The sequence below is a fragment of the Anastrepha ludens genome, chromosome 5, assembly GCF_028408465.1.
Source record: "Anastrepha ludens isolate Willacy chromosome 5, idAnaLude1.1, whole genome shotgun sequence".
Lineage (NCBI taxonomy): Eukaryota > Metazoa > Arthropoda > Insecta > Diptera > Tephritidae > Anastrepha > Anastrepha ludens.
In genome coordinates this window covers 1379162-1667519 of record NC_071501.1, presented here as the reverse complement: position 1 = coordinate 1667519, position 288358 = coordinate 1379162, and the positions used below count along the sequence as shown (strand labels likewise).

Sequence of the window (288358 nt, the reverse complement as noted above, 5' to 3'; positions counted from 1 at the left end):
CATCATCTCCTGTATCCGGAGCTAATTATTAAAAAATAGCGACCGCATAAAACTTAAGTGGGTTCCAGGCCATGCAGGCATAAGAGGGAACAATCCAGCGGACGGGCTAAACTCGCTGGGAAAGAACCACTAATAACTTTCGACTATATTTCGAAAAAAGACGTATACAAATTAATACATCAGAGGCACTATAATGCACAAATGGTCAATAGGGGATCCTTTTCCCATCATTATATCGTAAATATTCCAAACAGAATAAAACCAAACTACCCATTAAATTGCCGTTGCAACGATATCAAATCATTTGTCCGCCTTCGTCTAGGACACACAATCGCTACACATTCATACGTTTTCAATGGTTCCAGCCCTCCATGCTGCCAACACTGTCACTCACCACTTTTAATGGTCTGCCACCTACTCGACGACTGCCCACAATTTGAACAAATCAGGAAAAGTATCTTCCGAAACCAAAGACCTTCTACACTGTTAAGAACTACGTCCTCAGAAAATATATCAAAAATATCAGAATTTCTAGTTAAATCAGGATTGAAAAAATTGATTTGATGTTTGCTCCTCTAACATAGTTACTATACTTTTACCATAGTCTTAATTAATTCAGTTTTCTAGTCTCCTTTTACATGTAAGACCTTTAAGCTAACTTTCTGTTACTTTTACATCAGCGAACCGAAGGTCCTGGCAGCCAGTGCTCCTTTTTTACGTGTAAGAATAATTGAATTATTATTTCACGTCTGTAAATAAATAAATAAATAAAGGAGTCCTTCGCTTTCATTACCTTCACACGAACTGTTATTTCCGTAGTGCTTATTTACCACAATTTTTTAACTTCTTTATAAAGTAAAATTAGGCAGTCCGCATTCAACCAAGATTGCCCAAACCAAGCCCATTTCGCATATGACTTTTAATTAATATTAATGTATTTAACATTTCACACGTTGCGGTGTAGGTGATGCTTGCAAAAAAACTCAACACCAAAAGTCGAGCCCATACTAGTTCGAGAGTCGCTACAATTGTACCAGCTGCAAAATTACTTATTAGCGGTGACTATGTAAATTAATATTTTATTATTTTGCTTTTATATATAAAAATACTCAAAGGCGAATGCTGCACAAAATGGGGATCACACGCATACAAATTTTGATGCAATCAATCATCTGGGTAGTGAGTCATAAAAATCCAACTTAAACTTAAATCGAGTGATTTTCGACACAAATTGTACTAGAATACTTCGTGTCTGTTATGCAGATGCTTACCTTTCACTAATAACGATGATTCACAAGCTGGGAACATTAACGTCTAGTAGAAAATTTCCATATCAAAAATACCATTGGCTAGTAGTAAAAATGTATAGAAGCCGAACTACTTGCTCTGCAAGCCAAAGTAGAGCACTTCAGAGCTAGTAAATTTAATTGCTGCATATGAGTCTAAAAGTAATGACAACCTCTTGCCAAATTTTATAAAAAAATTTTTGATATGGCTTATTGCTCTGACTGTCAGTGCGTGCTCATTCTGTATATATGTACATATGAAAATACAATTGAGTGCGTGGTTGCTTTGTTGTCATTATTATTTTTATTTGCTTTTTATCGCTGAGATTCGCCCACTACTTTTTACGTATACACTCGTATATGCATTTGTAATGCACACGCGCACCCAAAAAGTGCGGCACTTCAAGTATACGCACTTTCAACTGCGTTTCTCTCTTCTTCTGAACAACTTGCTGCTTTGTACCACAATTGCACCCACACACTTAGTTATGCTTGTATGCCTACTTTTCAAGTATCACAATAACTGCCGGGTCACACACGTGTGCTAACTAATGTGACTGAGTACATTATGTATGTATGCAGCAGCGCCGTCATTTGTTTTCTCCTCCTTCACGCAACCATGGCAATTATCCGAAATTCACTGCCTACCATTGGGCGCGCTCTGTGCCTGCCGCATAGGTTCATGTTTTCCCCTGTGAATGAGTACAAATTTCCTCACTTGTTTGCCGCTGCTAATGTGGCTGTTTGTTTAATTTAGTTAAATAAGCTAATTTACACGTTTCGAAATTTTTCTATCAGAGATAGCTAATCGCGTGGTATGAATAAATATGTTCCCAGCAGTAAATTGAGTAGTTCTCCAATTAACACGAAAATAAGCTAATTCCATGAATGTCCTCAGTTAGCACTGGAAGAAGCCATATTTTTTTGATTTCAAGTGGTGAATTGTATCCACTATTCTTTTATCTTCAACCAATTCAACCAAATAATGACACCAATAAGAACTTCTGCTTCAGATTTGTTAGGCTTTATGAACATGTTTGTATTTTTCCTGACTATCGTAGGAAACTACAAGTTATACTACAGGGTGGTTAAGTTTCAAGGGCCGGTGTTGATTTTAAATGAAATACAATTTCTTTAAGAAATTATTAATATTTCTCTTTATTATGATAATATTGGTATAACTCAATTACGCTCGGAATAAAATATTGGCCTAATGGCCGCCGTGGCCTTGGCGGTACACCTCCATCCGATGGTCCACATTGTCGATGACGCAGAGGCATAATTGAGGTTCTATGCCGTTAACGTGCATAATTATTTCATCCTATAGCTCTTGAATTTTTGCTGACTTATCGACGTACACCTTTTCTTTCAAATAACCCCAAAGGAAGAAGTCCAACGGTGTCATTGACGTTTAGGTGTAGTTCACATTCAACATCGGACCTTAAAATTTAACCAATTTTTATTATTGTGGGCATTGTTATCAGTTCTTCGAAAAATTGATTTACTTTTAGACTTGAGAATAATAAAAAATAAGCTGAAAAAGTTTGAAAACTTTTTAATATTGTAATTTTTATGTTTGAATTCAATATTGAAAATTTTGCTGTACGCATTTCAATATAACTGAAAAAAAAAATGTTAACGATTTATTTATTATTAAATTGAAATGTAGATGCGTGCTAGATGAAAGGCACAAAGGACAATTTTTTAATATTTTTTATACTATGCAGATAATATACTTCATTAAAAAAAAAAAAACTCTAGACCAAAATTTTCAACATTGAATAAATCTCGGAATTATTGCACGATTAGAAATCGCGTTGGGTGCACCATCAGTGTATTTGGTGATATATGACGGCCTATCCGTTTTCTGTAATCAAACTTATATCTAATCGACCAAGTTCACTGTAGCTCCACTAAATCGCTATTTTTAGTTCACTCGGAAATGTTCGAATTAGCTTGGTTTTCTCATGCTGGTTTTCAGTAGCAGATCATGTCTACACTTTTTTCAAGTGCAATGCTCACAGCACCCAATATTTTAATGAGGCTTTTCTATAGCTCAGTGCAATATTTAATATCAGCGAAAGGTCAGCTAAGGAGGCTAAAATATGTTTGAATAGGTGGTTTTCGCTATATTTCTCCATCTTATTTTTAAACATTTGGAAGTCAGCTACGAAGTAGTTGTATTAGAACTGGTTATTCTGTAAGTCGGTTTCAGCTTTAGTATGGGATTAAAATGTCAGCTGTATTTGACTGCAGAAAATTTTTCCAAAAATATTTTTGCTAGTTATTCTTCTTCTCTTAAGAAATAATTTTTCTAGTGAGACATTGGAAGATTATACGGAACTGAGTTGGATATGAGTGAAATTTACTAAATTTTAAAAACAACATCGCGCTTTCTCACTACTTCTGTGTAAGTAACTGATAATTTATATTGGCTTGCACCAAAAATATTTTCAAAATAATCAAAATAAGACTTCTGTGTTTGTACAGGAGGTACCTCTCGTTAAAGCGCTCTGGAATACACACTTAACCTTTTATTCTTATACGTTCAAATTTATTATGTCTATGTTTGAGTGAAATTCACAGGTCATAGTACCCTCTAAGAATGCCACTTAGTGGCTCTGGTATTTCTTCTTACTGGTTTTGTGCCGCAAAATATAGTAGCACTTCCTGCTCTGCATACTATTAAACTGCGACAAACCTCTTTTTTATGCTCCGATCTAGATAATGCGGCAATAATTTGGTATCTTTGCCATCAATTCCAAATTGACTGGACAAAGCGGGCTCAGAAAGTTTTTCTTAAATTTTCTTCATATTTATTACGTTTTTTATATACACTTGGATCAAAAAGTTCCCGGAAAACCCGCCAGGTGACGCTCTAAGTCAGCTGATTTGATTTATGTTTTTTTGTTAGATTGCCATATCCTATCCGAATTTTATCGCCATTGTCTGACATTTATGAAAGTTACGCCGTCTTGAGAAAATCTACCTCTGCACGTGTTTTCGATTTTTACAGTTTCAAAAATGGATTTAAATTTGCAATAACGAATTTGCATTAAATTTTGCGCTAAAAATGAATTCAATGGTGCAAAAACCTTAGAAACCTTAGACTGTGTCGGTAATGATACTTTAAAGAAAACAGTCAAAGAGCTTCAAAAGAGATGTGGATGGAGGATGAGGAAGGTAGTGAAGCAATTCGCCAAAGGCGAAATGATTTATGGGAAAAAATACTTGGATTTTGCACCAAGATAACGCACCGTCGCACAGTGGCACCTTTATCCGTGAATTTTTGCCCAAGGGTGCAACGAATGCCATTTAACAGCCAACGAACTTTCCTGATATGGCTCCCTGCGATTGTTTTCTGTTTGGTCGAGTCAAAAAACTACTACGAGTAACGCGTTTGAACAACCGAAAGGAAGAAATGGAAAAGTCGACAACGACTTGGATAGATATACTGAAAATAGAGTTCCAGAAATGTTTCGCATTGTAGTTGATGGGGAGTACTTAGAAACCGATAATATCACTTTTGAGACATAAACTTGTATTTGAATTTTCTGAATATATTCCGGGAGCTTTTTGGTCAAGATGTATACGTATCTGCATATATATGAACGTTTATTGTTGCTCAATTTGAAATCGCTACACTAAAGGGCTGCAATATTATTTTTAACTTTTATTTATGTTTCTTTTCAATGCCTAAAAAAATTAACAGCAAAACAAAAAATATTTTTTAATGAAAACTAACCACATGCAAATCATAATGAAACATATAAAGAAATGTCGCATAAAAAAACTGTAATTTGATTTCGACACGTTTCCTGCTTTCTGCAAGTTTTTGTAAAATTATTTCCCCCGTGGAAGTTAAGCCCCTATAAAACATTGTGTAGCATCATTTTTCTTAAATATGTTTGATTAATCATCTTCCAAAATATAATAATATAATTACCATATAATAGCGGTTCCATAATAAGATGTATTTGTAAGTATATTCGGCAGTGAATCCTTTCGGACCAATTCAATGGATTCTTTGACACTTTAGTACCAGTGAATATTTTCTTTGAAATTTTCAGGAGGCTATAAAAAATAAATAGTGATCACTCTGAGGTCATCGCATTAATCAAAAATATCCTGCTTATTTATTATGTATCGAATAGTTTGCAAAACTCACCATTTTTCCGCTATTGCGAAGGCAGATTTATACTTTTCTTAAAATATTTCTATCCTGGATTGTATAGGCGGGTACATAGAGATGAATTTCTCTCATAAGCATGATTGCATTTGTATAGAAATTTAGTGATAATAAGTTGCTAACATTTCATTCACTTCGCTCGCTTAAGCGAATGGCTCCTACAGAAATAATAAATATTCAGCAGTGTGACAAAAAGCTGGCATAATGGCTTAATTAAATAATATCCGTACTAATTGGCATAAATACTAATATAAAGCATTCCGTAAATTACATATATTAAAGTTTATTACATTTGTGACTTATGAATTGGCTAAGTAGCCCTACGAACAGCCGAACAGCTGATGTTGGCTGCTCCTTTATGACATTACTGCTGCATACATAAGCACAAATATGTGTGTGAGAGTGTATGCCAGCTGGGAAATGCTCTTAACAACTTCTGGTGGCATGCAAGTGTCCATAATCACAGTCGCCCGATGGGTGTTCAGGCATTAACTCCACAGCTGGCTTTCATAGTAATTGGCTGAGTAGTTAACAACTTGCCGGGCTAGCTTTGAGTTCTTCACTCGCATATAAACAGACGCACAGCCGAGCTACGCTCGCATATCAATGTGTGTGTATGTGTAGTTTTGCTGGGTAAAAAGCATCCACTTTTAAAGTTAATTACTTGTCTGTACTGTTGTTTGCTCACTTTCACACAAACGCCCCCTCTCCATTGACTTCCTCACGCACAAATTGTGTCACATACTTTTAAGGGCATTAAATTTTGTTAACAATTAACCGTTGAGTTAAAGCACGCATTCATGCATACACACGTATGTGAGTGTATGTGTTGTTAAGAATGTGTGTAGGACTAGCTGTGTAAGCACATTATAAACTTTATTATAAAATTATTAACTTTACAGCAAATTCAAGGCAGGGGAAGGGCGCGTAAAATGTTTATTTTTCATATGTAAATGTGCGTGAATGTACATCTTCGTACTGGCGTATGGTTGTATGTGCTTCAGCATTCATATTCACATGATTTTACTGCAATCTATCTGTCTGCCTGCGTGCCTTTGAATATTTGTCAGGCAGCATTTATGAGGAAGTGTATATCATGTCGGTTTTGTTGTCTGTAAATATTATTTACAACGAAAACGAAAACAAAAGCAACAAACACTCAAGGCAGTAATGCGAGTAATAATGAAAACACTTACTTACATACGTACGTTTTATGACAACATTGAAATAAGCAACAATTATGCTGCCGCAAACAGACTGCTTGACTGCCTGCCAACCCACTCAGCCAAATCACTCAGCCAGCTTTGTCTGTCATTTGTTGTTGCCACAGCTAATATTGTCGTTGCTGTTAACGCGGCTTTTACAGCTCTTATTTGTGTTGACTAGCATCCAGCTATGCTTGAGCTTCGTTTATTCCTCTTTTTCTTTCAGTCTGTTTCCACACTTTTGTTGTTTTATTGCATAAAATATTTGTTGTTCTTGGTACTTAGCCACATCCTTTTTTCTGCTTTGAATGTTGTTTTTTTCACTAATATTGTTAGCTTTGAAGTGACAAAACGCAAATAAAACTTCTGCACGCTTTTCACTCATCGCTTTCCCCTGCTTTACTGGCAATACACAGGCCCATATGGGTGAATGTTTGTATGTATTTTAAAGGAAATACTTCTTTTACTTCATATTTGTAGCTACACCAGGAGGCTCGCATGCAAAAAATAGCAACCCGGTTATCTTTGTTGGAAATTTAATAGGTTAGAGCAACTAAAAAGCTTTCCAAGGGATTTCTAGATAGGGATTTCTTGTATATGTACATCGAAAAGCCAAGCTCCTGCTTGATGTGTAGCTAAAACTTACGGTAGCAAAACATTTGGACGAATAGAAGTGGAGCTATTGCATCTAATACAACTGCGTGTGACCATTTAAATTGAATGCAATTGCGAATGTGTTGGGAATGCGTGGGAGTTTATGGATCGAAACTTCGCTGTTTGCCATTTCAAGAATAATTTTACGCATTTTGTTGTTGTTAAGTTAGATCTTAGTTAGACTATTTCCAGTTTTATCAAGCATTGTAAATGGATTCACTTTTTATGTGTACGAAAAAAAAATATTTTGTGCACTTGAAACTATCCAAGAGAATCGGTCCAATATCCTAAAGGGCATCCCGCTCAACTATTTAAACCACTCACTCGCATGCTATTAGACTGCTCAAATCGCTAGAATGAGCTGAGTCGGTGGATTTGCATAAAAGTGGATGCATTTGAATCTATTGTTCTTAATAAAATTTCGACAAGTTGTTGAAGGTATTTCTGTGAATGTTCATGTATTTGGGTAGATCACTAGGCGCTAAAGTCGAGAAATTTTTAAAAATCGTATGCATGGTAGGATTTACATAGGTGAAAACGGGAAGTTGAAATCGACATTATTAGGTTTGTTCACACAAAGATTAGCGCTAACACGGACATCGCAGAGTGGGGCGGTGCCTCTCTCTGGTGGCAGGTGAGAAGATGGACTCTAAAAGGCGGTGTTCACTCGCCACTACTCTGGCTTGTTGAGCTTAACGACTTGCTAATGGAGTTGGAGAAGAGAGGCTGCAGGATGGTTTCCTATGCGGATGACGTGGCACTTATTGTCAGAGCAACGCTTTAAGCTCCACAGGTTGTTGTCTATTGGTAAATCCTTTGAACAAGGAGCTCGTCTTATTTACGAGGAAATATAAAATAACTAAAGCTGAACTCTCCTCAAAAACGGACGCTTCGTTACTTTTATCTAACAGGGTTAAGTACCCAGAACTCAGCCTTGACAGAGAGCTAACGTGGAAGCTCAACATTGAAGAGAGAATCAGGAAGACAACAGTCGCCTTGTATTAACGCAGGGGCGCTATCGGCAAAATATGGAGTTCCTCGCCTGAAGTTACATCATTGCAATATAACACAATTATGAAGCCAATTTTGTTGAATGGAGTCATTTTCTGGTGGAACTCGCGGGAAAGGACGACATCAGTTAAGAGGCTAGCAAAGCTCCAAAGGTCTTCCCTCATTGAAATAACTGGGGCGCTTCGGACCACTCCTACTCTAACGGTTAATGCTATGATGGATGTGGTATCGCAGGGAAAACTGCCGCTGCACGCGTCGCAATCAGATTGATTGTATTTTCGTTCCGCACGCTAGATTTAAGCTACGAATACTCAAGTATTCTTAGAAACTTAGAGTACATCCCCAGGGTGCTTGATCAATGTACACTCTTGCTGAGTATGAGTGGTACTTTTTCCATTCATACGAGTATTCACTCAAGATATGAGTGAGCTGTATGGAAAATTTCGAAACAGGGCATGGTAGACATGTTTACGGATGGCCCTCCCGGGGTTAGTGGGGGAGAATTCTGCGAGAAGCTGCCAAACAAGTTCAAATTTCGGCTGCCGGACCACTGTAGTGTTCCAAGAGGCGGTAACCGCAATCTAAGAATCAGTGGACAGGTGGTGCTGGAATTATAGTAAGGGAGTTCAACATGCATTTGGCAGTTAGAGATCTGGGCACTTTGTTTGAGCGTTCGAAATTACTAAAGGAATACCTTTATTTCTAGACCGCATCCGAATACATCCGAATAAAATAATATTAAGCTCATTCTGGGTTGCCGGAGGCACAGCGTAGGCATAGCAGGAAACTGCTGGGCTGATGAGCTGGCTAGACAAGGAACTCTGAGAGGAATAGGGTTGCTTTAAGAACCTGTGGTATATTCTTAAAAAGCTGGGCCTCGCGTCAACTCAGCAAACGCTGGGCTAGTGTGCAAACATTCAAAGTCAAGAGATCCCTCTGGCCACAGGTAGATAGGGGGCGCTCGAGGTAACTCCTAAGGCTAATAAAGCCGGAGCTTTCGAATTTGGTGGTCGTCCAGACCGGGCATTATCCGTTAAGTATTTATGCTCTTTCTGTCTTGAGGGTGAGATAGAATCAACTTAACACCTTCCCTTCAACTGCTAAGCTTTCGTCGGGCTAAGATCGAGATATCCCTCACTTTTTTGGTACACCTGCGTATATAGCAGGTTGAAACATCACACACCTAGTGAATTTAATCAGCAGCTCGAAACGGTTAATACAAATGTAATTAGCCACTGTTGGTCGTTATCTTCCAATTCAAGACCACTTCTTCCTTTTTTCCCCTGTTTTGCCTCTGTATAGCATCACAATGGACCAATTTTGATAGGTTTTTGAAATAAAAAGTAAATATTGCCTGTATTCGGCTTCCTGGCAACGTTCTGCTTCCCTTAAAGACCATCACAATTATTATAAGACAGCTTTCTTTTCTAAAACCAAACAGGAAGAAGAAACGCGGTACGACTAAATAAACAAATGAGTTACGGAAATTTCAACTTAGCGTTTCATTGCTTACAGACGCGTACAAGAGAATGAGAAAAATAAGTTGTTGGGTATTTTTTAAAGCAAAATAGTAAGAAAGTAGCAATTTACCAAGGCTGTCTTACACACCATTGCCCCAGCCGCAACCTTGGCCACTAAATGCAACAAAGTAACTATAACAACAAAGTTAAAAGAAAAAATCGGAAACGAGAGCTGGCTCATTGTGCATTGCTCCCGGCCAGGGTAATAAACACTAGCGCCGCTGCTTCGCCGTAAGCAAGCGTTCGGGTGCAAGTACTCGTACTACGAGTTGCAGCATTGGGCGGCATATAAACAATGGACACTTTGTTGATGCAGCGAAGTGCAGTAGTTTCGTGCGTTGTTGCATAGGAAGGCAAAACATGAATGGAAGTTAAGAATCAGTACTGTGAAGTATGCAAGCAAATGCAAAAGAAAGCAACTTGAAAATTGTTAAAGAATGAAACAGAGCAAAAATAGCAAATGGGTAAAAAAACAAAAACAATAATTAAAATTTTATTACAGTAATCCTTTTAAAACGCTTTTCTAGGCTGTATTTTATTTGCTTTATTTGCTTTACTTCCTTTTCTTATTTTCCTCGCATTTTCGCCATACATATTTATACGCACCACTAGCAATTACGCCTGCAAGTATGCTTACGCTTTTATTGCATTGGCCGCAAGGCAGTCCTTCGTTTGTGCCATGCTCGTGCCCATGCAGTGGAAGAAGAGCGGCTTCGCTTTCACTTCATTATAATTCATATGTTTATTTTTTTCGTGTTTTTGTGCTGTTTTATTTTCCTTCCCATTATTTCTCTTTTGCACTTCCTTATGCAATTACTGCTTCATGCTGTTTATTGTTTGCAATTTTATAGCAATTGTCAGTGTGATTTTTTGCCAACAACTTTACAAGGCTGGCGGAGTTTTCAGTTTTATTTATTTTTCATTAAATTGAACTGGGTTTTATACAACTATGAAAAAATTAATAAAATAAATTGTGTTCAGGGCCGCATTCTTCAGCAATTTAAGCTTCTTTCTGCATATGGATAATAGAATTATTGTTGGTTAAGTTTTGAAAGTAGGTCAAGTTGTTTGCATATTGATTCTTAAAGGGGTTGCTTTACGCACGCAAAGGCATCAAATCTGAAAAGATTTTTAATTTGTGATAATCGTGCAGTGGTCCATGTTCCAACTACAAGAAGGCTGCACTTAAAAACTGAATAAATAAATTTAGACCAACTTTAGCTAAACCTAAATCGAGCAGATGATGATGGGAAGAGGGAATTAGCAGAGGTATGAGAAAGAAATATGAGTGATTTAATCAATTCGCCCATTGACAGCAAAATTTTGATCAACTAATAAAAGTAAGAATAATTTAAGGTTCTGTGAAACGTTGGATGTTGGTAACTCAATCACACGAAAACGACGGAATGGATTTACATGCACTTTCGTAGCCATCTGTTAAAAAATAAATGAAAATTATTGAGAAAAAGTTTAAAAGCTTCAAAATATTTTGATTAGGGTTGCCACCTGTTTGAAAAATTAAATTAATTAAATATGAAAGTATAACAGTATAGGTGCCAAAGGAAAGAGGTTTGAAAATATATAAATATGCTATTAAATAGGGTTGCCACCTGTTCAAAATTTAAGTTCCGTAAGTTAAATAATTACAATATCTCATATGGGTATAAATAAACAAAAATTATTGAGAAAAAGTTTAAGGGGGCTTAAGCTTCAAACTATTTTGATTAGGGTTGCCACCTGTTCCAAACTTAAATTCAATAAGTTCATTAATTACAATATTTCATATGGGTATCAAATGAAAATAATTTAAGAAATCTTAATTTTGGAAACAAGTTGATTAAGGTTGCCATCTGTTTAAAAATTAAAATAATAATAAAATAAATTAAATATAACAAGATAACAAAATGAGTGCCACAGGAAAGAGGCTTGGATAATCTGAATATAGAATGCGTTCGTAAATACGGTTGCCATCTGCTTAAAACTTAAAATAAATAATTACTAATAAATAATTATAATAATTTAGTATAGATGCCAAATGAAAGTAGCTTAAGAAAGGTTCATTTTAAAAATATCCTTGATGAGGGCTGTCACCATTTGGAAAGACTTAATTCAATTTATTAAATAAATTTAATAAAAGGTCTTTCAACAGTGATGCTTATTCCAAGAGTGAATAATTCCTAGACGGTAACTTTTTTCTTTATTTTTTTTTTTTCAAGTAAACAAGTACAATTTTACAATACAGAGGAACACGTTAATATTATTGAAACTTATCATAAAAATGGTCACTCTTTAAGAACAACATAGCGAAAAATTGGTGATTTTTTTGCATCGGCCTGAGGCTTCTCCGCGAGTATTAATACTTAATATTATAACTTAACGATGTGGGTGGTAAATCTGTGAATGTAATTGGTTTATTAGAGAGGGAGATTCATCCAGAATCCAACTAACGCTTCCGCACCATTTCGTTGTGAATGTAATACTTTCCAATTTGTTAAGAAAGGGCATCTAAGCTTTTCAAATGTAACCTACTCGGCATTCGTTATATAGGTATATAAAATACTTAGTTACGACAGAATAAAAGACAGTCCTAACAAAACAAAAAAAGAATCCAAAGTGACGAAATCAAGGATCGTAAAAGGAGAAATGAAAAATTATCTATAGACTAACCTAATGAAAATTGAAGCTTCAAGGTCGTGAATGAGGGAATTTCCTCTCAAGATTCAACAAATTTGTAGAAAAAGCACGCAACTCATTATGTTATAGAGCTTTCAGTAAGAGAACAGATCGAAAACGCAAATGGTGTATTAAAAGTTGTAATATCTTTTACCATAGTAAGTACATTCTGTTTCTTTTGTTCCTTGAGATATGACAAAAACCTTAGTGCATGAAAATTGAGCTAATATGGCTTGAACTAAAGTTCCGACTGTTTTCTACTTTGCCTCTACCGCTGGCCCTCCTTTTATGCAACTTGCAACGTTTACAGACAAAATCGAAAGTAAAATGCTTACGTAAGGTAAATCATAAATATACATACACACACACGCATACCTATATATGTATATATATACAGGCGAGCACACCCAGTGGGAATTAGAGCACGTCATAACAGCAGCAAATAGGTTATAAGCAGGTCAATCAAAGTATGAGTGTATTTTGAGTGTGAACAGCCAGAAAGAAGGGAGAAAATAAACGTGATTTTAGATCCACTCTAAACTTGCACCTTAGTATATCAAACTAAATGGGCTACAACACAGCGTACTTGAAAGTTTTCTAAAAATTCTGAATAAAAAGCTTGAAATTTTTATGAAAATTTATTGAGTTTTTTTAAATTTGCACAAAGTTTAAAACTTCTTTTCTTATTCTTTTATTATAGGTTTTCACCTGTTTTTGTTCACACAATTTCATAGTTATAAATTATACAAGTATTACAAAGTATTATTAAAATTCAAAATGACGAAATGTTACTGTCCTTCCGCTGATGTCGAAATCCAGCTTTCGCGCCATCTCTTTGGTGGTCTTCCAGGCCCGCGCTTCCCATGTGGAATATAGTCCCTCGCTATTCGGATAATTCTGTCATCCCTAGCTCTAGAAACGTGATCATTCCAAGCTCGTCTTGTTGTTCTTATAAACTTCACTACGTCATTAACGCCAGTTTCATCACGAATGACCTCGTTTCTAATGCAGTCAAGACGTGTTTTTCCTACGATGGATCGTAGAACTTGCATTTCAGCTGTACGCAGTAGCTGTTTTGTTTTTGCGTTTTCAGCTCGTGCTTCGGCTCCATAGGTCAGGATTGGTCTTATTACAGTCTTGTATATACGCGTCTTGCTTTCAGTGGTCATATATTTGTTCCATCATACAACATCCCCAATGCAACCTGCAATACGTGCGCCCTGCATACATCTCTCACTGACTTCCTTAATAATGTCGCGGTTACTGGATATTTCTATCCCCAGGTATTTAAATTTCATAACTTGCTCTATCATCGTCCTTTCTATTTCAAGTTTGCATCTGATCGCGTTCTTGGCAACTAATAAACTTTTTGTTTTTTCTCTGGAGACCTCCATATTAAACTGTTTGGCTGTAACTACAAACTTATGTAGTAATCTTTGCAAATTGTCTTCAGAGTTCGCATTAATGGCATCATCTCAATAACATAAAATAGGTATGCTGATGTTATTAAGACAATACCCATCTAATGACTTGACTTACTTTATTATTTGGTCCATTATTGTATTGAAGAGTATTGGGCTCAGTGAGTCTCCTTGTCGTATTCCTCTTGCGCATGGAACTTCGTTGATATATTTTCCATCTATTCTTATTTTGGTTTAGCAATCACAGTTCAGGTTTTTAATAACGGCCAAGTTGTTCAAAACATCTTGCAGTTTGACTCGGTCGAATGCTTTTGTTAAGTCAAGAAAGCACATATATGCTGGTGCTTTAAATTCAATTGACTTTTGAATATGGGTATCGTAATGCTGGTTTTCCATCCTTGCGGGATTTCACCGGTTTTAATTACTATATTGAGTAAATTTGTTAATATATTTGCTGGTGTAATTTTTTACCGCCATATTTAAGCATTTCGTTTGTTATAAGATCTTCACCCGGTGCCTTTCTATTTTTTATCTTAATGATAGCATCATTAACTTCATCTATACTAACCTCTGGACGGGACGCATTTATAGTTTGAGGTATTGAAGTCATAAAAGAGAATTCGAAGAACACACTCGAGCTTGACTTGTTTACAGTAGCACAGAAAACAAACTATCACGCTGAAATTTGCCATGTAAGCTTATAACAGTCCTACCAAAAAACAAAAAATTTATTTTTGCCATATGTCATCCGCGGACCGTTTTATTGATAACGTCTCGTTCATATTTGAATAGAAGGTACTTATATGCACGCCAGGTGCTTCGTGATATAGTTGATGAAAGTAGTTGGTCCTCTCGGTATTGCTAATAGGATTAGTTTTTACTGTTTCTTGTATTTCCATTTTTCTATTACGAAGCAGTCTCCATATCATGGACTTATGGTTTTTATAATAAAATTAGGTATAGAGTTATAAAACAATCACTAAAATTTAATTAAAAATAAATGAATTATCAAAACTTGTCAATGCGTTCTTGCCATACAGTTAAGACATTTGAAATGATATCTTAAGACTTTATAGGATTTTAAAAACATTTTGGAGAACATATAAAAATTTAAGAAAATCAAAGCGACATTTTGAACATCTTTGCATCTGATGGGCTCTGTTGCTGTCATAAGAATTCCCATTACTTGACATTCCCACCTTATGAAAGTAAGAAATAACTAATTAGAAGTTAAATAGCAAGTACAAATATATTTTTTGATAAATTTTTCTTTATTATTTAAAACTATGTCCGAGAAACATTAAATAAAAAAATATAATAAAAACATAGTCTCAAGCATATTGCAGGTTTTACTCAAATGAGTAAGCTGATTGCCCAAGTATGCAAATTTTCGAAACATACTCTTTCGACACAAAGTGTTTTGAACACTTCTTACATTGCCAGAGCACTTTTGAATGACAAAGGACATAGATAATAATGCGCGATATGACGACGGAGTTTAAGTTTCTCATAACATAACACCACTTTTTACGATGAATAGCGATTCTTGGATCCTCGTCACTATTGCAGATAATGGCATCAGCAGCTTCTTGAAGCCCTTTCTACCTATTTTTAATCAAAAATGATTCTTTGCTCATTATTACAAATCTGCAGACAAAAACAGTTATTTCATTTACGTAAGTTATCTTATACTCAACTGGGTACAGCAATATTTATATCGTTACAGTTTTGTTGTTGTTTTAACTATTTGATTATATTACAGCTCATACCTTACATTGATAGTTTTGTTTATTGATGAAATGTTAAAATAAAAGACTATACAGTAATTATTATAATATAATATTTCAAAAACTATGTGCATACCTGCTCAATACTCACGTTGTACAACTTCAACTGATATTTCAATGTAAAGAAAAAACACAATATCCACGAAGCATTTATCTGCAGCTATGAACAGTATTATAATACTATAAAAGAGGAGTAACACTACCGCCAATTATTCGAAATCTTAAATCCACACTTAAAGATATGGCTGTACTCAATTAGCTCGTTGACTTCTAATGGGCTAAGGATTAACAGCTGGCATCAGACATACCTTAGTTTATTTGCGTAAATAAATTACACTCAGTATAGAGCAGTCGGAGTACTCGACTTTCTCTCCAAATGCATTTGATATTGCTCAGGGAGATGTGGAGTGCGAGTATGCTTAATGTGCATCAAATCGAACGGACGGAATGAATGAAAACGCAGTTGCTCAAAACATAGATCGAATATTGGTATGCAGACACATTAGTAGACTAGTATGTAGACTGAAAAGTAATAGTCAAATTGTCTTAACACTCATTTTTTATCAAATGCAGTAATTCAAAATTTTAAGAAACAAAAATAAAATAAATACAAAATTTGAGTATCGTATATGATAATTGTTTGTGGTCAAATGTTTTTACTTGACGCAGTCACCATTCGCCTTTACTCGCATTTATTCTTTAAGACATACTGCTTCTCAAGCTTAAAAAGGTATTTGGTTCAATTCAACTTTAACTTTATTTCATAGAAGGATAGTTTAAGTAAATTTTTTACGATTTTTATAAAACAGCAAGAATAGCGAAACTGAGGTACTTATCACTATATATACATTTAAAACATTTATCATATATTTTAAGGACATTTAAGGCAACATTTTTCCTGGAGTTTATTGTATTATTTGTCTTCGCGAAAAGTAAATACGCAATTTTTTAATAGGTTAGCTGTGCTTATGCTGGCTGATCTGTAAAAAGATCTCACTTGGAGCTCTAAGGTCCATTGTGTTAGCAATGCTATATGCTTGGAGTCGAATTATTATTTTGTCTAATTCATGGCACACGCTTTCGCGAGTTTTAGCGAGTCGTTGAGCCTTTTGTGAGGTTTTTAATAGCTGTAAATGTATTAAGTCTTCTTCTTTATACCGATTATATGTATTTATGTATTATATATCAGATATAAACTATTTCCTTCCATATCCATATGAATATCATGGAATGAGTGCTCGTAGAAGTACTTAAAACCATTTTTTTAAATTTCGTCCTTTCAAAATTTAAACTCCTTTAAAAAGTTATATTCATGGCAAAGTGAAAAACTGAAATGTTGGCATTACTGTTAAAAATCTTTACACTCACGCGCATATGAAATTTTTCCAGGATAACCATTACTGTTGCATGGTGTAATTTAAGGCATGGTCGGGTGTGATCAGTTTGCGTTTTACTAATGAATGATAAAAAGCAGGAACTGAAGGAAAGCATGTTTACCCAATTTCCGAGTGGGTACATAACTACACACATACATACATATGTGCATACGAGTATAAGTATTGCAGACACGTGATCTTCTTTGAAGTCAAATGCAGATGCAGCGTCAAGCAAATGGAGCAAACAAATGAGCACCCACACCAGCCAGTGCAGCATCTACAAGTATATTTATATGTATGTATGTATATGCCTATGTATGTGAATGCTCGTATGCGCATTTTCTTGTAATATGCATTTATGGGTAAAACTAGGTATACACTTAAGTGCATTTATGCACTTAGAAGGCAACATTACAAAGTTTCAGTAAATGCTGCGCTAGCAGGGGCACTTGCACACCGCTCGCTCGTAAGCTGTATGTGCATTTTCTTTTCCTTCGGCTGATGCATTGCAGTTAACAAACAAAGCTTGAAATCGAAATCAAAGGAATAGGCAAAGACTTTGCAAAGGGTGTTGACAGGCAAATGAGAACAGTAGGTACATGAAACTATGACAGCAGTGATTGCTTATCAAAACTTTGGGTTTTTTTCTATAAATCGGGGGAAAAAAGTTATCGAATAAAGGCATACAAGATATCTTGACTAGCAAGCTTAAGCATGGGTAAAGGGAACCGGTTTCGACAACTCAAAAATATTAGTATAACTTCGGACCCCAGTTGATTCGGGGAATAATACAAAAATAATCAATATAATCAATTGGACCCAAATTAAATAAGAATAAAATAAGGAACAGATTTATTGAAAATTAATTAACTCAAAGTAAAATTAAAAATATTAAAACTAGCGAACACATTTTTTCTATTAGTAGTCAAATTAATAAAATAAAGCAAAGCAGGCCCGTCAGCCTTCCTGTACTTGGACAGCAGCAGTACGTAACACCAAGTTCAAGGAAAACTCCACCTTAGCACCTGTCAAGCATGCATGCGCACGACTATCCACCTATTCAAAAGCATGCCATCTACTATATACTTGAAAAATACGAGTTGGTGAAACAGATGATAGTTGTTTTTGATCCATCAACCACATTCCGCGTAGCGAGTAAAATGAAGAAATTCCCTTAAATCCAAGATTGCATATACTTTGGCAGCACTGCATTATTTTCGCTTTGACAAACTTTTATGTAATTCCGCAGCTTATTAAAGTGTCCCGCCAGAAGCATACAAATAAGTTAAAAAATATAACTTCCTATATTCGGGAGGCACTGCCTTAGGCATGCCCCTTGTGAGCTAAAACAAAGTCGCTTGAACATCGCTTAACTGTGCGCTGTTGCAGGATCAATTCGGTAGCAGAATTAAATGATGACAACTTAAGCAAAAAACTGCTTAGGCATGCCCCTTGTGAGCTAAAACAAAGACGCTTGAACATCGCTTAACTGTGCGCTGTTGCAGGATCAATTCGGTAGCAGAATTAAATGATGACAACTTAAGCAAAAAACTGCTATATCTACTATGATTAGAATACATGAGGGACAACAACTATCTCTTTGAAAGTAACCTACATTTGTGCATAGCCCAGTGAAGTTGATATAACAGAAGTCTTTCAAGTGCTATTAACGCTCTAGCTTAGAAATATTTTGACTTCAACTTAGGATTGGTGCTGATCTTCAACCAGATCATAAATCAAATCTCACCTCATCATTTTTTCTTAAATTAGAAGCCTATAAAACTTACTTATTTGTACCTCAGGATCCCTCTTAACTCGGGCTTTTTCTGTAGACTGTGGCGCTCTTCATGATTTAACCCTTCGAAACTTATTCTCGTTGTAAAGGCGTATTTTTCTAAAGAATATTTTGCTTTAGATATACAACAGTTATACAAGTATATGCTACATACGTACAGTACTCTCATTCGTGACGTAAATACATAAATAAGTTTGTATGCATTACGAAAGCCTTGCTGCACGGCTGGTTGCTTCGTACTCGTATTCTATCAAGATTTCAAAGGAAATGTTGGAGTGAATGTCTATACAAAAGCATGTATGTATGCAGATATTTATATACATGTATATATATGTATGTATGCGTGAAAGTAAGTGCATGTTAGAAGCTAGTTGCATTTCTTGCATTCCAAGGTTGCGTGCAACTGCAGCGTTTCGACGCGCGTTCCGCAAAAATCCCTGCATGTAAATTTGTACGCGCATATGAATTTGTATTGTTGCCACTTATTATTGCCACCTACGTTCGTGCTTTGTTGGTTTAATAAAATTTGCGTAGCTTTTTGTATGTGTGCACATGCCAATGCTATACTGGCTACACACGTACAAACGTACCATTTGTTTTTTTTTTTCATACATTGTAAAAGCATAGCTGATAAAGCCGCCGCCATGCAATGCCAAATGGAACGTGCGAATACAGGGAACTGGTATTTCGCAGCATTCATAGGAGGTCCAGTGTCGACTTCATTGGCATTGCACTTGCCAGTTCCCCTCGCACGATTTGCCACTGCATTTGTGTGATTACGCTATTTATGGCATAATAATGAGTGTGCGTGCTAGCGAAAGTTGTAAAAATTATTACAAGCCGTGCAGTCAGTACCAGGCGGACGCGTACGACGAGAGGGCCTTAAAGGTTCAACCGCCAATGTCGAAGCAATATTTGTGTAGCAGAGACGGGTAGAATAAAAAGAAAATTTAAATGACAAATTGTAAGAAAAGTGAAGTAAAATTTAGTTATTCCACTAGTTAGGGTAAATTTTTTGAAATAACGGGTGGGCCATATATGTAGCGATTGCTTTTTGAACCACCTATTTTTTTGAGAATGGTTTTGATTTACTTAAAGGTTTGACATTTACGACGCTATACGCTTGAACAAAATTGGGAAATATTGAAAACCTATTTCCAAAATGGTGAGTCTTCTTCTTCTTCCGCGGTTACAGTAAATGGCGAGCGTTACCGTAATATGCTCAACGAGTTTCTGTTTCCAAAAATTGAAGAAGATGACATGGACGACATTTGGTTTCAACAGGACGGTGCAACTTGTCACACTGCCAAAGTTACACTCGAACTTTTGGCTACCGTTTTTGAAAACCGAATAATCAGCCGAAATTCCGATATCAATTGGCCGCCTCGGAGCTGTGATTTAAGCCCGTTGGACTATTTTTTGAGGGCAGCCGTTAAGGACAATCGCTATGCAAACCATCCAGAGACGATTGATGCTTGAAAACACGAAATCGAAGTTGCCATTCATGAAATTGGAGCCCAAACAATCGAAAATGTGCTAAAAAATTGGGTCGATCGAATGGCCTACTGTAAAGCCAGTCGTGACAATGTTCAATCTTCAAAATAAGAAAAAAAAGTTTGAAAAATTATTGATTCGTTTTTTTTTATAGCCGATTCAAAAAGGAAATCTTACATGGCCTACCCTATAGGTCCAATGGTTCTATTACTGCTGTGCTGAGTTTATTCGAACTGATTTTCGCTGATTTTGTCAGAAGAAAGTTAAGGCCTTCTCTACCTTTAAACGATGAAGTGGAGAAAGATGCACACTGTGACTCGGTGAGATTGCCCCATTTGTCCTCGCTAGCCGAGCCATTTACAATAGTTGTTCAATGGAGAATCTAGTTGGTAGTTCGTTACAATCCCGAAATAAGAAAAGGTAGGGAAAAGTTTTTGCAAACATTAGATCTGTTCATGAAGCAAATAATTTGTAGCATTTATTACAAATTTTATCTAAAATATATTTACTTAGATTCTCAATTTTAATCACCATTTTTTTTTAATTTTCCAACTTCTTTGGCAAGCAGTTTTCAGTATACAATTTGACTGTTACTGTTCGTAAAGCATCTAGCGGAACAACAGCTACAAATTTTATCCTGGTGAAGTAAACCATATAATCACTTTCATTTAGAGTATCTTTTGGGACTCCCCCTTAAATTGTATTAAGTTTATTCTAAATGCAACTACTCAAGAAAGGCAAGTAATTTTATGAAGGAATTTTATTTGACTTTATTGTGTACTTGTAAAATAATATTTCTCCCTTTTCTTTCCCTAAGTCTGATAAAGTTAGAGTTTTTCGTTCTTCTGAGTGGTCCATCTAGCATTTGGAATTTAATGAAATCGGCTATACAGTCTGTGTCAGAAGAAAGGAAACGGTTTTCTTCTTGTAACTTCGAGATATATTTCGGTCTGCTTTTTGCTGTTATGCAGCAGTCCCACTCAAGGGCGACGACGTCAGTGCTAACTCAGGTTAGTGTCGTACGAAACTTTCCCGTAAACGCAAACAAAAATGAGTGAGAAGTACGCGAAGCGTTTTGAGCCGGTATTTTTATGCACGCATTCGAAGTTATCTTACGCCGCGGCTACGAAAGTAATTAAAAAATCGAAAAAGTTTGTTGTGGTGTGGAGTCAGCGGTATAAGGTGTACTAAAATGTTGATGACTTTGAAGCGAGTGACGACAAAAAAAATAAATAAAAATAAATAAAAATCCTCCAACTTTTTAAGCGGGACCCTTCTTTGCGACTACGCCAAGCACGATCTGTTCTTGCTAAAAATAGGGTAGATGTGAGTATGAACACCATCGAACGTCGACGGAAGGAGGCGAACATATCCTACCGTCCCTCATCATCAAAACCACTGCTCTCAGAAAAACACATTGAGAAACAACAACACAAGAAAATGGCGTCACAGTATTGGACTGGCTTTTCCAGTCCCTAGACGCCAACCCCATTGAAAATGTGTGGGGAACTGTGCAAACGCATACTGCCGGAAGGCCAGTCCACGATTTAAAGCAACTCGTGCTTCAAGTTCGCAAAATTTAGTCCTGTTTGTCGACGAGCTACGCACAAAAGCTGGTCCAAAGCCTGAAGAGGATGCCAGGCTATACTCGACAACGATGAAGACTACACGACTTGTTGATTAGTTGCGATTCGTAGTTTTGTACATACTTTCATGTAAAAAAAATTAAATACATATCTTTTATACTTTATGAATAATCGCGGTTTCTTTTTTCTGACACAGACTGAAAATAGAAAAGAAATGAATAAATTTAAGTGATTTTTCGATTTGATTGAAATAATTTTCATGGCTGGCAGTAGTTCATTCTTTCAGTATAGTTTCGAGAGCTTCGGCAGTTATCTCACCAGTTGCAACTTGCATTTCATATTTCACATCTTGGATCGTATCTGGATGGTTGGCGCAACATTAATCTTTAACAACATTGGAAAAGTCTAGCAGCTTCTGGCTGGTGAATGTAGCTCCGTCTTGTTGAAACCATAAGTTATTACGTCAAATTATTCAATTTCGATAAAACTAAATCAGTTAGCAGCGCGCGATAAAGCTCGCCATTAACTGAGGCGGTGGCGTCATGCTCATTTGCGGAAATGTTGCCGAGCGACTAAAATCCGCATCTATTCATAGCAAACTGTTTCTGAATCCAAACGACACAATCCTGTTTGGATCCAAATGACACAATCCTCTGGCCGTGATCTTTAAAAAAAAAAAAATTCGGTAAAAATGCTAAGCATCAACTAAACCAATCTGGAAATGTATTCCGATAATTCCCAACTTTGTTTCATCGATTCATCAGGAATGTTATTTTAGTTGGCAAAGAGTAATAAAAAATCAATAGTTCAAACTCCATACGGCAGGAAGATCAAACTGTGCCTATGCATTTTTTTCGAAAAATATTTCTTTATTCATCAACATTTATTTGGCCCTCTTCGAAGTAGTCTTCTATCCAGATATAAAAGTCTACAATTGAGCCAACTATTTTTCTTTTATCTCCTCAGTTACGGGGCTTCCACGGGGATTTTAAATTTAGGAAGAGGACAAGACGCAATGGATCAAAATCAGTGAATAGTGATGTAGGCATACGCATGATTTCGGTGTTGTTTTGGTCAAAGAAGAAAATACCTTTCGCGAAAAATCACCGAGCACACCAAAATAGGCTTGGACTTTGTATCTGTCAAAATAAGTAAATATGCCATATGATTGGAACTGTAAACAAGACATGTGTACCAACTAAATATGTGTGATGAAACTAAATATGTGAGTTCATTTTGGAGAAAAATATTTGTGCTGTCTTAACCAAGTTATGACATATAACTTTTCCTTAACGAATATCATACATAAAATACGAATAAAAGACATTTCATAAAAACTTTTTAAATTTTTTCCGTAGCCAAATGTAAGTATATTAAAGTTCTGAATTTGTTTGGAGCCAAATATTTGTTAAAAATATGTAAGTCTTTCATTAACCCAGAAAAGGCAGTCACGCGTCAAATTTCATATCTGCTCGTATGTGTGTGTGTGTGTGTAAGTAAATGGTATGAATAAATGTCATGACGTCCCACATACTGCTGCAATTCCTATTAATTTGCCGTAAGTCTTGCGCCACTACACCAGAAAAACATGTACTTATTTATGCACCAAATATACATTCAGAGATATGTTGTATTCATTTATTCTTATACAGGTACACTCATGCACAAATATGTAAATTCAAGAGCTGCAAAATAATATAACAAAATGATTGACAGCAACACCAACTTGCCCGCAAATTTCTGAGAGTGTGCATCTCTGTTGCATAAGTATGTATCGGGTGTTTTTTTGCTGTATTACAACTATGGAAATCGATAACTATGGTTTGACAGCTGAGAATGGCAAACTGTGTCGAAATTTCGCTCAGTAAGGTTTGGCAAGTTCTTGGCCTTTGTCCTTCGACTAGGTGGACAGTTTTACTTAGGGATCTTGGGTTACTTGGGTATAAAGCCCGACTCATGGAAGAATTGAAGCCAAAGGACCGTCGTTTGCGTTGCATTTTTGCTGATTGGGCTCATTTTGATTTAGTATTCAGTTTCATTGAATGAAATAGTCAGAAATTGGACTGATCGAATGGACCACGCAACTCGTAACCGGGGCGGACATATGCCGGTTAGCAAATCTAAAAATAAATGCCATGATTTTCTACCAGATTATAATAAAAAAAAATCACTCCAACATTCTAATTCGTATTATCATTTTAAGTTCTCAAGCTCTTAAAAAAACACCCTGTACGTATGTATATACGTTACACAGATTCAAATGGATTTATTTTTGCACGTATATGTAGATATGTGTGCATTTCTATGACAGATAACTCAGTCTGGCCTTTATATGATGCCATTTATTCGCAACACAGACTCCGAATGAAACAAACCAACATGTCAAGACTGAATACCTATACCTAGGTACATGCATACATACCTACACAAATTGAAGTATCTATAGATGTATGTTAGGTGCGTTCAGAAAGTAAAACTATGTTGAATTCTATTTCCAGTAATCGTTGAAACTATTGGAGGTGCATTTTTGGATTTAAAATTAAAGTATAATTTATATTCACAAAATTATGAAGATTTATAAAAGAACTATGATATGTATCTGACATTATATAAATAGTGAGTTTACGTGAACTATTCCAAAATACGTATCCCAGCAGTTTCTTTGAGAAGTCTACCACAACTAACTTAAAAATTAAACTACGTTGGTCAGTTTGTCTTTGACAAACATAACAAAGGTTGAAGCCGTAGTAAGCTTCGAAAAAAAAATGCAACATCATTCAACCACCACCTAAATCAAGCCAAATGTTACTCTGAAAAATTGTTATCCTCCATTGACAACACTAAAATATCGGAACGCATAGTCCAAAGCCTTATCACTTTCAGCATGAAAAGCGCACGGGGCAGCTACCGTCAGGTACTGCGAGGCATTTCCAAAACTGATGTTTGGACTTGAGAAGCAAACGTCGATTTCGTTTATAATAGAACAATGCATTAGTACACAATTGTCAACTGATACGGCAACCTTGAATGCCGGCACGCCCGCTGAATCATATTTTGAAATGTGCAGAGAGTCACTACCTGGACTTGTAAACACACAGTTCAGTTCTTGTCTCGATTGCTTAGATTACACAGAAAACATTGAAAGCTACTGTAAAATAGTTTCAAACATTTGGCTTAGAAAAAAATAAATAGCTGCTTCGTATCCGGTTATTGTTTAAAGAGATTGAGATCTTAAAATGGTAATACAAAACATAAATATTGTTGCAACGATTCTTTTTACATTATAATCTGGCAGATAACTTCATGACATTCATTTTTGGAATAAGATATCCGTCATGTGTATGTCCGCTCCGGCTACGAGTTACGAGGTTCATTCGATCAGTCCAATTTCTGACTATTTCATTCAATTAAACTGAATACTAAATCTAAATGAGCCCAATCAGCAAAAATGTAACGCAAAGAATGGTAATTTGGATTCAAGCTGTATTTTATAGGCAGATTAAACTGTTCCATGTAGTCGAAAGACAAAGGAATTTGAGAACGACGACTATCGCCATTTCGGCGTCTTCTGAAACACTTCGTTCTTTGAACTTCGCGAAGAATTTTTCTCTTTTCAAAGTAAATCTCCGTAATTTGGAAGCGTTGTTCTGGCGGTAAACCATTAATGATGCCTTGCCAAACTTTACTGAACAAATATGTAAACACGTTTGGCATTTTCAGCTGTCAAATTATAGTTGTCGAAATTGATAGTTCTCACGCTGGTAAAAAACCCGACATTTTAGTTTTTAAAACTCCGCAGCATAGTTTTCCTTTGATGATCTGTGATTGCATAATTTCATACCAGCAGGTGCATTAGTTGCATTAGTAGACGCAGCAGCAGCTCACTCTGACGCCGACGTTGGCGTCTACTTCACTCGCATTACATTATTGGAGTCATCCGCATTAGAGATCAACACAGTGAGTACAGTGGGGTTCTCATTGGGATATACGTTTATATTCGGAGATAGAGGCAAATTAATCAAGAGAGGCTGTTCAGTTATTGCAGTTTTGCCTTTGTTGGTGTCTTTGTTGTTAGAGATTCGATATCTTTATTGGCTGCACTGGGATTGGTTTTGTTTGCATAGTTAGCAACAACATTGCGTAGGCTTATAAGTTCCGCGGTTAACAAAGAGATGAGCATTATTATCATTATTCATTGCGTATAGAGAGCGAATTTCAGCAAACAAGCTATCACACTTTTGGGGCAATTGAGAATTAACAGTACTCAGAGCATTCAACACAGTATGTATTAGCGCATGTTCGGAGCGCAGAGCATTCAAAGTTTTAGCAATATGGAGTAGCATTACGTGCTGGCTATTGGATCACTTGAATTGTGCCTATGCGGAGAACAACTACAATTTTTTGTTAGGTTTTTCGTTACGTAATGGCTTAAATTCTACCCAGAAGTACCGCCCGCGATAAATTGTAGCACAGCCACATTACGGCCAATTTCGACTATTTTATTTTATTTAAAATATTTATAATTCACAGAGAGGTCGTTGGTTCGAATCTCGGTGAAAGCAAAATTAATAAAAATATTTTGCTAATAGCGGTCGCCCCTCGGCAGGCAATGGCAAACCTCCGAGTGTATTTCTGCCATGAAAAAGCTCCTCATAAAAATATCTGCCGTTCGGAGTCGGCTTGAAACTGTGGAACAACATCAAGGAGGAGGAGCTCGGCCAAACACCTAACAGAAGTGTACGCGCCAATTCTTTATTTTTTTTTTAATATATTTATTTATATTTTTTGAATGCTTTTTATAAATTCAATTTTAGAACTTTATACAAAAATTAAAAAAATGCCACAAACTTTTCATCCCAATTTCATGGTTTTAAATTAAATTACTTAGAGTTTTGACATGCAATTTTATATTTATCTTATTAAGGTTTATTGTAATAAAGAAGTTGCTGAAATATTCCGCTGCTGTTTGAGAGGTGTAAAATTCTGTTTCACTGAGGTGTAAAATTCTACTCACAGGGGCATTACGATATATATTTTTCATAGTCACTCTTTATGATTCAGAAGGAGATACCAATCCAAAGAAGAGAGCTCAAATCCACTTTATATTCCCTCACATTATCAAATTAGGTACACAACAATTTTGATTGAATTTCTCTCACTGCTTTTGAAGAGCGCACAGATTAAAACAAAATAGTTACTTAAGCTTACTTTCACTTAAGGTGAAAGCAAAATTAATAAAAATATTTTGCTAATAGCGGTCGCCCCTCGGCAGGCAATGGCAAACCTCCGAGTGTATTTCTGCCATGAAAAAGCTCCTCATAAAAATATCTGCCGTTCGGAGTCGGCTTGAAACTGTGGAACAACATCAAGGAGGAGGAGCTCGGCCAAACACCTAACAGAAGTGTACGCGCCAATTCTTTATTTTTTTTTTTAATATATTTATTTATATTTTTTGAATGCTTTTTATAAATTCAATTTTAGAACTTTATACAAAAATTAAAAAAATGCCACAAACTTTTCATCCCAATTTCATGGTTTTAAATTAAATTACTTAGAGTTTTGACATGCAATTTTATATTTATCTTATTAAGGTTTATTGTAATAAAGAAGTTGCTGAAATATTCCGCTGCTGTTTGAGAGGTGTAAAATTCTGTTTCACTGAGGTGTAAAATTCTACTCACAGGGGCATTACGATATATATTTTTCATAGTCACTCTTTATGATTCAGAAGGAGATACCAATCCAAAGAAGAGAGCTCAAATCCACTTTATATTCCCTCACATTATCAAATTAGGTACACAACAATTTTGATTGAATTTCTCTCACTGCTTTTGAAGAGCGCACAGATTAAAACAAAATAGTTACTTAAAAATCCATTGACCTTATTTTATGAGTATTTTCTTTTCATATTTTTGGATAAAATTTTATATACAAGGATTCTTCTTCTATTACGTTATTCTATTTTGGTAAGAGTTTGCTAAACTTTCGTAAATATTAAAAATTAAAATATTTATAAATAAAAGAAATAAAGCTAAGTTTCCCATGTTCTGAATTTACAAAAACAAATTTTGAAGTATTTCTTAACTACCTTCACAATTGCATACAATATAAGCACACAATGCAGGAAACCTTGCGAACTACACCTATGACTGTTCACATTCATATTCACCCCAAGCACTTCTCCGTTTTTGGTGCATTTCCTTCTTTGTGCCCCGTAGCTTACCACATATGTTTCTTTCTTCTTTTGCAGGTACCAACTCTGTTTAAGAATGCATTATTTTCCACTTCGATAAAAGTTTCGAAAAAGGTTGTTGTTGCTCTGTGCAGGATTTTATTTTATTTGGTTAGTGGTTTAGTTGAAAAAACTCACATAGTTCGGAAACTACTCATCCACTTGCCGAGTTGCCATAGAGAAGGCTAAGACAAATCCGCAAACGGGCATGTAAATGTGTATGTATGTATGGATGGGTGCATGTGAACGTGCATGTTGCAAGTAGGTACATACACCCTACATATGTAAGCTTTATAACGGCCTCATTTGTTTATGTATAAGAAACCACGAAATTAAAAAGAAAAACAATGAAACTAATAAAAATATGCTACCAACATAGAAGGCATCCTGAAGTGGCAATTCGTAGACGAACAGAAATACAGAAAAGTAATACTAAATTACTAAGTGAGAGGAAAGTAAAATGCTCCAAAATAGTAGCCATGAAACGAGTAAAACCGGAGGTAGAAGAGCGAGGCGCAGACGATAAGATGGGAATCTCTTTGACCATAATTTCGGTAGACATTTCAAGCAGCACACAGAAGCATAAACCAATCTACATACATAGGAGTGGGTATGCAGTTGTGAAAAATAGTGTCTGGGAACCCAGAAAAGAAAGAAGACAGCAAACGAAATATCGACAATGTATCAGTTGCTAGCATCTGAAGCACCACTACATACAAAGTCTACAAGTTTTAAGTAAACAGCTACAGTAGGGCGCAAGGCGGTTGGTTGTGAAAAATAGCAAAAATAGAAGCAAGTTTTTAAATAAAGGATAAAGGAAAACAATTTTCTGGAAAAAAGAGACAGCCACAAAAAACTGGCACAATCCTTATGGCAAGTAGCGCTGTTTTGGCAACCTTTCCTTTTCTCAACCTTTTTTAAAGTTAATGTAGGTATGTATGCGAGTGTGTATTGCCTTCCACCAGCCAACCGTGTCGCTTGGCTTATATTGCGCGCTCGTCCATGCAAGTGCAAACTTTGTCACATTAAATTGTGTCAAAAGTAAGCGAGAAACAACAACAATATATACATAACAGATAGAAGAAGAACAAATGCGAAAGTCAGTTGCATACAGGAAAATAAAAGGCGAAGGGGATCGAGGAGCATGGAGCGTCTGCAAGTTGATTGTATGCCAGATGAAAATTGTAGTGATACAAATATAAGAAGAATAAGCATTGCTTACCTGGGCTATGGTAAGTTGTTCTGCTATTTATCCTATCAGAAATGATGCGGAAGAATTGGCACTACATGCATTGTGTCAAATATGTATGGAGTAGGGAACACAGTCACTAAGTCGGGCACGAGTGTGAATGAAAAGAAATACAAATTTAATGGTATACAAGGGCATGCTATATCAAGTGAATTAAATTTTCGAATTGAAGGCGAAAAAACAGAGACATATCTGTTTTGTTCTACCAAAATTGTTAGAGCTGTACACTTATTACCGCGCTGATGTTCTGTGGGGGCACAGTTCTCTATATATAAACTTTCAGATCACTGAATTTCTATGCTTCAATTTCCCCCAAGATAATCCAAGCACCTATTACAAATAAAATGTATTGCTAAATATTACTATATGCTATTTAAGCGACAGGTGAATTTTTCACGGGGATGCCCAAGTATCAACCTTTTTCTTTCAGTTACTCCGAACTAGTTTTAAATTTAAATTTGTTTCATGTTGCAATCCTTAGTAAAATACTTATATGATTCCCATAATAATTTTTTTAATGATCTCGATTGATTTTGCACTCCTTTAAAGAACTTTAGCACAGATACATATTGATCATTTTTTTCTTGACGGTGTTTGGTAGTTTATTCGATATAAAAAAGGCGAGAATTCAATACTCTCCACTCTACCTATTCTACCACAATACAATGGGCTACAAAACTGCACACTCGGTAAATTCTGATTATAAAAAAGCGAAGTTTGGTGATCATATTTTGAATTTCTGTAAATTTGCACAAAGTTTTCAGCTTTGAATTATACGATTTTTGTAGAGATTAAAGTTAAATACGAAACATTTGCGACTTGATTAGCAAAGAGCTCCGTATTTGGCAAAAAAGTTGTATTGTGAAGTAGTGAAGTATTTTGCTTTCAAGGTATTAAAAACACATATACACCAATGCCATGTAATATTTTTTCCAAGATCAGTTATATATAAATGTAATTGGGGCGTACACCCTTTTTGATTGTTTAGCCGAGCTCCTCCTCCTATTTGTAGTACGCGTCTTGATGATGTTCCACAAATGGAGGGACCTACTATTTCAAGCCGACTCCGAATGGCAGATATATATATATATATTATATACTTTTTTCATTTCAAAAATACACTCGGAGGCTTGCCATTGCCTGCCGAGGAGCAAAAGCTATTAGAAGAAACTGTTTCTTAATTTTGGTGTTTCATCGAGATTCGAACCTAGGTTCTCTCTGAATTCCGAATGGTAGTCACGCATCAACACATTCGGCTCTAACGGCCGATCCAGATCAATTAGTTTACCGAAATATGAAAGGCAAAAACCGTTTATAACGCGAAGAGTACCAGGTACGCGAAGAGTACCAGGTGGATCCGTAATTATTAGCTACTGTATGAGTTTTCGAACTGAATACACTTATGTATAAATAACATGTTTTATGTATCTCACCTCTGCTAACAACATTCTGTTTACAACATAACAGATCGCTCTCAACATCACCCTTTTGTTACGGCTCGGGTTCGATGACTCCGATAGATGCTGACAGCTATAGTTTTTGTAATCTGGTTTGAGCTTCTAAAATTAAGTGAAACTATTGCAATCGAACTAAATCGTGCTTTGCTTCAAAAATGGTCAGAATTTCAAAATAGGCAATGCCAAATTATTTCCATTGGTTATCTTCACACAAAATATGCCCAGCAAATGCTGCTTAATCACCAGATTCGGCCACATCGAATTACTGCGTAGTATACAATTACATCAATTTGAGCAGAGCAGGGCTGAGCTAACATCGGACATGTACACAGGGTGTTCGGTGTTAGAATTAGGTTTTAAATTTAAAGTTTCTCCCGAACCGCTGAGCGTATGAGCGGAGGGGACCGCGTTAGCTTCGTTTTTCGTGCAGGTTATTTAGTCACGATGTCGCAGTGAACGGTTTTGGGGGTTTATTATTCAACTTGCTTACTAACAAGTGGATAACAGAGTCTGATTTTGTAGTCTCTTTTGCAGAGGAAGCGACCAGTATGTGGGACATGGATATGAAGACAGATAAGCTCAGTAGGCCAATGCAATATTACATAATGGGGAACTCCTCTCATAAATTCATAGCAGGAGAATATTCCAACGCTCTTTCAAGGCCTTTTGCGTACATAATAAAAAGTATTAAATTATTTTCTGTTTGCAAATGTACTGCAAAAACTTTTTCACGCACATATGTATGCATGTACGTACGTATATAATATTTAAAATATCCATCGAATTATTTTCAAGAATGTGAGGCACTTTTTATTTCAGTTAAGCAAAACCTACGAGCAAACTATACATTTCATTCATCGCATCAATTTCATGTGTAATAAATTTTTGTATTAAAACTGATACTTATAAAAATGTGAATACATATCTGCATTCAGGCCAACACAAGTGTGTAATGTGAACTGGCACAATCACAGCCATGGATCCTTTAATCCGATTTGGTAAGCTTTAAATGTTTTACATTTTCAATGTGTGACTGCACAAAAGTACCCAGTTGTAAAAACTGAATTAATTTCATCTCTTCTACTGTCATAAAAGAGACTGCACTTTTTTCATACTAATGGTTTACTATAGCTAGGATTTTCTACAATTTGAAGTCGGAATCGAATTTGTTTACTGTATTTAATTTCCCAGTGATGTATATGAAATATGAAATAATTTTTTTTGAAGATATCGGGCACAAAGCGCTTCTCTTTAGAACAAGTCAGATTTCCTGAAGGGTGTGAAGGTGAGTTCATATTTTTCATAAATTCTTGTTTTAGTTTTGTGTGCATTATCTTAAGCCCATATCGTACACAAGTGAATATGACTGAAAGTACAAAACTAAAATTGCAATCAGCTTTTCTTGGACTGAATGTAATGCATTTAAGTCAAAAGGTCGGATTTAAAAGTTAAAATTTTTTAATACAATAAAATACAACAAAATCGTATGTAGCATAGTTGAATGAGATTGTCAAGGACTTCTTTGTGCCATTTAATAGTAGTATGCACATATATATATGTAAGGAAACCTGAAAAAATAATAAATAAAATACTTTTAGATTCTTAAGTTTTTATTTTTAATTTTCACCGGATATGCGCTGCCGTGATATGCCGTAATAGTTTTTGTGCCAAAAATTACTTTTTGCATTTAAAGTTTGTTGTGATTGAATATAACTCGAAAATTTATGGGAATACCACTATGAAACTTACAGATTTTACTTCATAGTCAAGACTATTAACAAAAAAGTTGTTTTTTTACTTCAGGCTTCGGCTTTTCTTAAAAAATTACTTAAAAAATGTTCTCAAAAAAACTAAAAAAAAAATATACTTATATTATTTATTTTCAAAATATCCTAAAAAATTAATGCGAATTAAAAAGTAACGGAAGGGCAATTCTCTATATAAAAATCTATACCAAAATTTAAAAACAATATTTTCAGTTTACTTCATGCCTTCAAATAAACCAATTTTCAAAAAAATTTACGGCAACATCCAAAATACTTGGATCATTAATTTGTTTTTGCGTAGTCAATATGTACATATGTATGTATGCTTTGAATGTAAGGTGAATTGGACTACTTTTAGAAATGCTTTGGGGCCAGCAGCAACTAAAGAGATATGTATTTTCAAAATCCAAAGGAAAGTGATTAAAAATAAACTAAAGAATTATATGCAATATTGGACAGAGTCCGCATAATCACGATAAACACTACACTAGTACAACTAATAATGGCGGCCGCCGTAGTCGAATGGGTTGGTGCGTGACTACCATTCGGAATTCGCAGAGAGAACCTAGGTTCGAGTGGCGAAGAATCACAGCCATCATTCTTCTAAAGGCCGCTGGACGCTCCAACTTATCCCTAACCTTAACACGTGGTTACGGCGAAGACACGGAGAAGTGGATTACTTCCTCGCCCAGATGCTGAGCGGACATGGGTGCTTTCAGTATTATCTGCATAGGTTTGGTCTTTCTGCTTCACCACTCTGCCCTACCTGCCCAGAGAATGTTGAAGACGCACGACTCTTCTACTGTCCAAGATTCGCAAGAGAACGTGAGGAGTTTGCCACTATCCTTGGAAGACAGCCAAGTGAGATTAATTTAACTGGCAGTATGTGCATTTCAAAACACTCATGGGATGGTGCATGCAAGTTTTCCAAACAAGTATTGCGTACGCTACACAAGCAAGGCGAAGAAAGGCGAACAATAGAGCTGTTTCAGTACCGGCAGCTAGAGCAAAATAATACTAACGCCCTGTGCCGCGTCTGATTACACTGGACCTCCCGACAAATGCTAAAGCTAACATAAAACAGTGTTCCAGAGGAGGTCGACTCAGACATACCGAGAACAATTACCGACGCTTGAGTTAATGACTCACGACCATATCGTACGCAGCCAAGACGGTAATGCACACGACATTACTGCACACTTTCGAAGTTCCATTTACTTCTTAATGGAGTAATGGAGACTATCAGCGCCGTATAACCTCCATATGTCATAGGTGGAGAGCCTGGACGCAGGTTTCTTTTGTGCTTGTTATCCACAATCACGGCTCCACCCTCGATGTAGTGCAAATGCGTTCCCGGGGGGGAAGTCAGCCGAAGAGGGGAGCTCTGTTTTAGTGGGAGCGTGCCCCACATATCATTGGCGCGACGGCATCAATTGAATGTTTCTTGAATTTTTATCCTCCCCTCCCAAAAAACACCAAAAAAAACAAAAAAAAAAGAACTTAAGTTCGAATCTCGGTGAAAATTTAACAAAAAACATTTTTATAATAGTGGTCGCTCCTCGGCAATGGCAAACCTCCGAATATATTTCTGCCATGAAAAAGCTCCTCATAAAAATATCTGCCGTTCGGAGTCGGCTTGAAACTGTAGGACGCTCCATTTATGGAACAACAACAAGTCGCATACCACAAATAGGAGGAGGAGCTCGGCCGAACGCGCAAGAAAGGTGTACGCGCCAATTATATAAATATATAAACTTACAAGGCTGTTGTTGCTTGGATCTTTTCTTTGAACGTTAATGATTTATCTTCAACTTCTTCATCCATTTCATTTCATTGCTAAATGTTTTACAGTCTCACATTGACTTACGATACCTGAAACTTTTTCCAATTCCTTTTGGCCGGAAAATCGTAAATTTAACAAAAACATCAAAGGACCCTCTGAATTCAACGCCAACTAATTGTCATTACCTCGTCGTCCCAATTACGTACCCCACTGTCTTCTTCCTATTTGGATATCACTAAATAGGTTATGTAGAACTATCCGCAAAACCAACGAGCCAACAAGTTCAGTTTATTTTCGGTTATATACACAACACATATTCTCAAAATGCCGCTTGCAGGTGTAAAAAGCTAAACACTCCCCTTCCTTGCCCACCCTTCGATACTCATTTGTTATTTCAGCTTTTTAACGTATAAAGTTTTAGTTGTCTTTTTTGTGTGTTGCTCTCTGATCTTTAGTGCTTAGTTTACCAAAATCGAATACTAAATTTTATATACAATTAAAAGTTTTGAATTAAAAACTTTTAAAACTAAATTAGTCACCTTTCGATCCTCATTCACCCGCCCCAACTTTTTGGTTGTATTTCGCCTCACTGTTGTTGAGTGTCATTCATTTCGGTTTTTTTCTTTGCGTTTGCAGAGGAATATGCAACATTGTTGTGATACTTTTTTAGACATGAACCAAAATTGCAAATATTTCGCCGCCCCAAACTTCATTTCTTTTCAAGTTTGTTGGTCCAGCAGAAATTCCAAAATTTTGTTAGCTGCTATCCTCTCGCAATTTTAAAAGCAAAAGCATTGCCGGCGGACAATTGTCGGTTGTTAACTTTTTGACCTCAAATTGATTTTTGTAAATTTTCTACAAGTTTTTTGCATTTTCATTTTCCTTTTCACTACACTTCGCAACGTTCTTTAGCTGCCAATTTTGCTGCTCTGCCTGTTTCCGCCTCATTCGTATGCTGCTCACGAGTCAGGCACTTCCACTTTCAATCATTCGAAATTTTCCTATGTACTCGCTCACTTGTATGCAAAGTTCAGACAGTTCATTGTTAGCTATTGAATTAAGAACACATTTTCGGCAGAGGTTTATAACTTTCAAAATCTTCTGGGCATACTTTGTACATCAAAATTTACTCTTTAATGGTTTATTAACAAGAATTCAATGATGGAGTATTTTTTAACAATTATTTTTTGTTAATCCATTTGTGACGATTATTTAAGATAAGGTGATACCTAATTTACAATGCATCATATGCAACAAAACTTTTGGACCAGATGGAATTTATATATTCTATTTTCGATAGAAAGAGGCGAGCAAAACGCGGTTCGCCTTAATGCAACCGCGCTGCCGGTTAAGTATTCAATAACTTTCCAAACAAGTCTACGTCAAAAACAGCATGCAGTGCGATCTGATCTAAGTAGATAAGTTGCGTTATATATATGTATACATATAAAGCATCGATTAAAGATTTCAATAATAAAATAATGGGCTCGTTCCTTTTCATGATTCTCAGGAAAAAGAGCAATGATGTCGCTTTTCTATGAGCAGATGCAGTCTTCAGGCAACTCCAAGTACGCAGATTGTATTTTCAATCATGGATATGGTTTTTAAATGATAATTCTTAGCCACGTGAATCGTGGATGCCTGGTGTGGAGATATCTCACAGGGTAGACCGAAATATGTAAATGCATATCACTTTACCTATCAAATTAACTGCCCGTATTCTTAAAAGGCGGTCGTCGTAGCCGAATGTGTTAGTGCGTGACTACCATTCGGAATTCAGAGCGAACGTAGGTTCGAATCTCGGTGAAACACCCACATGAAGAAAAAGTTTGTTCATTTAGTGATCGCCCCTCGGCAGGTAATGGCATATCACCGAGTGTTTTTCTGCCATGAAAAAGCTCTTCATAAAAATTCTCTGGCATTCGAAGCCTGCTTAAAACGGGAGGTCCCTTCATTTGTGGAACAACATCAAGACGCACGCCACAAAATAGGATGAGGAGCTAATTAGTTATTTATTTATTTTGTTTTATTCTTCAATTAAGTGGATGGCGTAAATATTAAATTAACCAGATTAAACAGCGGCGGGACAGTTTGCTGCCGAATTAAATTTTCTTTTTTTACTTTTGCTCATTAAAGAACTTTATGAATTGTATAAAAAGGTCAAAAACATTAGGGAACCACGTGAATGGTTTGAAAGCAGTGATAAATATGTACTATGCCGATACACGTAGGTACATACACACATAAACACATACATATATGAAAACATACATATTGCTCAGCACCTTGGGACAAGCGTTGAACTTTGAATTCCCCTAAGCGTTTAACTTTCAACTAAACTTGATAAGTTTTGTGGTCCATCAGATTTTTTAACTTTGCAGCTCTGTCGTAAACTTTGTAACACAATTGCAAATATTTCCTCTTGTGATGATTAGGTGAGCTGAGTTGGAGATTGGCAATCTCTACTTACGTTAATATATATACGTATATATATATATGTATATGTATGTAAATGTGCACTCAGCTTAAGCGTATTTTCGCTAATAAATAACACAGGCAAAGTTTTGTGTTTGAGTGTCCAAATTTAGTATTTAGTACTTTAATCTAAATGAATTTGACTTTAAAATGTAAAAAAGACGCTAAGCAGAAATAAAAGTAAAAATAAAAAGAAAAGGAAAGACAAGAGATAGTGAGTCAGAGAAACAGAGAGACAAAAAATTAAAAACAAAACAAGTTTAGACAGGTTTTTTCTCAACAGACGCGCCTAAATGCTGACTTAAACTAAAACAAGTAAAAATTTAGATACTTTCATGTTTCACTATTTTTATTCAAAATACGGCTCTTCCCAAGTATTTGTTAAAACTAGCATCATTTAAATGTCCACCGTGAGGCCGTCTACAGGTAAAATCCGTTAAACAGCCGCCGTCGATTCATGAATGCCTAATTTTTGAGCACGTCGAGATGGCGACGTTGAACGTTATTTACCAATACTTTGCGCTACAGCAGCAAAATTCTCAACAGGACGTCCAATTTTTAGTTTGCCAATCCTCTTTCTACCCTCGACCGAACCAGTTTCTTGAAATTTTTTTGAAAGCCTTTGAAATTGTCGACTCATTCGGTTGAAAAAATCACGAATTTTTCGATATGCCGTTGTTAAAGGTCGATCAAATTCATAATAAGTTCCAATAATTTTAACTCGTTGTTATATGATGTAAAATTCCTCATATGTCTACTTGAAAAAAATGTCAAAGATGACATAGAAGAAGGTACCGTCTGGGAATTATTCACTACGGACATCTAGGTGTCACTTTTGAAAAACCTTTTATTGTTTCAAATGCCAAAGTTTAGAAGTCCTTTCCTGAAACGCAGTGTGCGTAGAAATGCCATTGATTTGTATTTGAATAAAATAAACATTTCGATAAAATTGGCAAATTATGTTTTCTTTAACATTTAATTGTTCGTTCTTTGGTCCGGATACCACTTTAAATTATTTTGGATCCTTTCTCCAAATTATGTAAAAACTTATTTAAACTAAAAACATACAATTTCGCCACCTTTTAAATCAAATAAACCCAATTTCATTATGACATTCATGCACTCTCGGCTCAATTTACCTCTTAGACTCAGTGGCAGTCTTTCCCGTCGGTCAATTTTTGTGGTTATACCCATTCAACCTTATTGCCTTTTCGCATATTGTCGCGCAAGAAGCGGCTCGTAGCCATTCATTCCGTCTTTTTCATTCATTTACTATTTTTATGCCACATTTGGGTACAAAGAAAACTGCTTATTTTTTAAAATAATATACATATAAATATGAAATGAACTACGCGCTGTAGAGAAATCACGTGCCAATCTACACAAAAAAAAAAAAAAAAATTATAAAAGATGGGGTAAACATATGTCCTTTGATAGGAGGCGCTAAAGTCGTACTGCCGCTTGAAATCGCGACATTGAGCCTCACGAGCATTTACAGTTCAAACAGAAAATACAAACTACTAAAATATGCAGAGTAGAGTTTTGTGCGCTCACAATACGAAAGTGTGTTGAGTTTCAATGCTTCCAAAATAACGAGTCCAAACGAAAGCAAAGGCTTTGCTCTCAACTGTGGACATTTGCTCAGAACGTGGAGAGAGTAAAATTATTGAGCCGCATAAAATTGTAAACAGAGCGAATGATAAAATTTTTTTGATTTGATTTTCCGTATAAATATAGCAACAGGTTGTCGTAGTGTCTGCTGTCACTCACATAACGTGTTTGCAGAAATTCCTGGCCCACCTCGAGCTGTTTTGCAGCTTAGCGCTTAGTCGGGTAGTAAACCTTAATTTTCCTCTTAACTCTTATTCACCATATATTTATTCGTTTTTGAATTCCTCTAACTGTTATATAGTACATCAAGTAGTGGTAACTCACTGCTTTTTCTCGTACAAAGTTACGCTGAAACATTTAAATTGATTAAAAATAAAAAAAAAATTAACAGTTCATCTACCTGATTTATGATTCATTCCATGATTCAAGTGCATTCTTTGTAGTTAAATAATACTTTTCCAAAGCAAGGAGAGTATATAGTATGAAGTATGATTAATATAGGCATGAAAACCTGAGTACCTTTATTTATTATGCATATCTACGTTATTATATACTTGCAACATTTAAAGCCTGGGCAGCTAGATTTCCTTAAAAATATGTTATTTGCGAATTTTAATAAGTAAATTAGTGAATTACAAGCGCACATCACTCATTGGAAATAAAATATTGACGCTTATTAGATGCCTGTATGACCTAAATGTCCAGGTAAAATGTATACACCGAGTATTTAAGATTTGAATTTCCATTTGTGGAACAACATCAAGACGCACACCAAAAATAGGAGGAGGAGCTCGGCCAAACACCCAAAAAGGGTGTACGCGCCAATTCTACCTATATATATATAAATATTTAAGATTTGAGTTTTATTAAGTTTTCCAAATTATCCATCCTCAAACTAGTACTGAAAAACTGCCGCTAAAGTAAATCCAACGCACGTTATGTCCTGTCGAAGCTCACCACTGCCTTCTGTGTGAGTATCCGGTCCTTGTCCATGATATTGAGCATACTTCCAAATTTCACCGGCAGATGGCGCCACACAATTTCTGTTCACTTTCATTTCATGTTCATTAATATTCAATACTCACATTACTCTAGTTTATTAGTAAAATTGTTCAAATCCACATATGTTGTTGTTGTTGAAGTGGTTGAGTATTGCGACTGAAATAATCCTAATTAGTGACCAGCATCGTTTTACTACCACCTTCCTCGTTTAATGATGTTTTTTTATTTTTTTTATTATTTTTTTTTTTGGTCTAAGTCAAATCCATTTAGTTAGGTCCAAGTATAGCAGCAAATTCTTTATCTCGATGTCTGAGATCTCATTAATTTGCTGCAAGAAAGGCTTACCGAAGGAGTTGAGTCGTGCCCTAGGTAGCCCTGGGCACTAGTAGTGGAAAATACTTTCCTTCGCTCCTTCGGCTTGACAGCTTCTGCAGATAGGATGGAAGGGTAGGTTGAGTCTAGCTGCATGATCCCCTACTTTCCAATGGCCTGTAAGACCCGATTTACACGAGGAGACATCTGGAAGGGAGATACTGGAAATTCTCTTTTGATGTTTCATTCGCGTACACACGGGCAAAAATGTTTCCGCGACATTTTGACATTTAATACTCTAGCATCGTCTGGTTCGGATGTATTCTAGCACGCGCTTACATGTAAAGCAGAGAGCGTTCGACAACAGTTTCTTAAATATATGAATGAAAAATGCAAACTGGTTAAATAATAAATAATTTGTTGTTTTTTTTATTGAAATATATTTATAAATTCTTATACTTGAATAAAAAAAATTAAATTAAAAATACTTCATATGTGAATAATAAACTTATCTAGAAATGCAGGGAAAAATTAGAAATCAACATAAACATGTCCCATAACTATTTTAAATTATACCTAATTTACTAGCAAAAATAATCGTGCATTTCCCAAGCAGCGTTCGGATGTTTGTCATCGTTGTTATCTTCCGTTTGTATGAAAACCAACACATAACTTAGAACTTTCTTCCACAAGAGAAGAAAACGAATGAAGCAACTGTCAAAAATTGCTTTAAGATAAGAAATACGAATAAGAAGAGCAAAGCGTGTCGCCGAGTACGGGAGACAAAATCCCTTCTCTCTTCCCCGACCGTCCTTCGCCCCCGAACAAAATGTTTCCCTTCCAGATGTCTCCTCGTGTAAATCGGGTATAAGGGTTGCAGTGATGCGTGAGATGTTTCGCCGACAGCATCCTAACAGATCACTCGTCCTTTGGATTTTGTATGACGGCCATGTGCTTTTTGTTGTAATACATGTAGTTAGTCGCTTCCATCTTCTTTCGGCTAAAGCATGATAGTGTGAAGCAATGGATACTTTTAATGTGTTGAGTGGCGCCTCTGCTATTTTTAGTGTCGTACCTTTTCTTGCTAGCTCATCCGCTATCTCATTACCCCGTATGTTCCTGTGACCGGGAACCCAGGCTCCGAATGGAAGCCAGCTCCCACACCACAGTTCATCTTAGAACCGTCGGTGTAGATTTCGATATCGTATCTTCCAATCACCTTCCCTTTGCTCCATTCGGCTCTCGGTGGAAAACGTACCGGAAAGTCTTTCTTGAAGTTAAGGTCGAGGACAGTGTAGTCTGATCTGTTTTGAGTAGCGAGGGTCCTTGTAGGAGGATCTTGCTGTGACCGTACGACCTTGTTGTCCTGCTTCCTATGTCTCTGAGTCTCACCGCGCTGCAAGTAGCTATTGTTTTAATGTGTAAATCTGATCGTAGCAGATGAGTTACTACATAGAGCGCTTCAGTAGGACTGGTGCGCTCCTGTAGTTAAGATACACGCTGTTCTTTGTATCTTGTTCAGCTTAGTTTTGTTGTATTTCTTTTCTGTTGCAGGCCACCAGACTAGTGCCGCATATGTTAGTATTGCCCTTACAATGGCTGTGTAGGACCAATTGGTTAATTTTGGTTGGAGACCCCATTTTTTACCTAACATTCTCTTACACGTGTAAAGTGTCCTAATCCACATATGTATATTAGAACATTAGTTGAATGCAGAATTTCTTCAAAATCTTAACCTATAAATCGAATTTCTAGCTTTTTATTGAATTGTGATTGTATGGAATTGGTTGAAGGTACTAGGGGTGATCGACATTTGGGCGGCACTTCTAGTTCTAGTTCTTGGTATCAGCTCATTTTCTAAATCTTACCAGTATCCTTAATAGGCCTGATTAAGTCCTTAATATTCACACTTGAACTTTTGAGTGGACTAAGTAATAGTACTGTTATCGGTGGATAATAGTAACTCATGCATGCAATTTGTTATATATGCAGCAGCGAAGCTTTCAATCTGTTTTTGTATAAGTGTTCTGAAAAGCGTAAGTAAGGGAATTAAATTTGAGTTTGGGATATTTTACAAAAAGTAAAGGTAATCTGTTTTAACTTATTCTGTTCGTTGTTTGAGAATTTTTTTTCCCCACTTTCTGTGTTATAATAAAAAAACGCAATAAGTCATGTTTTTAATTATAACTTATGTTTTTCGGGTTCATAACTTTATTATTATTAAAGTACTTATGTATATCAGTTTTAAATACAATAATTTCATTTACATATAAATTTTTAAATTTTTTGCTTATTTATGTACATATTTCATACGGATTGTGCTTATTTTTAGTATATGTAGGTGTTTACGAGTAATATAATAGGACTATGAATAAGTTCGTGCGGTTTTTTTTCGAAATTTGAAACTTTATTGACGTAAAATGGTTACAAATTTAATATTCAAAATATTGTCCATCGCTTACTACTACTTTTTCCCATCTTTCTGGCAATTCACGGATTCCCTTTGTGAAAAATTCGGTCGGTTTTGCCGCAATCCACGAATCGATCCATTTTTTGACTTCATCGTAATTACGGAAGTGCTGGTCAGCCAGGCCATGTTGCATCGATCGGAAGAGATAGTAATCGGATGGCGCAAGGTCTGGACTATACGGCGGGTGGGGTAGGACATCCCATTTGAGCGTTTCTAAGTATGTTTTGACCACTTGTGCAACATGTGGCCGAGCATTGTCATGTTGCAAAATAACTTTGTCGTGTCTATCGGCGTATTGCGGCCGTTTTTCTCGCAGTGCTCGGCTCAAACGCATCAATTGTCGTCGGTAGACATCCCCCGTAATCGTTTCATTCGGTTTCAGTAGCTCATAATACACAACACCCAGCTGGTCCCACCAGATACACAGCATAACCTTCAGGCCATGAATATTCTGCGCCGACGTCGATGTTGAAGCATGGCGAGGGTATCCATACGTTGCCCGACGTTTTGGATTGTCGTAATGGACCCACTTTTCATCGCCAGTCACAATTCGATGCAAAAAACCCTTTCTTTTGTGCCGTTGAAGCAGTTGTTCGCATGCCATAAAACGGCGTTCAACGTCTCTTGGCTTCAATTCATACGGCACCCAATGGCCTACCTTTCGGATCATTCCCATGGCTTTTAAACGTTTGGAAATGGTTGATTGATCAACTCCCAAAGTTTTTGCAACCTCTTCTTGCGTTTGAGCCGGATCTTGATCGAGCAATTCCTCCAATTCGGTATCCATGAACTTTGGCGGCGCACCCTCGCGTTCTTCGTCTTCCAAGCCAAAATCACCACTTTTAAAGCGTGCAAACCACTTCTGGCACGTTCGCTCAGATAGAGCATGCTCACCATAAACTTCCACCAAGATACGATGACTTTCGGCTGCTTTTTTCTTCATATTAAAATAATGAAGAAGAATTCCCCGCAAAAACACATTATTTGGCACGAAATTCGACATTTTCAAGTGTGGTAAAAATATTGTTGTTTACGCTTCAAATAAAAAACTTATACTGACGTTTGTGCCTTACGACAGTAGCTCTCCAATGAATGTTTGGAAATGTGGATCGATGGAATAATAATCAAGTTACGCCATCTGTTGTAAAACCGCACGAACTTATTCATAGTCCTATTACTATTGGGCAACCGCACACTAAATACTAACCTCAATGCTAAATACAACCCTGCTGTTTTGTCCATCAGACTCCGACACGATCAAAAAAGTAAGCGTCAAACGAAAATATCAAAAATTTTTGATTTTCATCAAGCATCGTACGTGTAGCCGACAACTAATACGTGTGTCACGACGCCACCCAACTGCACTAACACATACAAAGCACAGTCAAGCATGCTGGATGGTCGCCAGGGGCTATTAGTCAGATATTACAGCTGAATGGGAAAATCTCTTTATGAATATGTGCGGTATCAGCTGTATATATTCTCTGAGCGCATTTAAAAGAGTCTTTGCTCATCCAGCTCAAAAAGCGTCCATATTTTACAAAAAAAAAAAAAAAATTCACTACTTTCGCGTACTTAACTCATTGTCGTGCATAAAGAATACAATTTGTGTCTGTGTGAACAAAAATCGAAGCAAACGAAAAATTTAATGAATATTGAAATACTGATATTACACCGGATTATCAGAATGGTTTAAGAAACATTTAGGTGTAATTTTTACGTCACCCAGGCAGGTAGAAAGAAGATAAAAAGCGATAACTTCCGCGTTGAAACTCAACTTCATGAGGTTACTTTTTCTTCACTTCCGCGATAACAAATCCTGGATGGGTACCTGCATTAGAATATCAAGTAAAGTGATTGCCTTGAAGATGTTATCGAAAGTCTTAATTTTTATCATAAATGCAAATAAGATGCTTATTGGGTTCAATAGAATTATTAACATTTTTGACATATTTGTATTATTATAAAGCGTTTTCCAATAACAGGTGTTATTTCAATGTATACAAGGCTATCGAGAGATGATTAACGACTTTTTATGGCCGGAATTTGATGGTATTGATCTGGACAACGTTTATTTTCAAGAAGACGGCGCTACGTGCCACAAAAGCAACGAAACCATTGAAATAAGCATCCGATCATTTATATTAATTTATTTTTCTACGAATATCAAAATAACACCTCTTATTGGTAAATTCTATACATAAGTACCCCTATCATGCACTGGAATACTGTCATGTAAGGGAAGTATCAGCTGGGGCTATTGGCATAGATTACTTTAAAAAGTACTTTTTCCCCATCTAAACAAGCTTCCTTTTTATTGGCTTATTTCTGCATATCTCTCTGATATTTTCAATAAAAGGGGCGATCGCTTAGAAATTTATTACGTTTTTTGTTGTTATAGTGAATTTATCAGTGAAATGTGAACGCGCTCGAAGTTAAAAAAAACGCCTAAAGGTCGTTGAATCTCTGAAGAGAGCAATGCCTTGCGCTAGATCAGAGAAAAGATTAAATCTTCACAGCTGTAAATTTATACTCATTATTTGTTAGTAGCCTTGTACTCTTTAACATAAATGTATACTCTTTTGCTCACCTTTCATAAATTAAGCTCCCTGCACCATACAAGTCGCGGTGGAAATGCATAATGTAAAATACTCATTCGCCAGTGAAAAACTCTTCCATCAAAAAATATTGCGTTGACTCTTTAGAAAATTATGATTGAAATAACTACCGCTTCAAAACGTTTTTAAGTGTGCTTTTGTACTGAACATCTTTATCCATCAATTATTCTAAAAGACACACCTTTAGCGATATCAGGAAAACATTTTTTGGGGAAAAACATTTTTGTTGGCATATTTTTTAATACATTTTTAATTTATGTTTACGAAAAATTGTATCGGGTGTTTTTTTAGCTGCATGAGAAATGACTATATTGATAACTATGGCTTGACAGCTGAGAATGGCAAACCGTGTTAAAATTTCTGTTCAATAAGACTTCCTAAGTCATCAAGGTTTCGAAGTTGTGGAAATTGACTTCGGAAAAAAAAATCTGTTCGGGAAGCTCATGGTGGTTTAGTGGTGGCATCATCTCTTCTTATTTATTTCGAAATGACGAGGAAACTGTCATTACGGTGAATGGCGAACACTATTGAGCCATACTGACTAAATTGAACTAAACTGAATAATTGGCGCTTACACTTATGTATGTTAGGTATTTGGTCGAGCTCCTCCTACTATTTGTGGGAGAGGATCGAGTGGAAAACAAACCCAAAATGGATGAATGATGATTCACAAAAATGGTACACTGATGGATGAAAAACACCTTATGGTGTAGGAGCAGGAATAGTGGGGCCCAGAATACACAAATCATTCACTCTCACCAGGGACACCACCATATTCCAAGCGGAATACTTACATAAATTAGGCATAACTAACACCAGCACCTGCAGATTTTGCTGCGAAGATGAGGAGTCTATAGAACATCTCATCATCGAAGAATGTCCGGGGTTGACGCATAGAAGGAAAAAGTTTTTAAACAAGTTCATGCTTATAGATGAAGACCTTCAATCACTCCCTCAGAAGGAGCTGGTATAATTCATAAGCATATTTAACAGTCAATAGATAGCATAGGGTGCACAATAGATCAATATGGTCCATACCTTAACCCTTTACTACCATTAACCATTAACCATTTGTAATTACGGTTTATTTTATCACAAAAGTCTTATAAATCAAAGTTACAAATTTTGTAATAAACTTGGCATAGTTTAGCGAATATGAAAAATTGCCATCTAAATTTTCAACTTTTTAGTCAGAGTTCTTAAAATCTTTCTATGCATGCAGTTTTGCAGCTCATTAAGTTTCGCTGAAGTGCAAGCTAGAAGTCGTTCAAAATTGCGCTGACTTCGACAATTTTTTTACATACACTGCTGAGAATTTCCTACCACATAAATCGCATGATCAGAAGCATGAAATGGTACAAAGATAAAGTGACTTAATTACGTGAGCAAAAGGGTTTACAATTTAAATTTTATAAAGTACTTGCATAAAATTCTTTCAGAAAAGTAGTTAGCTCATGCCCATTAAATGGAAGTAAATATAAATGTGTTAACGGCAAATATTTTTCGAATTCCACCTATTTATAAATTGCATTTTCTTTTAGCTTTTATGCTCGACTACAAAAATAGCACAAATATCTGATCTTTAACATTTTTCCAACTCTCCTCGCTACTAATAGATGTCATATGAGCACATTTCCACCTTATCCAGGAATGCATTGTAATACATTTTTGCGTATGTATGCATACATTTATGCTCGTATCTGTTTGTATGTGGTACCCGTAAGTAATTCTCATAGTTAATTGCATATCTTCTTATTCTTATAATTTTTTCCAGCCCAGTTATAAATGCTCCTACCTGCTAAACTTGTTGTGCTTTTGACGTTGCAATTCCACTACAAGAACTCAAACTGTTTGGCATGGAGCTGCAACTGAAGTAGCTGTGCAGCAGCTTTGTCGTTCACTTAATAAACTTGGCTTCCAGTCAGGCTAGTTGGCTTGTCTCTCTAACTGCTTGGCGTCTGTACAGAGGAAGACGGACTGCAGGCAGAAGATGTAAATCACATTTTGTCATCTATTACCAGTGAGTACAAGCGTACATATGTACGTATTTATTTACGAAATTTATGTTGACCGCTTTCCTTTACTGCTTTTGTTGTTTGTGTGTTTGTGTTATTGCGCTTAGTGACGACAAACTGCAAATGAGTTTTAAAAGTTTGGCATGAAAATTTTATGCAGTTGCGTACGAAATGTGGCGCATTAGCAGTTGTAGTAAATTATGCTCTCAATATAGGGGGTATTATGCATGCATGTGTGTATGTACGAGTATTTGTGCTGTAGATGACAAATGAGGTTAAGCATGTCGGTGCATGGCCAGGCTATTCACTCACGAGCTCATGTCTCTAAAAGGCTATATGTGCGTACATACTCATATGTCTGTATACAAAGCGGAGATTCATATGTACATACATATGCAAATATGTAATGTGCCATGCGGCAAAGCATATCGACATATGCATGAGTGTGTGGTGGGAGTTCATACATACATAGTTGTAATTACGTGCATATGTGTGTGTTCACTATGCTGACAAGTGGCGAGTGGTTATTTAACTAGTAATCTGAGTCTATTGCGTCAAGCGGAACTTTTTTACTGCTCACTGCAGCGTGAAAAATTAAGTAGTTTTCATAATTAAATTTAATACAAAGTATAACAAAATCCTGGCGGAATGAGGAAATTTGTTAAGCAACTTTATGTACCCATTGGTATGGTTGCTCAATGCAGAATGTTATGTAAACAGGACTAAAGTTATGAGTGTTAAAAGCCTGCGTTTCAAAAACATTGCCAAAGTGGATACAGCGTTAATTGAATGTTTTCTATTTAGGTCAAATTTTGTGTCCTAATATTTATATGACATTATTTCACATGTTTGCTATATACTTTATGCACAGGGGTAGCGAGAAAGTTGCCCGGGATACTTAAGGGCGTTATATTATCTAGGGTATTTCTAATTGATAAAAATTTATACAATTTTTCAATTTTATATTTTTCACTAGTTTTTGAAATTTCAATACTTCACGTAATTAAAATGTACAGGGTATGTAAACGCTGAACAACTTTGTCATTTACCAACCGATCGACTTCAACATAAATGTTTTCGATACGTCAATTCAGTACAATTTCAACCATGGATCGCTTTACACCGAAACAACGCACTCAAATAGTGACGCTGTACATCGAAAATAGTCGTTCTATTGTTCTAACTCAACGCGCATATCGCAAAAGGTATCGCGGCAAACAGGCACCGGCTGACAATACTATTCGTCGTTTGGTGTCGAATTTTTTTGAGCACGGGAGAGTAGGAGATCGCTAACATGCCGTTCATCAACGACAAAGATGTTCCAATGAGCTTGTTTACGCAGTGAGGGAGAGCGTTGCCCAGGTGCCAACAGTGTCATATCGTCGTCGCGCTCAGCATTTTGGCGTCAGTGAAACCACAATGCGGCGCATTTTAAAGGATGATTAAAAGTTGTGACTGTATAAAGTGCAATTGACACAAAGAATATTGCCGGCAGACCATTCCCGCCGCTTGGTATACGGCCAAAGAGTCGCTCGAATGGTTGACACTGAACCCAATTTTTGGAAGCAAATTTTAATGACTGACGAGGCACATTTTAACCTCTATGGCAGCGTGAATAAACAAAATTGCCGCATTTGGTGAACTAAGAATCCACACGCCATTGCATGACCGGAAAGTAGCTGCGCCAAAACCATCATTGGGCCATATTTTTACCGAGAAAACGAAACGGTCGATGGAAACCGATATCGATGGATGTCGGCTCGTTATGTCTGCCCGCAAATGCGTAAGAAAGGTTTAGACGGTACTGGCTTCAACAAGACGGTGCGCCATGCCACACTGCGAATGCAACAATTGAATTTGTACAACGAAAATTCCCGGGACGTCTAGTGTCAAAAAAAAGGCGACATCGACTGGCCCCCCAGATGACTTAACCCCCCGGACTTCTTTTTGTGGGCTTATGTGAAAAGTAAGGTTTACGCAACAAGCCGCAGACTATTAACCAACTTAAGCTAAACATTCGTACCGAAATCGATGCTATAAAACCCGAAATGCTTGACAAGGTGATGGCAAACGCAGAAAAAAATCAATGGCTCTTATTATGAGCAACATTCGATCTTCGACTGAAGTCGAAAGTGCTGATCGAACGAATTTTCATTTGGTATTATGGTGCTCATTCACTGAAGAATAGGACTATTATAATAGATAAGCTGATACAACATACGGCCGCCGGAGCCGTATGGGTTGGTGTGTGATTACCATTCGGAATTCACAGAGAGGTCGTTGGTTCGAATCTCGGTGAAAGCAAAATTAATAAAAAAACATTTTTCTAATAGCGGTCGCCCCTCGGCAGGCAATGGCAAACCTCCGAGTGTATTTCTGCCATGAAAAAGCTCCTCATAAAAATATCTGCCGTTCGGAGTCGGCTTGAAACTGTAGGTCCCTCCATTTGTGGAACAACATCAAGACGCACACCACAAATATGAGGAGGAGCTCGGCCAAACACCTAACAGAAGTGTACGCGCCAATTATTTATTTTTTTGTTTTTTTTTTAAGCTGATACAACAAATCAAAATAGAAGAAAAAGCGATTGTATTGAAATTCTTTGTTAACAACATTTTTAAAAGTAAAAAAAAGTATTTTTTGTGAAAATGAGTACAACGGTGAGTAATAGATGTCCTGGAAAATTATATTTGCCAAATATGGATACAATTCAGTAGTACAGAGGCTGATCTGCAACAAACAAAAGCACATTTTTATAGCAAATACCGGATTCCAGGAATAATTGGCTGTGTTGATGGCACGCATATTAAAAATGTCGCTCCCAGGAAAGAAGTTCAGCATTTGTATTACAACAGGAAGGGATTCTACAACATTAATGCAGTGATTGTAAGTAGACATTTGCATTTGCTTATGTAAATACGAGTCATAAATTCTAAATGCAAATGATGTAAATTTTAGGTTTGTGATCATACAATGAAAATAACTTATATAAATGCGAAAAATCCAGAAGCTACTCATGATTCTATGGTTTCAATATTTCGCCATTGAAAGCGCATTTAGAGGAGCAACATCTCAATGGCCGTCGCAATACTTGGCTCCTCAGTATGTAATAAACAGCAATTGAAATTCCGTTTTTAATAATTTTTGTCTGTCTCGGGTGATGCTGGATACGCTCTAAAACCATATTTAATGACGCCTTTCAGAAACTCTGAGGAAGGGTATCCACAAAGGACAAACAACAAACAACATGCTAAAGCGAGAAGTATCATTGAGAGAACAATTGGAGTCTTGAAAACCCGATTTAGATGTGTGTTGCAGGCAAGAGCTCTCCACTATTCTCCAAAAAAAGCAACACAAATTATTAATGTTTGTGCAGCTTTGCACTACATTTGTCTGCTTTCCAATGTTCAACTTCCAGATCAAGAGTTAACCGATGAGAGTGGAGAGAGAGTGGAGTCAAATAACGGAGTAGCAGAAAACATAAGAAATTAAATTCTTTAGAATATTATAGAAAAAACTAAAAAGTATTAAATAAGAACCTTTAAGCCATAGTTTCTTTTTTATTTTTGTTCTAACTTTTTTTTATTCAAATATTCGTCATTCGTCAGCCCATACCTGCCAAGGGAAAATAAAAATGTATTTCTACAAACATCACAAAAAACTATTATTAACCTTAATCCATTTTGCGCCGTTCTAACTGGTGGTTCCAATCAATTCAGCTCCGTTGTAACTTCCTCCCATTTTTTTGCTGCTTGAACTTTTGTGCAAGTCCCTTTTGCGAATTGTTGATTCTCTTCCATTAATGCAACCACCCTATATTTTTGGTACTCACGACTTTCGACGTGCATAAACTTAACAAAATTAGTATATGTTTATTTTTTGGTTACTATAAAACAATAAATAATCGCAAACAACTTACATTTTAACAAATTTTCCCACAATACGCTACACAATCGAAAGCAAAATTGCATTCGACTCTAAATTCGGTATACAACGAAAATTTCGACAGATTGTACCGCTCATAATACTAAATTACCATTCGATCTTCGACAACCAGCGAATATTTTAAACTATCCTAAAAGGTATAAAAGTTCTAAAAATAATGTAATTAAATGGGCTCGGCAAGTAGTCCAACATAACGAAACATGAATTCCAAACACTACCTCGTATAAGTTACGCGATCGAAGCAGGTCGAGTGAGCATTTTTTGTAGTCGGGAAATTTCTCAGAGCGCTCACTGTTTTTAACCATTATTTCTTTTCTTCTATCACACAGTAGAAAGAATTACAAGCTACACTTTCACTGTGAAAACCCCAGCAAGCTAATCAAAAATCACTTAATAATAATGACCTTAAGTGTCTAGGACGATTTTCCCGGTGGCCCCGTATATATGTAGGAATCGCGGTATTTTATTATGTACGTCTGGTCGACGTGACTACGAAAATCCAATTAATTCTATTACATCGCAGAACATACTTATATATCATAGGTTTGAGGAGATCGTCAGGATCTCCGCAATATGTAAAGCACATTGTTAAAATAGTAGGAGTAAGAGAGATAGCAGAGTATAGCATAGTAATGTTAGAATAATAATGTAAAGTAGAATGAAGGATAACTTAAACCTTAGTTGAATACATACAAAATGAACTTAATATTAACCTTTATGTGAACAGTTTGGTAAATAAAATTATTATATAAATTATTATTATTATCATTATATAGATCGATATATTATATTATATAAATTGTTTAATGTGGGAGCCGCCACATATACACATATGGTCATTAAAATAGGTACGCTGCCTTTATTCATCGATTTCTTCGTGCCGTGCGGAAAAATTTAAAGCTATTTGAAACTTCGCTTCTTTTACAAATGACATCGTTATGAATTTAAATTATTTTATTTTATTAATTATATTAAGTTGCGTTGTTGGTGGCACAGATTCGGTTATTTTCATAAAACGTAATTTTGTCTGGCCACTAAAACAGGTACTTTATGAATAACTCTTGCATTTTAACTAATTAAAAAATATTGAGTGTAAAGTAAGTATCAAATTAGATGCTAATTTAATATCTAACCATTAATATGGATTTCTTTCAAAGATGGGTCGTGCAGAGCATTGCACAGTTGAAGAGCAGTGACTTGTTGTCAGTCTTCGCATTCGTCACTGAGCCACTTGAATGGTCCAAAAATTTTGTTTAAATGCCTTTAAACCCAGAAAAAATCTCCTGAACGATATGTTGGCAGAAAGAAAACGACTCGAACTGCTGAAAATTTAATTGTGGCTCTTGACAAGAGGGATCCTTTAAAGTCATCAAAGGCCATTGCAGCCGAAATCAGCAAAGTAGTATCAGCGAGAACTGTAAGGCGTCAATTATACAACATGAACCTACGAGATAGAATAGCTCGCAAAGCATCTCTGTTAGAACAAGCAAATTAAAAAATATAAATAATAATAATTATTACACAGACTACATAAGAAACTGCTTATTAAAATTCAAAAATAAAATCGAACTTATATGGATACCAGGGTACGCGAAAATTAAGGTCAGCGAACTAGCAGATTTAGCAAACAAACGAAGCACAACCATGCAAAACTTGTTTGGCTATCACACAAGGCCCAAATTTTAATTCCGTATTTTCCAGGCTTCTTTTGTATGTTACATTCCCCGCGATTCCAAACATCCCTGATTGGTGTCAGTTTATCTCGCGCTCGCCTCTCATTCCGGTCAGATTCCTTGTCGAACCTCAGGCCTCTGGAGATATTCTGAAATCTGCGTAAAGTCATTGTTGATCTGAAAATCGGACGGCCCTTAGAATCATCCCACAAACTTTCGAGTGCTTCTCCATGTGATCGAAATACACCTGCTAGGAGCAAAAGTCCAAAATATGCCTCCAAACTAATACTATCTATTTCGACTCAATTATTTTCAAACACTGATTGACCTGAAACAAGTCCCCAGGTACTACTTTACATGCAGGTACATACTTCTACTTATAGAATTATGTCTTTCAATTGCAAGTGACTTACCTTCTATATTAGTCATCTCAATGATTATTTTCACCACATCGGGCGGCATAAATAACATAAATGAAGATTTTATACCATCGGTCCGAGCAATGGCATACCGTGTAGTACCGGGTGCGGTGGTAATAACATTTTCTGCAGCCCGCCTGCCAGCTCCGCTTGCAACTGATTGGTTATACCACATATATTTTCCATCTTTAGACGGAAAAGCTCCTGAAACATTATGCTGAAGGACAGAATTGTCCTCTTCGTCTGTTTCATCTGATAAATTGGGATCGTAAAGGGATTCCACTTCTGATATCTGGTCATCTTCATCATCACTTTCGGTATCGTTTGGTGCTTCATCATCCAAATCGGAGTTATCTAGAAGGGCTTCAATTTCTTCTCTATTCATACTGAAACATAAATAAAACACAACCGAACTAAAAACACTTCTTACTAATTCACAAAATAATATTGATTTCACTTTTTTACACTTACTTTATTTCTTGAGAAAAACAATCTGACGATTCAAGAATTTTTTACGACTGACCAAAAGATTGTAAACATCGCATCATCACGCACGAACAAGTTAGCGGTAAATTGCTCCAAGATAAACATGAACTTTCCCACTTCTATTCACATACATACATATGTACATACATACATACATGTCAGTCAGCCGCGAAGTTCATTGATATTGTCCGTAATGTGCACGGGCATATGTACTTACAAACCTATGAGTACACATACTGCTTTTACTATTGTGCAATTTTGACCCACTTATACAGGATAAGTGTTAAGGCCACAGTAGCCATAGCTATAAGCTAATTGTATTTTATAGTTAACTGTAACTACAATTGTCAATAAAAAAAGGAAGTCGAAAAGTTTTCCTCATGAACACAAGACATCCTAAAGGACAAGAGTTCACCGCGGTTCACAAAAACAGCTCAGCATGGTGCTGGAGCATACTGATTTGGAGATGCTTTACTCTTGGTATGGAGTAGGACCTATTCACCTCATAACCAATAAAATGAACAAATCTATTTACAAGGGCATACTTCAAGAAGTGATGCTACCCCTTGCTGAAGAGAATATGCCACTTTGGTGGCTGACCCAAAACACTTCTCTATGCTAGTAAAGGCAATGGTTTTCACAAAATAATGCTAAAGTTATGTATTGGCCAACCCAGTCACCCAGTCAAAATAGTAAATTACTAACTATAAAACAAAAAAGAAGCGTATTAAAATCTTCTTTAATAAATCTATAAAGTTCAGTGGCCCACCAAAACTATCAGCACGAGTGCCAAATCGGCTGCATCGATAGCGCGTTGCCAAAAAGTCAATGCTTGAAGTGCCCTATTTTTTTTTCAATCTTCCAAGTATCTCTCTTTTCCCCCACCAAACAAATTGAGTACTTATTTATTATCAACTGATGAGTTTTATTAACATTTTTTATTTCAATGCACGAGGACTGAAAATAAATATTTTTTGATTTCGTATTTTTATATACAACTTACGTTATTATACAAAATGTTTCCATAGCTCGGTTCTAAAATGTAAACAAATTTTAATATGATTTTATTCTTAATTTTATTTATTTTTTATTATTAACAGAGAATTAGCAGGTGCCCAAGGTACGAATTTCGTTGACTTGGGCTAACCCTTAACAACAAAAATTAAAAAAAAATTCTATTTACTTATTTTTGTCAAGACACATCGCAAGTCCCTTTAAATCTTCAACCAAAATAATATTCATTCGCCTACTTTTGCTCACCACCAGTTTGTGGGCGCTGCCCACTTGAGCGCTAATTTGCTGATGTGGTCTAAAGTGGATAACAAGCCATTAGCAGAAATGGCTATGTAAATTGTAGGTAATTTGCAAACAGTTATTTGCTTCCATTTCTTAAATGCAGCGAGAAAATATAGGAATTTATTAGCGAGTTGGGTCAGTTGGCTGTAAAATGTGCGAAGGATTTTAAAGATTTTTTGTGCTTTCTCAAGTCTGACTTTGAATGGTTGATGTAATTGGTTGCCTCAAAAAATGTAATCATACTGAGAAAAGCATTCAATTCCTTTACACAGCTGCGCATTTCTATTTTATAGTATGTATGCATGTACCTTGGGGAATGGGTGTGAGCTGCGTTTTCCATACACAACATCTGTAGGTTTGCCCGTGACAAAACTGATTTGACTTCACAAGTCGCTTTCATCCATTCATTTGCACCGCTTTCCCCACAAGTCCCTGCTTCCAGTAATATTGGCACAACTACTTTAAATCGTTTTATCCTTTCAAAAGCAAGTATCCACTTTTGTAATTCTCAAAATCTGCCCGCAAATGCCACCTTCCAACTTTATAATTTAAGCTTCGATGCCGATGCCGTGCAGGCCGCAACTGCATTTCTGTTGTAAGTATTGGCTGTCTATTTTATTCTGTTCATTGCGTCCTTTAGCAGTTTTATTTTCATTTTTTATTTGCTTGTAAACTTTTTTCTTCATTTCGCCTATGCTTATTGACATTTTTGCACGTTTGATATGACGACGCGTGCCCGAAGTAATTGACAGACAGATGCCTGGATTCGTTAACACACACTGCACTCATATACTTGATCCTGTATTTGTTTTCTTACACTGGCGGCTTTATTGAAGCGACCTTTGGCGGCTGATCACTTCGGCGCACTGCAAAAATGTACAGGATCCGAAAGATTTTAGTTTTTAAAATACATTTTAATCGAAAACTCTAAAAATAGGGCTGAAATTTTAGGGTATGATGAGATATTAAAATAGGGCTGCCATAGTAAAGGCGGTCGCCATTACCGAATCAGTTGGTGTGCCTTTGTAGTGCCCGGGTTCGAATCTGCGGATGTGAAGCACCAAATGATAAAAAATTAACAACATGCAGATTAATCCCTCATTTTTGTTCTTCTTTTTCTTCATTTGCCAATTCGATTTCGAATGTGCGTCATAATATAACATAATATATCTGATATTTACCAATTTTTATATATTAATTACTAACGGTTTACTAACGATAGTTTAGCGTGACAACGTCATAAGAAAATATTGATGGAATGGTTGCAATTTTCAACAATTTTCAAAACAAAATTTTAATTTTATTTGTTTGATAGATATTTTGTATGGATATAGAGGAGGAGGTAAATGGAATTGCAATGGAATAGGTCAAGTTACGTTTACACAAACGTAAACAATTACGAAACATTTATCAAATTCATGAAAATATCTTCAATTTCGATTGTGCATCAGACGTTAATAAGTCAACAACACTAAGAGGCACCATCATCGATTTGCCTTTTTCAAGATACTTTACACTCGAAACACTCCCTTTCATTCCCTACTTTTTCTATCATCGTCCTATTCTCAACAGAGAAATGGTTCATTACCATGCACACAGGAAGAAGGCATATACAAATACAAATACGTGAATACGCAAATATACGTGCGCATATACATACATATATACACTCACTTAAGTAGGAGAGAGCAAGATGTCGAACGTTGCCGTTCGTTTGCTTTGTTCGTTCCGCGCTTTCGCTTGCAGTTCATTCAAGGTAACGGCAATGAGCAAGGTAACGACAAATGAGCAAGGTAACACTAATGAGCAAGGTAACGACACATTTTTTCGTGCGTGCAGCCTGTTAAATCGAATTATAAGACGTTATCACGTCAAAATTAGAAACTAATACGTTTTTTCGACTCTTTGACTATTTCTGCGTATTGCAATCTATCCCTTGCCATGTCAATGTCACGCAGTCAAGAAAATACTCATCTTCTTTCGAGTTCTCCTAGGATATTAGTTAGAGCAATTCGAATTTGGGACTTCTGCTGATATGGCCCAAGTAAGATATCTTTCTTCTCTTTATGGCTGCGAACATCCCTCGATCACAATTCATTCTCGATAGAACCTGATTATTCATAGCACGACCTGTGCCCGGTATTTTTGTAACTCGTGGATATATTCGCAATTCAATTGCTTCAAGCTTGTTGACATCTGCCATCTTAAGAGTCCAAGCTTCTTTGGCATAGAGAAATATCGGCCAAATATAGCGTCTTACAAGGAGTACTTCGGTGACTGCTTAGCATTCAGTACCTTCTTATATTCAAGAAAAGCATAACCTGCTATTTCTATTCAGCTTTTTATTTCTGTGGTACAACTCCAAGTTTGATTTAAATTTCATCCCAGATACTTAAAATTTTCATTATTTTCCAGAAATACGCATGCAAAGCAAAGCCCTTCCTAGATCCATTTTTATTAATAGCGAAGTGCGCGATTTATCGGTTTCATTTATCAAATCACGACACCTCTTAGCTTCATAAAAAAATATTTTAGACAAACCTATAATGTACCCCCCGCCCAATTCAACTCGCATGCCAGTGTGTGTTTACTTATGTTTTGATTTACATATTTAGATGCCTGTTCAGCAGTTGGACGTACAAAGCGACGTCGACGTCCATTCATACTGAATTGCTTTGTGTCCTTGCTCAGTATCCTTGTTGAGTTTACTATACAGATGAGTAAGTTTGTATGCAGGTTTTAGGAACTTCGAACACTACGTGTTTGCCTTGCAATGTATATTAAAAATATTTGAACGTTTTTCCTAAATAGAAATGTGGGAAATTCAAATTCCTACTGACACACCTATGCACATAGAGATTTACTATTATGTGAATTTGTTGATATTCTACTATACTTCTTCTCCTTCCGGAAGTGTTTTCTATAATTTTTATATTTTTCTTTTGTGTTTTGAAATTATATTAGTAGTAATTAATATCCATAGCATTGCAAACTCTTTAAAACAATTAAGTATTATTCAATTCAACAAAATTCGAATTCAAGTTACATAATTTGACATCTAAGTCTTGAGGTTTTCTTCTCTTAAATCTTTTGGTAACATTTCGTTCATTCCTTAGTACGGAAGCATCTGCATTATTGTGAGTTTCTGTCATTATTACAGCATGTTTCTTGTGCAAAGAGGTTGACTGATTCAGACAGAGCTTTTATACCTAAATTCCTATACAAATCTTCACGTACCAGGGAGCTTTAACGACTGTAACAATTTCGACAATCGATTTCTGCAATTTCATGATGGACTTGCTTTCGGTTTATCTAACAGCTAAGATGCAAGTACCGTCAGCAAATGTAGCTACTTTATACTGTCTTTTGGTACGCCGGCCGATATTTGTATATATTAAATACTAGCAAACCCGGCCCCCTTCGCTGGGCACACTAAAATAGAATAGATATGGTTTAGAACAGAAAATATATGATTTTCATATTATTTATTTCTTTATTCTTTATTCTTTATTCAAGCGCTTTGGCATAAACAATATTTTTTGTTTTTCTATTTGTTTTTGAGTAAATATAAAATATAAATTGAAAATCAGGAAAAAAGAAGATTGTTTTTAAATTTCAAATCAACGCATATGAATAAACAATCGTCTTTTTTCCTGATCATCCATGAATTTTTCGTTTCAATTTATATGTTTTATTAAGCATTGGAGCTTTTTTAACCATTATCCATTTATATTTTTCAAAAAAAAAAAACGAAACAAATTTTTTTTTCCACGAACACATAATTTCATTCGGATTTCACATTAAATTCTCAAATTTCGTAAGAAATTATTCACTGTTCCAAAATCCACTCCAAAAAAATTCACAAACAATTTTTACATGTTGCACTTACGTTTTTTCCTTATGGCATCCAAATCAGAAAGAAATATTGACACATTGTAACTCACACTGTCAATTTGACAGTTCAGTTCCGCCCCAAGCGTTAAAAAAGTAAGCGACATTATGGCTGGTTCAAAAGAACGCTGTACCCGTTGCCAGTGCTCCGAATTACAACCAAACTTTACGAAACCCATTTTCAATACTTACTTAACAATGTGTGTAAGTTTGGTTTAATTCGGTGCAAAGACACGGCGGGTCCACGTTTTGGCATATATTTCCAGACCCTAGTCATCAATAGGTATAAAAATTACCCCGTATTAAAGCACTTATCAACAGCTTTCATTTGATATCCATATTGTACAAACACATTCTATGGTCCACGTTTTGGTCTCTATCTCGAGACCCTAGTCACGGAGCGGATGGAAATACTCTGAACTAAAGCATTCACCAACAGCTTCCATTTGATACCCATATTGTACATACACATCCGAAGGTTACCTGGGTCCACGTTTTGACCTATATCTCGAGACTCTATCTACCAATAGGTATCCAAACTATACGGAAACCATCTTCAATACCTCCTTAACAATGTGTGTAAGTTTGGTTTAATTCGGTGCAAAGACACGGCGGGTCCACGTTTTGGCATATATTTCGAGACCCTAGTCATCAATAGGTATGAAAATTACCCCGTATTAAAGCACTTATCAACAGCTTTCATTTGATACCCATATTGTACATACACAACCAAAGGTTACCCGGGTCCACGTTTTGACCTATATCTCGAGCCCTATTTCCAAAATAAAATATAATCCATGTTACTCGTGGATGATGTAGCTTTCGAATGGTGAAAGAATTTTTAAAATCGGTCCAGTAGTTTTTGAGCCTATTCATTACAACCAAAAAAACAAACAAACAAAGATTTCCTCTTTATAATATTAGTATAGATTTTAGGAGTTTTTTCATTGGTTTTTGATTGAGTTTTTGAAAAGGATGAAGAGGACTTATTTTTAATTTTCATCTGGAGAGACCCATACGATACGCGGCTATAGCTGCCGAATTGGTAGCACTTTGTTGTTCATAAACATAATTTTGGAAACGAGCATTTGCCTTTAGTTGTAGCCAAATTTTGAAGTCGCTAGCGCGAGAGTGAAGGACATTGCTACGTTGGTTTCCTGAAACGACTGAGAGCACGGGCTTTCCGTATATGGCTCGAACTCGCAAAAAGCGTCTAGACCACGCGCTGGCCCTTTTTTGTTCATTTTGCAAAAGCTTTTGGGGACTAAAGGCATTTCAACTTCTCTGCACCCATTCCAATATTCTCACTATCGCCCAAGTAAACTGTTTTTTATTCCAGACCTCAAGAAAACTCGGACCTTAAGAAGCTGTAACTGTGGACTGTACGTACTAGGGGCGAAAGTAATGTAGAAATCATTACAGGGAAGCTATTGTGAAGATTCAGAATAAAAGTTTGTTAACAAGTAAATTTTTTATGTTGTATACTTCTTTTTACAATTTCCCGAAATTTAATTGTCACACCTTATATCTATCCAAATATTCAGGATAAGCAAAAAACAAAACAACAAAATACAAAAAAAACAAGAAAAAAACCAAAATCAATCAACTACGTTCAGTATAATAATGCATAAAGCTTGAGGCGACGAAGCAGCAGAACTTCTTGTTAGTTCATTCAACTTTCCACCTTTCCAATTCACCGCCAAAATTATTGGTATTTTAATAGTAACTTCACATAAATGCTATCTGGAGCGTCGCATTGAACCTGAGCCCATTTTAGGGCCAAGCATAAAAGGAGTAGTCGGATACAAAAATCCATCAAAGCTCATGGGAACTATTAGTTTAGTACTAACACCTGAAAAACAATCAAGTGCTGCCTAAAAAAGCTTGACAGGGTGGTAGGAAAATTCTTTCTCAGACAAAGGGGGAGTGAGCTACGATCCCTGATGGGACTAATTACGTGGCACAATTCATAGCGACGGCATATGGTCACCATAGATATCTTCGATGGTCTGCTGCGCATAATATGGATTGGAGGGCAAGAATAGTACACAACAATTTCTTTGCTGCCATGCGGCCTTCCCGAGACTTAGATAGAACATTGTTGGATCGGATGTACTGCGAATAAAGTAGCAGCATTTTCTTTCCATCGACAAACTGCTAAACAAAAGTACAGATAGTCTTAGGTCTTAAGCGCAATGGAAAGCATTTGCGGCTATCCACAATTCCCTTCCATTCCAAGACATTTCTGGGTCTCGCATATAACTAAATCATTATATTCTGAAAGAGTGATAATGGATATTGTGAATCTGCCGGTTGTAAGTTATTTTATATACTATCTTATGATCTAGTTTTTCATAAAATCAAGTGAAATTGTTAATGATTCTAAACGAACAGCGTGGCGGACATACTTTAACGCGGCAACCCGAGTGCTGCTCGCAGGTTTCGATATGTTTGTATTGCACACGACACATGAACGAATCGTGCTTGCCATTGCCTACTTGTCATTTGTAGCGGCTGGTGGTTTATTTTTTTCTATATTTTATAAAAATTTCAAAATTTTTTTGTAAAGTTGGCTTATGTTTGGAGCCACGTCTTTATATTATATACCAACTTACTGACCGCCGTAGCCGAACGGGTTTGGTGCGTGATTACCATTCGGAATTCACAGAGAGGTCGTTGGTTCGAATCTCGGTGAAAGCAAAATTAATAAATAATTTTCTAATAGCGGTCGCCCCTCGACAGGCAATGGCAAACCTCCGAGTGCATTTCTGCCATGAAAAAGCTCCTCATAAAAAATCTGCCGTTCGGAGTCGGCTTGAAACTGTAGGTCCCTCCATTTGTGGAACAACATCAAGACGCACACCACAAATAGGAGGAGGAGCTCGGCCAAACACCTAACAGAAGTGTACGCGCCAATTATATAATAATTTTTAATTTTTTTTTATTTTTAAACAATAGAAAATCTTTAAATACAAATTAAAAAAACCCTGTTCCTGGTTAAATTTTTATGAAAAAAAAAACCCGAGCATCCAGTCGCTAATTATTTTCGATGTATCCACCGTTTGCGGTATTTCAGCCAATTTCCGATGAACGGCTTGGTTGAGGTGTTCGACACTTTTTTGTTTTTAGAGAAAACTTTGTTCCTTAAATTAACCGCGGCACAAAAGTCAAATGGGTATACAGATGGACAATTCGACAGCCATTGTGCCTAGAATACGAAGTTTGGGGACTTGTTTTTGGGCCATTGCTGATTAAGGCGAGCTTTATGCGATGGTTCGAAGTACGGTTGGAATATCCACGGCGTACTATCAAAGTGCTTGTCTACCAGAGCATCAGAACTGGCTCTAAAACAATTTCTCAATATTCCTTTATTAATATATTTTTTATTCTTTTTGAGTTTACATTGCGACTACATACAAAGAAAAATATTATTAACTAACGAACCATTTGTTATGAATTTACACTTAAGGTGTGACTCTATTTAGTCCATTAAGTCTTAGAGGTTTTTGCGTTTCAATCTTCTTCTCAAATTGATGTCATGGTCGTCGGAACAAAGATCGTCCACCGGCCGTTACCGCGAACAAACAATCACGAAAGGCAAAGCCGACTATCCGAATGTTAAAATTGCAGTAGACCTCTCCGGCAAGTTCGATCATTTGGTTTATTGTTCAATTATGAAGAATTAAAACGATTAAAGATGAAGAAGAACAAAAATCAGCAGTTCATAACAAACCATTGAACCATAAAACCATTGAAGTATTAAGAAAAGCGCAACGAAATTTAAGAAGCGTTCTTTTAATGGAGCTTTTATGCTATGGACGGTATACACAAGAATCGCTGAGTTAATGTGGACCTATTTAGTTTTTTTCGGCGGCTTATTATTTTCAACCATACAAAAATATCTAGAAATAAATTAAAAAAATCAACGCTACGAAAAAACGCATAATAAAAAAAACCTAACTCCAAATATTTTAAAGGTATTTCATAGACACACTTTTTTTGTTTATATATTGCTATACTTATATGGGAATGTGTATGTAAACGTTTACATGAAAACATTTTGTTACAAAATTGCGAATGTTAATTTGTGTCTATCATATTCAACACATTTCAGGGAGGCACCACTGTAGAAAAGACAAATCAAATGATGAAGAAGGTTGTTTTAATAACGTTTGCCCCTCGCCAGGATGGGGCGATATTCCCAATATATGAGTATATCTGTCATAAAAAGCCATCTAATCGAGGCCTTCTGCCGTTCGTGGGCAGCATAAAAAAGGGTTCTTGATGAAGCAGGCCACAATTTGGCGGAGAAACTCGGTCAAATATCTAACAAAGGACGTATGAATGTAAGTTGATATTAATCACGAATATACTTCTAATTATCTACTCAAAAGGTTGAAAAAATCAAAGGCTTAAATGAAGGGTTTTCCAATAACAGAAGATTTTTATGGCCGGAATTGGATGGTATTGATCTGGGCAACGTTTATTTTCACCAAGACGGCGCTACGTGCCATACAAGCAACGAAACCAATATTTGAATATCAAAATAACACCTATTATTGGAAAACCCTTTTATAAGTTTTTTTTATAATATATATTTATTTAATATATTTTAAATGAATTGAATTTTTTTAAATTTAATAACCCATTTTATAACCGCCTATAAACGCACTTATGAGTGGTTAATCACGTCATCAAAACACTGTGTTATTTCAACAATACCCTCGAGTACCGTTGCATTTGTGAGCAAAACAACTTCTAGTAGTGTTTGTTATTGCATTCATAAACTCTAAGAACATCACCATTTGTCAATTAAAAACGCATGGTCTGGCACACACATACATATGTACGCATGTAGACAAGTGGACTGCATGAATGTGCGAATGCCCTTCAAATGCCGATAAGGTAACTCAGTCACTCCTAGCACACGATCTGTTCCACACGACGTACGCTAATTTACGCGCCAAAACTCAAACAACAGCTATTTATAAAAAAAATCAAAGGAAATATAAAAGTCGTCGCACGCATAAATTTTGTTCTCTCGTGTTAAAAATAATTATTTTACTTAAAGAAGTGTTAAAAAATGTTTTAAAAAATCGTTAATTCATAAAAATTGTGTTAATTTTTTTCGATTCTTCAACTGTTTAAAGCCCCTGTTTTCTGTGTTTTCACCAATTTCTGACTATGCTACGCGTTATGTAATTTTTCAACCACATTTTTTTTGGAAGAGGTGATTTTTTCAACAAAAACCTACTTGCTTCCCTCTGTTGACGATTCTCACTTTTTATTAACCAATTGACAAGAATTAATTGCAAAATTAATTTAACGTAAATTGCAAGTACAACAACGTTAATATGTATATAAATAACCTCCACGTGTCGACTAATTTTTTTCTGTGCAACTTTTTACATTTGTGATTGAGTAAAAAATAAAATAATATTATTACTGTATGTGAAATTGTGATTTAATTAACGAAATCAAGCGTCTTGCATTCTTTCAAAAAAATAAAAATAAAATAATGTAATGAAGTGCAAAATCGGGTGAGTATGCAATGAGAAAGGTGAATCGTGGGCATTGAATTGAAATGCAATGTGAAAATAAATGAAAGAACGCAACTAGTCACAAAAAAATTTAAATAAAGTTATAATAATTTTTAAATCCCGCTTCATGCTTAGAGTCTTTGAAGAAAGTCATTTTTCAATTAGTATTTGATAACATTTCATATATAGTCAGCAGGCAGTATGTGAAGTTATTTTAGGAGAAAGGCTCTCCTGTTAAATCGCTGTCGCTGCTGCTAAGCTCAACTTTTCAACATTGCTGTTCAGCAACATTGCTGTGCCAACAAATGCTCTCAGCAACTTTTACTACTACTTGGGGAATATCCGTTCTAGCAACTAATTCCCACATAGCTGAACAAACTCACCACTCTTATTTTGCTTTTAATTGATTTTTGCAAGCAATAACTTTCACCACTCGATCGCCGAAGAGTTCACTGACCCACCGACCAACGTACTGTTCCTACCCACTATGGCAACAACACTTCAACGGCTCACTTATCACGTATTTATGATTCGGCTCCTTTGAGTTACTTTTGCTATGTACGATTCGAACTTGAAACTATTTTGATTGCTCCTCCGCTCTTCAGTTGCTTTTGCATATTCCTCACGCTTGCCTGTACTAGCAAGATTTTTTCAACTATTTTCTACTGACAGTGTCTAATTAACTTGTTTATTTCTATTATGAAATATAGAAAATTGTAAGCTTTCGAGTTTTTCTACAAAAAGAAAAAGCTTTAACTGCAAAGTTTCCTGGAAATTTTGGCCAACGACTTTTGTCTAAATGCAGGTGAAAGAACTTACGCTAATCGCTTTTAAATACAATTTGCACTTTTGGCTGACGACGGCAACTGACGGATTGCCGTGTTTGCCGCAAATATATTTTCTGGATCTACGTGAAATTTCGATATTTCTAAGAAAAAGGTAAACTATCTCAAATTAATTAGAAATACTTTCCCAATCCAATAATTTAGTGAAAGTGTGGTATTGCCAATTGTAAAGGGCGCGAAAGTTATACAGAAATTAGCGGTTATCGACTGGAAATTTCGCCTGTACATATATATAATCGCTTTAATTCCAATTAAATTATGGCCGTGCTTCCGACTGGCTGTCAGATTAAGTAGGCAATTAAGTGTGGAGGGAATTACATTCTCGCGATAGCTAACATTTATATTCTAGCTGCTTTTCAATTGACAACCCTTCAGCAGGCGCCAAAATTTATGAGTTTTTCATAATTCATAGCAAGACATACTAATTAAATTTCAGGTTCTTTCTCTCGCTGTACGTACATGTAAATATATTAAGAAAAAACACATGGCCTACGTACTCTGACCACCATTTTGAAGGCGCAGTTAAGGAATTTCCACAAAGAGTTCAAATGAGAAATATGGTATGTATTTTATAGAGAGTGTTTCCATTTTCATAAAATTCCTTCAAAAAGTATGAAATGCAGATTCAGTTTGAAGATTAAATGCGATTTATTAGCAGTTTAAATACAAATTTTTATATATTTAGATTTCTAATTTAACAGAGTTGATTAACCTCTAATTGATCACCGATTGTAGGAGGCATTTGACATTCAAATTTAGAAGAAAATATATTAAAAAGAATGAATAATAAAAGAAATAAAAAACAGAATTATTTAAAATTAGTTTATATTGATTACTTAAATATTGTGAAGAAAACGGCGGCGCACAAAGTATCATCCGACTTGATTCTACTCTAATTTCAAAAATAATTGAAAAAAGTGCTGCTTTTTAAGGTGATATGTCTATTAAGGTTAGGTTAGGTAGTGATGGTTACCCAGAGAGTGGGCTCACTTGGACGAAAGAGTTTGGTTCAACCTTTGTGATACCATTACAAGAGGGGGAAAAGAGATGAAGGAAAAGGACGATAGGACGAAAGGGAAAGGGGTGGGGAGTGTTGAGTGTTTGTGGACTATGAACGGTGTCTGGTCTGCGGTTGTGTTAACCTCTTTATACTGCTGAAGAAGTTCATCATAGTTTTGTCATCAAGACCTGCTTTGTGTACCCCGCGGGCAGTGCCGCGTGAGGATGCCTACGAAATTTGAGAGATGAGATTTCGTCATCCTCAGAATATCCCTCGAACGCCTCCTATCCAAACGTGGCCAGAAGGACTTCGCGACCCTACACGTTCGTGTACTTACCCAGCGCTCGCTAAGTTGGTGCAAAGCCCATCCTTCCAGGAGTAGAGCGCAGGTTGTCAAGGGAATCCCGATCCTCTCCTTTCGCGGGCACACCGCCTCACAGGTCCCTTGTGTGGCCAACTCGTCGGTTTCGCAGTTTCCAGCAATGTCACTGTGATCAGGTACCCAAATTATCTTTATATCGAAGAATTCTGATGCAATCGAGAGAGAGACCAGGTATTCCCTGACCAGTTTCGAGTGCACCATAATAGAGCCGAGGGCCCTGATTGCCGCTTGGCTATCGGAGTAAATATTTACCTTCTTAACAGTTATTACGCTAGTAAGTAGCCAGTCAGCTGCTTCTTTAATTGCGGCCACCTCTGCGTGGAACGCACTGCAGTGATCCGGTAGCCTGAATTTGAGTTTGATGGGGAGCTCTTTGCAGAAAACTCCTCCTCCAACCCTGCCTTCCAACTTCGAGCCATCCGTGAACAGGTTAACCAGGCCCTGCCCCCAAGTGCTACCCCCGATCCACTCCTCCCTTGATGGAATATGGGTGGAGAAAGTTCCGCTTGGACTAAGCGAAGGCACGCACTGATCCGTCGACGAGGGGATGAACTCAAAGTTTCTGAGGATGCTTGAGTGCCCATATGTGAGATTGAGCTTATAGCCCAAGCCCCTCAGTCTGATTGCGGTACGTGCAGCGGTAATTTTGCCTGCGATGTCTATAGGTACCACATTTAACATTACATTAAGCGCTAGAGTGGGAGTAGTTCGAAGCGCCCCACTGATTCTAATGAGTGCAGACCTTTGAACTATCTCTAGCTTTTTAACTGATATCGTCCTCTCTAGTGAATTCCACCAGACAACGACTCCATATAACAAGATTGGCTTTACAATAGTATTATTGATATAACCAGAAAACAACTTTAGGCGAGAGTCCCCATCTTTTGCCAATTGCGCCCTTGCATCCATACAAGGCGATTGTTGCCTTCCTTACTCTTTCCTCAATGTTGGGCTTCCACGTTAGCTTACTGTCAAGGATTAGACCTAGGTACTTCATCTTGTCAGAAAGCATCAGCGGAGCGCCCCCAACGAAGGGAGTTGAGCTCTGGGTGTTTTATATTTCCTCGTGAAAAGAACGAGCTCCGTCTTAAGAGGATTCACCGATAAGCAGCAGTCCGCCGCAATCACCCTACAGCCTCTCCCCACCAGCTCCTCCAGCAAGTCATTGATAACAATGATCTAGGGAAATGGATATGTCTATTTAAAGCAACTATTTCATTTCTTGATATTTACAATAACATCTGGCAAGTGACCGCTTCTAACGTTTGTACCACGTTCGTTAAGATTTCCTGCATGAGATTTGTAGACTTCTTAGCGAACGTTGGTTTTGAGCAACTAAGGCTTGTTTTCATATACCAGCCCCTTAAAATATCCCCACAGGAAGTAGTTTGGACCATCAGATTGGCCGGGAAAAGAGTTTCTCAATATCTGGATGGTGACGCACCCTGTATGGGTGGTAATACTATGTATCCTCCAACATAGGCATACCCTTACAAACATTTAAGCTACTTATCCTTGAAGAAATCGTAAGGAAAGCAAACGATAGATGGCGTAATGAAGCCACCTGCAAAATCGCCCATCAACTGTGGCCGACGCTCAATGCTAAACGCACGGAATCTTTGCTAAGCCAAAATATGCAGCCTGAGTGTCTCCCATAGGACAACCGCTTCAACCCAACCCTTCAACTCAAAATTATCTAATTTTAGTATAAAGAACTCGTTCAACATGGCCTGTCACCGTGATATAGAGATACCGCGACTAGCCCTTGCCTATTTTTCTTGCCGTCTGCAAAACGTTTGGCCCAATCACATGTTCTGATTAAACAAAGCACCACGCGCTCACTTTTTGTGGGGGAAGTGGAGAGAACATTGCGGGGAGAATATGAGAATTTTGGACACGTGATATTTATATCCTTTTTTTATTGCCAACTGCTGTCTACCGCGTGGCTGCGCAAAAGAAGACAACACTAAATTTTAGAAATATCTCTTGAGTGAAAAATCTTGTAGAAAATAGGCATGATTTCGTTTTACCATGTCCAAGTGGGTTATTAATCAAGTGCTTTCTGATAGACAATATTTTTTTGCTTTGCGAAAGTAAATAAATTTTTTGCATACTCGACTCATGAGCACGCAAGATAGAACTAGCGGCGTTAAAATACGGGGTGTAGGGATTTAATCCGCACGCATAACCTTTTTAGTGGTCATTGAGAATGAGGAATTGCAGTAGTTTGTAGTCAAATGCCCCATCGATCCGAGTAACGAACATGCACAAATAAAGACATTTTCTGCTATCAACTTTGAGTGAAAATTTGGCAAACCAGGAAGGTTCAACGAATTCAAAAACTCGATAGTATAATTCACAACTTCGTCTGCATTCACGTCGTTAGCAATCGATTGGTAGGTAAGCAGCTGCTGAAATTCGTTCGTGAATATCAGAGCCGGTCGTGTATGACTATCATTCGAAAGTGCAATGGTTCGAAACCACGGGCATGAAACACCAAGTGATAGAACATTTATTTCTAGAACATAGAACATTTATTTTTGAAAGTGGTCGTCATTATCTAAAAGCTATCATATAGCCCTACTCGGTATATTTATTTTATCATATCAGTTTTTAATGATTTAAATGTTGCAAAGTATCATAGAAATTTTATTTAGTAGCAGTTTTTAACTCTCAGTGTTTGGTCGCACCTTTATTCATGATTTTTATTTACTTACTTTTAACTGAAAACAGAAAAATCGGACATTCAAAATAAAAATGGACGTGTAGGGTCAGCGTTGACAGAATTAGAAATTAAAAGCTAACTAATGATAAAAGTTTGTTTCAATACTATTACAAGGAAGATAAGTGAGGATTTTATTTATTTTTTTATTATTTTCTCTAAAGCGATGTCGGGACGTCATCAGCCTTGATAACGACATTTTTTGTAGTCCTGAGATGGTCGCTGCAATTCTTTCATAGACTTTACGTTTGAGGCATCTCACAGAAAGAGGTCCATGGAGTAACATTGCGCGACCGGGGTGACAAGGATGTGTTATCCATACGACTTATCAGTTTGTTAGGGAAGAAATCACGCAGTATCTCCATGGTCTCCCTGGGCATGTGCGGCTTGGCACTATCTTGCTGAAACCATGTGTGTGTACTGAAGGAAGGGTCTTCTCTTATTGGCAGAAAATAACTGTTCAGTATGCGCCGGTAAGCGACAGAGTCCACTGAAATTTCTTGCCCTCAAAATTGGTATAATTATTCCACTGCTTGATAATGCACACCAAACCGTCACTTTGGGAGTATGAAGGGGCTGTTGACATTTCAAAAGTGGATTATGCGCTTCAGGCGATCAATAACCGAAATTTTGCTTACTTACACTTCTATTTAAATGAAAATGGGCTTCATCACCGCAAAAAATAGTGCTTACCGGACGAAATCGCTCCGTCACTGTCTCCCAGTAATGTTTACATAAATTGTAATGGTTAGGCTAGCGGTACGTAAAGCGCTTGTACGATTTGAATGTTGGAAGGTCCCAGTCTAAGATTCTTCCAGCCGCTCTCTTGGGCATTATTATGCAAACGTTTAGCGACGAATTCAATATTTTCATTTATCCATTTGCTCTCGATGTTAGGCTTTATACTCTTTACTTGAGATATTACGTAAACACCGACAATAGTGAAGAAAATCTACGACGCTCAGATGCGCACGAATCATTGACCTTCAAATATGCTTCGATAGCAAACGAACTTTTTCACCTGCCCACTGTGATATCATCGCTAAATAACCGCCTCGAATAACAAAGCTAACGGGGTTCTCCCCTCGCTCTTGTATTAAGCGGTTAGGGAGAAGTCCTAAATTGATTACCTAAGTATGCCATGGAATGCTCGGTAGAATCAAAAATATATTTGAACCTATTTGCCATTTAGTAGTGCTGAATGGGTTGGTGCGTGACTGCCATTCGGAATTCACAGAGAGAACGTAGGTTCGAATCTCGGTGAAACAACAAATTGAGGAAAACATTTTTCTAATAGCGGTCGCCCCTCGGCAGGCAATGGCAAACCTCCAAGTGTATTTCCGCCATGAAAAAGCTCCTCATAAAAATATCTGTCGTTCGGAGTCGGCTTGAAACTGTAGGTCCCTCAATTTGTGGAACAACATCAACACGCTCACCACAAATAGGAGGAGGAGCTCGGCCAAACACCCAAAAGGGGTGTACGCGCCAATTATATACATATATATATTATATATTAAGGCTGGTAGTGCAGAATCGGATATGACGACTTCAACTCAAACACAATTCTTTATTTCTATTCCTATATTTATTGCCCGGAGCAGCCCTAAAATATAACTTTCTAAGCCAAATAAAAGAAAGGCTCATCCACATTTGTTCAACTAAGTATATTTTTTGCCAACTATTATATGCGACTAAGCGTAATAAGCCAAAATGTACCTTATTTTCCAGCTAACCTGCAGCACTTCCTTTAACCATCAACTGAATAACTGAAACTCCCACAATACGACCAATTTGCAAACATCTGAGAGCGGACCATTCGAAATTTGCTAAGGACAAAAAAGTGTACACTGATTTTGCAAAGACACCACCCCACTCTACCCTTGGGAACGACACCAACAACAATAAACCATTCTTCGCAATAACGTGCAGTTATGATGTTATCCTGCGCACAAATCAACAAACTACTTTACTCAACTGCTGGCGAGTTAACCACCGTAGCACCGGCTACGTGCAGTGCACCCCACTCGCTAGGCGCAGCATCTAGCGGAGCAGGAAGTGAAACACGAAGCGAGATCTCGTCTGCGGACAGCGACTGGAGTGACATACGGGCAATCGCACTGAAATTGGGTGTAGCCAATCCGGATGACTTACATACGGAGCGTTTCAAGGTGGATCGTCAGAAGTTGGAGCAGATGCTAAAAGGTGTGTAAGAGAGAACGAAAAAGCTAAGCTCTGAATATAAACATGTTTTACTTGCAGAGAGTAGTTTGGTGGATGGCATGAATGGCGCTGAGTATTTTTTTGAAAGTGTAAGTCGCAGGCTTCGAAATAATTGAACTGTTAAACTTTTTTCCAAAATATGCATATACATATTGAGTATTTTTTGCATATTTCAGGTCATGAAATTTACCGAGACTCATATCAGCTGGCCCTGTCGCCTTAAGATTGGCGCGAAGAGCAAAAAAGGTAAACAAATATCTTATTGGAAATTGTTGGGGCAGGTCTTTAGTATTTAAAAACTAATGATTTCAGATCCGCATGTTCGCATTGTTGGACGCATAGAGGAAGTGCAAAATGCCAAGGAGCGGGTTCTAGCAAATTTGGATTCACGAGTATTTCTGCTATACCATAATTCTATGCTTTTCACTCATATATTTTTCTGTTGCCGAACTTACGTTTTTTCGCAGGGCACTCGCGTCATTATGAAAATGGATGTATCCTACACTGATCATTCATATATTATTGGACGCGGTGGCAATAATATAAAGCGCATAATGGAGGACACTGCAACACACATCCATTTTCCTGATTCCAACCGTTCAAATCCAACGGAGAAATCCAATCAGGTCTCCTTATGCGGATCTCTGGAGGGTGTTGAGAGTGCTCGTGCTTTGGTTCGCCTTTCGACGCCATTATTAATCTCTTTCGAATTGCCAATCTTGGCACCGGGGCGCCCACAGCCAGACCATGAAACTCCATATGTTAAGTTGGTCGAAACAAAGTATAATGTGCAGGTGAGAAGTCGAATTGTATGCAATAAGACAGAAATAATTGAGTTAACAAATTTGTATAAAGGCAAAGTATACATTTGCATTAAGGCAAAGTTTTTTATTCTAAAACCTTGGGATCCACTATATTTTTTGTTTTCTCTTTACATACATGTTTTGATTTCCCACTCGAGAGTAGGCAATATAGCGACAGACCATGAAGGTAAAGTTTTTTATTATGCGAAGTTCTTATAAGAAACCGAAATCTTCTCCGAGAAATATCTGTCGGATGTCTGAGTATCGATCGCAGCGGTAGTGGCTCAACATCGGACCGTAAATTTTTATTTTTATATCTGCAAACGTATTGCTTCCTCGCTACCCGATTCTCCAATTAAATCGGACCATAAATATGGATTTTAGAAATATTTATCTATCCCTGCGTCTTTTTTTATTTCCTTGACAATAAATGGAATACAAAAAAATAAAAAATAAAAGTATTAGTAACGCTCCGCTTTAATGTCGTTCCTAGTCGGAAATAGGGCGGAGACTAGCATGATTTTGTGTAACTCCTCGAATATAAGGCCAGCTACGAATTTGTTGACATTCAGCATGTACCGTTCTTATCCATGTACTTCTGGGTCATTCTCCCCTTCGAGAATCTTGGAGGTTCCATTCGAGTGGCATCTAGTCGTTATTTTCCTTTCGCAAAGTGTACCCAATCCAGCACCATAATCGGCATTTAATCTCAGTATTAACATTACACTATTAGTTCTACTAAAGTGCGGCCTCCATCCGATGGTCCAAATTTTCGATGACGCTGAGGCATAATTGAGGTTCTATGCCATTAACGTGCCGAATTATCTCATCCATTAGCTCTTGAATTGTTGCTGGCTTATCGACGTACATCTTTTCTTTCAAATAACCCCAAAGAAAGAAGTCCAACGGTGTCAAATCACACCTCAATCTTGGTGGCCAATTGACATCGCCGCGACATGAGATTATTCGGCCATAAAATTTTTAGTGCAAAAGAGCCATTGTTTCGTTAGCTGTGTGACAAGTGGCACCGTCCTGTTGAAACCACATATCGTCCACATCCATATCTTCCGATTCGGGCCATAAAAAGTTCGTTATCATCTCACGATAGCGAACACTATTCACAGTAACTGCCTGACCGGCCTCATTTTGGAAAAAAATACGGCCCAATGATGCCGCCGGTCCATAAATCGCACCAAACAGTCACTCTTTGTGGGTGCCAAAAAACCGGTGGTCACTCTTGGATTATCATTCGCCCAAATGCGGCAATCCTGCTAATTGACGAATCCACTGAGGTGAAAATGTGCCTCATCACTGAAGATGATTTTCTTTTGATTTGAACGCCCGTTTTCATAATAAGCCTGAATAACTTTAACGCGTTGCTGGATTGTGCGTCTTTCCATGGTTCAAATTCAATTAGTCTGAAATTGAAAAGTGTTAAATGAAATGCAGGAATAGACTTGACGTGTAGGTGTGGTTTACATTCAATATCGGCCCCTAAAATTTAAGCATCCTTTAGATTGTCAATCGTTATATTCCGGACCAGAAAATTCGCCAAATTCGTCGAAGATATTTGTTTACAAAGGTTTGCATATTATGCCAGATTCTATTAGTGACTTTCTAAGCTCCCCAACCATACAAGGGACCATTTTTACACTCGTATTAAAAATTCTTAGTTTGGTACGTCTACTAATATTTCGTGAAGCCCAAATTTTGCTCAATTTATAAAAACTTGCTCTGGCTTTGTTTATACGGTTGGAATTAGTACCGCTATTTGTTTTCTCTAATATAGACCCCTTACTGCAATACATATAAGAGTTTGGAGGACGCATTCTTGCCTCATAACATTTGCTGTAGCAAATATTTCGCTATATTTGCCTTTGAAACAGTTCTGCATTCTGCATTATTGCAAAGCTCGCTTATCACGTCAATGGGTTTTCCAGGCACACTAAAATCACTAAGTCAAGTCCTGTAAATCCAGGCTGAACTATGTCGGTAGACGCAATAGCCTGATGCTAACATGGATTCCGGGACACGTGGGTATAGCGGGTAACGAGACCTCTGACTCCTTAGCTAAGATGGGCTCTAAGGCCAACTTCTTTGGCCCAGAGCCCGTTTTAGCACTCCCTTCTGCCATCGCAGCCACGGTTAGCAAATGGGTAACTACCACCCACAAGCGAGAGAGGGGCAGGCTGAGAGAGGTTGCAGATGGACTAAACTGATGTTACCTGTCATGTCCGATCGACTGTCGCAAACCCTTCTGTCATTAAGCAGAGGGGAGTGCAGACGGCTGGTTGGACTGATGACGGGCCACTTTCTGTGGGCAAAGCACATGGAAAGGTTGGGCATCTCAGACAGTGTACTCTGCCCAGCTTGTGAAGAGGAGGATGAGACGGCGGATCACTTCCTGTGTGTCTGCCCCGCCTTCGCTCGAATCAGGTTTGAGGTCTTTGGCAGTGATGTGTTAAGAAGCACACATCTTGGCTCCTTGGCAAAACAAGATCTACTCAGATTTCTTCGGAGTTCGGGTAGATTTAAAGAAAATTAAAAGGGAGTCCAAGTGTAGTACAATGGACTTAATTAATGCCTGAGTGCTGCACTTACTAGTTGTCCCGACAAAAAAAAAATCACCAAGGGCATGAATATAAATATCTCAAATCTAGCGGCTCTCGACTCTCTTTAATAGCCTTATAAACCATCCCTGGCATTTTCATTTGACCTTCAGGGTACGGGCAGGCAAACAAACAAACAATATTCGTTTTTATAAAATGAGTATACTTACATAATATACATACATATGAACACCTGGACTCGCAATATTTGCATATTGCAAAAATTTTACAGTTTAATAACTTCTTATTTGAGTTTAATAAAAATATAGTTTACACCCCAAGAAAAACCATATAATAGTCTTTACGAACTTAAAAAAAATCAACAACATTTCAAACCTTTTAATTGAAATTTTTCGGAAGATTTTGGCTTAATAAAGAACTAATTGTAAGTGACTCAAAAATCCCGTGGATTTTCATAATTCCCCGTGGAGTTCATAATTTTTATGAGTTCTTTAAAAATTTGTATAAAATTTTGAAAACTTGAGTTTTATAATTTTTGTTGTATATATTATAAGAAACTATAAAAAAAGTTAAATAAAAAATAAATGAATAGTCAAAAGTTTGCAATGCTTCGCGCTGCTATCGTTGTGAACCCATATATAAACTCTTGGTCAGTTAAGTCCCCTATACTCACTTAAAAGTGGCCTTTACTTGATGAAATTTAAAATATTTCAGGTAATTTTTTCATCTCGTCCCAAATTACACTCCTCTTTGGTGCTTGTTAAGGGTTCTGAGAAGGAAGCTACCAAAGTTCAGGATGCAACACAGTTGCTAATTAACTTTTCATGCGAAAATATTGCTGTAAGTTCGAAAAATTAACTATGAAGGTTGCTTAAATATAGTTCTTTATTTCTTTCAGAATCAGATTCTGGTGCAAATGCAATTGGAGATCTCGCCACAGCATCATGAAATTGTGAAGGGCAAAAATAATTCGAATTTACTTGGTATTATGGAACGTACAAGGACTAAGGTACAGTACCGTAGTTCGTCTACAGCTGCTTTATAGAGTACATTTTCTTTTAAATAATTTTCAGATAATTTTTCCTGATCTCTCGGACTTGAATGTTAAACCACTGAAAAAATCTCAAGTGACTATCACTGGGACCATCGACGGTGTCTATAAAGCACGACAACAATTGCTTGTATGTTCGAATTCAAAGTTCAAACGTAAATTAGAAAATAAAATTTATAAATCTTTGTTTCATAAAGGGTAATTTACCGATAGCATTGATTTTCGATTTTCCGGACAATCAAAACAATGCCTCTGAAATAATAGGCCTCAGCACAAAATATGGTGTTTACATTTCTCTGCGCCAGAAGCAAAGACAAAGCACTTTGGCCATTGTTGTAAAGGGTGTCGAGAAATTCATAGGTAACAAAAAACATTTTTTTGTTAAATATTCTTCTACTTTGTTGTTTCTACTTTTTTCGTTTAACACTTTAGACAAAATTTACGAGGCGCGTCAAGAGATTTTGCGTCTCAGCACGCCGCTTATAAAGGCGACCATACCGGAGAGCTATTTCGCGCCGAGAGACAAGGAAATGAACATTGGATTTCGTACGATGCTGACGTCATTGCTGGCAGGCTATCCCGATAGTCCGAAGACGCCTGGCCTGCTAACGGCACATTTGCAGATGTCTCCTTACGGCAGCAATGGGCAAACCCTTAATAATAACCATTTATTAATCACCAATAACAATAACAACAACAGCAATATCAGCAATAACAACGACAACAATAATAATCACAGTAAATCTTATCCGCCAGGTTTTGGCGCTTGCACTTCAAGCAATATCTGTCCACCCACCCAAAAGTACGTGGCAATGCACAACAACAGCTTCAGTTGCCAGCAACCGAATCACAACAACAATTATTTGCAAATAACCTCGACGAATGTTGCACTTCAGCGCACTCCGCAGACCGCTGTTCACCAACAACAACAGGTCTCACCGCGCAACAGTTGCCACAATACGAGCGGCTATCAAAGTTTCAGCAGCAGCAGCACTTCGTTGGAACAAGTCTATCCGCCATATGGCGGTGGGGGAGGCGGCGGCAGCGGCACCGGCGTTGTTGGCAACCGTGTGATGGCTCCAAATGCGGGTGTTGGTGAGATGAATTCGCGTGGTCAGTATTCCCCTGACACAACTTTTAGCAGCGAGCTCGGCTGTGGCCGTGTGGGCCGTCGTTCCAGTGATGGTGTACTACTGGGTTTGGGCGCTTCCGGACCGCTTGGAGGACCAATGATGCCGAGCAGTGCTGAAAGTTATCGCAGCTTGCAATATGATTTGAAGGTAAGCGTTTGAATATATTTGGCCAAAGATGATTACTTTTAAAATTTTGTATTTGCAGCAAAATCGCATTTTTGACTTTGATATGAAGCGGGCCATGGGCTTTAAAGCCATGGACCGTCCACCGGTGAGCGGTGAATTGCGCACTCCTACGCCAAATTGGGCTGGCATGGCTTTGAGTCGCACATCACCGGGCATATTGGAAAGTGTTGATGATAATATGTGGCCACGCAACTTAAACGGCTTGAACTTCAACGGGAACGTCGGCGCAAACGGTCCACCGATTTCACCTTACGCGCTCGGTGTAACAGTAGGTTTGCTGGATGCAACACCGACAAATCGGCGACTCAATTTGCCCCAACACAAAGACATACACACGCTATTAACAAGCCTCGGCTTGGAGCACTACATAAGTGAGTTTCGATTCAAATTCTGACAATATCAGATATCTGGGCTTTTTAAAAAACTTTACTTATCCGAAATTTCTTAACTTAAAAATTTCGTTACTCTTTTAAATTTTTTTAAGCTGAGCCAAATATTTTTAAATAATTGTGTGTATTACCTAAAACTTTAAGGCGGTCACCCTTAAATGGCATAAATGAACCATATCTCTCTATATTCTATATAAATTGCACCGACAGTTGACCCGTTTGCAGCAGCCGATCTGGTCGAAGCCGATACGTCAGAAGCTCCCGGAGCTTGAACGGGCGGCTATTGCCTTCACCGTATAGTTTTGACCCGATATCAAGCGATTATCACCATTTTGCTTAGTACTGCAAGTTCTTTATAATTAGAGAGATTTGTGAGCTGGGCAAGTGCAGTCAAAATTAAAAATTTGTTGAATGTTGTTGAAGGAAACAAATTCTATTTGGTCTAAATCGTTAAAAAAAAGCCTTTTTCTTCTCCTAATATGTATATAAGTTATAGTATATACCGAGGATTGAAATTGCTCCGCTACTTCCTAGTGTTCATTTTTACTCTCGCTACTACTCTGAACTTGAGCAGATGAGTAGTGCAGCAGGTAGCGCAAACCACGCAAACAACTATTTTACTCCGCTCCAAGCTGCGTTTCATTACTGCTAGTAACTCAGGGTGCTAGTCAATTTCAATACTCTGTGTAGTTGGAGTAGGGCCTGAGCGCTATTATCCATGCGAACTCCAGCTACCGCTACTACTCTCAGTTCTGTTGTGCTACTATTACTCCCATAGCTGCCACTTGAGCACTGTTCGTTTTTGTTTTGTTAGATGCATTTTTATGCGCTTTTGTAGTGTTAAATTGAAAATATAACCGACAAATTAGGTATGTCCACATGTTAGGTATATAATTGGCGCTTACATCTTTTATTGGGTGTACGTCTTCATAATTTTGGCATATATGTACAGTTTTATGCCACCTCCAAATAGCAGACGGCTTTTTATGAGGAGCCTTTTTCATGGCCGAAATCCACTCGGAGCTTTGCCAGTGCCTGCCGAAGGGCGACCGCTATTAGGAACAACTTTTTCTATTATTTGGTGTTTCATGCGCGTAGATTCGAACCCGTGTTCTTCCGAATATTAGTCACGCACCAACTCATTCGGCTACGGCGGCAGCCTCCACCTAAACTATTTTGAAATAGTCTTGAATCAGTTGATGCAGCGTAAAATATTCTCCGAAAATTTTGCTTAGATTTTCTTAAGTCGACGTTTTTCTTGCTAATTATAGAGTTGCGCTATTTATTTGGTGAACCAGAGAATTTAGGCAATAGTTCAATTAAAAACAAATTTTTTCATCAAGGCGGCTAAATTTGAATCAATTGTTGAACCCAAAAACATAAAACCAAATCACAAGTTTCCGGGAGTTCTTGGGATGCTGAATCAGAATCTGATCTTAAAATAGCCAACCATGTTATTCAAAATATTTCGGCTTTGGAAGTGAAGAAGACGACTTTTCACTACATTTAAGGTTAACAAAATGACCTATTTTTTTTAAATATCGTAAAAGTTACAAAATTTCTATTACACCCGCGCCCTCTTGTGCGCAAGAGTATTATAATTTTCTTCACATAACCGTGGTATGTGACGTCATAAAGGGTCTCTAAGTCTAAATACTAATAGACACAGAATGCTGAGCGAAGTTGAGTCAGTCTGTTTCTGCATCTGTGCGTTCGATAGCTTTGCCCAAAATTAATTTTTAATGAGGCTTTGTACACATTTATTATTATTTAAAGTAAGTGAAATAGGTCGGTAACTACGTTCATCTTCCATATTATTGACACAGAATAAATAGCACGCCTTTTCTTCATTGTAAATATCCGTTCGTTCAATTGATGTTGACGAAACTCTACATGAGTTTTTGTGATTCCAAATTAATTTTTTCTAATGATTAATGGTAGTAAAGGGTTTAGGTATGGCTCTTTAGCACTGCGACCATATTGATCTATTGTGCACCCTATGCTGTCTATTGACTGTTAAATATGCTTATGAATTGTACCAGCTCCTTCTGAGGGAGTGATTGAAGGTCTTCATCTGTAAGCATGAACTTGTTTAAAAACTTTTTCCTTCTATGCGTCAACCCCGGCCATTCGATGATGAGATGTTCTAAAGATTCCTCATCTTCGCAGCAAAATCTGCAGGTGCTGGTATTAGTTATGCCTAATTTATGTAGGTGTTTGTTACAGGTGAAGTGACCCGTGAGGGCGCCTGTGAGAGTGCGAATGCTCTTTTTGTTTAACGTGAGGGCCATGTTAGCTCTTTTAGCAATGAAACTTATGAACTTTTTGGAGTGTCTAAGACCCTCTACGTTGTTCCAATGCTGATTTATTAGAGTTTTGGCCCAGTATTTCACTTTTTGTTTTAGGTTGTTTTTGTTAAATCCAAACATGGGACCAGGTCCAATGAAGTTTACATCTGCCCCTTTTTTGGCTTGAAAGTCCGCCTTTTCATTGCCGTCATATCCCTCATGTCCTGGTACCCAAATTAATGAGACATTGTTTTTGGATGCCAGGTTATTGAGTGCCGTGTGGCATTTTAACAGAGTTTTTGAGTTGTAGGTATAGCTATCCAAAGCTTTAGAACTGATTGGCTGTCCGAGAGTATTCTAATATTTACTCTCTTGTGGTTTCTACGTTGCATGATGTTTGCTGCTTCCATTATTGCGTATAATTCCGCTTGGAAGATGGTGGTGTCCCTGGTGAGAGTGAATGAGTTTTTTCTAAAATATTTGCGCGTATATAAAGATTGGTCAGGACGGAATTTAGTCTTCCCTGCTTGGTTTTAAGTATTTTTTTTGTTAATATTTCACATTCGCCTCACTCACTTGTCAATATAATATAGACATATTTATTTGAAGGAAATGAACAAAATATAATATACTGAATTTAATATTTTTATTTGACTCCCTCTCTTTTAGAAACATTCGTGACCAACGAAATCGATCTCGAAATGTTCACCACTTTGAATGAAGACAATTTACTAGAACTTGGCATAACCGCTTTTGGCGCTCGCAGAAAGCTTTTGTTGGCAATTAACGCTCTGCAAGCCAGCGAAGCCACCAACGCCGGTATGCCAATTGTTACTGCACCACAAGCGAACAGTTCATCGCCACGCTTTTCGGGCTCAGCGGCACCCGGTGCCGAGCGACGCCCTTCGAACCAGTGGTAAAAGCACAGAGTTAATGTTGGAAAATACTCTCCAAAAACAACAACAAATGGAAATATAATGAATTCAATGTAAAACAAAAATTCAGGGAAGCTCCAAGCTCCGCCTATGGCATTCCATTTAATATTTATTGTCATCAATCTTTTACTCCCTTTAATAGCTTAACTTCTCTAGACATAAGTTTGCATGCTGATTGTAATATTTTGTAAGTTTGTTTACTTTAATTATCATCCACTGGAAATGCATTATAGCCAAATGGACATTTTTACACCTTAACGTCAAGCCACAGGAACAGAGATCACAAACAAAAAAAGAAAATTAATATTGACTTTCGCATTGAAAGGAATATTGAATTGTGTAAGGAACGGTGAGAACGGAAAGAAAATCTACGAAATGGCGTGCGAGTATAATTGATTCTGTGACTTGCCAACCAAAAACTTAACTGCAAGACATTTAAGCATCCTTTCAACTAAAGAACGTAAGCTTGAAAGGATTCTCCTTGACTTATACTCGTATTTGTAGGCAGAAAAATAAGGCAAATATAGAATCAAGTACCCCAATAGCTCGTCAGTGACCGTTTCGTTGAGCATTACACAGCTGTGCTGTTGTCTATTTTAAACCAATTACATATTTATTATTATTCTTTGTATTTATTAATTGAATATTAAATGAATAGTGAGAAGAACAAATACTACAAAACCAAAAACAAAAACACAAAAAAAACGAAAAAATAAGAAACCAAATAATTGCAAAAAAAAATATTTATATAATTTATTGTTATGAAATTTGCATGCTTTGATTGTGTATTGTCATAGGGTATAAGCGCAATTTGAAAGAAAAAATGTTAAAAAAAATATTATTTATGCTGTAACTAAAAATGAATTGAAATTAGCCTAAGTGAAAATTTTTGTGAAACATCGAAAAATTACAAGAACTCTTACTTAAACTTTCAAAATATATACGAAACAAATTTTTATGAAAATAAATGTGAAAAAACTTAAAGATTACATTCTGGCTTTTGTTAATTCAAAATAATAAAAATTTAAGAGTGATTTTTTGATATCAAATTGTAAAGAACACTGATATCTATCTTAATTTAAAACTTTTTGCAGGAATTTTCAATTGGTTGCCAGTTTCGAAACTGAAAAAAGTTAAATCTCATTTATGTGAGAAAACTGCGGATTTGGCAAAAAGAGGTCACACGTAAGATAAGGTATTCTTCTATGCGAATAGACAAGTCTGCTTTGTTGTGGAAGCCTTAAATTGTCATTCTAGAGGCACCTTCCGGTATGCGACTTATCTTAATGGTAATATGAGATCGACGAGCGATATGTACATACTTTAGAGCTAAAATCAATCTTATAATCTTTAAAATTTTACTATCAAATACACTTAAAAAAACATTTAAAATCTCAACCCCTTTAAATTATTTTATTGTAGCCCATCTCTGCTTAGATATAAGCTACACCTCTATTTATTATAAATTACAAACTAGAAAATGTGTTTTATTTTCCGTTAATATCATTGTTGGGCGTAAAAATTTAACTGCAAAATTCTGGCTGTGAGCCACTGTACATACCAAGGGAGACAATGGCGAACACGCAGTTATCAAGAGAAATGAAAATGGACAAGCAGCTGCTAGAGCAATCGGTTATGGCTCAGCCACACACACGCCTGTAATTACTATACGACCTGCCGCCAGTCTAAAATGCTCCTTGACGCTCCACAAAGCTGCAAAACTAAATTACTGATTTGCGATCTATTCTTGGCCTAATAACTGGACTCTTTCCATTGCATAATTGCCAAAAGAGCGTTGGGGTGAGAGACTTGGACTTAAGCGAATTGTGCTTTGACTAGGAGATGACGAGAGTGCGCTCTATAACATATGTTAGCTCTCAGCAATCGAATTCTGCCCGCTCATTTCACACGTATTCACACAAAATTCTCCAATCAGTCGTTGTTCCGACGGCAACGAAGCATTAGAGGTGAGGACTGTGTTAATTTTTTTCGTAGGCCACTAATACAACCTCAATATTTTCATAAAAAAACCTATGTGATATTTTTCATATCTATTATTTTTGCAAATGGCGTCGTAAGTCAATCATAGTTGACACCTGTGAACTTGACAGCTGCAGTACTCAGTAGACAATCAATGGAGCGCGCAAAGGTCAAACTAAAGATATCCATCACTAAATATAAATTTTTTTTCGTAAAAAAGTTATACTAAAACAAAATGGGATGATTAATTTTTTATAAAGCAGGCCTGTATGCCAAGGTGGTTTGATGAAAATAATCGCTAGTTCGGTAGGGAAACAAATGGAGAGGATGAATAATCAGTGTAACTTCTCAACGGCAAGAGGCAGCTGACGAAGTTCCTTGGCCTGAGCATATCAGCTGACAGGCCTAACTTTAAAGCTAAAAGTATTCAATAAGAAAAAGTAGTAAATGTAAATAATTATTGCATATATTTTTTATTCACATATTTTATTTCAATTTTGCATTGTTTACTCTTAAATAAACACAAACTTACGCATATTATCGTTTATTGGTACTATAATATAATAATTATGCTATACAATATGCTTTACATGGTAGCAATGATCCCTTAAACTACATACATACATACAAACTAATGGGCAAATTAGGCAACACCTCTCACTTTACAATGACTAGCGATCGTGTCACTACAAATTTGCTTATGCTTACCAATTTTTATTTTGTTTCTCGTTTTTTTTTTGTTATTTACGTTTTTATTTCTATTTACACCGATCTCTCCACCGTGTATTTATGCGCTTGCCAACACATGCAAGCTAACACACACACATACACAAGTAGATTTATATTCTGTTTTGAGGATATGAATATTTTATGCATTTTAGACTTAGCATTTAATTTATTTCTCTGAATTATTTGTAGTCTATCGATAATAATCTTTACGTGTTTCACATTTTGCTTATTTTATTGTTCGTAATTCTTCTATTCTCTTTTATATAAATCAAATTTGAATTTTATTTATACTTATTTACTTTCTATTATTATTTCAGTAGTATTCTAATATTTTCAATACAAGCATCCGCAATATACAAATTTAATTTTAACTCAACTTAGCTTACAGAATAGTTGTAAAAATTTATCTTTACTTAATTTATTACGCAGTTTTTTACATTAATATTAAACAAAGTATTACACGAATTGTTATAACCGTCTTATAAAACCTCAGCCAACTAAATTCATTTTTACTCATACATAAGCAGTAACTGAGTGGCAGAGCTTTACTTGGTGTTTCTTTTTTTTTTTTTTTTTTTCTATAAATAAAATACAATATAAGAACAAGGATGCGGGATGAAATGAACAGAACAATAATAAGAACATATTTCTGTATAAGGGTGCCACCTATCTTTAAAATAACAAAACATTTTTTTTGCTTACAAAGTTTAAATTTAATATTACGAGACTTGCATATAGGACGACCAAACAGAAATATCAATAAAAAGATTAACTCAGATGTCTCATGAACGATGGATCTTCTTGGTAAGATCAGCATTTGCAAAGACAGTTCACCGAGCTCGAACTTTAGTCTAAGTAAGGGCTAATGATTTTAGCTTTTATACACGGCACAGGGTGTTTAATTTCTGACAAAAATAAGAGAATGTGAAGTTTTATATGGATCTTGTCATCCGCCAACTTCTGCGCGTTGGCAATATCCGATGCGGAGTCCTTGGGGTGTTTGAGAGAAGGATTTCGCGGAAGATTTTTGGGCCTTTCCACGTTGCCGACGGCGGGTATCGCAGGCGATGTAACAATGGTCTTTAGTGCAGCGAATAAAGGTCCAGCGGATTGATTGGTTGTCGTTCGAATGGATACAAACGCTCCGCTCCGGTTTAGTCAGTTATCGCGCCAATCAAGAAGAAGAAGAAGTTTTATATGAAATTAGCTTTTTCTTATTCAATAAAATCTCTCTCGAATGACTCGCCAATAACTTTTTACTATTTCCGTAATACGTGTTCGGAAGCTCTGCAATATATGGTACTATTCTACAAACATTGGAAATAACTGTTCCATATAAGCTATAAGAAAAGTGATAGGGGTATTAACTGGTCATTGTTTAATAAGCAGCCACGCTAGAAGGTTACGACTCCCATACTTCGATTTCTGTAGAAGCTGTCTTAATGCAGAAGAAGAGGAAACATTCAGACACCTTTTATGTGAGTGGGAAAGCTTAGCTATGAGAAGGCTGCGCACTGTTGATACAGCATTTTTAACCGATGTAGCGGACATAGCCCATCTAAAACTAACGAAGCTCAGCTCGTTTATTAGAGTTACCGGATGGTTTGAAAAGGAACACGTAGGGTTAGGATAAGCTCCAGTGGTATCACAATGGACCTGCGAAAGGTCTAAGTGTGTCTTTACGAAAACCACCCAACCTACCTACCTACCTACTGTTCCATATATGTATATGTATACAGTCTGCCTAATGGAAGCGTGATGGGCAAAATTCAAATCTAGAGTTTCGTTGCAGAAACAATTTTAAATTCTGTTAAAATACATTCACATATGCATTAATCACCTATAAATCCCCTAAATTAATCTACCCGTTCACATATGACAGAATACTTGCAAAAGTGACAATCAGTTGTCAATACTGCTTTGAAAGGTTTTTCTTCATTGGCTACTAGTAATAAACAGTTAGAAGAAAAACCCGTAAACGACGTCTACTGAGGTTTCAAAAAATTATGTCAGCAATACGCATTCGAAATTCGATATTACATTTCGTCCCCTTTCTGTGTTAACCTCGTAACTTCTTTTTTTTCGAAATTGAGATATTTAGTGAAAAACACTCCTTAGCACTCATGTTACGTAAAAGGAAACATACAATATTCATAATGATTATACAATTTTTTTCAGAGCGTTTCGATTTTGCTCATATCTACATGTTCGAATTCGAAAACCCCGTATCTACATACTATAAGTATTGTATCAAATAAGTTAAACTTTTCATAGAAGTTAAATAACTCTAAATATTTTTATCGATTTACTGAAAATTATGATTTTGTACATACGAGGCTAACACAAAAAGGGGACGATTTTATAATAATTAATAAGAGAACATACGCGTACAATTCGGAATTTACAGAGAGAACGAGAGAACGTGGCGGTCATTTTTCTAATAGCGGTCGCCCCTCGGCAGGCAATGGCAAACCTCCGAGTGAATTTCTGCCATGAAAAATCTGCTCATAAAAATATCTGACGTTCGGAGTCGGCTTGAAACTGTAGGCCCCTCTATTTGTGGAACAACATCAAGACGCACACCACAAATAGGGGGAGGAAAAACACCCAAAAAACGTGTACGCGCCACCCTTATATATATATATATATATATATATATATATAAGAGGACAAAGCGTTTATGGCCATGAGCTTTTTTCTTTTATAAGAATGCATAGTTAATAGCACCTAACAAAAATTGTATTAGAATTATGTCTACAAACCTCTTTTCTTTGTCGCCAATCATTTTATTTAGTTTTTACTTTGACTTTTCTTTTCACATTCGTAATAATAATTATCGATAACACAGAAAACACAGGGTTGTATGTCAAAAAGCATCGTTATTACCTAGAATTATTTTATAATATCAGATTGCGGGAGAGAAATTTTGTGTGGGCAATCTCGCTTTTTAATTACGGATTGGGAGTTAAGCAAGAAAAAGTAGACAATCAAGGGTGTTTTTTTAGAGGTTAGGTTTTCAAGTTGGCACTACTTTTTTCGTAGATGGTCTTTTTGACAGCTGTCACTTGATTTATGCTCAGTTTGGTTTGCCATTTCATAATGAATAGACTTACACCTGATCAAGCGCGTCGCACGTTCGGTGAATGGGCCCAAAACGAGATGGCCACCGATCCCGATTTTCACAAGAAAATTTTGTTCAGCGATGAAGCTCACTTTTGGTTGAATGGGTATGTCAATAAGCAAAATTGTCGCATTTGGAGTGAACATAATCCACAAGCCATTGCTGAGACGCCGTTACATCCTCAAAAAGTCACTGTTTGGTGTGCTCTATGGGCAGAGGGAATCATTGGTCCATATTTCTTTAAAAATGAAGCCGGCCATAATGTTACAGTCAATGGAGAGCGCTATAGAGCCATGATTAATGACTTGTTCGTGCCTGAATTGGACGATGTTGATGTGGACGGCCTTTGGTTCCAACAAGACGGCGCTACATGCCATACAGCCAACGCAACAATCGATTTATTGAAGGAAACTTTTGGTGAGCGCATTATCTCGTGCCGTGGACCTATGGCGTGGCCTCCAAGATCGTGCAATATAACTCCGCTGGGCTATTTCTTGTGGGGCTATGTAAAGTCGCTTGTCTACGCAGATAAGCCCGAGACGATTGACGTCTTGGAAGAGAATATTCGGCGCGTTTTTGCTGACATACGGCCCCAATTGCTGCAAAAAGTGGTCGAAAATTGGGCCTCTCGGCTGGAATTTATTCGAGCCAGCCGCGGCGGCCACTTGCCCTAACCTCTAAAAAAAACACCCTTTATATGTAAACGTAGTATTAAATAATCGTATACTTTTCGCAATACACGTTGCGCAGTTTGCTCTTTTTGTGAGAAATTTAGAGAGCGTACGTTCTTTTTACAAAATGAGATGCGCGTATGTAAAACGATTCTAGGTAGTGTTTCTATCTACACACCCTAATGGTCCAAAAATGTCACATGTATCGGCCGCAAAATATTTGACGAACTCGAGGACGTGCATAAATAAATGGGTGTGATGGTATACTGAAGTATAAACAAATATAAATACAAAAAAATACGTCTCCAAAGCCACCTCAGACGAGCATTGATTTGTTTATAGCAAAGCTAAACTTATCATTGCGTGAAGCTGAATTAATTTTAAGGAAAAGTGGTGTTAATGTAACCAAAGACACTATTCGAGGACGTTTATGTGCAGAAGACCTAGGAACTCCTTGAAAAAATACTTGCATGGGCTAAGCCAAATTCAGAACGGAATTACGGAGTTGGGCAAATGTAATGTTGACGGATGAAGCTTTCTTTTTTTGCGAATAGTTGCATGCGTTGGTTCGGGTGCACTATTGATAATCGACAACTCTAGCAAACTGTTAAGCGACTATTTAGTTAAGGTTCATATTTGGGGCTGCTTCTCCAAAAAAGGATTTGGCCGTTTAGTTGTGTTTACCGCCGATTTGAATGCTGCTTTGATGAATGAAATTTACCAAAAAGCATTATTGCTGTCAGCTGCGACGATGTTTGGAAGAACTAGTCTGCCTTGTACTTCGCACGAGAAAAACGATCCCAAGCATCGAAGCCGAAGGTGTGCAAAGTAGAAAAGGAAAATGGTGTTGAAATATTAGATTGACTGTCAAAGACCCCTGATGCCAACTCTAATGAAAATGCTTGGTCAATAATTAAGCAAAAACTCACAGAGATTGCCGTCTGAGCAAATGAAATGAGCGGGCAGAATTCTGCTGCTGAGTACCGGGTGACGTGGCAGCCGAAGTTTACTCAGTTACAGAAGGCCAAACCTGGCAATTTATTATCCTTGTACTGGAATGCAGTATCCCAAAGCCTCCGCAGCACATTAAGCCGCCATAAAAGGGTGTCACTATCTATTAATATCTATATTTTAATAATACCCGACGGCACTTTTGTCGGAGTGTGAGTGTCACCTTTTAAGTTCTCATTTACGGTAAATATTTGTGGGAGAATTTTTGTAATACAAAATAAAATACTTGCGTGCATTTAAAATAATTTACAACTCAAGTAATATTTTCCATTTGATTTCTCAACTTATTCTCTAATAATTTTTTTAGTTATTTTCCTGTTTTAGCAAAATATTCACTTTTTACATTTTACATTTATATTATTTTTGTTTTTTTCAATATTTATATTATATTTAAATTATGTACTCTTAGTGTTTTGATTTTGATTTTATTTTATTTGTAACAGCTTAAATGTACCTTTAATTTTGCTCAATGCTTGTTGGTGTAACCATATTTATGTAATTATTTTTATGCATTTGTAGGTTTTTTTTTTAATTTACATATTTGTTTGTGTACTCCAATTGAGGAACTATCTACCGTTGGATCTTTAAATTTCAAAAGAAATGTAGAAAATTGCGGTAATTTTGAAGCCAAGCCAAATGTTGGTTCAAATAAAATATTGAACTAAAAAAAATTCTAAAAAATTAAGGTGTTAATTTTGTTTAGCCGAAAATGTTTTTTCTAATAACTTTTTATAAGCTGAAGTTCCTTGAATGCTTCCTGCATCTAACTATTCACTATACATATAAATACCTACACATGGGGCTTACATCTACGCTATTCTACATTCACTCATCCAAAGACATCCACCATTTGCTCGGCAGTATGGAAACACAGTGGTACCTACAACTCTTTGAGTATTTTGGTCATTTTTTCACAACTGTAGTGATTTCACTTTTCGATTTGCTTTTCATATTTACAATTTAAGCTTCGTACAAATATTTTATGTATGTATGTATGTATGTATGTATGTGAGTAGATTACTAGCTTAGCTCTTTTTCGTATTTGTTTAATTTTATATTAATGCATTTATGCAAATATTGTTGCTTTCTCAGTAAAAAAAAAAAAAAAACAGACAACAAGTCACTTTGCCGAAGCAAAAAATTTTATTGAACAAATTTGTAAAACTACACAAGCAAAAGCATCCGCGCATAACTAAACACGCAACGTTGTTGAATGAAATTAAACGGAGAGAATATTTTGTATGGATGTTAATGTGAAATTAAATAAAAAAATAAAAAGGAGTAAATATTAAACATACATAAAAAAATATTCTTTTGTTTCTTTTAATTAAAGTATCTCGTACTCCCTGCAACTGCAGTTCTCATCAAACACAGGGTGTGCGCAAACTAGCCGTGTGTTGGTGCTTGGTTTGTGTCCGAGCTAAAACTGATTTACTCATACAAACCACTTCCGTACTAATATCGCAGCAGGTTATAAAAATTTGTAGCATACTTCCAGGCGGCGCTAGGCAAAAGGACATCCTGCTCATGCTGGTCATCAACTATTGCGCCTTGCTGCATCGGAACAATTTTAAGTTTTAAAACATTTCTGCTGAATTTCGAATTCGAATAGTTGTGCAATATGAGCAGGTTTTGGTAATGAAAAATAAATAATTGCTTTCGCTTATTTTGATTAATAATGTTATTTCTGGTACTTTTCATACAGGGGGTCACAGCTTACTGCATACAGTTTCGGTTTATTAATTTAAATTATTGCAGAATGAAAAATTGTCGGAATTAAAAAAAAAAATTTATGTAAATATTTAGTTAAATGATTTGCTAACATAATGACTAGAGAAGAAAAATACAAGCACAATGCGGTATCTCACAGCTTATCTCATGCAAGCACTTTTTTATGTTGTGGCGGCGGCTAGTCGCTTGATGAACTGTATTTTTAATTTCTAGTTTATGTCACTAGCACACAGCTATTGTTCAATGCAATTAGTATGTTTGTGATCGCCAAGTGGACAATATAAAAATATATAAAAAAATGGGCCGACGTACTTCGATTGAACAGCGAGAACTGGCATTTTCAATCGGAAAGTCGTAGCAAAAAATTGCGGAAATAGTTTGTTTGAGTAGAGCTACAGTATAAAGTATCATTGAACGCTTCGTTCATGAAAATCGCGTGCAAAATAAAGGCCGATATACCCCAAATACAATTTTTGATGAACGTGATGAGCGTTTAATTGTTCAAAAAATAAAAGAGAACCCAATGCTATCGGCTCCAAAACTGCTGAACGAAATTCAGCAGGAAGTGGGCAACTCATGTTGCGTCGAAACAGTGCGACTGGTACTACGTGAAAAGGACTTTAATGGTCGAGTAGCACGAAAAAAGCCATTCATAAATAAAAAAAATCAATTGAGCCGAGTTGCCTTCACCAGAGAGCTCGAAATAAAAGATTTTGATTTTTTGAAAAACGGTAATATTTTCTGACGAGTCCAAATTCAACCTATTCGACTCAGATAGAATGTCTTACGTCTGGCGGAAACCTAATACGGAGCTCCACAAAAGCAACATAAAACCGACTGTGAAACATGGTAGTGGCAGTGTAATGGTATGGGCATGTATGTATGTCAGCAGCCGAAGTAAGCAATGCACTTCAATATTCTAAAAGATAATCTACTCCAAGGTGCTGCGAAACTTGGAATACCTCAAGATTGTCGTTATTACCAGGACAATGACCCTAAACATAAGGCGGCAATCGTGGAGACATGGCTCATATGGAACTGTCCACATTTAATGCAACCACCGGCTCAATCACCTACATGAACGTCATCGAGAATTTATGCTCATTACCGGAAAAAAATCCGCACACATCACATAAGCAATATTGAGATCAGATAAAAACCGTAATTTTGGAGGAGTGGAACAAAATCGGATCGGAAGTAACGAAAAATCTAGTTGAGTCAATGCCAGAAAAGTTAAAAGCTGTTAATAGGTAAAGCCAAAGGATACCACATAAAGTACTGAATCATTCTTAAATCATTGGTTTAAATTAAATTTAAGATAGAATGAATACTGCATGAAATAAGCTGTGACATACAATTTTGAACTATTCTGTGTTTTTGTTTTTCATATTTTTTATTTAAAGCTAAAAAAATATATGAAGTACCTTTTTTATATTGCAATTGCGTATAAATTATTTGATATTTAAGTATAGAAAGTTTTAGCTTTCAAAATACAAATTCGAAGTTTTAATAGTTCGCCTGCATGAAATAAGTTGTGAGCCACTGTATATAACTATAATACTCGTAGTATGACATAATTATGACTCCTTCCTGGCAATAAGTCGTCTTATATTTATGTTACAACAAGAAATGTGCTGAATCCCCCACTAGCGTGGTGAGTAGACGAGAGTTCCTTACTAGCGGATCTACAATTTGGAACTCGAAAAAAAGTTATTTAACATTTGCGTTTTCTCATTTCATTGATATTCTTTGATTTCAGTGACGCTCTCTGGCACATCTTTGAAGTGAAATTATTGTGATTTTTCGAACATATTTCACGGCCAAGATTTTTATACGGCGTTTGACACCTATTTTCTCGTGGAAAAGGAACAGATGCTTAGCTACGGGCAAAAATATCTACACGGCCATGTTAGAAACAAAAGAAAACAAATTTTTCTGAGTTTAATGAAAAATGAATACACATATCGGGTGTTTTTTTATGTTTTCGGGAACTTGACATGATAAACAAAAAAGGAATATTTTAGGAATAATCTGGTAGACAGTTGTTGTAATTTATTTTTTAAAATGATACCTGGCATAGGTCTGCCGCGGCTAAAAGTTAAATGGTCGATCGTCCAATATTTGACTCCTTTTTCCAACAAACTGTCCGGATGGCGTCAATGGTGCCCTGAATATTGGTTTCCAATGCTTCGAGCGTTGCTGGTTTGTCAGCATAAAAAGTAATCCAAAGGCCTTAAATCGCACGAACGAGGAGCCAATGAGCAGGACCACTTCTGGTCAGAAAGTTATCCGTAAATTGGTTTGCAATAAATCGATTGCCACTGTGTGGCAAACAAACCTTATTAAGTCAGCATGGTTAGATAGGGCTCGCCATTCATCGTAACAGCAGCTCCTTCCTCACTTTGTCTATACTAATATTATAAAGAGGAAAACTTTGTTTGTTTGTTTGTTTGGTTGTAATGAATAGGCTCAAAAACTACTGGACCGATTTTAAAAATTCTTTCACCATTCGAAAGCTACATCATCCACGAGTAACATGGATTATATTTTATTTTGGAAATAGGGCTCGAGATATAGGTCAAAACGTGGACCCGGGTAACCTTCAGATGTGTATGTACAATATGGGTATCAAATGAAAGCTGTTGATAAGTGCTTTAATACGGGGTAATTTTCATACCTATTGATGACTAGGGTCTGGAAATATATGCCAAAACGTGGACCCGCCGTGTCTTTGCACCGAATTAAACCAAACTTACACACATTGTTAAGTAAGTATTGAAAATGGGTTTCGTAAAGTTTGGTTGTAATTCGGAGCACTGGCAACGGGTGCAGCGTTCTTTTGAACCAGCCATGATGTCGCTTACTTTTTTAACGCTTGGGACGGAACTGAACTGTCAAATTGACAGTGTGAGTTACAATGTGTCAATATTTCTTTCTGATTTGGATGCCATAAGGAAAAAACGTAAGTGGAACATGTAAAAATTGTTTGTGAATTTTTTTGGAGTGGATTTTGGAACAGTGAATAATTTCTTACGAAATTTGAGAATTTAATGTGAAATCCGAATGAAATTATGTGCTCGTGAAAAAAAAAATTTGTTTCGTTTTTTTTTTTTTAAATATAAATGGATAATGGTTAAAAAAGCTCCAATGCTTAATAAAACATATAAATTGAAACGAAAAATTCATGGATGATCAGGAAAAAAGACGATTGTTTATTCATAAGCGTTGATTTGAAATTTAAAAACAATCTTCTTTTTTCCTGATTTTCAATTTATATTTTATATTTACTCAAAAACAAATAGAAAAACAAAAAATATTGTTTATGCCAAAGCGCTTGAATAAAGAATAAAGAAATAAATAATATGAAAACCATATATTTTCCGTTCTAAACCATATCTATTCTATTTTAGTGTGCCCAGCGATGATGCCGCCAGTGCTTTATGAACTTTGCGAACAGATTTATTTTTTACAATGTGAGTTTCCACGATTTGAAAGCGTCTTTTCTGGCTTCAAACGATTCATCCCAACTTGCCACACCTTCTTCTTCTGATTTGGCACGATAACCGCTTACGCGATTTTGGCCGAGTTTAACAAAGCGCACCACTCGTTTCTTTCTCGTGCTAACCGGCGCCAATGGGACACACCAAGTGAAATCAAGTCCTTCTGGACCTGATCTTTCCAACGCAGAGGAGGCCTTCCTCTCCCTCTACTACACCAACTGGTACCCCATCGAATACTTTCAAAGCCGGAGCGTTTGTATCCATTCGGACGACATGACCCAGCCAACGAAGCCGCTGGATCTTTATTCGCTGCGCTATGTCTATGTCGTCGTAAAGCTCATACAGCTCATCGTTCCATCGTCTACGATATTCGTCGTTGCCAACGTGCAAAGGTCCAAAAATCTTACGCATAATATTTCTCTCAAACACTCCAAGCGTCGCTTCATCGGATGTTGTCATCGTCCAAGCTTCTGCGCCATACGTTAGGACGGGCAGGATGAGAGCCTTGTAAAGTGTTAGTTTTGTTCGTCGAGAGAGGACTTTACTGCTCAGTTGCCTACTTAGTCCGAAGTAGCACTTGTTGGCAAGAGCGATTCTGCGTAGGATTTCAATGCTGAAACTATTAGTCTTTTACAACCTCGAAATTATAACTGTCGACAGTGACACAATTCGGATTTAAAGAAGGTATGGGCACACGCGAATCGCTATTTTGTATTCAAGTATTAGTTGAAAATTGCAGAGACGTCCAAAAAGATGTGTTTATGTGTTTCATAGGTTATGAAAAAGCGTTTGACACTGTTCAGTGCGATAAGCTCATTGAGATTCTACAAAACATGGATATCGATACAAAAGAAATTCAATGTATACGCAATCTTTATTGGCAGCAAACTGCAGAAGTTAACATAAACAACGAAACTACAGACGCTATACCTATACTAAGAGGGGTTAGACAAGGATGTATTCTCTCACCATTACTATTTAACATCTACTCCGAAAGAATCTTTCAAGAAGCACTCTGAGGGCTAGAAACTGGCATTAAAGTAGATGGGACAAACATTAACAACATCAGATACGCTGACGACACAATTCTCTTATCAGACAGTCTAAGCGGACTACAGGAGCTAGTCAATGTTGTTACGCGTTGCAGTAAAAACTTCGGTTTAGAAATCAATATTAATAAAACTAAATATAGGATTGTCAGCAAAAAAAACGCCTATGTTGACACAAGCTTAACAATTAAGACATGCTCATAGAACGAGTCAAAAATTTCAAATACTTAGGTTGCTGGATTAACGAAAATTGGAATTCTTCAAAAGAAATAAAAGCTCGAATTGAAATTTCTAGGGCTGCATTCCACAAGTACAAAAGGTTCCTTATAATCATGACTTCAATATTAAATTAAAAATTCGATTCGTCAAATGTTACGTGCTGTCTGTACTTCTGTATGCTATGGAGATATGGACCATTAAAACCACTGAAATGAATAAAATAGAAGCATTTGAAATGTGGATATACAGAAGAATTCTAAGAATACCCTGAACAGATAGAGTAACAAATGCTGAAGTATTGCGTTGAATTCAGCATGATCGACAATTACTAACCACCATAAAAAGAAGAAAAGCTGCGTATTTGGGTCATATTATGAGAAACGACAAATATCATGTGCTTCAACTAATCCTGCAAAGAATAGAAGGCAAACGAGGCATAGGCAGAAAACAACTATCCTGGCTGAGAAATATAAGACATTGGACTGGAATCGGAACTTTATTGGAGACAGCGAGAAATCGAGACCTTTACCATGGAATTATAACAAATTTACATTAAACGTAAAATATTTTTGTAATTCGATATTTAATTGTAATATATATTGTGCAAATTGTATGATCGCCTATATTCGGAATCGAATTGGCAAATAAAGAAGAAGAAGAAGACTGTGACGTGGGTCCCTATACGCGAGTGCGCCGACTGTTTGTTTGATGGCAGGAGATACTTCGGTTTGTTCTCGTTCACCACCAGACCCATTCGCTTTGCCTCTTTAGCCAGTTTGGAGAAATCAGAACTGACAGCGCGGTTGTTAAGGCCGACGATGTCGATATCCAAACCTTACTGAACAGAAATGGCAAGAATATGTGTCATTCTGGGCTGGCAAACCATAGCTATCGATATCGCAAGTTCTCAATCAGCTATATTAAAAAACACCCGATACATACATAAGCTAACTTCTAACAAAAAAAAAGTTGGAACAATAAAATTAAGTCGACAATTCGATTAAACAAAAACAACGAGTGGCAAGCAAATTAAATACTTTGTTCGAAAGAGAATTAAAATTATTTAGTTGTTCTCCCTCTGTGTTACTTGATTCATTTTAATTAATCAATTTGTATGTAGTTTAACTTATTACTTAAATGCTATTATTAACCTTTACGGCCAACTATTTTTTATCTTATTTTATTTTATTTTTATTCTTTAAATTGGTTGAACCAGCAAACATAATAACACAGCGGATCAACTTGGCCAGGGCATTTTCGGGTGCTGTGTCACTACAATGAAGAGCTTTTCTCCTATTAATACATTAAATGCTTTTTTAATAATTATTTTACCGTAAAGAATAAATATTAGACTATAATTCTATTTTTGGCATACATTTCTATTTTCATTTACTTACATAAAAATTATAATTCTACATTTTTTGTCGTAAATCAAATTTGGCATTGATTCAACTCAAAATTATTGGCTATCGTATTTTCACAACTTTTTAGGTTTTTCAACTACTTGGGTATTTACACACACTGCTGCTTGGGCCCCATTAGAAGCAGCAACAAATTCTTATTTCTAATTTATAATTTATTATTCTATTTTTGTTTTTTTTTTTTGGGTTTTTCCTGTTTCTATTAAAGTAGCTTTTGTTTCTTTGCTCGCAAGTCAACGCACAGCTTACGGGTCTACTATTTCATTACTTCATTATTTATTCATTTATTTTAGGCTATTTATTATTTCCGCTTGTCTTTTCAAGCATTTACTTATACTACCATTGGCCGGCATCAGCACTCGCCCCAGCAAGGACGAGGAGGCGCGCAGTTTCCTTGCCAATTAAATGGCAACGCCTTTTCTTTCGCCAACACTTTATGATTTTTTATCGACTGCAGTTGCACTTTACGCAGCTGCTGTTGCTGTTGCTGTTGTTGTTGCAGTTTTTGCCTCACACCGGGTGATACTGCAACAAAATCGTCAACATGTTGACAATCAAAACGTTGCGCAATCATCATCAATAATGTTAGATCCTTTGACGCGTCCTTAGCGAAATTGGCAATCGGTTGATTGTTGCTGCCGCCACCTCTGCTGCTGCAGCTGTAAGTGCCGATGATATGGCAAACGCCGATTGCACCATGCATGGCAGCACTAACATCCGAACCACCAAATGCCAGTTCGTTGAAAATTATTGCTGAAGGAGGTGATGGACTCCTGCCGGCAAGTGCCAGCGACAGCTGTTGATTTGCATTGCCCCGAAAGCGCGCCTCGTTGTGCAATATTGCTGTGCTTTCACGCTGCTCATATTGCTTCTTTTGTGTTTGTTGTTGTTTCAACACTCGCAATTTTTGTAATGGATTTGCCGCCGCTGCCACTGTGCGCTGCACAAACACCATCAACAGCGTTCGTGGAAATCCCCAGAGTCGTACACTCAATGATTTCACATTTTTTGTAACGCAATTATGATAGGATTTTTGTCCTTTCAATGTCCGTTTGACTAACACCGTCGTTGCAGGTGATTTTGTTGTCTGTGATGTGACTGCCCCACCTTTCGCATCATACGTTGCTGCTGCTGCTGCGTCTATTACTTTCGAGAGCAACACTGTGACAGTAAATGTTGCCAATGGTGGCGCCACAATCGAGGATGTTCCTCGTAGCTTCATTGCTTGCCCCGCTTTCGCCCTCACTAATTTCTTTGGCTGCCTTTGATGGCTTATAAAATGGCGTGTCAGTGCGCATACAAAGATGCTCGCGCAAATAGCAGCGAAAATATAAGCAACGCTTTCCCCGACACAAAACAGCTCTAACGCGGCCACATTCTTCACTGCTGTAGCTGCTATGCCTTCTTCTTCTTCTTCTTCTTGTTCCTCTTCTTCTTCTTTTCCATTACTTGCTTCACTTATCCATTTGATATATCGGTGGCGCTGCAAGTCCTGTTCCATTACAGGTTGCTTCTGCTGACTGCTGGATGCCTGAATGGCTGCCGCTGTCGCCATCAGACCAGTCCAAATGTATTTCCAATGCATTTTGAGAGCTTTCGCATAGATGTGCGCTGTCGTATCGTGTACAGTTGTTGCAGAAGATGTGATGTCGGCCGCTAGAAAGGGAGACAGACACAGAATGGAGAGATGAGAAACTGAGCAAAAGAGTTTTTGATAAGCAAGAAAAATTGTGCATTAGTGTCAATCAATCGGAATCTCGAATGTAATTTATTGTATGTTTTCGTACAAAACGGAGAGCTGCTGCGCTTTTTAGATACAATAGAAAAATGCACAACTTTGTTGTTGTTGGTGCAAATGGAGAGGTAGAATCGAAAATATTTCACTACTTTATTTAAAATGCGTATAGAGAGAAATTATTTATAAAGGTCGTAAGGTGAATGGAGATCTCTACAAAAAATTATGGCCACGATGTTTAACCCCTAAACTTCTAGTGGCAGCGCCAGAAACCAGCCACTTCTTTAGAAAACTGTTTGGCTGTTGTATGAACTTTATTTATATTTAAATTAAAATTAATAAATTAAATTTATTTTAAAACGACTCTAAGCAGGCTGAGACATAAACATACACGCCAGGCATGTCGTAGCGGCTGTGTTCTTCTCTAATTTATTTTTACACCTCGCCAAATGTTAAGTGCTGTGGCTTAAGTTCACTTTCAGGGGTGTTTCAAATAGAGATATGGAAAATAACTTTTACTCTTATGCTGTTTTTAAGATGCTAAAAATATATATTTCCAAGTCAAGCATTTGTGGATGCTTAAACCTCTTCGGTTCTGTAAGAGACCCATAAACAAAACTCTCTGTTAAATGCCTAAAACTGAACTTCCAGAAGAGTCGTGGAACAAATGTACTTTAGAATTGAATAACACTTCAAGTATATTTTTAATTTGATAGAAGAAAAAGGCATTTAAGAATTAAGTAACACTGCTGTTCTATTGACATTTCGGTGAAAAAATGTATAATACGAGATGTGGCAACCAATGGTATTTTCTTTTATCGCAATAATGCCGCTTTTATTCTACTCAATATCAAGGGTATTTGTCCGATAAAGTTTTGCGCTACGGCAGCTACATTCGAGCTATCGATTACAAAGTTACAGCTGGTGTGGTAGGTCCCCTACTGTGGAATGGCATGCACGATGATAATTTGCATCTCCAATTACACAACGGAGTACCACTTATTGGTTTTGCGGATGATGTATCAATCGCTATGACCGCAAAACGTTCTCGGAGGTAGAAAACTATAGAAGCGACTTAGGAATGGCTTGGCACGAAAAACTTAAGGATGGCTGCTAAAGGGTGGTTAAGTTTCAAGGGCCGGTGTTGATTTTGAACAAAATACATTTTTTTTAAGAAATTATTATCATTGCTCTTTAGTGTGATAATATTGGTATGGCTCAGTTACGTATGAAACAAAATATCAGCCAAATGGTCGCCACGGCCTCGGCGGCACACCTCCATCCGATGGTCCAAGTTTTCGAGGATGAGGAAGATGATCCGTTTGTCACCGACGACGATAATGATGAGGATTATGTTCCTGTTGATGACGGAGAGGTGTCTGATATTGAGAATGAGCTTGAGGTTGAAGAAAAATTGCCTGAAAACGAAGAAATTTATGAAGTTGAATGGGATGAAGTAATCGAACCAGAACCTAGTGTCTCAAATCTTGCCAGTGGAGTGAATCGATTACTTGGTGAAAAAGAGTAATGCTACGAGTGCAAGATTGACAATATGTTTTGGAAAAAGGAACCGCCAGCACCTAGAGCACGCCATTGGAAAATTTGTTCCCCTATGCTTTCCGCTGAACAAAAAGACAAGACCGTATAAAAAGTTTCGACCTCTATATCAGACTTTGTTTGCTTTCCTGGATGAAAATGTATCTAGGTTATCATACGTTGCCAAAGTAGACAAATATGTGCTAGTATTGTCGACACAACATTACACGCAAGCCACAGAAACTTCAAACAAATATAGACCTGCAGCTGTCTTAGACTAAAATGAAAATAAGTCTGGGGTTGATACAATGGACAAAATGCTTTCTGGCTACAATTGCAAACGCGCAACAAACCGGTGGCCTATGGCCCTTTTTTTAATATGCTTGACATTACTGGCTTGGCTTCTTATATAATATTATATACAAGCATTTGCGACCAAGTCAGACCAACGAAGGGATTTTATATTAGAATTGGCTGAACAGCTGACAATCCCCCTTATGGAAACACGTGCAGCAAATCCCAGGGTATATGGTAGACCAGGAATTAAAATAGCAATGCAAAAGTTCAATGTATTTTATGTAAGTATTTATACAAACATCCGAATTCGTACTGAAACATATAATTAATTTAAATAATGTATCTCTCACAGGATCCACCATCAACTTCGACGGCCCCAGCACAAAAAAGTGCATCAAAGCCCGTAAGCTCACAGTACCGGCCATTGTGCAAGCTATGTACCAAACTGGATAAGTTTAAAAGAAAAACCCGATTTACTTGCCACATTTGCAAAGATGCAATGTGCTTAACTCACGGTTTAGAAACCAAAACCTACCTTGCAGCATATGTCTAGCTGCAGTAACTACGTCAACTTCATAAGCAACTTTTAAAATTTTATATTTTTTTATTTATTTATTTATGAATTGAATTTTTCAAATAAAAAACAGTAAGAAGGATAAACCTTGATAAATAAATTTCTTTTAACACTAATCAATCTGTTTTTTTATTAAATAAAGCTTGTGTTCTCATAGGTGGCCTGGCCAGGCCATTTTAAACAACGAAAGAATATAAAACTTTCGCACAACGGACGGTTAAGAAACACTCAAAAGCCACCAAATTTAAATTGAAAAAGCAGTTCGGTACGCCACATATTATTTTTTCTCTCAAATCATGCTGCTTAAAGGGTTTCTTATGAACTAGTCCAAAGAGAATTCGTTATTATAGCTGTTTTCTTCGACAAGACAAATTGAAAGGGGACTTGCTCTACAGACGAATTTTCTCTGAAAAGGAAAGTATGACAGAATAACATTTGTGAAGCCGCTTGCGGGATTACAGCTTTATTTAAATTCATCAAAAGCATCAAAAATGGTAAAATATTTATAGGGCAGATTGTTCTACAAAGCAGGTAATGAAAATTTCAGGTTCCGTATTTATATAAAAATCTGTATATCTGATGTCTGACAAAGCAGAGCTGGTGCTATTTACCAGAAAATATAAAGCTCCACACGTTAGACTTCTCAAATTAAACGTTAAACTTCCCAATTAATTCTCCCGCTCTCATCGGAAGTTAGGTATCTTGGAGTGATACTTGACTCCAAATTCCATTGGAAGCTACACATTGAAAATCGGATAAACAAGGCCAGTATAGCCTTCTACTGCTGCAAATCTATTTTCGGTAAAAAATGGGGACTCAAGCCACAGGTCATGCTGTGGATGTACAACGCAGTGGTTTTGCCAATTTTACGTATGGATGCCTGGTTTGGTGGGAAGCTCTTCCGAAGGGCTATAATATCACTGAAATGCGGAGGGTGCAAAGGACTACATGCATTGGCATCACCGGAGCAAGTAAAACTTGCCCCAGTGCTGAGCTGAATGTCCTTTTGCACTTACTTCCCATCGACTTTTCCGTCATTTCCATCGCAGCTCAAAGTGCAATCAGAAGTTGGCCTCTAAAGTCAATCTCTCAAGGGACATGGTAGCATTTTCGGGCAGTTCAAACCGTATTTCTCCGAACTTCGAACATATCTCTCTATCCGCAAACTAGGTTTGAGGGTCGTGCTAGGGAAATCTTTCTAAATAGGCAAGATTGGAGAGAAGGGAAAATCTGCGCCGAAGCTTGCACCTCTGTCTTCACTGACGGCTCCAAGATGGAATCGGGAGTCGAAGCAGGGGTTTTCTCTAAATCAGTTAATTAATCTACCTCTTTTAAACTGCCGAATACTGCTAGTGGTTTTCAGGCAGAAGTCTTTCCGATCCTGCAGGCATGCAAAATGCTTAGGGAACGTGGGACCGAGGGAGATATTAACATTTTCTCCTATAGTCAAGCCGCGATTAAGGGTTTAACGACGCCATGGTGCAGAACCAAACTAGTAAACTCCTGTAAGGAGGAGATCAAATCTCCTGGGTCTGCAGGTAACATTTCACTGATCTGGGAACCAGGACATAGGAACAAAGAGGAGAAATGAAATTGCTGATGAGCTTGTCAGGAAGGAGACTGAATTGGCCTCAGCGCACAGTTGTTAAAGGAGAATTGCACAAATTATTTCTCAGGAAAGCGCAGAAAAGATGGATCTCCATTTCTTCATGTGCTATTTCGAAAACTCTTTGGCCACAGTACAATATACGGAGGACTCAGAAAGTCCTTTGGACTCTTCGCCGTTCAATTTTCAAACTCATAGTTGTGTTAACCGGTCACTGGATGCTCGGCACACACGCGGAAAAGCTAGGGTTACCATTTAACCCGCATTTCAGAAGCTGTGGGGATCTTTCAGAGAAGGAGTCTGTTGAGCACTTTCTCTGTAAATGTCCGGCTTTGTCAGCTAGACGACTAAGGTCACTGGGTGTTCCTTTCTTCGAGAGCCTTGGGCAGTGCGCCAACCTAAATCCCATCAATCTTCTGCATTACATCAACATTATTACCGTTATGTGACCAAATTATATTATTCATGAGCTTACGCGCGCGGATATACAAATTATCAGTACTTAAATGCGTAAAAGAACTCTGCGTAGAAGGAAACTCGTGCGAGAAACATAAAGCCCGCGAGGCAGATGTATTTGAAAATGATTAAATTTACTCTGAAAACACTTTGTGCGGATACCAAATTAATAGAAATACGTTACATGTGCCATGTGAACTTATTTTGTAACGGTTTTGTAAATATGAGCAGCAGAGAAGCAAAGATGAAGAACAATAAAAATTGATTGTTTTCGGAAGAAAGTGGATAAGTTCACAAACACACGCACATATTTACATATTTGAGTAAAAACTAACATACCCGCATTTCTTGAAAAATGCCAGTAGCCATTAAATAAGTTGAAAACAAACAAAAAAGCGAGCCACACTGGTTCGAAATCTGCGCAATTGAGGGCAACTCAATGATGGAACACGCAAAGGGCAGGCGGGTGCGAGGCGCAGCAAAAAAGTGTAGGAAATGGTAGTAAATTTGCACTTTGTTGACACTTTGGTGTATGTTAACATTGCATTTGCATGCATTATGAACTGTAAGTGCCAATCTGAGGCAGCGAGTTGTCTGCCGTGCTCCATCAGCCCTCAGCCATCAGTGCCCATATGAACGTAGCCATTTACGAAGCAATATCTCGTAGCAATGCAATTTTTTTTTTTTCTGGCAGAACGACATACATTTTTGCCTTGACTTTGCGGCGACATTTTCAGTGTCTAGAGTCGTTAGCGTTGTTGGCTACTGATTGGCTCACTTGCTTCTGGTAGCACAGTGAGTATCGGTGGATTCATGCCTGCCAGTGGGAGCTAATGTATGCGCGTATGTGTGCTATAAATATCTTTGCATATTTTAATGCGCTTTAGCTTTAGTTTATTATTTTGATCATAAGCAGCTGTAGCTGAGGAAGTTGCTAAGGCAGCGGCTACAACACTTGTAAAAACACACCAAAGACCCACTGCCCTTCCACCAGGCTTCAGTGGCACTGGCTTAACTCAATTTAAGTTTCACTATTTGTACATGCAGAACTATGTGTGTGAAATCTCTGCGCTCTCCACTGCACACTGCATGCCTGCTTCGGAAATTCTTTGCGTCTGCTTTTAGGCGTGTTTGCTTGAATTTGTGTATGTCAATGTTGCCTCAAGTAAGTGGAAACACTTTAGTGAAATTTCTTTTTTATTTACACCCAAAGGGCATGTTCTTTCACTCCCTACACCACATCTTTGCTCCTTCCTTCTTTATCATATTTTCACAAATATTGAGCAACAACGTTGACGTTGTCGTTGCCGTTGTCGTTCGATGTATTGCATGCTTTGAAGGCGGATAACGTCATGCACTACTTTATTTAGACGTACTATATGCATATATGTATGCATGAATATATGAGTATGTGTGCAGCGAGAGTACAGCTAAGGCTGTTGAAATTTGTTTGCATTTTGTAACGTTTGTGCGTGTGTGTATGTGTACCAGTACGAATCAAACAGGCGCGTTGCGATGTGTGTGACATTATTTGGAAAGTGGGGGCGGCAGGAAACTCACGAATTGAGAATATGGCGTTGAAATATTAAGGAAGTGCAGTCGAAGGAGTTCCAAATTTGTATACACACACCAACACCAAAAGTCGTTCTCTGTTAAAGTTGATTTGCTTTCGATTAAATATGCGTTCGCAGGAGTGGTGGGCAAAGGAGGTCGATTTGCTTATTAAACGAAGCGAGAAATTTGAAGTTTATTGCAATTTGCATTAAATAAATAGCTTCCAATGTTGAAACACATTCAAGTTTTTCAAACATATGTATGTGTGTATGTGTGTAGGTCGACACACATGGGCTTCATTAAAAATTGGTGAGTATGAAATTTAGTGACTCTAGGTTTTTAACGTCATTAAATTTGTTAAGATTAACAGAGGAGCCGTGGGACGTGCAGTGACCTAAAATATAAAATTATAAATAAAAAAGGGTAGGTACATAAATTAAAGGCCTAATTAAAGAAATAGCGTTAAATTGTTTGGGCTCATCGGAAATATAATATAGTATTATTAGCTTTTAAGTGCCTAAAGATTGTTTAGACAGAGCTTAAATAATGCCAAATGAGTCTACCACTTGAATAATTTTTTACATTTTATTTTGAATACACTAGGCAAGCAGGTAGAAGTGGCAGTCGGCCTCTAAACCAACTCACTTAAACCGTTGCAGATCTACTGTGATACCACAGTAGCAGTTTACCTGGTACTCCTCGTTGAACCATTTTGCTCTAAGTGCAAACACATTGATCTGGCTGACACTTATATCCCCAAGATCATCGGTATCATTCAAGAACGATGAGTCAAAGAATTTAAACCTAGTAGAACTTTACTTATAAATTTTTGATATTTCTAGTAACGATTTCCTTTTTCAAAAAAAAAACCTTTTTTCATTATATGACATTATAATATTACGAAATTATTGCCATAGGCCTACCGAACATGTTACGTATTTCTTGAGAGAATAAAATAAGAAAACTTCAACAATTCCACACATTTGTATGTCTTCCATTTTTCGTAAAAATTAAAATTCTCACACAATTATTTTGACGATTTTGTGACTACAACTAAAAAAAAATCAGCTTGACAGCACTCACTCTCACTTTTTGTAGAGACTGGAAAATTAGGAGAGGTAAATTGTCAAATGTCAAAAATTAAAATAAATCCTCTCTTGAATTAGCAAAAACAATATGCCCTCTCAGCACAAGCCGTGTTTTAATTCGTCTCGTTACTAACAGTTCCTGTATACTACTCTGCCTCGATCAAAGTGAAGCGACATTAGTTATCCGCTGCTTTCTCCCTGATGTTCACAAGCCATTCTTCGAGTACAATTTTTTCTTAACGTTTTTCATAGCTGGTTTTCTCACTCATAATAGTGGCTGTATGACTGGAACGTAGCAAATTATCATGTTTTCTTGTCGTTTTAAACACTTTCCGTTTTCATACAAGTTTCCAACGAGTCCTCATAGTCTATTGTTATCACTTCCGCACAAGATATTTTCCTATGTGGAAACAAAAGATTTCAGGCAGACTTTTTGCTCAATTAAGTTTCACGAATAATAAAGAATTGCCTGCACTAATTGTTGTAGAATTTTTAAATAATTTCAGTTATATTAAAAAAACAGCAGTTGATTCCGTGCTTAGAATTTATGCTGCAATACTCGCACCTCCACCACAAATACTTCATGAAACTATTTTAACTTTCTTGTTTGTTAAACATTCAGATTAGTATACTCGTATTTCATTTTAAGTTTCGAACAAAATATTTTCAATTAAAATTCAAGCCAACAATACTTTTGTGTAAATTGAGCCACTGTTTGTTAAAAAAAATATGTGGCAACTTGGACTGCCAATGAGCTTTCAAATGCAGTTAACTCAAAATTAACTATCAGAAAATTACTACTTTACAAGCATTTAAAAACATTAAATTTTATTCCCACTTTTACTTTTGCTCTTACTTTTTTAAGAAAAATTCACGTATGCTTAATTTCCGAATTGTTTTCACGGCTGTCCACATTCAGTAATTATATTTAATCTATGCAGTTTACTTTTATTCACCATCCTCCAACATAACTCACCTGAATATGTTAAAAAGGATTCATTATGATCCTCGAAGCCGTCACCGCTCGCATGCTGCTCATACGGATAATTATTATGCATATCGTATGAACGCCCAGAGGCCATAATGCGTGGTCGATCCTCTTCGATGACACTTTCGATTTCCTCCTTGAATATATCAAATATGCTTGCAGTGCACTTGAGCTGTTGAAGCGAAAACACACACACATAAACATACAACTACTTGCGTTGGCGTATACAAATGTGAAATTAATATTTATTGAACAGCACAGCAAATTACCCTCATTTGTCCTTTAATGAAATGTTGTGTGGTCACCATGAAATGCAGAGCGCTCACCACCGACTCCAAATTACTCTCTTCATATCGTTCGATTTGATAGGTTTTTATGTGATGCAACGGCACCTGAAAAGTGACGGGAGATATCGAAATGTAAAAACGGGAAATTAAAGTTCATCATCGCTCAAGAAAAAAAGAGAAAGTAACTTAAAAAATTATATTTATTGAATGCACTAAATACAGAATTTTTTTTCAAAATTGATTTTTTTTTAGATTTCGTTAATAAAAATGTCAAAGTAAATAATCCTACAGTTTCCTACTAATCCTATTTAGTTTCTTCAATATAAACCTGCGATGGAAAAAACTCGCATTTACAGAAGTATATGTGTATCCTCTCCTCTGTAAGTAAAAGTAATGAAAAGTAAATAAATGACAAATCTCCTACTTGAAAGTATCTGGGTACCTCGCCCTCAGAATAATTGTCTCGAAGTCAGTGAGGATCTCTAAACTTCTCGCTGCTACATACCAAAGACAGACAGACAGTTCTTGGTGCGAGTGACTCGACTTTCTATCTATAAGTAGTATAAACACATTTAGACGCGAGCTTCAGAGATTTATTAGCACTAAGAGAGGTAGTATTAATTCAAAAGAAACTTTTCTTGCTTATTTAAATGTTAATTTGATTTTTTTATGGCTTAGCTACGGCTTCCTGCGGGTTTTATCACAACAGCTTCCGGCTTTGCGTGTTGCGTTCGCGGCTTCCTCCTTTTGTTTGTCTTGGCTAGCTTATCCTTCGACTTCTTTTTGTTGCCCCTTTTAGCAACTGTCTGCCAGCCTTCATCCGTTTTCTCAGGGGGTCCTTTTTTGCCCTGGCTTTCTTACAGCTCTCAGGGGCAGCTGGGCTGGTTGCCATTCGCTTCGGGTCCGTTGTCGCAGAGGGAGTATCTGTTATTTGTTGGATGGTAGTGTTCTTATGGAGGTTCGAGAGTGACCTTCCGTCTTCTGCTGCCTTCCATGAATGTCTCTAGTTCAGCGTTATATCTAGCAGCTCAGCCATTTTGGATACTCCAGCTTTGACTTCGTTGCAAGTGTTCTTTTGACATCTGAACGCCTGCTACGTAAACCTCATCACCAACTTACATTGGGAGATCGCATCTTCCTCCATCCTCCTCATGGTTTTTATTAGCTCGAGCCAAGGAGACATTTCAATAGCGTCGATTGACGCGCTCTCTTTTGTGGGGATAATTTCTGTATTGCCATTCGCTGTAATGGGAGTGACGAGCAGTTCTACCACGGCAAGAGTACTGGTTGCGTATGCTGAGCTGATTGTAGCCCTCCAATGTCAGTATTGCAGGGATCCTCCATCTGAAGGCTGATATTACTGTGCCCGTTGCCATTTGCGGAGCTGTCAACTTTGATATTTTTGAACGCAGTGCGGGCTGGTCCGCTTCCAGCGTTCTTTGCCGGTGGGAATCTTAGCAGTAAACTACTTTTTCTGAAGGCTGCTCTTAGATCCACGTTGTCATTTCGACCATCTCTGATTCCTTCATCTGTTTTTTATTCGGTGGCTTATTTTCTGTTTTGAGTATTCATTTTCAATTCTTTTGCATTTCGACTTCAAACCGCTATCCTTACACGAAAATGTGGTTTCTCTAAGTGTCCGCATGGTTATCTATGCAAGCGGGGCGGCCATGCAAGGGTTGACTCTGCGCTTCATGGGCAATAGAGTTCAGAGCCGGGACAGGAATTAGTAAGGATTTCTCAACTGAGCCTACACCACCAACTTAATGGTGACATGTAAGGAACGTACCCGAAGGCTTGCCAGAGTTTTAACATGGCGGAGGCTATTGTAGCATTAGCCTATCAGCCATTTCAGTGAGGTGTCACCCTCCTGTACTGAGGTGATAGAATACTACTTTCACCAGTCAATAGCCTTCCTAATCTAAGAATATTTTCTAGTATACCCTAATCAGGATCTTACTTGTCTCGATCTTGATGAGCTTTACAGCCCTGCCGCTGGTAGTACTCGGGGTAAATGAGGCCTTTCGAGCCGAGCCCCTTCCTCTCCTCCCCGAGTTTAGTCCCTTCTTACGACAAGCATGTCTTAGCGCGGATGTATTATTTCCACCGACCCACTGGGTATTGTGACTTATATAAAGTTTAAACTTGATGTGGCAGGCAATGGAAAACCTCCAAGTGTATTTCTGCCATGAAAAAGCTCCTAATAAAAATATCTGCCGTTCGGAGTCGGCTTGAAAATGTAGGCCCCTCCATTTGTCGAACAACATCAAGACGCACACCACAAATAGGAGGAGGGGCTCGGCCAAACCCCCAAAAAGGGTGTACGTGCCAATTATGTATATATATATATATAATGTTGCTGTGTTAGCAATGAATTAGTAAATCGAAAAATTAAAAAAATTAAATAAATAAACAAACTATATATTTTTTTATTCAAAGAAGGCTCGAGTTTTAAAATTTTTCTCAATTTATAATAAAGATGCTTGGAAATGCGCTCTAAGCTGCTATACGATTTAATAATTGCCTCACGCATACTATCAAAAATACTACGAATAGGTGAAAAATATCTGATAAAATCTATTCAGAAAAACCATTTCAATATCGCAAATAGTAGTCCTATGTTTGCACAATATAAAAGCGGAAGCAAGACTACAGATAGCACAAAGTTTGTATTGACAGCCATTTATACTCGTATATGAGTACCTATAATACAGTAGAAAAAAATTACCTACGTATGATAGAAAAAAATTTGCAACCTTTGATTTGCGAGTATCCACAGTTGAGTGCTTAAGTGGAACAAGTTTCAATAAAAGTATTTATATACATCTATGTATGTGGGAACGAGGAGTACGAGAGAGAGTGAACAAAACGGGCAGGCAGTCGATTTCTAGCCGTGGACGTGGACGCAACGAATTGTGTGGCTGAGCTGTTTGAAAAGACGACTAAACGGAAAATTTATCTGTGCTGTACTCTATCCAGGGCTTCATTGTAACATTAATTTTAACAATAAACTAAATTTCGTTATTGCTGAAATAATTGAAATTGCAAATGAATTATACTTAACTTTGAATTACAAAATAAAATAAAAAACCAAAACAACAAAACCATATCGTGGGGGCTCAACCGGGATTCTATTCCTGTTAAAAAAAAAAAAAAACAAAAAAAAAGCCCAGTTTTTGTTAGCGCGAAAGTAACGTAAATGAGCGGTCGCAGAAGAAGACAGTTGCAAAGCAGCAACCGCGAAGCTGGCTTCGAAGTAACTATGCCGAATTCTACGCGTCTGGAAGAAGGAGCAGGAGGCAGTACAAATACCGCAAAAATTAATTTTAATGATATCGAGGGAATAATTAAAAAATTCACCGGTGACGAAACTATGAGCGTGCAGGTATGGCTGCAAGATTTTGAGAGCTATGCCGAAACTTTCCGTTGGACAGATTTACAGCGTTACGTATTTTGTAAAAGATCGCTTAGCGGTACGGCAAAACTGTATATCGAATGTGAAGCCAAACCTCGCTCATATTCTCAGTTAAAAGCTTCGCTATATGCGGAGTTTAAGCCCAGAATTAACGCAGCTGACGTACATAGTAAAATGGCAACAACAAGAAAGAGTCACGACGAAAGCTGCCGTGAATATTTGTACAAAATGATTGACATAGCATCACAAGCAGAAGTGGACGTTCCTTCTATTATAAGTTATGTCATACAGGGTATAAACGATTCGGCAAACGGTAAAGCAATTTTGTACGGTTCAAATTCTATACAGGAATTCAAAGAAAAACTAATAATATATGAGAAAATAAAAAAGAGTGAGAGTCAACCAAAAGAGAAAACGCAGGTTGCTTATGCGGACAAAAACAAAACAATGCAATCAAGAATTAAATCACGTTACTGTTTTAATTGCGGTTCGAGAGAGCATGAGTTTCATATGTGTCCTCAAAAAGAGAAAGGTCCAAAGTGCTTCGGATGTAATGACTTCGGTCATAAGCGTAACGACTGTCCAAAAGCAACAAAGTCATCTCTGGTGAATGTCGTTTCGGTCAACAATATGTGTGTTCCAGTGAAGGTCAACAGGGTCATCATCGACAGTTTGCTGGACACTGGAAGCGACATTTGCGTGATCAAAGAGTCGATGATGAAAATAATTAAACCGATGTCTTTTGACAGAACTAAATCAATATCCGTGGCTGGTTTGGGCTCTAAGGTGCACACTAAAGGTGTCTGCAAACTCAACATGGAAATAAATGGCGAGATCTACACTGACGTTGAAACTCACATCGTGAATGATAGGTGTATGAAATATAATCTTTTATTGGGTGCAAGCATAATTCGACAGGCGGTTGTAAAAATAGAGGCCGGTAAGTTGACGATGGTGAAAAAGGTAGGTGAATCTAAAGAATGCACTCCTGATGAAATAAGATCATGTCTATTAGCTGATATTGAACTTGAGGCGGTGGATAGCGAACTTGATTTTTCTATTGCATGCGACAAATCTGCGGTAGACGAGATTCGCAAAATGGTTAAAGAATACTCACCAGAAGTCCCTAAGCAATTACCTGTTCAAATGAAAATCATCCCATTAGACGAGGCACCGGTTTTCCAAAGACCACGGAGATTTCCACCCTACGAGCAAAATATCATTGATGAGCAAGTACGAGAATGGCTGCAGAAAGAAATCATAACGGAAAGTTCATCCGATTACGCTAGTCCAGTGGTTCTCGTAAAAAAGAAGGACGGCTCGCATCGTTTATGTATAGATTTCCGCGAGCTAAATAAAAGAATCAGGCGTGACCACTATCCGCTTCCCATTATTGAAGACCAATTAGACAAGCTGCAGGGAGCATTTGTATTCAGTACGATCGATCTGGAGAATGGATTTTTTCACGTGGAGATAGAACCGGCGAGTAGAAAGTACACTGCCTTCGTTACGCAAAAGGGGCAGTACGAATTTCAGCGCGTGCCCTTTGGGTTACGTAATTCACCCAGCGTATTCCAACGTTACATAAACTACGTTTTCAGGAAATTAATAAATGAAAATATCGTTATAGTTTACATCGACGATTTAATTATACCCGCTAAAACAAGAGATGAAGGTTTGCAGCGGTTGAAGATGGTTTTAAAATGCGCCGAGGAAAATGGTATGTCGATTAAATGGTCAAAGTGTCAGTTTTTAAAGGCTGAAGTCGAGTATTTGGGCCACCTTGTGAAGGCAGGTGAGATTTCTCCTTCACCATACAAAATCAAGGCCGTTATGAATTTTCCACAGCCACGAACTACAAAGCAGGTGCAGAGTTTTCTGGGACTTACGGGGTATTTTCGTAAATTTATCCCAGATTACGCAGTTATAGCGAGACCATTAAGTCAACTTTTAAGAAACGGGATAAAATTTAATTTTGGGGAAAATGAAACCTACGCTTTTAATGAGCTTAAAATGAAATTAGTGAACCCTCCAATTTTGAAGATTTTTGAATACGGTCAGTACACCGAACTACACACAGATGCAAGTCAGCACGGATACGGCGCAGTGTTGATGCAGAAGAGCTGCGAGGACGAGGAGTTACATCCGGTATATTTTATGAGCAGAAAAACAAGCGACGTTGAAGCGAAGTATTCAAGCTACGAATTAGAGGTGTTAGCAGTGGTTCAAGCGGTTAAAAAATTTCGCACTTATCTACTAGGACACTTTTTCAAATTGGTAACTGATTGTAAAGCTTTTGCTCTTACCTTAAAGAAAAAGGACTTGGTTACTCGCATTGCACGTTGGGCCCTTTTACTGGAAGATTATCAATACGAGGTTGAACATCGCTCCGGTACCAGAATGAGACATGCTGACGCTCTCAGCCGAAATCCAGTAGCCCTTTGCGCGCAAACAGACAGCATATCAATTCGGTTACGTCAAGCGCAATTAAAAGACGAAAAGATATGTGCTATAATTGAAGCATTGAAACATGGACCATATAAAGACTATGTAGTCCAACATGGAATTTTGTATAAAAATGTAAATAATTCTTTCTTATATGTCGTTCCAGAGCAGTTGAAAAATGCCATTGTTAGGACAGCGCATGAAGATGGCCACTTTCACCACCAAAAGACCAAAGAAAAAATTGAGCGTGAGTATTTTATACCTAACGTAGCCAAAAGAATCGATTCGTGCATCGCTTCCTGTGTGAAATGCATCTTAGCAGGGAGAAAACATGGAAAAAAAGAGTCTTTTCTCAATCCCATACCGAAAGGGGAACAACCACTAGAAACTTTCCACATTGACCATTTAGGTCCTTTATCTACAACAGCGAAGGGGTATCGATATATTTTCGCAATGATAGACAGTTTTACAAAATTTTGTTGGCTTTTTCCAACCAAAACACTCAACGTCGAGGAAGTTGTCAAAAAGTTTGAAATAGTGGCAGATACGTTTGGTTACCCCAACCGAGTAATCGCAGATCGTGGCGGCGCTTTTATTTCAAACGTATTTAGATGTTACTGCGAGGATCACGGTGTAAAGCTTGTGCACATTACTGCAGGAGTTCCCAGAGGTAACGGTCAGGTGGAGAGGCTGAACTCAACGATCATATCTGTACTAACGAAGCTCTGCGTAGACAAATTAGATAAATGGTTTCAACAAGTGCCTGTTCTACAAAGGGTATTAAATAACACGTTTCACCGAGCTATTCAATCAACGCCGTTCGAACTGTTGGTGGGAGTTAAGATGAGAACTAAAAACGAAGAGAAAATTATGCAATTGGTGGAGGAGGATTGGATTGATGGGTTCAACAAAGGTAGAGAAGAAGCACGTGAGAACGCAAAGAAGGCCATATGTAAAATGCAAGAAGAAAACCGAAAGCAATTCAATCGAAAACGTAAGGCGGCAACGGTTTACAAAATAAATGATCTTGTGGCGATCGAACGCACGCAGTTCGGAGTCGGCCTTAAAATCAAACCGAAGTTTTTGGGTCCGTACAGAGTAGTAGCATCGAAGGGGTTTGATCGTTATAAAGTTGAAAAGGTGGGAGATGGAGAGGGACCCGTTTCAACAACAACAAGTGCGGATAAGATGAAAGCATGGGTGCAAGAAGGCGAACTATCTGACTTTAGTGAGAATGGGGAAACAGAAGACGGTAGCTCATCTGAGGCAGATGAGTAGTACAGAATGGCCGAGTGTGGGAACGAGGAGTACGAGAGAGAGTGAACAAAACGGGCAGGCAGTCGATTTCTAGCCGTGGACGTGGACGCAACGAATTGTGTGGCTGAGCTGTTTGAAAAGACGACTAAACGGAAAATTTATCTGTGCTGTACTCTATCCAGGGCTTCATTGTAACATTAATTTTAACAATAAACTAAATTTCGTTATTGCTGAAATAATTGAAATTGCAAATGAATTATACTTAACTTTGAATTACAAAATAAAATAAAAAACCAAAACAACAAAACCATATGTATATGTAGTAACATGTATGTATGTACATACATATGTACCTACGTATACAAAAATATGAATGGAATGTTACATATTTGAAGCCTGCCTTCACCTTTATTGAGCTCTATTGTATTTATGCAATTTTTTATCAGACTTTCTTTTTGTGGTTTATTTGTGGATCCTTATTTCTATTTCATAGATATTTTTGTTGTGGCTTTTGTTAATATGATTTTGATTTGAGTTGTTTGTAGAATGCGGTTAATGCGGTTTTGCTTGTTATGATTTTTTGCACACATACAAGCATTGGTTTTACAATTGATGGGTTGCACCCTAAAGAAAAATGGAAACATTAAGCGGCTTGTTAGAGGTGAATGAAAAATTTAACAATTGAAAAATAAAAATTCTGTAAAAATAAATATTATTTCATTGAAACATTTTTTTGAATTTGACAAAAGTGGTAAACGGGCAAAAGCTGAAAATTTCATAAGAGACTTTATTTTTCTTTATACTAAATTCGGATCTAATGGAAACTTTATTTCTGCTGAACCTTAATGTAGCGGTAGCGGTAATACAACAGAAACAAAACAAAGCTCAAATAAATATTTCATAAATAATGAATTGCCTCAATAACCCAGTATTGTCGTTTTCGTTATGGAAAAAAATAGTGGAGTATAAACTTGAAGTATTTCCTAGCGATTGTTCTATAGACGGTAAACTATACTAAAGACAGTAAATTTAATTTTTTTGGTTGAAGTATTAATGCAATTTTCTCCGTTGCATTCCTACAAACAGAAAAAAATATTCTTTATAGGCTGGTGAGTATTCTTGTCAAATACGAGTAAATGCTTGTTTTGACCGCTTTTGTGTTTTGGGTAGCCATCACTAAATTCTGTAACAAATATTTTCACAAATATCTTAGTTCTCAATTTTCCTATTTAAATAGATTTTTGGGTCTTTTCTTCAAAACAGGTTTAAATTGACACGCAAAATATGAGCTAATGGGTTAAAATATTCCACTCAACTTCTCGTGAAGTTCTACTATAGATCAATGACAATATCATTCCCATCAGAAATCGGGTTATTTAACTTTTCGTACGTAAGGTTTATATGACTGAAATGTAAAATAATAACAAAAATAATCAAGTTATGATGTAAAGTCAGAATTATGTGGACACTTTTTGTTCTAAAAATCCTGTTAGATAGTGTTACCACACATTTAATGAAGAATAAGCTGTGACGTGCCATAAGAAACTGGTGTCAAATCACTTTCACTTATATGGATACCAGTGTGTGAAAATATGAATATCAGTCTGATTTCTTTTTAGTGGGGGACACATTTTTCAACACTTTCCACCATTTTCACTTTAAGCCACGATCTTATCAACAAATAGGTAGTTTTTGCCACTTTGTGGAAAAGGGTTAAAAATGCTTATAACTATCTTTCAGGGCTAAAATGTATCACAAAATTATTTGTCATGGCATTCTAATATACGTCTCTTAATACGCCAATACCCAACATTCAATGTAAAAAAATGTGCACCATAAAGTACATAAGTAAGGAAATTAACCCTTGCAGAGCCTTATTATCTTGAGAAAAGTTTGATTTTGTCGTATAGTGTATCTACATCCAGTGTCGTAAAGAATTGTATTTTATGAGCACTACGTCTACCATCAGCAGACATATCGTGTTGCACTTTTATGTCAGTTTGGTACGTGAGAAAATATAAAGTATGCCAAGAGCAAAATATGAAAGAAATCTGTTAAATGCCTCCTGTGGCAAATATCGTTTTTTTATATGTGACGAAACATTTGGTTGGAAGCATGATTTAATAAAAAAGTTTATGTAAAGTTTAACAACTGTTTTCGGATGCTCTTAAATCCATTGATGCGATTTGGAAGAATGGGAAAAAGGTGCATACGTTTATCCCTTTTCTGGAAAGGTAGTAAAAATGTGAAAAAAGGACAGTGTAAATCATAGATTTGATATTTTATAGATTAGAATTATTTATATTTTCAACTTAACCATTTCCGTGAATTTTTCACAAGATTCAACCCAAGTGAATGTAGGCTCATTGCACGAGCAATCGGTCAACTACAATTTTGTGGTGTAGGCTATCAAAGTCGCCGTGCCATTTAATGCCCCATTGGCAAACGGAAGCTACCTTATCTTCTATTAGCAAACTTCGTGGGGTTTCTAAAAAAGCATCATTAAGGCGGATCCGATCTCAACTATGATTGAAGTGTTACGTGCTGGTCATTTACCTTTGAGTCATTTAGAAAATAGGTAGCCTAAGCATTCATTTCCCTAATAAATATCTTCGAAATCTATATTTGAATCCCATAGAGCTAGGATTGTCACACGTACCGCCTTCAACACGCATCGTTCCGAAAAAGTGCTCCAGCATATCCTGATTTAATTGCTACGTCAGAATGTACTACAGCCAGTAATTCTCCTGCATATAACGATATAAGTCCCTGAGGGAATTATTGATTACCTGTGTGCCCCCCCTTCAATGTTTCTGAATTTCGTCCAGAAGCGCGTGCTTGATCATTCAAAGCGTAGATTAAGCTTATAGTTTCGTTCTGTTGGTCCAAGTTCACCGCACAGTGCTTTTTTGCAGCAGCAGTTTGAAAACTATAAAACTTGGTATTAAAAACATAGAACTAATCGTTCACGGTATCAATAAACTGTGCCGTTTTCATGGGCTGATACAAGTCGAGCCTGAGCGTACAACACCTTCGGATTGCACTTGTTGTGATGTGCGAAAACAACTGTAGCAGTTGTCACCTTTTGGCAGCCTACATGAAGACCGATCAAATGCAGCTCCCTTCGCTAGTGGGTTATATGAGCATCGGACAATGACATTTACGCAAGTATTTGAACCAGAGGTTTTGTCGTTAGAAGCGTGACTCTGTATAAGTAATCGGTGTCAATTTTTTTCTTTTCATTTCGTCTTTAGGACATGAAAAGTCTTAATGCCGTCTGTTTCTTACGTTGTAGCACAAAACATAGCTTTTTTTCGCATATTTAGTCCATTAACCCTAGACAGACATTCTTTGTCATTTCGTCGACGCTCAATGCATTTAACTGATTATCATAATTTCCGTTCACTGTTTTTCTTTAATTTTTCGTACAGCTTTAGTAGTTCCTGAGCTTTAGTTGTGAGCGTACGTTCATCTGTGGTAGTTGCATGTAAGTACCTTCCGTTTTAAAAAATTTGCGTCGTCGAAAGGATGAAGAATGTCTTTTGTGTGACTTTTGCAACGAAATAATATATCGCTTTTAGGATTTTTTTTTGTCTTAAAAGCTTTTATATAATTGAATTCGACATGACAAGACAAGCCTTTTTAAATGACAAGGAAATTGAAAAGTTTCTTGCTGAAGACGATGACTTAATAGATTCGGATCAAGATAATTATGCTATTGGCGAGCATGAGGCAGACTTGGGAGAGCTAAGGGACGAAGAAAATTCTTCTGAAGAGGTTTCTGCAGACGAAGACGATATCGCGTTGAATGTGTTGCTTGAAAAGCCTGATATAATTACTTTCTCAAAAACCATATTACGTGAAGAAAACCGTCATAAGTGGTCGGCGCAAAAAGCTACGTCTCATAGATATGGACAAAATATTGTACATCAAGTACGTGGTCCTACTCGCTTGTGCAAAAATATTGTGGATCCACTACAAGTTTTCCAGGCTTTTTATAACAGACACCATAATTGGATCGTGTATGAATTCCACTGAATTGGCTCAAAAAAAAGAAACAAACAATGAGGAAATTGAAGCTTTAATCGGTATGTTAGCTTTAACAGCTGCCATGAGGGGTAGCCACCACTCAATTTCAGAGTTATTTGATCAGTCCTACTCTGGATCAAAACACCTATCCACAATGACTCACAACCGATTCAAATTTCTAATGTCCTGCCTGAGGCTTGATGATAAGGTAGTACACGTAGATAGCAGACAAATTTGCTCCGATAAGAAAGATATGGGATATTTTTACTCAAAAATGTCGGGAGAATTACACACCAGGGCCCTATGTGACCATTGACGAGCAGTTAGTTCCATTCAGAGGTAGATGTGGTTTTACAATGTACATTCCGAACAAGCCTGCAAAATATGGGCTCAAAATAGTAATGATGTGTGACAGTGGAACAAACTACATGGTATACGCTAGCCCATATTTAGGAAAAGAATCAAGCGATTCTATTATACCTCTTGCAGAAAACTTTGTTAAAGAGCTAACAAAAAGCATCTACGGCACAATCGAAATGTAACCACAGAAACCACTTAGTCGCAGAAAGTTTATGAAAGGTTAACACTCTGCTCTCATTCAAAAGCACTTATATAAAAGACTTAATGTGGTTACTTTAAAAACGGCAGCTCGACAAAATATACAAAGCGCACTAGTTCAACATGATGAGAATGCAGAAAACGGTGGAGAGGTATCAGCAAATAAAAAAAGATAGATTTGCACGATTTGTCCATCATCCAAACGTCGAATGACCGAATCATCATGCGCCAAATGTCAAAAAAGCTTGTGTGGGAAGCATAAAATTGATCTCTGTGCCTGATGTACAAAATGAAGTTAAATACTTATAAAACAGATTTCTATTTTTAGTTTTAAGCATAAGATGTATCTTATTAAAGTATCAATGAATTTTAATTTGATTAATATTACTTTTTTGTTGAAGTTTGTCAGAGGCTATCAGCAAAAAAAAAATTTTTATTCAAAATAAATATTTTTAATTTTAAGTTTTATATTATATTAAAATAAATAAACGAGTATTAAAACTATTAAATAAATATTCAGAGTAAAATACTGCATTTATATTTTATTCCTTTTGGCTGGTGCAATCTGAAGCAAGCTTAAAAAGAGTTGTCGTCGTTTCGACGAAGAATGTCTTTAGTGTACTAAAAATATGAATGTCTTTCTAGGGTTAAAAGAGTCAAGCCAAAAATAATTAGCAAAAACATAGGAATGAATCTTTGACAAAATCTCTTTGCTATGAAATAAAAGGTAGATTTTCTAGGAGGACATCTCGGGTGTATTAAGTAGCTCCAGATGGCCGGTACGGGATGAAAATTAGACATCTTACATCACTTTTAATTATTGCTCCATGGGTTGGAACTGAAGATAATATTTATAAAGTGGTGTATAGGAATTTACTACTTATATAGTGTGAAAAATATATTATATTGTGGCATAGGCCCAACCTTTATTGGTGGCTCATTCGTGTACCTCAAAAATGTATGCCTACTATCAGTGGGATCTACAGTTTTACGGTGATGTTTTAAGAGAAGCAAATAAAAGTATTTTATTGACAGAAAAACTCTCGGAAACTGTGGAAGTGCTGATATTCGATCTACAAAGTAGGCTTCGTATCCGGGATTAGCCAAACGGCGGTCACGCATAAACTCGCTCGGCAAGGGCGATATGTGATTTATAGTATTCTCTCTGTATATCATTAATTAAAAGCAGCATAAGGCAATCGACATGATGATTTAACCTTCACACAAGAGAGTTAGAGCTGATGGTCGAGGTCTATGGCTAACGTTTGCACTCGTAGATATCTATTCTTACATAATTACTCCTCTATAATTTTAATGGAAAATCTAACACTCAGAGGTTTGAAGCTAAAAATTTTAATTAGGAAAATTTCAGCTGACAATATTTTGCTAGTTTAACAAGTTTTATGGTGCTGTGGGCAAGCGTGCCATGTGCTGTGGTGTGAAAGCACACAGTTGAATACATCATTGAAAAACATGGACGCTCACATACCAAACTTAGTAGCCACATTGCAAATGTCAACAATGCTAACCACAATTCCATCTCTCATTACAGGGAATGCATGCGGATTGTAGGGTTTGGTATGTGAACAAACGCCTCACAGGCGTGCAAAGTAAAAGGCAAACAAAGAAACTCATAATTGAACTCATATGCGCACATACATACATACATATCACACTCAGCCATTCGCTAGTGTAAGTGAATACGTTTTTTAGCTTGCATTTGTGTGTGTGTCAATTCCTCATTCAGCTTAATAACACCAAACAACATATAAATTACGAAGAATTCACTAATTTTAACGGCAATTTCCTTTTGCAGAAAATATTTGCTACTCCACAGCGTCCCTACTAAGCAATTTATGACTCTGCTCCTATCTACACTTTGGAGAGTTAGTGGTAGCGGTTGTTTGTTTCAACGCACTGACAGATTGAAACCGCAATGCCATCTCGCCGGTGAATTATAACCAGCGGTTTTGCTGTTGACGTTGCAGTCAGCGCATGCGGGATGGTACTGGCATATGCATGTAGTGGTAATCTTTCTAGCATTCTATATATAAAGTCACTACAACAACCACCTTAATAACTTTGCGCTGAGTAGTTTTTGTGCTTTTTTGTGCACAATTTTTAAGGACATTCAGAAATATTGTAAAATTAGAGAATACTTTTTAGAAATGATAGACACTTGGATCCACTGTAATATTTTCTAGTATCAAGTCATACTATTTCATACGAGTTTATGCATGAAATTTGGTAGAGAGATTTCTAAGTAAAGTAGGAGGTAAAATACGTCTCAAAACGCAATTTATTTGGCAGCTCATTATTGAAAGACATTTGGTTTGTGGAGTATTTTGGGGTTCCGTAAAGGTGCAACTGGTATTTCCCTTACAAAATATTTCATATACAACAAAATATCGTCTTAGATAATATCTTATCATTTTGAAACGCTGTACATTTTTGTAAACAGAAAATGCCTGCCACTTAATATTACATCCAAATACTTCTTCTTAATTGGCCCGATAACCGCTTACGCGATTTTGGCCGAGTTTAACAAAGCGGGCAGTCGTTTCTTTCTCGTGCTAACCGGCGCCAGTTGGACACACCAAGTGAAGTTATACGAATACTTTTGGGACCTGCACGTTGGCTACGGCTACAGATCCAGCGGCTACGTTGGCTGGGTCAAGTCGTCCGCATGGTTACAAACACTCCGGCTTTGAAAGTATGTCCAAATACTATATCAGTAAAACAAATTGCACAATTGCACTTGCAATCGTAGCAAAAGCAATAGTAATAAAAAAGAACGCAAAAATATAGGATCTGTTATTCATTTGCTTACGAGCTGTCAGTAAGGAGATATGTGGCACGTGATGTGCATGTGTAAAGTGGTGCAAAATTAATCACTGTCGGAAGATTTAATTTTTTCGAATGATGTCGCTCATCAGTCATATTTACCAGCTATAGTAAAGATCAAAATAGTAAAAGAGTTATTCCAAAAAAATTGGATGATTGATTTTGCGCCACCTTGTATTTACTATCGCGGCTGATTGCTTTTTAACTCATAAAAGAATGCAACAAAAATCACTCACACTGTAGGAAAACTAACAAATGACGGAAATAACAACTCCACACTGCCCGCAAGACAGATGTCCTGATGAGTTACGGTGGCAAAGTCGGTGAGAGCTGAAGGCAGTCCGACAGCATCAGAAGGCAGCGCCGAGCTTCAACAAAAACTAAAACAAAAACATAAATAATAGTTGAAAAACACCATAAAGTGTGACAATTTTCGTAACCGCAGAATTTCGGTTCACAGCAACAACAATACTTCGCAAATACAAACAGAGTACCGAGCACAAGCACCTTGGGAGCGCAATTGTGCTACCACAAAGTACGCCCGGCACGCACCCAACAACAAAACAATGACAAAAAGCTGCATGAAAAATTGCTTTAAGCTACAAACAAAACTCAGTATACATACATATAAACGTGTATATAAACTCCATTGCAGGTTTGCAGTTATGCAAGGGCAAGCGAAGTTTTCACTCGTCCACCAACTGAAGACCATAGCGCCAGATTCGGCGTTATGGAGCAACCAGCACGGACACGGAGACATTAGCTATGAAGCGCTCAGTATGCATTTAGTTTTTCACACCTCGACATCTCGACAGTCGCCATCGCTATAATCGTAGTGCGAAGGAAGCGTAGGCCATAGGCAGAGCAGTGAGCACCAACGGAGAATAAGACTAGTCAGAATTATTTGGTCTTTTAGTGGTTGAAAGGTATCTAGAAACCATTGTTCTGCTGGATTTGGTAATGGTGTAACGTAGTTGGGTAGACAAAAGGTGGTAAGCAAAAATTAACGTAATTATAATGGTGCACTGATTCAAATCTCCATGTTTGTCTTAGGTATCATACTGGCTTGTGAGATAATATGATAATAATTCAGCAGCTGGTATCTCATTTGAATGCGTGTAGGTTTTGACTAAATAGATAATCCGCAGTTTTCCAAATAGTATACCATATAAGACCTAAAAAGGTACGCTGGTTTTTGTTTTAAGGTTTAATACATACCTGCAAAACTTTTACCTTTCCAAAGAACTTGCAATTACATTCCCATTCATTTACTATGAAAGTTGCATATATTTTACCTAAACACATTCTGTTTAAACTGGACTTAACGGGAAAGAAGAAGCTCATATGTGTACGGGTCTTTCAATAGCGAAAGACGGTACCTTTCCTTTTATGTCATTTTTGACATTTGTGAAGTAGCCAAATGTTCAATTTCACACCGTAGAAAAACGCATAAAAATATTGAAATTTATTATGAAAATGATTGACCTTCAGGAATAACATATCACAAAATTCGTGAACCTATTATGAATTTAATCATCCGAATAAGTAGACAATTCAAAGGTTGGTGAAAAGATTTCAAGAAAGTTTTTCTGTCGTAGATAAAAAAAGGACAGGCAGACCAAAAACGGGACGTTCTGTTGAGAAAATTGCTGCTGTGGCGCAGTGTTGCTGAACAACCTTCAACATCGATAGCTCGATACTCTCAACAATTAGGCATCCATGAATGGACTGCGTGGCGGATTTCACCTGACGGAATTTTTCACATTTGTCATATTTTGAACAAAAATTGTGAAACCAGAAAGAATCTAAATTTTTAGGTGTTTTATTTTGAAATAATATCTGGGAACGCTTTTTTCAAAGACCTTTTATGTATTCCGTAGTTTTTCAATATAGGACGAGCCCTATAAGAGTGCGACGTATTATCAAGTTTTAACTATTTTTTTTGTGTTTAATTTTTTTTTGTTTTTGTAAAAATATAGCGCACTCTACAACAAAACTCATTTAGCTAAAAGCTCCAAACTTTGTAAAAAAATAGTAAAAAATTTAACAACTTGAAAAAAAAATCCCTCAACAGTTTCACATTTTTATTCACAATGTGCAGAAAACTTCTGGGTATGCCCAGTTTTATACCCCATTAAATTTCTGTCTAATGAAGTATTTTATTTTTGTGGAAGTAACTAAAAAATCAGGTGGATTTTTCAAATTTTCTTTGTTCAGAATTTTCTTCAGAAGTCTTTTATCTCTGAGGAGGATAATATGGCAGTATATTTTTTAAGTAGATACATTATAACTTTTTATTTAAATACAAACATTTTTCCATTTTTTATTGTCGTATTGTATATCAAAACATCACTTCAGGCTTAAATTTATCATAATGAAGTTCGGGCAATGTTTGAAAACTATTAAAAGTTATGGTGAAATCTTGTCAGAAAAGTGAAGTAGCGTAAACTAAAAGCAAGCAAATATTTTTGATCGAGTGGATTTTATCCAAAAGAAAAAGCATATTATAATGAAGTAGGTATAGCTGATATGTAGAATTATAGCAACACAGACCGCACAAATCCTTTAGTTTTACTCTGCAGCAGATGGTAACGAAATTTCACGCAGGTAACAAATACCAACTAGATTAGTTATACGATCGACCTGCATCAAAGAACAGTAATGCCGTATTAAAAGTAAACGTTGGGTTGACACATCACAGATAGCTTATAAACCCATAATTAAAATTAAAATTTAGGATTAACTCAATCTGCTCCAATCTTATTTTAATGCATCTGTTATTAGAATATTTCGAACTCAGTACCACATCAAACATTATTTAATATATTGTAGTTCAGTAGCATGCATAATTAATTTATATGCAAAAATTTCAGAAATACCGGCTTATGCTGCAGGGTGGAGACACTATCAGGTATGGCTGACCGTATGCAGCTTCCGCACCGGTGCCGCATCAATGAAAGTTATTAATTCCCACAAGGAAATTCTCATTCTAACAGACACTCGTCCTCTCAATGTTGCAACATCCAGTGGCACCATTCACAATTTCCGGGAGTTACCTTCCTAATTCCATCCGCTGCAGCCAACTTTGACAAGCCCATACGATTAAACGGTTTCAGCCTGCTATTGTTTTTGTTGGCACAAACAATAAAATCCAGCAAAATGCAAATAACTGTCAATCAACACAGCACTTAAAAGTCACAAGCAAACGACAAGTGCAGACAAGCGGGCAGGAAAGCAAGGGAGCAGACAAGCAGGAAAGCAGCCAAGCAGCCAAGCCTACCTTCAGGCGCATCAAATCAAATTTGTCAGTTGGCGCCGCTACACTGGCCTGCCTATTGAGTGGGCTATGTATTTTTGTTTGTGCTTTTGTGAGAGCAATTTTGTGTGATTGCAGTGTTGATAATAATGATGCTGATGACGATGACTATGGGTTTGTTTATGAATTTTATTTGAACTCTTTTTTAGTTCTTCATTTATGTTTGTTTAATTTTTTTTGTTCGCGCTGCTGTGTGCAATGTTATTTTATATGTGCAAGTGCATGTGAGGGCTGTTGTTGGTATTATTACTATTGTTATTGCCAGTTGACAGTTGTTGATGACATGTTTGTGGTAAATATTTGCACGATTTTTGCGCCAACAAAGTGAATGCACAGAATATTTGAAAAACAAAGGCGCGCTTTATTAACATGGCCTATTTTCTGTACTTGTATCGGCAATGTGTTATTGTGTGCGCATATTTTATTTGCTCTACATACGTGTTTGTGTGTGTGTATGTGTGCGTTCATTTATGTGTGTGCGAAAATTACCAATCGCTTGATTTTCCTATATATTTCTTGCTACTACGAGTAGGCACATAACTGCATACGCTTTGCGCTGCCAATGTTTTTAACACATACTTCGAAGGGTGAGTGCGTGATGAGTCAACAATCAGTGTCAGCAGCAACTGCCAACAGTCAAAAGTTTTCATCAACGTCAACAATCAACTGAAAGCCGATAAAAAATTGCAGGACAACATTTTTTTTTAAGTTGGACGAAAAACATCCCATAACAGCAAACTTTGCATGTATGTGAAGAGATATACTTTTAAAACATATTGATAAAATAAAGAATAAAAGCGAGAGCGCACTAAAGACCCGCCCAGGGACAATGGAAAAATGCTCATATCCGTTGCACGTTTTTTAATATGCGAAAATGGTGAGTGAGTGACAGGAAAGTGCTTGCAGGTGTTGTGCCTCTGAAAAGCATTACAATGAAATACTCGCAAAAGCTAAACCAAAGTGTGAAAAGTGCTGGAAGCCGATTAAAAAGGAATTTTATAACGAATATTTTCAGAAACTTTTGACGATTATTTTCATAGGCGTATAAAAACGTATACAAATAGTTTGACTTTCACTTCCATTATTTGGCATTTTGGGCGCAAAATACTATAGTTTCCAAAAATTGTTTATGAATCGCAGTTAATAGGAAGTTTCTCTTAAATTTATCCTTGTGCCATCAAAACAATTTTTGCAAGTGCCTGAGGAGGTGATAATCACTTGGTGCTAATTCTTGGTGTTGGTTCTGTTCTCATATATGATCTATTTTTTTTTGCTCAATTTTACCTCATAACCATCCGCTTCGGAATGTGGGGGTTTCGTTAAGTTCCACCGATTTCTTTACGTTCATGCGCCAGTTGTACCCAAACATTCTTTCAGGTTATTTTGTGTGGTACCCATGCATCGAACTTCTTCGCGAGAGCAGCCTTATAAAAATAGTTTAAAACAGTTCATTAGTAATGCCCACCAAACTCAAAAATGTTAGTGATTGTATCGAAATTTTTGAAGATTGCCTTGCTAGAAGGTTTCTTATCTTCGATGCCCATATTATCAGAACTAAATCTATTATCGAACTAAATCAATAGAACCTCTAGTTTTCTATTGCTATAGATACTGTATTGGGCGCATTCAAGAATTTATTCAGTCAATTGCTCTTCCTTCAATACTGAAGAATGTATCGATTCGATAGAAGGCTGCGACACACAACTGGCTTCACCAAATGCATTACTGTTCAATAACTTTTTTTTGGAACACAACATCCCCTTTAAGCCATCGGTAGCACGACCCGATACGATATACTCATCGTGACATTTTTTTCTTTCTCACTCCACTCGGGAGCATAAAGCCTCGTCAAAGCTCTTCTATCGTACCCTGTTCTGGAGTGTTGTTTTTGTGTTTTCGGCATCTGCTAGCTCGCGCAACATCGACATTCTCCAGGTATTATTTGGCCGACCGCGACCTCTATTCATTGCGGGTTCCAGTCCAGTGCCATTTTCGAGATGTTATCTGGTGGTTTTCTAAGCGTGTGACCTATCCAATGCCACTCTCTGTGTTTGATTTTCCATAGGATAGGTTCCTTTTCAGCGATGGTTTAAAGATGATGTGGAGGCATTTGCGGACGAAAGATGCTCAGCCGTCTGCCACCAGCATGACTAGCCGTAGACTAGCCGTCCTGGTATATGGTCTACTAAAGGCATCTAGCGGAAAACAGCCAGAACTAGTTACATGAATGCATATTTCCTTCTAATATACATATATATCTAAGTGAAACTTAGAATTAAAAATTTCCTATTTCGTATTTCGGCTAAAAATTATTGAATGTTTAAAATATTTACAACAAAGAAATAACAGCCTTTATTGAACTCGCTCTACACCTTTCTTGAAGTATTATCCTAAATTCTTGAAGTATTATCCTAAATTCTTATAATAATTGAGAGACTAAACAATTTAGTCGTAGTAATACGGCTAGATCAGGTCCGGTTATAGGAGAGCAGCAAATTAAGATACTTAAGACAGTTAATAGACGACCTTGTTATCTGGGATCCCGCAGTGGCTGTCGGGCAGTACTGTAGTAGAAACTTAAGGGTGTTAATAGTTGCTTACTTATCTTAAGAAATGAAAATAAATGCGACTTTCAACATTCTTGCAACAAGAAATACGGGAGTCCATCGCGATGGATAGTTTATTACCAGAGTCGTAAGTCAACATCGGTTCATAAAACAATCGAAGCCGACACGAATTCGCATATCGAAGGAATCTTATAACATCAATACCCGAATTATGATAATATGATTGATAAAATTAAGCATTTCTGTGATATATCGAGTACTACTTTAATTAGTAGTTTAAATTATTTTTAATTTTTTCATAACCAAGAGTTTTTTTTTAATATATATTTTCAATTGAATTGTATTATATTTGAAGTAACTAAATAAATCTTACACAGGGTCCAGAATCCAGCAATCGAAGCGTAACCAATTAAAAAGGCCATACATTTAGTTTGGAGAATTACTTCTTTAAATTCAAAGTAAAAAATGTGTGAAAAAAATACAAAATTAAGAATCAATTTCCCTTTACTCGATATGACCATCTTTTGCCTTGACTATGGCCTTGAGACGGTCCAGAAACGAATCGCAAGCTGTCCGAATGTGACTTGCAGGTATTTTGGCCCAGTCTCGGACAATGGCCTTTTTCGGCGCCTCGAGACTGGTGAATATTTTAGTTCGGACCTTGCTCTTCGAATTGGCCCAAAGAGAATAATCCATCGGATTCACGTCTGGTGAATTTGAAAGCGATTGTGTGGACATTACGAAGTTCGGAACGTTGTCTTTTAGCCATTATTGGTTCACTCGAGATTTGTGAGACGGTACCGAGTCTTATTGAAACGTCCATGGTCTGCCACCAAAATGCTTGTCTGCCCACGGCTTCAAAGCAACGTCCAGAATACTTTCTCGATAATTTTTCGCATTTACCTTGACTTCAGGCTCGATGAAAACGATCGGAGAGCGCCCATCTGCGGTTACAGCGGCCCAAACCATTACCTGTGGCGAGTGCTGCCTCCTAGTCGGCAATCGATGACTCAAATTCTCCTATGAACAGTCGGTTAAATAAACCCTATCGTTTTGGGAGTTTACGAATTGCTCAAGGTGAAAAATTTTCTCGTCAGAAAACACAATGTTCGGAAATCGACCGCTTTCGGTCAAGCGAAGCAACTCCTTCGCTCTCTTAAGTCTGACTTGTTGCTGCTTTGGTGTGAGATCAAGCACCATTTGGATCTTGTAAGGCTTGACTTTGAGATAATTTTTTAGTATGCGCCGGATACTACGGTCAGATATTTCCAGTTCTTTTGCCATTTGACTAGCACTTCGTCGGGGATTTCACTCAAGTTTATAGCCTCGTCATTGCCGAAAGTTTTACCATTTAAGGAGTTCTGCAAAGACTGAAACAATTGATAGTTTGACGGTGCAAGGTCAGGGCTATATGGTGGATGCATCAAAAGTGCTCAGCCAAGCTCTCTGAGTTTTTGGCGAGTGATCAAAGATGTATGCGGTCTAGAGTTGTCCTGATGAAATATGACACCTTTACGATTGATCAATTCTGGCCGCTTCTTGTTGATGGCTGTATTAAATTTGTCGAATTGTTGGCAGCAGACTTCCGAATTAATCGTTTGGTACCTCTGAAGCAGCTCTAAGTATACCACACCCTTCCAGTCCCATCAAACTGACAGCATAATCTTCTTTTGGTGAATATCAGCCTTTGAAGTGGTTTGTGGCGCTTCATCATGCTTGGATCATGCTCGTTTTCGATTGAGGTTATTGTATACAAACTATTTTTCATCAACAGTAATAATCCGCTTCAAAAACGGATCGACTTCATTGCGTTTAATTGCGTTAGTTAAATGAATTTCTTTCAATTCATGTGGACTCTTCATCAGACTCTTTATATGGTCATGAACGATTGATTTTGGTCTATTCAACTTCTCTCCAATCTCACGCAAATATTGATAACGTCTTCATCGCCATCACTTGGCCGACCTGAACGTGGCTCATCTTTAAGTGAAAAATATCCAGAATGGAATTTGATAAACCAATTTCGACACTGTCTTTCTTTTAAGGCTTTATCACTATACAAATCACGCAACTTTTTAGCAACCTTTGCTGCGCTTTTTCCTTTATGGAAATAATAAAGTAAAATATGACGAAAATGCTCTTTTGTGGGCTCGATATTAAAATTGACGCCAAACAAACAAATATAAACAAAATCACGCCTCCTTTTCTGTTGAAGCAAGCTAAAGTAACTGTTAGTAACTGGCGAAAGAAAATATTAAAATAAATAGACGCAAGCTATTCAAAACAATTATCAACGCCGTCTGTATGTAAAATTGGCAATTACTTTCCGGACAACCTAATAGGTATAGCAAAATTCATTTCAAATAAGGGGGCTTGGCACTTTCATACAAACCAGTTTTTTAATATTAATATTTTCGGTATCTTTCATTTGTTACAAGGACATCAAATATTAATACCTTAACAATTCAGAAGCGTAGGTGGTTTTAAAAAAGAAAGTACTGGCGAAATATAGTCATTTTCATGTTAAGCCAAAAATATATATAATTTGTATATCCTAAAGCACTTGAACAAAATTTCATTAATAATCATTAAATTTCAACACGACTACTCATTGTATGTTACAACTAAACAAGATAACTCTTTCAATAAAATTAGTTTATCTGCAAGTAGTAGATAATAAACAAATACATATTTTTTGCTTCTGTTTCTATTTTTTGTAATGGATTATTTCGTTAGTGCTTGATCCTTCGGGATTACTCAAGAATTACTCGTCCAAATAAAACCTTTAAACCTTTTTACAATTCATTTTATTGTTTGCATGAATCCCTCTGAAATAGTCCTTTGTTTTACAAAGCGTTTATTGAAAACCTTTCTTTAAAACTTTTATCAGGCCATAGAGGAATAAAGAATAAAACGGATTACCAAGGCTGCGAGGAGATAGCGAGAAGCATATGTGGTTGAATGTGTGTCACCACGCATACATACATACATATGTATACGCAAAAATATGATTTATGTCCGAGAGTAGTGACAGGTTTTTTTTCAAAACAAGTGAACAAACAAAACCATTTTTTGGGTATCGAAACTCAAACTAATACCTACAATTATTTGCCACACATGCATTTATACATACATACATGCCACACAATTCAGAAACAACCACACAGAGAAGGTAAAAATATGCCCAGAAAACATGGCCACTCATTGTCTAATACCTGCGGCAATGCACGCAGTCCTTTAGCCCCCCTCCCGCCAACTGTGCGAAAGCGTAAACGCCAGTAATAAATGAAATTGTTCGTTCTGCGGGCATCTGCTCGTCCATCTTTCTGAATAACTTTTGTGCCTGCTCCGCCAACCCACCTCCACACCCTCACATGTCTGCTGATCGCTCTTCGCTTGCAGGTGTTTGGTCTGCTGCGTTCCCCTGTGCGGCCAATGTAGTAACCGCGATTTTTTTTCGTACCAGCCGAATTGTGCACAGCTTTTATTTTCTACACTTTTTCTTGTCAGTTCGCACAACTTTTTTACCTTCAACATGCCAGCAAAACATTTAGTGCGATTTTTCATTTTTGCATTGTGGTGCTTAGTCATATTTTCGGATTTGCCCACGCGTATATTTGCTTTCTTTTTATTTATTTTTTCTTTTGGTTTTGTTGCTATACTCGTATAGTGGTGTGGAAAGTTTTTGCGCATGCTGGTATATTTTTTGCATGTAATTCTCGCCACAGAAATCCACGGCGGCTACGTGTCGTGCGAAACAATCGTTTTGAATGAAAAGTGTAGTATTTGTTTTTGTGCGCTGCACACATTTTGTTGGGTCAGCGCCTAATGGCAATGATTTGGTTATTGTTGGCCATCAGACAGTGTTTTTAAGGTTTTTTCGCCACAATATTTGAACAATCAAGCAGAAGATTGCAAATTTAGTCTCTCTTTGGGTGCAGCGCTTTAAATTTATTTTATTGGAATTTCGAAAACCCACTGAACTTGGTGCTGCATGCTATTGAATTCTTTATTTAGCTATTTCAATATTTCAAATTTTGATTTTCGGATCGAAAAAAACACTAGCAGCATTGGTTATTTTTTCTGGCTCTGTCGTAAGTTCCTCACTCCTTGCGTTTATTTATTTATACAAACTATTAGATTCCTAATAAAAGTTTTGGCTTTACCCGCAGACTGTGGAAAGCCTCAAGGATCTGCACTTTGATTGAGATGCCGGTCGAGGTTTTAAAATTCATGATTATCTCCCGAGACGTCAATTCAAGTACATAACAGTTTCTTTACGTTTTTAATGCATTTTTTATGGTATCATATAATAAACTTATGGACTTGGACATTCTTTAGTTCCAGCAGGATGGCGCGTCATAGCATAGTCTATCTTTTCCGCGCCAAGTTCAGTGATCATCGTCTCGGCGATGTCAGGCGATGTCACTTCGAAGTTCTGTTTTCAAATCGGGAGACTTGTTTTAATTGAGTGCTGTGAAGGACCGATCGTATACAAACAGCTCATTAACGATGCTGATCCCTAAGGCGAATATCGAGCAACCCATTCGAGGGATGGAAACAGAAATCACCATCTTGGTTTTGGAAAATTGGGTTAAGCCAGCAGAAGCAGCCACATTAATAAATACATAATTAATAAAATCAATAATAATACACCGATAAACGGTACACCAACAACGCAGGCGCTTGAATTTCTGGGAACAAAAGCTACAAGTGAAACCTTACCGCTTGGTGAGGGCAGAGAAAAGCTTAACTAAGAATGACAAAATGTTCAAAAAGGATTATCGGATTATAAGAAAGGAGATGATTACGTAATTTGTTTGTTCACTGATTGTTAGCAATATAGGCTTAATATTAGAAAAGTTTGAACTTTAATTTATACTTAGCATTTAAGAATTTATTTTCGAGAAACCTAAGCAATTCATATCTTTAATGATTTACTATTTTTATAGCAGTTAGCTATACCTAAAATACACTCGATGAAGAAACTATAATCTCACAAATTACTTAATATTTTTTACAATTATTTTCATTCGATCTATAATATTGGAAAAATTACTAAATTTGAGAATTTGATTGCCATACTTTTGGAAGTAATGAAGATATATATTTTTGTTGTGCGTTATTGTAGAAAAAAGTATTAAGTGCTTGAAAGTGTGTTTTTTTTGTTTTTTGTTGAAAATTTTTTCATGTGTCTGGAAAAATTCTAAAAGGATAATCAAACCCATTTTTCATACACACATACATACATATAAAATAAATAATTACAATTAGATATAATTGGCGGTTATACCCTTTATTGGGTGGTTGGCTGAGCTTCTTCTCCTAATTTTCGTTTGCGTCTCCCTGTTGTTTCACAAATGGAGTGACCTACAGTTTATGGCCGACTGCGACCGATAGACTTTTTATGAGGAGCTTTTTCACGGCAAAAATAAAGTTGGGGCATGCCATTGACCGCCGAGTGGCGACCAGTGTTAGAAAAAACCTTTTTCATGCCCGGTGACTCAAACCTCCGCAGTTCCGCACCCCACTTTGACTATGGTGACCTCTTCGGCTGGCCGCGTAACTTGTAACTCTTATAGTAATTACTTAATGTTAAAACCGCGGCAGAGGAAAGGAGCTTTGGGCATAAATTTTGATAGCCTTCACTTAAGAAACATTGCTGAGAAAAACTTGAATTCACTCGGATGAATGCGTTTGCAACTTATACTTCTTTTTTTATTTTAACTAAAGGCTTTAATATAATTAAGAGAAATTTTACTTCCATCCAGTATTTTATTTTGACTAAGCATTGGCTTAAGGCAATTTCTTTAATTGCCAACATTTTTCACTTCAATTACAACGAATAGATTTTCCTATTACATTCTTTCTTCTGTAAGCGCTAATGATTGACCCTAATTGGGCTCGAATTCTACTTGGCATGCCAACGGAAATCAGCAAAATCAATGTTCATTCTAAATTTTATTTTTTAAAAGTTGAAAACTTTGTTGCCAACTTTTATGCGCCAAGCTATCAATTTTTAAATTACCACCTATTTACTACTGCACTTCCTCTCACCACACTTTTTACCCGACCCAAAAAAAAAAAAAAACAAAACACTTCTCGCTAATGCATAGCAATTGAAAATTGAATTCACAAGCACCAAAAAAAGAGAAATAGAAAATGGAAATAAAGGAAATGCTGGCCAAAAGGGAAACATAAAAAATTAAGAGCCCATGACGGCCAGCAAAGAATTTAAAGCAACGTAAGAGAGTGTTGCTGGTGCACCATATAAAGCCCCACAACTTACCACAATACCATTAATAGTCCATGTCAAATTAGCAGCCGGTTTGGAGTATTTAATTGAGCAATTGCCATCAACCAAATCGCCGATACGATAACGTGGCTGGATGCCCGTAACTATGGCCTGCTCCTCCGGTAACTCTGCGATTAAGCGGCGCCGCCACCGGGAGGAAAGAGAATGAGAAAAGAAAGAAAAAATATTAGACAAAAGTGAAAAAATTTCGAATTAAAGAATTATATGGAAAAACGATATTTAATTAAAATGTGCGCCAGTTGTTGGCTATAAATTGGAAAAGCATCGAGTAGAGGTGGAAACTCGGCAAATGAAGGCTGCAAGAAATGAAGGCTTAAAATCACGCGTTTGCTCTAATGAATTTGGCTTGACTGACTAAGCCCAAAATCTAGCATTCGCACAGCATATTTTTAGCATTCTTGAATATTAAGCTAATTTTGTTTTAAGTTCATTTTAGTTGCTCAACAAAGCCACTGACTGCTGTACTGAACAGGAAGAGGATTAAGCGTAGGAGTGTGTGCATGTGTAAGTGTGTGTGTATGCATGTTTGCTTTACTTACCCACGACTTCCAGTTCACCAGAGACCATGGCGGTTTGAAAGGTTGGCGCCTCCACGGAAATCTCGCATGTAAATTTGCCGGATATGTTGAGCGGAACGGCCAGCAGCGCGACATGGCTTTGATTGGAGAGATTGCGCTGTCGCAGCGGCAAAATAAATGCATTTGGAAGAGTAAAGAAAAAATTCAGCTAAATTAATTATTATTGAATATTTTTGCGAAAAATGTAAACAAAAAAGATAGGGGAAATTCTGGTAAATGAGTTTTGAATTTTTCAATATGGCAAATGCAGCGTTGTAATTAAGTTTTTCTACGATCAAATAGCTGTATATGTGTGTGGGTGTGTGTGAGTGTGTGCGAGTACGTGTGTTTGCTTTAGATAGCGTTTTGTATGCATAGCTAAATTAACTAAATTAAGCATGTGTGTGTGTGTGTGCTTATGGATGTTTGCTCAAAAATTTAATTAGCTCGCTTTGAATGTACGCTGACGGGAAATGAAATACGGAAGTTAATAAACTTCGTTTTGGGAATATGAAACAATTTATTATTTAACTTTCTTTTTTGTGCAAAAATAAATTATGTTTTCCCTTTTTTACAAAAGCAGCGACTGAACCGAATTCGCGAATTTATAATTGATTAGTAGCATGAAATGTTTGCATTAGCATCGAAACGGGTATACACACGCATACTTCATAATAAATGTCTGCGTCGGAGTTATTGCAGGCAACGATGGAGCGTGGGAAAGACGTAGACTATGGAATATATGACTCCTGGAAGGAGGCAGAAGGGAGAAATGGAGCACTCGGTGCATGATAAGCACACTGAAGATACGACAAAGCTATTGCGGAAAATTTAATAACCCCATAATTCTGCTCACCGATGAAGTAGACGATGGTCGAAAGTCCTTTAAAGTCATTCAAAGTGTAAATTTATATTTTGCTACCGAAATACTAAGGCGACCATCACAATTTTAAGACGTAATTCCCATAAGGAATAATTTGCAACATCTGAAGTGAGCCCACAAAAGTGGTTAGATTTGGTAGAGCGATTGCCCTAAAAAGAAACGCTTAGGCACTAGGCATTTTGTGAAGCCATGGGGGACTACTAGCAACCAACTCTATAACCTAAAACTAATTAATACTCAAAATACATTTGGTAAAAATTTTCAAATTATTAAAGAAATCCCTCCTGGCCGAGCGATTTACCCACAAAGTCGCGGACAGTATAATTTTCAAATTTCTTCACATTTGGGCCACTTCTTCAAAAGTTGTCTCCAGGAGTGCTCAATTAAGCAGCGGGTGGGTAGAGATATCGCGGGTTGAGCATTTAATGTCGAGTGATGGTGCCGAGCTACTTAACAATCGTATAAAATTTTACTAATTAGTAATTTGCAAAATTTTAACGGAATGTTTGCCGTCTTTTCCGTGATAACTTAGATTTTGTCAAACAGAGAACTTATTGCAAACTAAACCATGAAAAGATGAAAAATAGCAAACGTGCACGCAAAGACAAGTGAATAACGGATAACGATACTCAAAAAAAAGAAGGAGAAACATGTATATTCCTTTTGAACATTGCTCTGTATTATAAAGTGGCGAGTACATTTAAAAATTTGTAAGCGTAGGCTTTTGACGTCGTTTCGAAAAAGATGCTTTTTCTGTACTCAAGCGAGTACAATGGGATCAAATGGGTTAATATACAAACGAAATGTCTGAGCCAATTATTAAGAGATCGCCACTATTTCACAGCCATTTTTGTGATCAGCGCCGCTTTATCGAAAGATTTAATGACCGTCCTGAAAATGTAGACTTCTTGTTATGAAGTTCACTGCATCCCACTGTAGCAATGATGTGGTTTTTCAAATAGCCGCTAGCTCAGCTTGAAACATGCTAGAGTAGTCAGGCAGGCGAAAACAGAATGACAAGCCTAAGTGCTCCGAACATACGTTGCCTTTGATCTTACCATCGAGCATCCTTTGTACATCATTACTAATTTTCAATTATTCCACGTTTCCTCGACAGTCGTTTCTAGGTTACCGGAACGACCTGGGTTTATACCTGGTCTATCGTTCGTGGTATTACACCAAAATATATAGAAATGGGTTGCTCCTTCAGCAGAAAATGTATGCTAATCTTATGCGCAGTTGCCAACTGATTTCGAATCACTAGAATGCGATTTTTGTGTTGGGCAACAATATTTTCTATTTTACATACACAGGTGCAGCGATACTCATGCCTTGACAGTAGTGACATTTCTACGATGCATTCAGTGATGTTATTTAAGTTATTTAAGTATATCATTGAAAGGGCGCATTAGGCAAGGCAGTAAAATCTTTAGTTCTCAAAAAGCCTTACTTCACATTGCGGTCTAGTCCAAATCCTTATAAGATCAGGTAATTAACTAAGAACTTAAGGTTTTTGATGGAGGTTTAATAATTTAAAGATTTTATTTCGTAATCCTCGAGTTATAAAAGCTTAAGACTTAACTTAAAGACTGCTACAATTGGGTTTAACCCTTTTGATCCTGATCTTAAGAACAAGTGATTTACCGAAATTTTAAAATTTTTAGTTTCATCCAACGTCAGTTAATTGGGAGTCGCGCAGTATTACATTAGCAAAAAGTTAATACAGAAGGAAAATAAGGTGCATTCTATTCGCCACTACTCTACTCGCTCTCTTTGGGCTCTGCTCCCTTCACGAAAAATATACATGTGAAAGCAACAAAAAAGTTTCACCGCTAGTGAGTATGGGTGTACCTCAGAAAACTGGTATAACTCACTATTTTCAATGCTGCTAACTCTCTTTCAAGAGAGTTTCAGTACATGCATTCATACTGGCTTTTTGTTACTTCAAAGTGGCGAGTTCTCAATTCCGTTGTTAGTGTTTAGTCTAAAGTAAGCAACAGCATTGAGAAGAATGAGAGCACGAAGGGCGTTAACAGAGCAAGAAGTAACGAGTTGCAACAAGTATTTCCCTGTAGGAACGCGGTCTTACTAATACTAATTAAGCGCTTCCTCACAATTTTTGCCAGCTCTTTTCCAATGCTACCAATTATGTTTATTTATACCAGGTGCTTCAAATACTCGCCAACTTACTACTTACTAATGCCTGAGAAATCGAAGCGGCATATATATAAGTCCAGTGCGTATATGACTGATATACAATTTCTCGACCCATCTGATTATAAAGGTTGGTTAGCTTTTAAGGGCCGGTGTTGATTTTGAATAAAATACAATTTTTTTTATAAAATTATTGTCACTTCTCTTTATTATGATAATCTTGGTCTAGCTCAATTACATATAGGATAAAATATTGGCCAAATAGCGGCCGAGGCCTCGGCGGCACACCCCCATCCGATGCTCCAAATTTTCGATGACGCTAAGGCATAATTGAGGTTCTATGCCGTTAATGTGCCGAATTATCTCATCCTTTAGCTCTTGAATTTTTGCTGGCTTATCGACGTACACCTTTTATTTCAAATAACCCCAAAGAAAGAAGTCCAACGGTGTCAAATTACATGATTTTGGCGGCCAATTGACATCGCCGCGACGTGAGATTATTCGGCCATCAAATTTTTCGCGCAAACGAGCTATTTTTTCGTTAGCTGTGTGACAAGTGGCACCGTCTTGTTGAAACCACATATCGTCTACATCCATATCTTCCAATTTGGGCCATAAAAAGTTCGTTATCATCTCACGATAGGGAACACTATTCACAGTAACTGCCTGACCGGCCTCATTTTGGAAAAAATACGGCCCAATGATGCCGGCGGCCCATAAATCGCACCAAACAGTCACTCTTTGTCGGTGCATTGGTTTTTCCGCAATCACTCTTGGATTATCATTCGCCCAACTGCGGCTATTCTGCTTATTGACAAATCCACTGAGGTGAAAATGTGCCTCAACACTGAAGATGATTTTCTTCGAAAATTGGTCATTCACTGTAGCCATTTCCTGCCACCATTCTGACAATTGACGACGCTTGAAATGGTCAAGAGGTTTCAGTTCTTGACTCAATTGCACCTTGTAAGCGTGTAAATGCAAGCCTGTAAGCATAATGTTCATCAATAACGAGCGTGAGAGGTGTAATTGTTGGGCACGACGACGAGTTGAGGTGTACGGCTCTTCAACCATCTATCGCGAACAGCAGCAATATTTTCTGCAGTACGACCTATACGAGCATACACTGGTGTTTCCACATTTCTTGCAGACCCGGTTTGCTCAAACTTTTGCACAATTTTTCCGATTGTACGCACATTTGGACGACTAAATTGACCGAAAAAATCACGAAGTGCGCGATATGCATTTTGAGTTGAACGCCCGTTTTCATAATAAGCCTAAATAACTTTAACGCGCTGCTCGATTGTGTGTCTTTCCATGGTTGAAATTGAGTTAGTCTGGAATTAAAAAATGTTAAATGAAATGTAGAAAAAAATTGACGTTTAGGTGTGGTTTACATTCAACATCTGCCCTTAAAATTTAACCACCCTTTATTATATTATTGTACATATTTTGACGGCCCGGTGGAGGCCACAGTGATGAATTAGGCATATTAAAACTGTGTTCGACAGGGTTCCCGAATGACTATCGAATAAAGAAGTGAATTGAATTTGAAGAGGTCGAGCCAAGGAGCGCCAGGAGATTTGGTGGCTCCTAAAACACTCAGGCTAAAAAGCCCATTGTATTTAAAGCTCTGGAAAGGGGGTAGATAGTTAAGGAGGGAGGGAGAAAAGTATCAGAGAAAGAGATAGGAAAGAATAGAGACAGAGATAGAGATAGTTAGTCCTGTGAGAATTTTCCAGATTCTTTGGCGAATCTGTAAATATCCTCCAGTTTTAGAGAACGAATATTACTCATTCCCATGACATCGGAACCCAATACCCGTAGTCGCGCTCTAGCAAAGGCAGGACACTCACAGAGAAAGTGCTCAGTGCTATCCGCCTCCTCCAAGCAGGACAGGCATACCGGGTCCTCGATGATTCCAATGGTGGTCATATGCTGACCCCATGGGTTGTGTCCTATAATGATGCCGACCATCAACCGAATGTCTTTCCTTCTAAGTTTTAGTAGAAAGTTTGACAGTTTTCTGTTCGGACTTGTCACAAAACACTTTGCAGTTCTGCAGCGTTCTAGACCGGACCATCGCTCTTTATGTAGATTGCCTACATAATCGTTGATCCAATTCTTGATTCCTGCGGGACTGATTCCGATTATTGGCTCTGGCCCCTGTGGGGGCACCGCTGATCCACGGTTGGCCAATTCGTCGGCAATTTCGTTTCCTTGAACACCGGAGTGTCCCGGAACCCATATAAGTAAAAGCCTGTTTTGTCTTGCGACAGAATTAAGCTTCTTCTTACATTCTTGAACAATCTTCGAGGTTTGCTTCGCGTTCTCCAGGGCCTTCAATGCAGCCTGACTGTCACTGAAGACTCCAATCTGTTTCCCGCTCCATCTCCTCTCGATTATCCATTCGGCTACTTTTAGGATGGCAAAAACTTCTGTTTGAAAAACAGTTGACATTCCCCCCATAGCATAGTGATACTTATTACTATCGTTTAAGTACCATCCGGCTCCAGACCCTATTTCAGTCTTGGACCCATCGATAAAGAAAATATCCGTCAAACCTCCCTGCATGCATTCTGGATTGCTCCATTGCTCACGCAATGGAAATCTGACATCAAATTTCCTTCCGAACGAAACTGTGGGTATCAGGTCATCTTTAGGTGCCAAAAACAGTGGATACTGCTCCGACAGCAACTTAAAGATTTCTCTGTGTCCCGAAGTTCCATCTTCGTGCCAGAAACCATATTTATGGAGTCTACACATTGCTTTTATTGCTTCCTGTTGTATCTTAAGATCCAGGGGGAGCAAATTAAGCATAGCATTTAGGGCATCACCAGAGGTTGTACTCATGGCACCCGTGATGCATAAACATACACTTCTTTGCAGCCTGTATAGTTCCCGGATTGTGGACTTAACCATGCTCCGTCGCCACCAGACCACAGAAGCGTAAGTGATGATTGGTCTGATAAGTGCCGTGTATATCCATAGGACCACAGCAGGTTTCAGACCCCAAGTTTTGCCAAAGGCTCTACGGCATTGCTGAAAAATCTTAAATGCACGATTCACCTTCAGTGAATAAAGAAGTAATCAGAAGAAGGTCTAAAACATCCGGCACTGCAATTTTTCAATCCATACGTAACAAGTTTCAATCAGTATTTTCATTTGGAACTGGGCTCGAACTTACTAATTTAACTTATTTGTAATAAAATTAAAGCGACTACGTAGGAAACCACCACACTGCGCCATAATTGGCATATGAACAGCGTTTTCTCAATAAGTATACACCAAGCTGTCATCAAGTGGGTGTGGCTACTTACGAACACAATACATACACAGAATATTTACACGAAAACACACACTTCAACAATATCTCCATGTTATTCAGCAGCATTAATGTTTAAGTGTTTCTGCCACATTTAACATTGATTCGGTCGAAGTAGATTATAACGAAGGTAAAATAATGAAATAAAATATAATAAAATGATAAAATTGCAGTTATTAAGTTTTATGTCTTTTCCATTGTGGCGAAGTTAAATAAATATTTAAAGCATTAATTTGCCTCGTTGTAAAAAGTATTAAATGCGATGCTGTTAATTTGTTGAAAAGTATGTGCACACATACAAATGCACGAAAATAATATAAATCACACTTGCATTGTTCAATTGATTTTTCCTTTCGCCATATTCGTTATTTTTGTTATTCGTGCTTTTATTATAAATATTTTGGCGATTGCTTCCATGCTTAAACATTTCATTTATTTAAGTACCGTCATTAAATTCGAGAGTGTGCAAAAGCAGCAATATATGCTCGTACATATATACCTACACCCACACATAGCTACTATCGTAGAACTTCACGCCCGCATTGATTATTGACATTCGCATTATACGGAGACAAGACACGGCGTTCAAATATTCCTTTGCGTTAGCTTTTGTTTTTACGGTAGTTGTCTGGATGCTGACGTTGGTGTAAGCACCACTGAATCGTGAACTTAATGAGGCGTTCATAGGTAATAATATCATAGGTTTATATGCACGTGCACATGTACATTAGGGATTTTAGTTTTACAAACGACGAAATTTTCTTATGACTCTCAGAGATTTAGGATAATTTACATATACTTGTATATATTATCATTTGGGTAACTTTTGATTAAATTTGTTTTGACGTGATGCCCAAAGCTTAGATGTTTTCGAGATATTCGATTTCAAAGATTATTTAAAAAATATTTTTTTCGGTTTCTACGTCTATTTTTTTTAATTTTAATTCAAATGATCGTTTCAGTTTTTATGTTAGATCGCATATCAATAAATAAAACTGATAAACAAAACTTGAACCAAGTCCTAACAATTCAAAATTATTGTTTGAAGAAGTTGTGAATTAACGATTCTTCAATAAGTTCATATTATAAAAACAAAAAAAAAAAAATGGATGGGAATGGATAGGATTCTGCAAATTACTTCAAAATCTAGTATGTCCTTTTAGGCATCTCAATGTTTAAATTACGAGAGTAGCTTGAAAAGTCCGTGCAAAAATAAAAACCAATAAATTTTTTGGGAGAGAAAGGTTTACTTTTATTTCTCGGCATAGTCTCCGTTTAGCCATATCTATTTCATTCTAATTGATTAAAAAAAAAAATAAATAATTGGCGCGAACACTTCTGTTAGGTGTTTGGCCGAGCTCCTCCTCCTATTTGTGGTGTGAGTCTTGATGTTGTTCCACAAATGGAGGGACCTACAGTTTCAAGCCGACTCCGAACGGCAGATATTTTTATTAGGAGCTTTTTCATGGCAGAAATACACTCGGAGGTTTGCAATTGCCTGCCGAGGGGCGACCGCTTTTAGAAAAATGTTTTTATTAATTTTGCTTTCACCGAGAGTCGAACCAACGACCTCTCTGTGAATTCCGAATGGTAATCACACACCAACCCATTCGGCTGCGGCGGCCGCCAAATTTGTTGATACCTCCCGAATAATAGGATTTATCCAAATCTTAAAAACAGTCATTCGCATCTGCAATCATTTTCGCGCTAGCCATTTCTTGAAATTGGGGAACAAATAGTAGTCCGAAGGATCCAGGAGAGCGAAGTCTGGGGAATTGGGGGAGCTGAAATCTTACTTTCATTAGTTTTGCTACCAAAATTCGATTCAAAAGAATCCCAAATACAAAGAAATATACCGATCTGGCAAACACTTGGAGTGTGTCCTTTTAGCTAAACATAACCTCGATACGCGCCGGTAGTGCCATCTCTCTGACTTTGCAGGATCTTCAAGTAGGTAACCCTTAGTGGATTGCGGACTGCACCAGTTGAGGCTAAAAGCAAAAATCTTAACAAACTTTTGGGTGCATTGTAATTAATTTTCGATAATAGTGTCGGTTCTTGCTACTAATTCTCTTTATTTCCTTCAACTTACTTCTCACGACGCTAGCTCTTAGATGCTACCTCTTTTCCTTGACACTGTCAAGTATTTTAATTAAATTATATAAGACAAGAAAAAAACCTTGAACAAATATTAAAAAAAGGCGAACGTTCGAGAAAAACAAAAATTGTTTTCTAAAATAATCTATAAAATCGAATACCTTGAAAGTGGCTCAGTTTTGGACAACAGGTTCTGCAAAATGAATCAAAAATTACCTAATTAATAATGGCATTAAGTATCTAGGAAAGACTTTGCCGTAAGTGGTTGCCCATGTTTTGGGTAGTGAATACTATTTCATAAGTTTGTAAAGCTTTTTTATTTCAGATATTTTAAGAAGTGCACGACTTATTTTTGATTTAACTCTGAAATAGTAAAACGTGAAGGCTTTTTCCAATAACAGGTGTTATTGTGATTTATGAGTAACGATTTTTTATGGCCAGAATTGGATGGTGTTGATCTGGACAACGATTATTTTCAATAAGACGGCGCTACGTGGCCACCGAGATCTTGTGATTTAACACCTTGCGAATTTTTTCTTTGTAGCCACGTGAAAGAGAAGGTCTAGGTCAACAGCTCAGGGTCGATTCAAGACCTCAAAGATGTAATGAAATGAACATCCGATCGTTTATATTAAAAAATAACATTTTTCTTTGAATATCAAAATAACACCTCTTATGAAAAAACCCGATATTCTAAGCACTATTTGATGAGCAACTCATTGCCGTTCAAAATTCATTGATCGCATATGATTGCGAAAAATGCCATATTTCCTTCGTAGGGCTATGATTTTAAAATGGTTTTTTTTTGCGTTTATTTGTTAATTTTAAAAAGCTGAGATTAGAAGAGCAAACAAGACCTGCAAAAATTCTATATGTCATTTCTATGCTGAACAAAATGAAGCACCCTACTGCACATTCACAGAGGATGTTAATTACGCCTCACATATCTTCCAAAAACATTCGAAATGCATTCAAGGACAAATTTACAACTTAAGCTGCGTGATTGTGAGCCATAAGTACCTATATATAGTATATAAGTTTATAGATCGTATTGTAAACATAACATTACGTCTACGTGTATATATGTATACTCACATAAATTTATGTTTACATCAAGTTTATATGTGTGTATGTGTTTATGACAATAACTACGTTGGCTACTCATAATGGGATAATTGAACTCATTAATTAATTATTACGTATTCAGCGATCCGCGAGCAGGTAATATCGAAGGATTACCATGTAAAAGGAGTAATCGTTCCACCAAAGTGGCTGCGCTGTTGCTTTATGCTTCAAGAAGGCTTAATAAATTATGCGTTTGTGGTTATCAAATAATTTATTAGCTAAAATCTTCGACTTCCTTCAAGTCAGAGAGTAATATATTTTTAAGCGTACTAGAAGTATAGGAAACTATTACTTGATAGAAGGATTTTTATTGCTCCTGAAAATATTTGATTTACTAATTAATTTATCAGGGTTATTTTATTTGAAAATTCGTGTGTATGCTTTTAAACAACGCTATTTTGCTAGTTTGCAAGAAGGGAAAAAAAAAATCTTAAGTCAAATATTAAGCTAAAGAATTTTTCAATTTTGATTAGTTTTGAATGAACCAGTACTAAATAATCATAGTTGATGCACAGCAATACTAGTAAGAGGAGTCCAAAACTTATTTCTTTTTATTTTAAGTTTACATTATAATTTTCTATTACAGCCGAATGCTTCTACTGCTAGTGCTACGCTTGCTTTAGCTGCCTATTGAAAATAAAATTAAAAAACACTACTTTTTATGCCTCTGCTCCTAATATCCTAAATAAACTCTGTCCGGTGACTTCATTTCAAAAGTACCTCTTAGCGATTCGTTTCATTAGAGTTTTTGTTATTTGTGTATAAAACAATGCCATATTAAATATAACAAAAAGTGATGGTTTACTGCGATATGCTCTTCGATTTCCATAAAATTTTGCTCAGGAGTATTTGCTAGATCACTTTTTATTTGGATACCAAACCAGGTTACCTACATAAATAGAATTGAACGGATTCAGAAAATATTTATTAGCTCTGTCTTGTCGGCCTTAAAATTCACAGAACCTATTCTGGCATTTAATTCGAGATGTCTGCGCTTACATCTAAAATATTTTAATTGCAGAAGGCATTTTTGTCTGGCTTATTTGTGGTTGATATTTTAGAAGACCAAGTGGACAGTACTCCGCAAGTGTTCAGAATAAGCCTCAATATTGGTTCTCACTGTCGTTGGCACGTATACATATTTGCACGTGGACGATGACAATATCCGATGAAGCGACGCTTGGAGTGTTTGAGAGAAATATTCTGCGTAAGATTTTTGGACTTTTGCACGTTGGCAACGGCGAATATCGCAGGCGACATAGACATAGCGCAGCGAATAAAGATCCAGCGGCTACGTTGGCTGGGCCATATCGTCCGAATGGATACAAACGCTCCGCTGAAAGTATTCGATGCGGTACCAGCTGGTGGCAGCAGAGGAAGAGGAAGGCCTCCTTGCGTTGGGAAGATCAGGTGGAGAATGACTTGACTTCACTTGGAGTGCCCATTTGGCGTCGGTTAGCATGAAAAAGAAACAACTGACACGCTTTGTTAAACTCGACCAATATCGCGTAAGCGGTTATCGCGCCAATTATACCATATCCTCCTAAAAAAACTCTCACTGCATTGGCAAAAATAAAAAATTAGAAGTTAGTCTTAAAACAATTCTCCCTACTCGAGCGCATTTCTTTGAACACTTCCGTGTGTATAAATTTCAAATTTATTTATACTATGAAGAGCGAACGAAAGAAAAAGTTATGTAGTAATTCACGCACAGGTTGAAAAATGGCGCACACATAGTAAATAAATATATTTTCGGAAATATAGAAGCCCTTTAAACGTTCATGAGTGTCTCTTCACCAGCACTCACATCTGAAAGTAAAATACTATATGCCAGCATGCATACGTTTAGGTGGAATGATTGCAATTTCTATCGATGCTGGCATGTAATATACAACTATCATTATAAAATTCACAAACGTTCTTATTTATATCCATACCAACAATTATATTTACATACCTCCACATTCAGTCCGGCGGCCATGGGGAAAACTTTCATTGCCGGATTTTCCTTTGGCGTATAACGATAAAACTCTCGACGTCCTTTATACCATTTCACCGAATAGAGAGTATCGTTTTCCATATCGTAATTGCATATGAGCAATGCATTGCTGCCACGTTTTACCGCTTGTGGTATTGTAACCGAAACATCCTTGAGTCCAGCAATGAAATCTGCAAATAAGAAGGGTGGGGTATAAATGAATGCTGGCAAAGTGAATGGGTAAAAAATTTAACCACGAACAGTATGAAAACTTGCAGCTCGGAAACGCATATGTATGTATGTATGTGTATGTTTTTCGCATTCTGTTTGATTTTTTTCGCAAAAAATTTTAATGCTGAGCAAAAAACCTCAGATGCCACACCTGCTGGCTGGCCGGCTGGTTTGCTGGTTGGCGGACTGACTACCCCTCCTAAGGGAGCAGACACAAAAAGTAGCAGTGAAAAATAGTTGCACTTTTCTTCACTTTAAATTTCTCAAATCAGCAGGGGTGGTGGCGGCAGTGAGCGCAGCAGCTTAAAGGCGTAAATTTGTTTTAAATTTGTGTTACCTGGGCGAGCATGCCGGATGCCGCAAGTAAAAAGTTACGTATACGCCACACTACCTGAGCACTGCTACCCTGTACGTGTCAAGCATTTAGTAAGCGCTTCGCAGTGAGCATTAGCTTCAACTATATCCCTATATCCACATTTATGCGCACACACACATACACACACTCACTGCCACTTAGTAACATGCATATACATAATTACGCACAAATTTATCGTAACCTGCATTTTCTGCTACTTTTATTACTGTTTTCATTTCATATCCCTTTGGCGTATCGCATTTAGCTTTGATCAGAAATTACGAGTTGATTGCCATGTCGAAGTTTTGACCACCCATTGTGGTTTGTAAGCCACAGCAAAGATGTTGTAAAAGTGTATTCGTACTTGGAGCAGTTGGCGCTACAATGGAATGGAGTGGGAGGGGCGAATATTGAACTGAAGAAAGCCCAGCCGAAGCGTGGTATGGTGGGTGAGACATTTTAATGTCAGATATCGCAGCATGTGTGCGTCCATGCACACATACGTGAAAACTTGTTGGCACATCACTTGATGGAAAAAGTTTTGTGCACAAAAGTGAATACAACATCATTCACTGCAACAATTTTGAGGCTAAAATTTGAGGGTAAAATTGTTGCAATGTGAGATACTTCTTACCGTTTGCGGTATTTATAAAAGTTTTTGTAAAAGTTGAAGTTTTTCGAAAATACTTTTGCATTTCATGTTGATCGGTTGATAGATTGGTCAATAACACAAGCATAAATGGCGACTTAAAAGTGTTGACAATGAGTGTAAATTTTGAGCACTCGGTTAGCATTTGCCTTGTAGAGAAGTTTTGTAAGCAGTTTTTGTAGTTGAACTGTTTTTCTAAGTAGGATTACAGACGACATTAGACTATATTGTATATATACGCGAACATGGTATAAGGAAACTGGAAAGGCATAAAAAATATTACCTACTTTGGTAAGCTACCACAGTTTTCACATTTGACAGCAGATTGCTGACCTCGTCACAAGTTGTTGGCAGTGGAACATCATTTTTTTCACAGAAGAGATTATACAACTGTTAGCAGTGTGAGTTTTACTTTTTTTAAAGCATTGAGGGTATTTAATACCAAATTTGCTTGAACTTAAACGGCTTCTGCATATGCAAAATACAAAGAGCTCTAGATCGTGTCTTTACTGACAGTCTACGGTAGTTAAGTTTCGGTGAACCCCTTAATGTATATCAAGTTTTAATATTCACCATTTCAAAATATTTAGCTCAACTGTGAAGGATACGAGCTACAAGAAACCATTGACTTCTGTTGTTTTTTGTTTTTTTTTTTTGTAATTTACTGAAGCCAAAGAATAATAATCTTATATAGTTGAATTACAAAATTAGGTCTATGTAAGTAAACTTGAATATGGAGTTCAATAGTACATACAGAGAATTTTTTCCTTGTAACCGAAGAAGGCACTACAAATTCGAGATCTTATTAAAAGCACAAATTGCACCTTCAATAGCGGCACTACGTGTAATTGATTTGATTAAGATAAAAAAGAAGAGCATAACGAAGAGTTCTTGGACGTGCAAGAAAATCAATAATTTAAGCTGTGTGGAGAGTTAAGAGTAGGAGTAGGCTAAGAGTTTTTTAACTCATTTATTCTCTCGGGTATGGAAAAACTTGTTTTTATTTGTTGTAAGCTTTATTAATAAGAACAACAGTAAAATACAATTTAAGAATTGAATCGCTCAAAAAATAAAAAGTTGGTTTAAGTTAAGGTTCAGTATGTTAATTTCCTTTTTGTGCATTTTGGGTACTTCTTATAAAACGAGGTTCTTTTGCACGTTTCGAAGCTATTTTACGTATGGTGCAACATTTGACAAAATGTCGAGTAATATTTCTTTGAAACTCCAACTAATTCATTTTGGATTCGTTGTAGCAAAAAAAACTTCCACCATTGGTGAAGTCGGGATATGATCATGCATGCTTTTATTTTGGTCATATATCAAAATGGGTTGTGATATTTTTGCTCTTTTTTTTATGTGGTGCTCGTTTTCATGTGCCCTGTAATAGCGCTGTTCATGGAAATATTATTTAGCCAGCAAGAGTTCGCTGGTTAATCGTTGTCTTCGCAAGATTATGCGCATATATTGGCCCCAGATTATTAGTAACGCTGATCTCTGGATCGTGACCAAGCAAACACCAGTCCACATAGAAATTCAACGCCGTAAGTGGAAATGGATCGGTCACACGTTGAGAAATCCCCACGATGACATAACAAGAACAGCACTTGATTGGAACCCCCAAGGCAGCCGCAGACGTGGGGGACCAGCCAATACGTGGAAGCGTCAGGTCGACGCAGAAGCAAGAAAAGCAGGCCGTGCATGGAACGCAATTAAATGTTAGCCTTAGATGAAATTAATTATAATTTGTTTATTCAGGCCCTATGCTCCATCTAGGAGCCTCGGGAATATATATATATATATAAGAGTTCACTAAAGCCCCGTATTTTTGGAGACGTTTTTTATCCAAGTTCTCATTGCTGGGTGGTTTTATAGCAATATCTGTAGATGATAATCCTTCATTGCTTCCAGCGGAGTTAATTTGAAAAATTAGTGTTTCATATTCCACAATATTTGCATATTTGCGGTTGATAGTGGTTCAAAATCTATGCTATCAATAATTTATCCAATAAACTGTTTTAAATACGTATACACTTTTATATTCCCATTGTACTGAAACACTTAGTTACTCTTGTTTTCTAACAAAATTACCTTCCCTTGTTCCGAAATATTTATATCTCTTATTCATATACCTTTGCAAGTAGTTATTTTCTGCATTTGTTTTCTAATTCATAACTTTTTAAGGCAAGCAAATTTTCATCATCAGTGAAAATTTGAAATAATCTCTCAATAAACTAATCATTTATAAACATAGCAACATGAAAAAGGGTTGCTACAAGCATTTACGGATTTTGACATTCTAGTGAACAAAAGTAAAAACAGAATATAGTACATGGCTTTGTTCGTGGTTTTTCTCGGCTGATGCCACCTGCACCACATCTACTCATTCTTTCACAAGAGGTCTCACTGCATGTAGTAAAAGTGATGAATGTTTTTTTCTACATTTCCTTAGCAAGCCATTAAGGTACCACTTAAGTAGAAAAAAAGAACAAGCTTCCAGAAAATTGTATGCTATGGATGCCATATAGCATCGAATGCAGTAGCCAAGTAATATGGTAATACAGACGTCAAAAATGAGGCGCATTCTGGTAGGCCATTTGTCCAAAATGTTGAAGGAAATCGCCAAGTCAGGCTCACATGACAGCACTTTTTTGATTACCAAAGAATTAAAAACTAGTTACAAAGCGGTTTATGACCGGATAATCATTACAAGAGATTGGATTTTTATGCAAATTGAATACTTTATTATGATGAGTTTCAACCTAGGTGCGAACTTCATGTGATGTTAAACAAAATATGCACTTGCATAAGAATCCGATCTCTAATCATTACTATAAGAATTTAGTGTTTAAAATAAAGCGAGAAAGCGTGCAAAGCTGCTTACTTTACTAAATTTATACGTTTAGAAATAAAATTCTAACTAGTTTTGAAAAATTAGTACTCTGTGTATTCGCAGCAAATATTTTTCGGTTCCAGTCAATTCTCTCCCTCTCTCTGTCTCTTATTTGCACATCCTTTTGCAGCATCTCAATTATCTATGTGAGTGTATCACGCGATCCCCTTAAAATAAGTTAACGGACATTTCCTCTCACCCCTGCTGCCCCTTGGCCAACGCAATCCATTTGAATTTGTGTGTGTTGACCTGCCTGTGCTATCAAACCAAACCACAAGCCCACACCTTAAACCGGAACTAAATTGTCGACAAAAAGGAAAAAGAGAAAAACGGGGGAAAAGAAAAAAAAAATAAAGAATGGTGTTTGAAATTGTAACGGAAGCCACGAAAAACTAAAAACTTGATAACGAATAATGAATGTTGTATGTGATTATAAATTGATACCTCACTACAGGTGAGGGTCACCATTACAAATACAGCCAGCGTTGCAACAACCAGCTGTAAGTGGACTGCGAAGACTGCAACCACATTGTAAACGCCAGAACACCATTGATATGGTCAACTATAAATTTGTAATACAGTCTGCCCGTCTATTGCTCAGTGTAAATACACTGCCACTCGAATATGCAGACAAATACGAAAACCGTTCTATTACATACAGAGGTTTAATTCCCAAAAATACCCACAGAGTTACAGTTAGCATTTTCCAAAGCCGCTAACAGCCAATGGCAATGTTTTTGGATTTCACTATACTACTCGTACGAGTAAGCTGCCATGTGTGCATGTGTGAGTTTGTGTGGGCTGACCCGCATAAAAGAGAATAACATTTGCAAAGTTTTTCATTTTTAACAAAATCTACAAATGTGTAGGAATGGTGAGCTGAAACAACGATGTACGCATTGGTTGTTAGTTTTACAGAGTTTTGTAAATATTTTTCCTCCAAATAAAACAAAGTTGTGTAAATTACACATTTTTTAATCAAACCGTAGTTTCAAAAAAGAGAGTTAAAAAAAAAAAAAAAAAATTGGCTAGCTGCTCCAGTTTCTCTCATCTAATAACAAAAGTATTCGTGTAGGCTCTTTACGAGGATTTTACCAGCTTAGGATTTACATGTTTGTATAGTAGATATGTATGTATGTTAAATGTATATATGTAAATTTATATCTAATTGCTTTAGGTTTATTTGAAATGCAACTAAAGGTTTGGGCAGGAATAATATTCGATTTAGTAGATTAATCTATCTCTTAGAATCGAGTATTTACAACGAAATATTTAAAGATATTCTTCCTTAAAAGATTTATTTGAGAATAATAAGAGTGTAGTATCATCAAATTGTTTACTTTAAGCATTTGCCATTCTATGGGACAATTTTATTTATATTTTTCGAATAGGGTTGCCTCTTAATACATTTATTTTTCCGTAATACTTTTAAAACATAAGACGAAAAGAGAATTGATTTATTTTGGAAGCATAAAAAGATACCCTTGTAGCCGATTGGGCTAGTGCGTGACTGTCATTTGAAGAGCTGGGGCTTGAAGCCCACTATGGACATGTAACCGCAAATGGTAGAAAGACTTTTATAGAACTTGTCGCCCAAAGGCAGGCATAGCAAAAACTCCGAGTGTATTTCAGATAAAAAAAAGCTCTACAAAAAAGAAAAAAACCTTAACTTGTAAAAATAGCATTTTTGGGAGCGGATGGACAATTGGGGTGTTTCCATTGACAATTGATGTTTTTTTACGAAAAGCTTACTGATTCCCACCATGAGACGCCAACATATGTAGGTAAGCCAAAAAAAATGTCCAAAGTCTTGTTAGGAGTACTGCTAGGAGTAGAATGGTTCGAGGGCTGAGTAAATACTGAGAATAAGGAGTTGGTACTTATATTTTTGAGACTTTAATTTAATACTGAAAGTACTCCAAATTTCTGGACATCAAATCAGGATCTGCAGCGACAGCAAAGCTGCTCTAGAGGTTTAAAATCCATTCGCATCTTTTCATCAGACCAGGTATATTAGTTGAGCTGAATTCCGTTGCAAGCTGAAAAGGCTCGAACACATTCTCATGCCGGGAAACTGTGGTGTTCAAGGCAACAAACTGGCTCACGAACTAGCTAACTACGGTCTATAGTATTGGCGCGGTCTATAACGAGAACACTCAAAGAGCATCAAACATTTCTTAAATAAAACACTTTAGAGTCGATGATGCTATAATATCTAATACATAGAAGCAAAAATATTTTTATATCACACTAAATATCTTCTACTGCACCTTCACCGATCTGAGAAACAAGCGAAACACAATTCTCTATATTTGAGTTCTGAGTTTTAGGGGCTTTGCGGATATCACATTGGACATAGGCAAGCTTGGAGAAAAGCGTATACCAAAGTTTATACTGTGGGAACTGCAAACACCAGGAGCAGGATGAAAGGATCGCTCATCTGCCCCGCATTGCTACTGCTTCGTATTGTCTATAAGTGGTCTTTGGTATCTCAGGCTCCAAGAATATCGCCTCATGAAGTCTTTGAGATTCAACAGAGAGACTGGATGGTTCAAGGCGGAATAGCTTAGCCAAATTTGAATGTATAAATGATTTGTATTCATATTTCTACCTCTTGAAAACATCCATGTATACTGATGCAATTTCATCCAAATTTCATTGCTATCAGATAAAAGATTTCAAAGGGCATACAGAAGAAACTTAGAACTATTTTTTGTAACTATTCAATCTTACAAATATTAAAAGCATAAAATAGCGTAAGACTGTTGGAGTACCATGTGAGTGTGGAAGCGAACCATATTTATAGCGCATTCAACTTGCAGTGTTGTTAATAGAAATGGAAGAGGATAATTTAATAGTCTTATTTATTCAAAAATAGTTACTAAAAAGTATTTGTATCTACAAATTCCATATGAGTAATATCTTTCGATGTTGAGTGGTATGCGCACGATCCATCCACCTCCGTGGTCGAGAAGAAAAAGAAAGAGAGTAGACTGTGCGTGACCGTGGTGAAATAAATTCAGAAGGTGTGGGCAAGATCAGATCGTTAATCGGCTCTCAGAGAATTTGAAAGATTAGTTGATTAGCTGAGGTAACCAGGGTCATTACCGCCGTTTGCTTACTAAAAAACTATGGTGTGTGTTGGTGGTATATGAAAAAATCACCGCAGTCTACACTCATATTGCTTCGTCGCCGTCTGAACAACGACTGATTGACAAGTGTGTGAATATATGTCAAATGATCGTGCGGAATTCGGCTGCCGCATCCCATGTGACGTGGTACAATTATTTCTTCACCATAGTGGATGATCAAACCTGTTAATCTATCATACTTTGTATGAGTCATGGGGAAAATAATTGCGAAGTTGTGCTCCTTAAGAGACTTGGCATGTGTTTACAAAAAATTGAGATTGTTTTGGTGGTATACAATTTTGTTTTTCACCATAGTTAACGAGCAAATCTTGTAAATCTATCATCCTTGTGGTACGAGTGCTTGTTTTCTGCGATGGCGTGGTAGGTAAAGTGGTGAGCCTTCTCTTGGAAAGTGCTCTGCGTTGGTAAGCGCTTGCGGTGTATATAAACGTCGAAATGACGTGGTTGCCACATATTTGAGATTTTAATACTAAAATGAAGCCTTTCAGCGTGACCTTCTCAAGATTATTTATGAGAATAAATCCAAGTGCAATTTGCTTCAGCGCAATATTTCTCATTATTCCTAAAATGTACAAGTAAGTAGCCAGCAGCCCCAAATGTTTTAAATTTCAAAAGCAACTTGGTGGATGTTTATTTAATTCCAAATATAACTTTTCGTTTTCCCTATTTAATGTATTCCCATTTCATATGATTGGCGGGGTAGCGCATGCTGATACCTACATATGTATGTATGTGTACTCATACATAGCTAATGACTGCATTTTCGTTGAATTGCACCCGTCCAACATTTAACTTCATCCATATGTTATTGGCCATCTTGAACGACGTTAACCTTCAACTGTAGTTGTTGTTTGTAAACAATCGTTTAAGGGGTTTTGCGCATTTTACTCCACATGCATGTTGGTATTTATGTGTAGGTAATTTTAAGTTTTTCTTTTTCGCTGGTAAGAATTTTTCGTTTTTTGCTGCTTCGTCGGTCCACATGTTTTGCTGGTATGCACTTCTCAAAATATTTGGTGTACGAATGGTAGTGAATGTGTTTAGTTGCTTGTGCTATTTGTTTGTATTTGTTGGTGGTTATTTGCAGCAAGTTGGTCAGCTCTCGCACTGGTGGCTGGTGGCCAGTTGCGCTTGTGCATCATGTTCAACAAATACAAATGAAAACACACACATGAATGTATGCGATGGCGCAGCTGTGCTGGTTGTTCGGTTGACCCAGAGCTGGCTGGCAGTGGGCGCTTTAGTTGAGCTCTTTATACACTACCCATCCAGTGGGTGTGAGTGTGGGCCAGTGAAAACTTTAGCAATCAACGTTTGTTTAGTATTTTAACGGCGCTTTTATTTATTTTTTATTTACGCTATTATCACTCATTGAATAAAAAAGCACAGCAAAGTAATAAAAAATGCCAAATGCAATAAATGAGAATGCGAATTTGCGGAGGAAAAAGGAAACGAGAGCGGAGAACAGAGTGGGAAGCAACACATATTAGGGTATTTACCTTTGTATTTATTTCTCTCATGCGCAGAACCACAACTGATTGGACGTAAACTTTTATTCAATTTGCTATGCTTTATTATTCAATTTGGTTTGCTCATTTGTTTGTTTGTCTTTTCTATATTTTTTTTGCATTTTGCATACAAATATATATTTAGTTGGGAACGCAATTTTCATTCTCCATCCATTGGTACGAGTGTACACAGCTTTGTATCACAACCACCGCAGGATTGAGTGTTAGCGCTTGCCTTGTCAAGAGTTATTCAAAAGTGTGGGTTACCTCTGCATTCTTCAAATTTGGAAAAAATTACCTGTTGTACCTTTAGCAGCGAAAGAATTCCCAATACATACTGAGAATACTGCTGGAGTGACAAGTCGTTGGCCGGGCATTCCAGTTATTGCCCTAAAGTCAGGCCCGACGATAGGGGGGGGGGGGGGGGGGGGGCGCGTGAGGGGGGTTTTGGGTACTTTTTCCCCCGGGCCCGGAGTTTTCAGAGGGGCCCGGACTCGAGATTATACGTATTTATATGAATTAGACATCATTTGAAAGGGTCCTCATTTGCAATTTTCCCCCGGGGCCCGGATTTTCCCCCGGCCCTGCCTAAAGTAGAACTGATTGATGAAATTCCAAGGTTATTTTATTTCTAAGCAAGTGTGTGACTCCATAAATACACGATCAGTTTGATATAAACTCAGAAATCTTCACCTTAACTTGACAATAATAACTTTCAAAGAATTCCATTATTATTGCTCGGGATGTGCCTATTCAGTAACATAGCTGATGCTGTGAAACTTTTTGTTTTGACTTAAATTTAAATTTGCTTATCACCTGCAGTATACACGAGGATGGTGCAACATTTTTTTTGGTGATGCTACCTTAAACGGTAGGCCAACAAATTAGTTACCTATATTTTTAAGTGGAGATTAAGTAGTATTGGTCTGTTAGTATTTTATATTAAATTTGCAAAAAAACTATAATTTTCCATAGAAATCCAATGCCAATTTTAAAAATTTAAAAAAGTTATTTATTAAATAAATGAATTCAAAATTACACAGGCCAATAAAAAATATGTTTGCTTTTTTCTCTGATTTTTTTGTTTCTAGCTCAGTTTGATGCGCATTTTTCGTATTTAAGTTACAGCTACCCACCCTCTTCTACCAATTTTGTTTTGACTTTTCCATTTTGTTGGGTAATATAAAATAATATTCTACTGATATTTCGAAAATCCTTTGGCCCTAGTACAATAGACGCAGGACTTAGAAAGTCCTGAGGACTCCACGCCATTCATTTTCCAAACTCGTAGCTCTGTTTAACAGTCATTGGACGATTGGCACACACGCGGCACAAAGCTAACTTTACCATTTAACCCCCATTACAGAAGCATTGGCAACCTATCTGAGAAGGAGATATAAATTACATTAATGTTCTCCATTACATCAACAGAAAGCTTCACGCTAAATAGCTGGTGCTTGGCGCATGTGAGCTTCTTTTGTAGTACCGTAAGTCATTTTATTTAAAAATCACTACTCTTACATTTTTGTTTGTTGTTTACTTTTGATAATTTTAGGTATTTTTTGCAACGAAAAGACACAACTTAAGTACCATATTGGTTATCTACAACCAGTTGCTTTTGCAAATTTTTTCTTTTTTTCGGAACTCTTGTGTTTTTTTGACTACCTAATTTGGTTTTCCTTTTAGTTTCGTTTCAAGCGCTACTATTTCTTGTCATCATTTTTAAATACTATTTGCAGCGTTTGTTGTTCTAGTTTTCTATCTAAAGCCCGAATTGTTATTGCTGCCGTAAAGTTGCTTTTTAACTACTTGCAGATTACCAAAATGTATGACCATTTGTATATTTGCTTTTAACCAGAAACTTTGTTTGAAGGTTTTTTATCTTTGTGAATTTTGTTAGGTTTTTTGAAGTTTTTATTTTATTTTTTTAAAACCTACTTTTGCAAAACTGGACTCCAAACTTAGCTGAAAATTAAACATTGAACAACGGATAAAGAAAGCAGAAATCGCTTTATATGCTTGTAAACGTTTGCTAGGAAGAAGATGGGGTCTTTAACCCAAGTATGGGGTGTAGAGCAGATCGCCTCCGCGTGGTGCACCCTGGATAGCGCCAAATGATCTGCGGCCTGAACGGCCTTTCCGACAACCTGAACGGTGACGACCCCTGCTTTCGTCTTTGGACCTTCTCTATTTTCTATACGATTTGGAATCTTTTTAAACCTGTGCTGGTGGTTGCGGCATTCTGCCACCTGAGTATGCTAGGGTGAAACTTAACAGAAATGGCTGGTGGGCTAATGCCGTAACCGCCCCCGTCCCGTTAAAACCCTGGCAGGCCTCGGAGTACGTTCCAAACCCGTCGCCATTTGGTTGGCGGTGTGGGTGCGGTTGAGAGGACTCCCGTCTTCGCGTCCGGTCTGGCTCTGAACGCATGCCTCATGAGGGCATGCGTCAACCCTCGCATGGCCTCCCTGCTGCGGCATAGACAACCATGAGACCTCTAAGGGACGACCACACTTCTACGGGCTTTGGATAGCGGCTTCGAGTGGGGACCCATTTAACATAAACATGAACACCAACGCAACAAACACAACAAAACAAACGACAAAAACCTTGGATGGCAGCGGGAACTCGGAACCGAGTCCTAAAACCATCTCTCGTAGGACAGGAGGGTCGAAATCGCCTCCCCGTAAATTCTCCCGGGGTCTTACCCTGAGGGCTGATGTTCCCAGTGGCAGCAAAATGTCGGAAGCGACTAGCAGAGCAGAACACGAGGGGGACCCTAAGGGGAAGTCGGAACCGACTTCCAGCAAGAACGTGGGGGTCACAAGCGGGAACCCGCTTATGGTAGGTAGGAGGCCGCAGGCGGAACCGACTGCGTCTCCTAATCTAGCAGTACTGGACGGGGTGGCCAGTACCAGCAAGGGGTCCTCCATCAGTTTTCCGGGGGCTTCGGGGTTGCCTCTTCGGGGACCCCCTGTTAAGCCTACACGGCAGAGAGGGCAAAGTAAGCGGTCCTTCTCCGACCTCCGTCTCGCGACCAAAATCCTGGAGCGCTACGGCGACCAAAATGCTTCTCAGCTATCTGAGAAACATTCCCAGACGCTTGAGTGGGCCAGGAAGGTTTTACGGAGGGCGGAAGAGGACAGAGGAAAGGGAGTGAGTGCGCCACAAGGGGATTCGGGGGTAAAAAGACAACGATCCCAGGAGGAGGATGTCCCCCTCGAAAAGAGACCCAGGACTGACGGCGGCATACCCAAATCATTTAGCGAAGTCGCTAAACAGGCAGGCCGTATCACTCTTGGAGTTATGGACAGCGCTAGGGAGGACGGCGCTATCTCAAGGGAGGAATGGAAGAGAGTGGCGTCCGCCATCTCCGCTGTCTTCATGAGGGTAGTAAGGGAAAACCCTGGACCCCCCCCTGCTGTGAGAGTGCCGGATGGCACTACGGCATGTTCAAAAGAATTCTTTGCGCTGACGAACGGTCGGCTAATATGTACAGGGCGGCAGTGGCCTTGGTGGGAGAGGTATGGAAGGGAGCTAAGCTGAAAGCGGTGGATAAAAAGGATCTACCTACCCTCTACCACCGAGGGAATGGAGGAAATCCTCCGCTACTGCAACCCGAAACTCCCCACGCACAACTGGAAGGTGGTTATGGTGGAGAAGACCGAGAGATCATATCGGCAAGCGCTGATTCTGCTGAATGCAGAATCTCTCGGCCCTCTCGCTGAAACAAAAGGGGTTATCAGCTATGGTTTCGAAAAGGTAGTCCTTAAGGTCTACCAAAGCGATGCCAGAGCGGATGCCTCTGCTCATCCGGAGGTGCGGGAGGAAGAAGGGCCCACAGCTGAGGAAGCTCCTGTGGACATGGAGATAGACTCCGTCACGTCGGAGGTTGACAGTGCTGGTGACGCTCCCTCACGACCAGGGTCCGTTATTAGCATAGGGTCATTCTTCGACAGGGCGGAGGAGGAGAGGCTTCTGGCCTCGGAAAGTGAGGACACCGACCTTGGGATGCTGGAGAGGATTATCGAAGATGATTATTCTTCAGATAAATCTTCAGCATTCTAAGGCGGCGTCCGCCAATCTACTGCTCCATCTTGAACAAGGTGGAGTTGACATAGTTCTGATCCAGGAACCGTGGCTGAGCAGCTGCGGCATTTCTGGACTCAGGACGAAAAGATATAAACTGATGGCGCATAGCGGGTTAGGTAAACCAAGATCTTGTATGCTCATCAGGAAGGAACTTAATGCATTTATTTTGCCTAATTTTAGCAATGAAGACATTGTGACTGTGAGCCTAGAGGGCCCTGCGGGGAAGCTATAGCTGATGTCGGCCTATATGGCGCATGAGGACGAGGTGGAGCCACCTCCGATGATGCTGAGGGAAGCCGTGGCAGAAGCGAGGCGCAGGAAAACCGGCGTTATTGTAGGGACGGATGCAAACTCCCACCATACCTGTTGGGGAAGTTCCAACATAAATGCAAGAGGTGAGTCACTTTTTGATTTTATTTTAAACGAAGACTTGTTTATTTGCAATAGAGGTAAGGAACCCACTTTCATTACCGCAACCAGGGAGGAGGTGCTGGATCTTACTCTGGCCTCCTCCTCACTGTTAAACCGAATTTCCGATTGGAGGGTGCTTAACACCCACTCCTTCTCGGATCACAGGTATATTCAATTCTCTCTCTCTGAAACTCGTCCAAAAAGACCCTCCTACAGGAATCTGAGGAGAACGGACTGGGATACTTACGGCAGGAATCTGCTAAACCTTCTCCCCGAAGCACCCGGGGAAAACTTAGATCTCTCGGAGGGAGCGATCGATGATCTGGTGGAGATATTCACCTCAGCTTGTAATAAGGCTCTTGAAAGTTCATGCCCAGTTAGAACGCTCCCTAAGAAGGAGAAACCACCTTGGTGGACAGCAGAGCTCTCTGAGCTTAGGGCCTCGTGCAGGCGCCTCTTTAATAGGGCTAAAAGAATTAAGTCTCCCTCAGGATGGGAAGGACTTGGAATCTACAAGTCCGAAATTAGGAGGGCCAAGAGGGACTCTTGGAGGAACTTCTGTGGAAGCGTGGAGAGCTGTCATGAGTCTTCAAGATTCAGACGAATACTCACTCATTTTCCAACGAATCCGGTATCCAGCAGCACCAGCTTGGGAAGTACACCAACCTGTCTTCAGAACCGGGGCTGGCTGCTGGGTGAGCACCGCTTGGCCTGGGCCATTGGCTCCTTCGGGCCCTTCAAGTCACCTGGTCCTGATGGCATCATACCTGCCCAACTACAGAAATCTGTAGTGGTATCGTGCCGCTGGCTGAGCCCTATCTATGCGAGCTGCATAGCCAGGGGCTATATACCGGGATCTTGGAGGGCTGTGAGGGTTGTGTTCATACCCAAGGCTGGCAAGAGCTCACATGTCTCCCCTAAGGATTTTAGGCCAATCAGTCTCTCATCTTTCTTGCTGAAAACCCTTGAGAGGTTAATTGACCTACACATAAGAAGCGAAATTCCTCGGGGGCGTTTGTCGCACACCCAACATGCTTACTGTAAGGGCAGATCAGTGGAATCTGCTCTGCACACAACTCTGCACACAATTGTTAAAGATATTGAGGAATCTCTATATCAGAAAGAACTCGCAGTTGGCGCCTTCCTCGACATTGAGGGGGCTTTTAATAACGTTCTCCCGGAGGCAATCACGAAAACTCTGGGTAGGCTGGGGGTCGGAGCCGACCTTTCCAGATTTATCTACAGAATGCTCAGCGACAGAACGGTCGTGGCAGAGTGGGGCGGCGTCTCTCTCCGCCGGCATTCCTCTGGATCATTGTTATCAATGACTTGCTGGAGGAGCTGGTGAGGAGGGGCTGTAGGGTGATTGCCTACGCGGATGATGTGGCATTAATTGTTAGAGGAAAGTTTATAGATACCCTGTATGATTTAATGCAGGGATATCTGAACGTAGTTGTTCGATGGGCAGCAGATTGCGGCTTATCAGTGAATCCTCTTAAGACGGAGCTCGTCCTTTTCACGAGGAAATACAAAATACCCAGAGCTCAGCTCCCCTCGATAGGGGGCGCTCCGCTGGTGCTTTCTGACAAGGTGAAGTACCTAGGTCTAATCCTTGACAGTAAGCTGACGTGGAAGCCCAACATTGAGGAGAGAGTAAGGAAGGCAACAATCGCCTCTTATGGGTGCAAAGGCGCAATTGGCAAAAGGTGGGGCCTCTCGCCTAAAGTTGTATTCTGGCTCTATAATACCATAATAAAGCCAATTCTGTTATATGGAGTCACTGTCTGGGGGAACTCACTAGAGAGAACGACATCAGTTAAAAAGCTAGAGAGGGTCCAGAGGTCTGCACTCATTGGAATCAGTGGGGCGCTTCGAACTACTCCTACTCTGGCGCTTAATACAATGTTAAACGTGGTACCTATAGACATCGCAGGCAGAATTGCCGCTGCTCGTACCGCAATCAGACTGAGGGGCTTGGGCTATAAGCTCAACCTCACATATGGGCACTCAAGCATCCTCAGAAACTTTGAGTTCATCCCCTCGTCGACGGACCAGTGTGTGCCTTCGCTAAGTCCAAGTGGAAGCTTCTCCACCCATATTCCACCAAGGGAGGAGTGGACCGGGGGCAACACCTGGGGACAGGGCCTCGCTAACCTGTTCACGGATGGCTCGAAGTTGGACGGTAGGGTTGGAGGAGGAGTATTCTGCAAAGAGCTCCCCATCAAACTCAAATTCAGGCTACCGGATCACTGCAGTGTGTTCCAAGCAGAGGTGGCCGCAATTAAAGAAGCAGCTGACTGGCTACTTACTTGCGTAACAACTGTTAAGAGGGTAAATATTTACTCCGATAGCCAAGCGGCCATCAGGGCCCTAGGCTCTATTATGGTGCATTCAAAGCTGGTCAGGGAATGCCTGGTCTCACTCTCGATTGCATCAGAATACTTCGACATAAAGATAATTTGGGTACCTGGTCACAGTGACATTGCAGGAAACTGCGAAGCCGACGAGCTGGCCAGACAGTGGACCTGTGAGGCAATGTGCCCGCGAAAGGAGAGGATCGGGATCCCCTTGACAACCTGCGCTCTACTCCTGGAAGGATGGGCTATGCACCAACTCAGCGAACGCTGGGCAAGTACACGAACGTGAAGGGTCGCGATGTCCTTCTGGCCACGTTTGGATAGGAGGCGTTCGAGGGATATCCTGGGAATGACAAAATGTCATCTCTCAAATTGCGTGGGCATCATCACGGGGCACTGTCCGCGAGGTACACATGCCGTGAGACTCGAGATCACTTCGAGTCCTTTTTGCGACAGCTGCATGGAGGATGAGGTGGAATCATCTCAGCATATGCTCCTTAGCTGCCCAGCCTTCGCGGGACTAAGATTCAAGTATCTTGGTTGTCATTTCTTTTCTGCGCCTGCTGATATAGCAGGTGTTGATAACAAAAATCTGATGAACTATATCAGCAGCATAATGAGGTTAACACAACCGCGGACTAGTCACCGTTCGTAGTCCACAATCACTCACCACTCCCCCATCCCTTCCCTTCCTCCCCCTTCTATGTCCTTAAATGGTATCACAAAGGACGAACAAAACTATTTCGTCCAAGTGGGCCCTACTCTCTGGGCAACCATTATAACCTAACCTAACCCAAGTATACATGGGGGTTATACGACCAATTTTAACGTATGGCTCGGTGGTTTGGTGGAAAGCTCTAGAGAGAGAATACAAACTATTCGGCAGAATACAAAGATCAGCCTGTACAATAATGGTCGGAGCAATCAGACCATGTCCTACGGAGGCCCTGAACGCTCTGACATACGTTATTCCGGTAGATCTACATATCAGGAAGGTAGCAACAGTGAGTGCATTTAGGTTAAATGAAGCGGGTCACTGGAAGGAAAAAGCTCATGGCCATGCCAGTCTATGTATTACTGCGACAAACCCCTTATACCTCGAAGAGGACTAACTACATCGTCCCGACGGTAACTTTCAATAGGAATTTCGCCACTCTCCTTCCATCTAAGGAAGAATGGAATAAGGGATTCTCACTAAACAACTTCGACACTACAGTCTATACAGATGTCAGTAGAATAGATTGTGGGGTTGGAGCTGGCATATCTTCTCATGGACTTGAAATTGGAAAATCTGTGCATCTCCCTAATGCTTGCAGTGTCTTCCAGGTGGAAGTATTGGCAATTGGGGAAGTTTGTAGGCTACTAATCGCAGATCCCCCTTTTTAAGAGCAATATCGCTATTCTTTCGGATAGCCAAGCTGCAATCCAGGCACTGGGTTCGGCTTCAACAACCTCTAAAGTAGTGGAACAAAGTAGTGGCTTTTGGTCCGTCGGAGAAGCAGCCAAAATGGGCATCCCTCACAACACAAACTGTGATAGTTGTAAACGACCGCAGAAAAAGGAAACAATCTTCCATTTTCTTTGCGAATGCCCTGCTCTATGGAAGGACAGAATGTTAACCCTGGGCAAACCGCTGTTCGAGAGTCACGAGCAACTGTCTGGCTTAGATGTCAACAACCTGATAAGGTTTTTACACCGCACGGACTGGATATAGTCTTGCTGTAAATAACTGTTAAACAAGTTGGTAACGAGGATGTGTCAAAAAAATGGTGCGGAAGCGCTAGTTGGATTCTGGAAGAATCATCACTTAAACAAACCAACCAACAAACTTTTGCAAAAAATAATAATAAATTTTAAATATCATGTCTCATTTCATCTTAACAGCTTTTTTCTATTTTTTTTCCGCCTCCAATTGTCTGCCAGACTTTTTTGAGAGACGATTTCAGGCATAACGGATTTTGCCATTTCCTGCAGAGAAACGACTACTGATTGACTAGATGGAGTTCTTGCTACGTTTTTTTCTATTATGTACTAAAACCGCATCCATACAAACAAATATTTGTCATTTGACGGACAAGCGTTGATTACCCTCGAAACTTATTGGCATTGACACGCAAAGAGTATTTAAACAAAAATAGTGAAATTAGAGTTAAGAATCTGAGTGACTCATTTTGTACACAAAAAAACCAATTAAAGCTGTGAAAACCGTTTTTCAACGTCTCCTTCCATGATTGGTGCATCACTTGCGTAAATTTCATTAGGTTATAGCAAAGCCAAGGCCGAATCTGCCATTGAGTAACGTCGCTACGACGCGAAAGTTTCCAGACAAAAGGATATGAATAAATTAATGGTTATGTTAATAGAAGTCTGTAGACACATATACACTCACACAAAAATACATGCGCCTATTTTTGTTTTACACCAAGTCTTCCTTCGCGTGCAAATTTAATCTTTTTTGTTTCGCAAGTACACCTCGTTGACAGATTTGCTTGTAGCTGCTTTCAATAAAATTACTTGTTTGCTGGCTTAGCGCTGATAGATTTTGTCACCAAAAAAAAAAAAATCGGGTCTTTTTTTTAATTTTTATTCAAAAATTTGCTTGATGTAGTAAGATTTTCATTTTATTATTGAGGCGAATACATTTCATTAGTATTTTTAAATTGATGGAGAATATTTTTAATATTTATGGTTGTATTTTCGCTGTTACTATGAGCTATTCATTAAAGGTAAATTCTATGCTCTGGCTTTGCTCTGTTTTAATAGAAATTTAATCTCACTAATCTCATCATCGGCCAGCGTTTAACATTCTTCACGCTCCAGTTATATTTGCGTCGTTTAACTGCTTCGCCTTAACTGATTTTGCCATTGAACGGGCCACTTAACATTTCTCTTTTCACACTGCGCCTTCCGCTACTTTCACGTAATACTTTCGCAGTTCGTAGGTAGGCGCTCAGATATACGTATATTTTTTATTTTTATTTTTCCCCGGCTGCAAGGGATGACTTGCATTACATTACAGATCTTTATCCATTTCTCCAACGTCTGTTTTTTCATCTCTTCTTTTTCTATTTTCCAGCGACACCTCGAGCTATTTAGTCGTCTAAGCAGGTTAGCACTTATCCACTTCTGTCGGCTGAATTTCTATCACTGTTGCATTCTGCTTATCTACGACCCTTAAGCTTTTTAGCCTTCAAATATTTTGCTTTTGATGCTTTGTGTTGTTGTTTTCCTTGTCACCGCTGCTACAAGCAATTTTCACGCTTTTTTCATTTTATTAAAAAAATGTTTCTTCTCTTTCTTTTTGTTCATTTGGCTCGTATGCTCGCATATAAAATTTGCATGAAATTCAAATAGCTACGTATATGTGTGCATACTTTGAGGCGCTTCGGGTGATTGCTGTGTGTCTGACACTTTTGATGACAGAACATCAGCGATTCTGTAACAGTGGCACTTTATGAGTAGACGAAATATCACCGTTCACATACACACGCATCCACCTGCATACGAAGCTGGTCGCATAAGCCAAACCCACTGGCGGGTGTGCGCGTGCACACATTCATACACACTCTTTCGTGTAAATGCCTGTTGACATGTGCATTTAAGCAGTTGACTTCGCTGCTGGCATTTGGTCGTGCACGTGCAAGTGTTGTTCCAATTTTTTCGACTTTGACTCGTTTTTGTTGGCCTTATTGTTGTCGCCTCAACATCACCATCGTCTGCGACTTCATGCATTTTGTATGACCTTGTCGTACCGGCTCGAGCACCAAAAAGTATGCAAAACCTGAATAACTTCTTTAGTGCCTATGGGTGTGTTAGTGTGTGCGGTTAATGCTGTTACGTTGTTATAGCTCTCCGTCACTGCTCGCGCACTTGGGGCGCTCTATTGTTGTTGTTGCCGACGGTTTTTGTCATAAGTAAAGTTATTTAAGATGGTATAACTTTTTTTATTGAACTTTTCTTACACTTTTGGTTTTATGCGAATCAGTTACGCAAATAATTTACGTCAATAAAGTTAAATATTTAATTAGTAAAGATGAGGGATTGCAGGCTAAACAAAAGCAGGTATGCTTGTGATGATAGGCCCAAACATATAAACCTCTATGCCGGAATAATGATTGATTGCCAGTTAAGCGATTCGAATTTATATGCTGCTTTGTTTGGTTTTTTTTAATTTTGTTAAGTGCAAACACGTTTTTTACTACCCCACGAAATTAGTTTTATGCGATCTGTGGAGTTATTATTAAGTTATTACAACTTATAGATTTCTAATTAATAGCAATTTTGAACGATCTGACCTCTTGAGATATGAAAGTGGCATCGAAGTAAGAATGCTCCAGGTGGACAAGTGAAACAAACTCATGGATAGTTAAAACATGAAATAATTTGGAATATTGAAAACTATGGTACCACTGCGCTCAACAAAATTCAAAATATGACTCTAAGTCAATTTTATGGACGCAAGTTGAAAATAAAGAGGTAGTAGGTCTTCCTTCATTTGCGGTACAACTTGTAGATTTTAAATGTACGTCATGCACGAATAAATTTTTATATTCAAATTATTTGCCACATTATATGTTCATATTTCATTTGTGTTGAAGTCTACTGTTATAAAACAAATGTTCTTTGACTTAAAAAAATGTAGTGCCTTTAGCGTTTTAGGGGAAAACATTTGCTTCCAATTTTTGGTTCTTTTTTAAATTCAAATTTGGTAATACTCGGGTAATCATCTTTGAATATCTATGCCACTTCTTTATGACGCCCTGCAAAACTTAGTACACCGAGCGATAGTAAAATTTATGCAAAAGAAATTTCATATGCGCGTGAAATTATTATAATTATCATTTAGCAAAGCAGCACACTCAGGTATTCATTTACTCATGAATACAATTTTTTAAAGGACTTAAAATTTTCAGGGGACTAAATTTTCAATAAATAGATTTAAATACTTGTGCGCATTCTTTGAAATTAATATGGATTTCCGGCGAAAGAAGATTTATCCTGCTATTAAACAAATTTTTTTTACTTTTCAACTTTGTTTTTCTTACGTATTTATAAAAACGTAAAAGATGAATGTTCCTCCTGGTTGAAGTTTCCTTCAATGGCCCCAACCGCTATTGATATCTTCTCATATGCACCCCGTTGTAAAATTAGAAACACACCACTATTTATTTACTACAACAAATGCCGTTTAACTCAAAAGTTCAAACTTTAGAAAATTTCATCAAATTTTTCAACTGGAACAACAATTTCGCCAGAAATTAGATGAGCATATTGAGTCTGAGGTAAATATATACACCACCGACGACGTAGAAATCGAATCGCTTAAGTTTACTAAGACTATACAGAAATCTGCATGGGAGAGCACATCTCAGAGTAGGAGAAAATTATTCGGCGTGAATCACCCACGCGAGTTGAGAGATCTAATAACCCAAAAACGTATTGTAGATTAAGGAAAAAATGGCATCTTACCCGATCACCCGCTGACAACTTTAAAACGGTCTTTAAGAGCGTTTAAGGGTGATTCTATCAATTCGTATGTTACCAGCCTAAGCACGGAGCGGAGTTCCGGATATTCTTTGTGGAAATGCACAAAGCGATTGAAAAGGTTAATCAAACATATCCCGCCGATTAAAAAATCAGATGGCAAGTGGGCTAGAAGTGATTCCGAGAAAGCCAATACTTTTGCAGAAACTCTAATGGCAACTTTCTCTACAGATGATGCACATGATCATGATGATGCAATAACCAATCAAGATTCCAATGTGCCTAGCAACGAAATATTGCCTCAAGTCACAGTGCGATATATAAAACACATTATACAACGTGAACTTAAAAATAAAAAACCACCAGGCTTTGATAATATCACTACAGAGGTTCTGAAAAAGCTGATTAACAAAGCTATAAGTAGATTACCAGACATAATTAATGCTTGCCTTGCACTAAAATATGTAACCATCTGCTGGAAAGTTGCGGTAGTCATAATGATACCGAAACCAGCCAAACAGCCGCACGAATCGACGTCGTACAGGCCAATATCGTTACTACCGACGATTTCAAAAGTTTTTGAGAAAGTACTACTGGAACGCTTACAGCTCTCTATTGAAAGATCGAATCTTATCCCGCAACACCAATTTGGCTTTCGCGCTAAAATTGAAAAATCCTTTGAAAACCAACGAGTTTGTTCTGCTTATTTCTTGATGTGGCTAAGGCTTTTGACAAACTTTGGCATGCAGGTCTAGTTAGAAAATTAAGAAGCATTCTTCCACCTGACTTCTGTGACATTATAGAGTCATACCTACACGACAGATTTTTTCAAGTAAAATATAAAAATGAATTTTCCGAACTAAAGCCAATCAAAGCAGGGGTTTCACAAGGCAGCATACTTGGACCTGTTCTATACTTACTCTACACATACGACATGCCCTCACCTAGCAATACACTGCAATCCTTACTGTTGACAACACAGAAATAAAATCAACACAGAAACTTCAAAACGCTGTCGATGAAATAGCGGTTTGGACGACTAAATGGAAAATTGCGTTGAATAACTCAAAATCTACACATATTAACTTTACAACCAAAAAAATTACATGCCCCCCAATAAGCATATTCGGCAATCAAGTACCGTAGTCAAATACAGCAAAATACCTCGGCATGACACTGGACGCGAAACTTAAATGGAAGGAACACATCAAGATGAAAAAAGATGAATTAAAAATGAAATTGCGAAACCACCAATGGCTCCTGAGCAGAAACTAGCAACTGTCTGTTCACTGCAAGCTAACCATATACTACAATCAAATACTAAAGCCGGTCTGGATGTATGGTGAACAACTATGGGGTTGGGCAAAGAAAAGCAATATATGTAGATGTCATACAGTGCTTCCAAAATAAAATACTCCAAACTATAGTAAATGCCCCATGGTACATAGGAAACAGTGACTTTCATCGTGACTTAAAAGTACCGACCATCTCCGCAGAAATTAACAAATTGGCAGCGTCTCACCAGGAAAGACTTCGCCTACACCCAAATCAAGAAGCTAGTAATTTGCTTAATACTAGCAATCTAAGAAGACGATTGAAGCGTACAAAACCATTTGAACTCATGCTCATGCTCAATAATATTCAATAGAATGTATTGATATTAAAATCTTATGTTACTCGATGTAAACAGCTCGTTGGTCAGTCATGACTAGTTGTTGTCTTAATATAAATAAAAAAAAATGTTCAACTTTTTTACAAGAATTTTTAGAATTTTCTATGTATATATTCTGTTAGTAAGTGAAGCTCGAAGTCATTTCAAAATGTCGTTGATTTCTCAAAGTTTTTTTACTCGCACAAAAAATCATCTGAACCCTATATTTACATCTGCAGTGGTAACAAAATGAGTGAAATTACAAAGAAAGAGAAAAATTTTAACAAAAAACACAACACTACCCAGTCAGTATAAGGCCGCAAGAAGTTCTGACAAATTAAATAGCAAAAATTTTAATAGATTTTACTAGAACAGAATTTTCAGCAAATAATGCAAAGCACCAGTCTCGACCACTTGAAGTGCTAAAGTACGCTCATCATAATAACTAAATATGTATGTATGCACATGCACGTGACTGAGGTAACATCCTATTTGCCACTTAAGGCACTGCTGAGTTTAATTAACAGCTACGGTAGCACTCTCTTAAGCGAAATGACCAAAAATTTGCCAATGACCAGATAGGCAGCCCGCACAACCAAATGCAACCAAATAATATCTGGGTCGACATTGACCGAAACAAAAAAAAAATTATATAAAAACAGTAACAACAAAAAGAGGTGATAAAAAATACTGCAATAGTTACGAAGAGAACTGCAGCTTCCTATTGAAATGGAAATGTGCTCATGCAGGGGCCCGGGGTGTAGTGGGTGAAGAAATAAAAGTATGAGCAATGGGAAATCTGTTGGGGCAGTCACGGATATACTCCAACTTATATATATAAGTAAAAAACTAAATAAATGCTAAAAGAGTTAATATCCAAATGAAATGTATCGTGGAGCATAGAAGGAGCGTGCATCGAGGCAAGTGGGTGGCAGTGGATGGCAGTGAGAGACATAACGGTAAGCGACAGTTGGCAATTTGCAGTAGTATTGGCATTGACAGTGTATCAGAAAGTATGTGCAACATTTAATTCTGTTTTTTGTTAAATATATTGTTAGCATGAGACGAATGTTGTGCGCTGGTCAACGTGATCCTCAGTATACGAATCAAATTTGCGAATGTTGCACAAAATTCGAGCAGACGATGGACAGGCGACAGGCATGAGACAATGAAAAACATACTTCGACTACAATACAATTACGTTTTAAAACAAAATCCAATTGTGTGCATATTTTTTGGTCCAGTACACATTCTCACGTATGCATGTAGGTATGTGCGTATGCACGAGCACATTTTTGCATGCACACCAGAAGCCTCAGTGCGTGTGTGAAAGTATTGAATGACTATTGTATTTGCTACCTGGTTTGAATGTCCAAACGAATCTTATGTATGAGTAACACGAATCGATGGGTTGAAGAATAAAAACACAAAAATTGCACGAGACAATACCTGCGAGCGAGAGCAGGAAAAAAGTTTCATAAAAAATGTAGTAAAAGATGAAAAAAGTAGCGGTGGATTTAATGAAAATAGAAGAATGTGAAAAAATGATGTATAGTAAAAAACAATTATGTACGAGGCCTTATGGCAGTGCTTATACTACATACATATATATGTACAGGGTAATTCAGCTTTGAGTTTCTCTTTTACGAGTATTTATTTTGACAGCTGTCACAGTTTGATGGCCGACAGTTTGATTGATGTATGTGAAATAAAGAAAAATATTCTATTTAAAGTTTGCTATATTCATTTATTTATTGTATTTATTTATTCATTAATGTCTATGCATATGTACATACTAATATGAGTTCGATTTCCCTAGAGAACTGTACAGCACCCGGCAGGTAATTTTTTTTTTAAGTTTGAGTTCCAATTTCTTAAATGGTGTATAACTTTGTTTTGCATATTACGTGTGATATAAGGTTCAAAGGTCAGACCTTCGATAACTTAAAAACCTTATCGTTTTCGTTTTTATTCTGAATATGCAGCTCGAAATATGAGTGCGTACCGCACACGGTTTGCGATGCCGAAAACGTCGTTGATAGATTTTTTGTCCTATTTTTTATGATGTGTATATTGACGATATGTAGTTTTCCACAATGTATAGCACAGCCAACGTAGCTACCTACTTATTGCTAAGAGAATTCCCGGGAAAAAGAGTTTCACGAGATTCTGCAGCCAATTGACAGCCAATATTTCCTGCGGGGTCCCCTCACAGACGCAATTTATGTGGATAAACCAGAAAGTAATTGAACTTGAGAGACCCTGTGGAATTCACTTTTTGTTTGTTTGTGTGCATCTATTCTCATTGCAATTACGAGTACAGCTCAAAGTTTAGCTGCGAGTTCCGTGCTTTATTGCATTTGTGTGGGGCAAGACTCACTTTGTGGTCCTGCTGCGGTGTGGATTAGTGGGCTAGCAACATAGTTACATTTTATTGTAAGATACAACTCCCAGCTAGTTGTGGCATGCCAGATAAAGAGTTACATCGTGTGATTGTGATGCAGTGATTGCGGTCATGTAAACTCAATACTTGCAATCCTATTGTCGCAAGCAATCACCGCCTAAGTTGGCTTCAGAAAGATTTGAGTTTTATATATGTATAATATATGATGTTGTATTCTAGCAACAAAACTATATATTTGGGAGGAACCCCTACCTACCTCGTAATTATTAGGGGAATGCCTAATTCTCTCTCAACTGCATTCGAGTACTTCAATATTAGGTTCGAAAAACTACTGGGTTGAAGAGCTGGCTAGACAGTGGACGCTCGTGATGCTTCTTCGCGAAATGGGAGGTTTGGGTTTCCCTTGATAACCTGTGGTCTGATCTACGAAAGATCTACTACACTTCAACTCAACGATTGTTGGGTTAGTGGGCAAATGTGCAAAGTCGCCAAATCCTTCTGGAGGGATTGATTGCACTGGAGGGAACTTCTGAGGCTAACAAAGCTGCAGCTCTCGAATTTGATGTGTGCCCTTACCGAGCATTGTCCGTTAGGTATCCATGCGGTGAGACATGGGATTGCCACAATTTTTTCTGCAGAAGCTATCTGGAGGATGGGATGAAATCATCTCAGCACCTCATTCTAAGCTGCCCTGCTCTCGTCGGGCTAAGATTCCAACATCTATGCTCTCAATTTTTTTAACGCAACGTAATTAGTCACCGCTTGGTCATCATCCTCCAATTCAAAGCTTTTTCTTCCTTCTTCCCTCCTGCAAAAATCTTCAATATTTTCAACTGAAGCGGATATTGTTTATTACCTCAAACATATTCAAATGAAATGAGGAAAAAGGTAAACTACATTCTTTCCCAGAGTTTTAAGATTTGAAAAAGAGTTTTTACTTTTTGTCTTCAAATATTTTCGATGGAATTCGCTTTGATTTTCTTCCATATAATATTTACATAAAGCTTTGCAATATTCCCTCTTTTCTTTACTAGTCATAAAAGGCTGCTGGAAGTCATATTTACAGATAAACTCCCCATAATGACGGTTTCTTGCTCACTTCTTCTGGCGAAAGTAAGCCCCAATGTTCTAGACTTCTTTTTTAAATCCCATGCACAACGAATTTCGAGCTTCATAACAACATTTATGATTGTGACAAAATTTTAAGTCCCATTCCAGTATCTGGAATATATAGAGCTCGTTTTTGGCTGTTAGGTAAATGATGCCATCCTCTCCAACTAGATGATTGACGTTGGTATAACTCGAAATTTTTATTCAGCTGTTGAATTAATTTGTAGCTGAAGATTTTTAGAGCTCGATGCTTCAGAAACTCTTGTCTTTCTTGGCCCAGCGTCAAAATAAAAATGTTTCACATGTCATATATATTGAGCCTTTCAAGCTGTGTTCAATAATATTTGTATGACTCCACTGCTTTTCCTGTTTTTGACATCTGGCTGGAATTGCGTTCTTCTGCAGAATATCCAGAACTTACGAATTTTCTTCCTTTCTGCATTTATTAGTCAGATTTAGAAAAAAAAATTCTTACTATAAAAATGTGACCAAACCTCTTCTACTAGAATGGTCTGCATGTGTACCTGTATATGACCAAAAATGTCTATCTTATCAGTATATTTACTTTAATTAGTATGTGCATATACGGGTATAACCTCTCGTGTGGTAGATGAGTTGCGTATACGCAATGTTTTACATTTTTTTTCCTTTTCATTAACTTTTATTCTTTCTGAAAGTTCCTAAAATATGACCCAAATTATAATATTGGAAGAAACTATTACAATTTGATTACATTTCATGGGCACATTCTTAAAACAAGTACAATTTTCCAACAATGCAAACATACTTGTTGATAGCTTCGGATAACTCCATACCAGTCATATACTCGTACTTCTGTGAGCAAAATGCGGATGGCAGTACAATTAGATAAAATTGTATTATTTCAACTCCACACGCGTGTGCTTTTCGTCATACTTTGTGATCTTATGCTTGCGTACTCGTACACCAAACTCCCTATTCCAAAAAAGAAAACAACGAAATTTCTAAAGGAGAAAATATTTAATGGTGACAAGTTTGGAAACATTTTTGAATTCGATATATCGGTAAATATATACTAAACCACCACTGCTTTACTGTTACTGATATTTGCATGAAAATAACTTTAGGCATTGCATCACCTTGCTATTTTGTTTTATACTGCGGTCCGAAAATTAATTTGAAAGATAAAACCACGTCTGATTTTTGGAGTTGAGCTAAAGTAAAGAGTCTTTCAAATGTGACGCCTAGATATCAGTACTGAAAAATTCCTAGGCGGTACCTTTCTTATGCCAACATTTGTCAAGTAGCTAGTTTTACGATTGCACACGATAGAATAACGTTTTAAAATCATTGAGATTTATTACGAAAACGATTGATCTTCAAGAACAACACATAAAAAAATTTATAATTTTTTTTATGAAAATAACACTGGTTTACAAATTTTCAGTTTCAAAAATAGTCCTCGACCAAAAAGCGTTTTTTAGACTAATTTGAGGTCGCTGAAACCAAAAATTACTTATTTTTTTTCCAAAGAACGGTTTCTGGGATATTCCCAAAAAAACTTATTTTTTAATTATCAAAGTTTATTGACTTTTTTCTGGAACAAAAACTTTTTTTTTATACCGACATAAGATAGGTTTTCTGAAAGATAATTGTGTCACTTACATTTTAAGTCTAAGTTTGTCTGAATCGACGAAAAAACTGTTTTCGAGATTGCAGGTAATAACTGCACTATTGCACAAAAAACAGGTTTTTTGGGAATATCTCGAAAACTGTTCTTTGAAAGAAAAAAATAAAAGTCATTTTTGGTTTCAGCGACCACAAATTTGTCTAAAAAACGCTTTTTGGTCGAGGACCATTTTTGTGTAAACTAGTGTAATCATTCCAAAAAAACTGGTTCTGTCGAGGATAGCAAAAGGATACCAAAAACTGAACGTTCTGTTGAGAGTATTTTTCCTGTGGCGCAAAGCGTTGCTGAACAATCTTCAACATCTATATAACGGCGTTCTTAACGATTTCAATATCATAGAGAAGAATATGATGTCTTTGCTTTGTCTGCTTATTCCCACTCGTTTCGCTTAGTAGAGCTTGATACACAGCGAACATATATATAAACTGCTATTTTTTTATTTTCAAAACTTTAGTAGTAATAGAAAATAATTCACACATTTCATTAATGCTGAGTTATAGCAAATACTTAAAAGCTTTACAGCAAAAAACATCACTCCTATCGTTTGAGCCCTTTCTGATGTGTTGCAGTTTGAAAATTAATTTTATAAATTTTTAACACATTTTAGGTCTATTGTCTATTTCCGAAAGAGAAATTACCGATGAAGAGAAAGCGTCATGAACTGACTGAAGCTCTGCCAACCGCCTTCGCCACATTCCTAAATAGATTTCTAAAACCAACGCAGATCTGCTATGGCTTACTAACTTTTAAAAGCGTGGGAAATTGTGTATCGATGCAGGAGAGAAAGAATTCGTTGCAGCACTGGCTGTTTCGAATTGTAAGAAGTTTGGTTTTTTGGAACAGAGGATGCAATACATACATACCTATGTATGCTTAAGTGACGCATGCCACCGGGGGCACATGTCAAATGCATGAGCAACCAATTTGAACATTTCTTCAATGCATGCACTTCTATTGTTGATATTGGAAATTGCATAGAAGTTTTTCACTCATCCACAGTTCACTTTGTTTTATTTATTTATTTTTGACCCAAATACATGTAGATACGTATAGACGTACATATTTATTTGTTTAAAGTATAACCACGTATATGTAATTGTTTTCGGTTTAAGCCTTAATGCAATTTACCGTATTTTTAAGCATTTATTTATTTATTTTGTGTATTTTGATATGCTTCTATTGGCATTGTTTTTGGTTTTTTTGTTTTTTGTTTTTTGGTTTTCGTGTTTTTGTTTTGCTCAGATCAGGCAAATTCGAAATTGTATTCAATTATACTCTGAATCACAGATGTTTTGCATTTTATGTATTTATTTTATGTGTCTGTATGTAAGTTTTTGTATTCCTACCTCGTTTAAATATTATTTGTGTTGCAGTCCCATTCATTTGTAGTAATTCTGTTGCAAATAATTGATGAGTTTCGGGGAATTGCAACAAAGAAAATCAGATGTGCTGCAGGTAAATATATATTACATGTTTATTGTCTTATGTATGTATGCATGTACCTCCTGTTTAACACGTATTTCTTTGCGAGAGTTTTATTAACTACCCTGGAGCGAAAAGCCAAAGAACTCAGGAAATATTTCAGTTTCTGAGCTGGCGTTTGATGGAAGTAGGCGCACTAGTTAAATAGTGAATGGAATTGAACCAGTTGCAAAATGACTAATTAGAGCTGTATGCAAAACTTATATTATTTTATTGTGTTTTTTGTTACTATAGTCTTTATGCTTTTGAGAAGGAATCTTGTTTTGGATAAAATATGTAATTTTTAAAAATAAAATCATATAATGTCGATAAAAAAAGAAAAAAAGAAAAGGAAACAAAATTTTTCTGAAATATGCATTTATAAATTTCAACTTACTTCGCAACACGTCCAAAACTGGTGGTTTTCTACACGAATTGGACTCAATTATTATTGCATATCACGAAATTATTCATTAACTGGTATAATTTTGAAGCAAAGGCTGGAAATGAATGAAATTTTGTGGGTAGTTTCAATGCTAGCATTGAAAGACTACAGAAGGCGAGCCACTTGAGCTGCAAAGCAAACAGGTTATAACAAACGAGTATGTATGGTAGTAGGGCAACAACATAAATACATACAAACATATTTAACCTATATATAAAATATTTAACACCTTTTTTACAACCCTCTGTTTGGCTGCCGGTTCTGACCTTTTTTGTCCTGTTCGAGGATCCTTTTTAAAAGGTTATATCCATAAACCGATAGAAAGTCTTTAGCTATAATAGATATATGTTAAATTCTCGTTCAAAGTCAAAAAAAGCCAGTCTGGCCAGACCTGCGTGCCAAACAGAAGGTTAAATTGCCATTTTTTTGTATTCTTACAATATATTTTTTCAACCTGAAAATAATGGAGCTCTAAGAATATCATATTTCCCTCTATTCTAGTATGAGATTAAAATTATTCCAAGTAGAATTCGGATAGGGCGAGCGTTAGTTTATATGTATCAAACTTTCCGACGTGTTTCTCGTAATACCAGTGGCCTACATACATTTTTTTTTTACATTTTTGTTCAGTATCCTATATAAAATCACTTCAGACGAGCGATTTCGTATCAAGTGATTGGATATTGAGTTAATTCTTCTAAAAGTTGGCCTATTTGTTGACTTGAGTGTAGTTATAAGTCAGCTAGAAAAATTCAGAAATTATTTATTAATTCCGAGGTTAATGGTTAATGGTTAATGGTAGTAAAGGGTTAAGGAGTAGCTCTTTAGCACTGCGACCATATTGATCTATTGTGCACCCTATGCTGTCTATTGACTGTTAAATATGCTTATGAATTATACCAGCTCCTTCTGAGGGAATGGTTGTAGGTCTTCATCTATAAGCATGAACTTGTTTAAAAACTTTTTCCTTCTATGCGTCAACCCCGGACATTCGATGATGAGATGTTCTATAGACTCCTCATCTTCGCAGCAAAATCTGCAGGTGCTGGTATTAGTTATCCCTAATTTATGTTTATGTAGGTGTTTGTTACAGGTGAAGTGACCCGTGAGAGCGTCTGTGAGAGTCCGAATGCTCTTTTTGTTTAACGTGAGGGCCATGTTAGCTCTTTTAGCAATGAAACTTAAGAACTTCTTGGAGAGTCTAAGACCCTCTACGTTGTTCCAATGCTGATTTAATAGAGTTTTGGCCCAGTATTTTATTTTTTGTTTTAGGCTGTTTTTGTTGAATCCGAACATGGGACTAGGTCCGATGAAGTTTACATCTGCCCCTTTTTTGGCTTGAAAGTCTGCCTTTTCGTTGCCGTCATATCCCTCATGTCCTGGTACCCAAATTAATGAGACATTGTTTTTGGATGCCAGGTTATTGAATGCCGTGTGGCATTCTAAGAGAGTTTTTGAGTTGTAGGTATAGCTATCTAAAGCTTTTAGAACTGATTGGCTGTGCGAAAGTATTCTAATCTTTACTCTCTTGTGGTTTCTACGTTGCATGATGTTTGGAAGGTGGTGGTGTCCCTGGTGAGAGTGAATGATTTGTGGATTCTGGGCCCCACTAGTCCTGCTCCTACACCATAAGGTGTTTTTGATCCATCAGTGTACCATTTTTGTGAATCATCATTCATCCATTTTGGGTTTGTTTTCCACTCGATCCTCTCAGGAAAGGTAACTGTGTATCCTTTTGTGAAACAGAGGTCTTGGGTCAATGTGGTCTGAGACTTGAGCCATGCTTATGGTGTTTTTGATTTTATTTAGGATACTTAGGTGACCGGTGAGGTTGCCTAATTTGAAATTTTCTTTCATGTGTAGCATGAGTGCTTGCGTAGCTGCTTCCTTTTGGATTGCTATATGAAGTGGTGGGAGATTAAGGAGTGCTTCCATGCCAGCTGTCGGTATAGTTCTTATAGCCCCTGTGATGCATAGGCAAGCAAGCCTTTATACTTTTCCCAATTTGGTTACCGCTGTTTTTTTGAATAGATTTGCTCCACCATACTAGTGCCCCGTACAGTATGATTGGTCTAACCATTTGGGTGTATATCCAGAGGGCCATACTAGGGCTGAGGCCCCAGGATCTCCCTAGTAATTGTTTGGTTGTCCACAAGGATTTCGTGGTTTTTTTTTTGTTATATTATTTATATGTGATTCCCAAGTGACTGTTTCACTGTTTCATTTATTTTCAATGCAGGAAACTCTAACTTTCTTTTTCTTCTGAAGGGAATTATCGTGGTTTTGTTAGGGTTGATCGAGAGCTCCTCCTTTTTACACCATTCCCATGTTGCGTTCAAGGCATTTTGCATTAAGTCTGTTAGTGTCCTTTCATGGTTGCCTTTTGTTATAACAGATATGTCATCTGCATAACCAATGGTTATAAATCCCTTATTGTTTAGGTGCTGCACCAAGTCATCAACTAGTAGGGACCATAGCAGTGGAGAAAGAACTCCTCCTGGCGGACATCCCTTTACTGTTGTGACATTGAGTTTAGCTTGGCCTAACCAGGCTTTAATAATCCTCTGATTAAGCATTTGGCTTATCCAGTGTGTTAATATTGGGTTTGCACCTCTTTTCTCGAGTGCTGTTTCCATGGACTTGTAATTTGCGTTGTCGAAGGCTCCCTCTATGTCCATAAAGAAACAGAAGGCTATTTCTTTTTGATTTAGAGCCTTTTCTATATTGGCAACGAGTGTGTGCAGTGCTTTAACTGTGGATTCCCCTTTTTGGTAAGCAAATTGCAGCTTATGGAGAACTTATCTGAGGTTAATTCAAGGGTGAAAACTTTAGTATAATGTTTTTGATATGAAATATCTTTGGTTCTTTTAGCATAAAATCTGTGAAAAAAGTGATTTGTAAAATAATTATAAATTTTTCTTCAAAAGGCTTGGGAAAAAATTTTCTTGTCATTGTCGAAAATTCCTCCCTTGGATTTTTCTCTTATTTTTTGTATCAAGAATTTTGAACAAATTTATTTTCTTAGCAATGTTTTTTTTTAAAGCATACTTTATTCTACAAATTTAAAAAAAGAAAACCATATAAAGATCTTAAAAAGAACCGAAGATAATATATTTCATTTTAAACGAGAATATATTTCATGTTCAACAGTGAATAAATCTGGATATTAGAAATTGTTTTTATATTTGTTAAGTCAACTTCTTATTACACTCAAGACTAAAACTAACCAATTTTTAGAAGAACTGACTACAATATCCAAAATATTTCAATTGATATGGAATCTCTCAATCGTGAACTAATTTTTTAGCAATGCAGCTCATTTCTAGCTTTTCGGTTCGAAAATTTGCTAAGTTGGCGTATACGCGCTGAGAAGATCGGTCTACACTTTTCATTAGCTGACGATGGATCTAAAGCTACTGTTGATTGTGGGGACTAAAAGTAATTTACGTGCGCTCTTTTGATGCACCCTCATCGACACCAACTATCTGAGCATTGAATGAGTAGGATGGGGACATAATTACGATTAACTTAAGCTGACCGAATCAGCTTATGGATGGACTTGAAATTGGTCGCTCAAATTAGAGGATTTAATAAAACTTGAGCAGTCCAAGTCGTAAATGAAATCACTCATCAATACTGGTAGATCAGTTACAATTGAGGAACATGCCCCCTTGCATATTTTCAAGTATCATAAATATGTAAATATTTTCTGTTTTTCAAACTCTTCTATGAATTTGCATTGCATTCTAAATAAATAAGTTTGTCATTATAATGAAATGCAAAAGCAAACTATGTAATATTTTCATAATGTTATATATTTCCAGTTCTACTGAGCTTAGACAGTAAGACAATGTAGATATAAGTAGATATGTACGTATATATGTACTTCGAAAATATAACTGAATATGGAACAGCTTTAATTACACAGAAACAAATGTTCAACTCTATTTATTGCCAAATTCATAAAGTGAAATTATTTAAAAGATAATGCAAATTGAACTTTATTGGTATGTGGAATTGTTCTAAAATGCTACACAAAAAGTGCTTCAGGCATATTTTGCAGATGTTGGCATTCTAAGGAAAGTAAGTATAGGCCTCTTTGTTGGCTGTTTTTATTTCGATTATATTTCAAAATGTTTTTCGGTAAACATCCGCTCCCAGCATATTTAATAGTAACAGGATAGCACAAGCATTCACAAAGGGCCTAGTTTCTGTTTTCTTCATAAATTTTTGGTACGCGTGTGGGTGACAACCTTTCATTTGCATGAGTGTGTTTTTAATTATATAATAAATAGATTGTTCTGAGGTATCAGAGACTTTTAAAAGTTCTGAATTATCGTCTAATAAATGCGTCTATTTTGGCTGAGCTGCTTTGTAGATGACTCATTTTAGTGAACAACTTTTGGATGACATTTTTGGCTTTAGGCATTGGCCAAACATTTCACATAGAACAACAGCAAATGGTCAGCCTCTTCGCCCAAAAACTCTTCAGTTCATGGTAAAATGTCAAAACTCAAGATGTATTTTCGAAAAATTTGACTACCGGAGCTGTGTCAAAACGGTTACTATGTACCGTTAAGGGGTTAGGGGTAGTCAGAATTGTCCAAAAATATGATTTTTATACATATTCTTTAAGCATAATATCTTAAAAATATTATGTGAAAATTTGAAGTGAATTCGACAAATACTTTTCGAGTTATTCAACAAACAAAGAGCGCTCGGGCGCTAGTTAAAGACGTGGTTGATAGTTAAAGACTTGCTTGTCTTTGGAAAAATATAAAAAATGTATTTTTATGTATTTTATTTTTAGTTCTTAGCACTATGTTAATACTGGACTGACTGCCAACACATTTGACAGTCGTATTTAAACTTATACCCCATCTTACTGTTTCAGGTACACGACTTGCATATTAGTTTCCTTTGTTGCTGTTTAGGAAAAACATGCTTATCTCTTGTTTCTCTTACAATATGTTTATCTTTTGTTATTTTTAAAATATATTTGGATTTGTTCAGCCCTGCATGATGATACTTAGAATTTACTTAACTATTTTTATTTATTATTTGTGAATGAAATCCTTCTTTAACTCGCTCCGGAGCGTTCGAAATTTGTGAGAAATCGGAAATGTTTATTGGCAATAACTTCTTTGAGTCTAAGTTACTTTTTCAACCAACTCACACTCTCTACAAACTTCAGCATAGCTAACAACTATTCACTACTTAAAATACATGCCCGTAAAATGGATCACAAATAAATCAATCGCAACAATAAACACCCCCAAACATACAGAATAGCGAAAATGAAAGCCCCACTTAAAATAGATGGTCACGAGGTGACAATCCACTACAAACAAACTGTAAACTCAGGCATGCAATAGGATTCACCAATATCAGCGGCATAACCAAGGCCAAATACTGCATTGAAACCATTGAACAACAATACCCGTTTTCTATGTTTAGTGTGAAAATTCAACAGCAGCTACTTGCAACACAAATACGCTTGCATACATACTTACATATATAGACACAGTCTATTTATATATTAAGTGGGTATTTGCAGATATTTTCACACAGCTATAAATAGGTAGCACTATTTACTTATATTGGCACACCACTGGGCCCACATAACGATTAAACCATATACTAAATGTCTGTTGCAAGCGAACGGGAAATTAATAAGTGACGGTAGTGGCCAATTGACTGAAATAGGCCAATGTGCGGTGAAAAGGACATCAAGCTACTGAATACCATTAAATGTACGAGGAAGTGGAGAGAGAATTTACAGTATTTGCACTGTAACACATACATACACACATATGGGGTTAGCTGTGAAAGTGTGGACAGCTGTAGTGAGGGCGGAAGTGTGGATGAGATCAATGAACAATGGGAGCACATGATAAATTAAGCGGTCGCGGTGTTGATAGTGGCGCCGATGCTGGCAATACAAAATTCGAGATTGGATGACTAATAAAAACAACAGCTGCAACAATAATAATATTATATTGGGCGATACTTTGGACAAATTTTAAGAATAAAATTGGATATGTGTTGGTCTGAAGAATTATATTCAAGTAATGTAGAAATATATTAAATAATTTGTGATCCGAGATTCAAGAGAACATTTGAGTGGTCCGATGTCAAGTGATCCAAGAATTTTGGACACTGCTGTAATTTTTTTTAAAAATCTTTTAATTTGCAGGCGAGAGTGCAATGAGGAGTAAACTGAACAAATTTTTAAAAATGTAATAATTTTGTTGCTTTGTTCAATACTTAAAACTCTATATTTTTGAAGTAAAATGTCTTCGGTGCTTTTTAGCATTGAAAAACTTGTATTTTTAGTTTTTTTGGATAAAATTAAATTTTTAAAAAAATTATAATATTTACAAAAACAAAAAGAATGTATTTGGTTATTTTTGAAAACTAAAACAAACTGAAACTTGAAACAAAACAAATATATACAGTAAAAAATAAAGCTGCAGTGAATCTCTAGTATATATATGTAAGTGCATATAAAGGGTCATTCAAAAGTGACTCCTAGATCTCCGTAGTGAATAATTCATTAATTAATAATTCATATTTGGCATGTGTCAAGCCCACGGATGTACAATTTTGCCAGATGGAACAACACATTAAGATTATTGAATCTGGCCGAATAACTGTTCCTTAAGAACAGCAGATCATAAAACTCGTAAATTTTTTGGTGGAAATAGTGCTCCAAATGAGTCAACAATTCAAAGGTTGGTGAAAATATTTTAAAGAACTGGTTTTGTTGAGGATATGAAAAAGAGTAAAGGACTGGCAGACCAAAAACGGGACGTTCTGTTTATAATATTTTTCCTGTAACACAAAGTGTTGCCGAACAACAGTAAGGCATTCATGAATCGACTGTTAGGTGGATTTTAACTGCATATTTCACCTTTATGTAAGGTATTTTTCACATATTATTAATACCCATAATTAGAATAAAGATGGTGAATCCTGAAAGAATCTAAATTTTGACATATTTTATTTTAAAATTACATCCAGGTGCGCCTTTTAAAAAAACTCTTTATAATTGGTGTGCGTCTGTATGTTAACTCACTAATGGGGGACTTACAGTTTTTTGCCCCTACCGAACGATAGATGTTTTTTTTTTGAGAAAATACGCTTGGAGGCTTATCAATACCTAACGAGGGGTGACAGCTTCTGGAAAGCAAGATGTTTTTTTTTTTAATTTAGTGAGATATATCATATTATGCCCACAGTCAGCTTACCTTAGCAGTTACAATAGAGTAGTTTATTTGCGATGAAAATATATGCCATGATGAGATCAAATGAGGAGACCTAACCAGCATTGAATGACAACTTCAAACGCTAAAATCGTTCATTCGGCTCAAAGAAATAAATATTGCCAACAATTTCAATATACTAACCTGGTTCATAAATAAAAGACACCATGCGTAGAAATAGGTATACCACAGAATCATAAGTCTGTTTAATATTTAAAATTTTCATCAAAACAAGGATCGGTTAAACTTGAATCATTTTCTATATCAACAAGTTTTTCAGCACGACTTGTATCAGCAGTGTAGGTATTGAGTGAAAACTAAGATTCCGCATCAAATTGAGAACACATTTACACAGAACACAACATAAAAATATGCGACACTTTTGACTTTATTACTCTCAATTCCAGTTCAACTATTTTAATGAACCTTACACAGAATTTTACTGGTCTATCGATTGTGAAAATGACGCGAGTATCTCTGTTCACCTGGATTAATGCAGATTTCACTCACCAAAACGATAGGCATGACAGCCTTTGTGTGACTTTTACCCCTAATGATGGAATTAATTAAATCGAATTAATTTTCCCAATTAACGCGGCGACTTTTCTTCATAGCAGAAGTAGCAGTAGCTTAAACTAACAAAGAAAAACAAATAAATTTTGCTAGACAAAAAAACTAAACCCAAAACAAAACTTGTCTCGGTAAAGTTTCAGCAGATGGTTGCCCATAGTGAGTATTTTGTATCAATTAGTGAGGGATTGAAAATTGCTAAACAGTTGTTGTACGAGATAACAAACAAGAGCAGCAAACGAAAGCAGAGAAGTGGAAGGGCACGAAGTGCTTCCGAATTTAATTGTCGTTTAGTAGACTCGACAGGAGGTATCGACTGCTGAATTAAGATGCTTGTTTATATGAATAAATATAAGGATATTCGAGAAAAAAGTGCGTATGTGTGCCAACCGCAATTAAATAAAGATATGGTACAGTTACAGGACTTATTACAATATTCAACTGAAATAGCGGTGGGTTGAAAAATATTAAAAAGGACTTCTATTAACGTTTAAGAATACAACAGATTTTGTGCGTCGTTTTAGAACTATAGATAAGATTGTGACCAATCACCACTGAGATTATAAAGTAGATGCAACAGGAACTAGGTTTCAAACTGGTTGTTCAGCTCCATACCAGGAGAAGTCGAAATCATTGGCAAAAAATGTTAAAGCATAAATGGGAAGTAAATCTATTTACTGTTGGCTAATTATTTTGAAGCAGGTACATAAAATAAATCTGCACTTCTGGTGCAGCTGAATGAAAAAAATCGTGAGAAAGACGTGATTTAGGTACATATGAAAAATCATTTTCAAAAAGGCAATAATACCCTTCTACTTCAGAAACTGCCTCTTTAGAAACTTAAATTAGTTCTTTGGAGAACAGCTGATTTCGTCGTATGAGGAAACCATTCCATTTATGGAATTGTATTTCCTTGAGCTAATGGAGGATGTTTGGAATAAATATAATAAATTTGAAGTATACAGCCATTGAAAAATACTTAGGCATGCAATTCTCCCCATTTGAGACTTTATTCAAACAATCACTTAAATATTATGCGTATTTGGTTTAATTAATTCCTTTTAATATTTTATAAATGTAAAATATGTTCAATCTTTATCTGCCTTTTGTATAAGAAAAACATATTTTTTTTACTTCATGTACTCTTATTACTTTTAATACGATGATTTGGACCAACATCGTTCCGCGAAAAGCAGCGCCACACATCATTGAGCCTCGCCTGTGCTTAATGACTAGTGAGACGAACTTGAGATCTAATACTGCACCATTTTGTCACCGCACCACTTCTGAATGAACTCTATTTATTTTATTTTCGTCGCTGAATAAAATATAACGCCCCTGATTTTGAGTCCATGATACATATGTACAAACTCAGTTCGGCGTTGTTGTTGCGAGGCGGTTACCAATGGCTTTTTGCATGCCAGTCGGACGTAAAGCCTTACTTCTGTCAATCCAACAGCTATAGCTCTTTTGGTTATTGGCTTTTCCCGGCGAACAAACATTTCTCGATAGATGTCAGCAGCATTCTTCCACTCTTATTCTCATAAAAATATCAGCGCACCCACTAAAACGCAAAAAATCCATGCGAATCCTTCAACAGAAATAGATAAATGAACGCATTTCAATGAGAATATATTAAAGCCCACCATTTCGTAATGCACCGTACTCGATAAACGATGCACATATGTATGTATGTGATTACAAACGGATCGTTCTTACGTGTTTTTCAAAGCATGTATATATATATAATATAATATACAGTGGGTAATATAACTATTCTACTTGGAGTTATTGGCAAGTTTTAGCAATTTATTTCTGCCTTATATAATTTTAATATTTTTTTATAAAAATGTATTTAAATTTTATACAAAAAAATGAAAATTAAGATAAAAATTACAAAAAATTTCATAAGAATTTCTTACATTTTAACCAGACTTTTTAGAAGAAAAAGTGCAGGTTTCGTTGGCTCAAAAACTGGTTTGATTTTTGATAATTGGTTTTGTTAGCGATCTTAGATATTATCATCGAACATTCACCATGTTTTATATTGAAAAGAAAACACCCACAACTTTCAGCAAAAAAAAAAAACAAAAACCTTTCCAAAAAAAAATAAAAAAAAATAATTGGCGTGTACACTTCTGTTAGGTGTTTGGCCGAGCTCCTCCTCCTATTTGTGGTGTGCGTCTTGATGTTGTTCCACAAATGGAGGGACCTACAGTTTCAAGCCGACTCCGAACGGCAGATATTTTTATGAGGAGCTTTTTCATGGCAGAAATACACTCGGAGGTTTGCCATTGCCTGCCGAGGGGCGACCGCTATTAATATAGAAAAATGTTTTTATTAATTTTGCCTTCACCGAGATTCGAACCAACGACCTCTCTGTGAATTCCGAATGGTAATCACGCACCAACCCATTCGGCTACGGCGGCCGCCCTTTCCAAATACAATACAAAAAAAATACAATACACTCTTAAAACTGTAACTTTGTAATATTAAAATTCACTGAGCTATAACACCGCCTAGCCGAGACTATTCTAAAAATTCTGAAGTTTTTAAGAACATTTTTTATTTTTTTAATTTGCACAAAGTTTAAAGCTGAAGTTTTCATGATTTTTGTAGCAAATTGAATTATATTTCCAGATAAAAATTATTACAATAGCATTAAATAAGAAGCAAGCAAATTGTGAACTAAAGTTATTTGATAAACTGTACACTCACTTCTTTCAAAAATTATTTTTGCTTTCAAAACAATTTATACTCTAATTATTTTTAAGTTTCACACTAATTAAAGGTATACTTTTTGGTACCATAAGTTTTATTAATTTTATTAGTATGCTTTCCAACTGCTATCTGTAAGGAAAATCACTATTTAATACCTCAACTAAAAACAAAAATGTGTAAATACACACCACAAAATGTATGTTAAGACATACCTATGTACATACGTATACACGTAGAGATGCCGCACTAATACTTGTCATCTGAATGCAAAATAACCTCCAATGGGGGAAGTGGTTGGTTATTCCTATGAATTATTGAATGCCTTGTGTGCACATAACTCAATTTCAGCAGCTTAGCGCCAATTCATTTCACAAATCCAATAAACATTCGCACAAATTCCTGATTTATTTCACAATTCACACGACATTGGGCTTTACCGGCATTACTGCTAATTTGTATATTATAATTGAATATTTCCACTGATATTCTAATCACAAGCTAAGCCATAATAATTGTCTACAAAACCATCCCCTTTACCAAGGTTTCCGGTAGCTATTGATTGATTTAAGCACAAGAAAAATAATTAATTCCAAATTAGACTTATGTATGGCAATTTAATCAGATTTACCAGCAAATCTTCGGCATGTTCGAGCTAAGCAGGCTTCAATTTAATCTTTTGCCTCTAATGTATTTTGGGCTTCTAAGCAGTGTGGGTTTCTTAGGGTACTAGATTAGTATAGAAGAAATAGGAGTAGGAACAAAGATAGACTAGCAACAGGCATCGGAGGCAAACTGGAATTTCTTTGCATAAATGATAATGCGACCAAATAAAATCTATGTACATATGTATGTTTGCTATATGTAGGCAAGTGTATTTGTATATAGATAACATACATATATAAGTATATATGTATATGTGAAGGAATGTGCGTGCTGACAATCTGAAAATCAATAACACTCAGCTACTGCCACTCAATCGGATTTCTTAGCAGCGGTGACTGGCATTATCTAGCTATAACAGTAGCAGCATTGCTGCCAATTGCATGCAGCCGCACCACAACGGGGAGTGCGCTCAACTGCTGTAATTTTTCATGCAGCAACGTAGCGGCAAATCAGCTATCCAGCCAGCCAAGCGTTCATCTATCGAACCAGCTAGTTTACCAATCAGCCGCAGAAAGCAGCGAATTGAGCAATCACAGCGACCGGGCGACCGGCTAAATATTTTGTGTGCCATCTCTTGAGTGTGTCATCCACATTGTTTGTGTACCAGTGTGCACAAATACAGTGAATGCTTAAATCAAATAAATGCCGTAGCTCAATAAATCTCAATGCTATTATCAATAAATTTTTGTGTGGCCTTACTAACGGGTGTCGCTGCTACATACTCAAATGTGTATGTATGTATATACTAAAGGCAATCAAATGAAAGCGTGCAAATGTAGATACATATACATACATATATACATATATATATAAGGCTGTAATATATCCGCACTCAGTTTATATCACAAATTAGCATACTTCAGCCGCTTTCAATGCCTTGGTGCCCGTCAAACAGCATGACAAAGAATCATTAGCCCTTCATTGCCTTTCTTTCAATGCTTTTCCGAAAATTTCATTTCGTGCGCAGATCCACAACCAGACTTATGCCGCCGTCGTACTTGTCACTATTATCAACACCAGCCACCATGGACATTAACAACAACTACAACAGCACGAACAAGGAAAGCAACCCGCATTTGTTTTTGTCAACCCCATTAAGGCGGCATCAATGAACCTTTCATCTAAACAGTCAACAACAGCATCAACATTCATATAGTACTTTGTATGTATGTATGTGAACCCTGCATTGAAATTTGAGGCCATCACAAAGAAAAACTAGTTTTATACTAACTATTTTGTAACAAGTCAGAAGCAGTGATTAATTTAACTGTTGTCAGATCCACTAAAGGCGCTAGAGGATGTTGGCTCTGCGTCTACACCTTGTCAGACATGTATAAAATTGCAGATTCGCAAGATAACTGAATAATTTAGCAACTATAAATGCACTAAACAATTGGATTCGTATGTTGAATTTACTAAGAACCTATTATTAAAAATAAAAAAAAATCTCTTAATAAAAAAGGTTACGAATGGCTTGTCTTCTGGGCAATTGAAACATCTTTAAGTTCTCATATAATAAGGGCAACATTAGCCTTGAACTGTGGTTTATTTTTGTTTTTGTTGAAATACATATATACCTATATATCTATATGTAGATAAATACATGCATCATTATTCTCAAACAAGTGGTTCAAAAGTAGTTCCAAAAATACGCTGAGCATACGGAAGGCCACTGCCAGAGAATCATCACGAAAAAGTAGACAAACCATCTTAAAATACTGAGAACGTAGCTATGTAAGTGTGCGCATATACAAGTATAAGCTGCGAATTTATTCAACCAGCTGCGCTTTGTTGCTATTCGATGTATAATAAATTAGTTTCAGTGAGTGTGCGCTGGCTGAGCAACTGAGCGCTTGAATGAAAGAGGAAGGAAAGCATTGGGTAGCATTTACTTACGTCTCAATTATGCGTAACATATACGCCTCCAATATAGCTATGGGTCCCAACGAATTGCTAAGTGTAATAAAATCTTGAAATTGAAACCGGCAGTTCTAGGAAGAGAATCATTTTAATTGCTTTGCGCTTTAAGTTCGAAAGAAATTGGATCAAGTATTAGGATTTAAACATTTACTTCGAATTCAGTCACAATCAATTTGGTTGTGCTTGTGTAAACATACAAATATATAAGTATACTCGTAGATGTATCTATGGAAATGTATACAAATAAATGTTAGCAAAGAAAGAAAAGGGATAATAATCCGATTGTTAGTATCATATTTGTATTCTATTCATATGCCATACTGGATTTCTTAAAATTTTTTTAAAGGTTGCTTCAAATAAGTAGCAAAACCATTATTTTCAGAATTTCGATAGGTAAACGCTTTTTTGTAGACTTTTCAAGAAACAACGCTTTGAGCTATGTCGAAATTGCAACATTAAATGTGCTATAAAACTGCAAATTCGAAATTTTTCGTTGATTTTTGTGGAATTTGCACGAAGTCTTCAACTTGAGTTTACTTGGCTTTTGTAGGACAATGAAATATATTTTCATAATAATCTAGTAAAATTAAATAAGAAACAAATAAATTTTGAGAACTGTCAATAAGGCAATTTCCTACAGGTATTACAGTGATTAAAGCGAAAAAAGTTGAGACATTTTGACATTACTTTATATATGAAAATCCAAGAAATCTCGCATTCGATTACTTGAGAAATTCCAAAGTAAAGCAACATTTTAAAACAGCCTTACATTTAAGCATTTATGTGAATTCATAATCAAACATAAAAAGAGGACTCAAAAATTTATACCAGATAAAAGCGGTTTCGGAATACTTTAATCTAGGTTTGTTCAGCGGAATTGAAACTTGTCTTTCTTAACAGAGTTGCTAACTTTTAATAAAATGTTCATTACCAACAAAACTGAGGCAATCTTCGGCTATGTTTTTGATATCTAGGCACAGTTTGCTTCTCTTGTGAATTACCAGTGCATTCGTATTCGGTTTTGCTCGTCCATTTTCGAGCAGCCCAGGCGTATGAGCACCGAGTACCAGTACACCTGTTCGATGCTCATTACTTGTAAATTTTGACGTGATAACGTCTTATAATTCGATTTAGCCGGGTGCACGCACGAAAAAATGTGTCGTTACCTTGCTCATTTGTCGTTACCTTGCTCATTGCCGTTACCTTGAATGAACTGCAAGCGAAAGCGCGGAACGAACGACAAAGCAAACGAACGGCAACGTTCGACATCTTGCTCTCTCCCACTTAAGTGAGAGTATATATGTATGTATATGCGCATATGTACATATATAAATTCACATACTTGTATTTGCATATGCCTTCTTGCTGTGTGCATGGTAATGAACCATTTCTCTGTTGAGAATAGGACGATGATAGAAAAAGTAGGAAATGAAAGGGAGTGTTTTGAGTGTAAAGTGTCTTGAAAAAGGCAAATCGATGATGGTGCCTCTTAGTGTTGTTGACTTATTAACGTCTGATGCCCAATCGAAATTGAACATATCTTTCATGAATTTGATAAATGTTTCGTCATTTTTCACGTTTGTGTAAATGTAACTTGACCTATTCCATTGCTATTCCATTTACCTCCTCCTCTATATCCATACAAAATATCTTTCAAACAAATAAAATTAAAATTTTGTTTTGAAAATTGCAACCATTCCATCAATATTTTCTTATGACGTTGTCACGTTAAACTATCGTCAGTAAATCGACTTTACAGACAACTTCTTTTTAAACTTAGGATCGAGTGTATCGAGTTTTTATAGTAGTTTGAGAGCGGTGCTTGGTTTGGTTACTTTAACTTGCTTTACAATACTTTTTTTAAGTTTTACAAATTATTCAAACTCAGTGCTAACGTTATTGGAAAGCTAAATGCCGAAAAATAGAATTGACAATTTTTGCTTGGAAGACTTCGAACAAAAATTTGAGCGGAGTAATGCGCAAAATTCGAGAGAGTATGGAGCTGCCTGCAATGCTCAATAATCGTGCAAGTAGAGCTCTAAAATTTATGTTGCGTGTTATGTAGTCGGAAAACAAGTTTTGGATATACGAAATTATTTCATACCCAAAGAATATATTAAATTTAATATAATAAAAAGTGCGCTGTATCTTTCCTTTTTCCATTTAATTAGAATTAATAACATTAGCTTTATATTAATATTTGAATATTAACTGCAGATAATAAGAACGGATTTAAGCAATAAGGGAAAAATGAAAACAAAAGAGAAAGAGGACAGGGAGCTATTTGAGAGCCCCAATTCACAATTTTAAAACTATCCGCCAATATAGCATGCACCGGAGCCCTCGGCTATGACAGCCAATGCGTTTATTGCAACTCTGAACAAACTGTACTAGTTACACAAAAAAATTGCTTACCGGTAAGGCAATAAGATATAAACTAAGTAACTTCACTTTGAAGGATAATAAAGTAATAGAAAGGGAATAGTACCGTGGCATATTCATATAATTTAATAAGTCGGATAAGTGGCACATTGTTGCGGAGAGTTTATTTTTATATCAAAATATTTCCCCGGGACTTATGATTGCCTCTTAAGAGGGGATCCAAGGTCTAGAAGAACCTTATTTTGTGCATCACATTAGGTCTCTGTGGCCACCGAGTGAACTCTTGATTATAGATCAGTTCGCTTTACCTAGCAAAACTTATGACTGCCTGTAGTTGGGTTAAATTTAAATTTAAGTTTTTTTGAAGCTATCCCCGCGGGAGATAGTGGCGTTAGAGCGTCTTGTCCATGGACGATTGCCCTCCGAGTATCTTTCAGGTGGGAATTTCTGAAGTTGCAATTTTTCTCTGCAATCAAAGAATATGAACCTAATTGTGATAAAAAATATTGAAAACTGCATGTTTTTGAGGCGCTTGAACACAAAGTAGTTTTTTTATACCATATTTTTTCATCTAATATATTTTGCTTAAAAACCCATATTTTAAGTAATAATATAATCCCAGAATTAGGTTCATATAGATTTGAATTAAATAAAGAAAAAATCCCGAAAAATTTTAGAACGATTATATTTCGATAATATTTTAAGCTAGAATAACCACCAGTTGAAAAAAAGTAGTGTCTAGAAAAGTGGCGTTCGAGCTAACGCGCGCTACGGTGCGGAACCGGCGGGCAGTCACTTAAGTGCTCAAAGAATCGGGAATAATGCGAAATTCGCTTTAAAGTTTTTACCACATATTCTTGAGTAGTTATACTAAAAATGTATGCCATAAAAAATATCTATTTTTTGATCGATCTAAACCGGTTTCTCCCCTTAAACTCCAAATGGAGATTGGAACATTTTTGTAATATAATATTTTAACTTAATAATTATCTTTCATTAGAAATAAACTTTTACATTTAAAAGGTATCGATTCTAAATATTTTCAAACATATTTCAGCATATTTCAGATTTTAATTGTTTTCAAAAGCGAAAATATTTATTTTGCAATACATGCATCCTTGCTATGCTTTGCTTGGTTCTCATTTGCATACATATTTATCCACACACAGATACATACATAGCCACATACATAGACTTCCGTATGAACGCATGCGGCTTTATAGAATACTCGTGTTGTTCTTGCTGTGGTTACCCTTTTAATTAACAGGCTACATAATAAATTTTGCACTAACCCAAATCTGGTTACACACTAAATTAAATTTCCACTCAATTCTCAATTCTATATGCGCACGCACACATGCACATACATATACAGTTCACTCCCATAGATAAGCTAAACATTACTCAAACAAAGTTGCGTAGAGCTCAAGGAATTTTCTTCTTTATTATTTTTTTCTCTTAATTTTTTATGCTCCATCTTCTAACGGTACTTATTTCTCCTCATCATTTTCCATGCATGTAAAGCACTTTTTGTGTGCTGCCATATCATTTTAAATCTAGCCTTGGGGCAGAGTGCAAACACACATACCTACATGCACATGTGTGTGTTACAATTCACAGATATACATACACGCCCTCGAAACCATTCTAATATCCTTGTCTTTACTTCATTTTCCACAAAAATGCCCTACCACAAATTTTAAGTGTTTATCTTGCGGTCCAGTTGATGGTGCTCCTGATTCAAGGCTTTGGAAAGTGGACAGTGTATTCACAAAATTTCTAGGTTTTGTTTGCATGCGTATGCGTGTGCATGTGTCGCTTGGATTAACTGTGTTTAAGTTTAGTGCCTGGATTACGGCCAAATTGTATGATGAAGTAAATGTGTCGGAAGTTCATTAAAATTTAACCCTCTTTAATTTACATGTGTGAGTCTGTGTGTGTGTATCGCCATGTGAGTTTGTGGGCGTTTGAAGGTAACAACTCATTACTGATTAATTTTATGAATTAACCGGAAATTGACACGGTCAATTACTTTATAGCTTATTACGAGGGAAAATTAAAAGGTTTCCAAGTTAATACTATAACTGCACTGGCGCTGGTATTTAGAGAGATCAATTTGGTTAATTAATTAGATGAGTAATTAAATGAACTCCACATGCATTATTGCCAAACTAATTACATATGAAATTTACTATTGAGTGATAGATAGTAAGACATAAGCCAATTTTCTCTTGATTGTATTACCAAACGAATGAATAGTCAGTAATGTTGTAATTCTTATCCATTGACTTATCAAATGCAGTTCTCCGGCAACAGATTTCAGGTAAAATTAGCCTAAATCAGTGGTATCACAATGGACCTGCCGAAGGTCTAAGTGTGTCTTACGACAACCACCCTACCTACCTACCTACCTAGCCTAAATCAAATTTGGTCTTGCCCTTTGTGACTTGTTTTATGTAGATATTTCTTGAGATCTCTGTAACTCTCTCTCGCAAACGTAACCAGTAGCTGGTATTTATTTATTTAATTTTTAGTCAAAAAAGACAAAAGGTCTTGTAGGCCGAAATTTTTGTGTTTTTCGTCAATTTTTTGAACAAGGAAGGAATAATCAGAAATTGTTTAAACTTAAAGGGTATTTCATTCATATTTTTAAGTACACTTTCGAATTTTTTCATGCTATTTTTGCCGGAAATAGTGTCGTTAGAGCATGCTGTCCATGGGCGATTGCCATCCGAGTATCTGGCTGGTGGGCATTCCTGAAATTGTAATTTATTTCCATAATCAACAACATTTTTTTTTTTTCATTCACCGCATATTTCTTAAGAATATGAACCTAATTTTGATACAATATAATAATATTGAAAATTGCATGGTTTTGAGGCGCTTGAACACAATGTCATTTTTTCAAACCATATTTTTTCATCTATTTTGCTAAAAAAAAATTTTTAATGACAATGTAATCCAATAATTAGGTTCATATAAATTAGATTTCAATAAAAAACACTCCCCGAAAATTTCATCACGATTGGTCTATAACTTTTTGAGCTAGAGTGCCCACCAGTTGAAAAAAGTCGTTTCGAGAAAAAGGCCGTTCTAACTACCGTGCGCTACGGTGCCGAACCGACGGGCGGTCACTTAAGTGCTCATAGAATCGGGAGTAATGCGAATGTCCTTATAAAATTTTTACCACATATTCTTGAGTAGTTATACTAAAAATTTATGCAATAAACAAATTTCGATTTTTTGATCAGTCTAAACTGGTTTCTGCGGCTCAAATTTAATCGTCCAATTTCGTGTTTGAAAAACTTGTTTACTAAATAAAAAGAAGAAGAAGATGAATCATGAAAATCTCTATTATATCCTTGGCGTATGACGCTAATTGCAAAATTTTAAATCTCTAGGCTGATTATTGACAGCTAGGATTTGGAATCGATGGTTTTAAAGAACCCTGTAGACTAGATAAAATTAACTAAAACTAAAAGTAACTTGACAGAAAGGAAGACTTATAATATATTACGTTCACATATAAGTAGATGAGAGCTTAACTCAAAATCCGTAATTAAAAAGCGCGAATTCCCACACAAAATTTCTCTCCCAAAATCTGAGACTATAAAATAATCCTAGATTATTACCATTTTGACATACAGCCCTGTTTTCTGTGTTATCGATAATCATTATTACGAATGTAAAGAAAGACATCGAAAACTAAAAAAAAATGATGCCGGCCAAGAAAAGACGTTTGTAGACATAATTCTAATAAAATGTTTGTTAAATATTATTAATTATGGACTCATTTTACAGAAAAAAGCGTGTGTCCATAAACGTTTTGTTCACTTGTTACTTATTTTAAAATGTAATATCGAACTCCCGATGCGCATTGCTGCCACAATTTTTTGTAACTTCAGTAAACGTCGCATACGGATTTCCGCCAACTGTTTATTATTAGTAGACAATTGCGCAATTAAATTAGCTATTCCTTCTCCTTGTATTTTCTTCATATCGTTAGTAATAATTAAAGTTGTCGAATGGATAATCCAGAGGAGATGGAGCGGGAAACAGATTGGAGTTTTCAGTGACAGTCAGGCTGCACGGAAGGCCCTGGAGAACGCGAAGCAAACCTCAAATATTGTTCAAGAATGTAAGAAGAACCTCAATTCTGTCGCAAGACAAAACAGACTTGTACTTATATGGGTTCCGAGAGACCTCGGTGTGCAAGGAAATGAAATCGCCGACGAATTGGCCAACCGTGGATCAACGGTGCCCCCACAGGGGCCAGAGCCAATAAACGGAATCAGTTCCGCAGGCATCATGAATTGAATCAGCGATTATGTAGGCAATCTGCATAAAGAGCGATGGTCCGGTTAAGAACGCTGCAGAACTGCAAAGTGTTTTGTGAAAAGTCCGAACAGAAAACTGTTAAACTTTCTACTAAAACTTAGAAGGAAAGACATTCGGTTGATGGTCGGCATCATTACAGGACACAACCCATGGGGTCAGCATATGACCACCTTTGGAATCATTCAGAACCTAATGTGCCTGTCGTGCTTGGAGGAGGCGGATAGCACTAAGCACTTTCTCTGTGAGTGCCCTACCTTTGCTAGAGCACGGCTACGAGTTTTGGGTTTCGATGTCATCGGGTGAGTAATATTCGTTCTCTAAAACTGGACGATGTTTACAGATTTGCCAAAGAATCTAGAAAATTTTCACAGGACTAACTATCTCTATCTCTGTCTCTATTCTTTCCTATCTCTTTCTCTGATACTTTTCTCCTTCTCTCCTTGACTTACTACCCGTTTTCCAGAGCTCTAATTACAATGGGCTTTTTAGCCTGAGTGTTTTAGAAGCCACCAAATCTCCTGGTGCTCCTTGGCTCGACCTTTTCAAATTTCAAATTTCAATAATTAAAGAAACCAAGAACAGGGAAATATTCTACCGAAATAATGTCTATGAAAAAAAACCTCTCAAAGCGGTATTGACAGCTGATTGCCAATTTTTCAGGTAATCTGCCATAGGTGAACGGGTAGATTAATTTGGTATATTCCCCTTTAAGTTTTAACGACTGTCGTGTAGTTTTTTCCGCTAATACTACTGCACGAATAGATTTAGATTATTAAGTTTTCCTTTGTTATTTAAATTAAATTGTATTTAATGCGATTGAAAAAATTACAAATATCATGGAAAATTTATATATTTGAACTTAACTAAAAATAAATAAAAATTTCAATTTGTACACAAGTGGTTAAGAATTAAGCTTAAAGCATTTCTTTGACATTTGATATATTTTATTCATAGCACAAAAAAAAGAGGTTTTCAAAACAGGCCGGCGATACTTTATCATTATCAGTGAATGGTTTTCTCTAAACTATTTCTTTCAATATTAGAAATTGAAATTATCGGAAGAACTTTAAGTGTTTCAAAGCCACATTTGTGTAGGCTAACCATCACCACCTGATTATTGTGAGAAGATCTGCCGTCTTATGGAATTACCCCAGGCTGGTTAGCAAATGTTTAATATTCTTCACAGTCAATATAAGAAAATATAAAAAAGCAGGAAAATTTAAATTTTTAAGGCAAAATATTTAATTGGAATGTAAGAATATTTTCGCTGAAAAAAATTATGTAATAACTTTTATATTACACACGTACATACATACAAACATTACATTACAAGGCTACGGGCAAATTTTGTACGCGTACAAAATGCAAATGGGCTAAATTATCATTGGCCAAGTGGTCACAAGTTGGTCAAATTTGTTGGATGTGACAACTGCAGACAGATATGTTTACTTGCGCACATAACAAACAAATATCCATATGTATGTATGTACGTACAGAGATAGACAAGCGCTCAATTTGACCATCGTCTGGCCCATAGACCAACACGAACTGCATAAATAACCGGAAACGGAAGCTCGATAATATTGTGTGCGCCTTTGAAACGAAATAGATAGTAGGTTAGAAGTGATTACATACATATGCACCTACACATGGACAGAGTGACAGTGATAAAGAAACTGTCGTAAACAGAAACACTACTTGCGTCATGCGCACTGTGAGAAATCAAATTGAATAATATTTATAAGACTGTTAAGTATTTGTACCTAATAATAAGTCAGAAAAATATAAACGTTCCCTCGATAACAAATAATATAAAAAAATCTGCATCTTTGGTGATTATATCCTCCCAAATAAGGGCTTAATCGCGCACTGTGGTGTCAGTGTAGTGCCCGAAGTTTTGTCTTCCTCTTCGGACCTTATTAATTTAATCGCAGCCCCTGTGACCGAGCCACCAGCTAAAAATGGAACTCTGAAATAGAATTTATGAGGGGGGAAACTATATGGCGCGTTCGTCTCGTCGGTAGGTAAGTAAAGCTCGCTGCGCTGACTTAGTGTGACGACATTTCCACGTTCTGCTCCTTTTCGTTCTTCGTCAGGGGTGTCGGCACCTAGTAGTGCCACCATAAGTACAGGTATATCAGCGAAGAACTCAATTATATGCTACGCTGGTAGAAACTACTAGTGAGATATGGACATTAGGTTAGGTTCGGTTATGGTGGTAGAAGATGCGTACGACTAACTCACTTAGACCTTGCAATACCGTTCTGATACCACTGTGTGACACGGAAACCTCATTTATTTTTCTTCGTGAAACTATTTTGTGGCTGTTATGAAGTGCCAGACAGTTCCGTGAGAGAAATGAAAAATTATCTGCCTACAGACCCTGCTTTGATTTTAGCTAAGGCTGGACAATTGCAAAGGAAGTGCTCAACTGTTTCTACATCTTTCACATCTCTACAACTTCGACAATACAAAGAGAAAACTCGTAGTCTCAATAAATATTTGACAAATAGCCAATGACCATGACTTTCGAGATATCCTCTCTGAAAGGCTCAACAGTTCCATTGTCAGTTTCTTATTTATTTGCGGCCACAGCAGGCTATCTGTTACGCATGCGCCTTCATCTCTCCATGACCTATTGACCTCTTGGCTTTTATTTTTTATTATTTTGTTAGTTTTCATTAGGTATCCCAATGGCACTTCTATTACTAAGCAGTTCAAGAATAGTACCTTTCCTGGCTAGCTCATGGGCGTTACAGTTTCCTTCAATATCTCTATGCCTGCAACTCAAGTAAGGCAGACCTTGAATACGACTCTAATATCATTTAATGCTGCCCGGCATTCCTGCGCAACCTTTGATCTTAATATAGCCGCATTGATTTAATGGCCGCCTGGCTATCCGAGAATATATTTATTGTAATTTTTGTAGCGGAGCCACTACTTTTGTAGCCAGAACTTCTGCTGATAATGAAATGTGGGCATTACTAATCCATAAAATTATTTCAAACTTTAAATTCTGTTTTATTTGATTCCTCTAATTTTTTCTGTGAATATCTTACATATATATACATATATGTATGTATATGTATGCATATGAATATGTAAAAATGCAAGCTTGCGTTGGCTATTATATACTTACACATATTTAAAATGTTAGCTCACCGCATTTCTAATATTTCGACATGTGCATTTGTATCTACAGTTTGTCTCATAATTCTTTGTACAATTTAATATTATATAGGACCATCATTTCCTTAGTAAATAAGATTACGGTGTATTACTCTGAATTCCTTTTTTTTGTAGCAGCACACTTTGCTAATGCCTTCTATTTGATCCTGTCAACAAAAATACTTATTTCAATGCGAAAAACTCGTAACGAAAACCTAAATGCGTGAGCTATCACAAAATTGTTTTTACAGCGCGAAGAAAAATAAAAAACACGGAACCTTAAGGGTATTCCATGTTTTTTTGTATATTTTTGGTTGCTGCTTCACTTACACTTGACAAATGATTCGTACTGTTCATCACTACGCATCAATAAGAAATATTTTTTGCAATAATGCCGGTTTGTACGAGTGAAAATAGTATACCATTGGTTTTTACCTTAAAGGTAAATCAGCAAAACAATATCTCAAATGTTTTTTATTAACCCTAGAAGGACATTCATATTTTTAGTACACTAAAGACATTCTTCGTCGAAACGACGACCACTCTTTTTAAGCTTTCTTCAGATTGCACCTACACCCAAAAAGAATAAAATATAAATGCAGTATTTTACTCTGAATATTTATTTAATAGTTTTAATGCTTGTTTATTTATTTTAGTATAATATAAAACTTAAAATTAAAAATATTCGTATTCAATAAAAAATTTTTTTTTTGCTCATAGCCTCTGACAAACTTCAACAAAAAAGTAATATTAATCAAATTAAAATTCATTGATACTTTAATAAGATACATTTTATGCTTAAAACTAAAAATAAAACTCTGTTTTATAGGTCTTTAACTTTATTTTGCACATGAGGCACAGAGATCAATTTTATGCTTCCCACACAAGCTTTTTTGACATTTGGCGTATGAAGATTTGGCCATTCGACGTTTGGATGATGGACAAATCGTGCAAATCTTTCTTTTTTTGCTTGCTGATACCTCTCCACTGTTTTTTGCCTTCTCATGATGTTGAACTAGTCCGCTTTATATATTTTGTCGAGCTGCCGTTTTAAAAGTTACCACATTAGGTATTTTATATAAGTGTTTTTGAATGAGAGCAGAGTGTAAACCTTTCATAAATTTTCTGCGACTAAGTGGTTTCCGTCCCAATTGGAACATATTATGGGTGTATATAACTATTTATATAAGCCATATTGAGTATGCCAAAAAATAATGCCATTGACCAGCGGTTGGTGTTTCGAGCGCAACTCATTACGTTGCACATTTGGTCGAAGGTGTCTACACCACCTTTTGTTGAATTGTAGAACTTGATCATATGTGGCGTCTTTGTCATGCTATTAACAGTTCCAAATTTCATTGCATGAGGACAACAAGTAAAATATTTTATTCGGTTTGGGTTTATATGACAAGAGCGTCCGTTCGTTGTCATAGGCGAACATTGAAGTGCCACATTTTCGACCTTTGCTGACTTTCATCTCTGGAGGTATATCTCGCAAAGTTCCAACCAATGTTAATTTATATGGTTCTTTTAAAAGATATTTAGCCAAGGAGACTGAAGTGAACCAATTATCCATGGTTACAATTCGAGTAGGACCACGTACTTGATGTACAATATTTTGTCCATATCTATGAGACGTAGCTTTTTGCGTCGACCACTTATGACGGTTTTTTCCACGTAAAATGTTTTTTGAGAAAGTAATTATATCAGACTCTTCAAGCAACACATTCAACGGGACATCGTCTTCTTCTGCAGAAACCTCTTCAGAAGAATTTGCTTCGTCCATTAGCTCTCCCAAGTCTGTCTCAAGCTCGCCAATGGCATAATCATCTTCATCCGAAACTATTAAGTCATCGTCTTCAGCAAGAAACTTTTCAATTTCCTTGTCATTTAAAAAGGCTTGTCTTGTCATGTCGAATTCAATTATATAAAAGCTTTTAAGACAAAAAAAATTCCTAAAAGCGATATATTATTTCGTTGCAAAAGTCACACAAAAGACATTCTTCGACGTTTCGACGACGCAAATTTTTTAAAACGGTACTTACAACCAACTAGCACAGATGAACGTACGCTCACAACTAAAGCTCAGCAACGACTAAAGCTGTACGAAAAATTAAAGAAAAACAATGAACAGAAATTATGATAAGCAGTTAAATGCAATCGAGCGTCGTCGAAACGACGAAGAATGTCCGTCTAGGGTTAATAAGAAAATCGGTTAGAGTTAAAACACTTCGGCGGCAGGCCAAAAAAGCTTGCATCAAGGTTGGAAAGGTCAATAGTGAAAAAAATTTACGAAAAACCTCAGTGCAGCCTTGAATGCCAGCCGGAGATTTGGAAGACTACAGGGGTGTGAAAGTAGGGCACGAAATAGTCCGACGAGTTCTCCTAGAACACAAATTTTCCTCAAGAATTGCAAGAAAAGAGTCATTACTAACGCATGCTAACGTTCCCCCAACTCTCAGTGGATTATTGGGATGATGTTTTGTTTTGTGGAATGAGACAAAAATAATACTATACATATAATCTCTGCGGACTCAACATAGTTTGGAGAAAGTCACTAACAGCTCTACAAAATAAGAGCATCATTCCCACAGTGAAATTTTGTAAGCTAAGCGTAATGGCATGGGCTTGTGTTTGTAACAATGGTGCTAGTGAAGTTAACATTATTGAAGGCTCGTGACAATATACATCTAAATAGACATTTTACGTAACAAAGTGTGAAAAATTTAGACTCACTAAAACAGAAAATCCAAATAAACTGTTATTTAAATTATACCCAGCGCAAGTCTTACATATGCAGGTCTAGGCTGCTACATAATTGCTCAAAAGTGCTCTGATACTCCGGTCCAAAGCCCAGATATCAAGCCAATTAAAAAAAAGAGGTTGTCTGTAAAGTCGGTTTACTAACGATAGTTTAACGTGACAACATCATAAGAAAATATTGATGGAATGGTTGCAATTTTCAACAATTTTCAAAACAAAATTTTAATTTTATTTGTTTGATAGATATTTTGTATGGATATAGAGGAGGAGGTAAATGGAATTGCAATGAAATAGGTCAAGTTACATTTACACAAACGTGAAAAATGACGAAACATTTATCAAATTCATGAAAGATATCTTCAATTTCGATTGTGCATCAGACGTTAATAAGTCAAGTTAAGAGGCAACATCATCGATTTGACTTTTTCAAGACACTTTACACTCGAAACACTCCCTTTCATTTCCTACTTTTCCTCTCATCATCCTATTCTCAACAGAGAAATGGTTCAATACCATGCACATAGGAAGAAGGCATATGCAAATACAAGTATGTGAATGTATATAAAAATGCGCATGAACATACATATACTTACATATACATATATGCTCACTCAAGTAGGACAGAGTCAGATGTCGAACGTTGCCGAACGCGGGGGCCGATTCTGCTCTTTGTCGTTCGTTCCGCGCTCTCGCTTGCAGTTCAAGCACATTAGCTTACATTTGCTTGCGTACGGAATACATAGATTCGTATATTTGATATGTCCATATGAAATTGTATATGTATATGCATGTTTATATACATATATTAGTATACAACATATCTTATAAGGTATATGGTAAATATTACCATACATTTTTTCCTTCATATATAATAGTAATAATAACATTAAAACAACAGGTATTATTAACAAACTTGGTTTTATTTTAAATTCTTCAAGTGAATCAAATTAATAATAATCAATAAGAAGGCATATGCAAATACAAATACAGTGCGCTCGGGAAAACGTCAACTAATTAAAACCACGAGTGTTGACGTTTAACAAATTGTTGACGTTTATGAATGTAGAAAATAATTTTATAAAGCGACAAACCTGAGGGATTATTTCATAAAGCAGATCAACTGCGAGCTCCATTTGTTGTTGCAGTTCCGAGTTTATTTTTTCTTTCAATATGCTTAACGGAATATCTTCCTCCGGATCTGTCTCATTTTCCGTGAAACGCAAAACATTTTGCCATTGTATCTTTCCTAACTTTATTCCATGCGGCTTCTAAAAGCATAACACAATCCCTTAATGTAACAGCTTTCATATAATCTACTAGATCTGATTTTTTTGCTATTACCATGGCTAGAAGACTGTTTCTATAATACAGCTTCGTTATTTTAATTGCGTTTTGATCCATTGGTTGGATAAGTGGGGTTACATTCGGAGGAAAGAACATTGCAACTATGTTTCCATCTTCTGTTTTAAGCTCTAATTCACTTGGATGAGATGGAGCATTGTCTATCAGAAGGAGCGCTTTAACTGGCAAATCCTTTTTTAAAAGAAAATCTGTGGCACAAAGGATTTGTGAAACCAATCGTAGAAAATAGCTGATGTCATCCATGAGGATTTGGAACTCTTGTAATCAGTTGGGCAGTTAAAGTTTTTGAAAATGCGTGGATTTTTTGCCTTCCCAATCACCAACAATTTAAGCTTATGATTTCTGGAAGCATTAGCACAACATAAAAAAGTAATGCGTTGTTTTTCTGTCTTTACGCCCGGAGCAGTTTTTTCGGCACTTGATACGTAAGACTTTTCTGGCAAAATTTTCCAAAATAAGCCCGACTCATCAGCATTGTACAATTGATCATGGCAAATGGTTCGACCAGCAAAGGCTGTGAAGATAGCTTTTCTCCAGTTATTTTAAGCAGGCAAACTCCATATCTTTTTTTAAAACCTTGCAACCATCCATCACTTGCGTTAAAAGAACATTCCTTTTCTTTTATTTTTAGATGAATCTCTTTAGGCTTTTGTTTGAGCGCTAATGCATTAACCGGATAATGCTTTTCTCTCTGCTTTACAAACCATTGATACAGGAGCTTTTCCATTTTCGAATTCTGAACTAATTTCATGAAATAAATGTGTGTGTGTGATCAAAACTGTGTATTTTAACTGTTGCTTAATTCAAAATTTTGATTTATTTAAAGTTGACGTTTTAGAGCTTTGTGGTTTGGTTGACGTTTTAGAGTAGACAATGTAAAAAATTAAGGGTTGACGTTTTGGGATGTTGACGTAAACTAGTGTTGACGTTTTCCCGAGTGCACTGTACGTGAATTTATATATGTACATATGCGCATATACATACATATATACGCTCACTTAAGTAGGAGAGAGCAAGATGTCGAACGCTGCCGTTCGTTTGCTTTGTTTGTTTTGTCGTTCGTTCCGCGCTTTCGCTTGCAATTCATTCAATGCAATGAGCAAGGTAACGACATATGAGCAAGGTAACACTAATGAGCAAGGTAACACTAATGAGCAAGGTAACGACACATTTTTTCGTGCGTGCAGCCTGTTAAATCGAATTATAAGACGTTATCACGTCAAAATGTATCAGCACAGTTGGGAAAAAAGTGCCAAAGTGGTGTCCTACAAACAAAACCAATTCGATACGGTGCATCAAAGCGGAATGGGAAAAGATTCCACAGGAATATGACCTAAAAAAACGGGTTTCGTCAATGCCCAGGAGGTTACAATTCGTAATATCTGCCGCAGACAATCACACCAAATATTTACACTAAAACTACGAACAGTTGTTATGTCATTTTGACTGGTGCGATATTTAGTTCGTAAAAATAAAAATTTAAAGAAAAATTTTAGATAGAATAAAATATTTCATTCTAGTATTGCAGGCCCTTGATATGTACATACATTTATAAACATAAAAAGCAGTAATATTATTTGTATTTTATTCAGGTTTTGTTATTATTTGGATCACCAAAATTTTTACATATACAGATTTTTTTCAATGTACCACGTACATGTTTTTTATACAACCAACATGAATTAAAAATTTTATTTTCATTACACAAACCTCGTTGGTAAGTTTTTTTTATTATTTATTAGAACCTTCAGGGCTGTTCAAGATATTATTCAAGTTTTTCTGTTCAGATGGATATTTACTTGGATACTCTGTGGGAAGTTTTTCTGGTAATTGGCGGATTGCTAATTCGGCGGATTTTTATTTATTGCCGCTAAGTCGAGAATGTTAAAAAATATTTGAAGAGGCCATCTTCGAGATCCTGACTTCACACTTTCTGGCCATTTGATCTGGCATATCTTCTGCCCGGCATTTAGTCTTATTATAAAATATTGTATGTTGTTGTTCTTGTAGCAGCATAAACATTCCCCATACATGTACGGGGAATGCCGGATAGAAATCCGGGTCGATCTGCTTACGTAGAACTGGCTGTCGTGGGAACGAATTGTATAAAAGTTTCTGATATTTTTGCTGTGTTTTTCTATGTTGACTGAATTATGATTTGTTTTAGAGGGTTACTCTTATATACCATCAAAGTATATTTATAATTGCTTAGCCAGTTTCAGCTTTCAGTTTCTCTTTTATTTCCACGAATTGTTCCATCTAAAGTTTGTTTTTCTAATCATTTTGATGTCAATGATTTTCTGGTAAAATAGTTATCAGTCGTTACATTTCTTCCCACACCAGTAATTGGTTCAATAAATTTTAAGACAACGAACTCACCCAAAGGAATTGAGGACTATTTTGCTCCATCCTTTCACATGTACGCGAATTCATTTATAATGAATTTATTTCGTTGATTGGATGACAACCAAAATTTTATTCCAAACTTGTCGGGTTTGTTCGGCATGCGCTGCGTGAATCGGTATTTCGCGTTGGTAGGGAGCAACTGTTCAGCGGTCGTGATTTTTTGTCCCGGCGCAAAGCAGTTCTGAATGAACGAATTTTCAATTTTCAATGAACGAATTCCAAACGTTTGATGCCAAGCAGATTAGCTGTTTGCAATCGTAGTCTCCGTTCATTTCTTTTATCGAAGCGTATAAATTACAATATTAAATGTGCGTAAACTCTTTTTTGTGTTATTTCAAATATACAACAATAGCAAAAAAGTTAAAAAATTGCAATAACATTTTCCGGAAATTTTGATTCACCGTAGCCGTAGCGGCTAGAAGTAGCTACTGAGAAGTTTCCTTATTGTTTTCATATTGAAGACGGTCATTTAGACCGGCCGGTTTATACCGGTTTGCATTACTTTAAAATATTTTTTTCTTTGTCAAATATTTTCATGTGAAACGATTTATGAGACAGACTGTATGTGTATATGTATGTACGCTTGTAACTTTTCATGCTTTCGAACATGTTTTAGACACAGCATGACATAACCATATAGCGTTGCACTCCGCAGCGTATACATAGCATGGCATGACATAACCGCAGCTTGCAACATGACAGCCGACAAATGTTTATGGGATGTTTTACAAAAATTTTCTAGCACAATTACAACTACATGCAGATAGTAAACATATTTCCGAAAGTGAGTTTTAAAGCAAACTATACGCATGAAAAATATTTGAGCTACTAATAAGCATATTTACATATTCATACATACATACATGCATATCTACGTACGTACGCGAAAAGCAGCATGAAGGCAAAACTTTTTCGTAAAAGTGCTCTAAATAAGCGCTTTAACAATTACCAGAATTTTGTGCTAATGTATAATAAATACAACATTTTATGTACTAGAGCCGAAAATTTTGTGCAAACAACATTAGGAAATCTGCAATGTTGACCAATCGTGCATACACACATACATACATGCAAACTCAAACATGAAAACATTCAACAAAATATTGTTTTTTTGTGTTTTGTGAATTTGATTGCATTTTTGTAATTTGGCGTAAGTGTGTTTGCATTTGCAATTGTATGCGTACACAAACACGCATGCAATAAAATTGGAGTTGTCAATTCATCGGTTGATTTCGTCTGAGGTTGCACTCCGGCGCCTACTCGGCTACATTACCGCAAGAACCAATGTGTGTACATGGCAACACATGTACCGCAATGCGAAGGGAGTGCACGGACGTATACATATGGGCATACGTACAAACAGCAATTACATACACACGTTTGATTTTTCCCCATCTGTGAGTGTTCGTGTTTCAGATATTAGATTTCCGCTACGGCTTGTTAAAAATACGAGGATATGCGGCTGTAGGAATGTGCACAATATTTATATGTATTTACGTAGGTGCAGCTGTATATTTTATTAGCTTGGATTTGCGATTCTATTCCTATGCAATATTAGCCATATTTGCTCGTTGCGATATTGGAAAATTTTGCAACCAAAATGTGCTCATATTGACAACCGCAATATTCGGTTTTTGGTTTATTATCGTGCCGACTCTTTCAATCTCCTTTTTTGTTTGGCTGTATGTATGTGTGTGTGCTGGTTTGACTAATTTTGAAATTGCTGGTGTAACAACCGCAATTGCTACGATACATATGCACATTTGATATGATAGAATTTTCAAAGTTCACACTCGTTTCACACACACATACAAACATCGTAAAGATAAAAGCTTCATTCAAAAACGTATTTTTTATTTTCTCGCAATGTTTAGGGGGGGGGGGGGGGGAAGCTGGTATGCATGTCAATAAAATAAAATATTTCAGCGTATAATGTGCTTTTGTATGCGTATGTGTGTGTGCACATGCATTTATGTTGCGAAATTGTAAGAGTGGTGAAATATTGGCTCCTACTGCTGGCGCGTCAACATTTCGATGAAACTTCCTCCTACTAATTTGGAGTATTTGCAACTCTAGCGCTTCTCGAACAAATTTTGTGACACAAAGAGACAACAATAAAATCTGCTTAATAAAATTTTGCGAAAATAATGAGTTTCTGTTCATTACTCTAGAGTTAAGAGTAAGACTATATTTATGATATTTGTCTGAGTAATTTAATTTTACCTATCTTACCTATAATTAATTCAAAAGCCCTTTATTCGCGCTTAAATGTTAACTTTTCTTAACTTGTGTCTTTCGCCAAGAAGTGCTGCATTTAGAGGCTCCGCCGTGTAATATAAATGATTTTTGCATTAATTTAGCGCACAAATTCTCATCTCTTGCAATTTGCGAGGAATTTCCTGAAACTTAGTTTTTGTTTGTTTACGCATGTTTTGCGGAAATATCCAAAAATCTCAAAACTAATATACAAATACATGTATAGTATATATGAAAATGTAATTTACGAATACACCCCTTCATTTTGTGTTTGGACGAGCTTCTTCTCCGATTTTTCACAAATCGAGGGACCTACAATATCAAGTCGACTCTGAACGGAAAATAATGTTTTATGAGAAACTTTTTGAGGCAGAAATACACTCACAGGTTTGCCATGGCCTGCCATTATTAGAAAAAAACTTTATCCATCATTTGGTGTTTCAAAACTAATAGGGATGTGAAAAATAATAATATTATATAATATTATATACACATTTTCGCAGTTTTATCAGAATTTCGAGGGATTTCTCCGAGCCGGTAGTGGCAAGTGAGGTTTAAAATGGGGTGAACCCCTATCGTGTGACTTTTTTAACCTGATGCCGGAGACTATAGTTCGAGTTACAGCCATTTCTTACAAGGTTAGAGAAATAGAGCGAATGGGTCGAGTGAGGAATAAGACGAAACATCACCTGTTATCAAGCAAAAAGTCAGTATTCGCGCGTCGCCACACCTAAGCTATTGTTGACTGGCATAATTTCCATGACGCAACAGGCATCTGGCATTTGGGAGCCTGATTGAACACAGCTTCTTTCAGATTAATAGGAAATTGCAAGGTTAATTCTTCTCTGAATGAGCAAAAGCCTCATTTTATAAGTCCCTCATCACGCCCATCGTTTTTTATGATACGGACGCTTGGCTGATAGCAACATATAATAAGGTGACCGTTGGAGTGTTTGGGAGAAAGATTCGGCGAAAAATGTATGGAACTTTACGCATTCGTAACAATTCATAGTAGTTGGAGGCTTGAGCTATACTGCAACGAATTAAGATCCAGCTGCTCTGTTGGCCAGCTCAAATGATGTAAAAGAAAGCAAACGTGCTGACTCTGTGCAAGGTGCGTGCTGGTGATTGCAAAACCAGTCAGGAATATCTCCTTTGCGTTGGAGAGTTCGAGAAGAGAAGGACCTTACCTATATTAGGGTGTTAAATTGGCCTTGTGAGAACGGGCAAGAAACGACTGGTGCGCTCTGTTGCACACGACCAAAATCATTGAGCGATTATCGGCAGAGCAACGCGTTTACACGTACTCGTTCAAGCAATAACACAGAACTCACTGAGTCTCTTAAAACCGATAACGTGTCTTCCAAAGGAACCCTTGACTATTGGTTAAACGGCCGCGAGACTCGGAGCTCATCATATTGATTTTAATAAATAATGTTGAGATAAGAAAATATAGCCCATTCAATATTCCGCATACATAGCGCAGGAATGCGCTGCTCGGTTCTTGGAAACCACTTTTCGACGAGCTTTTCGAAGCGTTGAGAAAGCTGTGTGGATTCTAAAAAGTTCAGGAAGGTATAAGAAATTGGGTCTCTATGGGTGTTGAGTGAATGGTTTTAAGAGCTGCTCACCTATTCTAACAAGTTGGATTTAGTGAATTTTTAGATTGAGCCATTAACACATAATTTTAAGAGGTTGAAGTATATTTCTAATCAGCTCGTTATCAGGCAGCTTTACAACTCGAGGTGAGCTTTAGCTTCATTCACAATTTACTTTCAGCGGTCACGTTTTTTTATGGAGTATAGTTTATAATAGCGCTTTAAAAATGATTACAAAAATGGCAGTGTTTCCCAAATAAGGCAGTTATTCTGAAAAATTATGCATATGAAAAATTGCATTAACAATTAAAAAATAGTGGAAAGGGTTAATTTACTCATTATTGTCACATTCGTCTGACTTGAATTAATGTGAACAATTGCATTTTTTTGCGCGGTGAGGTTGGGTTAAAAATGCCTTCGCTGAATATAGTAACCATTGTTACTACGTGCGTGGTAATTCCACTAAAACTATCCCTCATCTCCTCTTTGAAATACCAGACATAACCACTTTCTAACGGCCTCACAATAACTTTAGCGATATTTACGTTTAAGAATCGGAATGCAAATATAACAACACTTTGTCACTTTAAGTCTGCCTACAGCTATTTCATGCATTTCTGTGAAACATGCGCCGGGAATAATCAAAAAAGAAAAATATGATTGAATCCATTCAATTTAAATAGTTCTTAGCAGAACATTACTACGAATCTACAAATTCAGTAAATTTGCTGTATAGCTTTTAATATGAATTCTCTCTAAATTAAAATATTCAAATTAATCGCTTATTTTCCAGCTTTACGCCAGCAACTTATCACTCAAAGAAACGGAATTAACCAACACTTCAAATTAACTACTTATAGGCTTGGTCTAATTTTTTAGCCTGCCACCTGTTTAGTATTCTATGCAACGAGATTATTATGACTCCAACAGAAGTTTGCATGCATGCAGAAATGCATCTGGGGCAGAAGCAGAATAACTTGTTAATTTCACTCGTATTAAACAGCTTCATTAAAATCCAGAAGCGAGAAGCAAATATTACAATGCACTTTTTCACGTTAAACGACATTGTTTTGAGTACCTTCCTAAAAAGTGTTAATTTTGAACAAACTTCCTGGAGTACTTTTATTGTACGCCACAATTCTCTTTCTTTTTGCCTAACCCATTCTCCACTACCAATCGCACCGACAACAAACACCAATTTTGAATATTTTGCTTGCGCCATCGCCGCTCTGTATGAATGTATTTACATGTGGTCGTTTTTTCATTTCCTCCGTTTTTTGGTGGGCTTTGTGCATATTGCTTCCCCAAACTAGTGGTATTGTTTTATTCATTGTCATTGTTGTTGTATTTGTTGTGTCCTTTTTGTATGTTTGTAAACAATTTCTATGGATATGTGTATTTGCATATTTGGCTGGTTGTTTGCTGGTTTCAAGTGCGAAATGCCTTGCATACTTTTATGCGCCGGCATGCGGTAATGGTCTGCTGCACAATTTTAATTAAGTGCTCAGATTTTTACTTTGTCCGCACTTGTTTTCCACTTCTTGTTGTAGTCTTTTTTGTTTTTTGTATTTTATTCGAAAGGTACTCTTCAGTCACGATGGCCTTACATACATACATACATACATACATACGTTCGACGATATTTACAAACAATACCATTTTCGCTCACTTCCCCTTTCTGTTGTTGTTTACACTTTGTGAATTTTTTTGTGGGGATTGTGTGACAAGTTTTTTTTTGCCGCGGGTAATGAAGTGGTTAGACTTTATTAATTTTCTGTGCGCCCTCGTTGCAGTTGGGGGGGGTTGGAAGTTAGGTTTAAGCCGAGTTTTCCACAATTTTTGAATTGGTGGTAAGAACTTTTTAAATAGTTAATTGTTCACTGGTATTGTTGGGTAAAAAATTTTCTGATATACATACATATAATTAATTAGAAGAGCAGATAACTAATTGTTAATTGCTCTCAAATTCTTAAAAGTTAAAGGTTATAAATTATAAAGAGAAAAGCGCAATAAATTTTATTAGAGTTCAGCAATAAATTTACTCGAATGGTGCGGTTGAATTCACTGTTGTGGGTTATTTCAAAATTAAAACAAGAATCAATTCGAAGTGAAAGGATCTGACGCCAAACTCTTAATTGCAGTGGCTAATTGGCTCAGCGTTTACGGCTGCTTTCCTTTTATAGGTAACTAGCAAACCCGACCCCCTTCGCTGGGCACACTAAAATAAAATAGATATGGTTTAGAACAGAAAATATATGATTTTCATATTATTTATTTCTTTATTCTTTATTCAAGCGCTTTGGCATAAACAATATTTTTTGTTTTTCTATTTGTTTTTGAGTAAATATAAAATATAAATTGAAAATCAGGAAAAAAGAAGAATGTTTTTAAATTTCAAATCAACGCGTATGAATAAACAATCGTCTTTTTTCCTGATCATCCAAGAATTTTTCGTTTCAATTTATATGTTTTATTAAGCATTGGAGCTTTTTTAACCATTATCCATTTATATTTTTCAAAAAAAAAACGAAAAAAAATTTTTTTCCCACGAACACATAATTTCATTCGGATTTCACATTAAATTCTCAAATTTCGTAAGAAATTATTCACTGTTCCAAAATCCACTCCAAAAAAATTCACAAACAATTTTTACATGTTGCACTTACGTTTTTTCCTTATGGCATCCAAATCAGAAAGAAATATAGACCCATTGTAACTCACACTGTCAATTTGACAGTTCAGTTCCGCCCCAAGCGTTAAAAAAGTAAGCGACATTATGGCTGGTTCAAAAGAACGCTGTACCCGTTGCCAGTGCTCCGAATTACAACCAAACTTTACGAAACCCATTTTCAATACTTACTTAACAATGTGCGTAAGTTTGGTTTAATTCGGTGCAAAGACACGGCGGGTCCACGTTTTGGCAAAATTACCCCGTATTAAAGCACTTATCAGCAGCTTTCATTTGATACCCATATTGTACATACACATCTGAAGGTTACCCGGGTCCACGTTTTGACCTATATCTCGAGCCCTATCCACCAATAGGTATCCAAACTATACGGAAACCATCTTCAATACCTTCTTAACAATGTGTGTAAGTTTGGTTTAATTCGGTGCAGACACGGCCGGTTAGCGAACACACACAAAAAGTTGACTTAATTTTATATACAGTGCTACATATTCGTTTAAACGCATTGCATTTTTTTCGTTTACTTTAGAACTGTTTTAAGATTACAACAATAACAACAACAAATATTCTTCCAAACTATTCGTTTAGGTAACAGTAAACCATCGTTGCATTTGTTTCTTATCTATTGCTTTTTGTTGTAAAATAACGGGTCTCTATTTAAAATTGTGCTTAAAAATGCTACATATTCGTATAAACGCATAGTTTGTTAAAGAGTGCAGTAGTGAAGTTAAAAGTGATTAACTTGTGAATATTGTCTGTAACTGAATATTTTGGTAAATTCTTAAAATTTTTTTACACATTCATTCAAATTTCTTAGTTAAATTAAATTTTTTAACCTAATTTCTTCAGATTTTCTAAAATGCCTAAGGCAAAATACTTAAATGATGAGGAACGGGTATTGGTCAGTGTTTACCATGAGGAGGGCTATTCCAATCGTGAAATTGGACGAAAAATTGGAAGATCGGAAGGAGTTATGCGTGCTTTCTTAAAGAAAGCAGACAATTATGGAATAAAGAAAGCAACAAGAGGCAACGCAAAATTGTCACAGCGTGATAAAAACAAAATAAAGTATGAGGCTACGAAAAATTTTTTGAATTGCACACAAATAAAAAATAAATTGGGTCTTCCTGTAACGGCAAAACACACTTTGCACATTTTACGAAGTGATGAAAATATAAAATGGAAAAAACCAAAGTCTAAGCCAATGTTAAAGGAACATCAAAAAAAAGCTCGTTTGGAATTTGCCCGTAAACACATTCATTGGACTACGGAATGGAGGAAAGTTGTGTTTTCGGACGAGAAGAAGTTCAATTTAGATGGCCCTGACTCATACTCATGTTATTGGCATGATCTACAAAAAAATAATGTACGCATGTCGAAGCGTAACTTTGGTGGTGGCAGTGTTATGGTGTGGGCAGCATTTTCGTCAGCTGGCAAGGCTCAACTGTGCTTTGTGCCGTCAAAAATGAACTCAAAAACGTACACCGATATGTTAGAAGATTCATTCATCACATTTTTAGATGAAAAACGGGACGAAGACAGCATTTTTCAGCAAGACAACGCTTCCATCCATGTGCCAAGGGAGTCTCGAAATTGGCTTAAGGAGCTTACAGGAAGACCCAATTTATTGTTTATTTGTGTGCAATTCAAAAAATTTTTCGTAGCCTCATACTTTATTTTGTTTTTATCACGCTGTGACAATTTTGCGTTGCCTCTTGTTGCTTTCTTTATTCCATAATTGTCTGCTTTCTTTAAGAAAGCACGCATAACTCCTTCCGATCTTCCAATTTTTCGTCCAATTTCACGATTGGAATAGCCCTCCTCATGGTAAACACTGACCAATACCCGTTCCTCATCATTTAAGTATTTTGCCTTAGGCATTTTAGAAAATCTGAAGAAATTAGGTTAAAAAATTTAATTTAACTAAGAAATTTGAATGAATGTGTAAAAAAATTTTAAGAATTTACCAAAATATTCAGTTACAGACAATATTCACAAGTTAATCACTTTTAACTTCACTACTGCACTCTTTAACAAACTATGCGTTTATACGAATATGTAGCATTTTTAAGCACAATTTTAAATAGAGACCCGTTATTTTACAACAAAAAGCAATAGATAAGAAACAAATGCAACGATGGTTTACTGTTACCTAAACGAATAGTTTGGAAGAATATTTGTTGTTGTTATTGTTGTAATCTTAAAACAGTTCTAAAGTAAACGAAAAAAATGCAATGCGTTTAAACGAATATGTAGCACTGTATAAGATTTTTTTGAGTTTGTGTCCGAAAAATCCAAATATCTTACGGAACCCTATTTTTTTCCAAAATAAAATGTAATCCATGTTACTCGTGGATGATGTAGCTTTCGAATGGTGAAAGAATTTTTAAAATCGGTCCAGTAGTTTTTGAGCCTATTCGTTACAAACAAACAAACAAACAAACAAACAAACAAACAAACAAACAAACAAACAAACAAAGTTTTCCTCTTTATAATATTAGTATAGATTTGGATTTTTTTTAATCTTATCAGATGGCTAATTTAATATTAAAACACATTTCATTTATGTCCAAGATTATGGCCGAAACACACTCAGTTTTGGTACGCTAGGTACCTGGTCTCTTGTCTTGAAAGACAAGAATGAACTGGAAGCTTTGAGGATAGATGATGAGACGTACAATCATTTGATGTGCATGCATCGGCTTTCCATAGTGATTGAAACACCAATCGAAAGTATTTGAGACTGTTGTTATGTTAGGACAAAGCTGATTTTTATGGCGTCATAAACCCGAATTAGTTTGGTTTTGTGAGTAGAAAGTATAAGGTGTCTAACCAGGCAATTGTTTTTTGTGGACTTTGTCGTTAGCTTTTAAACTGCCTATAAAAGCAAGTAGATTCTATCTAAACTGACTTTCGCTTTTGATAAAGTCTCTCATAAAATATTACTGAACGAAGTCTTTCCATAAACAATACATTCATCATACATCTGTTTATATAAAATTTGCGTTACGGCCGCTGAACTTTTCAGAGCCATTGGCTTTTATGATTCCCTTTTGTCGTGGTCCTGAATTTGATTTTAGTGATGCCTTAAGATGTTTACCTCTCAATATACCTACTAGTAACTTGCGCCGTTTTGACATGTTTCGTGTCCAATTAAGCTAACAATGCAACTTTTGCGCGAACCTTAAGTAAACTAAAGAATGCCAAAGCTATGGACTTGTCATTTACTGGAGCGAGATAGAAAAATGTAGTCCTCAGTCATATTCAAACTCATGAATCCTATTTAAAAATGCTTAACTGGTAAGAATTCCTTAGTTAAAATAAATAAATAAATAAACTCTGGTATAGTTGGCCTAGGAATTTAAGTTCCGGTTATGTCTTTATACCTCTTCTGTAAAAAGTTGCGCTGGCTTGCTTGATTTTTTTTAACATATATATTCAATACTATTAATTCACGCTCAAATTGCTCGATACAAAAAAAAAATAAATCAATTCTTTCAACCACAAAATATGTGCGTTTGCCTATTTCTTCAGCTTTTTTGCAGCGAATTTTTATTTGGAGTATTATTCAATGTGTATAAATTTAACTATTTTCCTTTGGTTTTGTTACTAATGAAGTAATTTGCACTTTAAGCAATATTTTTGTAATAGCGCTCGCCCCTCCGCAGGCAATGGCAAGCCTACAAGTATATTTCTGCCATGAAAAAGCTCCTCATAAAAAACATTTGCCATGCCATTAGGAGTCGGCGTAAAACTGTAGATCCCTCCAACATCAAGACGCACGCTACAAATAGGAGGAGGATCTCTTTCTGAAATCAGTAGTTGCGCTGTATGCCTCCGATACATGGAACATTGAAACGATTTAGTAAAATTTCAAATTATTTAGCTTTTGATTTTTCGCCTTCTTAGTAAACTATTAAATTGCCACGGAAAGAATTCCATATATGAGTATGAACTATTCTTAAGCATCTTTGTGATAGAAGTAATATATTTCTAGATTTGCTAGGAATATATAAATAAAAAATAAAAAATATATTCTCATTGGTTACGATTTCATCGCTGTGGCCACAAATTTATAAAAGAGGTGATACACAGTTTGTCAGGTTTCCAAGCTGTTGTTAAATATTTTGATTACTCTGAAAGTAAACTGAAATAAATTAAAAATATTAAGTAAGTTGGTAAGGTAATAGTGTGATTGCGTTATATTTGGCTGGAAAATCACAACCAGCCATTGTTCGTGAGCTCAGTCACCTCAAAGTGAATAAAATGTTTGTGTATCGCACTATAAAACGTAACAGTGATACTGGTAGCATTGCAAAACGCTATGGAGGTGGAAGAAGTGGAAGTGAAAGAAAAATGGCCAAAGAACTGAAAATATCGCAAGACAGCATTCGACGCATGTTGAAAAATGAGCTCAAGGTCAAGGCTTACAAGTTCCAAAAAGCACACGATCTTTCACCCCAGCAAAAAACAGTCCGGTGCGAAAGTGCAAAGGAGTTGTTGCGTTTGCACGAACGTGGCGAATTTCCTCACACTGTGTTTTCTAATGAAAAAAATGTCCTTATTGAGCAGTTCATAAACACTCAAAACGATCGTGTTTTCTTGAACACTCATACGAGAATTTGAGCCTATGTATGGCCACTCCAAGCAATTTCCCATCGTTTTTATCGAGCCTGGTGTCAAAGTGAATGCGACTTATTATCGAGAAAATGTTTTAGAGCCGTGCGCACGCAAACATTTCGGTCGTAGAACATGGACGTTCCAATAGGACTCGGCACCGTCTCATAAAGCTCGTGTGAACCAAGAAAGGTTAAAAAATCATGTTTGACACTTCATTTCGTCCACACAATGGCTTTCGAATTCGCCAGACGCAAATCCAATGGGCTATTCCATCTCATCCATTTTAGAGAGCAAGGTGAGGACTAAAAAATATGCCAGTGTGGATGCGCTGAAAAAAGCGATTATACGAGAATGAGCCAAAATACCTCAAGATCACATTCGTGCAGCATGCAACCCATTTCTTTACCGTTTGAAGGCTATAGTCAAGGCAAAAGGTGGTCGTATCGATTGTAATCATTTCTGAACAATTTTGTCTTTGAAATCAATAAAAATTAATTTCACACAAAAAAGTTATGGTGTTATTCATACGAGTATCGTTCACCCTGTATGTTTTCACCTTCTTCTTTTTCAATTTTATTTAGGACCATGCCCTGTTTTATTATTATTATTATTATCATTATTTGCTTAAGTGCCGATTATGTAGCGCATAGTGCCAAAGTTAATGATTTCTACAGATTTCCATCGCTTGCATTTTGCCTCGATTGAGTCCAAAGTGAGTGAGATCGCTGCGAGTTATTTCGTCATGCAGGCAGAGTCGCCAGCATCGCCTTGGTCTTTTCCTGCGTCTATCCTCGACCTATAAGACCAACGTTGTTATTTCTGGGCTGGTTTTTTTGCGGATGTGTCCAATCCATGCCCACTTCCTGTTTTACAATAACTTTCTATATTCTTTATATTCGGATCGCGAGCCGGAAATCTAGCACACATGCCATATTCTAGGGGGGCTACCTACCGCTCTCGACATATTCGGTCTCTCTAGCATTGCTGCTTTTCCAAATTGACCGTCTGCCATTATTGGGACATGCCGGTTCCACTCTTTTCGGCGGTGCCGGTCCACCGCCTCTTCAATTTCGCATATCCACCTCATCTCTTCGTTGGTCATCGAGTCTGGTGTGCTCTGATATAGCACAGAGGGTTTGCATTTGTGCAGTCTTCATAATTCGCTGCGTGACGAAAGTGACTTTAGTGCCTGTGTTCATATGCTCGTTTTTCCACAGATTATCACGCAGATATCCTAATATGCAATATGCTTTTTTTAGCTTGTGCCTCTACTTCATTGGTAAGATGTCGTGATGATGTAATATTGACGCCTAAATATTTAAGTTCCATTACATGTTCAATGCTCTTGTTATATATAGCAATTTTGCATCGCGATACTGTTAGGTATTTATTTTTCTCCACCGATATTTTGATGTTTTATAATATGGTATATGTATGTATGTAAATAAAACAGCCTTTTTTAATTAACTACGCGTTTTACATTTGCTTCGTATATCCATTTATGTTTCTAAATTTGCATATATGTTTGTTCCCCCCTAACTTTGTTTAGGCAATTCCGAAAATTTTGGCTTGCCAAATGTGAAAGCAAACCGATACAATCTGACATTTTAATGGTTAAATTATACTGTAAATTTCTTCTGATGCGTACATCTAAACACAAGAATATGTTCCAAATTACTGTTCAACATTAAAAAGTAATCTAAATGCCAGTAAATGTTACAAACTAAACTTTTTAGTGGCACAAAGCCATAGTGCCGAAAAAAGAAAATCATCAGTGTAATGAAATGCAGTGGCACATTTTCCAAAGAATTCATTTTTATTGGCCATCAAATACCAAATAATGTTATTTGTGGCGAAAGCGTGCAGCCACAGCGAGAGTATTCGTGTGCATGTATGCGTAGCAGCGAGAACTTGCACTGCTGCTCTGTGTCTTTGGGGCCAAATTGCATTTTTATTACAATTTTCTTGGGCTACGTATACGACACGGCGTACCTAGATGCTTATATTTGTGCAATGTACACACATACAAGTGCCCAAACAGCTTAGAAGAGTTAAGACAATGTGAAGACATGCTGACGTGAATATCCTGGAATGTGCATGTATGTTTAGCGTGCATGTGTGTGTGTGCAGTAATAGCATTTATCTTGAACGCGTTAAATCAATCAAGCTACGGCACCATTAACCAAATGGCAAAGCATTTGCAATTGTTACGCTGTGCATGTGTTAGCAACGTTTTTCTTTCATCCAGCGCTTTCAATCCATTTTATTTCAAATTCTTCCCCAAACCCCTTTTATTACATTTTTGTACACTTTATTACAATGTATGTATTACTTTTGTGTGCTGTGTGTCTGCTTATTTCCTTAGTTTCGTTGTGTTTTCTTTTTTTTAGTTTTACATATCGTGGGAGCACTGCGTATCTACTAATAGTGTATTTTGTGTTGATGCCACAAATTCCCCGAGCATCAATTGTTTTTAAAGTGCTGCTTCACATTATTTTGTTGCGAGCTGTAAGGAGATAATGCACACCTATACGCACTAATACATTTATGTAGCACTATTACACCCACCCACCCCCGAAATGCCACTCGAGTGCTACTAGACTGCAACTATGTAATGCCGAACTGCTGCACTGACACATGATGCTGATATGCAACGTCATCAGCTGCAGCCTCAGGAGCAGGAGTATCCACAAAATCGACGTACGAAAATCATCATCATCATCACACTATAATCATCAGCATCCCCATCGTCATCATCACCAACATTTTGGTTTGAAATAAAAAAATACTAATGTTTTTCCACACCAGGTACCTTTAGTCGACACGATATTTACGTACAAACACAGATTCTTATATAATGCATATATCCAGGCGCAGTGAACAGCAAGTTCGGCAAAAATTATTGCAAGTCCTTTTCGGATAACATTAGAAATGTATTCTCAACATTCCCACCGGTATCAAGTTGACTGAGAGCCACTAACATTTTTACAAGCAAACCTGTTTTTTTTTTACTTTTTTGCAAATAACTACTTTTCTCTTTCAACATTTGGCATACTCGATGCGTGCCTGGGGCTTGGAAAGTACGTGCAGCTGTCAGTGCTTTACCTCAGTCGACATAAACCGAACCCACAACCCCGAAACGTCTATGGTAATGTAGCGAGTTTTACTCGGCTGTCAGTTGCCATTTTGTGCTATTATGTATGCAAATCATGCAGTGGCAGCACGCAGTAATAGAAAAAAATGTGAAGTGAATTGCATGCGAAGAGAAACAATGAATTGTTGGAATGAAGAACAGAAAAAAACGCAAAAACAAAAACATTAAATAAGCATAGCAAACATAAGGAAGAAGTGGCAAAACCCCAAAAGTTGTGGAAAATGAATTTAAAAATATAAACAAAAATAACGGAATTAGGCACCATTGGGATTCAGCTGCAGTTTAGGAAATATTTTGCTCACACCAGTCGTGGCATCATCGATCTGACTAGCCAAATACAGGAACAGCTGCTCATAAGCATTTATACTCGTATTGTTGTATGTGTGAGGATATGTACAAATTCACTGTAGAATTTCATGTCAAAAACTATTTTCAACCTCACCTATGATTAGCTTATGGATAATTTTGTGCTAACTGTATGCAAAAAGCAAATGTGCAGCATAAATGGAGAGATAGTGGCAGGCGTAAGAGCGGAAGCTTTTGTTTTTAGAGCAGAAATGCAAAACTTATGAGACAAGGGATTTCGCTGTTGCATTTATCTCCTTAACTTTATAGCGGCAATGCATTAGAATTGTAAAACTTTACCTACGACACAAAATCTACAATTATACAGAAAATCATTACCGCATGCCCTTATGTTCAAGTTGCAACCTGTATGTAAAGTGGTAACCTTACGTAAAGCGAGTGACCAGATGGTAAAGTAAATACATATTGCTAAGTTTCAAGTGTTTCAATGTTTTTTCTCATATCAGTTTATTTATTTCGCTTACAACTTTTAAGCTTGGAACAATAGTTATAAAAATTCTACAAATTCCCGGCCAAATTGTAAACCTTTTAAACAGAAATTTTTAAAAGGGCCAAAAAATGCAAGTTTGAAATAGAAAAAACTGTTACTTTTTAAAATAAACATTTGCTGATTGGCTTAATAAAAATGTGTTGATTTTCGATCATTTTTTTTTCATATAACAAATGAACGACATTTTTACCTAAACAAACAAAACTGACTACTGGCGAAGTCATCGAATTCTATAGCTCGCGACAAACGATAGCACTTAATTAGAATTTCTATAAACCGAAACAAAAACAAAAAAAGACTAGATTACTTTTTTAAAAAGAAAAAAGGGAGGCCCCATTAGGGGAAAAAATATAAAAAATGAACAGAATTTTTTAGTTAATGCACTTTTACATACTAAAATTTGCAAAGATCGATTTTTGTAGCAAAGAAGATGCCTGACAGTCTCTTTCTCCTCCTTATTCTTGCAGCTTCGATAATAGTCGAAATGAGGCGCATTTAATCCTTGAGCATGTCGGTCTAGGGGACAGTAGCCTGTGATTAAAGTAACTTGCATAGACACATTTTTCCTTGACCGATGGATTGTTTTTAAATAAATCTAAAATGAATTGGTTGCAATGAAAGCAAAATGAAAACTAAAGTTTCAAAGCCCGCCAGCATTATTTCAGAATCAAATTGTAATAGAAACTCGAAAGCAAATAATCAAATTAAGCTACTACGAAGTGCAAATAAAAAAACAAAGCAACAAAGTTCAATAAAATCCACATTAAAAAAAACAACGTTTCATTTCAAAACTAGTCTGTTGACAAAAAGTACAATTTCATGCTTTGAGGCCATATATTTTCATGATGGATAATCCTTTTACTCTGATCTCCAATATAAAACAAACTTTTCGCTCCCAGTGAACTGTCAATCTCATTCCTCTCTCAAATTTGGCTAGGGACTAAGTTTTTGTTGTTAGCTATTTCTGAGTAATTCTCGTATCGCGGCTGCAGAGGATTTATTACAGCGAATAGGACAGCAAAAATAGATGACTGGAAAGGGACTAATGTGAATGAAGTCAATGAATTAAAATTTTTAAGGTTTTTGCAAAGGCAGTGCTTCTAGTTTTTTGCTAATCGACGCATTTTTTTCTTTCAATCCAGCAAAAGGAAGTGACGGTAAAAACTTATTGTAAATAATATTAATTCCAGCCAGTGTATCTGATTTCAACAACAATATGAAATCGCTCACCCGTGACATGAAAGAGTGGCATAGCAAAAAAAAATCTGGGGATACATACAGCTCCGTCCACAATAATAGCAGCGTGACATGCGAGTATTACCAAGTTTTGAGTATTCACTTTCTTACTTTTATTTTTTAAAATTTTTTAAGAATTTACACTACATACAACAAAAACTATTTTGCTTAAAATCTCGAACCTTGCACAGAATTCAAAAAAGTAAAATAAGAAAAAATTCCGATTTTTTAATAAATTTTTTTTAGAAGAACTTCAAGGTTCCAGTTTGTTTGTCCATTAAATGTTGTTATAATAAGAAGCAAGTTTGTAGTGTCTCGAAAATTGCTCTGATTTTTAACAATTTTTCTTTTGTTTTGTCTGGCGGCTTTGTATATTTTATGTTATGAACACAGATTTTAGCCTATGCGAATATTTATTTAGTAAATACGATTTTTATACCGAATTAGTTTTTTGTCGTATACTTTGTTTTTACTTCAGAGTAACTGCTTGTTCCGACATGCGAACGTTACATACTCACTTGTAAAAAGTTTGCTTCTATCAAATATTTGTTTCTTACCTGGAAATAGAGAAAAGTAAAATCATAAATAATTTAGGAATATTACCATTGCATATTATTTTAAATGAGATTGCTTTTATATAAATTATCTGATTTTTAAAATTTACTTTGTAAATTACTTCAGCTATTTGTTTCAAATAATTACAAATACAAATATTTTATAAGATGAAAGTAAACATTTTTGTAATCCTCAAAGAGAAAAAAGGCCAAAGAATCGTCTCTATCAGAAGTCCCATTAACTCCAAAGCACTTTAAAACTTGAAATCTATCCGTTTCCCTGCCTAATCAACGATACATATTTTTTTCTAGCTTTAACATAAAAAAAAGCAATAAGCTCTCGTTCATTTCATTTATACTTTCACCTAAAAGGACGTCGAGCAGCAGCATATACAGCGTTGTGCTATGTTTTAATTATTAAAAAATGTATACTTAATTCAAATCTAGTTCTAGTGCATAGGATAGCAGCCTCAACGCCATCTGTCGAGGTTAAGTGACAATACCCGCGAGAGTTATAATTTATACAAATACCACTTCTGCATAAATTTAGGATATAGAGACTTAGCAGAGTACGAGTATCACATAATACCACCCTTCGAACACGTTTGGTCGACTTCTTTATTTTGTATTTTGACGTGGTTCCATGTTTAATTTTATATGGCCTTCGAAGTGCAGATGTTCTTTTATTAGAGAATAAAAAGTTTTGACATTGCATTATAGATTTCAAACCCGTACAAGCCGAGTAGTATTTTGTAGTTTTTGAATGGAGTAAACGACATTTTAGCGACAAGAATTACTAGATTGTCAGAGAGTTGGCAGACAGCAGATCAATGACTGAATGCAGTAAGAGCCTTTTATTTTGGATATATGCAGTTATATGAAGCAAAGTAAGGACTCATGTAACTATATAGAAACAATTTAATATATATTAAAACGCTTTCGAAATTTTAAGTAAGCAAAAGCAAACCCTACAGCTGGTCATTAAATATTTTTAACTACAGTTGAATTTTCTTTATGCTCATTTGCGACGACAAAACGACGCACTAATTTATTAGAAACTTTTTTTCGTCTATTAAGAAGATTCAAGTGGAATTTACAATAAATCATACGGCTTCTTTGGAGAATCTTGCATAAAGAGAAAACAAAGTAAAGTCAGTTATTTTGCAAAGCATTTGCTAGATACATTTATGAACAACATGAGGAATAAAAATTAAAAAAAAAATGTTTAATGTGAAGGCATTTGAAATTTCTTTTCTCTTCCCTTTCACAAACTAATACAATAGTTTCTCCAGCACGCTTCACTACTTTTTCATATACCCAAATTGGAGAATGTGTTTTTGCTTTACATGCAACCCACTAACTTATCAAGTGAGTTTTTATCATTCGAAAAGAGAAGAATGCAGCTTATATTCAATTATTTTTTTCTTTTTGAAAGATTACATATAAAGATATATCTTTACGGTAGCAAAAGTATAAATTTGTTCACAACAAATGAAATATTTTTACCAATGAACGCGTGCATTTTTCACATTTTGAATATTTGAATATACCCTACGTATATGGTAAGTGTGTTTAAGGGCTTAAGTATCGGGGGTTTTTTATGAGCTTAAGAATTTAAAATGACGTTGGAATTAACCTTTTTACTAATATACAATTTTGTCATGAAATTTATATTTTGAATATAATATCCGGCATATGACCTCAGCATCGATTCAATCTGTTTAATTTTAAAATAAAATCCGACCGTATGGCGATTGTTAAGTCAAATGTATGGCAAGTTACGCTGTCCTATTGGAACCAAATGTCCTCGATATTTAGTTGATTAATTTTGGAAAACCAAAATTCAGTCAACATGGCTCAATAGCGCCCGCCGTTCACTCCTTTTTCATCGATGATACCGCCAGTACTCTGTGAACTGCGCGAACAGATACATTTTTAAAGTAAATTTTCACAATTAGAAGTGTTGCTCTGGCGTTAAATGACTCATGATGACTTTTAAAACTTTATTGAAACAGAATGTTAACACACTGTCATTCTCAGCTATCAAATTATAGTTATCGATATCGATAGTTTTCATGCAGGTAAAAAAACACCCGTTATAAGCTTATTTTCAAGGATAATTTGCTCAGAAATAGAAACAGCACCACTGATGTAACAAATACATATAAGAATCCTGCATTTCGGTTTCTACATCAGACCTGTGCCATGTAAAAGCATACGCAGATGCATCTGCTTACCACTTTGACAGGTGCACATACAGTTGTGGACAACAAATAAAAAACCAGTTGCTTAAGCAAGACATTTCGTCAATTTGGGTTTGTCAATTATTTCTTCATAAAATCATAAATAATATATAACTTTTTATTTAAGTAGATAGCTTTTAGAAAACAAACAGAGGACTTGGAAGCTATTATTTCCTCAATGATATAAAAATTCATAAGCAAGAAATCAATTTATTTTGTTTATTTATATTAATTTCATTCTTTCAACATTTACTGGCTGAATAGGAGGACTTAATCAAGCATGAATTCAATATTCATTAAATATAGTATTTTTTAATATATTTAAACACAACTACAAATAATTAGCTTCGATTTTTCGAATCTACATCCAATCTCTAGTTATGGGCACTGAATATTTCTTCAAATATTCTAATTCTACAAATTTTTGAATTTCTTGTTAGATTAATTCTACTCCGCTACGAGTTTGCATATAGTTAGCATTGTTATCAATTTGCATCAGAATGTATAGCAAGGAGATCCTCAAAAACTATCAAGTCTTATTTACAATTTATTATTTTGCACTGAGTAAGAGAAACTTTTCATTTGAATATAATTTCCCAGTCGCAAAATGGCTTCTCGACGATAAGGTCACATCGGCTTGTCGAATGCAATAAAAATAAATCATTATAAAAAGAAGTGAAACCAATATACGAGTCTGTCGCTGCTTCTGGATTTCCCATAAGCCAGAGAGCATTCAAACATCATAAAATTAATTTGAAAACTACCAGAAGTCAAAATGGACACAACCGATTGGAGAGCAGCAAATAAGCAGCAAAACTTTGAAATATTTACTATCACCTTGTATTAATAAAATGTATGCGCTATTTCCTATTACCACAAAAAATTTTGAAAACAACTTGCAACAACAACAACGACAACATTCACTTTTTGAGTATATTCGCCGTGTGTCAAATTGCACCAAGCGGGATAAGCAGGTAAATTAGCGCTAAAAATGTATGATCTTTGATTTCCTTAACGGCTGTTTAGTTTCAGTGTTGATCGTCTTTTGTTTGATTTTGCATATTTACAAACTGTTTCGAATTGCAACTAGTTTTGGTATACATTCATAAAAAGAAAAAACATATTTTTGGTGAAATATATTTTCCAAAAGCCTCGCTTATCTTATTTTTACTTCAAAATGAGATAAATGAGATGTTGGTCAACTCTGGTTAGGTTAGGTAGTACTGGCTGATCCGTAAGAAGATCTCACATAGACCTCTAGGGTCCATTGTATTATCAGTGCTGTGCATTTGGAGTCAAAGATATTATTTGTAATTCATTGTGAAAGTTTTCGCGAGTTCTAGCAAGTCCGTCAGCCCTTTGCCAGCAATATCCATCAAGGATGAATGGCACATTTGGCGAGTCCTACAAAGAGCAGGGTTCCTACTCTTTTCGCATTTTGGGCCCATCTGTAAAGAAATTTTATGAATCATATTTGGATTATAGACCTTTCTGCCATCCGTTTTGCTCTACAATGACGCTAGGTTTTTTGCCAAATTTAATTCGTGGAATCACGCAGTCTGACAGTCCGTTTGTCTCCAGTCTTTGTCTTTGACCAGAAAGCCTTTGAAAGCTGGTGGCTCTTTTTGGTAGCCCACCGCTGCACTATGGTCTGAAATTCAAATTTTTTGGCATAAATCCAAAATTTTTTTTTTCTTATTTCAAAAAAATAGGTACGCAGTATTAATTGAGACATTTCAGTGGTCTAAAATATACAAAAAATTATTTGGATATGGCAACTCTGTTCTGAATATGAGCTGTAAAACATGATGCTTCTGAAGCAACAACAAACTTGTAAACAGTTTGGTAAAATATTGTAAGAAAACAGCTGGTCGATAATAGTTAAAAAGGAAAAAAAAGAAATAAATTTATAATGGAAGAATATAAGAAAGGTATCTTTTTTTTAATAACTTAATGAAAAAAAATGTGGTTTATTGTGTCATATCTGTATAGTGTGGAGTTTTGTTTAATAGCTTTTTTAACCGAAAATTTCGAATTAACCTGTGTTCTGTGCAGTGAAAGTTGTGTGTATTGTCCCGTATTGTTCCAGATTTTTATGTTCGGTTGAAGTTTGGGGTATGTTCTTTAAAATCATATATGTAACATTTGCCTGTTTTTGCCCCATTTAAGTATATTTGTAATTTTCAGCAACCTTTAAATTCCAACACGAAGAAATGCTTGGAGTTTGGATAGAGGGCGATCGCAAAACTAATGTTGTTTTGGATTGGGTTTTTAAAAAAATTAATACTAATGAGTACAGTTTAAAGAAAAAAGATGAAATAAGAAAAAAATTCAAAATTTATTAGCATATGTTAGCGAAAAATTATCAAAATGTAATCGTATGGTTAATAGATTTAAAGAGAAATACCCCCAGTAGGTTCCCGCAACAACTATTATTGAAATTTTTGAGAATGATTTTGAAAAACCCTGTTCAAGTAAAGCAGGACGACCAAAGGTTAGCTACACAGATGCAAAAGACCGCCTTAAGAGGAAGCTGGCAAGTGATCTTTCTTGTGAAAACAATGACGATGTTGATTTTTTGATTCATGCAACTACTGTTGCGGCAAAAAAATCAAATAAAGTGATTTACCAATTATTTTAAAGAAAACTGCGCATCAAGCAGAACAAAGCGAAATAAGAAAAGCTGTTACCTCCAAAAAACCCGAAGCAGTTCCACTAACTCCGGAAGAAGCACTCGCATTTTTACTTGAAAATGATTTAAGCAAAAGGCAACATGAGGCGAAAAGCAACATGAGGAAGTAATTAAATGCAAGCTACTTTGCCGGCCTAAGGAGATATCTGTGTCGGAGTCTTCAGCAGAAGTATTACTGCAAAATCTCTTAGACCATACCGCACAACGCATTCTTTTATTCCAAAAAGATGTTTGTACATGGAAAAATATTTTTGGTTTCCAATGTCAGCAACAGTTCATAAAACATTAGTTCACGACTCACAGATTATAGAAAATTGCGTAATTCCTGTTGGTTGTTTTGGTGAAAATGCGTCAGAAGCTCGAAATAAATTATACAAGAGAGATCGCATCGCGCATGCAAGAAAAAATACAAGAAAAAATAATATGACTGATGTTTTCAATAGAGCAATGGATTCTTCAGACCCCCTTCTTTCCAGCTTGTCTTTATCCGCTAGAGAAAAATATCGGAAAAGAGAGAAGCTACCATTTCTGATTCCGATATATCGGAAGCAGACGTTGTGGAGAACGCTTTAGTTTTAGATACGGAAGACTGTGATTTCGAATGATTTGTTTGGTACATATAACTTTTTATATTATGTTCAAGTGAATTTAATAATTCTGTAACTTCTCTCTCATTTCAGATGTACAGTTACTGTTATTATAAAAATAATTGTTTCAGTAAAAACATATGTATAAATATTTGGATAATAAAATTATTTGACCACTTTTGCCTATCATATGCAAATTTTTCATTTTATGAAACCAAATTTTTACTATAGGTCAAAAAGAGGTACTCCTAGGGACTGGCCGATTTCAACAATTTTTGGTATCGTCTATGCGTATTGCGAGAATAACATATTTACCAATTTTCGTTAAGATATCGCAATTTTTGGAGCTGAAATTCAAACATTTTTACTATAGGTCCAAGGGAGGTACCCCTGGGGAATGACCGATTTCATCCATTCTTGGAATTTTTCTTAACTAAGTCATATATAACCTGTATGCGAAATTTCAATGGCCTAGTACCACTCCTTCTAATTTATGCCAAAAAAATTTGAATTTCAGACCATAGTGCGCTGTATGTACAGATATACATATTTATATGAATGTAGTTTTTATTTTTGGAAATTCCTGAGCTCCTAACGGTAATATCAGAGTCCTTAAACGCGTATAACATACACAGATGCATATACATATGTAAGTATTTTGGCAAAATATTAGTTTGTGCATCCACAAGACTCATATTTCACTCGGAATGTATCGGCTGCAGTGCACCGAACTGTTTATTTGTATGTACAGCGTGTAGGTTCGAGTGGAATTATCGATACATCTGTACAGTGCAACGATGCTCTACGCGACATTTCTGTTTATTGCATGTGTGTACGTATGTGTGTACGTGCATGTGTGTGTACGCGTGTATGTATGGAAGTGCGGCAGTAAGCTTCGAGCATCCATACAGCCGCCTGACTTGTTGTCAATAAGGTAAAAATTGCACATTTGAAATATGGATGTAAAAATATAAAAATACATATTTTTTCCGCACACATATTTTTGTCATGTTTTCCGTGTCGGTGGCGGTTCGAGTTTCTTTTTTTCATATATTTTTTTCTCATGTAACTTTCGCATACATTGAATGCTTTCAATGTTTTTTTGTATAAGTAACTATTTCGCATCTATCTGCCTGTGCTGTCTGGTTGCATTTGGTTGCTTATTGTGCAATCGGCTACCAAATATTGGAAATATTCCAACCCAACATGACAAAAAAGAAAGCAAAAAATAAAATTGTTATTCCCTTCGAGTTACCTAATACGCAAACTTTTTACTTTTGCTTACTTTTCGTAATAAAACGAACGTACATTCTCGAACATATTTACAAATAAGTGTACTGAGCGATATTTGAAACCCCATAATTATTTCATTCAAATTAAAAAGAGAGTAGCACAGAAACGAATGTTAAAAGAAGGCAGAGTTTGGAAGACTACTTCTTTAAACGTGTAAGTACTTCCACATTTTGACTAAGAACTGTGTTAGCCAAGACTTAGATTTTATTTTAGTTTTGATAGAAACTAAGAGATTGTATTTGTTTTCTTTTTTTTTTTTTTTATCGGGACCACTAGCAAGTGCAGCACTCAGACATTAATTGAGTCCATTGTGCTACACTTGGATTCCCTTTTAATTTTCTTTAAATCTACTCGATCTCCGAAGAAATCTGAGTAGATCTTGTGGTGCCAAGGAGCCAAGATGGTCGCTTCTTAACACATCAGTGCCAAAGACCTGAAACCTGATTCGAGCGAAGACGGCGCAGGCGCACAGGAAGTGGTCCGCCGTCTCATACTCCTCTTCACAAGCTGGGCAGAGTACACTGTCTGAGATGCCCAACCTTTCCATGTGCTTTGCCCACAGAAAGTGGCCCGTCATCAGTCCAACCAGCCGTCTGCACTCCCCTCTGCTTAATGACAGAAGGGTTTGCGACAGTCGATCGGACATGACAGGTAACATCAGTTTTGTCCATCTGCAGCCTCTCTTAGCCTGCCAAGCTCGCTTGTGGGTTGTAGTGTGATGGCCGCAGAAGAGAGTGGCAAAACGGGCTCTGGGCTAAAGAAGTTGGCCTCAGAGCCCATCTTAGCTAAGGAGTCAGAGGTCTCGTTACCCGCGATACCCACGTGTCCCGGGACCCAAGTTAGCATCAGGCTATTGCATCTACCGACATAGTTCAGCCTGGATTTACAGGACTTCACTACCCCTGATGTGGTTTGAGGGCTGTCTAAGGCCATAAGCGCTGCTTGGCTGTCGCTGCAGACACATATAGATTTGTCTCTCCATGGTTTTTCCACAACAAAGTTCATCGCTTCTTGAACTGCATACACCTCCGCTTGAAACACAGATGCGTGCATTCCAAGAGCAAAGTGCAGTTTTGTCCCGCTGGATTCCATGTAGACCCCAGAGCCGGAGCCATGCTCGGTCCTGGAGCCATCCGTAAAAATGCGAGAACAGTGTTTGCCGGGCTCATTTTCTGAGTCTCCCAACAACTGAGCCTCTGGTACCACTACACTGCATCTCTTTTCAAGTACGACTCTTAATGGCATGGAGTCGAGGGGCATGGAGAGAATCGTTGAATCGATGTCCATGCCTTCTCTGTGTTCCAATGCTGGACAAGGACCGTACCAGTTTCCACTGTGTTTCAGTCTGCAGATGGCCTTCAAGGCCTCTCCTTGGATGAAAGCATCAAGTGGTGGTAAACCAATCAGAGCATCTAGTGCCGGGCCTGAATTAGTCGGAAAAGTTCCGGTGCAACAGATGGCCACAGTGCGTTGTAGTCTCGATAAGGTCCTCCTGACTCCCACTAGAGAGAGTCTACTCATCCAGACCACTGATGCATAGGTAATAATGGGTCTTATCATAGCCGTGTAGATCCATAGGACCTTGCTAGGAGAGAGACCCCACGTTTTCCCAAAGACACCTTTGCACTGCCAGAAAGCTGTCAGTGCTTTTGATGCCTTTGTTTCAACGTGTGATTTTCATAAGAGCTTACTATCGAGGATTACTCCAAGATATTTAATTTCCTTGGATAGCTGGATTGTGACTCCTTTTAGCTTTGGCAGAACGAGTCCATCAAGCTTCCTCCTTCTGGTAAAGAGGACAATACCAGCCTTGGCGGCATTTGCCGATAGCCCATTCGCACCGTCTATTACTAGGATAAAGGAATATTTTCTCCGCTTATTTTCGCCTCGTGAAAATATGTCGTTTTGAAAGGGTGTCTACATGTCAAATGGAAAAGGTTTAGAAGATGGTTGTTTAAATATATATTTGGAAAAGTTGCCTTCTGTTTTGAAAGTCAGATCTGAATAAATTATACCCAGATTAAGTGAAATACTTGAATATCGGTATCAAAAGAAAAAGCTTTAAGAAATTACTCGTCGCATGAATCTCTAATTTACAATTTTTCTCTGTTGCTAAATGTCCTCTCTTGTGGAAAAGAAGTAAGAACCTATGAGTGATCAGTAATTTGGTAACTTAAACTAAAGACTTATACCTACAAAATTATAGGTGGTAGAACAGGTCTGGTTCTGAGCATAAAGTTTTAATACACGAATGCGATGTAGTTAAATTCTTCCAATTCAATAGGTAATATTTTTTGAGCTACTTACTTATATGTTGGTCTAACTATTTGGTTTAACGTGTTTTGATTTATTAACCGAAGCAGCCTACGAGAGGTCATGCAGAAACTTTACAAAATATAAGCCTTCTCATAGTCGAAAAACTGGTAGAGAAGATATCAATAAAGATTGAATAACTCCTTTACTATTATGGTTAGGTCTATTAGTTGCATATCGGAGGAACTTAAAACAAGAAAACAAATCTATCAGCAGCTCCGATTTCAGTATTAAGCAACACTTTGTTGAAAATGAAGAAATATTGGCATGAAACTCTTTGCATCAGTTATAAGTTCCTCCTCTTAGGGTTTAAGTTCCGAGGCTGATACACGCATCATCATTTTATTTTCATGGTTTTAGGAAAATTTAGTCGTTTTCCGTAGGCAATTTTATTCACATTGTTTAATATAATTTTACATGCCAACTATAGTTATTTTCTCTATTTTAGCGTGATGTAATTCTTCCAGGAGTAAAGTTTCCACAAATTCCGACTATTCCTTTTATTTTTGTCCTTTGTTTGTATGGAATCGGAGCAGTATTGCACCAGCGATATTTTACATTTTTACGAAAAATCTATTTTGGATGGTATATAGGTGAATTCCGAAATAAACCAGACTGACGTCATAAAAATGTTTTTGTTATGTCTTTTAAATGAGTTAGTGCGTTGAAAGTTATATCACTAGCTGACTTCTAATGAAATCTTGGGGGCATTCCGTTCAATGAAAGCAAAGTTATTGCGTCTAAGGTGTCTGTATGCTTTTACCATCGGTACAAAAATGAATTTCGAACAAAGGGCTAATATCTGCCCAAAAATCAATAATCACCGAAAACTTCATCAAAACTGTTCGTAAATTTATCAAAAATGAACCCAAATGATCCCTAAAATTCATGAAATCGGAGTTGGATATCTTTAAAACATCAATTTATCGCATTGTAACTTATAATTTGGGCCTCAAAAGGTCATTCCGCACAAGTTAACTGAGTACCAAAAATTGCTCAGAATTCAACATTCGAAAGACGTCATACAAGAGGCAAGAAAAGACGAGAACTTCCTTTAAAATATTGTAACTGGTGATGAAACGTGGTGTTTCCAACATGAACCTGAAACTAAGCGCCAAAGAGCCGCATGGAAGGCCCCAGACGAACCTCCACCCAAAAAATCGCGTTTGGAGAAGTCAAAAATCAAGTCGATGCTCATTTGTTTTTCCAATTCAAAGAGAATTGTCCACTAGTGTTCGTGGCAACGGGGCAAACCGTCAACGCAATTTTCTATCTTGGCGTCTTGAAGCGTTTCTTACATAGCATTCGTCGAATTCGCCACGAATACCCAGAAGGAGGAAGCTGGCGCTTATTGTATGGTAATGCACCGTCTCATCAATCCACTCTTGTCACTGATTTTTTGACTAGAAATCGGATTTTAACCATCAATCACTCACTGTATTCGCCTGATAGGGCTGCCTGTGACTTCTACCTATCCGGAAAGTTGCATTTGGCCATGAAAGGAAAACGTTTTGCGTCTGTAGAGGCCATCCCTGTGACTTGTACCGACATCCTGAAGGACTTTTAGGTCAATGGCCGAAACACTATTTCGAAAAGCTTTTAGATCCCGTAAAACAAAGTATCGAGGTCAGAGGGGACTATTTTGAATAGGTAAGCTCGAAGTTATCAGCTATGTCTATGTTTTGGCCAACACAGCTCTAAGCTTATTACCATTTGGGTTAGCTGCTCTCTACCGACAATATGTGCGCATATGTATGCATGTGAGTACGTGTGCATATACACGATTTGTGCCCATAAATATGACAAATAAATTACATGAAAGTCAAGTTGCATGTAACCCACCGAAAGCGAAAATAACAAAGCGTAACAGGAGCAAATATTGTAAAAAAGGAATGAAGGAGCAAAGTTGATGCAACAACAGCCATGTGATTATTTCAGAGTCTGAGTTGTACCCATGCACGGATGAATACATTTTTAGTATTTCTCTATTGTAAATGCATTTGCGCATATTTTTTACGCCGCCTCGAACGAGGAGTGCAACAAACTCTCAAAAAATCACACACGATTGTTGCCGCTTGCTTCTTAAATATTTGCTTTGGAATTTATTTTCAAAATATTTATGTTGGCTTTTATATGTACGTACATATGCATATAAATCTATTTTTCTTGGCAATAGGTATGCATTTTTCAAGCCATATTTTATCGCTGAGTCTGTGTGTCGAACATATTTTGTATATTTTGACCAAACAAACGAAAATAATGTTTGCTTTCCTGTTTATATTTACAAATGGTTCCAGTTGATTGGTTTTCTGGGCTCATTTTTATTGGGGAAATATTTCTAATGGACAAACAATTTTTTTTGTTTTTTTATTCTGGGTATTTAAATGCATATCTGCAATAAAATACTTTAAGAATCGCAGGTACAAATATGTTTCCGCTTCAAGATTTCTGCTGGACAACCATAAGCGTCTTATTGTTCTCCACATTTCAAAAACATTTACGACGGTATTAACTGACCCGGCGACGTGTCTTTACTGAAAACTACTGAAACCTACCATTTGATGTCGTTGACACCGAAGTTTTTAATAAAATATTGTATTAATATTTGGTATAGGGGAACTTAGCACGAACAACAAATGCCGAGCGCTTATAGAGACAGTTAATAGTTACTTAAATGATCAATAAAAGTGACTAGTGAACCCAACTTAAACTTTGGCATAATTGATGTTGCTCTAGCGCAAAAAAACGAGGGTTTTTTGCTCCACTTGATGAAGATATTATAATTAGACTGAGCTCACGATCACTACTCTTAAATTAGATTCAGATTAGATTAGGTTAAATAGATTTATTCCACAGCAAAGTGCGAGACTCCTCAACCGTTCATGAATTGCTGTCATTTAGTTGTTCAGGTGCCAAAAGCTTTGAAATAGTATTTGAAAGTTTATTTTATGAAAAGGGCTGGACATCTAAGAACGGAACTATCGAAATGTTTGGTATAAACGAGCAATACTTAAACATCACTTATTCGCTATTTTGTGACCCTATTTACTTATAATTTATAGTTTTTGTTAGATTCAATAACCAATTTGCGACAGTGATATTATACTTTTATGGTGACCTAGTACAACTTGTGACTATAGAAAAACTAAAAAAATGGTATAGGAGAAATTTCCAATACACCCCCAAAATCTCATTTTATGGCCATAAAACCGTTTTTCAGTAGGTTGATGTGAACAATCACTCCTAACTTCGCCAATTTCCATCCGATTTCGAATTTGTTTTTTTTTAGTTCGAAAGAACAAAAACAAGCCTTTTTGACAGTGTGTTGACAATTTTTCTGAAATGACAACTCAATTTTTTCAACTTTGACATAATTTTTACGATATTATCCGATATTGAGGACTTTTTTTAGTACACTACTGTTATATATTAGTAAATTTAATTTTGCGTCGAATGAGCTATATTTGACTGTAATTGAATTAAAATTAATAGATTTGTGTGGGTTTTAAGATTTTTTTTGTTTACTAATTTGGTAAACCTACAAGCTTAATTTTAAATTAGAGAAAATAAGAAACAGATCACAATGCAAGGCAATGATACTACGGACGAATTTATATAGCTAAAAATTTTCCGTTTTGTTATAAAAATCCAATTAAATCAAACTTTCGAATACTAAGTGAGAATAAATCATTGAGGCCGCAGGCCAGGAGTGAAGCCGCAGGCCAGAGATGCAAGATACCTTAAGATTTTATTGGCATGTGTGTGGATGAGTATAAGTTGCTAGAAGGCAGAAGCTTAAGTAATCTAATAATACTTTTTAACTAATGGCTGCAATATTTTTTTTTTTTTTTGTTATGTCTGTGACTGGACAAAGGTTAGTTTTTTGCTCATTTTGTTAGTCAAAACAGAGATACCTAAAATGCAATCATTTTTGGTCTTTTTTGAAGAGCTTTACTATTAGATCTAACAAAATCGATCAGTTGAGCCGAATAATCAGTTAGGAGTGCCAAACATTGGATTGTCGTAGAACAGTGCCACACCGACACTAGTGCCTGTAGAACTGCAACCGTACTGACCGAACAGGGCGAATAAATGATCAAATTATGGCCCTATGATTAGGAATGTGAAAGTGTAGAGCAAGGACTTATCGGCTTATAATAAAATTGAAAGGCGTGAACTGGTTTCTTCAATCTATTTTCCATTAAACTATCTTTCAAGCATTCTCAAGCTCTCTAATTTATGAATCCAATTTTTGATGACTGGCCAATCACTGAAAATTTATTTATTACTATTTATTTATTATTTATATATACATATGTACATATGCTTCTAACATGGAAGCGACAATTTTTCCTTAATTTAAGCAACCACGTATGAATGATTATTTATGAAGCTTGAACAAAAACTTAAAAAAAGGGATGGAAGGAAAGAGCAACTCCGTCATTATAAAACCTTATTTTAAAATTGTAAATATCCCCACAAATTTTAATTTATATTTATAGTCAGCTCTGTTGGCTGTCATTTGTATTTCTGTGACCATTTGACCTACAGTTTTGCCCAATGAATTATACTGTACACCAGCCGACGGGTATAACGAAATTATTTTTCACATTCATTTTAAATCGATTGTGATTCTGCATGTATATACAAGTTATGCATAGCCGCAGGGAACATGCAACATGGTTGTACCCAAGCAAATGTAAATATCTTCCATTGAGTGGAGTAAGTATTAGGAAGAGAAAACAGCCAGGAAACACATTTCACAACAAATTTGATACAGCAACAATTTGCAACTGTCTACTCACTTTTTCCACACAAGCATGCCAACAACAGCTAAATGCTGCAATATGTATCGAAGTTTGTTGCACTCACTTGCAAATAATGCCATACAGGTCATATTCGAACCGGACATATCAGCTTACTCTCTTACCTACTTGCATGTCCGTCCAGCGTGAGTGCAGATCCAGTTAACGTTGGAACGGCTGCCTTTCAGTATTTTTCTTATCAATGAATTTTTGTTTTCATTTTCACTTTTTCCTTATTCTATTGTTGCAACTTTCCTATCGCAACAAACTTGCCTCTGTGACCATTTGTGGCATTGTTGTTGAAATTCTCAACTCAGACCACTGGGCCATCACACTGAGCAGAGCTACAAGCACTTTGGTTGACCTCTACTGATGAAATAAAGACAACCTGGCCTATTTGGCCTACATTGTAGCCAGTTTGCGTCATAAGCTGCCCCTTTATATTTTCTCGTGAACGTTGATTGTTGCACCAAAGAAAATACACCGAGCTTTTCAGAGAAAATTGAATTGAATACGGGACATCCTGTCACTTGTTCGGTTTTGCATTGTTTTCCTTTCTTATCAGCTGTGTGCAATAAAAGCTCATATTCCGGCATTAGTAGAACAAAATTGCAGATAGGTAGGTAATATAATTTTGCATTAGGTCACCTAAGCTCTTTGTGGTCTGTGACAAATCTTCTTTCTGTGCGCAAACAAATGGCTGAACGAAATTTGGTAGTAGGAGCTAAATTTTTAAAACTGCTTCGTTTCTTGTTTAGTTTCCTGTATGTGTATGAACAAATTCGCTTTTAAATTATTTTTAAGAATCTTATATAGTAGAATATTTGGGATCAAGGAAGGACAATCGGCTACTCAGGGGTTTAGTATTCAGAAAAAGGTTCATATGGAGTTGGTTGAGTAAAAAAGTTATATGCGGCTCATGAAAGAGACAAAGTAGAGCCTTGATCTTACGGGATAAACCTAAAGCATCTTCAGAGTGTATGAATCTGAAAAAGAAAAGCTATTACGCCCTAAATAAGATATAGATAAAATCATAAAATCATAAACCGACTGAAGAATACACCTTCATAGGCAGAGTGTATGTGAAGCGAGAACACCCCTAAGACTCAGCAATAAATGATTCCGGTTACACAAGGAGTTTAGGTTATCAAGAGCAATGGAATCAGTCACATTTTTATTTGCACAGTATATCTCGAGGTCGTCTGAAAAGAGAAGAAATTTAGATATCTAAAAGCATGAATTAATATCGTTATTGGATAAAGTAAAGAGCAAGGGGCTTAAACTGCTACTTTGAGGAAATCTGGACGGGGAGAGACATTATTGAAAGAGCTAGCGAGACAATAGAATTACGACTTCTCTAATCATTCTGAGTATATTCGTATATTTATATCTATTTCGATGCCTTTGAGCTGTTAAATACAACCGTCATGTGAGCAAAAATTAAAATATCTTTATGGATAAGTCCACGCATATATTATGCTAGGAAAGTGAAAAAACAGAAAAATAAACCAATGACAAGGATGTGAAAGGCTACCTGAATAGAAGAAGGGGCTGTAACTTGCTTACAATAAGTCTCAGTTGGGCAATCAGTGAAAGAGATGTTTATATTTGCTTGCGATTCGGTGGTTTGAATGTCAAAGTGTTCTGCTTTTTTCTTTTCGTTTTGTTCGTAAATTCAGACCACAAAAGTCCTAATATGAACTCGACCTTACACGGATAAACCAACATTTGTGCGAGTAAAATCTAAATCCCGTGCAGAAAAAAGCTACTACAAAGAGAAAATTTAGGTCGGCAGATATAAACCTTTGAAAATTAATATGTAAAAGGATAAAAAATGGTGAATATTAATTCAATGATAGAAATCCATGACGCCATATGCATAACAAAGTCGTACAACTTATTAAATATTAGCAAATATTTAGCAAACTAGCGAGAAAACTTATTAACGGAACGTCATATCTGTTTACTATGCAAAGTAAAAGGAAATAAAACGTAAAAGAAAAATTATAATAAATCTGGCACGTTTCGTAAAAACAAAATACGTAACATTCATTAAAGCAACAACAACAGCCAAGATATTGCAATAAACCATGGCAACACATGGTCCACTGTCTTGCGGTTGCTCTACAACATGAAATATGAGTCAAGTTTCTGTATTGCATCTGCCGGATGCATTCATTATCAGCAGATAACACAAAAAGGCGTCAGTATGTAAGCATTAGCATACATAAGTGGATGTTTGTGTTTTTAACCCGCTTAGATATGTTCAAGTAGACAAAGTTTACAGCATCCAAAAATGGTATAAAAGCTTAAAATATAGCTATTATTGGCGAACCTCCGAATATGTCGCTGCTTTGAAAAAGCTTATGAAAGAAAAGTAATAAGTCACTAATCAGTCAACGGCCATTTGTCAGTATTTAATGATCAATAGTTAGTAGTTAGTTGCATTACTTATTAGTAGTCACTAGAGCCTACTTGAACAGTATTTTCCAAAAATATGAACTGCTGAGGGGCTAAAGTGCGTTGACCGCATAGTGGTTGCTTTTGATCCAATTCGAGTACACTGTGAATGTGAGTAAGTAGCATACGATATGTATACTACTGTGAGCGAGTTCAAAGGCGATTTTCTAATTTAAACTTCGATTCCGGAAAATATTTGGTTTCTATGTTGGTGGTACTGCTAAATATTAAATAGAAACTCGTTTTATTTCATTTTTGTGTAGTCAATGAATACAAGAATTTATACTGACTAATGGGAAGTAAATCTAATGTAAATTTAACTAATTTAACTATTTTTCTAATAGCGGTCGCCCCTCGGCAGGCAATGGCAAACCTCCGAGTGTATTTCTGCCATGAAAAAGCTCCTCATAAAAATATCTGCCATTCGGAGTCAGCTTGAAACTGTAGGTCCCTCCATTTGTGGAACAACATCAAGACGCACACCACAAATAGGAGGAGGAGCTCGGCCAAATACCCAAAAAGGGTGTACGCGCCAATTATTTATTTTTTTTTTTAATTTAACTAAAACTATGACCAAATGCAATTAACATAACGAAATTTTGAGACATGAAATCAAAACGTTGTAGAATTTACAGTGACAAGGCTCAGCTAATGGATCATCAATAGTGTATATTAGTATGATTATAAGTCGGATATGCCTTAACATTAATATTCATAAACATTTTGTTTTGGTTTTTATTTTATTGTCCACTTATGCATTCACTTTGCTGTGCCGTTTAAATAGAGTATCATATTTCTTAAAAGGTTCATTACACTTGAAACTAAACGCAAACATAGCTAACGTATTGTTTTATGTGCGGCGCGTGAATGCTAGAATCATATTACACAAGTAAACACCGAAAAATTGTTATTGGCTTGCATTGACAAAAATTGCTATAAAAACGCTTGTACGTAGTATGTAAGAAAGAAGAAAGAAAACAATCGTTTTACAAGCTGGATGTCTAGCTTGAAATGATAAAATAAAATAAATATATTTCAAATAACAAACAATACTTTCTTTAAATAAATATATCTCTTTACAATAGCATAATGGGATCTTTCATATGCTATTTAAATTACATAGAATCAATCCACTTGGAAGCGAGCAGGTCAGTCAGTTGATCCGTCCTACGATGACACGAACCAGAGATACGGATTAGCTCGGCGGATCTACGGTCAAGGACTGTCGCTCTAGTGGCATTCTCGGTACATGTATGAGAAATATTTATTCTGCTACAACAACAGCTGTACGATGGGATCGGTAACGTAAATCTTAAGGGGACAGATACTTGTAAACGGCCATATTTTCCCTGATTTTCATTAAAATTATTTAAAACGAAGAAGGCAATATATTTTTTTTAAATTGGCATTAAGTTTATTTATACATTAAAATAATATAATTTTTTTTTTAATCATTTAAAATGGCGGATGTACACTCATTTCTTCCAGGAAGGTCGCAGCGGGGCTTCTCAATCGGCCGGCATTGTAGCATCAGCGCTAGTGACCTAAATGCAAAAAGCCAACATTTTTTTTTCTTTCTTAATGCCATAATTTCTATATGAATTAAAAAAAATGGAAAATGGGATTAAAATTTCGCTCTAGTTATTTTTTTCATGAGTTGGCAGCACTGTTAATAACATCTGCGCCAACTTTCATGTGAATGTCATTATCAGCAATGTATTTACGCTTGTGTTTACCAAACGACCAAGAGTGCATTTTTCCATTTTTACAATGTCTGATTTGATTGAGCAGAGAAGTGCCATCAAATTTTGTTTGCGGAATGAAATTTCGGCTGCGGAAACGCTTAGTATGTTGCAGAAGGCATTTGGTGATTCGACCATGTCGCAGAAAAATGTTTATAAGTGGTGCAAAGACTTCAAAGAGGGTCGAGAACGTGTTGATGACTTGGAGCGCTCCGGACGACCATCGACGTCAACAGATGACCAACACGTCAATAGTGCTCAAAAATCGTCGGTTGACTGTTAGAGACCTTACTGATATGATCGGAATATCATAAGGATCTGTGAAAACCATTTTGAAAGACCATTTGGGCCTACGAAAAGTCAAATCGCGTTTGGTACCGAAAATTTCTTGGAAAAAAGTCGTCGCGTTGATGTGTGTGAAACAATGCTTTCAGACTATCAGGACAAGCTCAAATGCATCATTACGGGAGATGAGATTTCGATTTATGCTTACGACCCTGAAACAACCGACCAATCAAGGGAATATCGTGCTAAAGGCGAGGCCAGCCCGAAAAGAGCACGTCAAAGTCGTTCAAAAATAAAGGGCATGATAACCGTTTTTTTCGATTTTCGTAGTGTGGTGCACTATGAATTCCTTCCACCTGGCCAAAGTGTTAATAGGGAATATTATTTGAGCGTTGTGCGTCGTTTACGTGAAGCAATTCGTCTAAAAAGACCAGAATTATGGGCCAACAACTCTTGCCCAAAAATTCCACTCATATCGTTCCGCAACCACCGTATTCGCCTGATTTGGCTCCGTGTGACTTCTGGCAATTCCCAAAACTCAAGAGACCACTCCGGGGAACGTGTTTCGAGTCGATTGAGGAGATAAAAGCTGAATCGAAGAAGGTGCTGATGGCTATACCAGAAATGGACTATTTGGCATGTTTCGGGGATTGAAAAAATCGTTGACATAAGTGTATTTCATCGAGAGGGGATTATTTTGAAGGGGATGAGATTGATTTCCAAGAATAAATAAAGATTTTTCATTTTACAACCAAATTCACCTTACTTTTTGCCCACCGTAGTATATAGCTAATTGGTGCTTGTGCCCTTTTTGGGTGTTTGGCCGACATCTCCTCTTATTTTTGGAGAATGGTAGTCACGCACCAACCCATTCGGCCGCATTAGTCAAGTCTTACTCGTAGCCTCTCTTTAGTTGACAATAATGTGGTTGGTAATAGACAGCGGAGGATTTATTTTAGAACTAAAGATTTGGTGCGCTAGTTTAGATTTTCCTTTCCCTGCTGCGCGATAGTAAATGTGCCGTAGTAGCATAAGTGCTTCTCCGTCGGAGTTTGGCTAAAAGGAATTGCTTAAGAGCTCAGGCAGCGGTATTGGTACATTCTTGCCGCTACTTTCTTGCTGCCACTTTTCACTTGCCACGACGTCGCCAGCAGCTCGTCTTTCAAATTCAACAAGCGCAAACATACAAATACTCGTGGCCTCGCTCATGTACAGGAATATATTACCACATATCAGTCATGTTTGCAACTCAAATACACACACGGGCACACTCACACAGTTACTTACATATGTGCATATGCACATGGTAACAAAAGTAGTTCAGACAAAAAATAAATCCATAAAAGAGTTGAGGGCAAGTGAAAAGTGTTTTTTTTCACTTGTCTTCATGCGCTTTACTTTATTTTTATGTTTTAGCTCTTTGCTACTTTGCGGCTTCATTCTTTTTCTTTTAAACTTTACTGCGCGTATTTGGCGGCAAATGTGGCGCTTAAGTGCACGCCGAACTGCAACTCTTCGCCCGCCGCGGCGTACCAAAGTAATAATATTACGTATACGCCCAGTTGGCAGCCGAGCATAACACTTTCTCAACGTCATACTTTGAAAAATTTAGCGTATATTTTTCATGGATATTCACAGGATGAATGGTGTATTTAGTATTATGACATGTATGCATTTTTCCTTAAACCACATAGATATGTATGCATGTTTTAGTTTGTTTATTTTTGTATTAGCGACCTGTTTTTGTTGTACACTTATGATTGCATACATATTTTTATGGACTGCATTAGTGCGAAGTGCTTCGAAAGTATGGAAGAAATCCTTTTGTTGTGAAGGTGACAAAAAAAGCATTTCCTCCTTTATATTCCTGGTTATGGGTGGTATGGACGAATGAGATTTTTATGGCGCTATTTAATTCTTTTAAAGCTTTTAAGTGGAGTAAAGTGAGTGGTAGAGCAAAAAATGCGTGCGGACTGTAAATAGTTTTAGGAATTGAGCTTTAGTGGGAGTAGTGATGTGCAGTTCTTTTGTATTCTATAGATAATTCAGATAATAAAATGTACACGTCGGTGGCTTACAATAAAAATACAGTATTGAGTTGAAAAAATTGAATTCATACTGACTACTGTGAGTGAAACAAAAAGTGATGACAGTAATAATATGAAATGTCAATATAAGACGGGCAGCTGAGAGCACTACGATCTAAGTACGTAAAAATTACTCATTATCGCTGTTAGAATTATGAATCGCCTGCAAGTATGCAGCAAGTTGAGTTTTCTTTATCATTTCACTTGCCTAGCAGATTGTTGCATCTCTCAAAGGGATTCTGAAATGATAAATTTTAAGCGTACCACGCCGTTCATCAATTAGCACATAAAGGCGATTCTTTCTTAAGTCTTTCTTTCCTCACTTTCCTTAAGCTATTCACCTTTATTACTTCGTTCCCTAACAATTATTTCGGAAATTAACAACAAACTCGAAATTTGTTGCACCACATTTTTTGCCTTTTGGGGTTTATCATATTGATTGACTACTCAAATGATCCATTTTCAACATATTTAAACAATACCCTTATCTGATAGTTATACATTACCATTATTCGGGTTTTTTCAATTTCAAGTCCGTTCCTTACCAAGGTCAGTTTGAGTTTTTTGAGGAATCTCAAATTTTGCGAAAAAAGGCCGCTGAAGGCCTTCTGCTTTGATTCCTTTGATAAAGTAACAGGCACTAGGACTTATTGATAAGTTTTGACAATTTATTAATTTTTCATATTTTTAAACAAGTTTTAAATTGTGTGCAAATTAATAACAAATGTAATGAATTTTCATTAAAATTTCAAACATTTTAAACAGAAATTTTTAGAAAAATTTCAGGTTTGCAGTTTTATAGCCCACTGAACTTTCATACACAATTCAAGTTTGGCATGACTCAAACATCTCAGGATACGTGTTTTCGTCTAAAAATATGTCGAGCATTCGTTATATTAAGAAATTGGGGTAGACCACCTCCAAAAAGAATTGCTAAAAATCAAAGAGATTTTAAGCCAATTGAATATTGCATTTTATTATTTGCGAATTCAATGGGCTATGACAGTGGATTTCCAAAGATTTTTCTTATTAAAAAAGACTAAAATTTTTTTGAAACGTTTTTGGAATGTTTTTTTTATTTAATGTGCTCAATTTGGGTTTATATCGGTTTTCTTGGAGAATTTGTTTTTATATTATAAATAACGAACAATTTCTTTGGTTTTTACATAATACCATTAATATGATAATATTTTGCACAAGTCTTGCACAGAAGTTGATTACTGCATGAGACTTTCTGCGTTTCAGCCTTTCAAACCATTTGTGCTGGTTTTTGAGAGCTGGGGCTCCGCTGTTGACAGGGTGGAATAGCCTATTCATATGAGATTAAGCAGTTTTTCCAATTACGACGTCTATGCTAGGATCGCGTTCAATGTCTTACATAGCAGGGCGCGTTAGTCTTGCGATCAACGCATGGAACCTTTGGATTTGAAGTATATTGCTGGAGCTTGTGCGACTCTATAATTGGATCCCAAACGTCCAAATAGGTTTTAGCATATGCTTGTAGAGAAGTATTTTATTGTAAGTGGGTAAAGCGGATCAATTACCCATTTGTCAATATTTGTTTCTGAATTTAATATCAAGTGCTCTCTTTTCTTCTTTACGTGGGCACTCCAACTCAGTTTGGGGTCAAGAGTCAGGCCCAGGTATTTATCCATGTAATGATACGGAACTTGCATTCCATTTACATATGTGGAAAATATGATATCTCATTTTATTGTACGTCAAGTCTAGGGGAATAAACTACTTATAAAAATATAAAACATAAATAAGAAACCAATGAATTGCCAACACTTATCAATAAGTCCTAGTACTATATACATATTTACTGTGTATTTGTTTTAGGGTATTTGAGTAAGAGTAATAATCTCCTGTAGTACGCAGGGGTATCACAAAAAACGTGTAATCTGCTCTGTAAGTATTTACGCAATACATACAGCAAAAGGCAAGAAAGCAACTAGCAAAGAAACATAACCAAATGTGGGTGAAATTGAATTTTCCCATGACAGACAGGAATTTTATTGTAATTTGCTGCACTCTAACAAATTTTCACTATGGATACGACGGCAAAAATCTGTGCTCTTAGCGGAGGTTAGGCAATGCTAGACTGTTGGTGGTATGCAGTTAAATTGAAAGCAATTAGTGAATATGTGCTTGTGTGAGTAAAAGTATTTTAGCAACCAAACTCTGATGGAATACGCGCAATATTATCATGCACAATATTTTTCATGTCAAATTGTTTTCGTACATTTTTTATAAAAGCATAATCAAAGCTCCAAACTTTGCACAAAATTCAGAAAAATTTAAGAAATTTCAAAAATTGCCACCAAAGTTTTGAACTTTTTAAACAGAATCTTTAGAAAACTTCAAGGTATGCACTTTTATAGAACAATATATTTTGATACAATGAAATGTAAATTTTAAGTCACTCAGAAATAGCGTTGGTTTTTCTCAATTTTTTTCAATAGCGAGCGTTGTCTTCCATATAAAGTATTTGTTCAGAAGTCTAGAATCAAAGGATGACATTCGACGCAGCATTGATCAAATGACAAAATTCTATCGATGATTTTATCAAAAAGATCAAGGTTGGCAGGCGCCCACATATTGGCAAGAGGAATACGAAGGCCACAATAAAAGTTTGCTACAAAGGTGAGACAATTGATAAAATTTATTTATCTTTTGTAACGATGGCAATTGGTTAAAAATTTGAATAAAATTTATTTTTTCAGCGGTCGCCGTAACCGAAGGAGTTGGTGCGTGACTACGATTTAGAAGACGTAGGTCTGAATATCCGAGAAACACAAAGTTTTTTCTAATAGCGGTCGCACCTCGGCAGACAATGGCATACTTCCGAGTGTATTTTTGCCATGAAAAAGTTCCTCATTAAAAAATATCTGCCTTTCGGGGACGGCTTGAAACTGTAGGTCCTTCTATTTGAAGAACAACAACAAGACGCATGTCACAGATGGGAGGAGGAGTTCGGCCGAAGTTCGGAAAAGGGTGTAAGTGCCAATTATTTATTTATTTTATTTATATTTTCAGCTTGTAAATGAAAGCTCAAAATAAATGCTGGTTTTAATGGAGCCAAAGAAATAAATTTGTATAAATGAGTTAAATACTTAGAAATTAAAAATATAAGAAGAAATAAGAAAATCTGTCATTTAATAGCATGAAACTTTTATAGCTTTTGACTAAAATATGAATTAAAAAAAGAAATCTACATTTAATTTTGGTATATTGAAGGCAGCTAATTTTGGTATATTGAAGGCACTAAAAACCAGTTCGTAGATCCAACGGCTTTTGTTTGAGTTTCATTTGCATCGAAATAAAAAAACAAGGCGGCAATGAGATTATAAGTGAACAATAATAAATACCTTTTCTTTATTCATAATAGCCGTTCCCATCACATTTCACACTTTTAGTATTCAGTTATCACAGTTATTATTACTGGGAATTCACTTCTTTTTTCTGACTGATTTTCAGAATAAACGCACAACTATTTGCAGGGAAGTCTCCTGCCAGTGGGCTTTGATGGCCTTCGCTAATTTTCTGACGTTTATTGAAAATAAAATCGTAAAACTGTTAAAAAAGCTTGTCAGCAAATGAACAGGAAACTCAAATACGAAGAATAAAACTCAACACAGTCAGACTAACTGTGGAAGGGAAGTAGCAGCAAGGTAGTTTATAGTAGTTGCAGCAGCGCCTCGTGGTCGTCGGCAATAAAAAAATAATCACCTAAAAAATCAAACCCAAATAAATAAAAAAAGTTAGCTAACCATTCTCCCAGCCCATCTCCCTCCAAAGTTTATTGATGATATTTGATCGAAACGCGCGCAAATTGAAAACAAACAAACAAAATGTGAGAATCGAAAAATGGAAAGTGAAAAGTGAAGTGATATTTTTCGTTTTGGCGAATATTTATTTGTGTTGGTGCACAGAAATTAGAAAAGTTTGCATTTCCATGTACTCTGGCTATTTTATAATACCCGCTACACACTCACACACACATACTGCCAGTCAATGCCAGAGTACGCTTGTTAATATCTGCGCAGGTCGGAGGGTAAAGACCCAACGCTGTTTGGCATTTAGTTGGGGTGAAGAGCAAAAGCAACAAATTTGAATGCCATTATGTACTACCCCGCTTCAAAGCAGTTCGTTATTGATGTTGTTGTTGTTGTTGTATAAAACAAAATCTTTCCTGTAAAAGCCGGTCGCCAGTGGCAGCCAGTGGAAGCATGAAATTTGCTTGTTTTACTAATGTAATGGAAATTCGAAAATTATCGAAAGCTTTGCAGGCGAAAACAAATGCAAAAAATAAAAAAACGAAAATACATTTTTTATGACCGACACGAAAAACAAAGTTAACATGTCCGCTGGACGCCCGAGTGACAGCTGAAAATTTGTGTCACAACATTTCACTAATGGCGCTGAAATGTTGTTATTGCTGGCCGCTGGCTGTCGCACTGGTGACTAATGCTCTATATTTCCTTGTGAATGTGTGAATGGTCGCACGTACGTATTTGTATTTATATATTTGTGTGTGTGTCTGTATGTGTTGGGATGTAGCTTGGCAATTTTTGCTTTCTTTCCCACTTTCTAGGCAATCGCAGGTAATGTAGCGGAAGTGTAAAAAATTTCACTGATTTACTTGGCTAAATTAAAAATAAACTTTTCGCATTAATGCTGTGAAGTAAAAAACGAAAGCAAAAACAAACAGAGCGCGGCTGGCAAGAGGACGAACGTAGTATTTATTAGATCGACGGCATTGATTTATTTCTTGACGAGTAAATCAAGTGTAAATTGTGTTTTCTTATTTTATTAAATTCCGTTGCATTAGCTTGGCAATAAAAGTGATTTAATAAAAACAACGGCGCTTATTGGGTGGAAAACAAATAAATTTGAAAAGCAATAACTTCGGTTGAGTTTTTGGTGTGTGCGGATACACGAGGGAACCGCAATTAAGTTAAACTTTGAAAACAAATTAGGTGGTGTTATGGACAATCTTTCTTTCAATTAAAACATCAAAAAGAAAAAAAGTAGATCTTCCGGAGAATATTGTATCAAGTTTAAGATTTTGTTATTTAAGTATCATATTAGCTGAAGTAAAACATTCTGCCCATTTGACACCTAATATTTTAAGCCAGTGACAAAAAGTGGTGATTTTCTGCAACATGGTAATTTTTTTATCAAACGACTTTCGGATAACATTGGTGTCACTTTTTCGTGTGAGCATTAAAAGCAGGCTTGCAAGTGCCATACGAAAATATAATTATTGATGCGAGATTGGTATTTTACGAAAAAACTCGACTCATTTTTTAAATGTTGCTCTATAAATGAATGCGAAGTCGAAAAGTAGGAGTTGATTTAAAAATTATTTTAACCCTTCATTAGGCACGTGGTCTACAATCGTAGACCACTTCTTTTCAAAGTCGTGCAACTCCTTAAATTTGTCTCTTAAATTACCTAAGCTTTTTAATAGCTGTTTATAATTAATCTCTTTATCCAATTAGTGCATTCAGTGCGGGTTTGACGTGCAGTTGTAAATTTTATCAAGGTCTGAACAGTGCTGGTCTACATATGTAGACCACGTGACTAACGACGTTACTTTTTCTTGCGGCAATATTACTTGATATATTAAATATTTGAATTAAGTTCAGGTAAGTTTTGCCTATATTTTTTTTACAAAAGTGTGCTAATTTAATGAGTTTCAGATAATACTATGTCTGATTCCAAAAAAGACGATTGGAAAGCAGCAAAAATCCTGAAGTATGGGAAAGATGGCTCTCCGAACTATCAAGTAGTGAAGAAAGTGATATGGATGAAGAAAACGAGACGGAGGTTGACGAAGATACGGATATCAATGTGAATGCTGCTGAAGAGAGTGACCACGAGACCGAATCGGAACTAGAAGGATCAAGTGATGATGAAATTATTTCAGACGATTCTGGTGCATCTCATCCCCAAAATTTCTATTTAGGAAAAGACAATGTCACTAAGTGGAAGAAAACCAGACCCAATTTGCAAGTTCGTATTCGTTCGCACAATATAATCAAACTTTTGCCGGGTACGAAAGATAATGCGCGCAATGTTGAAACAGAAATTGAGTGCCTAAATTTATTTGTGAATGATTCGGTTATAAGAATAATAACCGTTTCCACAAATTTGTATATTCAAAAAGTACGGGTTAACTTTCAAAAAGATAGAATGAATCAAGATGCAAGAGAAACCGATGACACCGAAATTCGCGCTTTCATTGGCATTTTGTTTTTGATTGGCGCTCTTAGAAACTCGAGAAAAAATCTTCATAAAATTTGGGACAATTCCCAAGGAAACGGGGTTGAATCGTGCTACCTAGCGATGAGCGAGAAACGGTTTCGATTTCTGATAAGATGCCTGCGATTTGATGACATCAATATAAGACAGCAGAGAAGAGCGATTGATAAATTGGCGCCTATAAGAGAACTTTTTGAAGTATTCTTGGTCAACTTTCAAAGTAATTTTATTGGTAGTGAGTTTCTTACTGTGGATGAACAACTATTAGCATTTAGAGGACGCTGCGCGTTTAAGCAATACACTCCTAGTAAGCCGGCCAAGTTTGACATTTAAACTTTCGCGATGGTGGATGCAAAAACGTCTTACACTTTTAATTTGGAAACTTATGTGGGAGCTCAGCCGGACGGACCATACAAACTTAGCAATAGTGCGGAAGAGATAACTCTCCGATTGGTAGAGCCAGTCGCAGGAACTAATCGCAATATTACTGGTGACAATTGGTTCAGCAGCTTATCGTTGGTTAATAATTTGCTAAAGAAAAAGCTTACATATTTGGGAACTGTGAGAAAAAATAAACGCGAAGTTCCCAAAGAATTCCTTCCCAGGAAGAATCGTAAAGAAAAGTCAAGTATTTTTGGTTTCCAAGAAAATTGTACACTAGTGTCGTACTGCCCGAAAAAATCCGGTCAGTGATCCTGATATCATCTATGCACCATGATAACGCAATAGATGAGCAAACAAATGATGAAAAAATAACCAATTCTGATAACCGATTATAATCACACAAAAATTGGTGTAGATCTTGTGGACCAATTATGTCAGAAATTTAATGTTGCAAGGAATACGTGTCGTTGGCCAATGGTAATATTTTACAATTTACTAAATATCTCTGGTATAAACGCTCTTTGTGTATATAAAGCAAATAATCCTCAAAATAATATAATATAAAACGGACTGATTTTCTTGAAAAATCCGCTTGGGAGCTCATTCGACCACAAATTGAAGTTAGATCAAAGAATCCTCGACTACCCAGGGAAATGAGGCATCGAGCCCACAACCTTCTTGGCATCCCAAGCATTACACCACAACCCACTCAATCACCAAGTAACTATGTCGGACGTTGTCATATTTGCCCTCGCAATATGAACAAATCCTCCCGAAAGTCGTGTACTAAATGCGGCAGATTTGCTTGCAAAAATCATATGAGGGAAAGCTGCACGGAATGTCTCAGTGAGGAAATATAAGCAGTTTTCAGAAACCACAACATATAAGTTTTGTACTGAACTTTTATTTTTTATTTAAAGAAGTGAATTTTACATATTTTTATTTTAAGTTTTACGAATAATAAAAACTCTTTTGTAAATCGTCTATTAGTTATAAGAAAAAACTTTTATGAATTGCAATAAATGTTAAAAACACATACATTCATGTTTTTATTGAATTTACAGAAGATACACAAATGTTTTAGTGAAAATATTAGTTTATATTCCTCACATTAAATCACAGAATATACTTATGAAGTATTATTAAGAAACACAAATGAATAACACTTTTAGTCATAATATTAAAATGGTCTACGATTGTAGACCACGTGCCTAACGAAGAGTTAAGGAGTTTTCAAGTTAATTTCTTCAATTCTTCACACTTCTGTTAGGTATTTGGCCGAGCTCTTCCTCCTATTTGTAGGGTACGCCTAGATGTTGTTCCACAAACGCACGGACTTAGAGTTTTAACCCCTTCCGGTATGATTTAATAATGAAAAAAAGTGCATGAAAAAACCATTTTATTAACATTAACTTTCTAAGACTGAAATCTTACAGACTAACAACAATTCGCCCGTGACTTTTACCAAGAAATTTTAACGGTAAACAATATGTGATAGGGATCTGTGATATTTCCATAAGTACAAAAGGTGTTGCCAGTACACTAAAAATTTTAAACTAAATTAATTATCACATTCAACAATATGAATTACGAGTGTAGCTCGTCATTGTGCGATATGGCATGGAACATCAATGACGAGCTAGAGTCAGCATTTTACCGGAAGGGCTAAGCCGACTCCGAAAGACAAATGGTTTTTTATGAGAGGCTTTTTCATAGCAGAAATACATTGGCATTGCCTGCCGAGGGGCGACCGCTATTAGAATATTAAAACATACGCACTTGCGAATGGTTTATGCGCTTTATTGCACGGATTGTGCAATCTGCAATTTCCACATTCTTTTGAAACTGTAGATGAAGATTTGCAAGAAACAGTGTAGGTAATATAAAGCAGTAAAGTAGAGATTGTCCATCAGTGTCAGTACTTAGTAACCAGATCGCATATGACGGTGCCATATAACTGGTGTGATTCTTTACGTCGCTGGATAAAGGAGCATTGAACATGGAGTAATGGAAGCTTATATAAGGCTAAAAATAATAACAGACAATTCTACAGCAAACAGGCAATATAACCAAATATTTGTGGTTGGCTGCACCATTTTCAACTTCCAAACCCTCGACTACCGCGCTTCGCTTCGTACTTTAAATACTATAAATCAATCAGCGTAGCGAAGCACAGCAAGGTCGCCTTGTGCAAAGTTCCGAGAACTGAAAGAGAGGTGCGCTTATGCTCGTAATTATAGGTATTGACATACGTTTGCGTTGTAATTGGACCACTTGCTTGTGTGCTTGGCTTTCCGCAGCTTTCTCCATATTGCCTGTACTTGCATTGGAATGCATAAATGGCGAGTTATAATCCGCATACATATCTGTGCATACATACATATATAGATATGTAGACAGTACATAACGCTTTGAACTTCACTAAATGCAGCTGTTTAACGCACCACTGCATTTGCTGTTTAATTCTCCCCCGCGCTGCTGCCGAAAAAGGAAAACGTACGAGTGCATTTTGGCGTATGTTCACGTTTCGAAACTAATTTCACGCACGAGTGATTTCTAAAAAATAAAAGTAGTTTTAGTTTACTTGTATATTTGATTTCATGAGAAATTTTTGCAAAATGCCTTTGCTGTTGTTTTCAGCTATCAACGGTGCTTCAATTTTAACGTCAAAAATGCAACTTTCGAAATACTTTTTTCCCATACGACGCATTTATGTAGTTTTGATTTGAAATATGAATTATTTGTTGATAATATAAATGTGTGCCGTCTAAATTTTGTCTAAATCTAAAATCCAATTTCCGTTTCGGTGAACTGATGGTGAGGAATTATGAATTTCGTTTGAAATTTACACTACGAATGAGGTCAACAAGCACTGAAATTATATTTGATGGGTCGATCATTTGTTTGACATCGAATTTCACCGTGAAAATTGTCAGTGGATGCATCACTGATTTTCGGTAACAAATTATCATTGTGTTTGTTCGGTATGTGCTTATGTGCGTTTGTGAGCACAAATGTATACAAATAAGTGGAGTCCAATTTGCTTTTGCTAAGCTACCGAAAATTTGAATATATTTTTTTGGTTAAAGTAGCTAAAATATTTAATTTTATTTAATTTGAATATTTGCCACTGTATTTGCGACTATGAAACTGTATTGCCTATAAGGGGAATTATCCGATTTATATGTTTGTCGTATTTCTGAAATATTTTTCATTAGTACAGCTGAAGGATGAGCTTCACTTGTGCATTCCAATTTAGTAATTTTGTACCGATACTTATTATTTTAGCCATCCGGAAATTCATTTCGTGTAGCGTTGAATTTTATATTTTTAATTTTTTTTTTAATCCTAGAGTCCTACTAGAAAATGGAGCTTTTTGAGTAGGGGTACAACAATTTTTATATCAATACAAACACACTCGTACATTTTCTTATTTATAATCCGACATCAGCCAACCTTTACATTTTCATTGTGCAGAATTTCATTAGCGAGACAAGTTTGGGAAAATTACTGCAAAAATCATGAATTGATGATTGCGAAATTACCAACGTGAGTTTATTTAAATTTTTGATATTAATAATCGTCTTATCTGGCAACCAAATAGTGTTATCTTATGTTTTGTATGCAGGGTTAGCGGTAAAGTCGTAAGTATACATTATTTTTGATATTTTCCTAAACTTAACTGTTTTCAAGATATTCGAATTTAAAAATTATTAAAAAATATGTATACTTGTACCTCCCCTGTTGCCATATTGTAGTTTTAGACTCCGATTCATTACTATTTCGTACTAAAGGGGTAGGCGAATTAATAAAAATCATTACTAAAATTTTAACCAAGCCATGCCAGGTAAAAATGGTGAAGCCTCATAAGTTTACTAAAAAAAAGATTTGCGAAGAAATGCGACAAATTATATTAACAACTAGAATATCAGCCGTTTTATCTACAAAAAGGTATGATATTATTAGATTAATGTATTTGAATGGACTAAACAGGTAGTCCAACAATATTTGAAGAAACGAGTGAGTATTTCTATCATCAAAGGCGGTTGTGTCGAGAACGAATTATTTATATTGTTTAAATTTTTAATTCTTTTGCTATAGTTGAGTATGTTTTAAACTTTTACCTTTTAATGGAATTTTATCCTGAATTGACTTTCTAAGAAAAATAACAACGTAACCATCCCTTAGTGATAGCATTCGCTAGGCTTGGCTTGCTGCGGGTTTTCTCTGTTCCCGAAATATAAAAAATGTTCATACAAGGCCACTATTGTAGAGATAAATTCCACAGTTCATGCCATACTATTTTGAGTTTGGTAAAACTAAAACTGAGCTCAATTGTAGGTTTATAATTCGAAATTTGATCTTAATCAATGGGCTCCACAGGGTTAAACCTATTTAGGCTAAAGTTGTTTCTTTCCTTCGGAACTTACACATTTTTTCGATTGCTTAGGATACAAGCTTTAGTTTGAGTAAAGGTTTAATTAACTAGCGCGTCAAATTTCCGGCAAAAGTATGCATCAAAGCACCTAAAAATAAATTTTTGTGGATTTTTACAGCCGATTTTCTCAAAACTTTGGCGTGATATGCACTTTTGGATGCCAGAAACGTATTCAGCGCATACAAATACATTCAGTCTCATGTAAAAAGGAAGGAATAAATTTTAATATTGTAGGCCTGTGTAAACTTATACTTAAGTATTTGTGTAGAATTAAATTTAATTAATAAAATTATTTAATAAAATCCATAGATGTTTCGTTAATCAGAAGACAGAATGTACAGTAAAAACAAAAATTATTCTCAGAGTAAATATCGAGGTCCCTTTTTTATAACTTTATAAAGTTCTTTACTAGAATATTTCGTATTCTATTCCAGGCTTCTGATTTGAGTTTCAGATTAGTTTTTTCTACAAATTTTTTACAATAAATAAGAGATAGTTGTAAAATATTTTACAAAATTTTGAAATTAAATCAACTTCTGACCAAAACTTTTGGTGTCGATTTAAGATTTCCCTCTAGCTGCCAGTTATGTAAGTCAGGCATTTCCTTGCATGTTTAGCACTACACAAAACATATCTACCTACACATATTTGCCCTTATAAACGCTTAAATACATAGTTATATCGGCTTGTGAGAATGCGTATTAGGGAATTAGTTTACACAAGTGTTAGTATGTACATAAGTACTTTGAGCCTTACTCTGTACGCAAAGATTGCTGTCGATTGGCATATATGTACGCCCATACCCTCATATATCTGTAGTTCCGGCTTCATTGTTTGCTGTCACTGTTTACGTGTATGCCGCTGCCACGACAATTGCCGCCGTCACTTTCGTCGATGCCTTTGACAACTCGATATTAATTGCTGTGACACATGCAGCATCAGATTTGTAGCCTTTAGGGGCTGTTTTCGTTGTCAACGTCGCACATTCACCACCACGTGGATGCCGATTGCCTAACTATGGCCCACCATTAACAACAAGAAGCAGCAGCAATCAGCAAACAGCCAGTAGAAAATAGCCACCAGGCAAAGCTCGTACAAGTGAAAACAAGCAATCGTCTCATAGTGTATTCTGGCTACTAATATTTTATTGTTGTTTAGCTGTCAAATCCTTACACGTATACGGCAATGTCAAACAAGTGAAACCGGAGTACACACAAATACATGCATACATGCATACATACATGTACAGAAACGCTGCAATGAAATACTGAAGTAGTCAGAACAAATATTAGTTTCCAACTAAAATTGTTTCACTGAAATCGAACTAGTCCGAAGGTCCGCAGGCCGAGCTCCTCCTCCTATTTGTGCGTCTTGATGTTGTTGCACAGATGGAGGGACTTAGAGTTTCAAGCCGAATCCGAGCGTCAGATATTCTTTAGGCGTCAGATATTCTTTATGAAGAGCTTTCGTATTTCACTTGGGCCTTTTAATAAAAATTGAATAGGTATAGGGTATATTGTAAACCTTAAATTGACTAAAATTGTCAAATCAAAAATAAATTAAACTTTTAATTTACTTGTTTCATTCCAATGAATGAATGAAAGAAAATATATAAGTACAATTTCTTATTATTTACAGAGAAAGAATATTAGAGAGCAATTCATTTAGTAACATTTTGAAGAGGTACTTTGTGGAAGGAAATTCTAATCCAATATCAGAGCGAATTGAATTATCTCGAAGTCCTGAAAATCAAAGCATTAGAAGCATGTTTAGTTCTAGACATCCCTAAGCAGAAAATATTATGATTTCGTTAGCTTCGCTGAGGAATATTGAAATTAATTTTTTCCAGTAGCGATGAGGAGTCAGTTGCCCTACTTATCAAATCGAAAATAAAACTAAGGAAGCGAATAGTCCTTACAATATCAACTATTTTAAGTACGTAATTAGATATATCGTCGCTTCGCTAGCAAAAATGTATTTAATAGGTACTATTGGGAAAAATAAACAAACAATTATTTACCGTACCGTACTTTGCTTTTGATAGCTCGAAATGAAAAGTGCTTTTATTTAAACCCTGCGATGATTCTAATTAATTTTAAAATGTTTATGCATTTACTTATCCTTTCTACCAACAATTAGCAAATGTTAGGCCGTAATTAGAATTAACATGCTTAGACTGATCTTAAATAACACTGTTTAATATTTTCAATTAAACTTCACCCTTTTAGGTTTGTAATGTGTATTCCTGAATTCATTTTATTTTTTAATTTCCCTCTGTAATCTTAAATTAGTCAATTTGGTCCATAATTGGCCTAGTATTTCTTACCTATTTGGAACTAGTACGAGACTGGTGTATTTTCAATCGAAATCAGATTTTTATCATCTCGTAGGGCATCACCACGTAAAAGATATGAATTACTTGTATGGAGAAAAGCCTGACTAGTCGGGACTGCGGCTCATACTAGTTAGGTATGAAGTAGTTCACAAGTAGTGTGTTTGACTACAGGGAGCAGGCACCAAATGTACGAGTTTTCTTCCTAAAACCACCAGAATGCACAACCACACAGGAGTATATACTTATATAGCCTCGTATGCACATAGAAATCAGCTGTACACACTTTTGGGCTAATCGACCTAGAAACGCTGCAACTGACCAACCAATTGACTGACCAGACGACCAGCCGGCCGACATTCTTTGCAGCTTGTACGAGTAATGTTTAAACTTTGATTGAGTGTACAACTTAAGGCAGTGCCACAGCAACTGCAACGCCAACAACAATACGAATGTACGTACGATGTGATGATAGGAATACTTACACACAATCAAAAACTGTCCTTTGTGTGGCATACAAAGCATACATATTTACATACACACCAACACATGCTTATGTTCACAAATATGTGGATTCAAACCATAGACAGAAGAAGTCCAGACATTTTTGTTTGCTGATAAAAGAATAACAGTTGAAAAGGATTTGGATAACAGAAAACAAAACCAATGACTTTCTTCAATGAATTCAATTTCTGCTCTCCTCAGGAAAGAAGATTTATTTAACAAAGGCATTTGTCAAACTATTAATATTTTATTATTATTGTTGTTGCTATAATCAACTCTGCTTTATAAAAAAGGTTTATGTAATGAAGTGCTTTTACAAATAAAATGTTGAAATTTAATTATTTAAAAACTGCAATCCTATAATTTTGCTACAGCTGAGAACGAGAATATTCCAGAGCTCAACGGACGATAAAATATTCAACTAAATGCAAATAAAACACTTAGGCTTAAAAGTTATTTCATATAAATGAATTATAGCGTAGCCGTAAACCACTTTACGATTTGGTGGGCATACAAATATTAACGTATTTTGACAATTTCTGTTTTTCAAAAACTAAGAAAGACAATACGCACAAATAACACAACTCACACGCTTCAAGTTTCCTTAATCAAACTATTATGTCAGCCTGCAGTTTTTTAAAAGGCACTTCGTTTATTTTAAAATATGGGAAATCCCGCACTTGGCACTGTCGAAAAGGGACTTCTTAAGTTTCGTATTGTATAATAATAATAATTTTACTAAATATGTAGAATACAAGTGGGTATATGTATATGTTTATTTATTATTTTTATGCACGCAATTTTTTATATGAAGCAAACGACCAACACCGTCGAGGAAAAATTATAAAAAATCAACAGAATATTTCGGCTAATTTAAACTTATACTATTTATTTTAAAACTTAATGAGCAGTCAACCTTCATATGAAGCATTTCTAAAGAAACTCTAATTAAAAGCCATGAAATTGGGGTGAAAAGTTTAAGGAATTTTTCCAATTTTTTGCTGGAAAATAAGCTAAAATTTTGTATACAAAGTAATAAACATTCCACCAAAAAGAAGAAAATTAAAACACAAGTAAATAAATAGTTGAAAATGGTCAAAATATTGATGAGCTTTCAGTAGTCATCCTTTAGTGGTTTTATTTTTAGAGCTCGCGTACAAAATATACTCACAAGCTTTGACTACTTACTTATTTATGCTTTAGTTTCAATTATGTTTCTATAAAAAAGTTCATTCTATAATAAGCACCACATTAATGCAAGTTTCAAACTTTCTGCCAGATATCTAAAATTCCTAAAAATGCTCGTTAAAATTTTTAAATTAAAGCTCAATAAATTTTAGTATAAAAAAGAGCAGGTTTTGAGTTGCTCAAAATGCCCTGATGTTATTGCGTACATATTTCCCCTTTATAAAAAATTCGTTGATTTGTTATATGAAAAAATTGCGTAATATCTTCAAAGAAAAAAATGTTAAAAAATCAATGATGATCTAGTAATTTCATTCTAAAACTTGACGATCTATGAAACTGCTTACTTATTTTTTTTAGTTCTTAGTAAAACAATTCAAATTGTTTTAAAATTTTGTCCCACTTATCTAATTTTTGTATAAAAATTATATCGTTTTTCGTCAGCCAATGAGCTTTACTTTCGTAAAAAAAAAATAGTTAACATACAAAAAAGGCAAAACTGGTCAAAATTTTAGGGTGCTAGTTGTTTTTCGAGGACTATATTTGCAAAGTGGGTGTAGTGTTATCCAAATTGTGCGACTATTGAAAATAAACTTAAGGCAGATAAAGGAGATTCGGTGCCACCTCTAAACAAGATTGTATGAATCAACTGTTAAAGACAACGCTCAAGGTCATTGCCGTCGCGATGTGTAGTGTAAAGAATGTGATTGATGTGTGGGTGTGCAACCCAATACTGGAAAATCAACACGCCATTAATCTTAGCAGTTCCACATTTCACACGCCGGCCTGATTTACAAGCAGCATTCAAAGTCAAACGACGATCTATTTCATTAGTGCTTCGGAATCTAGGCCTTGTATTACCTCCGATTTTAGATCAAATCCGGTCGAAAATTAATTATTTGTTACGAGACGTATTTTCAGAAAATGATTTATGGACTTTTTGAGTTGTTTAGCGACCTAGTCTTAAGAAATAAAAGGAAAGTCAGCTGCGCAACTAGTTTTGTCTCACTTTTTGCATTCTGAACACGTACATATCAAACCAAGCTTGATGTTGTTTTCAACAATTTTGCACGTTAAGATTATGGCCTTATAAGATATAACTAAATCTTTCAGTAGAAAACAAAAATTCTGATTATCTTGTAGCCAGGAAATTTGTATATATTTAAAAATTCTAGAATATAAATCTCAATATCACAGTGAGAAATTAAAATCAACAGAGCCAGCAGAAATCAAAGCCTGACTATTCCTTAATATTCTTGCTTGTCTCTATCAAGGCTTTTCTTAAGTAATGCTGTGAGGCTCTGAAATTCCATTGCAGAGTCTTTCAAGGCTACTATGAATAGTAGTAACTACGGAAAGGTAACTTACAAATATTTCAATTATATAAATTGAGTGGGATTGCGATTTAGCTTTCATGTTTTTTCGATATATTTATTTATTTTCACTACTTATAAGAAGCTATGGGTACTTAGACTAGTATAGGCATAAGGAACAAAAAGTGTACTAGCTCAGTACAATCAACTACATTTTTATGTAAAAAATATATAAAAACTCCAGCTTGTAAGAATAAATGCAAACATAAATTTTGAATAATATTTTCCTCATTACTCATTCGCCTACTCGACTAAAATTGATTACCTATTTAGCCAAGCTATCTTGCTTCCTTCAAGCATACGCACACAACACACATGCGTACATATATTTACTTGCTAATTCATAAGCCACGCTACTTCGACCATCGCCAGAGTGGAATGTGTGATTACATAATATGCCTGCCCGACAGGATAATCCTTGGGCGTAAATCAATTGAAATTTATAAGGATTTGATGTAGTCATTTGAAATACTTCTGTGGATTTTCTCCGCTACTCTTGTTGAGCTGTCTTAGGCATTTGTCTAGTTATGTGCGTAAATTTCGTAGTTAATACGAAAATAATATTATTATAAGAGGGTAGCTAAATGTGTGAATACAAATATACTTGTACGAGTATATGTAGTTGTGTGCCTAGAGCACCGAAATTCTACTTGTGAATATTGCAATTCTGCATGACGTAAGCGGAGTCTTGTTTATAACTTCTTTTATCTATCTGTTATCCAGATTGATTCTTCACAAGAACAAATCTCTCTTCTTGGCTCATGGTTTCCAATGGGATCTACATTTTTACTACAAGCATTTTCATATTAGATACGGACTAGGAGGTTTGCCAAAAAATTTCCTCCCATTTCAGAATCAAATTAACCGTTCATAAGCTACGCATTAGCACAATAGGAAACGGCAAACTTTCCTGTGTGAGTTATATACAGTTGTAGATACAACAATTAGTCAATCTTATTTTGTCCTATGTTAGCTAAACATTTCAGATAAAGGCCCGGCGAAAAGTTTTCGTCGACTACGCTCATCACAAAGTTGAGTTCCAAGGCTAGTCCGTTTGTACTGAGAATCCAAATAGGGCAAGAAGTTGGTGCTTATGGTGATTATCGATATACTGGCTTCAGCTCAAGTGATAAAAACTCACTTCTAATTATTATTCGCTCCATTCCACAAACGTTTGGGTCTTAAGGTTTATAAAGTCCAGTTAACACAAGAACTCAAGCCGGCCGATCATCAACAACGTCGTGTCTTTGCTGATTGGTTCGTTGAAATGCATGAAAATTATTCGGAATTCCATCGAAAAAGCATCTTGAGTCATAATCCAAGAATTATTGTTGAAAAGCCTCTCTATCCTCAACGTGTGACTGTTTGGTGCCGTTTATAGTCCGGCGAAGTCATTGGACCTTACTTTTTCGAAAATGAAGCTGGAGTAACAGAATGGATTGCACTATCGGGAGATGATTAACGATTTTTTATGGCCGGAATTGGATGGTATTGATCTGGAAAACGTTTATTTTCAACAAGACGGCGCTACATGCCAAACAAGCAACGAAACCATTGATCTTTTATCAGAATAACACCTCTTATTGGAAAACCTTTTGCATGTATGGGAATGTAGCAGGAAAAGATCATGGTCTGTAGAAAACTTCAAGGTATACAGTTTTATAGCCAATTTAATATGTATTCAAATCAAAGAGGGTATGTTTGAAGTCTCTCAAAAAGCGTATCGAGTTTTGACAATTTTTGTTTTTGCAACGATGTTGATAATTTTCTTGCATATAAAGCACACGTTCAGAAATATTTTATATGGAAGAAAATGCCAAGCAGCCACCAAAAAAAAAAAAATCCCAAAATCAACGAGAATTTCAAGCTACTTTAAGCTTTCGTTTTATTTGAATATTGAATGGATTATACAGCTGCGTACTTTTTATTCTAAAAAGTCTGAATAAAAAGTTGGAAATTAAATTGAAATGGCTTATTGTAAATTTTTTATACCTCAAAAAGAACAGGGGTATATAAACTTCTAATTTACACGCAGTTTTTGTACGGAAATTATTTTACATATAAAACAAGATTATGTCATGTTGCAGAATTTTCAGGAAGAGGAGTTTGGGGAGTTTTTGGACTAGGGTTTTCTCCTAGCGGCACTGAAAATTTATTTCAAGTGGAAGGTTTCTCTTCTTTGGGATAATTTTTTAGTGATTATATGAAAATAAATGACTTCACAATGAACCATTTTCTATACTCATGTTCTAAGCCCAATTGAGCACGAGTGTTTTATGTGTTTCTAGAGAGAGAATACAATACATTTCGAATATTGTAATTGTTTACTAGCAGAGCTGCAATAAAAATTTTCTGCGCGCTTAAACCAAGGCCACAGGTCTATAAATTCCAAGTGTGAAAGTTTTTATGTATTGAGATAAACTTGAAGGTTGGTTTTTAAATATATGAAATAAAAAAATTAAATTTGGAATTGGCTACATATTTTGGTAAATAACGCTAAATACTAGCGGTTAAACTTTGGTCAAGAAAAAAAATGTATTCCTGGTAGCTGAATAGCAAAACTTTACACTCATAAAAAAAATATCAGTAAAAGGGTTGCTTTAAACCGATTGGTCACCTGGCATATTTCGAGAAATATGACAATTTCATGGAACACGTTTCACGCGCTACAATTTCCAATTTAATTTTTCTTCTATTGCCAAGTTTCGTTCTTTCAATACATATGAATTATATTACGAGCAATCTCGATCCAGTAGCAAAGTTATTCACGCCTGATATATTACGAGTAAAACGATATGCCTCCTCAGAACTGGCGAAATTAATATTTGATTGAAATTACAATAATAAAATCTCCAAATAAAACCTAATTAGACAAAGGAGAGGTCGTAGAATAGGTGGGCTATTGAAGACTCCTGGAAAATGGACAGTTGTGTCAAAGATCTTTGATTAGCTAATGAAAATGTAAATTTAATAAAATGAATTTTTACTCACACAAATCATCTCAGTAATGAATAAAAGCAATTATCTCTTGCACACACATACATTTGTACCCATGTGGACGAGTGTTTATGAATACATTTAAGTATAAGCAGGATTTGTATATTTATGAATATTTATCGCACTTAATATCTACATAAATTTGTAATCCCGCTACTACTTTGAAATTTTATATTGGATAAAATAAATTGAATTTCACTACTACGAATTAAATATTAATTATAACAAAATATGATATAAAAACAAATATTTACGCCAACCACAACCACACACAAGCAAATTGTCAACAAAAAATAATAATTTGCTAGCTTATGATTACTAAATCAAGCGAAAAATCACAAATGAAAAGTCGATAAATATTTGGAGATATAAAATATGTATGTAAATATGCGTGTATGTGTGTCTGTGTTAAGTTATTAAAATGAATTATTTGTAATTATAAAGCTCACTTATGAATATTTTGAGACTCGTAATAATTTCAGCAAATTCACATACTTTTCGTATATCATAAACTTACATAAATAACTGTATAAATAAATGTTCACAAATGGACAGAACGATTTTAATTAATTACAGATAATTTGGAATGCGGAAAAGTTAGATGTAGTTATGAACAAATATGAACAACTAAAGTGTCCCAACTCTTGTCAGTCTATAAAAATACTCGTAATCCTACATACATTAAAATTTTATTAAATAAACATCAAATATTAATTATGAATAAAGAGTAAATATTTTTAGAATCAAAGTATATTGTGGCCAGCGGCCGCCGGAGCCGACTGGGTTGGTGCGCGACTGCCACTCGGAAGTGTACGCGATCGAAACGGCGGGCATAAAACAGCAAATGAAAGAAAAAGTTTTTCTAATAGCGGTCGCCCCTCGGCCGTCAATGGAAAACATCTAAGTGTAATCCTGCCGTATAAAAGCTCCTTATAAAAACCATATGCCGTTGAGAGGCGGCGTGAAACTGTGGCTGCTGACATTAGTGGAAAAATATCAAAAAGCACACCAGAAATGAGAGGAGGAGCTCGGCCAAACATTTCCAACTTCGCAAGTGTTTCCACAGTTCGCAACTCCGATATTCCAATGAATACGGTTGCAGACTCGCGCATGTCTACGTATAAGGAAATAAACTCGGAGTCCGTCAATGAAAAATAAACTTTGTAGCATACGTATAATTTAGCATTAAGTATGTATTACTTTTGTAGCAATGGCAACACTGTAAATAGAGATTAGCATTACATTCTACACGATGTTATATAATCCATAAAAGCTTGAATTCTGTAAGCAAAAGCTCTATGCCTGAAGGTATAAAATAGCGCTCTCGTATGATCGTCGTTCACTTTGCGAAATATGTCCACTCGAGAGGTTTCATTTATTGTACTCACCATTTTTTGTACCCACGTACCCCCTTATAACTTTCAATAAAAAACAACACCCAGTGTCTCAGACGACATCAATGATACCATCTGAACTGCACCCGGAAGCTGCTGAGAGAAATATTGTTAGGAAGTTTTATGAAACTTTGCTCATTGCTGACAGAAAATGTTTTGGTTGATGAAAACGGCATTGATATAGTGCAGCGAATAAAGGTCCAAGCGTTTACCTGAAGGTTTTCGAAGGTGATTGAAGAGCAATAGAAAGGTTTCAACTACTTGTGAAAGACCAAGTAGAGAAGGACTTGGCTTTTCTCAGTGTTTATAAATGTTGTGAGATGCTGAGCTTATAAAGGCTGATGTTAGCCCTAATATGCTCTTCTAAAATTCTTTCTAATGTTTTTAGCAGAAAGGAGGATAGGCTTATTGGCCTGAAATCCTTAGGTGGAATGAGCTAATTTGAGTCGAGAATAACCATTTAGTCGCCATCTTTTGTCCATGATTTAATTTCAGGTCTGATTAATTGCTTAAACAGTACGCTCCCAGTTTTCGTTTCACGTCAAGCCTATTAAAGCTGACTAGCATTTTATTGATCGCAATACAAGATCCTTCATCGGATTCCATAGAATATTTAGTACCCATGACTTAGATTTTGTAGCCCCCAGGTCTTGATTTCGCTCATTGCTTAAATATTTGGGGGTTTTTTTTAGTCATACATTTTAATAATTCGTTGTTTAGTCATACACTCCCAATTAAGTCAACTTTGTTAATCTAGTCTACAGTCATAGACTTCATAAACTAAATGAAATGAAAATCACTTTAACAAAAGACGGATAAAATAAAACGAGACATACATTAATAACCAGGTAGGTATCTTTCTTACTATTACTCGCTTCAAAGGAATTGGCCGAATACCTCACTTGTATTACGTTTTGCTTCAGTTGAAGAGATCAATAATTTTTATTAGTCTGCTGAAATATGATTTTTGTTATGAAATATTTTTCATTTGTAACCAAGTATTTGTTTGAAATGGTCTACATTTCATGACATATCCAATATTTTTAATGGCGCCACCCTAGCGGTTACTAGTACAGTTTCGTGAAAATTTATATAAACTAGTAACTTACTGCATAAATACAATAATTAGCAAAGCAGGTGCTACTGCCCACAAAGTAATACTTACGATGCTATTTATTGCTTATGATTATGGTTTATATTATATATGTATGTGTATGTGCGTTACATCCTACGAGTGTGTGTAAATTACCCATTTACTCTCAAGCTGAAATTTGCACAAATTGATTTGTATGTTTATTATACTTATACGTACATACATCATTACGCAGCTTAGTACAAAATCCCAATCAGTGGATTTCACATAGTCGTAATATTGTTTTAAGTGAATTCTATGAAGTAATTAAGTTTTGTTAGTGATTGAAAATCATTTTAATATTACATTAAATTCGGAATTTAATTTGATTCTGCTCTTGCGCATTGTGCTTACTTGAAGGATAACATTAGAAGGTATAATCTCAGTTTAGTCGAGCAAAGAGTAGAAATTTGAGTAAACTGCAGTAATTCTAAATGTTTGTTGATATTTTAAGCCCGATTTGAGGCGTACTGCATACGGGATTTCAATGAAATATTAATGTGCCATACATAATTTGATTTATTGACATAATGACGTATCGTTTTGTTGGTGTATTACATTTAATACATATAAATGTAGTTACGCTCATTCAAGCAAACCTATATACATACATCTACATTTTCTGAGCTAATAGGCATGCACACATATAAACATATGTACACGTATTTGAAATTAATAATCAGGCCCATGCTAGATAGATATGCGTATACAATCTAGGAAAAGTCTTCAATAATTATATTATTTTGCGCCTGCAGTAATTGTATATTATCGCCCAAACAGTATACCGAAACAAAGAAAATTTTCACAGCTCTGATTCAAAACAAAAAATTACGACAGTGCCATGAAAAATACCAGGCATTTCCTGACCGAATGCCCGGCTTCTCTAATTATAACAGGCAGTCCTTTTCCAAGACGATAATCTTCCCACACGAGTATAAAATGAAAATGTAAAATATTATTTTTATTTAATGTATAGACTTCTAAGACATCTCTTCTATTGCAATGGATTTTTGGTGAACTGTGTGAATCTGTACTGTATTTTCATTGGTGTGGTTGGGGTGTCTTATCATTATTCATAAAAACAAATTTACTTGGAAATGTATGCCCGATAAAGGATGTTGTGATTGATCGCATTTATCGTGAGAAAAATGACATTTATGGTATAGTCCGATTTCGATCATATTTGCTAATAACTACACTAGAAGAAATAGGCTTACGACAAATGAAAAGAAAGTGGCGGAAGGGATGTGACACATAGGTGGCTATTTGAGCTGAGTTCCCCTTGATTTTACTGTCTTTAGTAAGAAATTAGGTTTACCTAGCCCAGGGAAGATCTAGTACGAACTGGAATATATGTATATTTTTTTTTTTTTTTTCCCCCCTTTATTTTATACATCTGTCCATTGACATTAAGTACGTTGTTTGGCCAGGATTTACATACATCGCTTAATGACCAGTGCCAAAGCGATAAAATTAAAAAAAAAAAACGAAATAATACAATTAAATAATAAGTTTTAAGCCGACTCCGAACGGCAGATATTTTTAATGAGGAGCGTTTTCATGCCAGAAATACACTCTGAAATTTGGCATTGCCTGTCGAGAGGTGACCGCTATTAGAAACAACTTTTTCTTCGTTTTGGGGTTTTACAGACAGTCGAACCCACGTCTTCCGAAAGGTAGCCACGCACCAACCCATTCGGCTATGGCAGCCGATTGACGGCAGCTACAAGCTGCAATATATTGTCTAAATATAGACAGAAAATCTTTTTGGATAAAAAGTTGTTTTACTCCGCTTGTGTTGCTAAATGAAAAACTGTTAGTGGGCGCTACATTTGATTGAAACACTTTCACCAGTTGTGATTACTTCCCTTTTTTCTAAGTTTTCATTATTTATAGAAAAATAGAATATAAAATGTAATGTAGTATATAATATAAATGCTTGAAGTTGCTAATAAATTCCCTTGATTTTTTATAATTTTTTTAGCTGGCGTAACTTTAAAATTTTGTATAATTTATGGCTAAACAATAAGCTATACTTTTCAAAGCTGGTCAAAATGACCTGCTCTATTTTTGTCGCGGATACATCTTTTCTTTTTCCCTAATTATTCCTTTGGGGACCATAGGCCTTTACAAGGCTCCTCCATTGTCCCAGCTGATGTTTATGGAAGGTATGGAAGTAATGCAGTTAGTGAAACATCGAAGTTTCTGCATGATCATTTTCGAAATAAGCTGCCCACTGCTGAGAACACCATTTCTTTGTCATCTATCCCACATAATACCAATTTGTCATACTTATACTTGTGCTAAAAAATATTAATAATTTACATAAGTTAATATGGCGTTGGTCCTCTCCTTTTTGTATGATGGGCTACATGGCTAGATATTAGCAGCACAACAACACTTCGACTAGTCTTGTCAGCAATTACTGTTACAACAAGGATTATAAATTACTTTCCGAAATAACGGCTAAGGCGTTCAAGGTCAGCGGCGCACTTAGGATCAGCGCGTAGTCACCGAAAAATGCGTAAGAATTATTACAGATGCTGTCACAAAACCAACTACAGCGGAGTTTTTGGGTCACGATCAATTACAACAACATTGTCTATAAGCATTAGCAACAACAACATGTTAAGATGTGCTTAAATGATGAGGTCGATGCTAAGGAACATGATCTAATTGGACGCTTTAAAGGTGAGTCGTGTGTTCATGAATTAAAACAGCCGTCATAACTTAAATTTGAATTAAACCATTAAAACTTAATTGTATTAAGAGATAAAAAAGAAAACAACGCAAAAATAATCTATGCATTAAGCAAATAAATAAACAAATATGTAAAAAAGTAAATAAAAGAAGTATCAAGCATTTGATCAAGTGCTCATCAAGCCATGCTGTCTTAACTGCTGGAATTTATTGCGCTTCAATTCCAAATGTACTCAAATTCCTTTATTCTAATACTTCCATTAATAAAATAAAGTTATTCAATGTAGCATACACGTTTTTTGTTTGAAATTTTTGATGAGTGGATATCGTTGATTGTAAATATCAATGAAATAAAGAGGTATCGAATTTTAAATTGAAATAAAGCAACGAACTAAACTTTGCAGAAATCACGTGATTCAATTTCCGGCATCAAAAAGTAGTTTATCATGACGCGATAGTGTTCACCATTCACTATTAAATTGGCGCCAGCCTCGTTTTTGAAGAAATATTTCAAAAATGAGCCTTATCACTGAACACCATAAGTTGGCCTGGGCGCGCGATGAACACTTTTCACAGAGCGTCGATTTTCGTAATACAATTATACGATTTGTAAACGTTGTTGAGCCGTAAGTCTTCCGTTATGAAAAGTCGATGAATACTGAAAAAACGTATGAATTTAGCTTGACAGTATTTGCGCATGATCTGGAAAAAGTACCTTCAATCTGATCACTTATATTTGCCGTTTTCCTTTTAAACATCTCCATAATGGAGTCTATGCTTATATGTTTTAGAGGTATAATATTAAAATTAAGGACTTTGCATAGGTCACTATTTTCGTTTTGAGTTAGACAAGCAAACTTTCTGTGAGTAGAGTGAGTGCCAGAAGATGATTTTCACACATAGCAAATGATTTTGAAAAACCTTTACAAGTTTGGCGCTTGATAATCACGTGTGAATTCGAAGGACCATTATAAAACGCGAGTTTACCAGCACACAGTTGCTAGTTTGAGCTGCGTTCAAAGTCATAGCAAGTCACCTCATAAAAATGTTTACGATTTAATTCCACTTTTGATCAAAATTCGGTATACTGATGGATCGAAATTAAAAGATGGTAGAGCAGAGGCGGGCACCAAGGGGTATAAATTAAAAAAATCGATACCCAAAAATTTTCCAGGCAGAAAAACATTCCATTGAGATATGTGTGGCGGAATGCCTCCGCAGAAAAATAAAAGGAAGCCACATTTTCATACTATCAGATATTATATAACTGTCTGAACCTTCCCAACATGTTAGGGAACTTCAACACATTATTATTAGGATGGGTCTCTAGACATGAAGACCAAGAGGAAATGAAATAGCGGACCATACAGCTATAAAAGGGGCAAACATGCCCCTAATTGGTCCATAGACTTTCTGTGGACTTAGAAACGGCCACATCAACGAACTTCTCAGGAGGGAAAGCGAAACAATTACTAAAACTGCACAGACGAATTCCTTATAAGCTAACTTTAGACTTAATACTTCTAACTGGTTAATTTACCCTGAAATACCTTAATGGTTAATGGTTAATGGTAGTAAAGGGTTAACGTGTGGCCCTTTAGCACTGCGACCATATTGATCTATTGTGCACCCTATGCTGTCTATTGACTGTTAAGTATGCTTATGAATTGTACCAGCTCCTTCTGAGGGAGTGATTGAAGGTCTTCATCTGTAAGCATGAACTTGTTTAAAAACCTTTTCCTTCTATGCGTCAACCCCGGACATTCGATGATGAGATGTTCCATAGACTCCTCATCTTCGCAGCAAAGTCTGCAGGTGCTGGTGCTAGTTATGCCTAATTTATGTAAGTGTTTGTTGCAGGTGAAGTGACCCGTGAGGGCGCCTGTGAGAGTGCGAATGCTCTTTTTGTTTAACGTGAGGGCCATGTTGGCTCTTTTAGCGTTGAAACTTAGGAACTTTTTGGAGTGTCTAAGACCCTCTACATTGTTCCAGTGCTGATTTAATAGAGTTTTGGCCCAGTATTTTACTTTTTGTTTTAGGTTGTTTTTGTTGAATCCGAACATGGGACTAGCTCCGATGAAGTTTTCATCTGCCCCTTTTTTGGCTTGAAAGTCTGCCTTTTCGTTGCCGTCATATCCCTCATGTCCTGGTACCAAAATTAATGAGACATTGTTTTTGGATGCCAGGTTATTGAGTGCCTTGTGGCATTCTAAGAGAGTTGTTGAGTTGTAGGTATAGCTATCTAAAGCTTTTAGAACTGATTGGCTGTCCGAAAGTGTTCTAATCTTTACTCTCTTGTGGTTTCTGCGTTGCATGATGTTTACTGCTTCCATTAGTTCCGCTTGGAAGATAGTGGTGTCCCTGTATGGATTCTGTGGATTCTGGGCCCCACTACACCTGAAATACCTTAAGATACCACTGCAGCCTGGGATACTATTTAAACAAGATTGTTCGCTTGAGACCATCATCTGCCGATTCTGTGAAATGGACACTGAAAATTCAGAACACATTTATGTGACCCAGTTCTTGAGTGCACCACGATGTCAATCCCTATTGCGATTACTGCAACGAAAACGTTATAGAAGATATTCACCAAATATTCTCCACTTGCTCGAGCTTCCGTTCTGAAAGTGAAAAATTCCATAGAGTCCTTGGAGAATCTCCTTCGCCAAAAACGTTCGAGCAACATATGCTGCGCTCGAAAGAAAAGCAGAATGCGGCAAGCGACTTAGTGGCCGAGACCGGAAGTCTGAGACACAGAAATAGCGGTTAATGGCCTTCCCTCTCCGGGATGTAATTCCTGACCGTAGCCCCGCGGTGAGAGATGAAGAAAATAAATCGGCTTGGCCTGGTTTGCATTGACGACCCATTGGGACAATTATTTCTACCAAAAAAAAAAAAATTAAAAACCTTGCGACAAAAGATCGACAATTTTCGTAATAAGTTTCAATAATTTTAACGCGTTGCTTCATCGTGAAAAATTGTACATCTGCGAGCTTGACAAATGTCAAAGACAATTTTTAACTACTGACAACTACGCGTCACTTTTGAAAGACCCTTTACCTGTGCGTACATATGCACGAGTGGTACTCAAACCCTCTTGCTTTAACGCACATTTCCTCCTCTACAAATTCTTTCGCACGTTCAAACTTAAATCAAATTCCAATAAAGTTGCAGCGCTACCAAAAAACAATGGCTAAAATCAAATCATTGGCAGAAACTCACACACATATTTCGCTTATACGAGTATGTATTAATATTACTGCCCATGCTTTGCAAGTGTGGCACTTACTATACAAATCCTGTTACTTAGCGCATATAACATTTATGTGGGTGTACGTGAGTACGTGTGTATGTGAGAGCACTTCCACGTATAGTAAGTATTCTTCTGATTTGAAAATCAAAGTCAGCAACAGTGTACTTGTAATAAAATGCAGTAATCAGCAGCAATTCGTTTGACTTTACGGTTGCACAGAAACGCTGATTATGAGATTTCAATTTCATTTGCAAACAAAAACAAACACGACAGCGTACACATTTGCGTGCGTGTAGGTGTAAGGAATGGAAATGCTGTAAACACCTGAAATACGAATGCTCCTTGTAAAGGTATGTAAATAAGCATGTATGTATGTGTGCGTGCTGAAAATGTTGTATGCATGTACGTACGCATTCGATCCCATTTGTGCGGTATGAATGTGGAAGAATAGAAATTTGGGCAAAATTTATTGGATTGTTATTTGGGCCCTCAAGAGTAGATGTGGCGGACAAACATGAAATTTCATTATTGTACTTCTGTTCTTGTTATTGTTGCTTTCATGCGTTGTCGATTTAATGTAACTGTTGTTTCTGCACTCTTGCAGGAGGTGTGGCGAAGAGCGAAGCAAGCAAAGCATACTTCGCAGAAAATCGTGCCAAGCACTTTTAGCGGTGGAGATTAATTTCCCCAACATCTCAATATGCATGTGTGTGTGCGTGTACTATACTTGTATGTGAATTGCATAAAAGCATTGACAAGTGTGTGTGCGTGAGCGTCTTTACTAACCGAAATCTCCATTTGTCATGCAAACACGCAACCAAGGTGAGCGCCTGATCGACCGCTGCTGGGCGGGCGGTGCACAAGCGCACTCATCTACATACACAAACACTCGTGCATACATGCACATCCATATGTAAATAAGTGGCGCTTTTGTTTGCTCTGCGAATTGTTTTGCAGCTTTTTGTTACACCATCTACAACGTCAGCCGCAATCGCTTTCCTCTCGCCTTATTTTCGTCTTTTGCTAATGGTTTTCACTTTTAATTAATTGTCCAAGCATAATTTATGTGCTGCTCTAAGCAAAATTACATATGCACACACTCTCACACGCATTCACAACTACATACACATGCAACTTCCTTCTTATTCTAATTCCTTCGCATGTGCATTGTGCAGAAGACGTGCGTGCATGTATGTGTGCGCAAGTATTTAGCTATGTTTACATAAAACCAAAGCGAGCATGTGTGCGTGTGCGTGTGAGTGTGAGTGTGTGAATCAAAGTCACATTTATCAAGCAGGTGGTGGCGCTTTTGTCATTTATGAAAGTGACAGCTTGTTTAGACATTTGCGCTCAGATTTGTCTCTGATTCTCAGGTTAAACAAAGGTGGCGGATTACGAGTATTTAAGAAAAAAATCACACAATTCGACTATTAATATTGGACTTAATGCGGGTGAGCATTACAAATTATTGGCACCTGGCCATGACGTTGTATGATATTGAGCGGTCTAAGAAGAAGAAATATAATTATTATTAAATTTATTTATTTACGTCTTTGTGTAAGTATTAGGAAACGTTATTTAAATGCGCGCAGCTGCATAGCGGAGAAAAATGTTTAAGGCTAATTACACAGGGATACAACATTTAAGTTTTTTCATATGAGATTGATAACCGATGTAAGTACCATACTTTTGTGCTCTGTACACGACTCCGGACCCGGAGGGTTAGCCGCGTTTTATTTAAAGCCGCGTATGTTTTTGGAACTGAGCCTACAATTGAAGTTGAAGAGATGAAAGTATTTAGGTTTTTTTTGAACGTTCATAATGGCCAATCGACGAGTATCTTTGAGTGCCTTTAGCTACAAAAACTTGGGTAATAGAAAAATTTTTTTATTTAAATAAATCTTCACCTATTAGCCTTACTTAGGGCTACTGCTTACTATGCCGATTGGATGTTTTAGACAATTTGGCTATTATCATTCCGATTTTTTAATTGGTGGACCATTAACTAATTACTACTTGTATTTATGTGCTTATTTGTACTTACGTTAAAGCTAATAAAAATCTAGTTATATGAATATCCTGTGAATCTATATTTCAACCGTTTGCTTTATATAAACAAGTGATAGTATAAATGCAGAAAACAAATATTTCAATGTTGTTTTAATATTTTAGCGTAGAATTTCTGGAATCGAGCGTGGTGCGTAACATTTTTTTCCAAATTATTTTTATCATATAGAGAGCAAAAGTAGATGACTGGTGCAAAAAAACAATCAAAACAATTGGTTAACGAGTTATGTTCCCCATCGTTAATGGGTAAACTTGGGTTTAGTTTGAAATCCTTAGCACGCCCCATTTTATGGTCCCCAGAATCATGTTCAGCGCATAAAAGTTCATTGGCAACCCATCTTGTATCGAAAATGTAAAATCACATTTAAAATTTCACTTGATTTAATATTTAATTTATGAAAACAGCAAAGCATGCAAACGCAAGCTCCAAATATTAGGAGCAGATTTTTTTCCTATTACGGTTTCGAATTGGTAATAATTCTACGGTACATAACCTTGATGATAAAGCAAAAAACGGCTCTAAAACCAAAGTATTTCTTCACGTCTTCTTACCGCAAATCCCCAGTACACAAGCATTACATTAACAATCCCACTCACTACACTTTCCTTTTCAACAGAAAGTTTGTGTACTTACGCAGTAGGTCTTAGCAATGAAAATGTAGACTGGAGGCATAGTAAGTACATGTACATATATCTACACATACATATGTATTTGTGTGTATATCAAATGTAAGTATATAAAATCAACGACGATAAGTTGAACGCAGCGAAAAAGTAATAACTAAGAAAAACTGCAATAATTGCAAGAAAATCTCATTTAATCCAACAGAACGCGACTTCATCACGCAAAAAATTATGATATTTTTTTCGACTCTATTTATACAATATTATTATAGCTGCACAATCGCTGGTAGATACTCCTTCTTGGTTGTTGTTGCTGATACCACTTCTCACTTTGACCGTTTCAACGTTTTAGTATTTTACTTCTCTTTTTGATTCGTTGCTTAACGCTTTATTTGTCATTTTCCTTACATTCGGATTATAAGGATTTCTATTCCTATTTATTTTTTCCAATTTTTTTTGCAAAGAAATCTTTCTGCGATTTGCTTTTTATCTCTGCTGCGCTTGCTTTACTTTTTGCGCTTCTGGTAATTTCAGGCTCTTCGAATTAAGTGCAGTTATTTAAAAGCAGAACATGTCTCGCGCTTTGCCAACAGCTTTACATACATACATTAGTACCTCCTACCCGGTCATCGGCATGCCCCTGACAGTTGTTAAAGGAGAACAGCACAAATTATTTGTCAGAGACGCGTAAAAAAATGGAAGTCCATTTCTTCATGTGCTATTTCGAAAACCCTTTGGCGCCAGTACAATATACGGAGGACTCAGAAAATCTTGGGGACTCTACGCCATTCAATTTCCAAGCTCTTAGCCGTGTTTACTGGTCATTGGACGATCGGTAGACGTGCGGAAATGTTGGGTTTACCATTAAACTCCCATTGCAGAAGCTGTGGGGACCTTTCAGGGAAAGAGACTGTTGAGCACTTTCTCTGTAAATGTCCTGGTTAACAGCTAGACGATTAAGGTCACTAGGTGCTCCTTTCTTCGACAGCCTGGGGCAGTGCGCCAACCTCAATCCCATCAATCTTCTCCATTATATCAACAGCTCTGGTTGGCTGTAGTAATCTGCCTGTTGTAGGTCTCCTAATGGTATCAAAACGCTTTAGTGCTACGTCGGGAGTGCCGGACAGGCTCTTCAACCATTTCACCTACCTACCTACCTACACTAGTCATAAATAGTCAGTAAGTGCGCATATTTGTTGACTTATGAAGTAAAATTAAATATTAAATGCAACGGAGAGATTAGCAGAGATTATAGCAAGATATCTCTGGAGTTTATCGCTTTAATTTATTTTCATTATTATTTAAGTCTCATCTAAAATTACAAAGGACATAAAATATTAAATATTGGGCATGCACTTTCAATCAATTTAAAATAAATCAAATAACAATAAAACTATTTTGCTATCTTATCAAACTCAATTAAATTTCATTTAGTAGAGTAATTATTTAAAATTTTGAACTAAACAAAATGAAATGATTATTTCAATGCATTGATAATTGTTCTGGAATAATTCGTGCGAAAATTCATTATTACTATTATTGAATTTCGCGACTTCCCGTTGCACCACGCCTTAAAATGTACCAATACTGGTTTAACAAGGCAAGTATCACTAAATGAAATAGAAATTAATTAAAATAGTAAAAACATTTGCAAACAGCATTGCCACGCATTGTAAATTGAATGCAAAATCAAGCTGGTGTTAAAAACAGCTGAACTGTTTCTGAAGTGCCACTGAAATGTTGTCCCGCGCAAAAAGCAGTTATACCTGCAGCAAATATGAAAGCAATATTTGCATTTGGGAACTTTTCTAATGAACTGAGGAGAGCCGTGCGACAAGCACTATAATACACGCACAATAACAATTTTCAGCAAAGTTAAATTGCTTTTAATAATGTTGCTCGAAAATTACACAAATATCAGCTCCCTTGCGACTTACGATGCCAAATGCCAACTATTTGTTTACGCTCAGCGCGCTCGCATTGCTCGTTTCTGCTGGGATTGCTGTTGTATTGATACCTTTTGCGCATATCTGGCACAATTTGCATTTTTATTTTTCGATCATAATCATTAAAATTTTAATACTAAATAGCTTAGTGTTGTTTTTGCGAATTTTTATACGCTTGACCTAATTTTTACGCTTAATACGTTTACTGCTATTTGTGTACAATTAAATTGAATAGCGATTACTGGTGCAATTATCTGTTTGTGAACGAAAACGGAAAACATAGTCAGAACTGAATTGCAAATATGAAATCATATAAATGTTAAAATTTAGGTGCGTAAAAATCCGAATAAAATCAACGATTCGAGAAAATGTGTAAACTCATTGAAAACAAAACAACTAAAAAAATTGCACATAAATTGAAGGGTCTGCTGATCGAAATAATGAGGTCATCAAAAAGATGATATTTGATTCAAGCCTCTTTTAGGAATCGGAAAAATTTTCCTAATTACTCTGGTATGTTTTGTAAGTGCAAAGGGGTGCGAATATATCTCTTATTATGGTGTAAAAAGCGGTCAATCAATGAGGCAAATCAGACATCAAAGGAATGTAAAATCATAGGATTGGAAGGAATCGTTAATTTAATTATCTTAGCTCAAGGATTTGTGGCGAGTTTTATATTATGTAGCTTCTAAAAAACGTTAGAAGCAGAGTCATACGTTTGTAGGTCATCTCATATTTGAACTGACCAATAAATATAAGCGAATATTCTTCTCGTGTAGCGCTGAGATTTCTGAGACCTATTGCACGCAAAATTTCATAAAATTTATATAGCAAGTGCTAAAGCTGACATCTGCTCATGATGTTTTATATTTTTTGAAGGTTAAAGGAATCTACTTCATGACGTACACTTCAAGCGAAATTACTTCGTTAAAAAGGCAGCTACATAGGAAGTTAGAGGTAAAGGAAGAGCTAAGTTAGAAACCTATTAACACTTGAAAACGCCAGCATTTTAGCTGAAATATAAACAATTACTCATAAAATAATTACTCATACAAATTTTTCTGACACAAAGAAGAAAAATATTGTTATTGCAGCAGCCCATATAATTTCGGGGAATGCTGCTGGAGATGCAGATATAAATCTGGGTCGTTGCATTAACGTGAAACTGACTGCATAGAGAACACGGTGCTACAAAATAAATAAAAAATCGAAATAACGCTTCAAGTGAAAATTTCCACTATTTTAGATCAAGACCAGTACAACACAAAACTGTGTTTAGAAATTTCAAAACACCCTCAAATTTTTTATTTATTGTTAAAAAACCGATTTATGTTGTTTTTGATGAAGTAAAAATACATAAGTAACCCATTTTTCAACCGATTTTTTATTACAATATGGTCTTGGGAAAGGCAGTGTATGTGCGTTATGAATGTATATAATTACAGGGTGGCTGATGAATTTTGCTACATTAAGAAACTCAAATAACTTTTTTTTTAGTGTATGGAATTCATTTATTTTTTTTTTCAAGTTGAAGGTCATTAAATTTTATTAAATATAGCTTAACTAGGCGGCCGCCGTAACCGAATGGGTTGGTGCGTGATTACTATTCGGAATTCACAGAGAGGTCGTTGGTTCGACTCTCGGTGAAAGCAAAATTAATAAAAACATTTTTCTAATAGCGGTCGCCCCTCGGCAGGCAATGGCAAACCCTCCGAGTGTATTTCTGCCATGAAAAAGCTCCTCATAAAAATATCTGCCGTTCGGAGTCGGCTCGAAACTGTAGGTCCCTCCATTTGTGGAACAACATCAAGACGCACACCACAAATAGGAGGAGGAGCTCGGCCAAACACCTAACAGAAGTGTACGCGCAAATTATTTATTTCTTATTGATTTTAGTTTTAAAAATAATTGAATTTAAATGCTCCCCATGCTCGTTGACACAAGTGCGGCATCTTAGTAAAAAGTTGTTCATTGCTGCTTTGAGAGTTGCGACAGGAATAGCCGCAATTGTTGCCCGAATGGATTGTTTTAGTTCATCCAAATTTGTTGGCTTTGTTTTATAAACTTCTTGTTTACTTAAACTCCACAAGAAAAAGTCAGGTGCAGTAAGGTCAGGCGATCTGGGGGGCCAACGAAATTCGGAGTTTCTTGAAATCAGTTTATTGGGAAATTTTCGTCGCAACTCTGTCATAACAGTCTGGGCTAAGTGAGACGTTGCCCCATCTTGTTGAAACCACACAGAGTTGAAAGGAATTCTCTTTCGGCGTAGTTCTGGATAGAAAAATTCTTTCAGCATTTTCAAATAACGGTCTCCAGTAACCGTAACGGTATGACCATTTTCTTCAAAAAAATAAGGCCCGACAATACAGCGTGGAGGATGCAATTCCGTCTTGTGGAGTATCTGTGGGTTAGAAGTACTCCATATTCGACAATTTTGTTTGTTCACATTGTCGTTTAAATCGAAATGGGCCTCATCAGACATGAAAAGGCAGTTTAACATGTTTTGGTCTTCTTCCACCATTTTCAGGATCTTCTGGCAAAATTCCAAGCGAATCGGCAAGTCTGCTGCATTCAGTTTGTTAACCATTTGAATTTTGTAGGGAAATAAGTCTAAATCTTTGTGCATTATTGTTTGCATAGACTGTCGGCTGACACCAAGTTGAGCAGATAAGCTTCTTGTTGAAACCCTTGGATTGCTTTGTATAGCTGCAGCTACAGCAGCGATCGTTTCCTCCGTCCGAACTGGTGGGTTTCGATGATAAGGCCTTCTTGCGACTGTTCCTTGCTCAGCAAAATTATTCACCAGTCTCATTATGGTCCATCTGCTCGGGGGATCGCCGCCAAACATCCGCCTGTAATCTCTCTGTACCAAAACTACGGACTCCAGTGCGTGATAGCGGCGGACTATCCAAATTCTTGTTTGCGTGTCCCAGTTATCCATTTTAATAAATTTTAAAGATCAATCTGCAAATTAAAACAAAAATGGAACAGATAACTTAAAAAGAAAAAAAGTTATTCAATTTTTTTTTGGTAGCGGCTTTCATCAGCCACCCTGTATAAGATTGAACGATTGACGTTCAAAAGAAATTTTCAATAACAAGCACTGATTTGTGCAATTTTTCCACGTTTTTTTTCAATGTGGTGTAATTTTTTGGCCACTATTCTCAAACGGGCACGACAAATATAGATATTTTTAAACTCCAATAAAGCGTGCTCGAAATAAGCTATTTTTCTTCATCTTCATACGTTAAAAACTGTAAAAGGTATGATTTTTTTTTTTTAAGTTTTTTTCCACATTTTTAAAAATCCAGCTGAACCGAGACTGCAAGAGAATTTGCGGCTCATTGTGGCTAATTTAGAAAGACAGCAATAAGTTTACATAACTGTGAATACATCTAACATATCAAAACTCATTATAACCCAAGCTTACCTAATCCAAACTGACCAACCGAAGCATGCACGACACAGCAGAACCGTTTGCAATTTGCTGGTAGGCATGTACAATTTAATGAGTGTGAAAAATCATCACTCTTGAACGATCAAGACCCATTAAAACTTAACATAAGTGCATCTAACCTAACCTAACCTAGCCTTACCTAAGTGTATTAAGTAAACATAAATCAGAATTTTTTAACAGTATTTTATGTTCAAATTAGGCACTCTTGTATTACATGGAAAAAACTCAGCGCAGGTTGCGTTAGATTCTTTCAGGTTAATGAAGTTTGCTTAGGTTGATTTTAGTTACGAATTTCCTGTAAGGTTAAGTTATTTTGTGTTATGCTAGGTAACGATACGTTACGTTTATTCGTAGATGTTTTGAATCGAGTACACATAGAAGTACAGTGCAATCGGTTCAATGGTGTTACGTAGGGTTCTATTTAGTGAAGTGCGATTAGGATACGTTTTTCAAGGTTACTTCAAATTTGGATAGGTTGGCATTGCAAACTAATTTGACGTTATAATATTCTAATTTTTGACATTATAATATTCTTCTACGGTCTCTGTTCAACTCGAGAATGTTCTGTTCTTATTTCATTTCTACAAAATCGTTCTTCACTTGGAAAATTTCTTATCAATTTTGATGAAATAATGCTTGCTAGATTTGGAATGGACACAGGTATGAGTAAATATACTTAATTACATACGTATTTCGCGAATAATAACGGAGAACCGCATTAAATTTTCATATATGAAAGTAGTGAACAAAACTTTCAGTTTACTGATTCTTGTGTTCGACAACATCTCGTTAAACTCGCAAAAATTGGAAAAATTTACTACAATTTAAGTTTTGCGTTGAAAAATCAGTGGTTAATTTTGCTTAGCGTGAAAAACAGAAGACATACGTCAGAAGGACCAAATTTTACCTCAACAAAACTGTTTCAAGATTGGAAATCGGATAGGATGCAGACGAGCTAAGAATTTTTAAGTGTCGGGAAACACCCAAAATCGGTTTTTTAACGATAATAAAAAAATTGAGGGTATTAAATATTTTTTGAACACGGTTCCGCGTCGTTCTCGGCTAGATCTACAGTGCTTACCATGTCACTTCAAAAGTTCTGATTCACTGTAGCACCATGGAATAGATGCCTTTCACACAATGTCTTAAATTCCGATACATTTGAGATCAATAACCCCTAGAATGTAAAGAATGCCCGTGGTTGGCTGAAAAGCAGTAGATACAATTTATAAAAAATAAATAAATAATTGGCGCGTACACTTCTGTTAGGTGTTTGGCCGAGCTCCTCCTCCTATTTGTGGTGTGCGTCTTGATGTTGTTCCACAAATGGAGGGCCCTACAGTTTCAAGCCGACTCCGAACGGCAGATATTTTTATGAGGAGCTTTTTCATGGCAGAAATACACTCGGAGGTTTGCCATTGCCTGCCGAGGGGCGACCGCTATTAGAAAAATGTTTTTATTAATTTTGCCTTCACCGAGATTCGAACTAACGACCTCTCGGTGAATTCCGAATGGTAATCACGCACCAACCCATTCGGCTACGGCGGCCGCCTAGTTAAGCTATATTTAATAAAATTTAATGACCTTCAACTTGAAAAAAAAATAAATGATACAATTTATAGAACATTTAAATATATTTAGAAAACTAAGATTTCTGTCTAATATTACGATCGTGGCCAATAAAGAATATTATTGATTGAATTTTATCAGTGTTAAACCGTTTTTTAATTTATTTCTTTAATTATCTGTTGTAATTTAAGCTCATATTAGCTCTAAGTAGTCTGTAAATAATGTTTTATATTTTAGACTCGAAATAAACGAAAAATGGCTTTCATTGTGAACGAATTCCATGTTGACCAGATGCTTAAATTATTGTTTTGAGACACCCATTTTTAGGTTTTAACAAAGATGAAAAAGAATTCGCGTCAAGACCTTTCATCGATTCGGGGAAAAAATATTTGAAAAAATTTTGGTAAATGGATTAGTATTTCGGAAGGCGTTCAGTTTGCAGACGATAGGATAAATTTGAATAAACAATCAATTATTTTATCTCAATACCCCTGCAACCAGTGCATAGTTATTTTGTATTTCTTAAATAGTATTGTATAATTATTTCAATGTAAAATGTAAGTAAAAAAATTAATTATTTGGGTTTCATTGTCCAAAATGAATATGAAAAATCTTTGATAATACACAAAATGCTCGAAATCTTGCAAAATCTAGTTCCTTAAGGATTAAGCCTTCACATTTGAGGACACTTGTGTATATTTAGTTAATATCCGACTACAACTACAGCAGTTATTGGCCAAAGCTTTCACGCAAAAGCTTTGCTAAAAAGGTACATGGCGTATGAGTGATTTTTAGTTTCAGATAGCACTTATTAACCAATACAGAAAGTATATCTTTATTCAATCTGGAGCATGAACGCTCTCGAATATAAATGTTAAATTTAAAATAAATTATCGTCTAACACTCACCAGGCAGCAGCAGCAAAACGGCAAACAGCAAACAATATCTCATCCAACTTTTACTTGCAGAAATTGTTGTTTGACTTCTTGCAGAATTGCTGGAAATGTCACCTCCTCCATGTTTATGCCACTTTGGAGGCTGGAGTGTTGTCGCTGGATAGCTATGCGTTAGTTCATCTACAGTAAACAGCTTCGCAGGCATTTTGAAGGACATATTTTTTCTCCTTTTGAGCAACCAATGGAAGTATTTTTAATGGTTCGTTTCACTGCAACCAAAGAGTTCCACAAAGTCTCTATTTGTTACTACATTTTTGGCAACTTTTATTGGAAAATTTTGTTTATATACAAATCGCCTTGAATTGTTTGTTTCCCGTTCGAATTTGTAAGTAGTTGTTAAAATGTCCTTGCAACTGCTGTTTAAAATATTCTTGTGTAGGCGTACTTTGATGTTGAGTTAAGTTGTCGAAATTATTTGCTTGCGTTTATTTTTATTTCCTTTCGACAGATTTTTGATCATTTGCCAACTGAGAGTCTCCACAAATTTGGTTTATCATCTATTGCGCACCTAATATAAATCAAATTTTAAGCAGGCCAGGCAAAGGCATTCCTGTAAAAAGTGAAAGAAAAAAGTTTATTAGCTTGAGGTGGGTTTTACATAATAAAATAATCATTTAATTGGTTAAGGTGTACTCGTATATTTTCTCGTTCTAAATAATTTCTTTACTCATAACAAAGTATTCATATTTTTATTGCTTATATACGTATACAGTTAAAGCCTTTTTATATGTTCTTGTATACGTATAGTGATGAGTATAATAAAAACGGAGTAGAGAGAAAGCTTTTGAAAGATTTATTGAAATCATCATGCGATCATTATCTACACACACTTACAAATACACCCATTTACATTGATTGAGTTGCCTATGCCGCACGAAAGTGGAGTACCAGATACATTTAGAACAAAGTAAATAAAAAATGAGTAAAGCAGGAAAATGTATATTCTTGTAAATAAAAGAAATTCGAGCGGAAAAATCTTACAAATGCCTGAAGCGCCTACGCATTAACCTCATTCAACACTTTTCATTCAATCATTTCCCACGAGCCGGCACCAAAAGTAAAAAAACGGGTTCGTAAACTAATGTTGGGCGGAAGAGAATTTGTTTGTTGGTGTGGCAAAAAATATATTTATGCACCATCATATTTATTCCAATATGTGTATGCGAGTATGAAAGTAGCCTGCAGGAAAAGCGACTCGTATGATACCGGGATAGCCTCGGCTATAGCTTCGTCCACAATTCATTTTTTTTTACTATAAGGAAGTAAAGCTAAAACATTGTCTAATAACCCGGTTGTATTCGCTTTCATAAAATAATTTTAATATTGTTGCAAAAGTGATAAAAAACATGAATTTTTATGCCTATAACTACCCGGGGTATCTGTTATTTAAAAATTAATATCTCCTTAACAACTTAAACCTACAGGGATCTCCAATAAAGATTTTTTAAATTTTGAGTAGCTTCAATCCTTTCAGTGAAGCTTCAAAGTTTTAAGACACATTTTCTACTGTGTCAGGCAATCATGCAAGATTTTGCTTAGTCGATTCTGCTCCGATAATTTTGAGGGCAAAGATAAATATTTAAGCAGATAGCAGAACCGATCAATTAAAACCTGAATAAGGCTGGATTTGATATCATGTGGGTATCACATGATGGGTATCTTCAACTCGCGTCTCAAACGCAACAACTTCGAACCATTTCTGAAGCGGATGGCAATTGTTGTTCAACAGAGTTTAAAAGTGCGTCACTTATGACAATGCAAGCAAAAACAACCATGCAGGAATCGCGTTAAACTGGTGCGAATTGTGGCAGAGTTGGGGTGATGGTGGGAAAGGTTTTGTTGTATGCTCGGTGTGTTTGGCAGTGGATTATATAATATATGAAAATAATAGGATTGCTTCTTGACCACCAAACACTTATCTCGTAGCTATAATATCAACTTAACCTCCTGACGAAAGCATAAGCATAGATAAATTTCCGAATTGCGCTTCGTCCTCGAGGTATTTTGTGCGCTGTGTAACAAGTCGCACTATCAATAGTGACTGGTCCGATACTCCGGGAGCTTCCTTGGGTGGATTTAATGCATCTGAATGGTCGGCCCTGCCACCAAGCAATTACCACCTCTTCGCGTTTACGGTGAATGATTTTGCCGATGAAAACATGGCTCAAGAAAAGCTTAAGAAAGTCGGCTACACCCATTTTGCCAAATAGACGAGAGGAGAGCTCTAGTAAAATTACCTTCTCAAAGGCAAGAAGCTATCGAACAAAACGATGCATATTTGGTATAAATAGGAGCATTATAACTAGCCTTCAATGTCGTGCAAAAATAGTGAATTTATAATCACTTCCCCTTTATGTGTATGTGCAAATAAATACAATATATTGGATTTGTTGCCAGTGTTGTGTTAGTTTGTTTGTTTAAATAATATATGTATTGTCATGTAACCCTATATAAAATAAAAATTTAATAAATCACTACTTTCGATAAACAACCAACCGTTTTTTCTAAATATGAAGTTCAAACGCACCAGCATATTCTAGCTTTATATGCCTCACGAGTATATTGGAATCTTTAACAGAGTCTAAGAATTCCTGACTTACGTACATACATAAATTAAGCTATAAAGCAAAATCTCTTAAACATTTTCACTAGCTAAATAAGTGTGAGTTCGAAAACTCACATAGATTAGTGTTGTATGATTCCACTCATACAGCAATCGACGCCACAGAAAATCATCGAAAGCGAAGCGAATATGAACCCTTTTCAAGATTTCAAACTATTCAATAAGTGAGAAGTAGTACAAATACAAGCAGACCTTTTCCTTTACACGTACGTGGGTGTAGCTTCTCGCAAGTACATGGGCGTATTCATGAGGAGGATTGTAGGCTTTCTAAGAGAGCCCGCGGATATTTATTTTTTCATAATCATGTCTGAACTTGTGATTGATTTCATGCGCTGACATGGCACTTTTGCGTAAAGTAACAATTTGCCAATTTTCGTCTGAAGTTAAAATTTTTTGGTGTATGAATTTTTTTAACTTAGCTGTATCAATTCTGAAAATTTTCATTATCTATCTTATTAATAATTTTGTAGCAACTTAAATAATCTTGACACAGTAAAAGTCAAAAAAACTTGTGAAGCGGAGAGTGGAATGGTGATTAAAGTACATTTTCTTAATAATATTTATTTCGCCATTTGCTCAAGTTGATATTTTTGTGTCAACTTAGATGTCTAGAAGGTAGAACTTATAAAATTTTGACAAAAATCTTGGCTAAGAAGTTTCTTTACAAAAATTATAATTATTTTTAAAATATTAAATTTAAAACTGTGTTTAGGAGAATTTTCATCACAAGCATCTTAGAATCTCTGAGGTGGAAGTGCGCACATACTTTTTTATTACTATTATTTAAGTAAAAAGTAAAAGAAAAAAAAAAAGACTATGAATAAGTTCGTGCGGTTTTACAACAGATGGCGTAACTTGATTATTATTCCATCGATCCACATTTCCAAACATTCATTGGAGAGCTACTGTCGTAAGGCACAAACGTCAGTATAAGTTTTTTATTTGAAGCGTAAACAACAATATTTTTACCACACTTGAAAATGTCGAATTTCGTGCCAAATAATGTGTTTTTGCGGGGAATTCTTCTTCATTATTTTAATATGAAGAAAAAAGCAGCCGAAAGTCATCGTATCTTGGTGGAAGTTTATGGTGAGCATGCTCTATCTGAGCGAACGTGCCAGAAGTGGTTTGCACGCTTTAAAAGTGGTGATTTTGGCTTGGAAGACGAAGAACGCGAGGGTGCGCCGCCAAAGTTCATGGATACCGAATTGGAGGAATTGCTCGATCAAGATCCGGCTCAAACGCAAGAAGAGGTTGCAAAAACTTTGGGAGTTGATCAATCAACCATTTCCAAACGTTTAAAAGCCATGGGAATGATCCGAAAGGTAGGCCATTGGGTGCCGTATGAATTGAAGCCAAGAGACGTTGAACGCCGTTTTATGGCATGCGAACAACTGCTTCAACGGCACAAAAGAAAGGGTTTTTTGCATCGAATTGTGACTGGCGATGAAAAGTGGGTCCATTACGACAATCCAAAACGTCGGGCAACGTATGGATACCCTGGCCATGCTTCAACATCGACGTCGGCGCAGAATATTCATGGCCTGAAGGTTATGCTGTGTATCTGGTGGGACCAGCTGGGTGTTGTGTATTATGAGCTACTGAAACCGAATGAAACGATTACGGGGGATGTCTACCGACGACAATTGATGCGTTTGAGCCGAGCACTGCGAGAAAAACGGCCGCAATACGCCGATAGACACGACAAAGTTATTTTGCAACATGACAATGCTCGGCCACATGTTGCACAAGTGGTCAAAACATACTTAGAAACGCTCAAATGGGATGTCCTACCCCACCCGCCGTATAGTCCAGACCTTGCGCCATCCGATTACTATCTCTTCCGATCGATGCAACATGGCCTGGCTGACCAGCACTTCCGTAATTACGATGAAGTCAAAAAATGGATCGATTCGTGGATTGCGGCAAAACCGACCGAATTTTTCACAAAGGGAATCCGTGAATTGCCAGAAAGATGGGAAAAAGTAGTAGTAAGCGATGGACAATATTTTGAATATTAAATTTGTAACCATTTTACGTCAATAAAGTTTCAAATTTCGAAAAAAAACCGCACGAACTTATTCATAGTCCTATTATTTGACAGGAATGCTTGCCACTACTTATCCTTTTGGACTTGGAAAGGACCAAGCACTATTTTACGAAACTTGACGGAAGAAAAGGTCCAAAGTCTCAGCTGTTACGTGATTAAATGCTTTGCTCTCTCATTTCGAGAGAGTGATTCCTGGTCAAGTGACTCGGTATTTCGGTCATTGTCGTAATTTTTTTTTAAATGTTGGTATAGCAGTGTCGTTTTACTGAAAATGTTGGTATATTAGTTTTTGAAATGAAATATCTGCATTTCTTTTTAGCAATCAAATCTTTTTATTTCAATTCTAAAGGATCAAATAGAATTGTAGCTGGTCTCCGCTGTTAACACTAAACCTACCATGGACGTGTCAAATGCCCCATTTTAAACTTCTTGTCAGAAGTTCTTAGAAATAACATGATTAAATCGTCGTTTGCCTTCACGACTTTTATTAAAAAATACATCGAATGTATTTTTCAAGATTTACTCTTCTCTTGCTAAATGTTTTACCGAGAAATATATGTGATCTTAATAATACTATATATATAATATTTTAAAGACGGGCCATTTGACCCACATTGTTAGGAATAGGAATACATAAAATACCGGTAGGTTTAGCGTTAATAACAAAATATGAAATAAAAAATCTGAAGTCTTTTCTGAAGAGTTTTCAAAAATAAGAAAAAAATGTTTTTACCAAAAAAATTTCAGCACAAGAATATACAATTTTTCACAAAAAAAGTGTATCTAAATATTGTACTTTATTCTTCCTGTTTTAGTTTTCAACATTGAATATATCTCAAAATTATGTTTTTCACAATTTTTTCAAGTTTGTCATCTCGACCTTACAAATAAACCAGTTTTTAGAATAATTGTGGGCAATGTCCAAATATGTTGGCTTACTTGAAGCGGAATCGTCCAAGTGTGATCAGGTGTTTTTCTTAATCGATTCCACAGTCATCGATATCGATAGTTCTCGCGCAGCTAAATAAACTCCCGGTTCTATGTTACTTAATTTTTTATGCATCGAAATTTAGTACTTACGAAATATTGAAATAAATTTTCTTGCTAAGACCCTCCAATTCCATGTTTGCTTGCTAAGAGCCTCCAATTCCCCACAATCTCTGTTAAAAAATTGCTGCCTACGGACCTGCGCATGCATATGTGTGTGTGACTATTGAGTATTTGTGTATGATGTGTTGTGGGCGAAAGCCAAAACGAATTATTGAAGTGACTAAAATTGTGATTTAGTGATATTTTTCCCGTTTATGCTCATCCTTTCATCTGCAAAATGCCAAACAAACAAAGCTCGTGTGTGTTTTCCTTGTAAGAAATATTTCTTCATACATATTTATATGTGAGCCTACCCTTCAGTCAAACCAATCAGTTCTGATTTACTGCTACCAGTTTTCTTTGAAGCGCAAGTGGTTTGTCTTATACTTTTCTTCTATCCTAGCAACTGGTATTTATCCTACGATTGTCAGAATTTGCCAAGTATACCGGGTAACGAACTGGTCAGCATTTACCAGTCAACGAACTAACTTGTAATGGAAAAATAATGCAGAGTTTTGATTACACTACTTTGTTACGTTTAAGTAGTCTCTTTCATATAAAAGTCTTCCGAAGGTGTTTATGTAGAAGAAAAATTTTACGAGTATGCAATCTTAGGCAAAGAAAAAATCAACGCGATTCTGGAGCGACTTCAAGCTAACTACAAAAATTTAATTCGCTATAAAACTGCTTACCCAGAAGTATTCTAAAAATTCGGATAAAGAAGTTGAAGTTTTTGGTCACAATTTTTTCAAATTTGTTAAATTTTTGAGAATTTTTGTAAACTAAGAACACATTATACATTTTTTTTAAAAGTCGGAGCAATAGATTTACCAAGCGAAGCATTGCGAATATGTAAGAAGGAAAAGTGATTAAATTAGGTCAGCACCTCTAAGGGAAATGTTGCGACTGGTATAATTCTAGTCACTTCCGAACTAGTACAAATTCCTTACTCAAATACCAATTCGAGAACAATATTGTTTTCTGAGTACTTTGGCTTTTCACGGCAGGTTAACTATGTACGTGTGTATGTTTGCACGCCGACAAATGTTTGTTGCTTGCCGCAGCAAGGATCAGAGTGAAATTCTTACACAGCTGCGCTCAATGGCACACCGAAACACAAACGACATGTAGTTAAAATATGCAATCTGATATAAACATGGCAACGTATATGCTAGCACGTCCGTCGCGCCGTCGATGGCACCTTCACAATTTCACGCTTGCCTGAAGAAAAAAGCTTGATAGGGCTGGGAAGGTTTAAGCCGAATCACATTTAATACAAACACATACATAGGTACCTTAAACATATACATATTTTTGGTTTTATAAGGCAAAAGGCAATAGTCACACAGCCCGTCAGGTTCAAAGAGGCAATAAGAGATAAGAAGACTGTCACAGCGATGAAGCAGTCTTGGGCGTCGCAGACATGGTCTTTTGATTGGGTGATGTCGCGCAACATGTAAGCGCGAGTGCTTGAAAAAGTAGCAAATTGAAATGCGTTCGTGTGTGAAACAAAGAAGGAGCTAGGACAGCAACAACAAAATAATAACAAAATATAAAACAAAAAAGTCAAGTGGCAAACAACAACCAGCCAAATATTTTCAATATACACAACACAAAATACACTGTGTTTAAAAAAAGAACAACAAAAAAATAATAAATACATAGCAGACAAAAAGTAAACCCTAGTAAACATTACAAAGGTAGGTATGCACAGGAAAAAAATATTGTCCCTTGGAATTTTTATCATTTTTCATTTTATGCACACAGTTAAGCAAAGTACGCAGCATTTCATTGTTGTTGTTATTTTCACTAAAGTTTTTTTAGAAAGAATATATTGACATAAACAGCAAAAATCAATATACTCAAACTGATACGAAATATTACTCATGCGCGGCCTACAGCAAAAAATGTCTATGCTTGAATAGAGTGAATCAA

At 36.5% G+C, this 288358-nt stretch overlaps 2 protein-coding genes across 4 annotated transcripts; one reads left to right on the top strand and one right to left on the bottom strand.

Moving 5' to 3' along the window:
- Window positions 1-63606: 63606 nt before the first annotated feature.
- On the top strand, window positions 63607-81750 carry LOC128863167 (protein bicaudal C). Of its 3 annotated transcripts, none has more exons than XM_054102165.1 (13): window positions 63607-64237; window positions 70915-71388; window positions 71446-71495; window positions 71583-71652; window positions 71719-71798; window positions 71874-72200; window positions 75494-75619; window positions 75678-75788; window positions 75853-75960; window positions 76028-76190; window positions 76263-77110; window positions 77169-77520; window positions 80496-81750. In XM_054102165.1, exons 2-13 carry the CDS (start codon window positions 71118-71120, stop codon window positions 80744-80746), a joined length of 2757 nt encoding a protein of 918 aa, XP_053958140.1. In that variant the 5' UTR covers window positions 63607-64237; window positions 70915-71117; the 3' UTR covers window positions 80747-81750. The 3 variants fall into 3 exon arrangements, with proteins under 3 accessions (XP_053958140.1, XP_053958137.1, XP_053958138.1); XM_054102162.1 differs by lacking the exon at window positions 63607-64237 and adding an exon at window positions 64836-65176; XM_054102163.1 differs by lacking the exon at window positions 63607-64237 and adding an exon at window positions 65363-65642.
- An 11638-nt stretch (window positions 81751-93388) lies between these two features.
- LOC128863339 (uncharacterized) lies at window positions 93389-199988 on the bottom strand. The gene is made up of 7 exons (XM_054102458.1): window positions 199421-199988; window positions 145160-145371; window positions 133601-133736; window positions 133035-133168; window positions 106297-106419; window positions 106016-106199; window positions 93389-97849 (listed from the first exon to the last, which is right to left on the bottom strand). The coding sequence occupies exons 1-7, from the start codon at window positions 199986-199988 to the stop codon at window positions 96546-96548; spliced, it is 2661 nt and encodes an 886-aa protein (XP_053958433.1). The 3' UTR covers window positions 93389-96545.
- Between the last annotated feature and the right edge of the window lie 88370 nt (window positions 199989-288358).

Bases quoted from the DNA above. Each gene is read 5' to 3' on its own strand.
- LOC128863167 (XM_054102165.1), top strand. From the start codon at position 71,118: ATGATGTTATCCTGCGCACAAATCAACAAACTACTTTACTCAACTGCT. The intron at 71,653-71,718 runs GTAAACAAATAT...TAATGATTTCAG, and splicing joins TGGCGCGAAGAGCAAAAAAG to ATCCGCATGTTCGCATTGTT. The intron at 72,201-75,493 runs GTGAGAAGTCGA...AAAATATTTCAG, and splicing joins AAACAAAGTATAATGTGCAG to GTAATTTTTTCATCTCGTCC.
- LOC128863339 (XM_054102458.1), bottom strand. From the start codon at position 199,988: ATGACAAGACAAGCCTTTTTAAATGACAAGGAAATTGAAAAGTTTCTT. The intron at 106,420-133,034 runs GTAAGTTGTGGG...GTCACTTTTCAG, and splicing joins GGACTATTAATGGTATTGTG to GTGCCGTTGCATCACATAAA. The intron at 106,200-106,296 runs GTAATTTGCTGT...TCGCTTCAACAG, and splicing joins TCATTAAAGGACAAATGAGG to CTCAAGTGCACTGCAAGCAT.